This window comes from Lytechinus variegatus, chromosome 5, assembly GCF_018143015.1.
Source record: "Lytechinus variegatus isolate NC3 chromosome 5, Lvar_3.0, whole genome shotgun sequence".
Lineage (NCBI taxonomy): Eukaryota > Metazoa > Echinodermata > Echinoidea > Temnopleuroida > Toxopneustidae > Lytechinus > Lytechinus variegatus.
In genome coordinates this window covers 27,507,543-27,763,516 of record NC_054744.1, presented here as the reverse complement: position 1 = coordinate 27,763,516, position 255,974 = coordinate 27,507,543, and the positions used below count along the sequence as shown (strand labels likewise).

Genomic DNA, 255,974 nt, shown 5'->3' with positions numbered 1-255,974 from the left:
AGGCTTGAAAATCACATTTTTTTGTGTTCTCACGCTTTGCGCCCACCTCAGCTATTATGTAGCAAAGTTCCCTTCTACTGACAGGCGAACCCCTTCCACTATCATGGTTAGCGACCCTCTTCTACTAATAAGACTAGCGACGCTCATCTACTATTATGACTAGCAAACCCCTACTACACTGTAAAAATTAATTGCTAATTCAGCACTTACAGTGCTTGTATAGTGACTGCACTACTAGTGCTGATTTTCTAGTTCAAATTTAAACTAAAAAACCAACACTCCCAGTGCAATCACTATACAATCACTGTAAGCGCTAAATTAGCACCTAATTTTTTACAATGTACTATTATGACTGGCGACCCTCATCCATTATTATGACTGGCGAACCCCATCTACTATTATGACTAGCGACCCTCATCTACCATTATGACTGGCGAACCCTTTCTCCTATTATGACTGGCGACCATTATTATGACTGGCGAACCCTTTCTACTATTATGAATAGCGACCCTTATCCACCATTATGACTGGCGAACCCCATCTACTATTATGACTAGCGACCCTCATCTACCATTATGACTGGCGAACCCCTTCTACTATTATGACTGGCGACCCTCATCCATTATTATGACTGACGAACCCTTTCTATTATTATGAATAGCGACCCTCATCCACTATTATGACTGGCGAACCCCTTCTACTATTATGACTAGCGACCCTCATCTGCCATTATGACTGGCGAACCCCTTCTAATATTATGACTAGAGACCCTCATCCATTATTATGACTGGCGAACCCTTTCTACTATTATGAATAGCGACCCTCATCTACCATTATGACTGGCGAACCCCTTCTACTATTATGACTGGCGACCCTCATCCATTATTATGACTGACGAACCCTTTCTATTATTATGAATAGCGACCCTCATCCACTATTATGACTGGCGAACCCCTTCTAATATTATGACTGGCGAACCCCTTCTAATATTATGACTGGCGACCCTCATCCATTATGACTGGCGAACCCTTTCTCCTATTATGACTGGCGACCATTATTATGACTGGCGAACCCTTTCTACTATTATGAATAGCGACCCTTATCCACCATTATGACTGGCGAACCCCTTCTACTATTATGACTGGCGACCCTCATCCACTATTATGAATGGCGACCCTTATGATCAACGAACCCTTTTCCTCCTTATGACTGGCGACCCTCTTCCTTTATTATGACTAGCGACCCTCTTGTTTGATTATGAATGGCGACCCTCATCCATTATTATGACTGGCGAACCCTTTCTACTATTATGAATAGCGACCCTCATCCACTATTATGACTGGCGAACCCCTTCTAATATTATGACTGGCGAACCCCTTCTACTATTATGACTGGCGACCCTCATCCACTATTATGAATGGCGACCCTTATGATCAACGAACCCTTTTCCTCCTTATGACTGGCGACCCTCTTCCTTTATTATGACTAGCGACCCTCTTGTTTGATTATGAATGGCGACCCTCATCCATTATTATGACTGGCGAACCCCAGCTACTATTATGACTAGCGACCCTCATCTACCATTATGACTGGCGAACCCCTTTTAATATTATGACTGGCGACCCTCATCCATTATTATGACTGGCGAACCCTTTCTACTATTATGAATAGCGACCCTCATCCACTATTATGACTGGCGAACCCCATCTACTATTATGACTAGCGACCCTCATCTGCCATTATGTCAGGCGAACTCCTTCTAATATTATGACTGGCGACCCTCATCTATTATTATGACTGGCGAACCCCATCTACTATTATGACTAGCGACCCTCATCTGCCATTATGACTGGCGAACCCCTTCTAATATTATGACTGGCGACCCTCATCCATTATTATGATTGGCGAACCCTTTCTACTATTATGAATAGCGACCCTCATCTACCATTATGACTGGCGAACCCCTTCTACTATTATGACTGGCGACCCTCATCCACTATTATGAATGGCGACCCTTATGATCAACGAACCCTTTTCCTCCTTATGACTGGCGACCCTCTTCCTTTATTATGACTAGCGACCCTCTTGTTTGATTATGAATGGCGACCCTCATCCATTATTATGACTGGCGAACCCTTTCTTCTATTATGAATAGCGACCCTCATCTACCATTATGACTGGCGAACCCCTTCAACTATTATGACTGGCGACCCTCATCTATTATTATGACTAGCGAACCCTTTCTACTATTATGAATAGCGACCCTTATCTACCATTATGACTGGCGAACCCCATCTACTATTATGACTAGCGACCCTCTTCTACCATTATGACTGGCGAACCCCTTTTAATATTATGACTGGCGACCCTCATCCATTATTATGACTGGCGAACCCTTTCTACTATTATGAATAGCGACCCTCATCCACTATTATGACTGGCGAACCCCATCTATTATTATGACTAGCGACCCTCATCTACCATTATGACTGGCGAACCCCTTCAACTATTATGACTGGCGACCCTCATCTATTATTATGACTAGCGAACCCTTTCTACTATTATGAATAGCGACCCTTATCTACCATTATGACTGGCGAACCCCATCTACTATTATGACTAGCGACCCTCTTCTACCATTATGACTGGCGAACCCCTTTTAATATTATGACTGGCGACCCTCATCCATTATTATGACTGGCGAACCCTTTCTACTATTATGAATAGCGACCCTCATCCACTATTATGACTGGCGAACCCCATCTACTATTATGACTAGCGACCCTCATCTGCCATTATGACTGGCGAACCCCTTCTAATATTATGACTGGCGACCCTCATCTATTATTATGACTGGCGAACCCCATCTACTATTATGACTAGCGACCCTCATCTGCCATTATGACTGGCGAACCCCTTCTAATATTATGACTGGCGACCCTCATCCATTATTATGACTGGCGAACCCCATCTACTATTATGACTAACGACCCTCATCTACCATTATGACTGGCGAACCCCTTCTACTATTATGACTGGCGACCCTCATCCATTATTATGACTGGCGAACCCTTTCTACTATTATGAATAGCGAACCCCATCTACTATTATGACTAGCGACCCTCATCTGCCATTATGACTGGCGAACCCCTTCTAATATTATGACTGGCGACCCTCATCTATTATTATGACTGGCGAACCCCATCTACTGTTATGACTAGCGACCCTCATCTGCCATTATGACTGGCGAACCCCTTCTAATATTATGACTGGCGACCCTCATCTATTATTATGACTGGCGAACCCCATCTACTATTATAACTAGCGACCCTCATCTGCCATTATGACTGGCGAACCCCTTCTAATATTATGACTGGCGACCCTCATCCATTATTATGACTGGCGAACCCCATCTACTATTATGACTAACGACCCTCATCTACCATTATGACTGGCGAACCCCTTCTACTATTATGACTGGCGACCCTCATCCATTATTATGATTGGCGAACCCTTTCTACTATTATGAATAGCGACCCTCATCTACCATTATGACTGGCGAACCCCTTCTACTATTATGACTGGCGACCCTCATCCACTATTATGAATGGCGACCCTTATGATCAACGAACCCTTTTCCTCCTTATGACTGGCGACCCTCGTCCTTTATTATGACTAGCGACCCTCTTGTTTGATTATGAATGGCGAACCCCATCGTTGATTATGACTTGCGACCTCTATGAACAAAGCCCCTTATGAATAGCGACCCTTATGACTATTATGACTAGCGGTCCTTATAACTAGCGGGTATTATGACCAGTGGTCCTTATGACTGGCGGGTGGACCCCAAAATTCCACCCCCTCCCTATTGGCGAAGGCTGAATCTGCCCCTGCCTTCTGTATACTCTCTATCCTTTTCCCATTTTGCAGTGCAGGTGTGCGCGCGCGTGTGTGTGTGTGTGCGCGGTGCGCGCGCGTGTGTGTTAATGTGATTGCAGGTACTTTCAGATGTCCGTGTTAATGTTTGAGGTTTTACTACATAATCAGAGGTCTTGTTTTGTTTATTTACATTTGCTCGTGAGCACCTGTCGTGATAAGCTGCCTGCCTGTTGTGTTGTTTATTGGGAAAAATATATATATATCTCCACATTGTTTTCCATAACACAGAGGTGAAGACTGCGAGTGCCGACCTGTGCTCTCGAGCTGATTAATTTTTTTTTAAACTGTCATTCGTTTGTTTTGTCATTTTTGTTTTTTTTTCTACAAAGGCTGAATGACAAACATGTCTACCCCCAAACTCGGCACGTTAAGAAAATTTGCATTTCATTTCATTTCATTTATTTGTCCGCTAAACGGATAATTGTATAACTTGACAATTCTTGCAACAGACATAAAATTCACAGAATAACATAACAATGAACATACCAGTAACATAATAACATGAACATGAACATAATCATCGTGATTGTACTGAGTTATAAAATACATGGAATGTCAGTTTATCTCACAAACAGCACATATAACAAGCACAATAAAACATAGCCAGGTGAAGGAGACTTTTCCTGATAACATCCTGGCAAATATACAATTCAACACATCACCAAAAATCCAAATTTTGGGCCAAAAACTCAGGAGCAAGAATTAGTAAGTATTGGTCGCTACAGTGCAGCGCCCTCTATTCATCGTGTCATTCTTTTTCATCGGTTTCATCGAGATGGGAGTCGTCAAGAGTTTTGGCGTGCTCATTGAGGAGGTCGTCTTCCAAATTAATTCTGACCTGGGGACGGTTGGATTTATCTTTGGGGTTTACAGCGGCCTAGCATATCTATTTGGTAAGTGCAAGGGCATTTTCACTCATTTCTATGAATACAAATAATTTATTTTTAACGGCTGGTTGAAACAAAGTCGAATTCCTGCTATACAGGGGCCGCGGTTTGGAAAGTGGTGGGGTCTGAGTAGGCCGACCATGCAAGAAATAACAATCAGATGGCAATTTTTAGGTTTTTTTTGTATTTTATTATGGAATAAAGTGGGGGCGGGCTTTAATGGAAATTATTAGAGGCCATTTAACAACTGAAATAAACCCTACATTAATTAAGCAGTCAAATTAGAACGAAAAATAACCTTTTTATGAATTTCATGTCCTATACCATAGACTTTGTATTTTTACCGGCGCTATCTGTTTGCATTTTGGAAATATCGCGCGAAGCGTCGAGTGTGAGCCATCAGGATCAAGCTAACCAAGTGAAAGGAGGTTTAAAATGGTTCCAAGACAATTGCTACGCAAAATGCGACAACTGCTCCTCCGATAATTGCTCCGCACAATTGCTCCGACGATATTTGCTCCGCCGACAAGTACTCCACTGATATTTGCTCCGCCCACAACTGCTCCGCCGACAATAGCCCCGCCGATATTTGCTCCGCAGACAACTGCTGCAGCAGCTCCGATTGGACGACAATTGCTCCGCTGATATTTTCTCCGCTGTTCTGCCGACATTTGCTCCGCATAATGCGACAATTGCTCCGCATAACGCGGCGATTGCTCGGTATAATGTGACGATAGCTTCATCGCTCCGAGGACATTTAATCCATGAAATGCGACAAATGCTCCACAGGCATGACTGCTGTAATTTGGATCTGGAACACCTTTGTTATCAAGGCCTGGTTTTTAATTCATTCTTTCTTTATTAATTAATTAATTTGTAGTTTTATGCATGCACTGACCGATAATTGGCAGATAGGTAATAGCATTACCACAGCAATAACATAATTTAACTGCTCTCTACAATGGACCTGTTCGCATTTTACATACAATTTGTTAAAATCAAATCAGTAGATTAATTTGATAACACTAAACAAATATGAATGCAATAACACATTGATTTTTTTTCTTTTCCAATCTAAAAACCTAAAAGTTAGAGTTTGGTTTGGATTCAATGCAATTTTAAAACAATCACAGATAAATAATTATGTTGTTTACATAATTACACAAAAAATATATACCCTATATATGTATTTTACATGTTGAACAACCATGCTTGATTTATTGAAGATTAATTGTGTTTTAAAATTGTTTAAGATTTTAAATACTTATTTAAAATGTAGTAAACATATTTAAAAGTGTCGTTTCAACGTTACACAATGACAGTGTTGAATATAAAATCAAACAGCGTTTTTATTGTGTAAAAACATATTAAAAAAAATAAAATAAACTGAAAAACGAGACTTGAATTATTGCATTTCGAGATTTTTCTTCAGATAAATAGAGGATAATGTTTGAAATTAAATGGAACCCTGTTAAAATATCAAATTCTATATACGGGGTAGAATGAAATCAATATTTATAAGGTTCCTCCGGCTAATTTATTATAACAGTTTGAAAAATCTAAAAAAAGGTTCTATGGCGGTTTTGGAGTTGACAATGGTAATGAACATGATGAAGATGGCGGGTTTAGCAGCACAACTCTTTACATGAAATTCATATAATCCACCTTTATCCCTGAATACATGTATGCTGCTCATTTTTGCCTAAAGGCAATATCATTTTATACACATACGTTTCGAAACGTTTTGATACTGTTACCTATCCATCCATCGATTTTCAAGGAAACAGCACATTGGAAATTTTCATTTCTTTAAAGGCATTCATTCTTTTATAAAGACCCTATTAAAAAAGTTACAAGACTGCTATACAAAATAATTATTCATCCTCATCTTGATTATTTCACCATCAATTGGATGAAACACAATTGTACAAATAACACAATATCATGATTATACATCATAAAAAGCTTAAAATACCTCAAAACAGAGTAGTAATGAATTACTGTTCACTGTTTCTATCGATTTTCCGATTTTTTTATGATTTAAAGATAAATGAAAACCTGCTTACTCACATAATTTGCCCCCAACGTTGTAAAGCAAAAAAGAAGAGAGAAAAAAATGCTGTAACCAATGATCCCTTTATCGGGGGGGGGGGGATCCTGCGGACAGGGGGAACAATGCCCCCACATGTCGAAGCATTAAAATGTGTCCCGAATTTCCACCTAAGAAAAATACCCTCTTACAAACATGTGCAGTGTGCCCTTTCCCGTCCTCTAAGGACCCGTTTTATGAGTTAACAAGTGCTCCCTTTCTTTTTAGTGCCTTTTCTCGTATGAGATAAGCTGTCCCTATTTCACTTTTTTTCATATGCGATCAGCACCCGTTTACTTTTTAGCTTTCTGTTCCCTTCTGAAAGTGCTATAGTTATATAACCACTTTCAAAATGTTTTTATTGCTCCTTTTACTCCTTTTCATAGTTTCCATGAGTTATTGGTCAAAAATATGATACAAATGTCGATCAGAATTATGATTGCGATGTCTTTAGATAAATGAATAAATCGTAAACATTGTGATTTTTTATCAAAATATGGCCAAATAATGATCGCTACAATTGTGATTTGGCAAATAAAACCAGAATATGGATTTTTACTTAGGATAGACCCTGTTACTTCGATACGCTTGCAAAAGCATTTTGTGACTACGTGACCTTTTTCCAAAGAGTGGTCAAACTGGTCATTTTTGGTCAAAAATTAGCCAGAATGGCCAAAATATCGTGATCACAGTCAATAAAACTCTCATAAGAATCGGCGCAAAAAACTTATCCAAGATAAGCTTGTCAACCTTCCCCGCCACCAAATATTCTGATTAAAGCCCCCTATCTTCTAGAATATAAATTCCTGATTAAAAACCCAAGAAGTTTATCCAGAACTGTCTTAATGGTTAGGATATTTTTGGATTTTAGGTAATTGCCACACGCTTAAATTATCAAATCGTTGACCTGGCAGCTGAAACGCAAAGAAAGGTTTACCTTTGACGACAATATGGATCAATACTTAACAATTATCAACCACTTTCAGTTTTAAGCCGATCTCAAGTCGAGATGTTAAAAAACACATCAATGAAATGCAAGTAATAAGGATCAAATTCCAGCACATGTAATTAAAGAAGTTATTGACTACATCATTACGCCATTGACACATATTGTCAATACTTCACTGTGCACAGGGAGGATTCCTGATGTATGGAAACGCTAATCTTCAAAAGTGGTGACAATTCTAATACCGCAATCCGCCAAACTATAATAGACCAATCTCAGTACAAACGGTTTTGTCTAAATAGATAAAAAATGTGTTTAATCGAGTGTATAACTACCTTAGGCCAAGAGCAATAGGTTTAACATGGAAATTTCTGGTAACACCCCTTTTTTCAGGATAGGTCCAGGAAAATGTCCAGAATAACATACTAAAAGTCCCCATAAATCCGCCATGGGGGGTTTTCCGTAATCCAAGATGGCGTCCAAAATGGCCGCCATTCACAGAAAATGGGCATAACTGACTCATTATTCACACTAAACATCAAATTTCGGTGCATATTTCCTGGTTTAAAGTCTAGTATGTTCAGAAATTCAAGATAGTTTGCAAGATGGAGTATAAATCAGTTTTCTCTGGAGGAGAGACTTGTGGATCCTAGTGATTCAGTTTGCTTTTTGCCTCCCAGGCACAGGATACAAATTAATAATAAAATGACTTCTGAGACTTACAAATGGACATAGTTAAGTTGCTCTTGGTCTACCTGTCAAACAATAGCTTGCTTGATCCATGCCAGCATGGTTTTCGTCCAGCCCACTCAACAACCATTTTTACAAAGATTGGCCCTGTGATATTTTACTTTGTTTCAAATTTAAACTTGTAATTCTACGTTACTTACATTTCACTGCATAAATATGTTTGGTTTGTTAGATCATTGTGTCGTCCGTTTTTTTAAAGATAAACATCGTGTAATTTTTCTTTGTAAAATTACTATTATTTTTAACAGTGTAAATGGAATTTGTGCAGCCAGTGCCCTTGAAAAGTTTGGTCACTGCTTTTGTAATCCAGTTTAGATTACATGAAGGAAACGGTCCTTTCCACGATACCTTAACCGTAAATCTCTTTCATTCCATCACTGTTCCACACGTATAAATTATACGAGTAAAATATTATCATAAGATGATTTTACGAGCGCACTATAAGCTAATTCATATATATTTTTTGCTTACGCCATTTCAGGACCTTTTATCTTACCGACGATAAAGTACCTGAGTTTGAAACAATCCTCTGCAATTGGTATGATTGGCGGAATTTGTCTGGCGGCTTCCTCTTTTACATCAAATATAGCCCAGCTGGCAACCTGTTTTGTAATCTCAGGTAAGTCAAATTAGAATACATTAACTTTGGGGTAACTGCAATCAATCAAAACTAAATACACTATCACAGTCAGTCGGCAAGCCCTAAAAAAGTAGCGTCTTTTATCCAAGTGATATTCATGACTAGAGGGTTTTTGCATTGTTAATGAACTTGGTGCGGACGAAAACACCTCTTTTTATTCGGCCATTGCTGCTCTAAATATTGACCAAATGTCGTGTTTTCGGTATCTTTATAAAGAAGAAAAATCATTTCTTTAGGTCAAGTGTCTGGATTTTTAAAAAGATTTTGTAACATAGGTGAAACGTTTGATCCAAAACATGACACAAAATCATTATTTTCAGGCAATAAAACTTGTTGTTTTTACTCTTAATTTCTGGTTGGGCCCGAAAATATTTTAAATTATGATAGAGCTGAAGATCTAAGCTTTAATATGATATAATTTTTATAAGAAGAGGTATCTTAGATGGGTCAGCAGCCAGCTTTTCATAGGCCAAGTACATTTAGCAGTTTAAAAACAAGAATACTGCGCTCTGATTGGTCATATTATGAAGACCACACACCCACGCAAATTCCAATGTCCCCACACTGGGCCTCTGCAAGGTTTCACATATGTGGTAATGTCTTCATATTACCCGTGCTTGTTGTTTTGAAAACAATCTTCAACCAATCAGAACTTTGGATTTTATGCTACGGAAAATTTAAGAAAGCTCGTTATGCAGTTTGGTTGAAAAAGCTGGCTGCTGACCCTTCTAAAAGGTGCCACATATCAATAACCTACAAAAATGAAATAAAATGAGTCAATGAAGATGTAATTGGACCAGGCACTTTATGCCACGTTATAACAAAACTTGGAAAGAGAGGTTTTTTGACAAGTGCTGAAAGAAGACTCATATCTCTTTGTTCAATGGACCATATCGCATTAGACGCTGAATCCACGAAGTGGCACAACGTACCAAAATCACATGAAAAGTCAATTTTAAGTACCTTTCAGTTTTAGAATTAAATTTTAAATATCTTTCAGTTTTAGAATTCTCTGGCTATGGTCTATCATTTTATCGAAATTTAGAACCCAATTCTCTCTAATTAATGAGATAATTAACTCCTTTGTAAAATAATCCACGAAATGACACGGAGGTGCGCGCCGTTTCTACGCACGGTGAAGTAATATTTTCCACAAAACGACACTTGTCATGCTTGTGTTTGAATCACTGCTATGTCAAGATTTGATCTTCATTCGATAAGTTTTTAACATGGAAGGCAGGAGTAGATACCTGGGTCTTGGTATGTGCATTCTTTATTCAGTTAAACTTCACAATCATAGAACAACGGGCTGTTGAAAATGTGAAAATCTATATCAACGTCGCCGAATCCACGAAGTGGCACACGCGACCGTGACCGTTGATGCGCGTAATCACTTTTCGAGATAAACGCGAAGAAATATTTTTACATTTTCAACTGCCCGTTTCTATATGATAATGAAGTTGAACAGAATGAAGAATGCACAAACCAAGAGCCAGGTATCTACTATCGAATTCCATGTTAAAAATTTATCGCATGACATAAAATCTTGACAAAACAGTGATTCAAACACAAGTGTCGTAGAAACGGCGAGCACCTGCGTGACAGTACGTGGATTATTTTACAAAGGATTTGAGGGTAGTGTCGCTTTTTCACTTTTAACTGTTTCATTAATTAGAGAGAATAGGGTTCTAATTTGTTTTTAGAAATGATAGACCATAGCTAGAGAATACTGAAATTGAAAGAAACTTGAAATTGACTTTTCAGTGGTACAAAACAAATGCCAGTTTACGCTTATAAAATTATATACAATATGATGTAGTAATTTTTACATTATACTAAATTTGAATTGCCATTAACTTTTTTTTGTTGGAGACGCCGTATACTTACCTTTATTTATGTATTTAAATTTGAATGAATAAACGAATTGAATTGAAGATGGCTTTTATTTATTTCATTGTTTCTTACATGTTTTTTTTATGCAGGCGTTGCCTTTTCATTTGTTCTTGCCGCGGGGCTCATTCAGTTCAACACTTTCATTCCGCCTGAGGACTTCGCGTTATTTTATGGCATTACAGAAACGGGAGCCCCAGTAGGAATGATCATCTTACCTATCCTGGCCGAATTTTTAAAAGAGACCTATGGGTGGAGAGGCTGCATGCTCATTCTAGGTGGAATCTTGTTGTACGCACTGCCGTTACTGTTGGTGATGGTAGGCAGAAAAGAAGATCCAGAAGACACTTCTGAAATGACACATGTAGATGAAATGGACAAAGGTTCAAATGAGAATGATGTAAATCTGCAGGCCGAGCAAGGTACAACTATTGATCTACTAGAAGGTCCAAGTTATCAAGAAATGGAGGACCAAGTATCAGGCTCCCAGCAGGCAAAAAAAGCTCAAAGTCAGGATATCGTTAGCGCAATGAACGTTATGGAGATCCGTTTCTGATTTCTTTGGCCTTTCTCTATTCACAGAAATATCGAGTTTATTTACATTTTGCCTGTTCTATCTTTCTGGCGGACTGGTAATTTCCGCGTGGGTAGTTTTCTTGATACCACATGGGGTTGCAAAGGGGTTTCCCCTATCCCGAGCAGTTTTTCTGGCATCCATAGGAGGAATAGGAAACATTCTTGGTAGGTTAGGCCAAGGTCCAATCATCTACCATAAGTGGCTATCATCTTCGAGCCTCACTTTCATCTGTGCTTTCATTAACGCGTGTGTACTCTTAATAGATCCATTGATAGATAACTATCTCGTTTTGGGAACTGCTACCTTCGTCAATGGTCTCACTATTGGTGCAAGGACAACGATATTTACTATTCTGGCTAAACATGCTAAAGAGCTCTTCCTGTTGACCGGTTTGCGACTGGATATGGTTTAGTAGCATTGTTCTACGGCTTAGGGCAGCCCTTAGGAGGATTGTTAGCAGGTAAGCAAGTGAACGTAAAATGGTACAATTAACGTACGAGATCGACACCACGACTCCGACATGCAGCCCGCCAGTCATACAAGCTCGACACCATGTCAAAAATGCTAACGTGAGAGGCATTGAGTGAAATTGTCCCACGAAGACGACTCCTACAAGACAGAAACTAGCCAGTAAAAGTTACCCACAAGACAGAAAATACCCGAACCAGGCCCACGAGACAGATGCTATAGGGTCAAGCAGCAAACTAAAACCGACCAGAAATGGACTTAATCTTAGAGGTCTAATAAATGAAAATCATGAAATGAATGAACACATAACTTTTGATGGAAAAGAAGAAAAATTACAAATCAGGGACCATTGGGAGCATTGGATATATAATCGCAAGGTTGTGAGTTCGAATCCCAGCTCTACCAATAGGCGGTTTCAAACCGCCTCGATCACAAGAATCCCCGTTAAATTACGAGAACTTCATAAGGCTAAAAAATACCCGTTAATTATTCCTGCATTCACACCGCCCCGAAACACATCCTTCGGGATAAGTTCCCAAAGTTACGAGCATGCGCAGTGTGGTCTGATAAGCAGGCAAGGCGGGAGATTCAAAATCTCTAGCCCAGCAGCCACCCACGCCGCCGCGCCCAACGACACGCTGGGATAAAAGTTCCCGTAATTTGCTTTCACATCGCCAAAATACCTGCGACCTTGGAAAAATCCCCACGAAAGTTCTCGTAATTTCGCCAAGTACCTACTATTTAGCGGGTATTTTCTTTCGAGGAGATTACGCGTAGTTTGCTTTCACATTACCAAAATACCTGGTATTTTCTGATCGGGGTAAATTTCCCGATCAGAGAATACCTGGAACTGGCGAACTTCGAGGCGGTCTGAAACCATTGTCTCCACTTTGATAAAAAGGCCCAAAAGTAATATCTGTCGTCTATAATGTCAGCCACTATGACTGATTAACCTACACGTAAAATGTTTCCTAGGTAATTGGTTATATACCAGCTTGGCGTTTACCATGTTTACCAGCAAAACGCTGTCCTGCCGAGTTCCTATGGGAGTTACCATGAACAGGAAGGGAAATAGACAGATATGTATTTCAAAGATTACAGCTTTGGTTTAAGATTTACTAAACATAGAAATACATGCAAAATTATTATTGAAATAGCGCAATTGCTTCAGAATAATGTCCCTCTTATAAGTTTGCTGTTTTCCCCATGACTCTATCATTTTCACATTCTTGATATAAATCCTTGTTTGACAATGTTTTTTTTTCTCCCCCCCCCCCCACATTGTTTTTTACATCTATTTCATTCTTGTTTTATGATATTAGATACGTTATATTAGATATAAATGAATAATAGAGGATTTGTATTGCGCACGTATCCACATTGCTAGATGTTCTAGGGTCATTACCCCTGGCTAAGCTAGTCTACCGATTCCGGTGCGCACAGCTTTTTGAGGAATTACTTCCTGCCGGTATCATTTTACCTCATCTGGGTTGAGTGCAGCACAGTGTGGGTAAGTTTCTTGCTGAAGGAAAATACGCCATGGCTTGGAATCGAATATACGTCATTCAGATTGAAAGACGAGAGTCGTAATCACTTGTCTAGACCACAACGCCCCAACATATGATAAATTTTTTTTTTTTGCTGTCTTTCTTCTTTATTTAATTTGATTGCCTTCTTGTCATTACCTTTTCTCAGGCATCCCTCTATCATCTACCACGAACCTTTCAATTTTAAGGCGCCACATTCACCCCTGCAAAATTTGAGACACCCTCTCGAAAATAATTCATTTTATTCGATCACATTGCGGCGTTGCTTATCTAGTCGGTCTCGTTGGTCGTTTCTGTCTGATGTCTGTCTTGCGGGTTTAATTTCAAAATCGTCGGTCTAGTGGGATGTTATTAGTGTAGTGTCTGCCTCATGGACCTTGCTTTGCCTTGTGTGGGCCTCTCGGGCTTACATTTTGTATTGTCTCGTTGACCTTAACCATTTAGTGTCTATCTCGTAGGCCTTTTTTCGCCACGAGACCGCAACCCACGAGCCCGACAGCCTAATAATCAGAAAGTCCATTAAATAAACACTAGACAATAAGGGCCCACGAGATAGACCCTAGACATTAAAGGTCCACGAGAAAGACACTGAACAAAATTGGTCAAAGAGATCGACTGACATTAGACAAACTAAGCCCATGAGAAAGACACTGGACAAAAGCAGCCCACCAGACCGACAATACAGAAAGCAAGCTCACTTTTAATTAGCAAAACAACACACGAGAACGCCAAGACAAACAGCGCCATCTTGTGATCAAGTAAATTAAACCATCTACACAGGGTGTGTCAGGTTTCACGGAGATACATATAGCGCCCTGGTAAATGCCCAAGGAAAGACGATGAAACGAAGAACCGAAGTTTAATCAAACACGTTGATACACAGAGACAAATTAAGATCTGGAAATAGATGATACACACTTCAATTTCAATGGAGGGAACAAGACAGATTGGTTGATTTTTACTTTAAAAAGTGTTTAGATCGAGTGATGGAAAAGGAAATAAATACAAGAAGTTAGAAAAAGATAACAGATTGAAGGAAAAGCAAGGGAAATCTATGAACAAAATGAGAGACACAACGAGGGGGTGCGGAATCGATAGGGACAACTTTATGTGGGCATAATACAATCAAACCCAAAATGAACTACCTTACCTTATTTCAACACAAGATGACGCTGTTTATCGTTTCGGTGTCGTGGTTGTTTCTTTGGTCTAGTGTCTGTCTTATGGGCCATGTTTTTTTTTTAATGTCGGTATCGTTGGTCGACTCCGTATAGTGTCAAACTCGTAAGTTGCATGTATCGTCGGCTATTGGACTTGTGGGCCGTTATTAGGGTCCATGGTCTGGATGTACCACATTATAATATGCGATTAGGGTAGTACCAATTCTTACCACAGACTACTTTTTGTGGTTAAGTGAAGTAAAAATGATTTTTAGATTTAGCATTAATAATTATAATTACCTGTAGGCTATTTAGTGCACGTTACAATCCAAGAAATCTAGCGCTGCTTTTGGCGAGCATTTGTCTTTTGGGAAGATATTTGCAAATTGGACATAAACGTCATTTTCCGTTGTAACTCCGTCAGGCAAGGGGGAATTTGGCCAAGATCATTAGGTTTAAAATGGAAATTTCTGGTAACAAGCTGATTTTTTAAGGACATGTCCAGGAAAATGTATAGAATAACATACTAAAAGTCCTCATAAATGCTCCGTGGGGGGTTTTCGTAGTCCAAGATGGCGTCCAAAATGGCCGCCATTCACAGAAAATGGGCATAACTCACTCATTATTCACGCTAAACATCAAATTTTAGTGCATATGTCATGGTTTAAAGAAGTAAAAAGATCTCGTGAAATACGATAGAGTGAAAATAAGCATATCTGGGTACCTAAAAATCCAAGATGGCGTCCAAAATGGCTGCCAAAGCCTAAAAATACACTATTCATTTATTACTTCCTTTAATGTCTTTAATTTTGCTTCTATTCAATGGTTTTAATGGTCAGTGGTCAGGTATGTCCGAAAATCCAAGATGTCTTCCAAAAATGGAGTCTAAATTGACCGCTGTTACTGAAAATTGACATACTTCATTAGAAAATCCACCTGAGAGGTATGACTTTGGTGTCTAAACCATGGTTTGAAAGGTCAAAGTTATACGTTTGGACAAGTTAAAGGACATTCAGTGGTCAGAACATTTTCTGGACCTATCCTGAAAAAAATCAGCTTGTTACCAACATTTTCTTAAGCCTATTTTGGCCTAATGCTCTTGGCCTAAATGGTAGCAGCTGTTTTCGTCGTGTTGCTCACATGGCTCAGATGCAAGAACTGATTTTATGAAGTCTGTATTACATATCCTCTGATTAAAAGCAAACAAAATGGTCGTTGGATAGTCTTAATAAAACACAATTAAGTAAAATGTATTCATTTGTACAAGTCTGAAATCAAGTATGTTGGTCGCATTGCCCATAGGATGATGTCTTCATAATTAGTGATTCCAACGTTCCAATGTAGTTTGTTCTTTTTTCCTCAATCTTTTCTTGATTTGTTTCTGACTCTTGTTGTTTTCACACATAATAGCTAGTTCTCAGGGCTTAATTCTCCTATAATGCTCATTTAGAGGGGTACTCCGGGATGAAATAAATTATATCACGATAAGTAGAGCAAAACGCACCAAGCAAGATGCTGTAAATTTCATCAAAGTCTGATAACTAGTAACAAAGTTATTGAATTTTAAATTTTGGCAATATTTTGTGAAAACAGTTACAATTATGCACGTCTTTATGAATATTCATTGGGTGGACTAATGATGTCACATCCATACTTTCCTTTTTAAGTTATTACATGAAATAATAATTATTTCATATTTTCATACATGTGTGTACAGTCTCTCTTATAATCAAAGAAGTTGCGGTAATGAATATAAATGCAGTCAATCAGTTGTCAATCCAATTTTTAATGTTCTCTGAGGACAAAATTATTAAAGATAATTTCCTATAATAAACTACAAAATAACAATTTGAGATATGACGTTGTATGACATCCTCAAATTGCTCATTAAATATTCATGACATTCCTAGAACTGTTTCACCGGAATAACGCAAATCTTTAAAATGTCATAACTTTGTTATTCCTTGTCCGATTTGGATCAATTTCCAATATTTTCTTTATCTGGTCAAATCACATGTTGTCAACCTGGAGTTCACCTTTAATAGTACCCTGATGTCATCGATGCAGACATCACCCCCCCCCCTTAAGGACAAGTCCACCCCAACAAAAACTTGATTTAATTGAAAAGATATAAAAAAAATCAACAAGCATAACACTGAAAAATTTTTCAAAATCGGATGTAAACTAAGAAAGTTATGACATTTTGAAGTTTCGCTTCATCTCACAAAACAGTTATATGCACATCTCGGACGATATGCAAATGAGGGAACTAATGACATCACTCACTATTTCTTTTGTATTTTATTATATGAAATATGAAATAATTTGATGAAGTTTCATTCCTCCCTAAACACGTGGAATTCCATTTTTTTAACATTTTGTGCTTCAGGCAAGGAGGTCCTAATCATCAAATTTGCAAAAAAATTAAATATTGTATAATTCAAATAATAAAAAACAAAAGAAATAGTGAGTGACATCATCGAATCTCTCATTTGAATGTAACTGGTTCGTTCATATAACTATTTTGTTAAAAATAAGCGAAACTTTGAAATGTCATAACTTTCTTATTTTACATCCGATTTTGTTGAAATTTTCAGCATTGTGCTTGTCTGATTTTTCTCTATTAATTCAAATCAACATTTTTCTGAGGTGGACTTGACCTTTAAAAAGCGTATGACAAGCCACCGTTAGACGGCCTCAGTTGAACAAGTTTAATAGCCGTCCAATGTTACAATATTATTATCATCATTATTATCACATTCATTATTGTTGTTGTTGATGTATATAGTTATCATTATGCAAACAGCTCATTATTTTAATTTGCTGTAAACTCTGTACTTTCCACAGGATGGCCTATCAGGTACCTTCTCCTACAGCATCGCTTTCATGTTCCTTGGTGGATTGGAAGTCATAGGCACTATCTTCTTGCTACCCACTCGATACGCACTGAAGCAAAGAAGTGATCGTGAGGAGTGAGGAGAATTCAAAATTCATGGTGAACGAAAACAGTATACATTTTCATTTGGTAAAAAGGAAAGTGGAATAGCCAGGACTCGATCGATATATCACAAAGTAACAATGTTAAATTGAAATAAGATTAGACTCTCGTGATATTGTAGATTTACACCAGGCCTGTTTTGGGAGGCGAATTGAAATATAAGTTCATAAAACAAAATTAAACCAAGGAGTAAGTTCCTAAAAATAAAGACATAAATGATAATAAAAATTGACAATCATAAATGATGTTTTTTTAATCAGCTTTAAAGTTCAGACATTCCCTTATATTTTCATTCTCTTTTTCATCGTGCGCCTTTCCCGCTGTTTCTTATTTATTTGTTATGAGCTTTATATGTTTCATGTATTGTTTCTTTATCTATTTAGTTATTGTTATTATCATCATCACTACTACTACTATTACTACTACTACTACTACTTCTTCTACACTCTAAACAATATTGGGTAAAAGTGCTCCATGAGGGTAATTGCGTGTCAAACCAACATTGTGCATTTCTTTGTGGCATTTTTATTTATCCAGTAGGATGAAAATTCTGCCCATTCTATAGGTATCACAGGCCTAATTCATTCCCCATAGACTCGTGTGTTAAATTGGCACATTAAAAAATTCATAAAAAATAAGGATGAAATTCGAGGGTAGAATGTTTGCTACCAGCGGATAGGATATATATCTGGCAATCCATATCTGACCAAAAAAGGGTCCGTCGACCGGCTCATTTTAAAAATAAATTGGCGTGTTTGAAGACATCGTCGGGGGGGACCAAATTCATCACCTCAAACAGCAAAATAACCCTAATCCTTCCGCCAGTCAAAATATAGTCCAAAATTGGTGATATTTCTTCCCAATTTGGGAAAAGGAAGTTCAGTAATTCCCAAAAATAGAATCAGTGTTAGATGGACAATCATATGCATACACTTAAGGCCTGTGCAGCCTGTAACATCTCACGTGTATTTTTTATTATTATTTCAGCCTCCTATTCCTTTACACCTCCATACTAACATTTTAACAAAAAATTGCACCAATAATTCAAATGTATTTGGTAATGACTCATTTAATGGAACCCATAAATGTACATGTTTATATGTATTTTAGACAATCCTTATTGTATCCCCATAAATGAATGCAATGTACGAGCAGATATACTTAGCAACATGGAGGTATAAAGATGCACTATTTCTGATCATAACTGGGTGCTAGAGGACCAAAGGCAATGTCCTACATTATTTGCAAATGAATTATAAGAAAACAATAAAGCAATGTGTACTGTATGCATACTTAAAAAATTGTCTTTTCTTTTGCAGTTAATGAGCATTATGTTAATATGGAGAGAGAATGAGGAAGAAATATGAGATAAAGAGAGACTAGTAGGAGTAGTAAATATCAATATACATATTGTAGAGAAAGAGGGGATGGGGTGAGAGAGAGGGGAGATCAAACTGGATGGATATGGATCAGTTACTTACCTGCTTACCGCCTGCTTGGCCCAATTCTCCCACTTTACTGCATCTCCTGGTGATTGAAATGTGGATATTAGTGAAAATTAAGTATTTTTGACAAGTTGTAGTAGGTATTTCATCAACTTACTGAAAACTGAGATTTTCCCCTATTTTGGATTATAGGCATCACAGGCCTAATTCATTCCCCATAGACTCGTGTGTTGAATTGGCACTTTAAAAAATTCATAAAAAATAAGGATGAAATTCGGGGGTCGAATGTTTACTACCAGTGGATAGGATATATATCTGGCAATCCATATCTGACCAGAAAAGGGTCCGTCGATCGGCTCATTTTAAAAATAAATAGACGTGTTTGAAGACATCGTCGGGGGAGCAGATTCATCACCTCAAACAGCAAAATAACCCTAATCCTTCCGCCAGTCAAAATATAGTCCAAAATTGGTGATATTTCTTCCCAATTTGGGAAAAGGAAGTTCAGTAATAACCAAAAATAGAATCAGTGTTAGATGAACAATCATATGCATACACTTTCAAAAGGAATTGAACTTTTTAGCTTAAACTGAGAAAGTCCACAGACATCTTTTTGCAGGAACAGAGGATTTGATTTGGTTTTGAAGTCTACAATTTGATAGCTAAATTGACGCAATGTCTTCGTTTAACATTACTATATACATCTTATTTTGGTGTCTCCTGGGAAAATATTTTTCCTTGGGAATGGTCAGTGATGCTTATGTGTCTACGGCTACGCTAAATAACGCTAAGGAAAATGAATGGGACAGTGGTTTTTCTCATCTTATACCAAGATATGATTGTACGAGATACTCTTCTTTGTACATAATTTCGTGTAACCATTTGTCAAGAACATCTCTCATAAACCCTAGAAAGCATTTTGGTTACTTTTTAATTCTCTTGATGAGCGGGGATATTAACCTGAATCCAGGGCCAGGATGTAGTAATTGCAGTAAACTTTTTGCGAGAAACAGTCGGAGATTGAAATGCTATGATTGTGAGGACTTGTTTCATGTTAAATGCGTTGGAGTATCAGCTGCTGAGTATAAGAGCATTCATCAAGATAGTTTGCCTTGGATATGTTCGAACTGTAAACCGGAACCATGTGGGATGTGTGATGAAATGGTTACGAGACATGATAGGGGTATACAGTGTGATGAATGTAACAGATGGATACATGCACATTGCGGTGGAGTTGATGATGAAGCATACAGCAAATTGGAGGGGAAGAACTGTGTGTGGATCTGCCCAATATGTAGTGGAATGAACATTTCAGATTCACTATTTAATTCATCTGCCGAAAGTACCACCTCAAATATATTTTCTGTTCTGAAAGATGGTGATGATGGGAATTTGGCAGATTTTCCAGCCCAAGAAGCTCCTTGTAGATCTCAACCTAAACGAAAGACACATGGTCATTTAAGAAGGAGAAAACAGCAAAAAGGAAAAAATGTGATTAAGACAATGTTAATAAATTTCCAGAGTATCTGTAATAAAAAATCTGAACTAAAGGTCTTGTTAGAGGAGTTTAAACCTGACATTGTGCAAGGAACCGAGACATGGTTATCTTCTTCAATTCATAGCAATGAAATTTTCCCAGATGACTATGTAGTATTTCGACGGGATAGACAAGTGGGTCAGCATGGGGGTATCCTGACGGCATGCAGAAATGACTTGGTGATGTCACGTAAGGAGGAATTCGAGGGAGATGGTGAGATTCTTTGGACCCAGATTGAGCTTCAGGGTCGACGAACATTGTTGATAGGAACTGTCTATAAGCACAAACACGATGATAAAGATACAGTCAATGAACTGGAACAATCCTTTGGGAAAATAAGTAGGAAGGGTAAGCCTTATAACATATTGCTTTCAGGGGACTTTAACCAACCAAATGTGAATTGGGAAGAGTCAACGATTTTGGCAAATCATGCTGCCTCCAAGGAGACAGCCCAGGCTCTCCTTGAAACTACAACTGGATTTGATCTGACACAAGTTGTTAAGGAACCGACAAGGAAAAAAAATATACTTGATTTAATCTTCACAAACAACACTGGTCTTGTCAGTGATGTCAAGGTTATTGCTGGGGTAAGTGACCATGACATTGTTATAGCCGACTTGAATTTGCAAGCGAGATGGAAGAGGCAACCTAGGAAGAGTTATTTCGTACGGAAGAAAGCAAACGTGGAACAAATCAACTCCAGCATAGATGATTTAGGGAGAACTTACTCTTTATTGCAAGAAGCTTCAGTGCAAGAGAAATGGGATTTGATAGAAGGGGGACTGAAAAGAATCATGAAGGCTCACATACCACAAAAGAAGGCCGCCAAGGTAAACAGCCTCCCATGGTTTAACATACAGCATCACCGATTGAGACGAAGAAAACAAAGACAGTACAACAGAGCTAAACGTTCAGGGAGAGCTTCAGATTGGGATAACTTTGTCTTGACTCAGAAGGCCTTGCGAAAGTCGCTAAACTCAGCAGAGCGTGAGTTTGTGTCTAATAGACTTTCGGATGCACTGAGGGATAATGTCAAGCAGTTTTGGTCTTACATGAAACGACTTGGCAATAGTGAGACAGGTGTAGCAGATCTGATAGTTAACAACAAAATAATTAGTGATGGAAGAGAAAAGGCAGAAGTCCTTAACGCTCAGTTTGCTGGAGTATTTACACAGGAGGACTGTTCTAATATCCCGGAGTTGGGCACAAGCAACATCCCAGCCATTCCAGATTTGAAAATCTATGAAGAGGGTGTGCTCAAACAACTTCGGAACCTCGGTCCCAACAAAGCTCCAGGACCAGATCAGATTCCTCCTTGGTTCCTGCAGATGTTCGCGGATAAGTTGACACCTATTCTCACCGATCTGTTCCAAACATCAGTGGATACTGGCACCCTTCCCCGCCAATGGAAGGAGGCAAATATCTGTGCTGTGTTCAAGAAAGGAAATAAGCAATCACCAGATAACTATAGACCGGTTTCTCTGACATGTGTTCTGAGTAAAGTCCTGGAACACATTGTCCACTCCCACATTATGGACCACTTTGAAGACTACGGGATTCTGGTGGACTCTCAACATGGGTTCAGAGCGAGGCGTTCTACAGAAACACAGTTGATTTTAACAGTTAATGATGTGGCAAAAGCTCTTGATAGAGGAGATTCCATTCACATGGCAATATTGGACTTCACAAAGGCCTTTGATAAGGTTCCGCACGAACGCCTCCTTGGTAAACTTAATTATTATGGAATAAAAGGAAATCTCCTAAACTGGATTCGGGGTTTCCTGACTGGAAGGTCACAGAGGGTAATATGTGAAGGGAGCACGTCATCCTCCAAAGATGTTGTATCAGGCGTTCCGCAAGGAACAGTTCTCGGACCATTGATGTTCCTGACATATATCAACGACATGCCTGACAAGTTAAAATGTCAGGCTAGATTGTTCGCGGACGACTGTTTGTTGTATACCCCAGTCGCAAAAGAGGAAGACATGTGCAACTTGCAAGATGATCTTCGGTTGCTGGAAAAATGGCAAAGTACATGGAAAATGAGCTTCAATCCTTCAAAGTGCACCGTCTTGGCAGTATCTAAGAAGAAATCGCCTCCTCTCAGGGACTATATTTTTTGTGGACAGGTGCTAGAAAAGACAACGTCCCATCCTTATCTGGGGGTTCAGCTGGACAATAAACTAACATGGAGGGAACAAGTGGATAAAACAGATAACAAAGCCCACAAAACCCTTGGCTTTCTAAGAAGAAATCTATGGTTCTGTCCAAGGGATGTCAAAGTCATAGCCTATAAATCGTTAGTCAGACCAGTATTAGAGTACGCCACTTGTGCATGGGATCCTTATAAAGCTGATCAAATCAGAACTCTTGAAGGGGTTCAACGAAAGGCAGCCCGTTTTTGCTGTGGTGATTATAGCCGTGAAAGTAGCGTCAGTGGAATGTTAAAAGACCTCCAACTCGATACGCTGGAAAGTAGAAGGGAAAAGAACAGACTGGCAATGATGTACAAAATCCAGAATAATAATGTTGATATAAACAAAGAGGAATACATTAACTTGATCTCGACAAGAGAGACAAGGAATAATAGTGGTACTCGCATAGAAGTGCCATTTGCCCGGACAGATACTTACAAAAACTCATTCTTTCCAAGAACAATCAGAGCTTGGAATGACTTGAATCCCGATATAAAAAACAAAACATCAGTAGAAAGTTTTAGAGCAACACTCTAACCCACACGTGAGCAGCACGCTGGCGATTTGCAGATTACTGCCCTGCCGGTGTAAACTTCAGAAGGTTCAGAAGGTTTGATAATCAGCCATATCAAAATAAAGAAAAATAGCAATGGGTTGGCTAGAATGAATATCTCTTGCTTTCCCAGTGTTAATAGGCCCGTGCAGCCTAAAGTAATTGCTGCTTGTTTTTTAACCTTACTGGACATCCCACATTTGGTAAAGTACTGCCCCAAATTGGTTGGACACATAATTAACCTCGTGGTTGTAAAATTTTATAACCAATATTTAGTACAGTGTAGTAGTAGTACTACTATATGAATGAATTGGAGATTGGACTGCATATTGTGACGAATGGAAAAAAGAAAACTAATTGATTAATTTTCTTTACATTATCTTCAGTTTTATCATGTTAAAATCTTGATTTTAGTATATGCATGGACAGTTTGTATTAAATGAGCATGATGAAAAATCAGAAAAAATGTTTCCATTGTAAAGAAATTGTTTATTTTTACCTTGTTCAACATGAATCAAGTCTTTGTGTAATGATTTTGACATCTTTTTATATTCAGACAATATTAACCCAAACTACTGAATATTTCCATAAAGGTCGTACTGACAGTTATAAGATATAAGTGATTATAATTTCCACTTTTTTAAACTGTAATGATAAAAAAGTTGAATTCAGGGACAAGTAATTCATTAATGAAATGTCACGTGTTGTTTTGTTAAATTATTCCAGTTCCAATTCTCCTTTTTTTAAAAAAACGTGACCGATATTTTTTAGTTAAACCTGCTGTATTGTGCTTTATGTAAAATATATATTTTTTTTGACTGGATGTAACTAACAGTTAAGTATTATGTAAGTGATTTTTTTCTTTTACAAAAGGGACCCCCCCCCAAAAAAAAGGGGGGAAAATAAATAGAAAATAAAATACACAATGGAGAGCACAATAGGGCTTGTCCCCTCCTCCGCCCGCCCCCCTCCCCAAGGGTAAAGTCTACAAATTAGATCACGATAATAATATTGATTGTTCTAAAATGTGTGTGTGAGGGAGGGTGTGTGCGTGTGCATTGGGGAGTCCTGATATATTAGCTCGCTCGCAAAATATATATTCTGTATATTTACAATGGAGATGTCAATGGTCATGATGCGTCGCACACCTCATCAAGGCAAGGCAAAAGGAAACTATTCAGATACAAGATAAGATGGCGCTCTTTGCCCTGGTATTCAGGGGGGCGTTTCATCAATATTTTTGTCCGACAAGTTGTCAGATCTGACAACTTTCCTGGATTCTGATTGAATTGAATCCTACTCAAATACTCACCAGCTTTCGAAATGATTTTTTTTTTGCTTGCTTGCTTGTAAAATTTACATTAACGACCCCAGTTAAAAAAAAATCGTTCCCAGGGCCCTGATTATGAAAGGGTCTTTATCACGAATATGATGTTGTGTAGATCAACAATCCAAACAATTTATTGAGTAACATAGGCTTCACCGAATGATAAAAAAAATGGAGATGTCAAATTCAGTGGATGCAGCAAGATTCAGCACCGATGAACAACATATTAGTCGTTGATACGAATTACAAATGACTACACTTTATCAAGTGGATTTCAGCACAGTGAAGTTTGCATAATGGTGAATACAAAATAATGTTCAAGTTTCATCATTACCATAATATTGTTGAAGATGGCGCTCTTTGCCCTGGTATTCAGGGGACGTTTCATCAATATTTTCGTCCGACAAGTTGTCAGATCTGACAACTTTCCTGGATTCTGATTGGTTGAAAAGCACTGTTACTATAGTAACTGTCGGATAAAACGTCTGACAAGTCTTTCATGAAACGCTCCCTCGGAGCATGGAGCTAACATCTCTATGCTCGGAGTGTTCTGCCAGCAAACGCGCTGGTCTGTGACTGTTACCGTGGCAACTGTCTCTGCTGACAACTTTCATGAAACACACCTAGGACGGCGAGTGCAAGAAGTATAGACATTCGGTAGATAACAGTGGCTGCCGAACCATCTTATTTCTACCCTACCATCCGTTGTTGTGGCATGGTCCCCCCCCCCCCTTCCCCCTCCGCTTACAAACAGATCCCTGGATGAACCAAAGCCGATCACATGTAAACACGGTAGTAGTGAACTACATGCAAGTCGTTCGCGACCAAAATTGATCCCATGAAGTGATAATGGAACGAAGTGATATGACTTGTCAAACCAAATTTCTCTCTCTTTTGGGGGTGGGGGACAGATGATAATAATCATATTGGTGTGCGTTATTTCAGGAAATGTCAAAAATATTCCACTCGTTATGGCCAAGATGTATAAGTCAAGTATTTTCCCGAACTCTGGAATATTTCTTGTATTCCATTCTGAGTCATCCAATATAATATAATTATTATTTAGATGTAGGGTATTAGAGGCACATATATTTTTTTACGTCTGACGAGGTTGTTTCAAAGAGACAAAATATTAAAACTGATTTTAACGTGCATGCCTATGAAAACCATCCAATATTGAAAATATTGGACGAAATGAATATCTTTAATTTTATTTTATTTATTTTTGCATTCACATCAATATCAGAATTACAAAATCCATATATACAATATTTACAAAGGTAATACATGATTATAACAAAATGATAATAGTCGCGTAGTATAAATATTGAAAATAAATATTAACAAAAAAGATGTGTGATACATTTTTTTCAAAACAAGATTATAAATGAATGCAGGAGATCGCCATCGTGAGCAAATAGGCTTGATGATGATGGAGGCCTCATAAAAGGTACGTAATAGTTCTTCATTGATCGAGTGGGTGTTGTGCAGTTGTAGGTGCAGGTGCGGCAGAGAGCAGTTGAGATATTAAGTTTAAGAGGGGGCTGCGTAAGATGTAATAATGTTACGTTTAATATTAGCTTTCAAGGAGTAGATTATTGAACATGATTTGATATTGTCTGGAAGATTGTTCCAAATATCGGGACCGTAATGTCGAATGGATTTGTGGTTTATTAATAATTTGGGGTTAGTGAGGTGGAGGTTTCCAGATATGCGGGTTGGGTAGGAATGGACAGACCTGTTGAATCTAAACATATTATTAAAAGACTGAGGAAGTTGATTATTAAAATACTTAAACATAAATAAAGCAATTTGAATCCTATTAATATCAAAGATTTTTTATGTTTTGAGTTTGTGAAACAATGGGTCAGTATGAGCCAAGTAATGTGAGCCTATACACATACGGATAGCTCTTTTTTGTAGTTTAAATATAGAGTTTAGTTTACAAGAGCCACAGTTTGCCCAAACGATATTGCAGTATGATATATATGGAAGAACTAACGAATTGTATGATAAGAGTAAAGTTTTATGAGGAAGAAGGAATTTTAACTTTGAAATGATTCCAATACTTTTTGAAACGCACATTGCAACGTGATGTATGTGTTGGTTCCAAGACAGAAATTCATCCATAATTACACCCAAAAATTTTGAATTGGTTTTCTGTTCTAAAGGCGTACCGTCAATGTTAATGTAAATCGGTGTGTTGATATTATGAGATTGATGTCTGAAATACATAAAATGTGTCTTTTTTGTATTTAAAGAAAGTTTGTTGGCCTTATACCAGTTAGACACCTTGTGAATTTCACGATTTACTACATTGTTTAATGAATTAAGGTCTTGATGAGAATAAAATATATTTGTATCGTCAGCAAATAAGACAAATGACAAAATAGAGGAGGTTTTTATAATATCATTAATATAGAGTAAAAATAAAAGAGGACCTAAAATCGAACCCTGGGGAACACCACATTTAACTAAAAGAGAATCAGAGTCATTATTATTAAAAGTGACATATTGCCTTCGATTATTCAAGTAATCTTTGAACCATAAGAGAGATTGGCCTCGTATTCCATAATGATTGAGTTTGGAGAGTAAAATATCGTTGTTAAGAGTATCAAATGCTTTATTTAAATCACAAAAAATAACAATTACGTGTTCTTTATTTGCTATGGCATTACTTATTTTGTCATAAATTTGAAGTAAAGCCGAGTCTGTTGAATATTTTTTCCTAAAACCATATTGATTCGAATTTAGAATATTAAGTTTGTTGATAACTTTGTGAGGATTGTCTTTCTTAAAAATTGGATTGACTTTAGCTATCTTAAATCAATCTTGGAAAATGCCTTGAGATAAGGAATTATTAAATATGTGAGCCAAGGGGCTAGCAAGAGGGTGAATTATTTTCTTAAGTAAAAACATACTGATGCCATCAGACCCAATGTTGACAATTTCAGAAGGGTTTGTTGGGGTTAGAAAACGAGACTCCTGATTTGGATCCGACAGATAATTTGTAAAATGTGCATTGGGAGTATTTATTTTATTTGCTAATTCGGGTCCGATATTCGTAAAAAAAGAATTGAATGAGTTTGCATAAAGACTGGGATGAAGTATTTTAGATCCATTAAGAGTAATGTTATCATTAAGTGGGGGGGGGGGGGGTTGTACCCAAGACTTCTTTAATAATTTTCCAAGTTATATTTGTATTTCCACTGGCATTAATAGTATAGTGCAATTTTCGGGATATTCGAATCAATTTAGTTAGTTTCTTACGATATGTTTTATATGTTTTTAAGGAATTATCAGTTGGATTGCACAAAAGGGACTTATACTGTTATAGAGTCGATTGCGTGTCTGTGTTGACTTTAGTAGACCTTTTGTTATCCAAGGATTTTGGGGTTTATTACGTTGGGTTTTAGCTTTACCTAAAGGGATATTTTTCATAATAATGTTTTAATTTATTATTAAAGTGATTGTAAGCAATATTGGGATTTACTTCATCGTAAACGTCTTCCCAATCTTCTCAAAATAAATCTTGCTCTGATAGTTCTATATTTTGTTTAGATTCTTTACGATAAAAATATTCTTTTTTGGATTTTGGGTAAGATAGTTTACATTTACAAGTTAAAAATATAGGTAGGTGGTCCGAAACTTGAGAACAGAGGATCCCTCCGATAGCTTTGCTATTATGGATGTTCGAAAAAAATGTTATCAATCTGAGTTGATGAATTTAAATTAATTCTGGTGGGTTTATTAATGATAGAACGGAAGCCAAATGAGTACATCAAATTTATGAAATTAGTTGCATTATTATTATCGGTTGAGGGCAAGAAGTTAATATTAAAATCACCGAGTAGAAAAATATGTCTGTTTTCATCCCCTATTTCATAAAGAAATTGTTCTACCTAGAAATTCATTACGAAAGAGGTCTGTATTTGAATAAGGGGGTCTATAAACCAATCATATGATAATGTTATTGGAACTATTTTTTTCGATCTCTACGAACAAAGACTCTGCATGAGATAATTTTGCATCAGAACGAACTGTGAATTTAAGATTATGTGAAATATAAAAGGCAACACCGCCACCTCTTCTTTCTTTACGGTCTGTCCTTATTAAATTATAATTAGGTAGATCAAAAATATCTGAGGAATTTTCATGAAACCATGTTTCGGTTAAGCCAATTACGGAAAAGGGAAAGTTGTTTAATGAGTGTAAGAGGTTAACTGAATATTCAAAGTTCTTATTTATACTTCGTATGTTTGCATGAAAAAGTGAAATATTGTCTGAAGTATTATTAAATTTGTTTTTAAATTCTTAGGGAGTGTAATATTTGCTATCTTGCGAATTCTCAATAATAATGTCCGGGGTAAAGGTATGTGACTCAGACAGGGTGGCGTGAAAATGTAAAGTACCGGAGGTTTGGAGAGAGGTCAACTACAAGTGTGCAAGTGGAGCAGGTGATTGTGTGTGCGTGAAGGTGTGTTCATGTTTGAAAGTGGTGCTCGTGTATCAGCAATTGGAACATAATATACAAGTACAAAATGAATAAGACCCATCTTGGTCAATGATGAATAGGCAGAAAAGCAAAGCCCGACCACCAAAAAAATACAATAAAACAATTTCAGCAGCAATACTTAGAATTTACAAAGGGGGAATCGAGACAAGACATAATTAACAGAGCCTAAATTCAGCTATATTTTTCAGTCTTCTTGTAAATTTGATTCAGATCCCTCTTTCTTACTTTGTTATCTTGTATATATGTTGTAAATACGTTTTTTTCTTACCTTTTCACATTTTGTAAACGTCTGTATCGTAAGTCGATTAGTTTTTCTTTTCCTGTGTTATATTTACATGTATATCTATATAAGAGAGAAAAATAGATCGTAGCTTGGTATGCAAGGGATTTTCAGTCAGTGCATTACAGTTAAAGTCCCCTGTTAATATCAAGTTATGTGATATACTGTACACTTTTTCAACATTATTCTCAAAATTATTAAAGAAATCAACATTTGAACTTGGTGAACGATAAACAATGCCCACAAGCCAAGGTCTAGAATTTGATAATTTAATCTCAATCCACATTATCTCAAGATTATCACACTCAAGATCTTTTCTTCGAACATATAGGATATAGATGATTTTATGTAGCACCCGACACCACCACCTTGATCGTTTTTATCTTTTCTTTCCAAGGAGTAGCCCTGTATTGATAAATTCAAACTTACATTTACATCCAACCAAGTTTCTGACATAGAAAATAAATCAATGGAGTTTAAAGATAAATAATGTGATATCTGATCTACTTTATTCCTCAAACTTCGAACATTTAAATGTGAAATCGTAAGTCCCTTGTTTAGAATTCCTTTAGATATATTACAGTGACCTGGCTTCACCCGAGTTACTAGACTTGGAAACAAGTGGAGTTTGAGTATAATTAGAATGAATCTGAGAATCACTTGTGTCATGAAAAGGAAAGTCTTTAAGTGTACATTTGCTGCAGGTCCAATCGACATCACTCTCTAAATCAACAATGAAAATTCCACATTTTACATGACACCAATTCTTACATCGTATGCGCAGGTTCTTCTTCACTGAAGCATTGCATATCAAGCAAGGATATTTGATGTTTACACGAGCAGACATGGAAAGTATATATGACGTATAGTTGCAGAGTCATGCGGGAATCATTTGTCTACACATTTGCAAGAGATATTGAGCAAAGTGCATGCCTGACATACTTTCTGCTGGCGGTTTTAATCTTGTTTTAAGGGATTTTATTTGCTGTTTCTCCAACTCATTTGAAACCTCCTTGCCCAAACCAGACATCAAGCAATCACCGAACATTACAGTTCAAATTATCAATGTAGATCGAACCTTCCGTATAAAACCATTATACCCTCGACTTTACAAATCAACGTTTGTGTACTCATCGCTCTAGGTAAGAAAAATGGTGACTTTTATTTCATATTTCATCTGATATTTCGGATATATATCAGAGTATCAAGAAAAGAAACATACTTTTTTGTTATGAATTATCATTATTTCCTACATTCATTCGATTATGTTATAGGCCATGTAATGAGTTTAGTTTGGTTATAAGGGGTAGGACTTGAAAGACGTGTTTGTAAATTTTGAAAATATGAGTGGGATGTGTATTAAAGGAAAACTTTTTAAGTTTAAGGGGTCGATATTCGACAGATGACGAGCAACAGTGACCACATCTCGACATACTAGTATCCCTGCTGGAAAACAGTATCACACAGTTTGATCAGAACGTGCACAATGTGTTCATACAGTGGACTATAATGTGGAAATAATATTCAGACTGTAAAAATGCTCAAATTCAACAGTGTGAAGAATTTATTTTCACACTGAAAACACCTCGACAGTGTTACTGTTAATAGCGTGTTCACACAGTCGACTATGTGAATATGTTATTCATACTCTTGAATACTCTTCCCGATATAGATTTATGATTAACAGTACCATGAAGAAATATGTATGTGGGGGGGGGATGCAAGAAAATACACTGCAGAAACACCGGTGTTAATTTAACACCAGCCTGGTATCTATATCGGTCCTGATGGTCCACACCAGAGAGGTGTTGGAACAACACCGGCTTGGCGTTAGGCTAAAGCCCCTTTTACACCTTCACGGATGCAACACGGATCATCACGGATCTCAGTCCGTGATGATCCGGGGTGCCAAATTTGTATTTTCCTGGCATTCCCGGAGTGAGTACGGAGTTAACTGGTTATTAACACGGATATGTACGGAAAAGTACGGAGTCTACAAGGATAGGCAAGGTAGCAATAGGGATCCTGTTTGATATGCTCCCGGAGCCAACACGGAATACCCGGATGATCACGGATGTTACTGGGTCTTTACACGGACCTTACCACTTCTTGTCGCCGGCATCTTGCTAGAATGAAGTTTCGTCCCTTTTTGCAGCCACTGGAGCATGCTCGTGCTTGGTTATGAATACGGACTATTGTTCATGTACGCAAACAATACAAACATTTGACCCCGGATAAAGCCGGTATCAACAAGGATCACCAGGTTCTTACAAGGAGCCTCCCGGATGCATTCGGTAGCTACACGGATGTACAAGGAGGCTACAAGGATAAACACGGATGATTATCAGTCCGTGTACTCCGGGATGAAAAATTGAACATGTTCAATTTTTCTCCCGGACATGCCGGTACATCAAGGATGGCGCCGGATGAGTAGCCGGAGTGTACACGGTAGTCCCGGACTGTAAACGGATGACCCGGATTGACAATCCGGGAAGATCCGTGTTGCTTCCGTGAAGGTGTAAAAGGGGCTTAACACAAATTTGGCATTTAACATCGGTTTCATTCTTAACGGATGTGGTTTCAACGCTCCTCTGGTGTGGACCGATATAGATTAACACCAGCGTTTTGCAGTGTACCGATTAATGATATACATCTACAGACACACTTTGGCACCGAACCGACTCCTAAATCAACTGAAGCCATATGGAAATAACGTAAAAGTTAAAATAATCTCGAGTCAGTTTCGCCGGTGTCCCAGTCGGGGGATTTCGCACCGTGACGCAGAACGCTTTCAAGAACATAGGAGATGTATAAGTCAAGTGCCCTCCATGACATTGAGCAATAGACCATTCGTAGTTACTTCACGGACAATTTTGGTCATTTAGTTTTCATTTCCCTCATTAAGATATGCAGATTTCAAAGCAAGATATCACGTTAGCTTGCCTTACATAGTATGATGAAAAACATGAATAGACCAGGTGACTATAGAATAGCACTCAAATAAACACTTTATTATGGTTATTTGTTGCATTCCTACCTTGAATGCATATCATAACATGTTGCACAATATACTGGGCAAACTGTGAAATACCAGTCGTTCGTGGACGCATTGTTGTTTTTGTGGATGTAAATGAAAACCACAATTCAAAAGAATATATGAATAATCAAGACATCAAAGTTGGTGCTTTTCTCATTAGATTTTAAACCATCAAGGACAATTTTCAAATTTCCTGTAGAAAAAATTATGACACAAATGGATTTTCATAGTTATGATTGATTGGATCAATCATAACTCTTTATTAGACATGCGCCAGCTTTTTAATGTGAACGTTTATGCAACAAACTGGAAAACAGATAGAACTAATGAAGTAAACATATTATTTATTTGTGTTTTTATCGAACAAACATTAATATCAAATCGAATGATCACGATAATCCAAAAGTATTAAAATGGGGATCAATGCATTTAAGTGAGAAAAGAAATTGCCGTTCGGTTTTTGGGGTAATGATAATTATTATTATTTTATTTGGCATAATCACAAAAAGAACAGTCATTAAATAAGGAGTGAGATCGTCTTACAACGAGACAAATGTAAGTTGGGAAAATAGCTCTTTCATATTTAGAGAGTACGGTTGTATTCATTTTGTTTTTTTGTTCCAAAGAGTACTTATATTTAAAGATTGGAATAAGGTATGATTTCGGTTTTCGGAAGCACACGACCAAAATAATGTGCCTGCCTTGCATTTACACATGCGATGTGTCTTTTCTATGCATGTAGCGCTTGTGTTTATACTTCTGCCTCACTTTTCTATTGAGTGTGACGGGTAATATCGATTCCCATTCGTTTATGTCTCCAATTCATGTATGTCTCACAAAGGTGAAAGGAGCACAGGATTTGAAAAGAGTGATTGAATTTAGAGGGGTTTTCAGACATGTAGACGGAGGTAAACAAATTAAAGAAAAGTGGGGCAACCTGGGGCGCTTCCAATGACAAGTGGATACCAGGCACAACCAGAGAAATGCGTTAACAGGATCTATTTGTCATGATTGGGCACGTAAGTTATTTAGGGTATAGACAAACACTACAATACTGAAAAAAGGGTATAGGCCTAATATTCGCCAAGAAAGCTACGTGTTTATACGGTCAAATTTGTGAGTGTATAAAACAGATTAAAATGCTTTATAAAGGATGTACTTTTTGCCTTTACACTACCTGTTGAGAGTCTGATTTGAGGGAGGTGCGCATGGGAGGTGGGCTAAACCCAATGTACGTAAAGAAAAAGCCGACATCTGTATCATTACAATTAATATATATCGATGTACTTGTTTAGGTGGTCAATTCAGGGAATACTGAATACATATTGAAATTCGATGCCAATATTACAATCGTGGATAAATTTAATCATTCGAGTATATTTTTTCTAAAATTATGGGAAAAGACGTCAATAATTATATAAGTCTGGGCTTGCGGATTCAGGAGATGCATAATTTCAATTTGTATTGTAAAAATGCCGTTAAAACAGAAGTGTGCCACGTCCCCCCCCCCCCATTCGAAAAAGAAGACCTTTTTTTCCTTGTCAATTTTTTCCTTCAAAGCCAGTGCTTTTATGGGAGTTTAAATCATTCACAATGTCTATAATTTCTGTTTCTAGCACTGGTGCAAAAATATTGTTTTGGAAGTGAGATTTTTTTTAGATAATTTGAGAAAGTTTTTTTTTAATAGTTGGATATCTTTGGCAAAATTTGGCACAATATTTACGAAATAATCATTAAACCTTGGAGCAATCTAATTTGCGTGTGTTTTATATTATTATTATTATTGTTTATTTGGCCATAAAAACATACAAAAATTGTACAATGTAATACATAAATACAATTTGAAATTGAATAATTAAATATAGATACATAAAGTAGAAATGAAAAAGAAAAGAGTAAGAAAACGTTTTTTCCATGGGCCAGGGCTCGCAAAAGTAAAATTCAGTACTATTGCCCAGAGGCATGCGAGCCCTCATGGAAAAGCCGTTGAAGGAATATTGCACTTTCAATATATAAAATTACACATTATCAAAATTCAAATAAAACACATTGACAAACATTATTCTAAAAAGTATGTACATGTAACGCCAGGCAAGATAGAGTAAAAGAAATAAAGACGGGTATTGGGAAGAATTTGAATACCCATGCCGGACTGATTAAGGAATGTTTGTAATGCTTAACATAATATAGCACAAAAATAACTTAGATTTGTGTGAGGTACTAGAGCCCGAAAAGCAACAATGAAAGAGGAATGCCCTTATAACAGAACCCTGCATATTGATTTTCTGCATGTGAGATTTGGGGTATTTTTTATTTTTGGTTACTTTCCATGTGTCTTTGAGGTCTATTTTATGATTTCAAATTGGTTAGAGAAACAATTTTCATTGGCTCGTCGTAAAGTAGAGGTAAGGTTATTTCATATCGTTTGTATTTGTGTTCGTTAAGTATGGATGGATTTGCTTTGTATTTATAAAATAATCTGTTTTTCCTGTTTATGCAACGTAGTAGAGATTTAGCTATCCATGGTTGCCGATGTGTCTTTTTATATTGTTTGGTGTGTTAAATCATGTTAATTGGTATAAGTCTGTGTTATAAAAGGTCATGAATACACCTATGAACAACTTAAAGGCATCTTGGGGGTCTCGACCTTCTAAGACAAAAGACCAATCATAATGTTCTAAACTATTTTCAAATTTATTCATATTTTCTTGTGTAGATTTGCAGGATCCTACTGTACGTTGTGAGGTATTGTAATGTTTGTGAAAAGGAATGTGTGAGAAAACCGGAAAGTGATCTCTTATCATGTTAGATAATAATATTCCCGTCGTACAGTACATTGTGTTTCGTAGTTAGAGAAAATGTTGTTGATGAGTAAAGCAGATAGATGTGTTCGTTATTGTGGTGGGTTTGTTGATTAATGGAGTAAAGGGGTGTGAAAACAGGCAGTCCAAAAACCCTGACAAACTGAGTTTTCTTCTGCATGAAGTAAATTAATGTTAAAATTTCCCATAATAAAACAGCGTTTATCGAGGTTGATAGAGTACAAGACAGTTTGAAGAGATGTGAAAAAATCAAAATGAGGACATCCCGGAGGGCGACAAACAGTACCAATAATGATATTTTTATTTTCAGATGTAGTTATTTCTATAAAAAGGCTTTCAAATGAGGGATACATAACACTCAGATTAGTTAATACAGTGGTATTTAGATTTCTTTTAACGTATATAGCCACGCCATGGTAACAGGGCTAAGCAGCCAATCAGAATCAAGGTTGCCATGGTAGTTGCCATAATTGCAAAGTTACAACAGTTGTAAATCTTTATGAAACGTCATAGGCGGAGGGGCAGAGGATTATCTTTTGTGTTTGGGGGGGAGGACGCAACAATAGCCGCCCCCCAAAAAAAAACACAAAAGATAATCCTCTGCTCCGCCGCCAATGTGAAACGGGCCCCTGGGCCAGGATTCTTGTACGCATCTTTGTTGCCATGGTGTGACTAACACGCAGAAATGTATGTAATGTGCGTAGCAATAGGGTGTATACACTCATAAATTGGGGATTTGTGAGATGTCAATTTTGTTAGACACACACGTGCTCGATATCCTTCGCAGAGCTTTAAATAATACAAGTTCACAGTTGATTGTAGGTTCATCAGATTTATTGTTATTATATTATGTATATATATATATGTACATGTATATATATTGTAAAGAAATCGATGAAGAGAACAATGGTAGGCGTAGCTTAAATCAAGGTTCCCCAGAGCTATCTACCCTTTGGAAAAATTGGTCATGCCGAAAAAATGTCTCTGCCGGGAATCGAACCCGGCAAAAGCTGTTGTACATGAATAAATTTACACGTTTGTATTTCTTCTCCCATACGTGTACTGTATCGAAGCAATAGCTTTGATCCAGCTGAGGCATGGCGGCTTGTCATTGTTCTAAACCCACCTTCACCCGACAAAGGAAATTATAATTGGTATAGTGTCGAAAATCTGTCTATCTGACGGTCAATCGGATTGGGTTCGCCCTAGTCACTGACCCGTCTCTGTGGTCTAGTGGTTAAGTCACCGGCGTTCAAAGCTGGGGGCCCGGGTTAGATTCCCGGCAGAGACATTTTTTTCGGCATCACCAGTTTTTCCAAAGGGTAGATATAGTCTAGGAGATAGGGGGCTTTATTCAGAATTTTTGGTGGAGAAGGTTTGACAAGCTTTTCCGGGGTAAAATTGTGTGCTGATTCCAAAAATGTCAGTCTATTTGACCGTACTCACGACATTTTGGCCATTTGGGCCAATTTTTGACCAACAATGACCATTTTGACCTCTCTTTGGAAAATGGTCCCTTAACAGAATGCTTTTGTACCCACATACAATTAAAAGGGTCTATCCTAAGTAAAAATGCACCCAGATTCCAGATAAAGATGTTTCATTAGCCAATTCACAATAGAAGTGGTAATTTTGGCCATGTTTTGACCAAAAATGACCATTTTGATGATTTTTTTTCCGAAATATGTTACAAAATTAATATTGATCAGACCTGCGATTGGATGTCTTTAGAAATCCACATTTATTTTTAAAATGTGCGCTAGATCATTACAATCAATCTCATGTAATTTATTCCATCAGTTTTGACCTATGAGGGTCATTTTGGGTTCTTAAGACATAACTGACCATTCGCTCAATTTTGCATAATAAACTGTGCAAACCGGCAGGAATTTGAGGTCTTCAGCTTGTTTAATATTCTTCCCTTATAAAATGGGAATGCATTTAAAGGTCTATCTTGTGTATAAATATATGCTGATTCCAAATATATCACTATTAATGATCATATTGAAAAGCTGATGGTCATTTTGGCCACTTACGGCCCTCAAAATGACCAATAACATCAGTTCAATTTATCTATACATATTTCAATATTACCAGGATCGTTACAAGGATGTGCTGTGACACCAAATATTGATGTATTCTTTAAATTGAACATCTCGAAAGTACTTTGACCTCTTGTAACTTATTCCATCAGTTTTGACATAATGAGGGTCATTTTGGTACTTTAGACATTACTGACCATTCGCACAGTTTTGCGTAATAAACTGTTCAAATAGGCAGGAATTTGAGGTCTTCGGCGTGTATTACCTTCTTCTCTTATTAGATGGGAATGCATTTGAGGTCAAAACCTATGTAAAATTTTATGTTGATTCCAAATATATCGTTTCTAATTGCCCTATTCAACAGCTTATGGTCATTTTGGCCACTTATGGCCCTCAAAATGACCAATGACATCAATTCGGTTTATCCAAAAATACTTCAAACTACCAGAATCGTAATAAAGCGTGTGCTGTGTCACGTAACATTGGTGTATTAATCCTTTGAATTGAACATTTCAAAAGTATTTTGACCTCAAGTAACTGACCTAGGGTCATTTTGGATACTTTAGACATACAGGTACATGTAACTGACCATTCGCGCAGTTTTGCATAATAATCTGTGCAAATATGTGGGGATTTGAGGCCTTTAACGTATCTTTTCTTTTATGGAAATGCACTTAAAGATCAATCTTGTGTAAAATGTTATGTTGACTCCAAATGAGTCTTAACGACCCCATAAAACAGCGATTGGTCATTTTGGCCACCTTTTGTCCCCCAAAATGACCAATCCCATCAGTTCAATGCTTCAATTTATCAGAAAATACTTTGAATGTTACTACATTACAAGGGAGCGCTGTGACACCTACATGTATCACTTGTGTATACGAATCCTTTAAAGTGAGCATCCAAAAAGTATTTTGACCACCTTGGTCATTTTGGCCACATTGACCACTACCCAATGTGTATACTAATTAAGCCTATACCGAACATGGCGAGGAGACAATTGAGGATTGCGTTGATATTAGCATCAATTATTGTTAAATGTGAAAATTTTGAAAGTTATGGGGTGTAAATCAATGCAATGATTCCATATAAGCCAGCGTTATTGGCCTATAACTATTGGACCCATGTGGTCATGTTGATCATTTCTTTCCTCTATATGACTAGTGACCACACATTCTTTGGTTAATAAAAGGCTCAAATGTTGCTTAATATCATTATCGGCGTGAGCTACGACACCAATAATCAAGAGTATTGAAAAAATGTAATAAAACCTTCACATCGAGTACATACCGGCATACATGAGGTTGTTTGACCATGCACTTTGGTCATTTTCATGATTTCAGGCACACTGACCTCTTCGTAAATATTAACGGAAACTTCAAATATAGCGGGCAGCAAATTCAGGAATGAAATATTTCTATCATTTAATGCTAGATAGGACATATCACAAAAAAAAATCTGAAGTAGATTAATACAATGTTTCCAAATATATCAGTCTTAATGACTATTAACAAACTAGTGGTCATTTTGGTCATTTTTTATCCCTGCCATTACCAATTACAATTGCATGGATAAAAATCAAATTTTGTTGTGTATTTTGTAATAGGTATTATATCAACCATAATCAGTGACAAATCGTTTAATTCAATATGATATTATGAAAAGTACATAATCAAAATCTGACAATTTCGGTCGTTTTGGCTACTTTGACCATTTATCCAATGTGTGAATTTTGAAATAAACATGACTGAGCAGCAATTGTAGGTCTATGAAAATGCGTTCAATCCCTTTTAATTGGAAATATAAAAAATATAAAAGGCTCACCTTGAGTAAGAATTGTGCCAAATATCTTGGAACTGTCTACCGTGGCCCCTTTGGTCACTGTATGGTCCTAAATAGCCAGCAAACTTTACCTTCTTTAAAGTCAAATTATGCTGAGAATCTTTACAAAGCAAAATTGGTCACAGTGGACTCCATTAAAGGACAAGTCCACCCCAACAAAAAGTTTATTTGAATGAAAAGAGAAAAATCCAACAAGCATAACACTGAAAATTTCATCAAAATCGGATGTAAAATAAGAAAATTGTCCTATTTTAAAGTTTAGCTTAATTTCACGAAACAGTTATATGCACATCCTGGTCGATATGCAAACGAGGAGACTGATGATGTCATCCACTCACTATTTCATTTCTATTTTGTTATATGAAATATTTTAATTTTCTCCCATTTTCAAGTGGAGACAATACTTAATTCCTCCCTGAACATGTAGAATAAGCATTGTTTAATACTATATGATTCAGTCAACTTGGTCCTTATTGTCGAATATGTAAAAAATGAATTATTGTATAATTAAAACAATAAAAAAAAGAAATAGTGAGTGATGTACATCAACTGACTCCTTTGCATGACACTGAATGTGCATATCACTTTTTGTGAAAAATGAGCAAACTTTGAAATGCCATAACTTTCTTATTTTACATCTGATTTTGATATTTTCAGCGTTATGCTAATTTGATTTTTCTCTATTTATTCAAATAAATATTTTCTGAGGTGGGCTTGACCTTTAAGACTTTTTACCATCATTCATTTTGACCAACTTGGAGTTTTTGGTACAACGCTTCACAAACCTCATATTTACCCTGAATTGTTTTGAAGAAGTACTTGGTAACAAAATACATTCTATATGAGATTATTCCTTGTGCCGATTGTTGGCCACTCTATAACAATTTAGGGCAAGTTTTCCACTTTCAACTTCACCAATTATGCAAATGTGAGGTTTGCGAAACAAATTATGGCGAAGGTGGTAAAATGCATGATAGTTAAATCTATTCATGAAATTCACTTTCACCAATCGCTTTGTAATGACGCACCTTTGAATTGAGGATTAATGCCTTCATCCAGAACATACGGGGAATTGCAGTGACCAATGGGGCCACATTAGACCGTAGTTAGGTATTTTGAAAAATAAAATACTCAAGGTGAGCTTGTAATATTTCCAATCAAATGGGATTGAATGCATTTGCATAATTACTCCACAGTCATGTTTATTTACTGCTAAAGTTATACATTACATGTATATGGTCAAAGAGGCTAAATGGTCGCAACATTTTGATTACGTACTGTTAGTAATATTATATTGAAATCAATAAGTATTTTGTCACTTATTATAATTGATATAACACATCTTATTAACAACACAGAGCAACAGCAACATTTAAATCCTTTTGATATATTCAAATGTCATTGGTCATTGTCGGGGCTAAAAGAGACCAAAATGACCACTAGCTCATAAATGGTCATTAAGACTGATATATATCGAATCATTGAATTAATCTACTAAAGAAAGTTTAGGGTTATGTTCCAACACTGAATGATGCTAAAATATCACATTCCTGAATTTGCTGTCCCATATATGTGACGTTTCTATTTACATTTACTATGTGGTCAAGGTGGCTAAAATCATGAAAATGACCACAGTGCATAGTCAAAAACCTTATGTATGCTCGATGTAAAGGACTTTATCACTTTTATCAACACTCTTCGCTGATTATTGGAAGTTCTTGCTGATAATGATACTGACCAACATTTTAGCCCTTTTTGAATCATCAAAGCATGAGTGGTCTCCGGTGAGGAAAAAGTGGTCAAAATGACCACAGGGTCTAATAGTTAGGCCAATAACATTGGACTATGTGGAATCATTGTACTGATTTCACCCAAAAACTTTCAAACTGTCCCCATTTAACAATAATTGATGCGAGTATTAACGCAATCCTGAGCGTCTCCTCATCATGTTCGCTACAGGCTGAATTAACATTCACATTGGGCAGGGGTCAAGCCCAGGGGTCAAGGTGGCCAAAATGACCAAGGTAGTCAAAATACTTTGGGGATGCTCAATTTCAAGGATTCATGCACCAATGTCAGGTCCCACAGCACACTCTTGTTACGATTCTGGTAACATTCGAAGTATTTTTTAGAAATTGAACTGATGTCAATGGTCATTTTGAAAGCCATAAGTGGCCAAAATGACCATAAGCTGTTGAATAGGGCAATTAGAAATGATATATTTGGAATTGACCTTAAATGCATTCCCATCTAATAAGAGAAGAAGATAATACACGCTGAAGACCTCAAATTCCTGCCTATTTGAACAGTTTATTACGCAAAACTGTGCGAATGGTCAGTATTGTCTTATCCAAAATGACCCTCATATGTCAAAACTGATGGAATAGGTTACAAGAGGTCAAAATACTTTTGAGATGTTCAATTTAAAGAATTAATACATCAATATTTGGTGTCACAGCACATCCTTGTAACGATCCTGGTAATATTGAAATATTTTTAGATAAATTGAACTGATGTTATTGGTCATTTTGAGGGCCATAAGTGGCCAAAATGACCATCAGCTTTTCAATATGATCATTAATAGTGATAAATTTGGAATCAGCACAAAATTATACACAAGATAGACCTTTAAATGCATTCCCATTTTATAAGGGAAGAATATTAAACAAGCTGAAGACCTCAAATTCCTGCCGATTTGCACAGTTTATTATGCAAAACTGAGCGAATGATCAGTTATGTCTTAAAGCCTGTGTATAGCTTTGGTAAAGGGTCAATAATGTGATTGATAATCGAATATCATATATGACAGTCTTACTGAAGCGTAGAGACCGTTAGATATTTTTCCAACTGCACTTCTCTGAGAAAATTTCAAATATTCATTCAAATCTTGGATATATAGCGCCCTCTCTCGGCGATGCTTGTTTTAAATTAAAAAATGGGCATTCAAGCACTTATCTTATGAATTTATTGATTAGATATCCAAAAGTTACAAAGAACATATCTTGAAAGTTTCAGCCCATTCCATGATTTGAAATAGGATTTAATTGAAAGACAAAAACACACAGATATTTTAATTTGATCGGGTGACCAGATCAAGTTAAATTTCCATGTAAAATCGCAAAATTTATCCTGTAAAACACATTTTCATTTCATATCCTCCACATTATAACTGTTATAGGGCATATCCATTCATATTATCTAGCAATGAATTGGAATAGTGATAGGTGCATTTTGGTGGATTTACCAAAACTATACACAAGCTTTAAGTACCCAAAATGACCCTCATAGGTCAAAACTGATGGAATAAATTACATGAGGTTGATTGTGATGATCAAGCGCACATTTTAAAAATAAATGTGGATTTCTAAAGACATCCAATCGCAGTTCTGATCAATATTTGTAACATATTTCGGACAAAAAATTCATCAAGGTTGTCATTTTCGGTCAAAACATGGCCAAAATGACCACTTCTATTGTGATTTGGCTAATGAAACCACTTTATCTGGAATTTGGGTGTATTTCTACTCAGGATAGACCCTTTTAATTGGATGTGGGTACAAAAGCATTCTGTTAAGGGACCATTTTCCAAAGAGAGGTCAAAATGGTCATTGTTGGTCAAAAATTGGCCAAAATGTCGTGAATACGGCCAATAAGACTGACATTTTTGGAATCAGCAGACAATTTTACCCCGGATAAGCTTATCAAACCTTCCCCACCAAAAATTCTGAATAAAGCCCCCTTATCTCCTAGACTAATAGCTCTGGGGAACCTTGATTTAAGCTACGCCTACCATTGTTCTCTTCATCGATTTCTTTTAAATAAAAAAGAGTTGCCAAAAGCTGTTGTACATGTATAAATTTACACGTTTATATATATATATATATTGTGTAAAGAAATGGATGAAGAGAACAATGGTAGGCGTAGCTTAAATCAAAGTTCCCCAGAGCTATCTACCCTTTGGAAAAATTGGTGATGCCGAAAAAATGTCTCTGCCGGGAATCGAACCCGGGCCTCCAGCTTTGAACGCCGGTGCCTTAACCACTAGACCACAGAGACGGGTTAGTGGTTAGGCCGACCCTGATCCAATTGACCGTCAGATAGACAGATTTTCGACACCATACCAATTATAATTTCCTTTGTCGGGTGAAGTTGGGTTTTGAACAATGACAAGCCGCCATGCCTCAGCTGGATCAAAGCTATGCTTTGATACAAAGCTAGTGCTTTGATACAGTACACGTATGGGAGAAAGTATACAAATGTGTGTGAAGCTATACATGTACAACAGCTTTGGCAACTCTTTTTTATTTAAATATTGTGTAAAGAAATGGATGAAGAGAACAATGGTAGGCGTAGCTTAAATCAAAGCCTCCAGCTTTGAACGCCGGTGCCTTAACCACTAGACCACAGAGACGGGTTAGTGGTTAGGCCGACCCTGATCCAATTGACCGTCAGATAGACAGATTTTCGACACCATACCAATTATAATTTCCTTTGTCGGGTGAAGTTGGGTTTTGAACAATGACAAGCCAAACTTTGATTTAAGCTACGCCTACCATTGTTCTCTTCATCCATTTCTTTACACAATATTTAAATAAAAAAGAGTTGCCAAAGCTGTTGTACATGTATAGCTTCACACACATTTGTATACTTTCTCCCATACGTGTACTGTATCAAAAGCACTAGCTTTGTATCAAAGCATAGCTTTGATCCAGCCGAGGCATGGCGGCTTGTCATTGTTCAAAACCCAACTTCACCCGACAAAGGAAATTATAATTGGTATGGTGTCGAAAATCTGTCTATCTGACGGTCAATTGGATCAGGGTCGGCCTAACCACTAACCCGTCTCTGTGGTCTAGTGGTTAAGGCACCGGCGTTCAAAGCTGGAGGCCCGGGTTCGATTCCCGGCAGAGACATTTTTTCGGCATCACCAATTTTTCCAAAGGGTAGATAGCTCTGGGGAACTTTGATTTAAGCTACGCCTACCATTGTTCTCTTCATCCATTTCTTTACACAATATTTAAATAAAAAAGAGTTGCCAAAGCTGTTGTACATGTATAGCTTCACACACACACACACACACACTCACACACACCCACACATATATATATATATATATATATATATATATATATGTACATATATATACATACATACATACATACATGTGTGTGAGTGTATATAAATTAGGGGTGTACTAGGGTTTGTGTGTATATAACAATGGAAAACTCAATTGTGCCCCCCCCCCACACACACACACAACTTTGAGGATAGATTTCTGTCCATGCTTGTAACATATACGGCCTGGAAGTTACGGGTGGTGTTTTATCTTAAATGTATTTGATATTAAGATTGGGTGATAAAGTCGGTCTAATTAAAAAAAATCATTTTTACAATGATATATATGCAGCATTTATAATCCGGATTGATTATGTGGACATGGTGAATACATTGTACGCAGGAAGAATGAAAACTTTCATATATTTAATTTTGAATTTCTCTAGCTCGAGACTCGGGTATGCCTTTAGCAACTGAAAATGATCACGCTGATGCTCATTTGATTTTTATAATTGTCTTTACAATAGGTTAAATTAAGAGCATGTCTAACCCCAGAAAAAGCGCGTGGAGAAAATTTGCATTCATCGCGGCATTCTTTTTCATTGGATTCATTGAGATGGGCGTCGTCAAGAGTTTTGGGGTGATCATCGCCGAGGTCGTCTTTCAAATGAAATCTGACCTCTGGACGGTTGGATTTATCTTTGGGGCGTACAACGGCCTGACATATCTACTCGGTAAGTGACAAAATATTCACCCATTCCTGTGGTTCCTTGAAAAACAAATAAAGATCAAATTCTTGCTAAAAAATGTGACCGGTGGCATAGTGCTATAAACCTCCATGACGACGAATCCCCAACTAAATTAAGCAAAACAGATGCGATTATCAAGCGATATATTAAAGAAACACCCCTTCAATTGACATTGAATTCATTTGTCTTCAATACTTGTAAGTCACTAGCATGTCTTTAAAAGATCGCACATAATGATGAATTATGAAATTATATTTCGCTTCAAATAGAAAAGTGAAAAATTTTGGTCAAACATAAGATCATTAAAAAATCGAAATAAAATGAGAAATGTTTTGGGTCAGATAAAGTGTGTCAAATGATATTTCGTACATTGGTCACTGTTGCACGACTGCTTTTTTAATACGTTCATATAGGAGACACTTAAATTTGTTAATGTGAATTTATATTCACGCGTTTTTACTTTCCGAATATATCGGCCATTCAAATGTTAAAATCAGACGATTGGATTCATTTAAAGACACTAGAACTCACTTATAATCATTCCAATACATGTATAGTCAAGACTATTTCAAATTTGATCATTTCAATATTTGTCATGTGCTTTTGATTTCGTAATATAGGATTTCCCGACGAAATAAAAAAAATACACATTTGTGTTACCTTCAACTGCCCGCTTCGTTGTACAGATTTGGAATGTAACAATATAGCATCCTAAGACCGAATTATGATGAATATAAGTAAGAATCACAAATATATATATATATATGGTAGATTTTTCTTTCATTTTACATGCTGATGGATTAAAATTACAATTGAAAAACCGAGCATTAATTACCCATTGTATGACAAGAACTCACACGATATTCAAAATAAAAGAAAGCTGAAAAATTAAAAAGAATTGAAGACATCTCTCTAATATAAATAAAGAGAGAAGAAAAAATGAAGAAAAGGAATCCCATGAGCACTGCAAAAACAAAACGCCTAAAAGCAAATTTTAATGCATATTGTGCTAAATTGACTGCTATAAACGCAATTAAATGATAACATTATGCCGTCGCGAGAACCAAAAACCGACTTGTGCTATTTTAAAAAGAAACTACCATCCATTCTAGTAAGAACTTCGTAATTTTTTAAAGCAAGAAAATTGAATATAATACAACAAATTTAGGTACGATAATCGAGTACTTGTCCTGCACAAACGAAGGTTACATCACCTGAAACAAGGCTTACCATAATTTCGGTCAGTGGTATAGTGGATTGTCTGAGACAAAAAGAGGAACTGCATTGCCGAAAACAATTATTCAAGTAAAATACAAAAATGCTGCCTATCATCTCAAACGGCACAATTCTGAAAGAATATCAATGTAGAATTAATTTTATCATTTAAAATTTGACATGATCATTTACTTATGCCTGTCCGAAATGCATTGCGCGCGGATGAATTTCTCATGTGTGCCCACACGTTCCTTCTGACATGGAGGGGAGAGGGGGTGAGTTGTTATTTTTTGTGAGGTTTCCTCAATGTTGAGCTGTTACAGCTTCACTCCCACAATCAGGACCAAAGGTAAACACCACATTTCTCCATAGGCTTATTTGTGTTAGAAATGAGAGTTGATGAAATCACTTAAAATAAATGTTAATAATGACACAATTCATACCTTTGTCATTGACTTACTTGATTTTCTGAGAATATGATGACGTGTTTTTCAGCTCCTTTGCTCGGCAGGGGGTCTGAAGGCCAGGGTATTAAAGGACAAGTCCACCCCAACAAAAACTTGATTTGAATAAAAAGAGAAAAAATCATCAAGCATAACACTGAAAATTTCATCAAAATCGGATGTAAAATAAGAAAGTTATGGCATTTTGAAGTTTCGCTTATTTTCAACAAAATAGTTATATGAACGAGCCAGTTACATCCAAATGAGAGAGTTGATGACATCACTCACTCACTATTTCTTTTGTAATTTATTATATGAAATGTGAAATATTTTTATTTTCTCGTCATTGTCATGTGAAATGAAGTTTCATTCCTCACTGAACACATGGAATTCCATTATTTTAACATTTTGTGCTTCAGGCAAGGAGGTCCTAATCGTCAAATTCGTAAAAATTGAAATATTGTATAATTCAAACAATAAAAAACAAAAGAAATAGTGAGTGAGTGACATCATCGACTCTCTCATTTGGATGTAACTGGCTCGTTCATATAACTATTTTGTTGAAAAAAGCGAAACTTTGAAATGTCATAACTTTCTTATTTTACATCCGATTTTGATGAAATTTTCAGCATTGTGCTTGTCTGATTTTTCTCTATTGATTCAAATCAACATTTTTCTGAGGTGGACTTGACCTTTGAATGACACTATAATAGACTGGACTTATCTCAGCAGTAATAGTCCCAATTCATTTTTATGTGATAAAAAGTTTTCGGAGATGCATCATTGATTTTATATGAATTTATTTCTATGAATGACGTCATTACGGATCAAGGGGGGGGACTCCCCGATATCAGTGGCGTAACAGGCGGCGGCAGCTTGTCTATTCTCCCCCCCCCCCCCCGTCTGGTGGATTTCACCCTGATTTTTTTACGTGAAAAAGAGAAAAGGGAGAAAACAAAGGAAAGGGAAAGAAAAGAGGGAAAAGTTATAAAAAATAAGAAAAAAAACGAAAAGAGAAAATGGAAGGAAAGTGGGAGAAGGAGGAAGAGAAGAACAAATCATTTCGAAATATACATCAGCATGGTTATTAAGAAGGGGAAATGAATTGAAGAGATGACAAAATGGCAAGCACAAAAGGGAAGATAGAATGAAATGAGCCATGCTCATTTGGAAAATAAAATTGAATTGAAAAATTACAAAATAATTGGAAAAAGAGGAAAGAAAAATAAATTATTAACACGACTGGGCTGCCGAGGATTGGAAACCAAGAACGAGTAAAAAGATGGATGGCATATAACACTGTGTATGAAGTCTTTCAAATAAGCTTGATAAGTTTTATACAATAACGGTCGCAATCAGGACAAAGAAGTCCTTGGCCATAGGCATGACACAGGGCCTATTTTCCTACTATACCTAATATACCCCCACCTAGTTAAAGCATTACACTGGCAAGAGGGGGGGGGGGCTAAATCTCCAAAGCTGCTTGGGCTGTGTCCAAGACCACATGCAGTAGGCGTGCTTCATCTGTAACCTTCAAAGGCCCAAAACAGGCCCCCTGTATGGGCCCTTCCTGCCTTAAACCTTGGGTTGGAGCACTGGCCTAGAAAGGGGGGGGGGGTCCTCAGCCAAGGGGAAATAAAGGAAAATCAAAAAGGTACCGGAATGAAACGAATGGGAAAATGAAATATATATTATTGGCTGAATATAATGTAAATATATATCAAATATTAGAATTTCATTTCATTTTTTTTTTCTGGTTCGTTTCGCTCGCTGGCAACTTTCCCCACATAATAGCAGGTGTTGGCGTACAGATGAAATAGAAAAAAAAGAGGAAAGGAAGAAAAGCAAAGGAAAAATGAAAAACATGATTTTATTTTCTGGATAAATGTCAAAATCTATCTCAAAATCAGATTCTGATGAAAAGCTGGCTTTTCTCGCTCGCTAGGGACTTATATCAAGTAATATTTTTGCCACACGCGCCATACTGGGGCCCTCTTTTTTTTTTTACTCACCACGCTTCTGCCGCATCGAGCTTTACCCAAATCATGATGCACGCGGAAAGGAAAGAAAAGAAAAGGATGAAAAGAAATATTTTTTTCTAAATATTGTGTCAAAATCTATTATTTTAAAATAAAAAAGTTTATATTTTTGCGCGCTCCCAATTGTTTTTGAAAATATATTTTGCCCGATACGCTTATTGTTAAGCCCAGCATTCCGTAGAAGTGTGGTTTAAAATTTTATTCAATTACATAATAGTAATATGATTTTTGCTTTAATCGTGCCAGGTCCTATTATCTTACCATCATTAAAGTACCTGAGTTTGAAACAATCGTCTGCAATTGGTATCATTGGTGGACTGTGTCTGTCGGCTTCTTCATTTACATCAAATATAGCCCAGCTGGCAACCTGCTTTGTAATCTCAGGTAAGCCAATTGGATTAATTACACATACCTCGGTAAAAGCAATTCCCTGTTTCGAGCGAAACACGGATTCATCAAATTAGGCGAGTGTTAGCACGATGTACAAGAATGTACCGTCAATTTAAGATCAAACAACAATATAAAATGTCTCCAAATTTGACACTCGCTTTATTATTTCAAAGTAATCAATGTAGGACAATAAGCATGCAGGCTTGCAATGTGCATTTGTCATAGTCTTTTCGTAGTCTTTGCCACATTAGAAGTATTGCTTGCGTTCAGCATAATAGCAAATAAATAACTGCAGCCTCCGAGTGGACAATCCTGAAAGCAATACTGCAAAGTGTTGCTGCCCTCTACGTTCGTTGGTCGGGTCTTTGACCTGTGCGCACCATTCCAGAGACCTTGTTCGCCAAAAATGGGTTGAGCCGGTTCGTAAATTATGCTCTTATTCTTTGAATAATACGATCTTGATCTGAAATTTGGCAAATCTAAAAAGTGAATCACGGGCTTTCGGAGTATGCAAAAAAAATCAAAATATTGCACGAAAATTGGGGTCTAATGGTGAAACGATTATTTAAAAAAAGAGAGAAAAGATTGCATTTAAAGACATTTTCACTCCAGGGTCACACCATGGACCATGGTCACACTTACAGGTATATCATGCAAGCAGTTTTGTAATTTCCATTAAAGAATTTGCATATTTTGGCGACCATTTTGGAATGTGCCAATTTGCAGAAAATGTTCCATGGTTACACGAGTAGCATCATTTAGATTTTGAAACAGTATGCGCCTTTGAATTGACAGAAAATTAATAACATCGTATATATGAAAGATAAGATCATGCCTCCTCTATAGCCTGGGCGATAATGGAAGAAATTAAGAAAAGAAAAGAAAAAAAAACATGCCCATGAAGTAATTACGAACTGGTCTATTAAAATGTATTTAATTACATTTACATGTAAGTCTTTAAATTGTCATTTATTTCAATTTCGTTGTTTCTTTCTTGCTTATATGCAGGTGTTTCCTTGTCATTTGTCATTTCCAAGGCACTTATTCAGTTCAACACTTTCATGTCGTCTGAGGACTTCGCGTTATTTCTTGGAATTACCGATACGGGATCTCCAATGGGAATGATTCTCCTTCCCATCCTGGCTGAATTTTTAAAAGAGACGTATGGGTGGAGAGGCTGCATGCTCCTTCTTGGTGGAATCTTTCTCTACGCACCGGCATCGCTGTTGGTAATGGCAGGCAGAAAAGAAGATCCAGGAGATACCTCTGAAAGGATTCATGTAGATGAAAACTCAAATGAAAACAATGTGAATCTGCAAGCCGAGCAAGGTTCAAGTATTGATCTACTAAAAGGTCAAAGTTATCAAGAAATGACGGACCAAGTATCAGGCTCCCAGCAGGCAAAGAAAGTTCAAAGTCAGGATATTGTCGGCACAATAAAAAACGTATGGCGATTCGTTTCTAATTTCTTTGGTCTTTCCCTATTCACAGAAGTACCTAGTTTATTCACATTTTGCCTGTTTCAGCTTTCCGGCGGACTGATAATTACCGCATGGGTAGTTTTCTTGATACCACATGGTGTTGCAAAGGGGTTTCCCCTATCCCGAGCTGTTTTTCTGGCATCCATAGGAGGAATAGGAAACATTCTTGGTAGGTTAGGCCAGGGTCCAATCATCTACCATAAATGGCTATCATCTTCGAGCCTCACTTTCATCTGTGCTTTCATTAACGCGTGTGTACTCTTAATAGATCCCTTGATAAATGGCTATCCCATTTTAGCAGCTGCCACATTTTTCAATGGCTTCACTCTCGGTGCAAGGACAACAATACTTGTTGTCCTGACTAAAGAAATCCTTCCTGATGACCATTTTGCGACTGGATATGGTTTAGTAGCTTTGTTCTACGGCTTAGGGCAGCCTTTAGGAGGATTGTTAGCAGGTAAGTAAGTGAATGAATCGTCTTTTAACACCTGTAAATCTACATTGATAAACGTGATTGAACGTGATTGTGTATTGAGAAATTAGTGTGGTGCAAATTCTAACCATGGAGAAATAGTTATCATGTTTTTATGAAATAAAAGCAGGTATTTTGTAGATTTTCCTATAATCTCCAAAGATTTATCATGTCCAGTTTTATCTGCGAATTAAAATTCAAGAAATTGGCGCGTTTCATTTTTCCTCAGGATAGATCAGCAAAGCTCAAAAGCAAGTTACTCCAAAATAGGCCCTATAAAAATTTACTTAAACCTTGTAATATGTAGAATATTTTGTAATCTTGTACCTCTAGCATTTTTTGCAAATTGGCAAAATCCAATATGGCCGCCAAAATTATGCAAGTATATACCCATGGAAATAAAACAAAATTGCCGGCGCATTGGCTATAAAATGTTTGTAATTGTGTTGCAGGAGTGAAAATAATACTCTCTGAAAAAAAAACTGATTTTGACAAAATATTTATTTTCTTGAAGTTCGAAATGGCCGCCATAGACCCCTGTATACTGTAAATACAGTATGAATGGGGAAAAATATTTTTTACAAAAGCGTGCACTAAATTGCAAGTAATAGTGAGCTTTGAGTGAAGTAGTGAATGAAAAACACGATTGCTAACGAAATGTATCATTTGTTATATCATATCGGATAAATGATGTATTTTGATATTCAAAATGCCACCAAAACCCCTAGCAGTATTACGTAGAATGTTAATAATGGGGAGCATTATTGCCGCTAGTTTGAATTTTGAAATATAGCATTTATCCCCTAATTTACATAAGATATAACTTATGATATATTTTGTTAGGAGTCATGTTTTCAGGCAATATTTTACTCATAAAACATCATTTCAGTAGTCAAGCAAAGCCAAAACCTGTTAAAATCATTTGCCCCATACAATGTACGTAATACCGTTAGGGCCTGTAGCGGCCATTTTGACTTTCAAATACAGTATTTATCACCTACCTGGCAGAATAAATGATATATCTTATTAGAAAATTTGCTTCCAGACAATATCTTATCGGTCACAATTACGTGCATTTCTTGTGCTCACTCCTGTTAAAATTGGTTCCCCAGTTTGCATTGTACATATGGTGTACAGGGGTCTATGTCGGCCATTTTGACTATCAGAAAATATTTTGCCAAAAGTGTTTTGTTTTTCAGAGAGCATTTCACTCCTGCCACACAGTTTAATGCATTTCATAGCCAATGTGCGGGCAATTTTATGGGTAATTTGCACATTTATTGGATTTTGCCAATTTGCAGAAATGCTCGAGGTTTTGACAAGAAACCATAAAAAATAATGTATATATATATATATATATATATATACAATGCAAGGTTATGCCTCTTCTATCCTGTACTTATGACCGAGCACTGTCACTCCCTCAGGCAAGGTGGAGGGGGGGGGGGGTTGCATGATAACCGCCGTTTATGTGCACATAGCTCAGACATGTCTGATGCAAGAACTGACTGAGCATGCATATTTCATACAACCCTGTTGCTGCTCCTGTTACAAGTGTCACTCTATTTACACGCGAGCAGTATAAAAGGCACACCCCAGTTAAGACCTTAATCAAACAATTTTTTGTAGCCGGATAATAATCAAGGAAAAAATAATGTGCCATTGCAAATTGTTCAAATTATTTACACTTCCAAATTAAGATTGAACAAGTTTCCCCATACTTAATATGGAAAAGTGATCATGGTGATGATGATAGATGAGCAATCTTTAAGTTGTACCAAGGAGCACTAGCGGACCTGGGGGGGGGGGGCTTGTCATTTTTTTCTGGTAAGAAATCCTTTTTTGGGGGGTGAAGACTTTTTGTGCTTGTCAATTTTTTTTGTGGTAAAAAATCTTTTTTTGTGGTTGAAGAGCTTTTTTTTTCCTGGCAAATTTTGTCGCGGACGAAATATCGTCCAAACAAATTTGCCCCCCTTTTTGGAAAATCCTAGGTACGCCAGTGTCAAGGAGGTATCATTTATCAAAAGCATTAATTAAAAGAAAATAATGTCGACTTTATACCTTCTACAGGTTGGCTTTCAGGAACCTTCTCCTACAGCATCGCTTTCATGATCCTTGGTGGATTGGAAATCATATGTACTATCTTCTTGCTACCAACTCGATACGCATTGAATAAAAGAAGTGATGGTCATGAGGAATGATAACGAATCAAGGTTTTCATGGGGAACTCGGATTTCAAAGATATAGCTTACAGTACTAATACTGAGCTGAAATTATATTAGACTCGATATTGCAGATTTGCAACAGGTTTTGATGGCGTAGAGAAATTATAGGTATCTATAACGCGCTTAAGACATCCCCCAGCCATATTGTGCCCCTTGTAAAGGCACTCAAAGGGGAAGTTCACCCTCAAAAAAATAGCTGATACAAATAATAAAATATATCGGTGAGGGTCTGAGGAAAATCCAGTGAAGATTAAGAGTTATTAGAATTTTAGGTAATTGGATTTTCTCACGTCATAAACGAGCAGCTTCCCAATATGTTAATGATATATAAAGTGCATAATTTTCACTTTTTTAATGGTTCTTTGTGACTTATTTTTGTTTTGTTTTTTGGAACGAAATAGTTTTTCTATTCATATACTAAATGTACAGTAAAAACCAATTTCAGTTATCTGAGAAAATTACATTTCATTATTTTTTTACCATTCGATATGTAGGAAAGATGCTTGCATATGACGTCACAAATTGAATAATTAAAATTCTAATATTTTTTTTCTTATTGTTTGATGAATTTTTGTCAAACCTTCTGCAATATTTATTGTTATATTTTTCTGCTATTTTGACAATGACAAGAAACTTGTTGTCTGGGTGAACTTCCCTTTTAAATATTTTTAGTCTTTACAACACCATGGCAGTAATTATTTATATCATCAGAAAATTTATAAAAGGCCTTAAAAGCTGTGTTCACCTGAATAGGTAGCCTAGCTTAGCCGGAAAATAATAATTGCAGGGCCCGCTGGGAAAACAGTGTTCGGAACTGAAGTGGCTACCCTGGGTAAATATAACGTTATTATTATTATCATTATTATAAAACGATGTATAAGGTATTGTGTTACATTGCATTAATAAATCAATGAAAAACTTAAGTTATTATTTTCTCTCGATCGTCTGAAATTCCAAAGGAAGAATAAATCTTTACTGTTCAAATTAATCATTAGAAATAATATATGATTTTGTTTATTTTGATATAGTAATTACAAGCATATAATCAGGGTCATAAGAACCATGCATGGTATAACCATGGACCTATTACGAATAGGTCCATGGTATAACAGAGATAACTTAAGAAACTACAGCTTCCGACATTACCAGTCCTACCTGTCTAATATATTAGTGAAGTTTGTGGTCACTGCAAAAACACTAATCACGTATCAATTTCTATAGAGCCATATTGAATGTGAATGATTAATTTTGAATAATATCAAATCAAATATGTTTTTTAAAGAAGGATGCTTTCTATTCAGGTATATCAACAGAAACAAAAGATCAGCAAACTACCAATTTTTTCATCAATAATTTATAGGTTTTATTCAATCAATGAAATCATTGGATATACAAGAAGTAAATGATAGGGCGATTATAAAGAAAACCGATTCCAAAGTTGTAAAGAAAAAATAATGAGCACTTATATATTGACTTGCATACGTGTGCATCTTGAAATGATTCTTTTTATGTGAGCAGCCAGTACAGCCTGCCCACTCTGACCAAAAATATTGGCAGTTATTTTCAGTTCCATTATCTTCAGATTTATGGTAATGCATATCAAAATATATATTGGCAATATTACGAAAGTATTACGACAGTAATAACACACATTAATATATTGTGCTTCCATATTTTGAATGGATGGAGAGCATTTTAAAGACTTGTAATCCTCTACAGTTATAATTTATTAATATTCAATTCATAATCCATAATTCTAAATGGTTAGGAAGATGTTGTGAGTATCCCGTATCAAACTGATGAAAACAAACTGCTGTCAACTAAAAACGAAATCTCTAAACAATATAAACAGCTGCATATCAGTGGGTATAGATACCAAATTAAAATGATTGGAAGATAAGCTAATTCCCCCCCCCCGAAAAAAAATAAAATAAAAGAGCGCGGAGGTGCATGAGATGGAGGACATAGCTCCAAATCAATAACCAGACTTGACCAAGCATGCACAGGAAAATGAGACGAGGTTATGGCATTGGTCAATATTAAAAGGACACATTCATATTGACTGTTAAAAGCGCCCTCTTGGTAAGGATGGCTTCTGGTGAATAGACTCGGGGTTTTTATTCACGAGTGGATAATGTATAATCATTGTATTGGAAATTAATGTTGACGTCGCAAAAATTAAGGTAGAGATTGAACAAAATCATTTCCATTAGGAATGCCTTCTTAAAGCATTGTTCAATCCCGGTCAGGGAAATATATTTAGTCTTAAGCAAAATGGAGACTCGTGGAAGCTAGGATTTCTGGGCCCCAAAGAGTTGTGATTGATCCATTCAACCTCGACTATATGGAAAGCCATCACTGACATAACTCTTCTTACAAGAAATTTGCACAATGTCCCTTGTAAGCGAAAAGAGAAAGCTCACTAAATAGTCAAGAATATACATTATATCTAGAAAATATATTGAATAAACATGCATCTTAGATTTTGATATTGCTGTGTAGCAGGTTTCACGGTACACCATGTATCTTTCTTGGGCAAATGTTGGTCCTGAAAAGGACCACCCAAACTCGACAAGTGTGTTCTTGTCGTCCTCAGGAGAATGAGCAAAGTTTGTAAAAGCAGGCCTTATATACCGTCGAAGTGCCGTATGCACGGCACCTTGCAGGGTACATGTCTCTGATTGGCTAGATATTGCTGGCTTTCCATATTTCCATAATTGAATCAATCATAACTCTTTGTAAGATGGGGCCTTGATGTACTGAGATTACTCAAGCGCTAAAGTCTTCTGGAGATATTATTTTGCATAATTACATCAAAGAAGGCTTAAGATCCTATCTCACCAAAGGAGACGCCTCTGTGGCGTCTCAGAGACCACAGTTAGGGAGACGTCTCCAAAGTTAAATTTTCTACGGTCTAACCAATGAGAGGCCTCTACAACATTTCAGAGATGTCCCTCGACGTCTCCAGAGTAGACAAGAGGGCAATCACTTTGCCCGACGCGTCGGTCGTCGCGACGGTCTCACAGTATAGCCGCTGAGACGTGTTGGAGACGTGTTTTATGTTGCAGAGACGTCTCTGGCATTTATTGGAAAATGTTTGATTCAGAACTTGTGTAAATAAGTGAAATATCCACTTTTTATAACATTTTCATGTTGAATGTATAACAAGTGCATAATATTGAATGATTGTAGGCCGACTCGTATCTCTCGTAAGAAAGTGTCTTTTGAAGCTAGATTCCGTATATCTTACCGAATAATTCGTCCCTGTTTTCACGAAGTGACGGATAAGAGGAAAATTTTCACTTTTTTCAATTTTGAGTTTTTTGCATTTTTGGACATCTATGACTTATATCTTGAACCTCAAAAAGTTTCAGATCACAATAATGTCTAATTACGTTGCTATGACGACATGACATTCAATAAAATACCGGGTAAAAGGATTTCTTGTTTTCACGAAGTGACGGATAAGCAGCCGTCATTACGTGAAAACAAACGAATACGCTTTGCACTCAAGAGTTTTTTCACGAAGTGACGGAAGGCAAATATTTACAGTTTGGAACAGCCGAAGACCATGAAATAGTGAGTTTTTTGTAAATGTAGGAAAGGAAATAAATGTAATGCAGCCTTTAAAGTCATTTCGAGTGATTTCAACCCTTTTTAAACGTCTCTGATAGCAAAAATCCTTAAAATAACGTCCAATCTCTACATACATTGCCCCACATATTTATTTTCGTGTCAGTGAAAATTGAACTGAGTATTGCGTGTACTTTATTGTCACTCAATCGAACTTGAATGTAAATTCAGTCAAACCATAAGGGTTAGAATATTTTATAACATTTATCAAGACTAAATAGATTTAATGAAGGCTGAGGATTTGGTGAAATAATCGTATATAGGTGCAAAAGTTTAGGCCTAGCCTAGATCTAGTCTAATTTACATGCATTGCCATTGTGTTAACTCATACTCGTTAAGTTCTAACTTGTCTTCACAAGTTCCCAGGCCATATGAATAGTATTTGCAATAAATTTCCATAAAAAAAATCACAAATGAATACATAGATTTTATTATCTGCTTTGCTATAGTGAACTCATCATGTAATTACATACTTTAAAAAATATGTAATGGAAAGATACCCCCCCCACCGGGGGGGGGTCTATAAATAACAATATGAATGCTGAGATCATGAATTAATTTGGTAAAGTTAGTGGTCAACCTGTGTGGGCAAATAAGTTGAGTCCTTAGTTAAACTGAAGATTACTGGGGATTTATGTTTTAAATAAATCATCTCAAGTCCAGACTCAGTCTACATCTAATGTAGATAGAGCTTTATACTTTGTTGTTTGGTGGCCACTTCCTCGCCCTTATCTCTATAACATTTTACAGAAACTGAAAGAATCTACATAAATAACTGCACCTCGGATTTGATCATAATCATGATGATGAAGATATTTTCATTTTTTTCAGATGCAGTATATACAATAAGTGATGTTTCAGAGAACAAATGAGAGAAGTCCTGGAACTGGTACACTTGTTGCTGATGGTCAGATACAATTCCAGGTGAGAATTTTCATAGTGTTATAAACTCACATGACATCCTGTCAGTATAAGCAATTCATTGATTTTCACTCACTACCAAAATTAATTTCAATTGCAAATCTGGTAAACAATGAAGCTATAAAACTACGTTGATTCAAAGTTATAATCAGAAATATTAATTTTGGAATACGTTATAATTTAGCAGATATACATGTATTTCTAAGTTGTAAAAGAACATTATTCTCATTTTAACAGATGCTTTGTGTACTGCCCTAGAGCATTACAAATTTGACATGTGATCATATTTTCAGCTGAAACTTTCTTATAAATTGGAAACATCTAATTGAAATATTTGCTTAAATTATCATTGGTAAATAGAGTGTATAAAGTATATTCTTGTACCATACTGACTGGGGAGGTTTATGTTTGGTAAGGGCAATTTAAAATATTGAGTCTGCTATCTATTTTACAAACTTGATATTGGATTGACAAAAAACTTTGAAAACAAACAGATAATTTGTACATTATTTCATTCCACACACATAGGTTAGATCCAGGGGCCGACACGCTTGTCAGATGTGTCATTGATGATTCCCTGAACATCGCAGATATGATCTGATTTGGTGACATGACAGTGGAATTGGTAGTGACTGGATTTTTAGTGTGCCCTGGTTTTGAACTATTGAAGTAACCAAACTAGAAACATCTTTTGAGAACTCTGACTGCAATTCTAATGATGAAACTCTGTCTACACTTGTGAAAATGTGAAGGAGTTGCTCTACCTCGTGGCCTTTCAAAATCAGTGCTCTCATCTAACTTTTTCTTTTTCCAGCTGGGTAACTGATATCAATTTTAATTTTCTTGAGATTTTGACTTCAACATAAGTTTAGTTTTAATTTTGATAGGACTTTCAAATCTGGTTTCATTTTTAGAGCAGTGTATTATATAAAGAAACTATACTGCTTGAACTATAAGTCTCTGCTCTTATAGTGATATGATTATGAACTCCTTTAAAAATATTTTATATATACAGTCAAATATAAAGTTCAGAATAGTCACTTATCTTCTATACTTACATGTTAAAATTGCTTATACACATCGTCCACATATGGATGCAGAATAATTACCCTTTTTCATTCATTTGATTCGCATGTTTTCATTTTGCTTGGTGCTATCTAAAAAACAGAAATACTGCATATTTCTACATTTAAAATAAAACTGAATGTTATTAGCTGTATTGTGCTTAAATGAATTGTGTTAATACTACATATTCTTTAATAATAACAATCATACAATTTAGACTGACATGCATTGTGAAACTCGATAGCTGCATGATATATTACTAGTAAGGATGTAGGGGTGAAAATCATATTAGGTTTTTGTAAATTCATTTTCAAAAGCCAAATGTATTAATACAGACACCCCCCCCCCCCCTCTTCCATGAGGTAATGTTTTATTGGTTTATCAGGGGTGTGAGAATTCTTAAGCTGATTTTAGTTATTTTTTTGCTTTTTATTTTAAGCTTGATATCCCCCATTTCTGTACAATAGTTTGAGAGCTCATTCAATTTAATCCCCCAACTCTTTACAGAATTTTCAGGTCTTTATTTGTCATCGCTCACACACCTGGTTCATGCAGTTTATGTGTCGTAATTTTATTCCAGAAAATCCAACTGTTAGATTTTGTTATTCACGAAAGAAGTAATACATGATTATGTTTAGCTGGAGGTTAAAGATACACTGCAGCACATGTTTTTCTGTCTATTTGTAGTAAGAATTTTACTCTTTTTTTAATCCCACTAGATCAAAGATGTTATTTTCTAAAACCATGAAGACGATTTTTGTAAAGTTTTCAGATTTGGAAGAAACTAAGGTGTATTTTAATATATGTTCCTGTTTTGGACTCTGACAATAATTTGCAAATAAAAAACAAGTGTTTGATTGGAAAATGTATTGATGAATGTTATATAGCCAATGACTTGAGAATGATGGAAAAAATACAAATCTACTTAGTCATTCGTATTTTTTATCCTTGCATTTTTTTTTTGCTTTTGTCGCTGTTTGGAATTTTGATTATAAATTTGTTTAAAAAATTATCCTGTTTGATATGACGTTAAATTATTGATTTAAAATTATATTTCTTTCTTTGACCATCATAGTTTATAATTGTTTATTCAAATGTTTGCATGTTTCCTTCGGTAAAGATAAGCTTTTTTGTACTATTGGACTTTTTAGTCCTTGACAGTGTGTAAAAACATGAAATAACTCTCAAGGCAATTGATTTAATTATGACATTCTTTTCATTAAAAAATTCCAAAGAGTAGTGAATGTAATAAGTAATGTTGACTATGTTACTTCTATTTTGATGGAAAAGAAATAGGCCATTATACTTGTATATGTGTATGTTAATACAAATATACATTAGAGAATACAACTTTCCTGCACCACTAGCATTAATTATTTTCCAGTAATCTTGTAATTGAAAGTTTATTAATTTGTCATTGGAATGTTTTGAATGTAGAATTTGGTACTTGATAGCAATTCTGTATTTCTAAATGTGGCATTCCCAGACTAGGATTATACTGATTGTGTTTAGCAAGGTATGATATACAAATAAATACATTGTTGCATAACGGTATATTAAAGTTTTATGAAATGTATAAAATGACAAAATTCTGACAATGTGTACCTGATGGTTCATTTCCTATACCTTTCACAGTGCAATATTAAATTAATTTTAATAATTATGAATGTTGATGTGTTTGTCACTAGCGATTATGGTCCTATATATTATTGAATTTAAAATTTTGTCAAAAATATATTTCCATTGTTAACATTGTATGGAGATGATACTTTAATGAATTTATTAAGCATACCTTTATCATGTTATCGAAATGATTGATATGAAAAAAAATGTTACATTTTAATTTTCTATTTGTCACTTGCTGCTATGATTTTATATGTTATATAATTAAAAGTGTTCTTCTAAATTTATTCACATTGCTAACTTTGAAGAATTTATTTTATATCGTTAGTATTTTCAATGATTTATGACATAACTCTCATTTTGCATGAAAAGATATTTTAATAGGATTTTCAGGAGAGAATACATGACCATTGTGATAAAGGAAAAATGGAGTAGAGATAGAATGAGGGGGGGGGGGGGGCGAGAGTGATATGTAACTCGAAATTTGTTCGCTTTATTTTGACAAATTCTTATTTTTTTTTGGGGGGGTAGCAATTAGTCATAATTTACCAATTCTTGTTGACTTTGACAAGTTAGGTCCACATTTAGTTGACTACAATTTTCGAGGTATTAGTCTCAAAGAATAATGTTGAATTACTAACTCGGCCTTAACAAAGAATTAATACACAACATTTAAGAGACATTGATCAATCGGGATTTCATTTTATGAAGGGGGTAGGGAGGTTAATAGACTAACAAAAGTTTATAATGTTGAATTTTCAATTTCCAAACGGAGTCAGAGCACACAAAGGGTATATAATTAAACTCTTTATAAATTAACAAGAACAAAAGACAATTCGACTACATTGTAGTCACATTTTTCATGACCTGTTATACAAAGCTTTCGAATTTCATTGTTCATCTATCAAAAATGAATATGATATTGAAATAAAATAGGCCTAAGAATTTAAAACGTGTGTCTATTGGGCTTCCCTTTTATTACGTGAAAAAAAAAGAAAACAGTATTAGAAGTAATTTTTTGTACTTATTAGCGGAAGCTGCAGGCCCTATTAATCTCACATTTAGGATTAATTTTGTTTGCAATAGGAAATAAAGAGTTTGTGTATATCTAAAACATAAGTATGGAATTGCATCCACTAGGCTATACGTGGGACTAAGGCGGAACCTCTTCCCGTCACTTCGTAAAAACAAAATTGAAGCGCGTCCTTGAATTTCGGGTTTTCACGAAGTGACGGTTATGCGCGCGGAGCACTATCCGTCACTTCGTGAAAATAAATCTAAGCGTGTCCCGTAATATTTTTTTTTCACGAAAATATGGTTCTGTTTATAGCTCATTATCTTCGTAAATACTAAAGGAAAATGCAAATGATTGGAATCGAAGATTGTCTAGAATATGCTCTCTACGAAAATATGATATTTATTCACCCTGCATACATTAAAGAGGTTGAGATTGAGGTCTAAACCTTTGCAAGCGATTTACTCAAAACTGGCTTTTAAAAAGTTGCGCGCACATCCGTCACTTCGTGAAAACAGGGACGAATTCTTCTAATTGTAGAATGATAAAAACTCTGTTTTGACTGAAAACATAATCAAAACGTTTCAAATGCCCAACTAATGTACTTCCATTTGAACCTTGCATTACTTCCATGTCCATTAATATCTCATTACAGAGTCAATGACTAATGGTCTGGCAAATGCTAACATGCTTAACACTATATTCTAATCATGGAGGTATCAAACTCTTGTTTGGTCGCTGCTGATGTATCACATATCTGCTCATAAAAGCACTTATCATTTTTTTTTTCTGTTCCTATCTTCTGTATGCATAGAATGAGTGGTAATTATGGTAGCAACAGGGTGAATTTCGTATACAAAAAAGAGCTGGGTTTGTTTAGTACATCGTGGATGAATAACGAAGTTATTGAATTTTCAAGTTTAGCAATATTTTGTGAAAACAGTTATGCAGTTATACTGTCATTTAATGTTCAATGACACACACATATATATATATGTATATATTTCATGTTTGTGTGGGTGAGGGTGTAGATGTGTGTATGAAATAATAAAATAATAATATAAAGCTTCAAATAAAACTTTACCTGATGGTGACATCATCAGCTCGATAATTTGCCAATCAATGTTTCACAATTTAATGCAAATCATAATGAATAAATTTCTTATTACTCGCCTACCCGATTCTGATAGGATTTTAATCATTTCATCGTATATTCATATTATAATACTTTATTATATTGTAGATTAGGGCCTACATACCAATTCAACTAATCTGTCTTATTTAAATTAACAATGCCTTACATAACCTCTACTAATACATTGTGAATACATACAATTTGTACTCCAATTTTCTCTCATGTTTTGTGTTTTTTCATACAAATACTGTCAATTCTTTGATAAGATGATTGGGTAAATGGATAACGCGCCCATTGGCGGATTCAGGGAAAGGGGGCGGCATAGCCGGCCCGTGCAACCCCCCCCCCCGGGTCATAAGAGGGCCATAATCAAAATTTGTAATGCAAATATACCTTTTCTACGGAAGGGTGCCCTCACCCCCCCCCCCCCCCTTAAAGTGAGGATTTTTTTTCCCCTTGTCAAATTTTCCGCAGACGAAATGACCTTCAATTTTAGGTGGAAACCTTTTTCCATTGTTTTCCTAGACAAATTTTCATCGGGAAATGTGGCCATCCCCTTTGGAAAACCCTGGATCCGCCCCTGAATGCGTCCCAACCTTTACAGACAAATGAACATCATCGCGCTCCATTATCATAAACCAATCACACTCTGTCTTAAAATCATTAGCAATATTGAAATATTCCGATATCATCACGTTCGAAGCATCGATGTTCGAAAGGTGGCTGCGATGAAACAGCTGTCGATGATTTTGTATGGATGACCGGATTATGAGCCAAGATGTCTAAGAAAGATGGAGGAGGACGAATCTTCCTCGTCAAGGAAGCCGATAAAATCAACTCATTGGAGTAAGTTAGCAACTTATCACTTCTATGTCTAAAATCTTATTATTATCTTACGTTTTAGAGTGCATGGTTCATTGTGATGATTAACCAACGATTCATCGATATACACTGAGAGATTTGATATTTTACAATTAATCTTTCGCTATTCCACCTTGACCAGGGTCGGCCGTGTTCTCTGGATTAATCACTAAAACAACTAGTGGTCAATATCTATCCACCCTTTTTAAAGTCCCATCTTTCTTAAACCCCTATTCCACAGAGAACAAGACCGCTGAAAGACCTTTGAAAGACGATGAATTCTGGTTAATCTTTCAGAGGTCTCTCAATGAACCTACAATGGTCTTTGGGGTCTTACACGAGTCCTGACAATCTTTCAGTGGTCTCCATGTGCTCCAAAACCTTTTGAAACGGTTCAAAACAGTCTTACAACGGTCTTACAAGAAAATCGCTTTCAGCAGTCTTTCAGCGGTCTTTCGATGAACTTTTAAAGGTCTTAATAGTCTTTCACTGATCTTTCGGCAGTCTCTCAAGATTTTTGCGGAGATCACTTTAAGACTCATGAGAGATCATTGAAAGATCATTCAAAGATCAGGCAAAGTCCATGGAAGGAATTCTGAAAGATCACTTGTTGTATACAAGATCTCTAAAAGACCATTGAAAGATCTCTAAAAGACCATTGAAAGATCTCTATAGGACTACTCTAAGACCAGTAAGACAAGAAATATCCATCAGTCTTTCAGGGTTCTTTGAGAAGTCTTTCCGAGCCATTCCACAGAGATGACAAATTTTAGTGATCTTGAAGACCGCAGTAAGACCTCACCAATTTTAAGTCTTTCAGTGGTCTTTCAATGGTCTCCGTTCTGTGGAATGGGTGCCTATGACTACTTTGTTTAACTTTGTTTTTTCATGAATCCTACTCATAATGTAAATTGTATGTTGTATTTTAGTCGTTATAGTCGGGTAGATATTACGATCAAAATTGCATGACTTTCAGGAAAATGCTTGGACACAAACAGAGTACAGAGTCGAAGAAGTTTAAGTTTAGACTCCGTTTATTATCAGAGTACTCATGATGCAATTAATGAAATCATAGTTACTTAAAATTGGATGTCAAGCAGAATATAATTATATATTACAAATATATAACTAGGAAATTTTGTTCAGTAACCAGTCTTGCATAAATCACATCGTTTACATGAAATCGAGTGTGACTTCTATGGAAGCTGGCTAGAGTTCAAGGTCCGGTCAAGGTCAATATGATTCATATTTTACGGAAAAAAAACACCTCATGTTTGGTATCAAATTAAAGGTAATGAAAAATCAAATGCAAATATAAGGATCAGTGGGCATTTAAATCACATTTTTGTCAGTTAAAGGTCATTTAGATTCATAAAATGTCAAATTGCAATAAAAAATGTAAGTAATATAGCCTATATAAGCAATAAGGCTAAAAAATATAATGTTTTAACTACAAATAGGTTAGCAATTATGTGCATTTTGTGCTGAAAGTTAAGTTGAGGGTGTGCATATTAAAGAATCCGATGGGTGCGACCTTGGCATATCGAGGAATTTTTTCTTTAAATTTCTGACGTCATAAACCACAAAATCTTCCTTACATGTTTCTGAATTACTACTTTTCTATTGAGCGGAATAAACATATCATATGTGATATCAAATTAGTACAAATACAAAATCAAATCCACATATCTGAATCACAGGGCATTTAGAACGCATTCCGGGCAATTAAAGGTCAGGGGCGTCGATCCAATTTTCAGATGGTGGGGGGGGGGGGACAACATCATGAATCAAGTTCCAAAGGTGCTCGATCACACAAAACAAACACGCTCACCCACACACACACACACACAAATAGGAATATATATATTAATGAGGCAAAGTGGTAATGCATTGTTCTTAGTTCCAACAAAGTTTATATTAAATATATATATATATATATATAAATGTACACTCCATTTTCCATAAGCTTTTATTTTGATACCAAACATGATATGTTTATTCCGTACACTAGAAAAAGAGATACTGTATAATTAAGAGGTTGACCTATATGAAAAGGATGGTGTGGTTTATGACGTCACAAATAAAATTCCTCAAGATGCCAAGGTCGCACCCATCGGATTCTTAATATGCGCACCCTTAACTTAACTTTCAGCAAAAGATGCATATAATACCGAACTTATTTGTATCTAAAACATGCTATTTTTCGCCCTATATGTATTCACTTACATTTGAAATGCAATTTGACCTTTTATTACCTTGAATGACCTTTAACAGACAAAGGTATGATCTGAATGCCCAGTGATCCAAATGTTTGCATTTGATTTAATACGATGCCAAACATGACATGTTTATTTCGTACAATATGAAAGTTATATTTAAGAGGTATGTAAAAAAGTGGGCGTGGCCTGTGACGTCAATTTAAAGAAAATGCCCAAGGGTGCCCCAGTGGCACCCGTTGGATTCTTGAAGTAGACACAATATACTACAACTTTCATCAAAATAATTTCATATCTACCCAACTTGACGGTCATGTTGTGGTTCTACTTGACTATCAATAAAGTCATCCAAATAGTTCCTCGATAGCTTTGTGAAACCGCCGCCAGGATATTGCGCCTAATGTGCATTTAATGTTTAGCTACGTCAATTTTCTTGTCGTGAATGAAATGCTTGATATTTAGGTACCTATGCGTTTATTAAACATTTGGACATTTTATTGCCCAACTTATTGCGATGACATTTTTTTTAGCAAACTAATTCACGAATTTCTATATATTTGGTAATAAATTCCCAAGTTCCTTGAACTCAAATAACCTTTGCCCATGACTCTTTAGTATTGTTTGTATTTATTTCTATACAAAAAGAGTAAAATACATGTTCAAATTTGAAAAATCGTATAGATCATACAAGATATGGAGAATGACCGGTTTCAGCGGTGTTAACAAAATAGCACTGTTCTTCCATATATCATGTACAACGGGTCATAACAAGCTTTACAAGGTTTATTGGGGGTTAAAACCAATCTTACATTGACCCTAACTGCGCCAATATGCTGTTGCTGATGACCACGGTGTCAAATTGCATGATTGCTTTTTATCTGACCAAATCTGCGCTCTTTTTATATTGGTTTAATTGGTAGTGTATAATTTTGTGGCAACACACTACAAATGGATAAATGTCGTAGGCTTTGCAGACTCAGAAGCGGAATGGTAGTTGGAGTCAGACCTTGTAAATTAATTTTTTTAAGGGGATGGGGGTATTAGGTTTGTGAAAATAATGTGTAGCCTTAGTAAATGTCATGTAAGCTTGGCCAGGATAATTCATCAAGGTATACCGTTGGATGCAGTTTGCATCGTTAAAATGGGCTATCAGTTCAGAATCTTCGGCACAGCTACAGTAGTCTTTGTAATATCCAAGATTCCGGGGGTTGCAAAATAAACACACCATGATCTTGACGATGTTGGACCGATGACCAAAGCGAAGGGGTGAGCATGGTGGAATTGCAACTTACGAAATAAATGAGAGGACTATACAGTAGTTATAACCGTGGAGATATACAAAAGCGAAGTAAAGTAGCTCCAATTATGTTATAACCAAAAGAAAGCCAGGTGTAAAGGATAGGAGAGTATTATCCTTGATACATCTTTGGTTATGAATTTAAAAAAATGCTCCACCGTCTTTCTTGTACTTCAGTGACATGTGATTATAATTTTTTGCAACATCCAGGCAATTCAGGAAGTGTGAAGAAACCACAAAAGACCAAAAAAAAAAAAGACAACCCCCCCCCCCCATCTATCCACCATCCCTGGCCTACAATGAGAACTTACGTTGTATGCTCTGGGGGAAAAGGCGCTTGATAAATTACCACAAGTTAATGAAAGCACGGAATCAGAAATATGTAGACCGTAGTCATTAATTGGCTCCAGAATCTAATGGACATATACCACATCAGTATAATGGACAGAACTACTGTGACTACAATGGGCCAACCTGCATGATGTTACCTCTATGTCGGAAAATAATTGCGAGCCGCCACACAATGGAAGAAGCCCAACTTATCATTTTCATACTCAATCTTTAACCTCCTTAGTATGTTAATCGTAAGTTATTCCAAATATGAAGTTAGGCATCTTTCCTGCATATGGGAGCTCTGATCGGCTGATGTGTTTATTCTATTAACATGGTATTACCCAAATACATTTGAATACAATTTTCTGTTTTTCTGTTGATTATCTGTACAAGCAAGTGGAGGAAATGAATTTTTACACATCAGAGACTAATAAATTAAAATTCAATTGGACTTGAATTGAATTACTAAATCAGTAAACTCGAGAAGAGTTGTACTTACAACTCATGAAGATAATGGTAAAATTTAAAGGGCACAGCTTTGCAGTTAAGGTTATGTGTAGTCGTTTCGAAAATATTACTGCAATACCATACCACGCTGGATGTAAAGGCGTGTAATTCTGTTTAAGTATTTTGTTCCTAAATGAGCTAATTTGACCCCTTTTTAGCTACTGGATGGACTTCTCAGACAGACACTTTCGAAAATAAACTGTAAGAACCAATGAAAAAGATTTTTTTCAAATCGCTTTTAAGTGTATTTTACCTTCCAATGAAAGTTCATTGACCTTTCCTGTCATAACTTTTTAACGGGAAGTCAAAGAGTGAATGATGTCCACTTTTTTTCTTCAGTATATTAAGACAAACGATCTGATATATCACTCGACACAATCAATATATTAAGACAAACGATTTGATATATCACTCGACACAATCAGGGCATTTTCAAAAATTGACCCAATGTTGACCCCTAACATGGTCAAGATGACCAGTAGAAATTTGACATCAAGTTGGAAATTGTTCCTTTGATGTCACCAATCACATAAAAGTGAAAAAAAAATCAGACTTGGCCAAGTGGTAGAAGTAGCCGTCAAATCATGACGTATTATGCTGACTATTTGTGACATCCAATCTTATACAAGTTTCATTCAATCAAATATTTTAAAAATGATATACAAAATGTAAACTTGTATCCAAGTTAATTGACCTTTACCCAGTTTATGTTTACCAAAAACCAAGTCATGATACATGATACAGAATTATAATTTATACATTATTATGAATATCTGGAAATTAAAAAAAAAAAATTGGTTATTGTTTTTCTGATTGATATCGGATTGTTGTCCCCGATTGACCTTTGACTTTCGTCAAGTAACCTGAAAATCCGCCATCATTTCAACTAAGTTATATTAAATTTTGAGTAATCGTTCCAAAGTAATCTTAAAAATTCGTAGCTTTATGTTGATTCGGTAAAGGGTTTCGTGTGCGGCCATTACATGGTCAAAGTACACTGACCTGATCATGAGACCTGACGATCGCGCCATATTGTCAGTGAATTCGTCGCCTAAAAATCAAGGGGTCCTCTTATGCAAATATTACTCCGAGGTGATGCTGCTTTTCGACGATCCCCTTTATGCGACTGTGCAGACGTGCGTGAAGAATTATCGTATGTACTCCATAATTGAACTATTCAGGCGATGTTTTGGCAATGAGTGTCTTTTCTTTAAAAAATCAAAACAGTACATTAGCTAATTAAAACGATGGACAGAAATAATAATCAACAAAAAAAAATCCCACAAAAAAGCCACCAATAAGGAAGGATTGCGTAAGTGAATCAAGGTCGTGTTCGTTCGATCGCATGTTTTGTGTTTATCTTTCTTTTTTTATTTCTATTCCTGTTTCCAATTAGCAATTTTTAGGGGAACAAGATAAACAGGATGATTTGCACCCGGATTTGCAGCAATTAATGATAATTGACTGAATCAAAGAATTGTTATTCGTAAGTCTACCTCATGTGATATGTATATATATATTACATGTTTATAATAACATGGCTTTTAAAGCAATGCATAAGTATGCATATTCATAAAGTCAAAGGATGCGTGGTTAAAAAAAATCGATCAAAATCAAACAAATTCATTTTTACCACTTGAGAACAACAAAATTTGTTATAATAAGAATCATTTGTATGGTGGAGGCTGAGAATGATTTTTTTCAGGAAAAACGACCAACAGAAGCATGCTTTATCAATATCGCTTCGTTTCGCTACTTAATTAAGTTGTACATCAACTAACCAAATGCATAGCCATATCATGCCACTTCATCGGTTTGACGATGATCGAGTTTACTCTCGGCACGTTGTGTAGAATGTAAACTTTCATCTATACCTGCCTAAAAAGCCAAGTGCCATACCCGCACGATTAATGCATTGAGCGATCAAGGGCGTTTAGTAAAGAGAATTGAGTGTGATTAAAGAATATTATTCATTTCACTCGCGATCTCTCGTAAGGTCAGAACTGAGCATCTCCTAGCTCCGGTAGACGATGATTATCAGCCATGTCAAATGAAAGGTAGGATTTGCACTGTCTTTTTCATTATTATTAATATTGATTTGTCATCATTTAAGCGTCTGTTCATATAATCAAAATGCAGTATAAATTAGTCCCCCAAACAGTTCTGTCATTCCTTATTGTGCCATCTTGAAATGATAAAATATTTTTCAGGTTTTTCAAATTGTTACTGATCATTTTGGAGTGTAGAACCCGCTTCCACCTCCTGCCCTATCGAAATAAAATGTTTAAATGTCATTTTGTATTTTCAAAATTCTGATTTTCATTGAATTTCGATTCAAATAAGTTATTTCCTCAGTGAAAACATCGAGGGGGATTGAAACATTGGGACAATTTGAAAAGCCCCCCCCCCCCGTGGTGGGAGCTGGGTTGCCAACTATCTTAATGTACCCAGAGTGTCTAAAAATGCCTTGTTAAGTGTAACCTTTTCCGGCAATTGCATGCATGGTGTGTTTATGTTTAAAAAAAAACTCAACAGTAAAACCAAAATAATGAAGCTTCTCATGTTTTTATTATAAAGCTGGAATTTATTCACTCGTGTCTAATGTATCGTTTTCCTAGTTGGTTTAGTAGGCCTATAGCTTTCCGCACGATTTAAAATATTTTTGATTAGGGACGCATTTTGCACTTGTAATGTTTATATATTCATTTTCTTTTTACACTCACGGATAGAAAATGCTGGTAGGCCTAGCTATCGAAGTTTAATATCCACTTCAGAAGCAAATAGCCTAGTGATATGATCCCTATATGATTTTAGTATGATAATAAATAAAGGCTGATAAGAAATCTTGTATTGTTTGTGAAAATAAGTTTTCCTAAACTTTACTCTATGGGACTAACACCCCAGCCCTTCCCATGGTCCTCTGAAGCGGGGGTGCTGAAGCATCCTAGGTTTTTCGAAAAGGGTCCTGCGTGTATTTTTTTTCTTAGGCAGCACCCTCTGGAGTTCTGGTGGGTGTGTCAAATTGGAGAAAATATATGGAAAATGACCAACATTTTGTGTTGCCATTGTTTCTTTTTTGTGGGGGGGGAAATTTCCTGGGACCAAAACGGCCTTCAATTGTCATTTGTTAAAAAAAACTACTTGCATTTCTCAGTGAAACCTTTATTTAATATTCAATTGCTTGCTTGCTTGTCAAATCACTGCAGCACCCCCACCAACAAAATCGTCCCCAGGACCCTGGCCCCCTCCCTGCCCCCCCCCCCTCTCAAAAAAATAATTAAAAACAGCATTTAGAGCTTTTAGCGCTAAAATTTAGCGGTCGATCGAAGAAAATGTGGATGATCGTTTGGAACCCTCCAACTCATTGGGAAAAAAGTTGTATGGATACGGTACTCCCTCCCAGTGAACAAGAATGACAATATCAATTAAACCAAGTGGGCCTGAGCACAGTCAGAAGCCCATCAAGTCTGCTTCCGTTCGCAATCAATATCATCAAGTGTATTTCACAACATTTTACAGATTGCATATCATGCCACTTAATAGCCTCTTATTATTGGATCTATAAAATGCCCTTTACCAACAGCAGTAATGAATTGAGTGATCAAGGGCGTCTAAAGAGTGTAACTAATAGCCAATTAATTAGCTTAGACATGTTAGGGTGTCCGATGTTAGTTCATCCGTATTCATAATGCAGAGCTGTACACCAAATATAAATAATGTAACGTGTATAATGAGCAACTTCAAAGAAACAGTATATTCCTTTACCCCCCCCCCCCCACAAAAAAGCAAACATTTATTGATGCTTAAGAAAAGTGTCGAAATGCCTTACACCAAGTGGGGGGAAACTAGAAAGTGACAATCATTAGCACACTGTAAAAACTGCAGTGTTAAAACTGTCACCAATTGGTGTTAATAGAGGACCACACCCTCAGGTGTTAAAATTACATCCTAGAGATTAAACATAACACCAAAGAGTGTAAATGTAACAACAAAATGTGTTGTAAAACTAACACCACCAATTTAACACTGGTGTAAATAACTGGTGTGGTCCTCTATGTACACCGCTTAACACCACAGTTTTTGCTGTGCATCCTGAGCCAAATCTAATGACATGAAAGATATTCACTTTCTATTACCATGATTATGATGATGTGGGAATGAAATGCCAATCATTTATCACAACATTGAGCATTGGCGGCGGAAGCCAAAAATTTAGGGGGTGTCCACCTGAAATTTTGGGATGGACACATGTAAAAATTGGACAAGCGCCCCAAAAATTTTTGACAAGCAAAAAAAAAAAAAAAGGATTTTCCTCATTCCCTATTAAGCATGACTCGAACAAACAAACAAAAATCGAAGAAGAGAGAACGGATGTTCCCTCTGCCTGAACGATTTTCCGAAAAGTATGTTATGTTTTCATGATATACTTACAAGTGTTGTTTATTTAGATGTTTCCCATGTGAAAAAACTACAAGATTTATGATTTATATTTTTTCATTTTATTCATCATACTCAAGCAACTTATGCAACCACATTCCTGTCGTCTTTCTATAAGGAGGTTCTGTGACATCGTGGAGGATATATTAATGGGTGTCGATCACGGGGGGGATGGGGGGGATATATCCCCCCCAATATTTCAAGTGGGGGGGATGGCCTGTATTATCATCCCCCCCAATAATTTAGGGTAGAAAAATTATAATAATGATGATGAGAAAATGAAAAGTTTGATCATGATGATTATATGCCATCAATCAGTTTGTTTCCCTCGCAATTTGTGTATATTGTTATTGAATAAAAACATTCTTTTTCAGGACTATTAAACAGATGGGTGGAGGTTCAAGATGAAAAAGAATGAAATGTTTATGTATCTGATATTCTTTAACACATGACATAAAAGGACCCCAACGAAAATCAAATTTTGTTGATAGGGTGTTCCATCCCACCAGTGGTGAATAAATTAATTCAAATAATTCATTAATTCAAAAGGGTGGAAAAATAAACGGGAGTAAAAGGGTGGCAAGATAAAGGAATGACGGTAAGCCCGATGGCGCACGAGAAGCCACACAGGTTGTAGTTTGTGCTAGTCTTAATTGGTCCGAATCTGCATTTTATCATCATGCATTAAGAAGAATAAAGATATTGCCAGTCAGGTTAGATTTAAGATAGAAGTTGTATACACAGAGGCGTCGATCCTAGGTGGGGGGGGGGGCAGGGGGCGATAGCCCCAAAAATACTTGGGGGCAAACATATCGTTTTGCCCCCCCCCCAATAATTCCGCATGTGCAACTAAAAAATAAAATAAGATTGTAATGCTACACTGAAATCAGCAAGCGAGATTGAGATACCAACTCGATTTTTATTTAAAATCGTACTCAAAATGTCTGCTTTTCAGATTGGAATATAAAAATTTTCAGCTCGCGCTTCGCGCTCGCATCATATACCAAAACCCCATACTTTTCATGATAGGTGAATATAATGTCCCGTTTTCAATTCTAAACCTCAAAAGAACTATGATTTTGCAATAATCTTTTGTTGGATATATATCTTCCATTAAAGTGTCCTTTTTTCCAGATCAAAATATTGAAATTTTCAGCTCGCGCTCGCATCTATTGTTCTTCTAGATACACATCTTAATCATGATTGGTACCAAAAATGCTTAGAATATCAAGCTTTCAGGTCAGAATATAAAAAAATTTCAGCTCGCTCTCTAGTGAGATACATGTATCGACCCTCCTCATGAGTTACTACAAACAAACCTAAACAGGTACATTTTTCCTGTTTTCATGACATACTAAAAAAATTTAGCTCGCGCTTCGCGCTCGCATTGTTGGTGAAGGTGAGATATGTGTCTCTTTCTCATGAGTTATATATATATATATATATATATATATACATATATATATATAGGCCTATGTGTGTGGGGGTGTGTGGGTGAGTTTGTTCGTTTTTTGTGATCGAGCGCCTTTGGAACGTTGATTCATAATTTTGCCCCCCCCCCATCTGAAAAATGGATCGACGCCCCTGTGTATACATCATGCTCAATAAACAGATCACTATGTACATGGTCCAGTCAATTTTTGTCATTTTTTTCTCGGTATGAGTTTAGAATAGGCTTACTTGTAACACAAATTGGATTTTCAAAAAAATTATACAAGTATAGTACACTACAACAATGAAGGAATTTCCAAGAACACCATGCATATCAACCACTCCCAAATGTCCTAACTTGTGATTTTAGTGGGGGTAATGTTGAAATATCCCCATCCACAAGAACATTTGTGTCAATCATCCCCCCCAACCAAGAATACCGATCGACACCCATGGATATATTACTTAATATTGATAACATTTTTTCTGTGACATCTGCTTTTGTGGAGAATAAATATACACGTGTATTTGAACTTCAAAGTTCCCCCAGATTAAGAAGGTTGTTTCGTTTGTCAGTGCTATATTTATGATGCACGACTTTATCCACATAATCGACTGTAAGATACACTAAGTGTCTGTATGTATAATCAGTATAATTAGGAAATATGTTTAAAGGACTTCGGGGGTTGTAATTGCTGATAAATGAGCAAAACTAGCATAAAAGCACGATGTCGAGTTCTTTTCCAAACAATATTACACTGTACTTATACGTGTTGGCGATCTACGCTGTGCTCATTTCCAGCTTGGATTTCATGATTTCATAAAGTTCAGTCAATTTGCCGGTACCATTTCTGGATGTACGGAATAGTGACATGTAACGTTGGTTTTTACTGACTTCCTCATGAAACCAGTGTTTACTGAAACTTCTTTCATTGTCAAATTCCTTTTAGCGTGTTTTAAACTTTCTAGCAATTTTATGTCAATAACTACGCCATTTTTATTCTTACAACTGCCGTAATCCTCAGTTTGTAAGAAGTTGATGACAAATTCAATTTCATTGTTGCAGAGGTTTTAGCTCAGAAAAATAGACGAAATAATAAAATACAAGGGATCCAAATTCCACATAGATTGAACGATAGAGATATACGTATCGTGCAATATGCAGACGATACAACCATTTTTACTGACTCTATACAATGCATTAAAAAGATAATGAAAGCAGTAAAGACGTTTGGAATATATGCTGGGCCAAACATCAATTGGACTAAATCAAATCTTATGAAAATGAATATAAACAACAATGAAACTAACAATCTTCTTTTTACTGAAGATCCTATAAAATGTCTTGGTGTTTTTTGTTGTAAAAAATATTCTGTTGTTCAATCTCTCAATTGGGAAAACAAAGTTCAAAAAATAAAAAATACACTTGACTCATGGAAAATGAGAAAATTATCATTACATGGAAAAGTGGTGGTAATGAAATTTTTAGGAATGTCACAGGTAGTACATACTGCTACAGCAGTACCAATCCCTTCTAAAATAATCAAAGATATTAATAAACTAGTTTACAATTTTTTGTGGAATTCCAAAAAAGAAATGGTGAAACGTAATGTATGTCATAATCCTAAAAAAGAAGGGGGATTAGGAATGGTTGACTTAAAGACAAAATGTCGATCACTACGTCTGTCATGGATCAATAAATATTTAACAGGAGAAGACAGTGCTTGAAAAACCCTGTTTGAATATTGGACCCAGAGAATTGGCGGGGATTTCCCTCTTTGTTTGACTTTTAATTGCAAAAAGAGTGATATGTATCGTATTTGTATGAAAAAGCATTTGCCCATATTTTATGTTGACATGTTCTGTTCATGGGCTGATTTAAAGTATATTGATATTGTTTAAAGTAACGAATATTAAAAACGAAATTATTTGGTACAATAGTAACAGAAGAGTATAAAAAAGATGTAATATATTTTCCTAACTGGATGAAAAACGATATTTTAAAAGTTAAACAAGTCCTAACAGGTGGTGATTTGAAGAAGATTGATTCAATATGCACTGTTTTTAATTACTTTCTATCTTTGAATTGTTGAAAATAAAAAAATGCATTCCCGAAGTTCTGGCTTGACAAATTACGTAATAGTGCACGAAATGTAAATAGCATGTCATCGAAACCCAGCAGTATTGAAATATCAACAGGTGACTGTATAGAAATCAATGGCATGAAAGCCAGACATTTTTATCATTTAATGATCGAAAAGGAGAAAAAAGGACCTCCATTGTATTCATTTTTGGAACGATTTCTTTAGCTTGCCTCTTGAATTCAATTGGAAACGATTATTAGAGTTTAAACTTGATTTTATAAACGACAAAAGGATTAAACAGTTTAATTTTAAATTAATTCATAGAATACTACCAAGTAAAGACAACCTTTGCAAATGGAAAATTAAAAATGATATTTTATGTAATATTTGTAAAGTTCCAGAAAACAGTATTCATCTTCTTTTTATCTGTCAAGTGGTAACAGTTTTTTGGAAAATTGTTTCTAAATAAATGCTCTGTTCGATGTTAAGATTGTTTTGAACGAAAAAATTATTGTAATAGGTCATGAAATAGAAAAAACAGAAATGAATTTGGTAAACCTTATAAATTTTTCACAATTTGTAATTTATAGAAATTATATTAGAAAATGTTTTGAAAACGACAGACATAAGACTCATGCATTTTATCTTTTTAAAGATCTAAAGGCAGAAATTCGAAACTATTTGATACGAAAATGTAATCAGAAGAGACTTGATATAAAGCAAGTCTCAAAGTTTCTTTCAATTCTTTAGTTCCTTTTCTCTATTTTATCTATGTATATTTGTGTATCCGACTTTTGTAAAAACGATTGTAAATATCAGATGAACAAATAAAGTACCTCTTATGAGGATTAAAGAGAGAAAAAAAATCATTCATCATACTTAAGCAACTTATGCAACCACATTCTTGTCGTCTTTCTATAAGGAGGTTCTGTGACATCGTGGAGGATATATTACTTAATATTGATAACATTTTTTCTGTGACATCTGCTTTTGTGGAGAATAAATATACACGTGTATTTGAACTTCAAAATTCCAACAGATTAAGAAGGTTGTTTCGTTTGTCAGTGCTATATTTATGATGCACGACTTTATCCACATAATCGACTGTAAGATACACTAAGTGTCTGTATGTATAATTAGGAAATATGTGCAAAGGACTTCGGGGGTTGTAATTGCTGAGAAATAACAAAACTAGCATAAAAGCACGTTGTCGAGTTCTTTTCCAAACATTATTACACTGTACTTATACGTGTTGGCGATCTACGCTGTGCTCATTTCCAGCTTTGATTTCATGATTTCATAAAGTTCAGTCAATTTGCCGGTACCATTTCTGGATGTACGGAATAGTGACATGTAACGTTGGTTTTTACTGACTTTCTCATGATACCAGTGTTTATTGCAACTTTTTTCATAAATTGTCAAATTCCTTTTAGCGTGTTTTAAACTTTCTGGCAATTGATGTCAATAACTACTCCATTTTTATTCTTACTACTGCCGTAATCCTCAGTTTGTAAGAAGTTGACGACAAATTAAATCTTTGATAAAATGTTGACAGTTATTAAATGTATAATACACAGAAAAAAACTCACATTTTTTAATGTTTAGATTTGTTAAAGCCTGGTTTATTGGGTGAATAACTAATGGTCTGATAGTTGTTCTTTGAGAATTATAAGCAATAGGTTATAGAAATTGAATAGAACTATTTAAAATTCTACACTTTTCGTATGGAATTTCGACAATACTTGATCAGTTCATAAAGTACAGCGGGTTTGTATAGACCCTTATTAATGTGTATTACAGAAGTTCAAATCTATAAACATACAATATTCATTACATTACACATTCCCATAAAACTTGCGATACCATGGATACGACGTCGTTAAATGGGTTTTCAGGAAGAAAATTGCTATATGGCATAGATGACCTTCGAAAGATACTGGTATTGGATTCAATTTCACATCTGTTCATATCCTTACACCGATGATATAATTTCTAAAGATTAAAACAAAAACATTTAGATTCCTACTAAAAAGGCAAGATTCTGCTTAAAACATACAAATAATTAGACTGAAGTGTTTATGAAAATCACATTAAAGATAAAGTTTGTACAATATCGAATTTAATTTGTTTAACCACTGTAGGGCAGCGCTAGTAATTCTTGGATTTTTGTTGGTGTATGCCCCCCCCCCCCGATGTCAAAATGTTAAAATTTGACAATAATAACCTACAGCGTGCATGAGTATATTAATCCTGATCTTTAGAATTCGAGTAGTAAAACATGCATTCCCTTTTTCGATATTAATGCTCAAGGTTACACGAGTGGCGTCATTTAGATTCAGCATTAGCACCCTCGAATTAACAAGAAACCCTAAACAAGGTTTTGAAAGTTTGGGGGACTGAGCCAAAAGGATTGGCGGGACCCCACTGACCATTCCAAAAAAAATCACAATCCGATTGATAATTTTACTCGTTTTGCGTTTTGTACACGGTTTGGGGAAAAGGGGGGGGGGTGCTGTTTAGCCCCCTTCCCTCCGTTCTACGGCTCCTGAATTAGAGGTTCGTGTGTGTCAGTATCCCATCGTGGCTCAATGTCCATTGACAATGTGTCAATGCACACTCTGCCACTCTCCGCCCAGGTGTTAAAATATGTGGTATGCGTATTAATTAAATCATGTAAATGCTCCCAATGTAGTTCAAAATTCTAAGTAGATAACCCCTCCCTCACGTACAAGAAAATAAAGTTATCTAGAGGTATTAAAATATTTGATGAAAAGAATTCATTTTTAGATCGCCTACTCCTCAATTCAATTAACCGTGAACCGTAACCTTTTCAGCATTTTACAACATCAATGATTTTGATTAATATTTCATGAGATACACAGCTTGCAATTTGCACATTAGGAATTTTCTATGTCTAATTTAATTGAAAAAAGGGGAAACTCGTAGTGTATTTCAATGCGAGCCCTGAATTGAATGTCATCGAGAATGGGGAGAAAATTCATTCGATCATGAGTACTGATGACAGTTCAACGAGATATTCATGTTTGTATTACTATACTGGCATGATTGCACCACCTCTCATGTAAACCACTCAGACGTCCTTCTCTTCGTTCAGGTTACTTTACACCCAAACCTGAAGCCCTCCTCACACGTGACCGAATTGCCTGAAATATGCCTTGCGATGGCTGGCGAAAGGCATTTTTTCTAAATCGTTTTCAATGGCTACTGATTGTAAATCATATTTACCCTTCGTGTTCGGCAGTGGCGTAACTACGGGGGGGCATGGGGGGGGCACGTGCCCCCCCAATCGGCTGGCCAAAAAAAAAAAAACCGGGGAAAAGGAGAAAAGAGGGAAAAAGGAAGAGAAACGTAGGGGGAAAGAAGAAATTGTTGTTGATCATAGTGTTATATTATTTATATTATGTTATATAACATAAGCATTTTTTCACTTTATGAAACATTATTTGCTTAATTGTGTCTTCATTGTCGGCGCTCGCATAGACTTTTTAACGAGATACCTGCTGTACTAAAGCCTCCCGTTTTCAAATCAATATACAACAAAATAATATATTTCCTCACAATTAGAGTTATTATTGTTATAAGTAGTGATATATTCTTCTTTTTATGACTACTGAAAGTTATTGCCCTATTTAAGGTCTTAATATAAAACATTTCCTGTCCGTGCTAACGTTCGCATTAGTGGAGTGGTGAGATTTCTGCTTTTCATGAACTCCTAAAATCAGTCCTTAAAATGTCAATTTTTCTGATCTGAATATAAAAAAAATTAGCTCGCGCTTCACGCTCGCATCATTTGGTTAGTGAAATACGTGGGGTCTTATAGTGAATTCCTACAAACAAGACTTGGAATGCCCCTCTTCATGTCTGTATTTCCTATAATTTCAGCTCGCGCTTCGCGCTCGCAGTATTTCATTAGTGAGATGCGTATAATAATCATGATTACAATGACTTCAAAAAGTGCTCCATGTGTTTAGATGTAATTCTAACAAAATCAGCAAGCGCTTGGCACTCGCATTAGATGACTATGGTGAGATATGTATACTCAGACTTAATGGATTCTTAACTATAGTCCTTAAAATATCCATGTTTGTGGTCAATATATACAAAAATTTCAGCTCGCGCTTCGCGCTCGCATCATTTGGTTAGTCAAATACGTAGGGTCTTAGAGTATTCCTACAAACAACCCTTAGAATGCCCCTCTTCAGGTCTATATTTCCTAAATTTTCAGCTCGCGCTTTTGCGCTTGCAGTATTTGATTAGTAAGATGCGTATGATAATCATGATTACATGACTACAAAAGGTGCTTCATGACTGTGTTTAGATGTAATTCTAACAAAATCAGCAAAGGATGGCAATAGCATTAGATGACTATGGTGAGATATTTATACTCTTAATGGATTCTAAAATATAATCCTTAAAATTTCCTTGTTTAGGGTCAGTATATACAAAAATTTTAGCTCGCGCTTCGCGCTCGCATTGTTTGTTTAGCGAGAGAGTAAAGTATCATGATTACAAAACAATTTGCTTATAATGTCAATTTTTAGCCCTCAATATCAAAATTTTCAGCTCGCGCTTCGCGCTCGCATTATTTAATCAGTGAGATACATATCCGTTTGATGGCACTGCATGTCCTTAAAATATCTCTATTAGGTCAGTTTACCTGACAACTGAGCGCGCTTCGCGCGCTCCCTAAGTGACCCGAAATGTTTGCTGGTGCCCCCCCAATGTCGTGACCCACGGTACGCCACTGGTGTTCGGGTTTGTACATCTTCTGAACTAACAGCTGCAATTATTTAAATTCGCGCGGAAATTTTGAACATGTTTAAAATTTCCCGACGAATTGAAAAATCGTTTGTCATCAGTTCTGTTTTAATTCGCATCGCTTATTTAGTTTGCGGTAATCGTTCGTTTATCGTTCGTGTGTTTTTGTCGCGCATAGTCCCTCTTCGCGCTTTTGCCAAAGTGGACCGATCAATGATATATTCACTAACTTTCAATTTGGTTTTAGACAAAGACATAGTACTATCCACGCTCTTTCAAATTTTTTGCATAAAGTAGCCCATTCTTTAGATGATCATTCGCATCCAATTGGTATATTCCTGGACTTCTCCAAGGCATTCGACACTATTAACCACGACATTTTACTTTACAAGCTTACTCATTATGGAATACGTGGAATTGCCTTGGAGTGGTTCAGGAATTACCTTAAAAAAAGAAAACAATATGTTCATTTAAATAATCACATCTCTGATCAACATGACTTTAATTGGGGTGTCCCACAAGGAAATATATTAGAGTCTCTTTTGTTCATTATTTAACGATTTTCACAGATCATCTGACATTCTTTCATTTATTCTTTTTTCAGATGATTCCAATGTATTTTTTGCTCACAAAAACCCTCATACCCTAGTTCAGATTATGAATTTGAAATTGCTATATTTGACTCAATGGATACGCGCCAATAAACTAAACAAACAAAATATATGATATTAAGTAATCCCATTAAATCTTTACCTTCTGACATTATCTTTAATGATACACCTTTACAATGTGTTTCCCAAATTAAATTTTTAGGAATTATATGTTGATAATAAGCTTTCTTGGAAACCCCACGTTCTTAATGTGAGCAAAATATTATTTCGTAATATTGGTGTAATTAATAAGTTAAAACACTATTTTCCTTCGGTCACATTACTCATGTTGTACTCCTCCTTGATTTTACCTTAGCATGGGATAATACCCATAATTCTTTATTGGAAAAAAACATTGATTTTACAAAAGAAAACACTCCGAATTATATGTAATGCACCAGTTCGTTCTCATACAGATCAATTGTTTCTGGAACATAAAAATCATGAAGTAAAATATATATATTCATTTCAATTATGTCAATTCATGTATAAATAATATTTGATTCTATGTTTCACCAAAACCAATCCTTCCATAACTATCCCACCAGCCAGTCAAATGAATATCACTTGCCCCTCCTCAGAACGCATCTAGCACAAAATACTTACTTAAATACAGGTCCAAGATTTTAGAATTCCCTTGACGATGAGATTAAAGATGCCCGTTCTTTACTTTCCTTTAAAAACAAACTAAAATTTATGCCCCTAAAACCTTAATGAAATATATTAACTATATAAACTAAAATTTTGTATCCTTATTTTGCTAATCTATTTTCCATGTTTATACAGAACATAAAACCTTATTTTTCCAGTTTTATATACATAAGATTTGAAATACAATAGTCAAGGCGTGTACCTTTTATATTGTATATGTGTATGCGTGAATGTGTGTACATGTATGTCCGTGTGTATGTCGGGGTGTATGTGTGTATGTGTTTGTAAGGGTGTATTTGTATGTGTATATATGTGTGTTATGGGTGTGTAAGTATGTGCATAGATATGAATGCATGTATGTGCATATATCTCTGCGCACTTCGATGCGAAAGTTATTTTTTTAGAAAACGCATTTAAAGAAAAGCTTTTTTAAAACCAAAGTGGACGGTTCGTGGAATAGAGATACAGTGCGCTATCGCGCCTCGCGATTTCACCACGAACTGTCCACTCTGTTACGATGCCCACTGTAGCTTAAATAATTCACTTCAAGAAAATATAAAGATATGAGGTGGAACTTTGGAACCTAAACTATCAAACGAAGACACCGGTAAATAATTTGCTCTCCTTGTACGTGCGTGTGTGTGTGTGTGTGCATTGATATGTATGTATGTGTAGGCATAATATATATGCAGCAGATAAGCTTTGCATCCCTCTCCCTATCTCTATTTTTTCTTTCTATATTCTAGGCAGTTGTCATCGTACTATTGTCCACCTCATGTTCCTGTGTTTTGTTGTGTCGTAATATTTATTATTATCATTGTTTGCCCTTTTCGTTATCTCCATGTATTCCTTTACGTATATTTCAATATTCCTGGTATCTAATATTTTTAGGGGTCTACATTCTACAAGCATTGCTTTTCAGTGGACCTCTCCATTCTTCTCATGATATTGTTTTGATTTAATTATACTTAATGAAAATGATTATATTTATTTAAACTTGACATGCATGTTAATTAATATGTAAATCACTTATCGAAAAAGTATATCATTTTTTTCCAATGTTGAATTTTGTTCATGCTTTTATTTAAATTGAATCAATCTATCTTGTACTTATTTGTATTATTTTGAAGAATGAAAATAAATTGAATTGAATAAAAAAATCTCGAAAGGACCCGCAACGAAGCAACACGATGACACAACGAACAAGATTGCCTGATCTATTCCCTCGTCTTCGTTTCTAATCGCACGCCATATCAAACCATTACGCACTGTTCCTTCGTCTTATTGGGTTATATCAACCCTTCGCTCGCATTCGGCAGCAATTTTCTCAAAAACGTGAACCGAAAAATCGATATCCATTGTATGTCATAATTATAATTTGCTTACCGTTTGTTGATAAAATTTGACAATAGTTACTGATCCCATGATTTGACGGGAATTTCGTTGAATTCGCGTGCATTTTGTTCATTTTTCCATTCGTCACCCTCCGTCCGCCTACATGTACATTCGGTCAGGTGTGAGGGGGCTTTAAATATGCTGCACAGTCATATGGCAGTCGTGCTAACGAAACGAAGTTCCATTTGGCCGACCGTATGACTCTGGGAATAATAACCTAAAAGCTTTGGTCGATCACCAGCAGATTTTCCCTATGTGACTGTGACGTAATGGTTTCCGACAAAATATCGCCTTTTATTTCACATTTTCATTTTTTTTACTCGCCACAAATAAGCAAGAAAATGATGGAAGCTTGGGATAATATTGTTTTGTTGAAAAATATATGACAAATGAATTATGCTCCACATTGTTTGACTGAGATAAATTTGCCTGCGTAAGACATGCAAATCCCATATATTAGAAAGGTCTTTAAGGTTCTCTAGGAGTGTCTGTAGACGAAAATATAGATATTTAGGACAATTTTCCATTGAAGGAACTAGTAGGGATTGCTAATGACAGAACCGCAGCGCTCCCAAAATTCCTTAATCTCGTACGTCCACGTGGCTCGTCACAGATAACGAAAGGTCTCTAATGCTTGTCTTCTTCGGGTTCAGTATGACTATTGGGCAATGATGTGGTTTAATTACTTCATCTATAAAATACGCAATTACTTCATGGTCTGGAACTGAAGCAATTGCGTTTTTTCCCCAATCAAGTCTAGATGAAGTATTTAAACCACATTCATTGACCCATAAGCATACTGAACCCGAAGAAGACAAGCAGAAAGCGCATCATTATGCTCGTGCGGCCTCTACTATGATTCGAAATGAAATCATGTTTAACAATTCATTTCATTTTCATGCCTCGCACACCAACTTCCCTCGTCTTAATGGCCAATATATCACATACCCACATACACCCCACCCCCACACGCACACACTCTTACACCATACCTTACACCCATACGCGACACACAAGCACTATAACTCTCCGCCCAATCGTTCGCATCAAAAATATTTATTTCTACCATTAAAGTGAGTATCCCACGAAATACTTGAAATACCAGCTTTTTTATGGACCTCTCCATTTTCTCAGAATTTAAATCGCAAGGTATTGACGTAATATTTTGGGGTTACTAGTATGAGATATATATTCGTATATTCGTACTTAATTTTTTGTGTTAACTGCATTGCACAACTACCGTTATTACATTGAATTTCATTTGTATCAATTCGACTGCATATATATATATATATATATATATATATATATGTGTGTGTGTGTGTGTGTGTGTGTGTGTGTGTGTGTGAAGCTATACATGTACAACAGCTTTGGCAACTCTTTTATTTAAATATTGTAAAGAAATGGATGAAGAGAACAATGGTAGACGTAGCTTAAATCAAGGTTCCCCAGAGCTATCTACCCTTTGGAAAAATTGGTTATGCCGAAAAAATGTCTCTGCCGGGAATCGAACCCGGGCCCCCAGCTTTGAACGCCGGTGCCTTAACCACTAGACCACAGAGAAGGGCTAGGCCGACCGAGATCCGATTGACCGTCAGAAAGACAGATTTTCGACACTACCAATTACCTTTGTCGGGTGAAGGTGGGTTTTGAACAATGACAAGCCGTCATGCCTCAGCTGGATCAAAGCTGTTGCTTCGATACAGTACACGTATGTGAGAAAGTATACAAATGTGTGAATATATATATATTTTTTTTTTTTGTTTTTTTATTTTTTTTGAGGGGGGGGGAGAGGGGGTGAAAGTGAAATGAATGAATTAACTTGCAATGAAATTTCTGATTTCAAAATTCAGATTTCTGTCAAAATGTTGCGAGGGTCCCTAAAAGAAAATCAGCATGTTCCCCGATTTTTTCTACCCTTTAGAATATATTTACAATGAATATACAGATAAATAATTTTATTACTTAACACATAAAGACAACACACAACTTCAACATAATTATTTTCATATCTTCAACACCCTACACACTCACTCACAATCACCATTACTTTGGCTCAAACACAGTGCGGTCACACATCTTCTCAAGTCGCACACTCGTGCGCGCAGCAACCCACACCCACGTTCACGTACCACCACATGCATGCAGTTAAATCTACACAGTGAACCAAGTTATATCATCTGCACATGTAAAACCGGACCAGTAAGTTTATTCGACTGTGTTTCAGCGCGATCTCTTGTCTACAATTTTGATATCTTCGAGAGAAATTATAGTACGAAATGATGATCCATACGCCTTACCAATTATCACAACAGCAATTTATTTGAAAATACTGAGTCAGACCAATTTTCTACACTTCTGGTACTTAATGGACTACATATGGGAATAGCATATGATTATTGTCATACATTCGAAAATATGATCGAAGCTAATTGGAACTTTGCAAAAAACATCAAAGATCCGATCGATCGCAGGTTAAAAGATATCATTGGTCTGTCATGATGTAGAAGAACCAGGCATGTTTGTCACGTGTTATTTGAAAGGTTTGAAGGGGTATTCTGGACTGTAAATCACTACATCTAAACATGCTAAATAAGTAGATCATGATTTTCTAGTGGAAAACGCTGGATATTTCATCGTTTTCTGATAACATGCATGACACATAAAATGAATAACGAAGATATTGAAGTACAATACTACACTTTGTGTGCAGCAAATTGCAGCAGTGATTATCTTACACATTGATTCAGCAGTCAATATATATTTTTATCATTACTGGAGGACAAAATTTGAATAAATAATCATGAAATACCCCCCAATAATAAAAATGTTAAGAATAATTTGGGATATGATATCATCAGATTGTTATATGCATATTTATCATGGCGTATATTTTATGGAAATCTTCAAAAGGTTTGATATTCCTTGTTGGATTTTTAAAGTGTTTTGTTTGTCTGATTTAATTTTGTCTGTTCTAATGATAGCATTTTCAGGCTGGACAAAGCCATTTCAGGAATTGCAGATTACTATGTTCTCGAAATGTATGTCCTTATAGCTGTATATGTATCTAAAACAAATTTGACTTAATGTAAACAAAGAGTATTTTCAGATTTCCAACCCACAAAACAACCATGACAAGTTAATTTTAAGAAAAAGAACAAAAAACACACACACTTTTGACAATGTCATCAAACCTGGAGGAGAGATTACTAAATAATTCTATCTTCATGTTACTCTTCCTGTATACACAATTAACACGGGCTGTATCTACATGCGTATCAAAAAAAAGTTTACACTTTGAAAAAGCCCTGGGAATTAAAAAATATACAACATTTGGGTGATTTTTTCACACATATTCTTGGGTGTGGGTCTCATCTATCAAATGAAAGTAAAAGTTTTGACAGCATGTTACACTTGAGTGAGCACTGTTAATTTTTGTTTGCTCGTTTTTCATGCGGTGTCAAGGGGAAAGGGCGAAATCAAACTTACCCTGCGAATCATTTCTCATACATTTCCCTTGCACTTTTAGCCAATTGAAATAAAACGGATACATGCAAGCATTTTGTAACAATTTGCCACCAAAATTAAAATTTTAACACTTAGCAAGCACAACTTTTATCCTTTTTGTTCCAGCTGGATTTGAGGACATAACTAAATCTAAACAAAATCTTATATCAGACATCTCAAACATTTTTTCACTAAGTTTTTATCAATTAAAGTGGGTTTACATTTCACTTTTCATTTAATACTTGTTTCTCCACACTTTTCCCAAGCTTGATAATGATTAACAAAATGAAAATCAAGCCTTAGCCATTTCATGAAAATCACAGCTCAGTGCAAAGCAAATGTCGTCACGATGGTCTCGGTGTGTGGGGGAGTGGGGTGGGGCGCAACTTAATTGGCACTCTTGAAGTGCTTTGGGCAAGGAAACAAGTTGAAAAATTAAAAGATATCTTCAAATCAATTTTAATACGTAAATTTAATGTGTTATTCATGATTGAGGTCTACATTTATTCGCATAACTATTTCAAAGTTCTGCGCAAATCATTTTTCACTAACTTTTCAAAAGTAATTGGTGCTCACTCAAGCGGAAATATTTTTTGACAGTTATATCGTCAGTTGCTTAAATGGATCAGTACCAATGTTAAAATGTGGAAAAATCTTCAGGATACTACAAATGTATAATTTTACAGGACTTTTTCTAAGTGTAAACCTTTTTTTGATACGCACTGTATATATATGTGAACAAAATGAATTAATCAGTGATATTTCAGTACCGTCATTATAACATGAAATCTCAGAATTCCCCTTCTTTCCTCACTGATATTTCGATTCCTTACAGGACAGATAAACTCATTATTGAACGAAGCTATTGCTATTGTGAGTCAATTGAGAGCTTCATCACTGCCATTTGTTTTAATTGCGCTTGTAATTTCAAGGACATTGCTAGGCCGTATGGCGAATATGCCGATACGCCAACCTTTTTTCGGTTTTATAGTTAAAAGTTGACTAAAGCTGGACTACTATATGCTGGAACCGTGGTCCAATCACTCGATCTGAGAGGAGTGGGTGATCGCGACGCCTTTTCACCCGGCATTCCCCAATCAAGTACGGATGAATTACGCTTTAGTGGCCTGTCACACATCCCTTAATCATAACAAAGTCAAATATTAATGCTTGCTTAAATGTAGGTTAATTAAGACAGGATTGGCTAGATAATGAGACACGTTTGCTTTTGCATGAGTACGTTCTGGCTTTGACATCACCAAAATTGCCTCTTTGTCTACGATGGTATGGACATTTTACACTATGCACATTTATAGAAAATTTTCTTTCCATGACTTGAAATTCCTTGAGTTTACTTTATATATATGATATAAAAATTTCTGATTAGCTGCACTTTGCAATAATAATAGTTTCATGATATGATAATCAAAACCGGTTATCATGATTATTTAAATTGACCGGAGGATAATGAATTTGTTCAGTCTATCATGTCTATATATTGTGAAATTTGGATTGGCCTATTGTAAAACGTAGCCTACGTATATACTGCTAAAAAATGCTACTACTACTTTGAATTTTAACTTCAAATGAATCTCCTCAGAGTTAATGGATCTGTGCTTGGTTGTCGAAACGGATGACAAGAACAAGGGGAATTATAAATGTATACAATAATAATAATAATAGCCAATTTTTATAGAGGGTGACAGCCCGCGAGACCGACTTTTTTCCCTTCATCGGTTGCTGCGGTCGAAGGCGCCTCGTTGCAGCGGCGTAACAGGTGCCTGTCATCAGAGGGGGGGGGGGGGAGCCAAATATTTCCCGTAATTACGACTAGAATTAGTGTCATAACTAGGATTTCAGTTTAGCTGACAGTAGTAATTATTCCTTTTTTGTTTGTTAGTTATTCATTCATTCAACTATTCATTAATATATTCCTATTTTAATATCATTTTTCTAGATAACATTTCAGCTTCTGCCGGAGTATTATTAGACTGGGAATTGTTTGAAAAAAAATGCTTGTCATAAGACTACGAAATCGGACACCCCATCCCCTCCCTCACTTCATCGTCTAGCCAAATTATACTGATAAACCCAAATACAGTGGCACCGCATCCGAAGTGGGCTGTTGAAATATCCTAACCAAATTTTTCATTTAAACGCACACACTCATCCCACCACTAGCGTACCTAAAAGGGGGGCAGGGGGGCAGACAGCCCCCCCCCCCCGACGAGTCACAAGCTAAAAAAAGGAAGCGAAAAAGGGGAAAGATAAAAGAAAGAGGTTATCTACGAAAAAATAGGGAGGATCATCCCCCACCCCCGCTTCCGACGCCTATGCCACAACTACTACGACTACTACAACTACTACTTCTACGACTTCTAATTCTACAACTGCTGGAGTGCTGCAGCTGCTGATATTATAACAAAAATAGTAACAACAACAATAACAAATGGGTTTTAGGAAAAAAGGTGACTCCCCCATGACAAGTTCAAAATGAACACCCCCCCCCCCCCGAAGGACCATTCTCCCGAGGACAGGCTTCCCGGAGAAAAAAACTGATTTAAACCGGCATTTCTATTTAAGTGACAAATTAATGTACTTTTTTCTTTAGAACTTTCACCTTCTTGTTATTATTATGTTTAAATGAAAAAAAAAAACATAACGAAGGTTCAATGTTCCAGGTGTATGTAGTTCAATAATATTTCAAATTTTCTTGATAAACATTAAATGCACAAGAACATGAAGCAGAATTACCATAAAAATAAAAGTTAAATGAGAAGAGTTAATGATTAAGTAGTGTCAGTGAAATAATGCCTGTAAGTTTATACTGTAAGAAGCGGAAACACGTACCGCCTCCCTGCACCCCTCCCCCTCGAGAGACGTTGCGTGCGCGCAGTACGTGTTTCGCACGATTTTAGTGCTCACCACCGCCCCTACAATGAAATCCTAGCAACGCCACTGATTCTGAATTTAGTTACCGGGAATTAATTCCCCCCCCCCCCCTTGATAACAGGCACCTGTTACGCCGCTGCAACGAGGCGCCTTAAACCACTCGACCGCGGCAACCGATGAAGGCGAAAAAAAGTCGGTCAAGTGGTCGCACCCCTTATAGAGCGCTTTTCCCATAATGGCTCAAAGCGCGTTACAGAATATTATTACGCCGGTCATTGGATTCATTTCAATCCCGCACGAAAATGCACAATATCCACTCCCTGGGGAGCATTCCTTGCATTAATCGCAGCCTCATTATGGCGCTGGCAAAATCAAACATACAATATCTGTCACATCCTACCGGGTACCCATTCAGCACCTGGGTCGAGAGTGGCAAAGTGTGGATTAACGCATTGCCAAAGGACGCTCGACCGCGATGGGATTCGAACACACGACCCTCTGTTTACAAGGCGAGAGTCAGAACCATCACACCACGGCTCTTCCACAATCAAAGGGAGCTGACAGGTTTTCCCTCCAGTAGACATATGGTATACATTCTAAGATGTTTAGAGCATCAGCACGATTGCGAATCGAGCTATCTGTTTTTCCATTACGGTGTAGGTATTTTATGAATTTTTACTTAAAAAATGGGAAGATCGAGTTTAGATAAACACATTTGATCGATGAATTCGTCTTCTGATGGGTTTCATGAAAAATGGTTCCGAAGGAATGCCATTTGCATAACTGTATGAATCGATGTGCGAGGTTGCATCTTGATGAATCCCACATAAAAGCTGATAAAGTTGGCTGAGTTCTTCTGTCAACATAGTCATTACCATGATTACATTTATGACCTGAGAGAAGCAACATAGCGGAGACTGTAAAGAAACACCGATGAGCAGAGAAAATTCATGGCATTGCCAATGTTTATTTTATTGATCAAAGTGTCATCCTCGCCATCAATGTACTCAATTCAAATAAAAAGGGGAAAATGCAATCCGAAAATGGCTGTTTAATTTGAGAATTTTCCAACTAAGATAGGGAGACCCGAGTATGTCAAGGAATATTCCTAAATAAATAGCTCGGCTTTCATTTTTTTTTCATCCATTTGCTTTCTGTATATTAGTATAGGCGATAATCCTCAGAGGGCATAGGGTCACGCCCCTTTTTTTTCTTTATCAACAAATTGTTATTGCAAAAAAAAATTGTATCAAAACCTGCCTTAAAGTTTGCAGTACATTATTATACAGACATCTCTCAGTGCTTTTGCAAAGGATCGTTGCTTTCGCACGCACAATGTTTGCATTTCTACACTCCTTGGGGAGCAATCATTTTGTTTCCAAACAGAACTGCATGCTTCAAAGCTTTGAGTCTTTCGCATTCTTTAGGGTACCCCATTCTGCACCATGGAGTAGAGTAGCAAATTAAAGCGTGTATTGACGCCTTGCCAAAGTATCCGCGAGGCCGCGGTGTGATTCAAACACACGACCCTCTGATTGGAAGGCGAGTCTGAACTGCGATATCACGCTTCCATCCTTTCGAAAAACCTTAATAATGTTATTATAGGTTTTCCCGTCCAACTTCATCAGGGTTGCATTTAAATTAATGAAAGGATTTTCAAATTCGAAATATTTTGTCAACCCTCTGCACACATGGTTCATTTTCATTTATTCATCATTTAATTCCGTTCTATATCATTCCTTTGAATTTGGTAGAAATTTAATTTAGGGAGAAATTCGTTCAAATTAATGGCCCAAAGTCGTCATTTAATTTCGCAACGAAGAACTGATAGTATAATTTCACCCAAAATACCATTTTCAATTTCATTAATCGGCACACATATTTGCACTTTAAACTTCCAAATTCAGATAACATGTTTCTGTGTTCATTTTTCTTTTATAACGTTATACAATTTTTTTTCTCCAAACTTTACCCTACCTTTTTTTCTGATCTTTCAGTTAGAATGATTTTATTCCATTATGTTTGATAAAGACGTAATTCATATAACACTTATAGGATATAGGATATGGTTGTGAACGGTTATTCTTTTAGTGATTAATGAGTGGGTGCAGGGGCGGATCAAGGATTTCCAAAAAAGGGGGCATTTTCCCTAGGAATTTGACGAGCAAAACCGAAGATTTTTAACCAAAGAATAAGGGACGGTCCACGATTTTTTTTTAAATTGTGGCTCTCAAAGGGGGGGGGGGCACGGACACGAGCCGGGTGTGCCCCCCCTGGATCCGCCAGTGAGTGGGTGGATGACCTATGCCAATGGTAGGTATTTTTTTCATCATCTTGTTCTTTTTTTATTTCACATAATTGTAAATTATATCGTTGTGGGGAAGGGATGGTATTGACCACGTTCTATAGTTGAATGAAAGTGGAAAAACGAGTTGTTGTTCCGATGATGGTTTTTCAGATGGATGATACATTTCAGTATAATGGTAAACATCCAATTAAGAAGTAAAACCCATTTCCATAATCATTCAAATGAAGTAAAAAAAAAAAATAAAAACGAAAAACACTGTGCATATCCTATAAGTGATCGCATATTAATGATTTTGAATTCCTAAACCTTCGCAAGGAGGGTACCGTTGCGAATTTGAAAACATCTCTTCGGCTATTTGAATTTGCTCGATCTTTATACTTGTTTAAATGAAATAACCATGAAATTGCGTGCCAATATGATTAAATCAAATAAAGTATTTTGGTATTTAAATGTTTATCTCATAGGTCATTCGAATTAGTTGCAAATTGAACTATTACATCATTAAATCGGTTGAAATTTTGACGAAATAGGACGGGAAAACCTATACTAAAAGATCAAGTCCACCCCAGAAAATTTTCTTTTTGAATCAATAGAGAAAAATGTAACAAGCATAACAATAAGATTTGCAGCAAAATCGGATGTAAAATGAGAAAGTTATGACAAATAAAAAATAAGAAAAACATTAAGTTTCTCTTTTTTTCTCAGAACAATTATATGCACATCTCATTTGTAGACAAATGAGAGAGTCGATGATGTCCATCACTCACTATTACTTTTGTTTTTTATTTGTTTGAATTATACAATATTTCGATTTTTTTATTGACAGTAATATGAAACTTGTCTCAACCACATAATCGTGATAATGTTAAAATATAACTGATTTAAAAAACAAGGGGGAGGAAATCAGAAAAATCCTATAATAGAATACAAACGAAAAAAATTGAGTGGGTGACGTCATCAGTTACATCATTTGCATACCGACCAGGATGTGTATGTAACTGTTTTGTGAATTTAAGCGACATAATAAAATGTCATAAGTTTCTCATTTTAATCACATCCGATTTTAATGAAATTTCCAGTGTCGTGCTTGTTGGATTTTTCTCTTTTTATTCAAATCAATTCTTTGTTTGGGTGAACTTGTCCTTCAATGTTAAATACTCTCTGCTTATGAAATGGCCAGATTTCTTTTTTTAGGATAAACTCAGCACACTTTCAAATGCTGCCCCTTTTCTATGAAATACTAGTACTTCATCTGCCCCAAACCCAGAATTGGTACATTACAGTTATGAATTACTTAATGTGTGAGTGCCTTATCTGCACTGATTACTAAAGCTGAGCTTCTTATTTAATATGATCGATGGATTGGGATGACAAATATCTGACAATTTGAGTTAATGGCTCGGGATTTAGTTAATTATCAGAATGTCTTTCGGTTAGTTTATTATCTGTCTTTCTTATATGATCAAATCATGGAGCTATCATGATAGAATCGTGCTCGTGTGCAAATACGGATGATGTGTTCATCTCCATGAAATCTCCCTCCCACACACTTTAGACCTACTGTCTTTTCACAACTCTCTCTCTCTCAGTAATAAAAATGCACTCATCTGCTGATTAATGATCAAAGCAAGTGGGTTATTGTGCAGTACACTTCCAGGGAGAAATAATTTCTTCACTTCCACCTAGACATTATTATTTCAAAGAAAAGCCAAAGTAAGCATATAAATTAGACCATTCACTTTTTCGGCAATGATATTTTTTTTTGGTGTTTCAGGTTTACATACGAGAAACAAGACAAAGACATCGCCATGCATAACCTACCCAAAGACCAAAGCGCGACCACGGAGGAAATGGCCAATTATTCGGAGAAAGCATATGCAATATCCGACAACGACGAGTATAAGAAGGAAGGAAGTCGGAGAATCGTCGACGAGTTCGTCGATAACGCGACCACGCATGGGATTCCTCGAGTTCTAAACTCGTCCCGGCCATCGCACTCCCGCTTGTTCTGGTGTGCCGTCACCTTGATCTTTATAGGGGCTTTTCTCTACCAGGGTACAATGCTCATCATCTCCTTCATCGGTCGACCAACTTCTACGAAAATATCTCTTGTCACCGAACCAAGGCTCGAATTCCCTGCAGTCACTATTTGTAATCTGAACATGCTGCGGCGGTCAAAGCTTAAGGGTAATTTAGCTTGCCTGAAGTTTGCCAAAAGATATTATGTGCAGTGGCTGCGGAAGCGGGGGGGGGGGGGGTTGAGCCCCCCCAAAAAAAAAAACAATTCAAACAATTCCCAGTCTAATAATACTCCGGCAGAAGCTGAAATGTTATCTAGAAAAATGATATCAAAAAAGGAATATACACTGTTGGTCATAAAGGTGGAATATTTTTTCACCAAATTTTCACAGCGTGTACAAAAACGTAGAAATAACGATATGATTGTGAATTTTTGCATGGTCAGCCCCTCCACTTTTGGCTCACCCCCCCCCCCCCTTGAAAATCGTTCCGAGGCCCCTGATGTGTTAGAAGCTAGAACAAAGAGTATTAGATTGAGCTGTAAAAACGTCGCCTGAAATATCGTTCATTTATGCTTTAGTAATTTATCGCTGGCACTACTGTTGAGGTTTTAGTCATATCATTACTAATATAGAATTTGTTTAAAAGTTCATTATATTCACTCGGAAGACTAAAAGTACAAGACTCATTGACAACATTTTGGATAAAGTAATCGTAATATTCGTTTATTGTGCATTAACTATCAAACAAGATCACGATGCAATAATCATTCATTAATAGGTACCCGCTTCGAGAAACTGGCAGCTCTAGATAGAGATCACAAAGTTGACGGGATTGGATTGGATGATTCTGACTATAATTGGTTCTTTTCAAGTTCTGAAGTTTCTCCATCACCAGGAGGGGAAACAGCAACAACGGATGCAGGACTTTCTTCGCCTGCTGGTCGGCGACGTCGAGCACTTAGCGCCGATTACTCACATGGCAAGTCATTTCTTGTCGTTGCATACTGTGTAATCTATTCATTCTTAAAACTTTTGCATTTGAATTCAAGTAAGTGATAGATTTTCGGTCCGTTCTGGAGTATAGAGGCTTAGTCATGCAGTCCATTTCAATAATAACCAGGAGAGTGGTTACACTCTAAACAAATATTGGGTAAAATTTTCACCAGCACGAAGGTGATTATGTGTCCAACCAAATTGGGGCAGTATTTTACCCAATGTGCGAAGCACATTGTCTAGTACGGTAAAAAATAATAAATAAGCAGCATTAAAACCAATTCCGGAGCAAGTGCTAATATTACCCCCTTCCAAATCTTCACAGCGGACATGGCGAAAGGCACTTCCAACAACATTTTGACGTCAATGGCTTTTCTGATTCGTCAAATAAAAGTGCTCCCTCTCCCAGGAGTGGCATCTTGTTCCTGATATGCTGTGCCCCCATTTGTTGCTTCGGCCTCGCGTATGCCCCTTCCCACAAAACACATTTCTCAGTCATGTCAGTATTAATATCAACGATCGGCCAGGAGGGTAACCTCATCACTCAACCAAGAACATATACATGATTCAAAAACTTCTTATTGGCTCTGTTTAATATCACATTTGCTGATGATTTGCAACTTTGAATTAAAATTTCAGACAAAATAATGTCCTTTCCCTTTGATGTTTTCCTAGACTCCATTGACGATGAATATAATTTCGACGATTTCAGACAAGTCGATGACCCAGATGACTGGGACGCCTTATACAATATTTCGAAAACAAGTGATTTCAGTAACTTCAAGAACCTGGTCAATCCGACTGCACAGGAGATACGTGAACTTGGACATCGGGCTAAGGATTTTATTCTCCAGTGCGCCTTCGATACAGAACCGTGTAGCTTTAAGTAAGTAAATAATCTTGCTGACACCAAATATGCCAAAAAGAGCATTTAAGACAGATGTAACGATATTGTTCAACTGAAACAAAAATGTGATTATGGGAATAGGTCACCATGGTATCACTGTAGTCGTAAGAGAATTTGTGCTTTGTGGAACTGCCAAGTTTTTACGACCCATCTATAATTATTGATAATACTGAGAATGATGCTGGTGATGATATGATGATGATGATGATGATAAGTTATAGTAGTTGATTGTAGTCTTATTAAACGGGCCCCAAAGACAAAATGAATCAAATTCATTTCATTATGGATGTCTCATTAAACTTTAAGATTACTTATAATGCAATGATGATAGTAATGTTATTCTGTCATAATCATAGTCTATCATATTACGCATATTTTGGTGGGTTTCCGACCCAGTGTATTGTGAAGGGGAAAAATCATTTTTCATAATTTCGTATTTGCGATTGTGACAACATTTCGACGTTTTTTTCTGACAAAAGGTTGGTAATCAAAGTAACGGATATTGATTTGGTGTGCACATCTCCCCAAATGTTTTCAATGATTTTGTGACAAGCAATATGATTGCAGGAAAAGAAGATAATTAACAGATTTAGAGATTTTGGATTTAGCAGTTAACATGAAAGTCACAAATAATATGCAGAGTTAAGGCAACGAGATGAGAAAAAAATTTAAATGAATTAATCTAGAGAAATATGGATACTTGCAAGTTATGATGGAACATTGTTTTAAATGATTTCTTTTCTCAATTTCTTACCTTTTTTATAGAAATTTCAGTGTCATTCAGAACGCTGAATACGGAAACTGTTTCGTGTTCAATAATGCTCATAAGCTGAGGAGAAGAAGACGTACAACTACATCAAGAACAGGATCTCAATATGGTAAACCTAATTTTATGGGAAATAATGAATATATTATGTCTTAAGATGAATATGATGGATATGGTGATTATAATGATAATAACAATAATGATTGTTATAGTAATAATAATAATGCTACTAATAAAAACGATAGTAATGATAATTACAACATAATATGAACAAGATAAAAGAAATGAAAATCCTGAATATAGTAATAAAGATAGATATTACACTTTGCCGTATATTATGATCCCACCGCCTTGTCTCGATATTTCTTACTCCGTTATAACCTCTGAACCGGCTCGGTGTAAAAATGGCAGAGGTAAAAATGGCAGAGGTAAAAATGGCAGAGGTAAAAATGGCAAAGGTAAAAATGGCAGAGGTAATAATGGCAGAGGTAAAAATGGCAGAGGTAATAATGGCAAAAGTAAAAATGGCAGAGGTAAAAATGGCAGAGGTAATAATGGCAGAGGTAAAAATGGCAGAGGTAAAAATGGCAAAGGTAAAAATGGCAAAGGTAAAAATGGCAGAGGTAAAAATGGAAGAGGTAATAATGGCAGAGGTGAAAATGGAAGAGGTAATAATGGCAGAGGTGAAAATGGCGGAGGTCATAATGGTAAAGGTAAAAAGAGTCTTCAACCCCCATGAAAAAAAAATCAAAAAGCCCCCGCATGTAAGCCCTACATAGATTAACAAAGAAAGGTTCTAAGAAAATAAAAATAATGGAAAGGGTGACATTCTTAAAATCATAGATAGATCGTCTGCACCAAATTTATAATCTTTTGGCTAGAATATCTTATTTTTTCAGGACTCTCATGGACGGCCTTCTCATGTCAAATCGCTGTATTAGTATTCAAATTTGAAGCACACTCTTGATCGCAATTGTATTTAATTCATTACAGGGGAAGTTTAACCTCGGTTAAAAGTCATTGTAGAATAGCAGAAAAAAATAAAATGATAATGGTGAGGGTTTTAGGAAATCAATCAAAGATTTAAAAAGCTATACTTTTATATTTCAATGGTGACGTCATTTGCGAGCAGCTTTCCCATATTTGGTGAATAGAAAATGTTAATGAAATGTAATTTTCTAGAAAAATCCAAATGTTTTTTTTTATCTTCAGTATATATCAAGAGACAAATCATTTCACTGACGCTCCTGAAATATTTTTAAAACAATTATGAACCATTTTTTAGTGCATAAAATGTCATGGGGCAGCTTCCCATATATGACGTCAAACCATTTGGGAACCTGGCATCCACTTGGACTAGCTGCATTGAGGTATTGCTCTATAAAGACTGAACAATAATTGTATCATTTACATTTAACGTATCACATTAATCAGGGGCACATCCAGGATTTTCCAAGGGGGGGGCACATTTTCCTGAAAAATGACATACAAAAAAGTTTTCCGCCTACTAACTCGTAAAAAAAATAAATAGCAAGCAGAAAAGGTTCTCGCTTTGAGTTAGCATACTAAGATTTTAATTGTACCTCTCAAGGGGGGGGGGGGCACGGGCCAGCTGTGCCCCATGGATCCGCCAGTGACATCACTGGCGGATCTATTCATCATGATCCATCATGATATGGAAATTAAAAAAAATATTTTAATTACAGAATGTTCAGTTATTTTTTTTATCCAGTTTAAATTATGAAAGTAGTTCGACGTAGACCCGAACTTGTTCGTTTCAGAGGGTTAGTGGCTGCACACATTGGTGTTTACATTTTAAAATCGTTGGGTTTGTATGTAAAGCGTTGTTCTGCTTACGAGCTTAAGATCCTTTCATCATGCAGTCACTAATTGAAATAATTTTGGCAAGAAAATGCTTGAGTTTAGTCATATAAATGACAGAGTGTAGATCTTAAATGACGAAAAACAACATAATATTTAATCAGTTTTTATAGCCCATTTCGTCGACAAGAGTCCGGTCATGGATGATAATCATAATGTAGCCTATCTTTATCATCTTTACCTCTGCCATTTTTACCTCTGCCAATTTTACCTATGCCATTTTTACCTCTGCCATTTTTACCTCTGCCATTTTTACCTCTGCCATTTTTACCTCTGCCATTTTTACCTCTGCCATTATTACCTCTGCCATTATTACCTCTGCCATTTTTACCTCTGCCATTTTTACCTTTGCCATTATTACCTCTGCCATTATTACCTCTGCCATTTTTACCTGGCACCTATGAGGCTAACGAGGCTTTAGTTTTCATCAAGCGTTGGGTTATGCTTGCGCCTGATTAACTAGAATATGGCTAGTCAAATATGTTTGCCAATATGATTAGTATTTTATATTATTATTATCATTGTGAAAAATAAAATTGAGTGAAATTGATCCAAGATTGTGAAACAAATAATAATTACGCTTTTTCAAAGTCCTTGTAAAACACAGCATCCATTTGGCCCTTTATATTTTCTTCGTTTGTAAAGTCATTCACAGGGACATGCGTTTTGTTCTTAAATGTCCCCAGGACTTCATCTGACTTTGATGGTAGAACAACCGGAATATGTGGGTGTCATAAGCCCTAATTCCGGGGTGAAGGTTGCCATCAACGACCCGCGCATCTATGCCTTCCCCGAGGATGACGGGATCGCAGCATCACCTGGATTCGCCACCTCCATTGGAATCACAAAGGTATCAATATTATGTTTACAAAATGAAATAGTTCAGAAAATGTGCAAAATATTTGCTAGTTTAAATGTATTTTCTCTTCCTTCTGCGAATGCCATACCAATGTGAATTGTTGACACACAGCTCTATTGCAGATTATGTTTTATAAACATTGTAAGATTTTCTGTGTTTTTTTTTCAATGTTTATGTTTACATTATCCGAAATGAGCAATATACTGTACATACAAACGGATGGGTGCCTGACATTTCCGTACTAGTCGATTGCCGTACTATTTTTTTTAATATATACAATTGTGTATATATATACTATTGTATGGTTTTTGGTCAATTCTAAGGGTGCTGATTCCAAATCTGAATGACACCCGGATTTAAATTTTCCCTAGGAGTTATATTTCTGATAAAACATGATCACAAGGGAAAATATTAATCCTTTAGGCGGTCCAAAGATTTTTTTACACATTTCAGTCACTATTTGTTATATTAAATAGCCTATAGTGATGAAGATAAAGTTAGGCCTAACGATGCGTGCAGCCAGTTGTTTAGTCACAGTGATTTTTAAATCTAGGCCTAGATCTAGATCTAAGTAACGTAAATCTACTACTATATCGCATTGAATGACCCTTTTCTAATCAAATCAGATATAGAGAAATAAGTGAGAGTCCAGTCCAGGTCAACGACCCAAGGCAGACCGAGAATGCACGTTAGGCCATGATCAGGTGCTGATTCCGATCTAACAGTTAGGTATAATTGGGGATGAGATAAAACATGATCTAAGACTTAGGTCTAGAAGTCTAGACCTAACGTTAGATCTAGAGTTCTAACGTTAAGCCAGACTAACTTATGTTGCGGCTGTAGGCCGAGATCTACTGTGATGGTCCAGGACCAAATCTAACTCGTTAGCACTAAACCACTAGGTGTAGATCTAACTCACGCCGTCGTTAGCAAGATTTAATGTTAGATTTCTGTAACTTTTGCTAGTCCTCTCTAAACGTTAGAACGTCAGGTCTAACACGTTAACAATGTTAGACCTAAGGTTAATTTATGCTTTAGATAGTCTTCTAGATCTAACGTTAGACCAAGATCTAAACTAGATCTAGGCATAAATCTAGATCTAAATACCCAATAAATACTCAATGTGTTGAAAATTTTAGGATTTCCACTGGTAAATTTGTATATTTTGACGGCCATATTGGATTTTGTCGATTTGAGGAAAATGCCCAAGGTTACGCAAGTGACATCATTCTGAATCAGCGCCCTCGAATTGACAATTGTGTGTATATCAAGTTGTTCCATTCTGATGAATTTCACTACATACTCTTCAGCATGGGATGTATTCAACATGAATCGTGAATGATGAAACAAACTAGAAATGTCAAGACCAGTGTTATTAGGTGATGGTTTCTGAGATTCTTTTCATAGCACCAACCGCCAACGCCAAACAAAAGAATGTGGGGGGGGGTGGTCAAATATATTTGTCCAAATCACATTGACAGCTCATCGACTACAGTTTATATATTGGAACACGTCTAAGGAACAACTTCATTTTAAGTTTGGTATACGAGTCTTTTTCACAGTGGTAACTGCACCTGAGCAGTAAAAGGTCATTTTAGATTTACCATCGGTGTAACTGTAAATTGACTTATTGTGCTGATGTGAAAAACCAGCCTGAAAATTTACCTTCACCAACGAGTCAACACCGAGCTAGAAATCACTAAATGAATATATCCTTGCACTACCGTGCACATAGTATCGAATTATCTAATACTACTGAACGAGAAGTCGAACTTGTTTATGCCATCTCGATTTTGTTCTTTACAGACCTCCATATCTCGCCTCGATTATCCCTACGGTGACTGCATTTCTGAGCATGCGTCCTACTACCAGCCAGAAAAATATGACTTTTCCCAGCGTTCCTGTACGAAGATGTGTCTTCAGAAAAACCTGCAATCTGAATGTTCATGCGTCACAGATCTTCTCGTCAATGATACCCTGTGCCAGTTCAATATTGACAAACAAGGTATTATATCCTTCCCCTCTTTGAATTTTTTCATTATTTTTCAAATATGCAATATCCATGCTGAAAAGTGCATCTATATAAAAAAAAAATCGATTTTACATATGAAAAGGCCTTATTACTTTTTCCTTAATCATAATTCAATAATCTATATTAATATTTAATTATGCATTCAATAAAGGAATACCTCTACCTCAGGAAAAGAAATATACTTTTAATACTAAATTTACTATATCCGTCAATGCAACTATATCAGAAGTCTCTACTAAGCGCTCTAAAGTAATGCAGCATATAATTACACTGGCTTTGGCAGAGCACTTGATACGCGCGCTGAGTTTTTAGGAATAAATTTCTACCAGGAACCATTCACCTCTCCTGGGTTGAATGCAGTAAAATGTGGATGTCGTGTTGAGCGAAAAAAAAGCCATGGCTTGGGATCACACCCATGTCCATCACATTGAAAGACGAGAGTCATAACCACTTGAGACCACGACGCCCCATGCGTCTAGCAGGAAATATGCAATTTATTAATATGTCATAACAGATAACGTATATTGTAAACAATTAAATCAGAAAATCAAACCAGAAGCTAGTATAGGTTGCATGTATGGTTAGGTTTTATTTACGCATTTTATTACAAAAAGCACTGAAATTAACGGATGCTTTTTTTAAGTTCGATAGTGAAGAAACAAATATTATAACTGACGAATAGTCTTATCTTTTTTTGTCCTGGGAAAGATGGCAAACTCAAAGGAGACCGTTGATTATTATTACTGACGATCTACAATTTATAAACAAGATGTTTAATCATGAAAACCATGTCAATATAAAGTTGTCTCTTGCTCCCGACAAAACAAGAAGCAAGGAAATAAGAGGGTTTTAAAAGTAAATAGATTAAGTAAATTAAAATATACAATATCGGATAAGCAACATATAGCTATGACCAGAATACACGAAATTACACAATGCTTGTTTTTTCTTTATGCTTGAACGAATGCAGTATCCATGCTGTTATGCATGTTTAGGATAATAATGAAACTAATGCCAGTAAAAGCAGTCTAATCTAAAATCTAATTTCCGACATTGATTCGGTTTTTTTCTCGTTCACACCGAGTTTCAAATTTATAATAGGTATGCAAATCAGTATTATACGGACTTTTGCTGTGAATGCTGCTGACACTGCTAGTAAGTGTTAAAATGAAATGTGATCAAACAAACGTAATCGAATTCACAAATGCTGTTTGTGTCTGGTGTTTACTTCAAAAACATCAAACCAATTTAATGCCCTATATATTCATCTTCTATTTTTTTCATCTTTTTTTTTCAGTAAATTGCAGGAAACGAATCTTTAAAGCCTTCTTGAAAAACAAACTCAAATGTGATTGTACAAACCCTTGCAAGTAAGTGTACTCAAGGCCCATCAACAAACGTTTATATGGATCGACTTTTTACCCTCCGCATGGTTATTTCGTTATTCATTTCACTTTGAACAACATGGCGGATCTACGGGGGGGGGTAACATCCCCCATCACTTTTGGCTGCCCAGCAAAGGAAATTAATGATAAATATTGTGGAGCCAACCTCTTTTAGTGTGCTTTTTTTTCTCCGGACCAAAATGACCTTCATTTAAAAGTAAAACTTTTTTGTTTTTTGCTTGTCCAATATAATTCTCGGTACAAAATTACCTTCTTTTGATAATGAAACTTTATTTTATTTTATTATTTAATTTCATTTTTGGAAGTTTTTTATAAAGTCAATATTAATATGTTATGATGTTCACGTTTATCACGTATAAATTTAGAGCTTAATCCACCCGTAGTCACACAAGACTGTTGATTTACTCCTCATATCACAACTTTTTAAAACTCACTTTCCATTTTTTGTTCCATTTGGAGTAATTCTGTTTATATACGTCACATTTTTCACTATCCAACTCAGTCGATGAAATAAATTACAGCTAATCACCCACACTGGCCATACATATTGTGACACTCACCTGACTTATTAGATTTCATATCTAAATATTGTCTTTTTCAGAGAAATTGTGTTCAAACCAAGGATATCAGTATCAAGATGGCCTGCTGCAAGATTTGAGGTTAGTTATTATCGCATGAAGTAATTCATTTGGACGTGTAGATTTTGATGAGTTACACAATGTTTGCACTTCTTTTTTGTTATACATACATTGCTGTAGGTCGATTGCACCTAATGTTTTGTTATATGATACACTGATGGATATGATATGCTTTCTTTCAGTTGAAAAAGAAAGAAAATATTGAATAAAAAGTAACAAGTCGCTAACGTTAAATGGTCACTGGCATCCCTCACCTCACACAGTCACATACGCGCACGCACACACACACCCTCACACTCTTCACCCACACCCGCACACACACTATGTAAGTACATCCGCACCAACACACACACGCGCGGGCGCATATACAGATATCGCAATGTGTAATACACATTATAGGCCTACAGCAAAGGTTTTTACTTGTGTGATTGCTGTAATTGTGTCCCAATACCATTAATGATCAGTTAGTGGTACCACAACCATTTTGTATCAGAATGAGAATGGTCTCCTTTCATCAAACAATAATAATTATGTGAGTCCGCCCCCCCCCCTTTGTCCGGAAAAATCCAAATATATTTTTGAAACCAGTCTTTCTTTTGTAATGTTGTAGGGTCACCTGTACGACAGGTTGTCCGTAATCAACCGAAAAGCTGCGAGAATTCTCACCAACGGGGCACAATCGAGGTATGGCATCACAATAGTATAGTACAGTGTGTATTTATCTCTTAATCTTTCTTCAGAAACAAAGAAAATGCACATTCTAAAGTGAATTCTTTTTTGACTAGCTAAAAGTAAATAAAAGGCAACAAGCATGATGATCATGTACTAGATAAAACTTCAAAAACAAGTTATATTTTTTGTTGTAATTTCAACTACCATCTATTTTAGCCAAGACCAATTATTTCGCCGTTACGGTATCAAACATGAATTCGTTTCTTGGTAAACCTTGTGTATCTAGAATGAATATTTTGTCATTTTCACTCTACATTTGTGGATTAATTTAAATAGATGAGAACAGAGTATATTCGTCGGGTTAGCTAGGACTGTGGTAGAGGGAGGAAAACTAGTAAAAGGGTCAGAGGAAGAGAAGAATACACAGCAAAAACTGTGGTGTTAACCGGTGTACATAGAGGACCACACCAGTTATCTTACACCGGTGTTAAATTGGTGGTGTTAGTTTTACATCTATAGGTGTTATTACAACACCTTTGGTTGTTACATTTACACTCTTTGGTGTTATATTCAATCTTCAGGGTGTAATTTTAATACCTCAGCGTGTGGTCCTCTATTAACACCAATTGGTGTCAGTTTTAACACCACAGTTTTTACAGTGTACAGACGAGTCAGAACACTTGATGCGGGCAAAGGGCCGATACGAAGAACCACTATATCTACTAGCACTCAATTATAAATCAACAAATTTTAAGTAGGTTATTTTTATTTTCGCCTGTTTTGTGGGAATATCATGTTAATATAAGTGATTGGGTTAACTTATTTTACCTGCCTATTTTTTTTTCACTTTTTCAGAAATAATCTTGTCCGCCTGTCAGTGTTTTTTGAAGAGCTCAACTTTGAACAGGTCACGGAATCCCCTTTGATAACGGTAAGCATACGTTTCATTACACTCAATACCCCCAATTAAAACGTTTTCTGTTACACTAATCGCCACATTCATGCAAATATATAAGTGAAAATTAAAGGAATGCAACATTTTCGAAATTGAAACAAACTACCTCTGATGGAGCAAAAGCCACACCGTATTAGTATTGTATAATTAATACCTTAAAAATTTGGAAAAAAAATTAGGGCATTTAAGGACGTTGTCCCGTTAAACAAAATATGCACAAACTAATATGGGTTCATGTGCTTGATATCTTTCTATCGAGCTTTAAAATCATCAAGACATGGATTCTTTATCGAAAACATCTAGATAAAGTTCGTTCGCATTATTACACCTCTACATGTACATGCATTGAGACGGCGGGCTTGAAAAATGTTACCTTAAAATTCCATTGGTAAATATTGTCTCTGTTCTCTGTCAACAGGTGGAATCACTTTTTGGAGGTGTAGGTGGATTATTAGGTCTCTACGTTGGCATGTCTTTTATATCAATAATCGAGATATTGGTCTTCATTTCCGAACTGATTCGCTCTTTTTGCTGCCCGGGGAGTTATTCATCAAACAAGACCAAGGTGTCTGGTCGCTAGAACTGTCTTTGACGACTTAAGACATTTCGGGTTTATTCAGCCAGCATTACATGCTATGAACTTGATCAAATGCTTATCTACCATGGTGAATGGCGTCCGTCGGTTTTGTATGTTGATAATTGTAATTGCGTCCGAGAATAAACTTCTGTATTTTGTTTGGTCATACATCAACGCAACGCCAATAATCAAACGAATTTTGATTTCAGTGAATGAAATGCATGTATTAGTGACCGGTGCATGATTATTTGAGTTGCATTTAAGAGCACCTGCAACGGGTCCGTGTCGGTCATTTGGGTGCCGAGGTTTTTGGTAACTATGTGACTAGTCTTGCATTTTGAAATCTTGGGGAAACGCTGTCATGAAATATGGTCCGTAGCATATTTGCCTGGTTTTGTCTGCCTCAGTCTGGGACGATTGAACTTATCATGTACATCGTTGCTCAATAATCGATCTAAATGGATTCAACTATACAGTGCGTCCCACAAAAAACGAAACCGAGATTTATCGATGATTTATCATAACTTAATCACAAATACAATAGACAAATGACCTACCATTTGATAGCTTAGAATCTCTTCTTTCATCTGAAATTAATTATTTTTCATTCACGCATGAGTGTGCAAAAACAATTTGAAAAGGGGATACCAAAAAGTCACTTGGCGGGCCGTATCTGGGTTTTAAAAAGAAAACCATATTTCAAAAAAGTTCAATATCTGCTCTTGAATTTGATACCTCAATTACAGAAAATGGTCAAGAAATAACAAAGTTCTGGTTATTTGAAATAAGGCTTGAATTTCAATAATTTCAGAAAATGAAGAGGTTTTACAGGCTAGCGTTCAAACCCACTCGACACTCGGTTTTGTTGACGATCAGCCATGCATCAAGTCTTTTGTTACCGTGCGATAGCTTCTCTGGGAAACCGGTGAAAACAAGTTTTAATTTAATGAAATTAGGGAAATACAAGCATTGTTTCGAGGGATCATACCTTTTTTAATTCTTGACCATTTTCTGTGATTAAGGTATCAAAGAAAAGAGCAGATATTGAACTTTTTATTCATGTGATTTTCTTTTTGAAATTCAGATACCCCCCCGCCAAATGAGTTTTTGTCATCGTCTCTTCGAATTCTTTTAGCTCACTCATGCGTGAATGAGGAATAATCTAAGTAATACCAGATGAAAAAGGAGATTCTAAGCTTTACATTGATAGGTCATTTGTCTATTTGATTTATGATTAAGTTATGATAAATCATCGCTAAATCTCGGTTTCGTTTTTTCTGGGACGCACTGTAGAGACCATCCGTAATTCGCAAAAAAAATTGTGAAGATATCAAATATATTATTCCCATGAGTGTAGATGGTCAGTGGGTACATAATGATTTTCACAAGATTAATCATATCTTAATATCAATGTTATATAGAAAGTGAGAGAAGCAGTTTTCAGTGTTATGACCTGTACCAAATATTTGTGTAGATAACTGTATTTTCTATAATGGTAGCGCATGTTTCTTTTTTACATTTAGCTTTTAATAGCAATCTTTATTGATCATTGCATCAAAAGGAAATATTTTTATGCGACGAATTTAGATAAATTATTTTTCATGTCATGACATGTAGACCCTCAATCATTTTTTTCTCGTGACATATCATGAAAACTAGCACGTATGAGGTTCACATCTACTTTAGATGCCTTCCATAATACGTAATAAGATGTCTAAGTTCTCTTAACTATATTACAATTTTTATTTATCTGTTATGCAAGGATATGGGAGCATTATTTTGTGCTCTCCTTTTCTGGTAAATTACGTCTATATCGTTTTTTAATGTTTTATTATGATAATGTATAAACTGGCATATTAAAGTGGAACACTCGGGGGTATGATTATTGTATTACAGAATCAAAAGCAGTAGGCTATTCCGTTTCGCGTCGGTAATAATATGATTTAATTTGTGTTTACAGGGAAATAAGTGATTGTTTCTATTTCTTTACAAAAATCTACGCGTGGCTTCACGTTTATCAAGTTTAAGCATTTCAAAAGCAAGAGTCAGCGTTCCAGAGAAAAAAATGCAAGTCCATGAACTTGAGCAAGACAGGCTTCGAGGAACCGTCCACCATGCAGTGAACCAAAGGGTATATTAACCTGTGACGTTTTCCTCACATTGACCACTCGTTGGGCTCTGAAGAGCATTAGATGACTTATTTTGCTCCAAGAAATATTTCCTACCAACAGGACCTATTGGAACATTCACATAATCCTTCGAATCCATGTTACGTTTCTTCGATTGGCGTGCCTTTTGACGAAGTTCTTGGTAACCGGATCCATCGTCGGATACTCGTTCATCGATTGCAAGGTCAGTGTAAGTATCCGCCTCCGGGATATTGGTTTGAGTAGGGGTTTGTATATTGGTCATAGCATAATTTTCTAGTGTTGATCCGATGTTACATAAACGTCTGTATGAAACACGTAAATAGATAATATTTATGCTATAACTTTGCGTCAACTAACCCTATGGATTGTGGTTTAGCTATCAAAGCTTAATTACCACAGTCTTCCCGTCTTTATTAATTTTTATTTATATCAATTGAATCTTTCAGATCTGTAGTCGAGAGTTTGAATTGTGCATTCCCCTTCTTAATTATTTTCCTTTTAATCCAATTATGTATAATATTTTTAATGCCTTTTTTAACTATTTTAGATAACTCAAGTGCTTTTTTTCTTATTAATATGCTGTTTTTGTCTTTACGATCCATATTGTCGTCGCACATATCTAGATGTATACTATTTATCTATATATTCACCTTACTCTTTTTTATAGTTTCATAATTTTGTTTTGCTTCTTTGAGTAGGGTCATCCTCCCTTTTTCATTTGTCAACATCACGAATATTTATATGTGTATTGTTATTTGTTTTTATCGGAAATAAATTCAATTTAATTCAAAATCCTTTTTACTTTAATGTATATCTAATATTTTATTTTATGTTATTTGTCTATATGCTTTAACGTTATATGTTATACTTTCGATTTACTACGTTTATAATGAGTTAATTTTCAAACCGAATATAATTTATTAAAGAAAAAAAATATTTTTACCTTCTGAGAGAGAGGAGCGCGATCAAGGCACAGAATAGAACAATTGCTACAGGGACGATACTGGTTAAGAGAACAGTTGGTAAGGAGTACTTCCAGGGATTTTCTGGGGGTTTAAAGGTTTCCAAAATAACAATAATAATATAGGGTATTCATATTGCGCACATATCCATTTGCAAGGCGCTCAAGGCGCTCCTATATTATCCGGCTAAGTTAGGCTTCACAGCGTACACAGCGTCTTGAGAAATTGCTTGAGAAAATGAATATGTCTGACTTTTGGTATGTTTCTTTTAACTTTCTTTGGCAACTATTAGACACGTCATCAGCGGTTTGATATATTGTACAAAAATTAATGAGGAGCATAATCGTTACACGTTGAGTGAAAATGCGGATAAACGTATTACCTTCATAGCATGCTCATTATTCACAGTATCACTTGTGTATCATTTCCAAAATTAGATTAAAATTTGTAATATTTTTTTAATAAAAATAGAGTGCTCACCCTTTTTAGCAACTAAAGACTCTAATTGTTGACTCCTTGGACCTTCCCCATCTCGGTTCATCATAGAAGCAAAGAGCACATACCTCGTATTGACATCCAGTACAGTCAAGGAGTAACCGTCAGACGCGCCAATGTGAGCGTCTGTGTATCCAGCATGAGTTGACGCAGATCTAACGGCTTCCCAGTAGATCCTTACACCTGTGTACCCGCTTCGACAATTGGCGTTGGCAGATGGCGGATTCTTGAAATAACATTTTGCAGAGATAGAACAAAGGAAGAATAAATGCTGCTGAAAAAATACGTTGTTTGTCGCTTTATTGGGAGAATATTGCCAACTACAGTTCTATAATTCATAGGATATGAAATGATTAAAATGATAAGCCCTCGTCATTACCCGACGTAGTAAAATTCGGCCGTTGTTGGAGGGAAGTTTCTTATCTAAGCCAACGTCGAAGGATATTCACAAATTCCATAACCCAGTGCCAATCCACACAACACCCGTCTCAAAAATGACTGCTAAGTGATCGGCGCTGGGTTATTCCAGAGCCATGTATAGAGATAGTTCGGCCGACCCGGTTTAAATGGGTTACCAACATGGCACAATTTCTTTTGTACTAGCCTTGCCTAACAAGCATTATGCTCTATATTTGTAACCAATGAAATCAGGTTGGCCAACTCTCTCTCTCGGGTGATTCAATTTATGTTCCGTTGTTTTAGTCCAACCTTTTATATACTACCTACCTGCCACGTGAGTAGAATGGTTCCTGGAAGTTTGGATGGAGAAATAGAAAACGACATTGGTATTCCAGAAGGAGCTATATTGGTAAAGGAAAAATAAAATCAAAACAGGTATGTAAAGTCTCAAAAATGACTCCATTGACAAAATGTTTTCAGGACGAATTAAAACATCAAAAGTAAGTGCTGCTTTGAGAACATGCATAACTGTAATAATAATAATAATAATAATGATAAACAGTTCTTTTATATAGCGCATATCACAATATTATGAATAATGTCTCTATGCGCTTCCAAAGGACTTGGATATTATTCTGTTCTGTTTCTGTTTGTGGTAACTCCCGTAGGAACTCGACAGGACAGCATTTTGCTGGTAAACGCCAAGCAGGTATTTAACCAATTACCCTGGAAACATTTTACGTCTAGGTTAATCAGTCATAGTGGCTGACGTAATAGACGACAGATATCACTCTTGGGCCTTTTTATCAAAGTGGAGACAATGGCAGAGATGGGATTCGAACTCACAACCTTGCGATTATGAGTCCAATGCTCTAACCACTGGACCACACGACCCGTGTAGCTTGACAGCCGATAATACTAAGATTACAGCTCACAGGCATCGTTGCTTTGTAATTGTTGATTCGGTGCTTAGGATACATTTATTTTAAAAGAAGGACAACGAATGCTACTATAATGTGATCTTGGAAGTAAAATAAGAATTAAAAAATCACCTCGATAATCATACTTGCTTTTTATTGCAAATCAGTAACTAACACCGGAAAAATCTGGTAAATTGACTAGACAGCCTAAGAAGACTGTAAAACTTACATAAACACTTCGTTCTACCTCGAACATCCAGTCTGGTTCCTTGGCCACCTGGTCCAGGCCTCACCGCTGCCACACCAAATACATAGTCCGTATCAGGAGTTAGACCAGCCACTGTTGCGGATGGTTCTGGGAGCTCAGTCTTGACCAGTTCTTGAAAGTCATGTGACAGGGAACTGGTCATCCTGTAGAAGACTCTATACCCCATGAGAGGAGGATCACCCACATCCGTTGTAGCATTCCATGGGTGCCATACCAGGTAAACGGAGTCATTGGTCGATCTGCTCACAATAGGCGGACTCGGAATCTCGGGTGGAACTTTGGTCAAAATGAATTACAAACATTCTGTCAATGGGGATGTTTCGCTGCACTTTATGAAGAAGAGAGGTCCAATCGGGACATTATAAAAAAATATGTATATGATCATAAATTGCAATAAATATTGTTAAGGATACGGTCCGAAAAAAGTGCTCGAGAGTAAATCAACAAGGCTTCAAAGGGTACTTACTGAAAGGGTCATCAGCCAACAGATCCTCAGTCCTGTAGCGGCTGACATCGAAGAGAGTGCAGTAAAACACTTCCTGTCTGACCACATTATCAACCAAAAATCTCGCTTCTTGAATGCGATTATTTGCACCGTTTTTATCAGGAGTGATGTTTATCTGGTTGAATGAGTGATTGCCGAGTTTTCTGTAGAGCTCGAAGACTGGTTGTGCTGTAGAGATTAGATTTACAGTCCTTTCGATGATACAAGAGAACCGGGAGGACTCTCCCCTGTTGGGTTTTTCGTACGCCAAGGTAAATGCTTTGGAAATGATAGAAGTTCCCGGAAGAAGTTACATAAATTCGGGGTTCGACTTGCGTTTTTTTCATGTGTTTGTCGTAACTTGAAAGTGCGGTGTGTTTGAGTGAATCGTGTTCGGGTGATCAGATGAGTGGTGAACATTTGACAATTATGACTATTGCAATGACTGAAGGTAATTGATATCCGATAACGATGAAGGTGTTTTAACAAAAAGCTTAAAAAGCTTCATGAAGACGGCAACAATAACCTTTTACAAAATAAAACAATTGATTAGGCCTAAATTAGTTTTGAGCAATAACCAAATATTTAAAGTACTTTTGGTTTGATATTTTAAAGCGGTGGAATCAATGGTGACAAGATCGAGTATGCATTCTAAAATACCTATCTGGGGGAGAGTATTTTGGCTATTTTCGACATCCAGTTATCAACTATTATTAAAATTGTCTATGCATGTAAAAATTGAATACCTTGAATTTTTACTGTTTTTTTTTTCTTAAGAGTAGTATAGTCATGATACTTACAGATGCAATTTGGTCCATAACGTCCGATTTGGCATTCTGGAAAGAAAATTTAAATATGAGGAATGGTAAACGGTCATGCATGCTTTAATTAGTTTATAAATTATGCGCATTTCTGAATTTTGATTCTTATGGGGATGATACCTCTGTCATCCTTATATCTATTAATACAAAAAAATATTAAAAAGTTGTTAATCTTTATATGAAAACACCTTAGAAAGGATTTGAATAAGAGGAAAATCGACTATCATCTTATCCTGAGCATATTTTTGTACACAAAACGCAATGTATAACACAAAGCTCATGGTATATGTTGATTACAGTCGCGACGTGATTTATTCATTACTACTGTTACATGTATGAATAATTGTAAAAGAATTTTAAAAGCAATTACATTTATCTATTAGTTATTTCCCTTTAAGGATAGCCAAGAATTGTAAAGAACATTCCAGGATGTCTTTTTATTATGCAGGCCTTGCCTATTTAAAGGCCAAGGAGTTTTATTGTTGAATAAGGAAAAGCCAAACAATAGAATTGTATTGGTAGTGGAAATGAATAGGCTTAGGTATTTTGTTTACACTGTTGATTTCAATGAGGTCATTCAAGAGTGTTCTGGATTTTGACTGCTCCTGAAAGGAGAAAGTTCTTTTGGAAGACAATTCTAGAAGCTTGTAGATTAGTCGAAATTTGAGAATGATCTAGAACACTTGTAATTAGTATAAAGCTGCAGATTTTTCAAGATGATCATCACATCATATTAGATCACACCATCACATCATATGAGATCACTTCACCAGATCAGATCAGAGCAGTTTATGCATCAATGAACTGTTTGCAGTTATTTTGAGAAATTATCAGTTCTCATCGAGATCATCAACATCATCAACCTGTTCAATGAACACGCTTCAACCCATGGATTACTGAAATTGATTGTTAATCATCATCAACATCGTCTTCACGGACATTTCAACTCGTTGCAGTGACTCTTATTATTCATCGGACTTCAACATCAGTTTCATCATCGCCATCATTGTGAATTTTCGCCAGTCAACTTTATCATTTGGATTATTACTTGGATATAGTATCATTACTTCGGGATTTTACATCGGACACTTCAAGAGATTTATGTAAGATCATTATTTGTTTTATTTATGTATAATTATTTCCTGTAATAAAAAAGGAAAATTTAAACTTATATTTTAAAATCTAATTGTTATTTGTTGCAGTATCGTAACACTACTCAAAATATTTAAATGCAGCATTTTATAATCCGTCTCGTTTTTAATTACCACACGCTATACACACAATATATACTAACTAATTTCATGATTGCGAAAGAGAAAATAAAAGCAAGGCTTCATTGAAGAAAAGAAAATTGCATACGGAAGTGTATCCCAAAGTAAGCTATTTGCATTTTGAAATCCAGTTATTGACCGTGGTGACCGCAAACTTTAGTAAACTTGGTACAGTATTCTTTTGTGTTTTCCTGTAATCATGGTAACTGTCTGTCAATCAGTCGAGTTACTTGTTCAAAGATAATGGATGACAAAATGAAAATGATGGCTTAAATACTGGATGACCAACTTCCCCCTTTTTTTAGATGATGCAACATCAAATGCAACAAGCTTCCTTGTCCTCTTGATTAAAATTCATTTCGTTTTATTTCAATTTTTCAGATTCCACGTTACATGAACATGCATTGCAAAGAATAGTAGGAGTTGAATATAGAGGAATAAGGTAAAATTCTGTACGATGTAGAGTTTCCAAGACATGATGGATTGGGATCTTCGTTAAAGAGCAAAGCATTTTATGCCCTAGTTGATTTTTTTACACTACTACCAGTTTACATTACTTTAATAAGAAGAAGCCAACTATTCCTTTACAAAAACATTATTTGAGAATGAAAGAAATTTTGAGCATTGCATAAAATATTTTAATGTCCTTGAGATAAAGGTGAGTAGACATTAATTCGCATCAGTGGAGTATAGGGGGGGGGGGGGCTTCGGGGCCTATGTACCCCACAAATTTTTACAAAAAAAAAAAAGAGAAAAGGAAAGTGAAAGAAAGGGAAGGTGAAAAGGGAATATACGGTAATATTTTCTGAATATCATGTCGAAATCTATCAGGAAATTAGATTATTGCATTAAAATGTTCACATTTTCGCTCGCTCGCATTTTTGTTTAATGATTTTTGCCCAATTCACCATATCTGGCCCCTTCATTTTTTGTCACCTTTCACGCCACGATATCGCAATATACGAGAAATCCGTACAAATCAGTGAAAAAAAAATCAAAGCAAAGTAAACTTTTTGGATGTCCGAAATTTAATCATGTAATTGGTAGAACCATTCCTATCTAGTCGGGTTTCCACGAAATTTCGATGCTAAGATAAGAACGTATATGTGCAGTAATGAGACCTGAGAAATCATTTCGGTACATTAATTGTTTTTCTATCCCCTTTGAATATTTTTCTTTCTTTCTCCTTATTTACCGATTAAACATTCAAATTGTTTTGAAGAAAAAAAATCATATGAAATTTATTACAAGGCTTTTTAAACCTGACTAACTTCAGATACACATAAGACCCTAGTCCATGTAGATTGTTTAAAATCACAGATACACATTTCCTAAATAAATATGGGATAGGCCTGTATGATATATATTTGTTTTATTTTAACAGGGTTGCCCTTTCAGTTATAAAAACTGCTCGACCAAGGGGCCCTGTATCAACAGAAATTTAAAAACAATACAAAACAATAATACCAACAGTCAATAAAATGAACATAATCAATGAGAAAGAAATTTAAAGAAACTGATACAGAAAAAATAATCAAAATCACTTATAGACTTATAACAAAATAGACAATTCACAGAAATTTTTAAAACATATCTGTGTGAAAGAAATCGCTTTGCATTTTTTGTAATTAATAAAGTGTGTTAATTAATCGGAGAGAAGTGGAAATTGCATTTCAAATAGCAGAGCATTGATAACAAAATTATTTTTTATACAGTATTCGGTTCGAGGTTTTTCAATGTAAAGGGGACAGTTAGTTGAATATTTAGTTCAGAAATTTATTGTTTGATGGCGCACAATATCCTGAATACATTATTTTGTACATCCATATTTTGAATTGATACTGAGCTGTATCTGCGACGGATTGCCATCCTAAAGAGGACAATAATGTGATTCGAGGAGTTAAATAATGTTCATTTAGTATCAGACGAGCACAGCGGTTTTAAAGCTTTTGTAATTTATCCAGATGGCACTTTGCTGAACAGCTATAAAGATTGATGATTTAGGTTAAAAAATAGGGCTTACCTTGACAATTCAGACCTGCCCAACCCTGTTCACATTCGTCCGATACTCGGGTACAAATCCCACTAAATGGATCACACTCCCCTGACATACAGTGACATTTCTGTCCACAACTTGCACCAAACTCTCCCTGGTCACATTCTGATAAATAAATAAATGAATATATTAATATCCATATATATATATATATATATTGTCATTCACTTGATAAATATGTGGACTTCAGTAAATTTTGTTGGATTAAAGCATGAAAGTTTCAACCTTGTTTCTCCTAATATTACTCCCACACGCGATATATATATATATATATATATATATATATATATATATATATATATATATATATATATATATATATATATATATATATATATATATATATATATATATATTTATATAATAACCACGATGACAGCAAACAAAAAATCAAATGAAAGAATGCATCAACATTCTTTAATATCGCATTGTAAATTTGAAACGATTGATTCACATCCTTCCTATTAGCATAATAAGTATAGCTTGAAAAATGCAAATGTTTGTAAACCTTCTGTTCACACACCATTTCAATGTTCATATTGTACTGTACTTAAATGTAATTGATTATGGCATGTTTGATGAATAATCAACACTTTCATGAATTTCAGAGCAAGCCTGATAAAAGCTTAAGAACAACTGACTTATACACGCGCACACATTTTGTTTTTAGTATAATGAACAGAACATTTTCATTTATTTGATATATACACAACAAAAAAAAGTAAGTCCCCTAAATGAAATTGCTGCAACTTTGAATGGAATCATTTTGAGATATGATATTTCGTAGGTGTTTTTTTACACTCATTAAGCAACTCCTGGAGAAAAAAGAGATTTATCGGTTAAGTCATGCATGAGTAATTAAAGATTGAATTAAAAATGACAATTTTTGAAAGTCACAAGAGTCATATTTCAGATTGTACAGATACAAAGTTGGGCAAAAGTTGTTTTTAGATGAATTTTATGGTGTTAATGCTGTTTTCCTATCCATCATTTAGCCACTCCACACACAATTTTGATATCGTATGTTCATGGTTGAGTGAGCACAATATTGCAGGGGCCACGGAAGCGGGGGGCACACTTTTTTCCAAAAGCGTCTACAAAAATGTAAAAATGACCATACGATTGTAAAAACAAAAAGCCCCCCTCACTTTTGGCACAGCCCCTCCCCCACATTTTGAAAACCGTTCTGCTGCCCCTGTATTGTGACATATCATCATAGGGGTTTTTCATACTACCCTCTAAAACTTGTTAGGTCATATTAAAATTTGAAAATTTTGGTGGCTCCCCCGATCATAGGCCCCTCCCCCATTTCTAAATTCTGGATCCACCACGGATTTGTCCATAAATAAAACTGATCATGAGAAATTGCTCGGAAAGGAACACATAAGTGCAGTACTAAAGTATATCCATTCTAAGTTTTCGAATGAGCTCGCTCAACCATGAAAATGTTCGCCATTTCGGAAAGTATGTGGTGATAGAAATGATGGATGATAAAAACAACAGCAATTAAAGTCACATTTGAAACCAATTTGCCCCAATATTCACCTTATTACTCTTTAAGATGAGTCTGTGACATTGAAAATACCAATTTTCCCACTTTGATGCGTGCTCACTCATCCATAAATAAACAAATCGATTTCATTTTTGCACAGAATTCTGCTCATAGGTTGATAAACATTACTGCCAAATGGCATTGCTAAAGACAGCCGTAAAAAAAAGTTCCACCATCTTGAATAAGGGGTTACTTATTCTTAAACATATGCACCCATAATGTACACAAGTCTATGAGAGAGGAAGTCAACATTTTAACAAAAATGATATGACGGTTTGTTTCATGGACAGTTTTTGTTACTTCTACCAACATGAAACTTCGCACATGGCTTCAGAGTAACACTATCCAAAAGGCGCGCACACCAAAATAACAATTCGATACGGCACAGAGTGGGGCCAAGCCGGGGCCAAGGCCTTGAACTTTCTTCTCATTTGCATAATTTTCGAATATTGTGTGCTCACTGATGCATTAAACATCGGGATTTTCATAAAATTCAAATAAAATAAACCATGCAAGGAGGTTTGTGACAGATATCCATAGTTACAAATTGCATTTTTTCCAATAACGTTAAAAAGAGCTCATCACATTCCACATGTTCATTCAAGCGTGAATGTTTATTAAAACGCCTTTGAATCATTGAAGCATGTTAATTGGTCATGAACATAACGAAAAAGTTGATAAAAGATCAGTTTCAATTACCAAAATGAAACAATACTTGCCTACGATATTTGAAAATCGTATTTTTTGTTTTCAAAAATACTCTTCCCCAAAATAACTGTCACCATATTCTATCATTTTTATTGATAAAAATGTGTAAAAATCCAATTATAGCAAAGTTGGACTTGTGTTTATTCAACCGTGAAATTTAGCCAAAAAATTTGTATCGTCTTTTAGAAAGTACCTTTTACAAGCCTTCTGACTATTTTTCATGATGAGAATGTGGAATCAGTTCCAATAAAATGGAATCAAAGTCATGATATTTGGCTTATGACTTTTGAAAAGTGACATTTTTGCCTTCTGACAGTGCTCACTGAAGCATGACGTAAAATACGTCCATAACATTTATTCAGATGGTAGCTCACAAAATTACCTACACGCTTATGTAAAAATATATCAAAAACTCTCGAATTGGTTCGGAAATTATTGATGTTTGTTCAAGGGGGACATACTTTTTTTGGTGTGTATATTTTGATTAACTTTTAGGTGTGCCGCCAGGCGCCTTAGACCACTCGGCATCATTCTGCACCTCAACGATTAAGGAAATTTGAATTCGTTAAACTGATCCACCTCTCCCACATATAGCTGGGCGGGGGTTCTATTACCTGTTGAACAGTCCAATCCTTTGTATCCTGGTAAACATGAACATCCATAGGGATCAAGAGTACAGAATTGAAATCCATGATGAATCCATCCACAACTACCATGAACCTTTTCATTGCAAGCTATACAGTAAAAAATAACAGTAACTATGGTAACTTCTTAATCAATTTCAATAACTTTCATTGTATTTCCGTATTAAAGAACGAAAAATACACCAAACAAGTATAAAGTCAAATATGTGGTAAAAAAATTTAGTCCTGAAAAAAGATTTTTAACAATATTCCGGGGTAAATAGAATTAAACAGAAACTAAACTGGCATTTAAAGTTGACATATCAAAAGAAGATAAGATAGATCTGCCTGATAAAAGAGACTCCTTTGCGAGAATTCGTACCTCCAGGACAAAGTAGTACAGTGTAAATTTATCCAACCATTGGCCAAACAATAAGTTTAACATTGAATGCATAAATCACTGAAAGCAACTTATAAGGCACGAAAGGAGGAATATGTGCATGATAAACCTTCAAACGTACAATCCAAAATACACCAATAAATCAGTCGATTTATATATAATAAGTCACACCTTACCAGCAATAATTTGACAGTTATCTCCACGAAATCCTATGGCACAAATACATTTTCCTGTTAGGTCGTGACATATTCCTCCATTATAGCACGATGAACACGTATGAACACACCCACTCGAGACGTTATAACGACCCGCAGGACAAGCTGGAAACCAAAGGATTGCAAATATTTAATTCGAAATTGTAGATATTGAAGTAAATCATACCTGGCATATTCCTCTATTCTGTTTTCTTTTTTTCTTTTCAAAACCATAATACTTGCGTATAACAATTTTTTATGCATACACGCATTTAGTGTTTAGGACATCCCCATTTTTAACGAGTAATAATAACAATGATTGAAACTGTGAAATTAAATCAAATAAAACGAAAACAAAAACGTTTCACAACTTTGAAAAACAACCTGCTGGAATAAAAGACAATGTCACACAGTGTGATCAAAGTGTGTTCACAGTGTTGAAAATATGAAAATAATATTCGCACTGTCAAGATGCTCAAATTCAACAGTGTGAAGACGTTTTACACTGTGGATACCACGACATAGTGACTGTTCACAATCATGGTCGACTGTGAATATGTGCTTCACACTGTTGATGCTCAAATTTAACAGTGTGAAGGTGATTTCATATTGTGTTCCACACTGTGAACATGCTGTGGTATACACTGTGGGATTCTGTGCTCTCTCCAATAAGAAAATCCCCAAAATTTTGCATATTTTGCTTTGCAAGTAAAATTAGGCGACCTAAATAATGTTATAAGATGATTATGCTATTTAGATCAAGATGTGCTTCGTGCTTAATGCCCATGACCGACGAGATCGTAATAATTACAATATCTTGGAGCTCGATCCAGTATTTTAACAAGGTTTATTTAAGGTGTGAAAGACGGATGGATCTGGCGAAATAAAAGTGTACCGAGTATGATAAATGTATTTAATTTGCATCATCATCATCATCCGGTAAAGTAAAAGTTAATGAAAATTTCAAGATTTAATAGATAAAAAAAACAGTTATTTTAATTATTTACTTATCCATAAGAGTTGGTAAAGACTACCAAAATAATGTCTGATGAGCATCGGGTTTACCTCTAACAAGGAGTCTCATCAATCCTGCACGAGACAGGTGCCTCTCGCCATCCAGGTGAAGCTCATAGACCCCAGCATGGGAGACGTCTACCTCTCCTGGGATGGCGTAGACTGTCGAAGATACATTGGAAGGTGAGGTAATGAGAAGAGATGACTGTGAGGAATCCGATGATGGGTGGAACCTCCAGATCTTGACTGCTTCAGTCGGAGTAATCTCCGTGAAATATATGGTCACGTTCACATCACCCTTGTTGACGGTTTTGGTAAATCTACCGTTTGTTGGAATAAACCTTGCTGCAAGTATTTAATCGTAGTATACACTCTAAGAAATGAAGTGTTAATTCAGCTCTTAAAGAGCGTGTATATAGTGACTGCACTTCGGAGTGCTGATTTGTCTAGTTCAAATTTGAACGAGAAAAATCAGCACTCCGAAGTGCAGTCACTATACACGCTCTTTAAGAGCTGAATTAGCACTTCATTTTTTAGAGTGTATATATCATATATTTCATTTCATTTGAAATGAATCAATTACTGTATATGATATTGTATATATATATTCACTTCTTTTTTATCTTTATTGTTTGAATAGAAATATATAATGTAATACAATATTCATGATATTTAACATGCATATCAAGACACATCAACATGCAAAATATATCCGCATATCCGTTTTTTAAAGACTTTTGTTAATAAACGCATATGTTCGGCCACAGGGGGTCAAAGAAGGGGAGAAGAAAAATAATCACCATCAGATCTGACAAAGATCGTAGGTACCACTGAGCTTTGCTCATCTTGTGATGTCACTGCGCAGTAGACTACACCGTAAGATTGATGTGAAGATGTATTCAGAGATGCAGAATAGTATCCGTTGCCATGGTGACGGAAACTAAGAGGAGTGTCAGTTGCAGAGTGGACGCTACTGTTGTCGGTGATGACGTTACGCCCAAACGTCACGGTGGCGTCCTCACAAGGGGTGATGCAGTCGAAGACAGGCCCATTCTCTGTGCTGGTGTAGCCAAGGGCCAGGGTAGTCACTGGACATGATGCCGTTGCTGCTGCAGGGAGGACAGGATTGCAAGATGGAGAACTTGGAGCAAATCCAGAAGGTCTTATCTGTATTTTCTCTATAAAGATACCTCCCTTTCTCTACTCTTTCTTTTTTCTGCTCTTTGTTAATCTTCTTTCTGTCTGTAATGTTTCGATATTCTCAGTGTGTCCTCAATAAAATTACAAAGTGGGTAAAATTAAACTCGATAGATTAATTAAGTGTAAAAAAGTATGAAAATTTATAGTGAAGTATTTTGTTCCAGAAAGATAATATTCAACTTGAACACACCACAGGGTAAGAACAGATTAATACAATTAACTTTATTGGAATTTTTGGGTTCACCCCTCCCTTCCTATGGCTTTGAAAAATATAAATGGAACGGGAATTTATATCGCCCTCACCTCCACACTTTGTTTGATCATTAATGGCTTTTATTTGCTCGGTTGAGTTCTCGAAAATCAATATAAAAAGAAAAGATAAAATTGTTTGTTTGTTTGCTTGCTTGAAATTTATTTCTGCGTTCAACATGTTCAACATAATACAACTAATCAATTATTACATAGATTTTACATATATATACATTTTAGACACACGTATCATTGACAATCTCTTTCTGAATATAAAAAAAGTATATGAAAAATATTATTTAACTCAATTTCAGAACGCAGGAGACCGTCGTCATGAGCGACCTGCTTGATGTTGACGACGGCCTCAAGGTAAAAAAGCGACGTGTAAAACTTACACATTTTTTAACAAGAGGCCATTTTTTAACAAAATGCATGTCCCATCTTTTATTCTTCGTGGCATCTCTGTTTCCCATATCATTGAGCACCAGTAGATCGACAGTTCTTTTTTTCTTTTTGATCAGCAGTGATTTGCCAATTTATCTGGAAATTTATTTTAAATTATTCAAGGAGAATTCAATTTAATAATTCATATCTTGTCAAATGCTCGTTAATTTCAGGTAATTCCTTTTTTTCAAGTTCCAATACGCATTCTGTATGGTCGAATTAAGTAAACAATGAGCATTATCATGATTATTGATTTATCCATTCATATTCCTTTTTTTGTTAGGGTGGATCTATTTTTCGTTGTTACGATGAATAGTTGAGAAATTCAAAATAAAACTTGTGTTTTTGGAGAATCGGAAATGAAATGTCCTAAATTGGGATATTTTATTGGCCTTTATAATGCTGACTCTATTTGGCAAAGTAACTTTGTATAAATAAGTGTTTCACAGAGGTTGGACCTCCCTTCCATTTTTATTTAATTAAGAATTCGAAAAATTACGCCATTAACAATACCAGTCTTCAGTGTCACCACTATTTTCTTGAAATTATACTGTTGAGAGAGAGAGAGAGAGTTCAAGTACATACCTTTATCTCCATAAAATAATGCAGTCCAGACTATGATCCACATTATACATGTCTCCATATCTTTTTTGGAGAAAATTTTAATTTCGTAATGCATGTAGTTACAAATATCGATAAATAGACTGTATTTACGATTCTCCTGGTAATGGTACTTCGAATGAGAATAAGAAGCTATCAAAGTGCATGTGCTTGAAAGTAGTTTTGAAAGGCCGATTTGAAAACTACTTAAAAACGAGCGACAAGCCATTAACTGCGCGAAAGAATGATGATGGGCTCTTTTCTAATGTAACACTTGAAATGAAATTAAAGATGGAAGGCTTGCAATAGGCCACTTAGTCCCCGCGATCAGGGGCATTTCATTTTACATTAATTAGTGTTTATGCTGGTTAAATTCTTATCGTCTTTAAGAAACCAAACAAACAATTACAATCCGAAACGATTAAACCGCTAATTATGCATACTATAGACTGCTAAATATGTCGAAATTCTCTTGACAAGCCTTTTGTATTGATGAAATTGATAGAAAACGAAAGTGGATCAAAAATAGATTTACTGGGCTTATTTGAGCCTGTCACTATTTGTGTTGGTAAATGGACGAAAGGTAAATTTTGAAATGCTACGTACATTGCACTTATCAGTCCAGTAGCACTACAATTACATGTTTTTAGTGTTGTTGTTGTTTTTTTTTGGGGGGGGTGTTGTTGATTCATGTGCCATATTGGTAATGAAGTAAATTTAGCTGGGTCGCCACCTAACTTCGAACATTTTATTGATTACCTTAATTAGTGTAATCATCTAATCAACATGTATACAATATCTTAAACCAGAAAAACTGAAAACACAAAGAATACTTCTACATGTACTAGGGTGAACCGTTCTATAGGGGTACCTGTGGCGAGGAATCCATTCATGGCACTATTTGTAAATGCAATCATCGTAATCAGTGTAAGCGTAATTAGCTTAGCATAATGTAGGCATATCAAGAACACCCCGAAACATAAATTATACAGCCCTTCTGTGGTTTTCTATGACGAGGAAATAATTTATGAATTTTTGTTCTTCTTTGTTTTATTTAATCGTTGACGTTGGCACAATTAGCATTATGCACAGATTATGTGTGCACTATATAGATTTCTTTGTCAAGGTATTGTCTATAACAATCTGAAAATATATAAGAATAATAGTCTATTATTCTTATATGAATCTCTCATCATAGAAACATAGAAGAGCTCTAAGAGCTCTTCTATGTTTCTATGATGAGAGATTTATGAGTGACCCTAGATTTCCCATCTTACCAATGACAATGTCGTAATATAATAGAATAATTGACATAATCCACTAATTACAATCATGCAATACGATATGTATACTCCATTGTCATTTTATACCAAGGAAGTACGACAATATTAATAGAAAAATCTATATGGTTTTCTATGCCGAGGAATTACGTAATTTTTTTCCCTTTTAGCTTATCAATAAAAGCATGCATAATTATATACATACATATATATATATATATATATATATATATACATGTCACTGTAAGGTATAATGCGTCACGAAACCATGATACAGCTCCTCTTTCTATGACGGTGAATTCATTCATGACACTATATAGCTTTATTTTTTTTAAATATCGTCGGAATTAGCATTATTAACATATATAATATGCTAACTATATAGATGAATAGCCCATGAAATTTATCTAAGATGATTGATTTGGATATTTCTTTTTCCTATTTAACTTATTATTACCTTGGTCAAAACACTGCTGGACCGTTGGTATCCTGCTTTGCATAAGTATGACATGAAGTGTGAATGTAAAGACCCCATAAAAATATGGTAAACTTGATAGAGATATATGCTGGAGATTTTTTAAATTGACGTTTGTCTGCACTGATTGAATCAATTTTTTGTTACATCTATTTTATTTCTAATCCTCTTAATTTCTTTCTATTTTCTATCTTTCTTTTTTCTTCTTTTCTCTTCTGTTATTCTCTCTCTCCTCCTTAATTGTAATTGCCTGCCACATTTGTTTTTTTTTCTTTCTCCCCCCCCCCCCCATTTTCTGTTAAATCTCATTATTCCCCCGGCCCCGGTTATTCACTAGCTGACACCCTGTGGTCTTTCTCATCTCCCCCTAGCTCATAGATCTTTCTCCTTCTCTCTCCGGCCCTTCTCTCACTTCCGCCTCTTTCCCCTTTTTTAAAAGGCTTATGTATACTCACTTGACTAAACAAAAAATCTATCCCCTCCCTTCCTTCTTTTTGTTTCTTCTCCCCCTCCCTTTCTTTCCGTTTGTCCCCCTCCCCCTTTCCTGCTTCTTCTTTTTATTTTTTTGTCCTTTCATTCTTTTTTTTGGGGGGGGGTCTCCTTTTTTGTGAGGGGGGATACCATACCTGTACCGTATATCAGCGTTTGAGATAAATGTGGCGTCCATACCAACGGTAACGTAAACTTGAACAGACTTTTATTCAAGTCTGTATTTTCGCCTTATTGTTGCCATATCATACTAGCTTAAAAAGTACACTGGAACATGGCAGATGAATCTGGAGATAAGAATGGAGAAAATAACAAAAGTAAGTGGAAATTAATTTTTACCATTAGCGATGTCATCCCTAACCGACGAAATAAAACAGTGCCAGTGGCCACCGTTCAACCACCCGCTCGCCGGCCCGGCCGGCGGCGCCAGTAAGGCAGTAGCCAGGGGCCGGGTTGATGTAGACCAAAAGCTTCAGTCTCTGTTTTGTTGGTTGTTCAGCTGAACTCCGTTGGCTTCACTGTGTACGAGGAGAAATAAAAAAAATATAATGTTAAAAAACTCCTCGAAACAGACGGCTGCCGGCTGCCAGCTGTCTAGGTTGATGGTGCTTCTTCAAGGGCCGATTGCACGAAAACGGAAAGAAAGGCTCTTTTTAATAAGGACCGTCTCTCGTTTCGCCCATCTTTTATGATGCCCTGTATGCGGGACATTTCTGAAAATAAATGTATGAGAAACAAAATGTGTAAGCTCGCATATCAATTTGTTTACAATTTACAATGCGGGCTGTGCTGGAAAACCGTTCAGAAAAAGTGTGACCTATCTTCGCCCACCAAAGCTTTTGTGGAGATTTAAACAAAAACTCAAGCTCAAAAAGTGAAATATTTAGCCTATATCAGATTGATGGCAAAATGCTTTAGAATTGATTATTACCACATTTAACTCACATTTTTGATGATTTCTGCTTGCAAAATGGTGATATCATGATACTTGTTCCTTTTTCAAAACGACGGGCGCTAACGGTGACAAATTTGCCGATCTTTTGCCAATATTTTCATGAATACTGAACTCATCCTAAAGAAACTTTCACCAAAGGGTAATTTTAGGTCGCTTTCCACGTTAATAATGATGTCGATTTTAAGGATATTGGCTAGTTTTTTTAGATAATGACCGTCCGCGAAGTATGGACACGCGCGAAGTTTGGACTCACTGCCATACATTACCGGTAGGCCTACCGTATTTGTACCAGGAGTAGGCCTAGTATCAGTATCACATCATGGCATTATCGTGATGTAGGGAAACACCGTTCACTTCATACAGCAGTGCTTTATTCAGTCACACGCACGGTTCCCTATTTCCACCTCCATTCACTTTGTACACAAGTGCGCGTACACAAATCTACGAGTGGTTCCCAAAACCACGATTTGGCCCACATCATTTTATTTTATAAACGAGTCAAAGTAGATTTTGTCTACTTTAACGGATGAATAATGTATAAATGTTTGCAGGTAATTTATTCATGATACATAAATGCCATTTAAAATGGGCGACATGAAAGATGGTTCTTGCAAGCCAAAGACCCTTTCGTGCAATTGGCCCCAGGTTTGTGGGCCCTGCCCCGGGAGCCCGATGCAAAAATCGTGTTATTTTTGGTGTAATTTTAATTAGTGTTATCTCTCTGATTTAAAATGCATCTAACAAAACATTAATAAGTGTCCTAAAATAAAAATGTTGTTATTTGCATAAAGAGTAAAAATTAGACTAATGTAAACTGACATGACTGGGCCGGGTTAAACCGTAGTTTATGATGGTGGTCCCCAAGTCTGCGCACCTAAGTACAAATTAAACAAAACAATAGAAAATTGTACATGCCTTGAACAAAGCCAGTACAGTAGTAGTGCCAATGTTCATTTGTCAACGAACATTCCACCAAAGTCTTTACAATAAAATAAAAGATTGGACACTTTGGCAAAACTTTGCAGATTTACATTGTAGTTTTAGTGCCTAGTCTTTTCTATGTAGTTTATTTCATATGAAGATGAATCCACGCCTTCTTTAGATAATTAGATGAAAAATTTCGGAAATTAGAAGACTGATCCATATTTTATCAACGAGAAGAGAAATCAGTGCTTACATGTATATGACGCTATTTGAGGGATATTCATTATATCACTATCAGGGGGAATTGACTTCACATCGTTTGGGAAGTTTCGTAGAAGGACTTGATTATAAATAAGATTACAGAATTATACAAAATGCATTTACATGTAGGTCTACAGCTTAAGAAATGATAAAGATTTAAATTGGATTTAAATATGATTGAAAAAATGTGAATTTTATACATGTATAATTATAAAGACTGTAATAAAAGTGTAAATATGTAAATTGATTTAAATTAAGTAAATCTACATGTATACATATAAATGTACTGTAAATATTTGTTATTTGTATGCGCCTTGAGCATCTCTTAGAGATGGATATGTTGCGCTTTATAAATATTGTTATTATTATTATTATTATTGCTCTTTTCCTATTGAAAACGTTCTTTTTTTGCATCTAAACTGTTTAAAATTCAGAATTTTATGTAATGAAATTGAAACATTTTTCATTTCCAACAGCCAGTTATTTCGATGATGATTTTTTATAAAGTGATTTTACAAATTCAATACATAAATTTTCTCATCTTGTTTCTAAACATTGTAAGCCGCTTTGTGTCGATGCATTTTGATAAATACATAAATAGACCCTATCTTACACTATTAAAAGATGCATGGATTCAAATACGCCTAGGCCTAAATGTTAACCTAACAAATAAAATCCCAATTGGTAAATCCATAAGTAGGAATCCCAAGATGTTGAGAATAATATTCCAGTTGATGGATACAGTCAGATATGAAGAAAAGTGAACTCAACTCGTAAACACATGTAATTAACCTGACAGTGTTTTTAGTTGTTGTTGCTGTTGTGTTTTTAGAGCAAGTGTCTCAATCAATCATATTGAAAAGGCAAAGCAAATCAGTGATCAAGGTAAAAAGTGACATTCTTTGGCTGATGTAATTAATGACGTAGAATTATGTTGAACACTGATTGGTTTGATAATGAAGATGAGCTCTGATTGGTTTACAGAACATTCAGTGAATTACATGTAAAATACATGTAATGGCATGTGAAAGGTGTGCTGAAGATTACACTTCCTGTAAATGATACATTTTGAAACGAGGTAAAAAATGTCTGCATACATGTACATGTGTAAATGAAGAAATTTAGTCAAAACAAACGCTAGGTTGTCTGCTGAGTTTTGATGCAGTTCGAAGTAAACAAGCTCAGTCTTCTTTTGAAGAAAGTTTTATGATGAAAGAGATAAAGTAGGAAACTACAACATTATGGAACCTTCACCAAAATGGAAGACAAGCTTTGAACCAATGTTCTTTAGTCTCATCAGACCATATCTTGCTCTCCAAACATTTATAACTTTCTCATTTTTATATTCTATCATTTAGCAGATTCTTCATTACATGGAACTCGTATCACTCCACAGCTCCTGAAGGCACAGAGTGGAGAGTTTGAAGTGGATAGTATATTTAGCCTCAACCTCAGACAACAAGGTATAGCAGTCATGTCAAATACAATTGAGAGAACAGTATGCTGTATACCGTTGCAACTGCACTTGTGTAATAATTACATACTATTTTATAACTTCAGTTATAATGAAAAAGAAGATATTATGTTGATTTGTGAACGTGATACAGGTTTTGAAATGCCCTCTTATTCTGTACAATAAGTAAAACCTTATATCTTTATAAATGAAAGTTAAATTATAAGAAAATTCAGTGGAGCTTGAAAAGACAAGATGTTGGACCAGGCTTGTTTATTTTCCCTTTTTTTTGGGGGGGATGAAATATCTCAAACTAGTATTCATTCATTTAAAGTGTTTTTACCCAAACATATATTGGAAGGGGGCATATTTCACATTCTGGTCTTTATTGTTGTTTATTATCTTTTGGCTAAGATTTCTCTGAACTATTGAAATTCAGAGTTGATTTCATAACTTTTGCTTCTTGGACCTATTCAGGGAATTCTTGGAGAGATTTCTATCATCTTTGCCAATGTAAAATTGTTTTATAGTAGTGCTAATACCTTCTTTCTCTCTCTCTATATATACTCTTTTTTTAATCTTCAGATATTGATGATCTTGGAGCTATTGGATCATGTTCATGCCTTCAGCGACTGGACATAAGTAGGAATGATTTAACAAGTCTAAAGACCCTGACCCCTCTGAAACAACTAGTCTATTTAAATGTAGCTGCCAACAGAATATCAAGTCTTGGTATGTGTTTGATTTCAGTAAGCTTTTTCTCATCTTTCAACAAAAAATATATTGAAGAACTGTCTATTCAAGGCAGATAGAGACTGAGGATTTATTCTTCTAAATCTATCTGTCGATAGTTTAAATTTTCTAAATTTATTGTCATTTTTGCATTTTAAGGGCTTTAAGGAGTAGCAGTAGGATTCTGGCAAAGTCACCTGGAAATTCAAATCATCTCACCACCATTTTCACAAACTCACTAAGCGTTTTACAAGAAAATTAATTCAAAGTTCATGCTGTTGTGTTTTGCCAAATCTCGGCACCATCATGCAAATGGCAGACGATATAAGAAAGGTAGCATCATGGCCCCCAGTGCCCCCACAGTCCAAGACCTTTCAGGGTTACACCATGGTTCTACGCCCTTCCAGGGGGGGGGGTGTTTCACAAAGATTTAAGTATGACTTGGAGTTTCACTTAAATGCGATGCGTACATAATATACAACGTGCAATCTTAGTGATCAATACACAGTAGTGCACGTCCTCTTGGCATGATCTGACCAATGCAGTCAGGCCTTTTATACTGTACACAACCATGCATTTAAGTACAACTCTAAATCATACTTAAATCTTTGTGAAACAACCCCAGAATCTTTTAACAATAGTAGTGATCTAGTCTGCATATAGAAATGGCTATCAAAATCCCTCTGATCTGATTGGTCAGTTGTATTGCATTAAATTGTACTTGGCAGGTGATCGATATCAAATATTTTTTATGATAGCATTTTCAAACATACTATCATGCAAGTGAATATAGGTCACTGTAATGCCGTCGTACATGAAAACATAAATTGTAGAATCTCAAAATTGTTAGGGATCCATACTTTCCAGACCCGTTATTATTCCCAATGAGATTTTATGTATTCCTTTGTTGTGGAAAATTAAATTTTATTTCTAAAATTGCAAGTTAACTGGGAAAGAAATACCGGTCCCTTTTGAAGTGGACATTAAGTTTTTACTTTCTCAGTATCAAATGGTTTGGTGAAGTCATTGAAGATGGTATTTTTCTAGTGAGTCCCTTATTTATTCATGGATGCACCAAAATATCAATTGCACATTCTCAATAGATACATGTAGATCAATAGTAACTAAAGCAAATTGATTTGTGTTGATGCAAGAAGCAGACCAGGGTCCCGTAACACAAAGGTTAGCGATTGATCATACACTTTATTTTCACGATTGATTGTACATTGTAGTCAATGGAATCAATCATAGCAAAATGTTCTACGATCATTGCTAGGCTTTGTGTTACACCCCCTGTAATCAATTGTGAATTTGCAATTAATTGAAAGACTTGTGATTGATTTTAGGACATAGATTAGATTTGACTTCTATTTGATTGCAATTTTGTTGCAATTCCCTATTGTACCGATGTATTGGCATCAATTGCGTCGGTGACCCATGATTCATCAGAAAGGATGAACCATTACACAGGAACCCAAGATTGGTAAATACCAATGTACCTAGTGCCTACTTGCACACTACTAACTCTGGCCTTTATGCACTCTTTTGTTTCCAATGCTTTACCCCATGCACTCATTCTATATGTTATAATCAACATATCCTATTTTCCTCCACGTTTGAATCTCACATCCAGAGCTTAACTGTATCTTTTACTGTGCAGTTATGGCATGCATCAACAATTGCCAAGAAAGGGTTTACTTAACTTTTCTCTTTTATTTATCAATATTTTCAGAGCCTTTGAAGGAGATGGAGAATTTACGAAGTTTAAATGCCGCTGGGAATCTCATTTCAAGGTATTTATAATCATAAACATTTAAAAGGGAATTTTATCCTGATGATAAGTTGGTTTTGATATTAAAGGAGAATAATTAGAGAAAAATAGTGTGGAATTTTTATGAAAATCCATCAAAGAATAACAGAGTTACGAATAAATTATTAACTTTGTGATGTCATAGATGAGCAACTCCTCTATATGTCTTGTGATGTAAATTCCCCAAAATGTCATTTTCTCAAAAAAATTGAATTCAAAATGATTTTATTTGTAACATGGATATATTATCAGACACTTCATTTCATACCCCCATCAATCCAAAATATATTTCTATGCATGAGTGTTCCATTAAGATAATGAGCTACATGAATAAAGTCACATGTCAACAACCAAATTTGATCTTATGGAGTGAGGATGCAATATTGATATGACTTGTTCAATCAAATTTCTCCCTCTTTTTTTGGGGGGGGATTGGTGGAATAGATGATAATGATAATTTTGTATGGCTTATTTCATAGAATACCAGAAATGTTCTAATTGTTAGGGCCAGTATTCCACTTATCTGCGATTCATGGAATATTTGCCCAAACTCTTGAAATACTTATGGTATGTGATTCTGAGCCTTCCAATATAATCAAACAAGTGTGAATTTTTTTTTCATCACAAGCCATTATGATAAATGTATATATAATATTGCTCCGAATATAGTTCTGATAGATTGCTGGCTGCCACTCTTTTATTGTCAACTTTAATTGCCTTTTATGTACACTGGACATTGTAATACACTGTATATATTGCATGAAATTTGTATCTAAAGGAATTGCTGACTCCATACATGTACATATATGTCCCCCATTCTCTTTGCAGTCTTGAATCAGTGTATGCCCTATCAAATCTGCCGAACCTTCAAGACATGCGATTCCAGGACACCTTGCAAGATTGGAGCAATCCCATTTGTAACAGCACTACCTATAGGTCAGCAATGATGTCTCACTTCTGCCACTTGAAAGCTTTGGATGGAGAGAGATTGTGTGGGAAAGGAAGTGAAGTCTTCACAGCTCTCAGACAGCTTGATAGAGAATTAGCAAGTAAGACTTGCAGTATGATAATTATTACCGAATCTTACCAGTCTAGTGTTGAGGAAAAATACTAGAACACGTTTTTATTTGCTGGTTGTTTTAAAAAAAAAAATCTTACTGGCCAAGGTCAAAAAAACCAGTGGTAGTGTCAATTAAGTGTATAAATCTTTATATTTATCTCTCAAAACTGTTTAAGTTGTTTAGAACTTATTCAGTCTGTGCGTGTTAGGGTGTGTGCATGAAGATATTGCCATTTCTACATCTTTCTTGTATACATGCTTAGAGTTGACCATTATTGTATGGGGGCCTGGGAGCCTCCCCCTCCCCTCAAGTCATTTCATTGATCCAAATAGTGCAGTTCAGTATAAGGATTAAAGAAAAAAAATAGGTAATGAGAGAGAAGTATTTCTTTTTATTTATGTTATTTTTGTTTTTTAATATACCTTCTCTGTTGAGCCCCCCCCCCCTTTATTATAAACATTAAAATATTAAGTTTTAATTTATATCCACTAACACTTAAATATTTTATGTAAAATCTGGTAGAACGCTCATTACCTACATCATGATAATCAAGGTAAATGTACATTTGTACCAGCAACACTGCTAAGGATGCCACATTTCAAGTTCAAGCTCTTAGTGTAATGTATGTTAAAGATACGAGCTTTAGTGGTGTTTGTTTTGGCAATATAACCCACCCAGTGAATTGAACAGGATCTTAAAAATAAGTGACATAAAACAAGTCATAAAACTCGATGGAAATTCCACCTTGATCTTAGGATCCAATTGAACAAATTTTGATTTTAATATGATGCACATTTTCAATAGACCCTAGGCCTAGCCCCAGTTACAACAGTATCTCTGGCATTGGGATCGATGGGTTATTTGTTTGGTTTATAGAAACAGTCGGTTGAACATAAATTGGACTAACTCACAGCTATGGCAAGATGTCTTTGGTGTTAATCTACCAGAACCTGGTCCAATCATACCACATAAGCTACCAAATGTCACAATATGAACATGATCATCATAAATTGGGTTACATTTCCAATGGCTGCGTGACCATCCACAAGCATCAAAATTGAAGAAAACTATGCATTGCATGTATGTAGAATGTTATCACTTGACCAAATCTATTGGAACTTCATGTGTGATACAATATTTCAAATTGCTGCTAAGTATTTCTCAAATTTCATATTTATCCTGATCAATTAATATCATCCCTAGATCCCCATTATAATGCTGGGTATTCATAACTTTTTTTTCCTTGAGCTACACATCCTTTGAAATTTTTGCAGATATACATGTATATTCCTTCAAAGGCACTTTCATCAAACCTTAACAGATTATAGATATTGTAATGGAATGTGCTCTCTTCCAATTAAATTGTCTTATTTCAGGAGCTTATACAAGGAGTTTTGCACTTTCCATTGATCACAAGTTTTGTGAAATATAGAGTCCATACATAAATCAGGGCTCCGTAACACAAAGGTTTGCGATGAATAGCAAATATGAAAGAACACTTTGGATTGGTTCCTAGTCAGTATTTTGCAACAAATGCGCGTGTAACATTGATCTTGATTGGTCAGTTCATTTAGCGATTGATCGCTAATCTTTGTGTTACGGAGCCCTGGTTGCATCCATCATTGTGGTGATTGTCACTTTGGTTTTAACTTTTTTGTTGATATTTTGCAGAGTGTGATGAACATTCAGGAGATCATGTGACAAAAAAATCCTCCGGTTCTTGGGTGGAGAAAGGATTCTGGGATACGTGCCCTGAGCAGAAGAAAGAGATTGACGATACAGAGAAATTGATCAAAGGTCAGTTGGAAGAAATAATTGATTTGTAGTTATACCAGGGGACCGTTTCATAAAGCTGTTCGTATGTGAAGAGCGGCTTGACTGGTGATCCTTTCTTGTGTTAAATGACGATTCACCAGTATGTTCATCGGTGCTTATTTAGCACGTAAGAAAGGTTCACCAGTCGTTCTTAAAGTCGCTATTAACTTACAAACAGCTTTATGAAACACCCACCGGGATATTATCTAATCAAAGAATTTTAGTTTCAATTATATGATATGATTTTCGTTTTTACTTAATATTTTTATTCTCTTCCCTTATATTCATTGATAAATTTTTATTCCCCTTTTCATGTTTATGTGGGTTTTTATTGTTTTTTTAGGGGGCTGAAGTTTGATTCTCTAAACTACAAATACACAGTTTACACGTGCTAATTAATTCATTTTTCCAATCTTTGTAGATTAGTTGGTTGGTTCGTTTTTTTTCATTTAAAATTTGCAATTTGTGCATGTGAACATTTTGTGATTAATTCAAAGAATAAAAATATGTTTGATTGCCTTCATTTGAATTGAACTTATGTCAAAGCTTGTTTGAAAGTTTCTTCGGGGGTTTCTGCAAAAAAATGATATACATGTACACTGTAGATAAATTTTTGGAGAATGGACATTGTAGGGCATGCATTGCAAATGTCTTAAGGTGGTCTCATCAGTGACATTTATCTGTTTCACCAATGAATTATTTTGTTTTAATTTCAATAATACAATTTAATTGAATTTCATGTCAACATACATTGATATTCATTATATTGTGCTAACATAATACTCATAGATGCATGACATTTGCTCCAGTGAGAGTTGCTCCGCTATTTCCACACTTCTAAAATGACTATTAAACTTCAACACCTACCCTACCCTAAACCTAACATAAAACCCTATTGCAACCATGAATGTAACCTTTCATCTTAGATGAAATAGAGGCCTGGAGCAATTGTCACAGTCTAAGCAAATGTTGCATCACCCTTAGACACAAATGCAGTGTTTTATGGTTTGTCTCTACAGAAATGCTTCTCGACTGCAGGACGTTAAGCAATGTGGCACTTCATAAAATACAGCAGACGTGACAGGATGAGAGATGATTCACAGCTCTTAACAGGTCAGGACAATCAGAAGCTCTAGATGTATCATCCATCGCCTCTCAACATGCTACCAAAGAAGGCAGAATTTGGATGGCTTACAATTGCGGATCCAATATTTTATGGGGTGTGAATTTGTAAAAGAAAAATTGGCCCCCCAAAAGGTCATCAATCACAAACGAAGGGTATAATGAAGGGCATTCCATCTCCTGTAGAAAAGAGCATCGCTCATTTTACATGGTGCGCCCTCACCTTCTGCCACCCAATCAGACAAGTACATGTAGATAAGTGAAAGTTTGTACAATATCCGACAAACATTAAGAATTTTTTTTTTTTTTTTTAAAGTTGTAAAAATGGTGTATCATTATAGCTTATGGAGACTTTGAATTCATAGGTGATGCAATGGCCACTCTTCCCATTTATTCCAGTACATTAAATGGTTAAGATGACATTTTCCCAATACTTTAATACATCAAATATAACCCTATCTTAACCATGAGGTGAAACTGTCGTAGAAGCCAAACCCCGATTACGAACCATGGAAACCTCTTAACCCCGGGCATGTTTTTAAAGGTCAAGTCCACCTTAGAAAAATGTTGATTTGAATCAATAGAGAAAAATCAGACAAGCACAATGCTGAAAATTTCATAAAAATTGGATGTAAAATAAGAAAGTTATGACATTTCAAAGTTTCACTTATTTTTAACAAAATAGTAATACGAACGACCCAGTTGGATCCAAATGAGAGAGTCGATGATGTCACTCACTCACTATTTCTTTTGTTTTTTATTGTTTGAATTATACAATATTTCAGTTATTACGAATTTGACAATAAGGACCTCCTTGCCTGAAGCACAAAATGTTAAAATAATGGAATTCCACGTGTTCAGGGAGGAATGAAACTTCATTTCATTTACAATGATGAGAAAATCAAAATATTTCATATAATAAAATACAAATAAATAGTGAGTGAGTGATGTCATCAGTTCCCTCATTTGCATACCGACCGAGATGTGCATATAACTGTTTTGTGAAATGAGGCGAAAGTTAAAAATGTCATAACTTTCTTATTTTACATCCGATTTTGATGAAATTTTCAGTGTTATGCTTGTTGAATTTTTCTCTTTTTATTCAAATCAAGTTTTTGTTGGGGTGGACTTGTCCTTTAAGTATCTAAACGTATGTTTCTTGACCTAGATGGATCCGAAAAATTAAACCGCAATTACATACGCAGCGCGCAGATTCAAGCAAACTCACTTGCCATCGCATGCAGTCATTTTTATTTCTCTTTAATAGTTTCCTTATTTTGGGGCCGATTTTCTTTATTCGAAACTGAAAACAGAATAATATTGGATTTCACAATACAATATGCCTTTGAAAACTTGATTAAATATAAAAAAAAATTCTGAAATGCCTACTACAGGCAGAGCTGCTCTTACATATAACCCTGGGCTTTATTGTGCCTGCGGAGGAGAAATGTTACAGAAGAGAGATTATAGGGTGATTCAGGATTGATAGCGCTTGGCAATGAAATATCTTGGTTCCTCCAATGAGGATTTTGTTATCGGGGTATAGGAACGCAGCAAAAACAGTCTCAACCTTCTTACTGTTTGTTGGATTTCTTTAAAACTTTTACCTTTCTGTTTTATTTACTTTACTCCTCTCTCATGACCAACAACATTGATATTATGACCAAAGTTGAATTCACCTTTTAACAATAATTGAAGAAAATAGTTTATTTTCTTGCTTTGTAGTATTGTGTTAAGAATCTGAAAAGAGAGGTCAAAGGCTTGGATTATATTGACTTTACAGATTGCTCTTATACTATCATTCATTGCCAGTCAGTCATGTCATATCATTCTTTATCCTTTAGTTGGGGCAGTGCATTAACAAATTTTCAAGGTGATCAGTAATTTTATTTGTATTTTAATTGTTTTATTTCTTCAGAAATTCTTTTTTTAATATACATGTAGATGACTTATTTTCATGTAAAGATTATATAATTACATGAACTCCATTAAAGCCTTTTTTACTTTGAATCAGATTCAATTTGATTAAATTGTTTTACTTCATAATAACTGAAATGTTCCCTCATTGAATTTTAAATATATAATCATTTTGATTACTTTTTACAATATCAAAATATATTTATATTTAATTTATTAAAAGAATGACTTTGGAATAGTCTGTACATACAATATTCTTTATAATTTATTGCATGTTATGAAGGGGCAGGTATAATCAGTCATGTTGGTGATGATTATTTATGTCATACATCTTTACAACATGGTGATTATTGAATGGCTCCCTCGTCAGTTAGAATGCCTGTTAAGATATATTTCAGTTCCTTGCAGTGCTTGATGTGTATTTGTGTAGATGATGTGCGTGTATTTCAGGCAATTACAATGATTCTCATCTTTCAATATTTATTGAGTGAGCAATGATGATTTGGTATTAGGCCCTTTGTCCCCATGGAAAGAGACAAAGGTAGCCTGTAGAATTATGTTTTATACAAAAATTTGCCTGAAGATTGTCTTTTTTTTCAAACTCAATCAATGTTCCTTCCCAAGAATTGTTCCTAGGAATTTGGTTTTCATAGAAGGCTGGTCTGGAACTTAAGGTTCAATATGTTTTTTTTTTTTTTCTTTTTTGCAAGGCTTAAAAAGTACACTGTACAAGTCATTTTGGACTCAACATTTGGCTTACTGGATTTTAGCTTGACAAGTTTGGGTAAAATCATGTTCATGTAGATGATTTTTTTTTATACATTTTTTCAGATTGCATGTTGGTTTCAGAGATATGAACACAACTTGTTTGTCTCATGTACAGCTTTCTGTGAAATTCTTGCTTTGATTTACTTAAAAACGTTGTTATGGTAAACGTCAATGAATAGGAACTTGTTGTTTATTACAAACTAGTAAATAATGCCGTCATAATTATTTGTTTAAATGTTTGTTGATTGAATCAGTTTTTTCTTATTCCAGGTCTACTATGAGCAATCAGCATTTGAGTTAATAATAGCTTGGTTGTAAGAGTTTGTTAATGTCATGTTTGAAATTCTTTGAGAATGATGCAAATTTGATAAACTCTTTGTTTAATATGATTCCTAGAATTGGTGAAGAAGTTAGTTACCAGGGGGATGTTTCATAAAGCTGTTTGTAAGTACCAGAGTTGTGCGTAAGTGCCCAGAGTTGTGCGTACATGTAAGTACTTCGAGTTGTGCATAAGGTTGTGCCTAAATCGTGCATAAAGATACGAAAAACTCGGTCCGTTTCATATAGGTTTGAGTTGTGCGTAAGTCCAAAAAGTCATGGGTTACTTTACAATAGGTTTGGGCTGTTCTTAACTTCAAGAGGTTGTTCTTAAAGTTGTGCGCAAGTGCAGTCATAGTCATAGCAACAAAATGGCTGCAAGAGGGAGGAGAGTTTTCCTCCCAAGGGAAGATCCATTCGATGGCCTGGACGACGGGAAAATCAGAAAAACTTATCGTTTTACAAGGAATGGGATTGTACATATTGTGGACATTTTAAGGGCAGACTTAGAGCACAGAACCCATCGCGATAGAGCCTTGCCCGTGTTACTTCAAGTTTGTATTGCTCTAATGTTTTATGCTGGGCACACGTTGCGCTACCAAATTGCACGTGCCCACAAAGTCAGCAGTGCTTCCATGTCTAGATGTTTACGGAACGTGATATTGGCTCTCGTTCGACTACGAAGCGAGGCAGGCAGTGACCTTTAAAATTTCAGTCATCCTGTGATAATCATAATTTTCCTTGCATTACTATTTTCTTTTTGCAGTTTTTCTAAAATGTGTGTTTAAACATGATCAATGATGTGCTTATTTATTATTCTGTAGTTTGATTAAACATTCCATTGAATATAAAAGAGAGTCTGTTATATGTTTATTTGTTATATGTTATGAAAATCTTGCCTTCAAGATGAAATAGCATTTCTGTAGTTGGACAATCTAAATGTCTCATTCCAGTGATTAAAAAAAATGATGTTATGATATTTGTGTCTGAAATCAAATGCATTTTGAGAAATAAATTTGTAATATTTTCCATGTGAATATACTTTGTGAAATGTCTCATTCTGCATTGGATTTTGTGTTTTACCAATTTTCTTTTACCTTGCCCTATGCCTACTCCCCCCCCCCCCCTCTCTCTCTCCCCTTTGTATATATTTTTTTCAATGAGATTGAAAATGTATCTAGTATTGCAAGAAAGAAAATCTATTGAGCCTTTAAAAAGTTGCCCTCAGCTGTATGAAATTAGTGGTACCAATTTACAAAAGGAAGATAAAATTACCTTTCAGAAAATAAAGGGAACTGTGTTAGATAAATATGAGCAAATGACAGGATTTAACATCTTGCTCAATCACACTCGTACTGATAAGAGGCGAGATGAGAATAAGAGACTATAATTTCTTTAGAATAAAAAAAAATCTTGTCACAAAGAATAAGGGTGCTTTAAAAAGAAACACAAATAATGGTCCTTTTTAATTCAAAATTAATTTATGGGTCACTACATCAATCAGATAAGATTTTCATTTTAAAAAGTAAAATTTTTGCTCACTTGTTTTAAAATAGTTGACTCATCCTGAGCACTATAGGTCTGTTATTAGATTGATACAATTTCACTATTTCCATTGAAAGTATTTAGTTCACTCTCTACCGATTAGATTGCTTACATTTCTCTTCTTTGATATAACACTCCTAATATAATTTACCACTGTGGCACAAATATATGTAGGCCTTTGAATATAATGACTCAATTCATTGAAATGTGCATGCATATGTTTGTAAAAATCCTAAGAGGCATTTAAAAGTAATTTGTAGCATAGGCCACACCTTACTGATGGAGATTGTCAATATCACTGATAAGTAAATTTGTTTATTTCAAGGTCAACTAAACTGATTTCCATTAGCTCATCATGATCGAAGAGAGAGAGAGAGTTTAATTTAGGAAGACTGTCAAAAATGCAGCCTAATAGAAAGGCCATGCATATTATCTTTCAATTTTCAATTTATTATTTTTCATTTTCAACAGAAGAACAAAGTAATGTGATCAAAATAGTTACAATGAACTTATACAGATAAAATAAATTCAGGCATGTACAGTATTTGATATTTATCTATAAAACGAAGTAAAGCAAAACAGAATATATATAAGCAACTATCATAACCATTTTAAAATAAAAATTCTGTGAAAATGGAGGGATCCACTAAAAAGCAGTGCTTGTATTGTGTGGATCTACATGAGAGCTCTCAATTACATCTAACCATTTTACCCCTGTATATAAATAATGATTACAGTATTAGGCTCAAAATATACCATGAAATAGTCACACACACAAAAAAAATATCTTGGCCATCTTTTGTTGAAAGCTCATTGGCTTTCATAGGCCAATCACCAACCCGACAACGGGACCAATCGCTGGAGCGGTGATGAAGCTTCACTACTGACGTCATGACGAATTTTCACCACTGATCTTCGTGCTCAGTGATTGCTGCGCTCGAAATAGCACATTCGCTAATAACACAGAGTGGCTGCATGCTCGATATCATGAGAGCTCGCTTTTGCCGTTTCTATTTCCCGCTTCAGAGACACCATACATTTTCTCCGAAGCCGAAAGCTGAGACTTTGCTCGATATTTCATCTTGCGAGTGGAATTTATTGACCAGAAACACTGTTTCTGTTGCCGTACTGGTCAATACAATCGTGCTAGATATCCTAAAGGTAAGGAACATACACATGCGGTTTTTTATTGATGAGTATTTTCTAGATAAACTTATTTAACTTCTCTCTAAATGCAGTTACATTGACTGAAAGTTACTTTATTTTCTCCCCAGTGTGCAGTGGCATTTTGAGAGAGTGTGCTGTGATCGAGTTCATGTTCGCCGAGGTTACGGGGCAAGGTGACAAGAAATCTCCGTTGGCGTTGGTTGAGTAGAGGCCCCGCCGCACAATTTGCGAGATGGATGCCGAATGTGCATGTTTGTTTTTATGGCAGTGTATCCTATTGCCTTTATTTCAGTGCTTTAAAAATGAAAATCATGACAATTAAGAGGAAATACAATCAAGAAATATTCGCACTTGCTATTCCAATCCATATAATTACAAGGATGACTGCACACATGTCACTAGACAGCTGGCAAAAGTGGCATGGCAGCCGTCTGAGTGTCATGTCTGTTCTGCATTTTGAGGAGTTTTTTATTTATTATTTTTTTTCATTTCTCCTCGTACACAGACCGCTCGGCTATTGTGAAGCCGTTATTCGGGGAATTACAATGCAAAATCCCCTCGTCCGGGCACTTCAATTTTTGTCTTTAATGAATCAAACTTTTGAAAATTAACGCGACCAAAATGCAAATTAATATTCCCTCTTTCTTGTCATTAAAATAATGAGGAAAAATCAAGTTAAAAGGAATTTCTGACTGGAACAAACTGCCTACAGAAGTAGTGGAGGCAAAATCAGTGGAAATGTTTAAACGGGAACTGTTTAAACATGTGTTGGATAAATTTTGGCAGTAGAGGCGCACGGCCAATATGGGAGACTCTCCAATAGGGGAGACAATCTCCCACATTGGAGACTTGCTTTGCAAAAGGACAAAAGAAACAACACCAACAAAAGCATGATTTTTTTCCACCCAAAATTTTGTCTCACTGAGGTCAGAAGCCCATTTGTTTTGTGTGTGATTGACAACAAAAATCCTTATCAAAACAAAAGTAGACAGTGAATTTTTAAAGTAGACGGTGAAAATGGGTAATTTTTCATGAGGAATCTGCTTATCACAATTTTATTTGCCGCCAAGGTAATCCTTTTGCCGCAAATGTAAACAAAGAAAATTGGTCTCCAAAACTGGAGACTGTCTCTGAAATTGGATACCCAAATTCTTCACAAAAGTCTCTGATAGTGATATAGGAGATAATCTCCCACATTGGAGACAGTCTCCAATATTGGCGGTGCGCCTCTACTGTTTGGTGGGGGGGAAGATTTAAAACCTCCATTTCTCAACGCACGTAAATCTTCACAAGTTTAAACTGTTTAGACCGTCAATTACCAGAAGTAAAGATCAGAAAATCTACAGAAGAAGTCCTTCATTTCCGTACTTGATGTGATGAACAAAAACAGTGATTTACCTTGGCTGTCGTGCAACTTCACTTACCTATTTTATCCGAACTTAGTATATAAACATATGGCCATTGAGTCCCCTGTACAGATGGTGCTAGAACTTTGGTCTCTGTATTTGGTGAGTGAAGCCAACGGAGCTGAGTTCAGCTGAACAACCTACATAACAGAGACCAAAGCTTTTGCTCTAACGTGTCACATGCACATCTGGGGAGCAAAATATTTGCCCTTCACACAGCCAAAAATGGTCATGGTTTTGAGGGAAAAATATAAGTTCAATGCATTTCTGACCTATGATCACGTTATCCAAATTAGAAAATAAAATGCCCAAAATAACCTATTTAGACTTAGGGCCTAGTTTCAATTGGCACTACATGTACCCACTGGTTCACTGCTACCATCCTGCTTACAGTAGAGAATCTTTTTTTCATTATTTTTTATAAAAGTGTGTGCTCAATATTACAGCATTTTGGCATAACAAAGTCCTACCTATTATACTTATACATGTAGTATAAGTACATGTATAATAGGTAGGACTATGTTATGCCAAAATGCTGTATTGAGCACACAATTTCATAAAAAGTAATTAAAATATCACTTTTGTGACCAAAATTATAATTTTCCATACAGTTGCAATTAACTTACAATGATTTTTGTATTGACCCGAGTGCTCAAAAACTTGCATTTTGGGCATATTTTTTGTGTACGCCCTCTATTGGTGGAAAGTAATATGGCAAGGAAATTTTCATTTTTCAAGCTTTTTTTTTAATAAAGAAAAAATCATTTAAAGAATAAAATTTGCAAGAGCCAAGTTGTCCCAGAATAAATGAAACCGAGATTGATCGATGATTTATCATAACTTATTCTTCATCAAATTTCATAAATGACCCATCATTTTAAAGCTTGGGGTCTCCTCTTTCATGTGAGGAAATCAATATGACCCATACGTCAGGCATGAGTAAGTAAAAACAATTTGAAGAGAGGAAACCTAAATAGTCGTTTGGCGAGCGGTATCTGAAATTTTCTTTAAAATTTACATATTCAGAAAGTTCATTTCCTGCCCTTTAATATGACACCACAACCAATAAAGATGCCTCAGAAATATTGAAAGTTATGTTCATTTTAACAAGTGCTTGCAATTCAATAATTTCATTCAACAAACTCGTTTGATAGTCATTTTCAGCTAGTTTGATTAACATCGACCAACCAGTTCCTTTCATTACCGATCATCCATGCATAAATTCTTTTGTTGCCTCTGTCTAGTGCGAGGAAAGGCAACAGTCAAACAAATTTATAGAATGAAATTATTGAAATGCAAGCACTATTTCTAACGAACATAACTAATTTTTGAAGCAGTTTTATTGTTTGTGGTGTCATATGAAAGGGCAGGAAATTAACTTATCGAATATGTAAATTTTAAAGAGAATGTCAGATATCGCTCGCCAAATGACTTTTTGGTTTCCTCTCTTTAAATTGTTTTTACATATTCATGCGTGACGCATTAGTTTTATTGATTTCTTCAAATGAATGAGGAGACCCTATTAAAGCTTTTAAAATGATGGGTCATTTATGAAATTTGATTAAGAATAAGTTATGATAAATCATCGATCAATCTCGGTTTTGTTTATTCTGGGATACACTGTATGATGAGAAGCTGTAATGGAAACTGACAGTGTAAAAAAAATCAAGCATTTGTCCAAAAGAAAAAGAGAAAATAATCCAACCTTACTTTGCCACACATAGAGATGTAACTGAGAACAAGGTTATATCGTAAACCTGGGGCCAATTGCACGAAAGGGTCTTTCCAAGGACCGTCTTTCATGTCGCCCATCTTTTATGATACGCTATAAGCGGGGTGTTTCTGAAATTTATGATAAAGAATAAGATTCGTTAGCTTGCTTTTAAATCAAATTTTATACAATTTCATGATATATTACATCATTTTATAAACAAATATTTTGTTTATTTTAACGGACGAATGAAATATGTTTGCAGATGATTTATTTAAAATGCGTTTCACATGGCGCATCATAAAAGATGGGCGACACGAAAGACGGTCTTTGCAAAGACCCTTTCGTGCAATCGGCCCCTTGTTCATTGAATGAGTGGTTACTACTGTACCATCAATTTTGATGTGGCATTAAAAAATGAAGTTCTCAGTCTTGTATCTTGTGAATAAATGTACCATATATTTGTCCCGGATTTTTGTAAACTAGCAGGTGTTTGTAGTATTGATAATGGCAAATCCAATGGAAATACTAATTTTTCACCTTTCCTTTAGGATCAAGTGTCAGAATTGATTTCAAAATACCCTACCCCTGCTACTCCACTCTCCATAAAGGTAAAAAAAAAACAGGATTAACCCCCTGTTTATTTTTTGTTCAAAAGTAATTGTGCTTTAGTATAGATTTATAAGGGAAATCCAGGATTAGGCCTCCCTGTTTCGATGTGGCAGTAGTGGTACTTACAACAGTGTCTTTGCTCCTTGATGACAAGGCAGTATCATATATATCATAGGAAAGATGCCTCATCGCTAAGGTGGCTAGAATAGCAGTACATTTGTTTTATCATTGTTTTTTTTTTCCATATTTTAATCCACCTTTTTTCTGTATATTGAATTCATCCGTTCACAAGAGAATTGCAAGCATCAATTTGTAAATGATGCCTTTAAATTATCAATAATTATGCAATTTGTTCTTTGCATATTTCTGATTTCTCTACTTTAACAATATTTATCTCTCTACTTTGCCTTTTACATGTAGATACCATTCCCCCACCATCCATGATGAGTGGAGAAGTTGGGATGGAGATGGATGACCTCAACAAGAAAGAGGACAGCAACAAGCAGGAAATGGCTCCAAAGACATCTCCACGACCTGGGCGCTTCCAGGTCAACATCGTCAGTGAGAAGCCAGAGGCTTCTCCCAAAGAGAATAAGGACAAGACCTCTCCTGTTCACAGTGAGCCAAGTTCCGGTGGACATTCCAGTCCACTTGGCAATGAAGACTTTGACCATTCCATGGCCATGCAGACCTTTGGTCAAAACACCATTGAAGTGATGCCATCTCTGGACTACTATAGGAACCTTTTCTCCACATCTGCAAGTGCCAAACAAAGGCCAACGTTGAATGATCTCCACGAACCCATTAAGGTCAGTATACTGTGACCATTGAACCAAATGGTTCAGAAGATATTTCATAGATGAAAATAATAGATATGTGCAGGGAGTGAGTGTTTTATATACTGGCTATCCTGTGAGTTCAAGGGTATCGTTTTTTATGATCACAAGGACGTTACTCTGAGTATTTTTACAGTGCACTGTGAATAACCAAGATGCCAGCAACTGCAACACCACATGTACATGGCAACCTGTGCATTATTTGTTTAATAAAATGGGTAGGCATTATGAAATCATGGAAGTTTCTTTGGATCATGCAGACAGGAGGCTACTATCTGCTTTTTATTACATACACGTATCATTACAAGCACATCTGAAGTGAGCCCAAGAACCAAAGTGCTTAAAAATCCTTGGCATGGCCTTCTGTTTGAAAGTATTTACATCAGATGGCATCTCTAGTTTAATGCACTGGAGTTCTGTGAAAAATGAAGTGCTCATCCAAAATTCACGGTTCTACATCCAAAAAAATGCATTTGGGGTCTGCATGATGTAATGTCATGAGAATAACTATTGAAAATGAAGCACATTATGTCAGCATTTTTCACAGGCAATGCTGGCAGTATTGAGATTGAATTGGAATTATTCTGTAGGGCCTATACCGCAAACTACACTTTACATTTAAATAGCTACATAACACATCCTAATTATTAATCGAAATTAACACTCTTCTATGGTGTCTGCACTTGTTTTGTTTTTTTTGCCGAGGATGCAGCATTCAGCTCATCTTTACAATGACCTTAATATTTGTAATAAGTTGAGCAAATTATGTTGCAGTCTTGTACATGTACGGTACATGTACATTTATGTACATGTACATGTATGTTTGAAATTTGCCCCCCCCAAAAAAAAAAATATATATATATATATATATATTTATATATTATAAAAACATACTAAATGTACATAATGTAAATTACATTGGCAATGAACTTACATATTTGTAACCCTCAATATTCACCTTAACCCTTTTGTTTTGAATCTTACTTGTCTGTTGGCTCAGATCAGTTGAGAGGACTGAACAAGTGTTTGGTTGGGTGAAATAAATGTAGAAATGGTATTCGTTTTGCCACTATAAAAATGCATGGAAATGCACATGGCACAATTTCTTTTGGATGTTTATTTCTCCGGTTGCTGTATTTCTGTTGAGTGTGAGAGGTGTTTTGGAATGATGGAATCAGCATTCTATTGGTGTATGAAAGGAAATATCATGCTTGTCTGTGGGGCATGAAATTCTAGAACACCTTGTATCACTCCAGAAACAAATTGTGAGTTGGAGAAGGGATAGGAATGGGTACTGCTGGGGATTGAAAATGAATAATTGTATCAAAGGTAATATCATATCAGGGATTTATAACCATACTTGTAGATTAGGATGAATTAGAAAGAGAGTGTAGTGTGAGGAAAGGAAATTTATATCGAATATCAAGGAATTAAGGATTATGTACATTGTACTATTGGAAAATGCTTAATACCAAAGCAAAACATACATTTCATTTTACACTTTTTATGCACATTTTATTGTAGACAGTACATGAATGCATAAGTATAAGGTATTCATAATCAGGTGGCTGTAATAAGCATACAAAATACACTTTAAAATATCATACTGATAATATATACCGATACTATACATGTACTTGTACATGCATTTAGAGATAAAATTGTGTTTTAAAGTTGTAAAAAGTTCTAACAGATTAATTCAAACTTCACGTCTGAATGGCAAGATTCGTTTTTTATTCTTCTACATGTATGTGACCTACATGTACTGTCTACATGTACATACGTAACAACTTATACCCCTTTCATAAACCCAATTATGCGGCTAATAGCAGCATAATTTGGTCGTAAAATCGGGGGAAGACCAGAGTTATCCGCATTATGTTGATGCTGCAATTATCCGCATAATAGCAGCATCGGGACCAGATTTTTACTTTATGAGCGCATTTCGAAAGTAATGCGGATAATTGCCATGCTGCGGTCACAAGGTCACCCTTTTCCAACGCAACCGCATTGGAGGGGGTGTGTGCGGTTGCCATGACGATTATCCGCCTTTTTTAGGACGGGCGCTCGTAGAAATAGTGCGGATTATTTTCGGAGTTTGTGAACGCAATTTTTATTGAATTATCGCATAACTCTTAGGCTGCTAATTGGAAGATGGGTTTATGAAAGGGTTAAATATTAACGTGCATTTTGTGTCAAGTTAATTGCCATAATTTGACTTTGAGGACCAAATGTACATCAATGTATGTACATGTAAATTTACATGTATATCCTGATGGTACTTGGCACTGTGCCCATGTACATACATGTTAACAGTGGATGCACTGCTTTGCTCAATAACTTCATTGAAAAGAATGATTTAAAAGAGGACAAAGCATAATGTAAAACATACAGTACTTAGACAATTAAAGTGAGTTGTTTTAAAGTTATTGTTGCCATTACTATTTGTGCCCCAAGTACAGCCATGGAAAGACACAAATTCTTTGGTTTCCATGAAATAGACATAGGCCTACATGTACATGTACATTGGATGGACCTTGTTAAATGGATTTCTGACCCTGACCCAGTCATGCAGACAGAGTAGACACTATTTATAGGAGAGATGTTTATTTTTATTGACTCTGATGATTATGATATTAACAGACCTTCCTAATTGTGTGTGCTGTACAATAAATGTGCTACATGTATTTAGGGTTTGTAATAGTGGCTTGTTTGAATAATTCCCTACACCAGACTGTGGCCCCTTTCATACTAGGCTCAGAATGTAAATCAGGATCTAAATTCTTTTCAATGTGATTCTCATTCAAACTGCCTTTGGCCATACAACCTGTTCTGAACTGTAATCCAACATGAGGGGCAATAAAACTTCAGTACATGTATGTAGATGGGGGATTCCAAGCAAGAGCGGACATTTTAAAAAAAAATATATTTTGGCTGTTTTAATACAGGCAGCATTCCACTTGGTATACATACTGTCTACTTGGTATGTAGCACAAGTTAGGCCCCACATCTAAGGCCTATAACAAATCAAAATAAAAATATGTAACATACACATGTATAGAAAATTCAGGATTTATTCCTAGAAAATGTAAAAGACTTTGACAGAAGAATTTTCTTTTTTTATAGTACACTGTATATACAGGAAGTTTTTTCCATGGATTGATTGTCTTTTGTCTTTGCCCAGAAACACACTGTCTAGAGCTTGAAAATGCTACCTTTGCGAAGTACTTACTTTTATTTAAGAAAATACAGTTGAACAGTATGTTCGCCTTTTTTCAGATCTTTTGGAAAAGTTTTACATCTGAATTTATTTTTCTTGTGTTTCATTTGGTGGGGAAACGTACATGTACATGCTCCTCTGATCAGATTATTATTCAAAGGATATCACAAGATAAAGTTTAGCCATATTCTGCCTACATGTATGATGCGAGTATAGTGCAGTCAGCTTGTGAAAAAGTTGAATCATACATGAAATTTCAGGCTTCTCTGGTCAATTTTCTGCTTGGCAAACCTTGCTAGTCAAATCTCTGCAAACGAATGCTCTAATACACATGTACCCACAAGGTTCGACCTGGGTTAATATTAGATGTGACACATCCAGCGATAAGGCTATGGCATGAGGTACTTTGAAACCAACATGTGACCTGAAAGAAGCAAAGCAGTGTGGCCTGGGCACATAACGTGTACTGTACAAGTATCCATCCCAACGTCTGTGCACATATAAATGTAACTGTAGATATTGGATTGGTAGCAATTACATGTTCAAGGGTTTTATCAAGTTGAAGGGCAACCTGTTTAACTCTGCAGGATGAAGTGTGAAATCAATAGTCTGCTCAGATATCCTGTGTACGGACTTGGGGAAGCAAATGTTCAGAAAGTGTAGAACAGTACATGTACAGTCACTACAGTGTACAATGTAACATGTGAGAATCACTAGCGGATCCAGGGGGGGGGGCACGGGCCGCCCGTGCCCCCTTTTAGAGGCACAATAAAAATTTGTAATGTAAATTTGCAGTTGAAACAGAAGTGTGCCCCCCCCCTTTTGAAAGTTCAGACATTTTTTATTATTTTTTTTCTTGTCAAATTTTTCCTTGGGGGAAAATGCCCCCCCCCCCTGGATCTGCCCCTGGTCGAAATATTAATAAAATGATTGTGCAGTGAAATTTCATGTTACTCAACTTCAGGAAATTTGAATCTTCCTCTATTTTGTCTGCATGAAAGAGCCTGACTGGTGCCCCAAAGATCCATAAATCACCCCCATTCAATGTACATGTAGTTCAATAGCCCCTACCCCGGATCATACTGGGTTCTAGACCCCTATTCTTGAAAATTATTATTATTTCACCATCCAATGGTAACTTGAGCACTGTTAAGTACTGCAGAGGGAACGCGGAAGCAAGGGGGGGGGGGACTGGGTGGCTTCAGCCCCCCCCCCACTTTTTCCAAAAACCATACGTAAAAATGACCATATATGATTATGATTTCTTGCATGGTCAGCCCCCCCCCCTCCCCACGGCCCCTGCTACAATACCATAAAGATAACTTTCATACAACATGGCCCAAATCCTGATGATTCTTGCTTCATGTGTGGACATGTAGATTTACATTGTATATAAAGCACACTTCACTGTATTTCATGTACATGTTTAGTGCATTTTCCATGTTATTCATATTTTTTCCCAATTCTCTCTCCCACTTTGATGCTAATTTCAGACCCCAACACCTCAAGAGGCCCCCGCTGATGCTGAGCGACAACCACAGACTTCATCCGCTGCAAAGTTTGGTTGGATCAAGGGAGTATTGGTAAGAAAATGAAAAAAAAATCATTAATTCATTATTAAGAGAGAATTATTCAAATTCTCCATGAATTGGAAAAGGAGAGGTTTACAATGTACATGTAACTCCAGCATTTGCTTGTGGGTGTTGTCATTCATTGTACATGTATTTCGTTTTGGTCTTTTGTTGATTTTAATAAAGAAAGTCATTTTGTACATGTATATTTTTTTTTAAACCTACAATGTACCTGTAAGTTGAAAAAATGCCTACATGTACACTGTATATTCAATGCAATTTTCTTAGACCAGATTATGCGAGACCTGTGTTATTTACCTTTTACAAAGTTGTATTTAGGCCGAACGGATTTCTATTTGTGTGGTTCCAAGATACATGTATTCGACTGAGGCATGCAGAGTTGCCTGAGTTAATTTTTTTTCTCTATTTTCTTGATTTGATCACCTAGATAAGATGTGTTTTGAATATCTGGGGTGTGATGCTCTTCCTGCGTCTCACATGGATTGTGGGACAGGCTGGAATATGTAAGTAACTCATGTGCATTTTTACGTGTCAGAGGTTTTGTGCCATGTACTGATGTAGGAGGTCGAGTAAAGCCTCATTAATAAAATCAGCACAAATCCATCGCAATCACTGTTCCTGTACATGTACATGCTTGTAGAATAGTGACATATTGCATTAAAACAGGAAATGGGCTATTTTGACAAATCTGACTTTTCCCCTCCTTCTCCACACCTCCCCCCCCCCCCCCTCCTTCCCTCCCTTTTCTCCCCTTCTCCCTTCCCTCTTCCTTTCCCTCCCCTCTCCCCTCCCTCCCCTTCCCTTCCCATCCCTTCTCCCTTACCCTCTCCTCTCTCCACCTCCAGTTCCCCTTTCCCTCCAACACTCTCTCACTTCATAATAACAGCCATTAATACCCCTTTCATAAACCCCATTAAAATGAATTAGGCGGCTAATAGCAGCATAATTTGGTCGTAAATTGGAGGAGGACAAGAGTTATCCGCATTACTCTGATGCTGCTATTATCCGCATAATAGCAGCATCGGGACAAGATTTTGAGTTTATGAACGCATTTCCAAATAATGCGGATAATTGCCATGGTGCGGTCACAAGGTCACCCTTTTCCAACACAACCGCATCGGAGGGGGCTTGTCCAGTTGTCATGGCGATTATCCGCCTTTTTCAGGACGGGCGCTCGTAAAAATAATGCGGCTTATTTTCGGAGTTTATGAACGCAATTTTTATTGAATTATCCGCATTACTCTTAGGCGGCTAATTGGAGGATAGGTTTATGAAAAGGGTATAAATCATACCCTGTCATAAAGCACCAAGAACAATAAAAATCATATTTCATGAAATCTTACATATTATAAACAATCTTCATGTATAAAATAAAGTACTGTATGTATGATAATGAGTTTTTTTTTAATGAAAAATCGTGGGATGGGGGGGGGGTACAAACGCTTTTGAACAGCTCATGTTCATGGTACAGTACCTCCTTGGAATCATTTTAATCAGTGTATAAAATAGATGATAAAATAGAGTGAGTCGGCTGTGCTGTGCATTACAAATGAATAGCACCTGCCCAGGTCGGGTGTTTCAACTTCTCTTTATATTTTGATATATCACTTTTCTATATTGCTTGTCTTTGCACAATATTCGCTTTTTAAAGGGAAGAATCAGAATGGGCAACAGAGATCAAGTAGTGTCTGATTTCTCAGTGTTATTGGAAACAAAACCCAAGAAGAGAAGCAATATTATTGGAAAGAGTAAACAAGAGGAACAATTTACAAGTTTCATCAAATTCGGTTGTGAAATTAGCAAGTTATGGATGTTTAAAGTCTTGTTGTACTTTCTATAGGAATCCTCAAATTGGCAAACATGCTTCAAATTGGCTTATTTTGTGGATAAACCTGCATTTGCTTTATAGTAAACAAATTGTCAGATTTTCCCTTTTATTTTACATATTTCACTTCATCTATTCCTGACCTTGACATATGTGGTGTGAATTATATTTACCCATGACATATATTGTGCTTAGAATGAGACATCATGCAATTTCAAAGATACAGATGTACTAGGGAAAATCTGAAAAATTGTGTACAAAACAAATGGGAGTTGTCCACAAAATCAGCCATATTGCAGCATGTTTGCCAATTTGAGGATCCCCATAGAAAGTACAAGACTTTTTAAATGTCCATAACTTGCTTATTTCACAATCGATTTCAATGAAACCTGTTTTAAATTGAACAGTTCCTCTTATTTTACTCTTTCCAGTTGCTTCTCATCCTGGGTTTTGGGTTCCTTTAATCTCCATACATGCAAGTGGACTGTGCATGGTTAAATACACCTTTGGCATTTCCAGCTTGTATAGCTGTGTGTCTTGGGTTAGGAGATGATGAGTGGGTACAGGTGTACTTCTCGAAGAAGATTTAGTTAGTTCATTATTGGAGGAAGACATGTGATCAGTCACAGTGACCCAAGCTCATCATACTTTCTGGCATTCAAAGTGTATGCATGCCTGCATGCACATTTTTCCTATACCCGATACTAAAGCTCACTGCCTATTTGTGAGTTGTACAAAAATTTGTGCATGAAAGTGATTTTTTAAATTTTAAGCTTGATTGCACTTTTCTATTGATCTTTAATAATTCAATCCATTTTATATGAGCTTATATAATAAACTCCTGAAGAAGACAGAGAACCGTCAAGAATTCGAGTGAACAATAAAAAATTTATTGGCAATCAATTATCATTATTTTGTTACCTTACTGAAGCCAAGACGTGAAACTTTATTAAAGATATCTTTCTACATCTGCATTTAAGGCAATTTTTTTTGGTCTTCTTTCAATGTTCTAAATACGCCTTAATGCCCTCTACCTTCGACTGATACATGTACCCTTTTCATTAACCCATCCTCCAATTAGCCGCCTAAGAGTAATGTGGATAATTCAATAAAAATTGCATTCATAAACTCCGAAAATAATCCGTACTATTTTTACGAGCACCCGTCCTGAAAAAGGCGGATAATCGTCATGACGACTGGACACGCCCCCTCCGATGCGGTGGTGTTGGAAAGGGTGACCTTGTGACCGCACCATGACAATTATCCGCATTGTTTGGAAATGCGTTCATAAAGTCAAAATCTGGTCCCGATGCTGCTATTATGTGGATAATTGCAGCATCAAAATAATGCGGATAACTCTGGTCCTCCTCTGATTTTACGACCAAATTATGCTGCTATTAGCCACATAATTGGGTTTATGAAGGGGTATTAGTAGGATGTATGCATATATAAAAGGTTCCTTATTTCAAATGACACTGAAAATAAAACACCACATCTTGTCTAAAAAGCAAGACTTTTCAATAATTCTGACCTTGTAGTATCAAATTGAGTGGGACCATGTTAACATCATTTCTATGAAATACAAATCAAATCATCAATTGATAGGGAAAAGAGCTTTACACTGTACATGTATTTCTTGCATTGTGCACTATATTTCCATGTTACATGTATAATACACGTACATATCTCTTTTTTATGAAATGTTCTTTAATAAAACAAACCCTTGTGCTCAATTCTTACTATAAAATGTAGTATCTTCTATTCAAAATTATTTTTCATGTTCGTTTAATACATGTAGGCACATCTTAGTTTGTACAATGAATGGAGTACATGTACTGTGTATGTTTCTCTAATTAGAAAAACAATTATCTTATATTAGAATCCATTAGCTTTTTTAATGCACAATTGCTTTTTTTTTGTGGGGGGGGGGTGTTACTAGCACTCAATTTCAATTACAGCCAGTCAAGTGATAGTGGCAAATTGGATCTCTAGAAGGAATTTGATATACATGTACAGAAACTTTTACATTTGGCTGTAGTGTAATAGTTTTCTGCATTGTTCAGGATGTACATAAAAGGGGAATACAGATACATGTACATATATTTTTCATATCTTACTTTTATATTTTAAATTTCTTTTTTTGAACATATTTTTAAACGTAATTTGATCTGACCATACACCCACTCAAGCAAACATTTTTTATGTCCCCCCCCCCCCCATTCCTCTGCGCCTCGGAATAGTTTATGTAGATACATGTAGATGGCACATTATAAATGCTGTGTTTATTATTGTTATTACTATTATGAATGTACTTGTATGTGTGTTACAGATAGGATTTAAAAATAGAATAAAGTCGTCTGAACTGGCTGCAGAATGAAACATCATTAAAGTCTTGTTGTGTGCCGTCACTGTGCACTGAGCTTTGCTGTCTGAAATTGGAGCACTAGAATGGATTGATGAGTAGCATAATAAGGGAGCTCTGATCAAGTGATCATACTATTACTTCATGAAGTTACAAAGAACTGCATTTCATTCACTATTAGAGCACAAGGGCTATTTCACAATATTGGAAGTACAATAATATTCATAGAAATGGTTTAGGATTTACTTTAATCTTGATAACAAAAACTTGATATTATGATAGATGAATTGAATTCAAATCATGAACGGTGATATTATTTTTCATCATCAATATTATCTTCCATTTGTATTTCTTTTTCAGTGTATGCAAGTGTAATTATCTTGATGTCTGCAGTTGTTACCACTCTCACTACCCTCTCCATGTCAGCTATCTGCACCAATGGAGAAGTCAAAGGAGGTAAAGTGTGATTGTTTACCATTCTCTATCTTGTCCACTAAACATCAATTTGGGTTTTTCAATTGATTTTGGCACCCACTTGTGTTTTGGCATACTATACATGTAGTTGTGAATCCATTTAAAATCATCATTGATTAACATATTACCCCAATATTAGAAACCCATTTTCAGCTGGGTCAGAGCCAAGTTTAGTTATTTTTTCCACTCCATTTTACCCTAGTATTTTTCATGCTTGGTATAACATATTATATGGTATAAATCATAATACAGGTATGTACAATGTGGCTGATGCAAAATTATTTGTCATTTTTTCCCAATTATATGTAATTTTTGTGTTTTTTTGATTTACATTTATAAAATAAATTTCTTATGATTATTTATAATCGTTATGCCTTTTTATCATGTTCATATGATTTTTTTTTAGATCTGTTAAGAGATCGCATAAATTGTATGTTTGATTGTTTTATGCTGATCTGACTACTCTCTCTATATAAAGAGTTTTAGTATTAATGAATAAATCAATATTCCAGCAATGCTACACAGTGTAAAGAAAAACCTGTTACTCAGTGAACCTAAGAAGTGGTGTGTTATTAAATTGACAGGCTTTTTAATGTTACAGACAGGTTGTCTTCATATTCATCTGCTTGGATGAGAAGCTACAATGTATACATGTGTATTCAACAGAACAGAAGCAGAAAAATGAAGTTCTTTTGGGGGGATGGATTGAAAAGGTTTATCAATGATCTTTTCAAAGAGTTGGTACTTTAAACTTAAAGACGGTTTTCTTTTAAAGTACATACATGTATTCAAGGCCAAATATACATGTACATGTAGGACAGTCTTCACTAGATCTGTAGATATCATTGAGGATGTTTTCCTCTCTGATTTCTGCTGACAAAGCATGTTTCTATTACATTTTGAAGTTTCCATAGCAACTACCAATCACAATGGCACAGATTCGCCGAGAATCAAGGTTTTGCCCGTGGCTAATTTTCCCATTCACCAAACTGACGCGATCAATTTTCCAATCCATGATCCAATTCATCCGTATTTCCAGGAGAGCAAAGCTTTGTATGATTAGTAAAAAAATTTGTTTCACCAGGAAAATTGATACTTAAATCTGGCAGAATAGTGTTGTCGCTCTATGTTTGTTGGTTTCTAGTTTTAATGTAATAATCATCATTTTATTAAATTTGCTGATTTATATTCCTGAACTTACATGCACAAACATGTACAGTAGCTGTACGCAGATATTCTGTCACTATAGTTTGAACTGTGTACTGTATTTTTTTGCAAGATTGAAATTATACCTGTTTGGCTTTCGAGCAATATGTCATTGTTTTAGGAGAAGTATCAAATTGATTTATAATGCTTGGTGTAGTACTGTTTATTAGATAATGGATGAGAAATGAGAGATGAATTCTCATTTAATTGAGACAATTATATATTTTAATTGAAAAATATCACTACCCAGTATTAATGTGATATTAGGGGAAGTGCTGTACAAAAACAGCAATACATGTAAATAATCTTTTTTTATAATTCATCTAATTTACATGACATCAGTTGTCAAAGAGTTATGCCAATTTTTGGTTTAATACAATAATTAAATCTCCATACTTATATGTGAATAATTGTGCATCTGTCATTCTTGATATTTTTTAAAATCTGTTTAGGACTAAAATCTTTTTGAACAAATGTAACTTTGATAGATGAGATTTCCTGCAGACATGGATTACATTGTAAAAGCCTATTCTTTCATTTGTTTTAAACCGTAATAGAAGTCAATCTGTAAACTTTTATATTTTACAATTATATGCACACACTTCTTTTGGTAACCTTCTTCAATTAATAATCATATGATATGTGGATGTTGTGGATGAAATATGATGAGAATCAGCTTGTCTAGCCATCATTAGAGCTAAATACTACCCCTGGCATTTAAAGGGGAAGTTCACCCTGACAAAAAGTTTATTGTAAAAATAGCAGAAAAAATAATAAAAAATATTGCCGAAGGTTTGAGAAGAAATCATCAAATAATTAAAAAGTTATTAGAATTTCAATTATTTGATTTGTGACGTCATATGCGAGCAGCATTCCTACATAGCGAATGGTAAAAAATCAATGAAATGTCATTTTCTCAGAAAATTGAAAATGGTTTTTACTGTAACTTTTGTATATCAATAGACAAATCATTTCATACCCGATCATGAAAAGAAAACAAAATTAAGTCATCATGAACCATACAAAATTTGAAATTCATACATTTTATATTACATAACACATGGGGCAGCTGCTCGTTTATGACGTCACAAATCCAAAATTTTGAACTCTAATAACTTTCTTACTCTTTAACGGATTTTCCTCAAACCGTCACCAATATTTTTTACTATTTTTTCTGCTATTTTCACAACAAAGTTTTCTTCAGGGTGAACTTCCCCTTTAAATCATGAGACTAATGAGGTTATAGTACTCGCTCACAACCTGTTCTTGATATTAAAAAGTGCATAATGTAATGTTCCAAAGAATCAAGGCATTAGGCACATCAGGTACATGTCTAAACGATTTTTGAAGGTGTCTGCAGTGTCTGAAGCAAAATGTGAAGGTCATGAAGCATGTGAATGGCCTCTCTCTTTAGGATTTTAGTTCATTCTGTTGACTTATTTATAGATCACTTAAGAAGTGCATGCATTTTTAATAGATGAACAGAGAAAAGAAAGTCCTGCACTTCAAATAAGACAAAACTGTACGGTACCGTACTGTACTGTACAGCCTGCTCAATCCATCTTTGACATTATTGCAGTCTCTCTCTTTCTCTGCCTTTCTGTCTTTCTGTTTTTCTGTCCTGCATTCATGTCTTCCTGCCATTCTGTTTTTCTGGCTTTCTGTCTTAGAAGTTGTAAGAAAGGCAGAAAAACAGAATGGCAGGAAGACAGGAATAGTTAGAACTCTCTATTTTTCTGCTAATCTATCATTATCCACCTTTCTGTTTCTTTCTTTTGCTTCCTTTATTTTAAACCACATTTAAAGATTAGCCACCTACATGTACATGAACATGCACATGAATGCAGTTTCTTCTTAAAGGGGTATTCGGGGCTGAAATAATTTCTTAAAAATGAATAGATACAAACTGAGCAAAATTCTGAAAATGTTATCAAAATTTAAATACAAATAACAAATTTATTGAATTTAAAGAATTTAAAGATTAGCAATATTTTGTGAAACGGTTTTATACCAGCCTTTTTTTTTTTTTTTTAATACATGTATTCAATACATCGGCCGATGTCAAGTCCCTACATTTCCTTTTTTCTTCTGTTATAAAGAATGACCTCACAATTCTAGGAGGACAACATTTTAATTTTATATCTTAATACATGTATAAAAAAGAATTAGTGGGAATATGGCTTCATCATCTTGCTGATCGCATAATTTGTGAAGACATGCATAGAACTGTTTCGTCAAAATGATGCAGATTTTAAAATGTCATGCTGTCATTACATGTATTCTTTGTCCAATTTTGATAAAAGTTTCAGTGTTGTGTTTGTTACCTGATTTTTCTTTATCTGTTCAAATCACATTATTTTCAACCTGGATAAATTTTCTTGCAAACCTGTACATGAATACCCTTCATGTATTCATTGTCTCTTCCTGTATTTATTCAGTGTAGTGGGCCATTCTTGGTCACATCTGTGACCAAAGTGATGACAAATCTTGACTTTTATTTACACATGTACCTTAAACTGTAGTTATGAATAATTTCTTTTTAAGAGATTTGATAATTCACAAAGGTTTAGCATTGACTTTCTGTCATTTGTAAATATTTGTTGTTGTCTCCAATATGCAGGTTCAAGGTCAGAGGTCAAAAGAAGTGGGTCATTCAAGTGACTTCACACAGAAGCATGATGTTAAAAGTTTACATGTAGTTTCATTTGGAAATTCCTGTGAATTTCAAAATCATAATTAGTTTTAAATCTCTAAAATTTCTAATACATGTAGATTAAAGTCAAGATTTGTGACTTGTCATAATTTCTGTCACACACGTGGCCAATATAAGATTTGTACACTATATGAGTGAGCAGGTTTGCCTTGCAAACTACATGTAGATGAATTTAGTATTATTATGTTTTGTTACTAGGTGGAGCCTACTACATGATATCCCGTAGCTTGGGTCCTGAGTTTGGAGGTTCTATTGGTCTAATCTTTTCCGTTGCTAACACCATCGCCGTTGCTATGTATGTAGTTGGTTTCTCTGAGACAGTTGCCCTTCTACTAAAGGTTAGTTTTGTGTTCCATCACCTCTCACTTTCAACAGTGTTCCATTTATGGCAAAAGGCAGTTACCGAAAATAATTACCGAAAAGTCATCGGAAAAATTGTCCTCCCTTAGAATTGAAAAAAAATTAAAGAACTATTGATTGTAATTAGGATTTTTTTTTTCAAAATTGATCTGTAAATAGAATAGCACATTCAATTTGTTTATTATGGAAATTTTTTTTCATTGAAGACACATTACAATAAACATTGTATGGGTGCATTGTATACCAGCTTTTTGGGAATTTGAATAAGAATCCAAAGCATGAAAACCTACAAGTACCTGGTACTAATACATGTATCTTTCCATATACCGGTACATAAATACCATGATTTCAAAAATTATTTACAGATTTGGATATCCCTTTAAACACCTTACATATCCCTTAATCTATGTGAAGTGGTTTAGCATGTGATACACATGAATAATATCCCTCATATGAGGTTTGTGGTCCAGTTGGTAGGGGGTGAGGAAACCCAAGGAGAGGTAGTCAGAAGGTGTGCGAGGCAGGAACAGAGATGAAACTCTTGTGAAGAATGATGCGCTTTGTCACGTCAACCAATCATCAATTGGTTCTTTAAAGGGACACTTCATTGAAATATATTCATTGAGACAGTTTTTCATTTTAATCAGGGTTTGAAATTATTCACCAAGGCTATGGTGAATGCCTCATTATTTAACAACACCTCTCTCTCTCTCATAGAGCCGCAGAGGTTAGTTGCACCCTTTTAAACATTGGCGTGATGAGTCAAAAATTTTGAGGGAGTTAGATAAGGCATATGTAAAACGTAATTTTTAAAAATGAGAGGGAGCAAATATTTCAAAATTTGTAATTTACAAAAATCCAATTTTGTGATAGATTGAGCCTATTCAGAAGGTGACATCATATTTCACCCTTCCCTCTTCCTTTTCTTTTCTTTCATTTTCTCTTTTTTTGGGGGCAAGAGCCCCCCCCCCCCCCCCCCATCTGTACGGCAGTGCTTTCAAAATATTCTTATTGACACTGAAGGAAAGCAAATTACCCTCAATACACAAGCTTCTTTTTTTTAATCAAAGGCAAGTTCAACTTGTATGGGTTAGTATATATCAAACAAAGAGGAATCTTTATAAGAAATTGTTTATTTTGAAATTTACTGGTATAAAAAAATTAAATAAAATGAATGTATAACCAACATGCTGATTTCAGGGGTTTTGGAGATTTTTTTTAAATGATGTTTAAGGCCTTTACGTTTTGAACAAATAATGTAGCTTCTGACCCAAATTTGGATTGAATGTGTACATGTATGCTTTTTGATGTGTTGGCTAGAGAATACAGTACTACAGGTGCAACATTTCCACATACAAGTACATGTACAATATCATAACACTCCATTTTGCGTGGTACTTGTAGACTCACTTGACTATTGCACAGGAAACATGTTAATATAAACTAATCACTGCTAATTTGCATGGTGTATGAACGATCCCTTCCTCTTTTTTTTGTGGAAAATTTGGTCGGTGCTTTAATAGTTAGGTTCTGGAAGATTTCTTGCTATCCCGCTTCTCACTGCAGCAAGCTAGCAAATTAAAGACAGGAAGTGCGATGAGCTCCAGACATTGATGGATGCTAGGGGTCTATGTGACAGATCTTAATTCCTTGCTGATCGAATTTCAGAGTTCAAACGAAAGGCTGACAAATGAAACATTGTGACAATAAAATGAAGAATTGCACTGTCATCTGAAGAAAATAAGATTTGAGGTTCAGATTACACCCAGATTTCCAGACTTGTCTTTGGAACCGGGTAAAGCCTGGTTTTATTTGATCATACTCTGATCATCAGTCAAAGAAAATCATGTGAGAGCTTTGCGTAATTCCTGAGCTCCTATGATATGATTATGATCCCCTGCGAACTTTTGTAAATAATGAACTTTTGAGAAAGTCATGATGCACGGAACATACAAGAATGTTAATACTATGTTACTGACTGGCATTAAAGATTTAGATTTATTCATTTCCGTATGAAAAAATACAATTGAATTATTAACAGTACATATTCAAAATAAGACAATGATATTACATAAAAATATTGAAGACAAATTAAACAGGAACTAAAGTGAGCTGCAATTATTTTGGCTATGAAAAGTGTATGGAACAGAATGGAGGGACTTGCCAAGAAAAGCAAAGCTTGTACAACAGACAAGTCCATATTAAAACTTACAGTGGTAGTTTCCTATACCTGATTAACAAAATTATATACAATAATTGAGATAGATGAAAGACAAGCTTAAAACAGGTAATCTTCAAAATATCATAGTAAGTAAATAAAGCAACTACAAAAATTGAAGGTAATTTAAGCAATAATTACAATGTTAACAACAATAATAGTGATAATAAAGTTTTTAAAGGTAAAAAACAGTAGTAATTATACAATTATAATATAAGGAGAAAAGGGAGGTAAAGGAAGGGAGAAGAAGAGAAGGATAATGCAAGTAAAACTGAAAATGAAATTGAAATGAGGAACATGGCAGGTACACAGGTTGTTAAAGCAATTATGCACTGTACATGTGCAGTATCATTATATAGAATATGAAATATTTATAGTTATAATGAATTATCATATAGTACAACTTAATATGTGTATTATATTTTGAAACAAAAGAACATACATGAAGGAGTTGAAGTATACTGAAAATCAACTAATTTTTACAAAGCACCCATTCCAAAAAGTGATTTTCTATTTTTGTTTTGGAAGGATTATGCACAGTTCGAATTGAAAACATCCAGGCTTGAATTTTCAAAGTTGTCAAATCAGTAAAATGATTTCCCTATTTTGAATATGGTCATTTATTTTGTAGGCTGTAATAATTTTTTACTTTACATTGATAACCCTAGACTGGGCTATTTTGATGCCAAAGAAGACGGGGGGGGGGGGCTGATTCAGCCCCCCTTATGATCTTGGCCGTCGATCGTGCGAAAAATTGAAAATTACTCATGGCATAATCTACAAATCTATACAGTCAAATTCTGTGAAAAATCTCATTGCTAATTATTTATGCGTAAAATTAAATTGCTCTAATTAACTTAATAATTCCCTAAAATGCTAATTTTCTGTTGAACAGACTCTAAATAGGAATCTGATCAAAAGTACTTTTAAGAAAAAGTTTTTAAAATCACATTTATTTTCTTACGTATTTTATTGTTTTCTAAATTTCTTAGTTCTTACTTGCTGTTTTTTATTGTTTTTTCAACAGAAATTTTAATCAGTCAAAGGACAAATAATGATACAGTACATGTACTGTACATTTATGAATTTTGGCTATGTACAAACAATATTTGCATTGGATTTGTACACAAATTCACATTTTTTAGCAATTTTGGGTCTGCATGCACTTATGAAATGTTGCATAATTTCGGAACCGCGTACTGAGGGGTCTCAATTTTGGTTTCAAAAGTTAACTTGTGCGCGACTTGAAAGTAAAAAGTCAGTGAGCGATGTGGTAAAAAAATGTCGAGCGGGGGCTAAATCATCCCCCTCCCCTGTCTTTAAGGGTTAAAGATGAGATCGCTATCTCTTCATCAGCCATATTTCATATTCAAATATGGAGAATGCAGTTCCTTCATATGTACATGATATGTTTCAAACACTAAATTCGCTTTGCATCTGAATATTCAAAATTAACTTCACTTCACACAAGTCTATTTTTAACCCACACTGCTTTCTGAATCAAATAGCCCCCTGTTGCACCCACAAATGTAATAACGCCCACAAATGTAATAACGCCCACAAATGTAATAACACTTTACCCACAAATGTAATAACGCCCACAAATGTAATAACACTTTACCCACAAATGTAATAATTTCACCCACAAATGTAATAATGCACTTTACCCACAAATGTAATAATTTTTGATCGCCCACAAATGTAATAATGACTTTACCCACAAATGTAATAAATTTGAAGGGATTTTTGGCAAATCCGTTCTGAACTAAAATCGTATAGTAATGCGTTCATATAGCACTAAAGTGCAAAGTCTCTTTTCCTGACCCGGTTAATTAACTAATTATAATATAAATCCAAAGTCTTTATTCCAGACCCGGTTGTTTCAAAAATTATAATATAAATCCAAAGTCTTTATTCCAGACCCGATTGTTTACAAAAAGATAATATAAGTCCAAAGTCTTTTCTCCAGACCCGGTTGTTTCAAAAATTATAATATAAATCCAAAGTCTTTATTCCAGACCCGGTTTCAAAAATAATAATATGAGCCCAAAGTCTTTATTCCAGACCCGGTTGTTTCAAATATTATAATATAAGTACAAAGTCTTTATTCCAGACCCGGTTGTTTAAAATATAATCATATAAGCCTAAAGTCTTTATTCCAGACCCGATTGTTTCAAAAATGATAATATAAGTACAAAGTCTTTTCACCAGACCCGGTTGTTTCAAAAATTATAATATAAATCCAAAGTCTTTTTCCAGACCCGGTTGTTTAAAAAATAATCATATGAGCCTAAAGTCTTTATTCCAGACCCGGTTGTTTCAAAAATTATAATATAAATCCAAAGTCTTTATTCCAGACCCGGTTGTTTAAAAAATAATATAAGTCCAAAGTCTTTATTCCAGACCCGGTTGTTTCAAAAATAATAATATGAGCCCAAAGTCTTTTCACCAGACCCGGTTGTTTCAAAAATTATAATATAAATCCAAAGTCTTTTTCCAGACCCTGTTGTTTCAAAAATTATAACATAAATCCAAAGTCTTTATTCCAGACCCGATTGTTTCAAAAATGATAATATAAGTCCAAAGTCTTTATTCCAGACCCGGTTGTTTAAAAAATTATAATATAAGTACAAAGTCTTTATTCCAGACCCGGTTGTTTAAAAAATAATCATATGAGCCTAAAGTCTTTATTCCAGACCAGATTGTTTCAAAAATGATATTATAAGTCCAAAGTCTTTTCACCAGACCCGGTTGTTTCAAAAATTATAATATAAATCCAAAGTCTTTTTCCAGACCCTGTTGTTTCAAAAATTATAATATAAATCCAAAGTCTTTATTCCAGACCTGGTTGTTTAAAAAATAATGATATAAGTCCAAAGTCTTTATTCCAGACCCGATTGTTTCAAATATTATGATATATGTCCAAACTAAGATACGATAATGATGTTCCGGTGGAATAAACATGAGAATCGAGCCTAGTCTTCTCTCCAGACCCAGTTAATTAAAACTGGTGGAATCAAAGTCTTTGTTGTTGTTTTAAATTATACTGAACGTATTGTGAATATACGCGCTATGAGTAAATTGAGAATCAAGCATAGTCTTTTCTCCAGACCCGGTTATTTAAAACTAAAAACTAAAACCCTATATAGTAATGCCTTCATATAGCACAAAAGTCCAGTCTTTTTCCAGACGCAGTAGTTTCAAAAATTATAATGTAAGTCCAAAGTCTTTTTTCCAGACCCAGTTATTTCAAAAATTATAATATAAGTCCAAACTAAGATACCGTAATGATATTCCAGTGGAAAAAAGGAAAATCGAGCTTAGCCTTTTCTCCAAACCTTGTTATTCAAAAATTGTAAATAACAATACAACAACAACAAAAACCGTATAAAGACCCCATAATCTTATTAATGCTGGATAACATGGATATATAGCGTAGTCTTTCAGCCAGACCCAGTCATTTGTTTTTCAAAATAAGGCTAAGAGTAAAAAATATAAATAACTCCAAATCTAATACCAAGCAATCCTTGAACCTAAGAACATGTTCTTAAAAAGAGGTTTAGAATGTTGTCTTTATTCCAGACCTAATCATTACAAAAATTACGAAAAAAAAATCTTCTTACATAAGACCCTATCATATTCTCTTGGAATAACATGAGTTGTAAAACGTACTCTTTCCTCCAGACCAGGTTATCTAAGAAATTAATTAAAAAACAAAATCAAATCTAAAACCAATTTTTAAAATTTATACCCAGTAAAAAATATGTCTGTACCCCACACCCAGATTCTTTTGTATAATAATACTAAGACCCCTACAAAACATTGTAGTTATGCATTTGCAAAGAAAACGTCCATTTTCCAGACTTGGTTATTATTTAAAAATAAAATTGTCTAAAACAAATACCCAATAATCTAACTACTGTGGAATAACATGGAGATCGATTGTAGACTTTCCTCCAGACACAATTATTTCAAGAATAAAAAACAATAAAACCCAACCCCCAACAACGAATCTAAGAACCAACAATCCTCCAAATTAAGACCAAGTACAAAAGCACATGTTTAGAGCGTTGTCTCTATTCCAGACCCAGTCATTTACAAATTAATTCAAACAATCTTAAAAACATAAGACTTTGTCATATTCTTATTCCTGTTGAATAACATTATTATTATGCTTAGACCTTCGTCTAGACCCAGCTATTTATAAGATAAACAAATATTGAAAAAATCAAAGCTAAGACCAATCTTTAAAATTAAACCCAGTTAAAATGCTTGGGTTTAGAGAGTTGTCTTTACCCCACATCCAGTTCTCTTAAAATACAAATTAAGCAAAAGATTAATCTAAAAACTTAGACACCAGCATCTCTCAAACTATAAAGCCCTTTGATAAGGCATACCGTAAGTTGGTATACAACTTGTTTTTGTTTGATGGAAGTGAAATGAATAAAATTGAATTGAATTGAATACCACAAAAACGTCAAATTAATAAAAGGTGTAAATATTCAGATCTGAATGGTACGCGCCTTAAAAACCCAAAATAACAACAACAAAAACGTTATTCTACATCAATGATATTGTGGCGTCTTTGTTAATATTGTTTGTCTGTTTTTATCGTTTCTAATAATTTCCTATTTTGAAATAACTGCATGGGTCTACAGCAAAGACTACACCATATTTAAAGACTGGGCGTTGTGGCGTGCGCCTGTAATCAAAGCTATGTGGGGAAGTTACAAATTGATGCAGAGGTTCGAGGTTCGAGCCCTTGTCACGTCTTTCGGATGGTGACGTTAAAGGTCGGTCCCAGACGTAAATAATCATATCTGATTGAGACACGTCTGACAAAACTCAAACACACACACACACCCACACACGTTTGCCCCCTGGAAAGATTAAACCTCAAGATGTTGATGGACCTGAATCCACCGAGGGGACAGCCTAACTCCGTAACTCTGGTACGGGTGTGGGAGGGGGCTCTTCTTTCTTTGCCTGTCTCTCTTTCAGTCATTTCAAATCAGTTTTTGTCTCACCTGCGAAGCAAAGTGAGACTATAGGCGCCGCTTTTCCGACGGCGACGGCGGCGGCGTCAACATCAAATCTTAACCTGAGGTTAAGTTTTTGAAATGATGTCATAACTTAGAAAGTATATGGACCTAGTTAATAAAACTTGGCCATAAGGTTAATCAAGTATTACTGAACATCCTATTAGAGTTTCATGTCACATGACTAAGGTCAAAGGTCATTTAGGGTCAATGAACTTAGACCATGTTGGAGGATTCAACATCGAAATCTTAACCTGAGGTTAAGTTTTTGAAATGTCATCATAACTTAGAAAATATATGAACCTAGTTCATGAAACTTGGACATGAGGTAAATCAAGTATCATTGAACATCCTGCATGAGTTTCACGTCACATGACCAAGGTCAAAGGTCATTTAGGGTCAATGAACTTTGGCCGAATTGGGGATATCTGTTGAATTCCCATCTTAACTTTGAAAGTTTATGGATCTGATTCATGAAACTTGGACATAATAGTAATCAAGCATCACTGAAAATTTTGTGCAAGTTTCAGGTCTCATGATTAAGGTCAAAGGTCATTTAGGGTCAATGAACTTTGGCAGAATTGGGTGTATCTGTTGAATTACCATCATAACTTTAAAAGTTTATGGATCTGATTCATGAAACTTGTACATAAGAGTAATCAGATATCACTGAACATCCTGTTCGAGTTTCAGGTCACATGATCAAGGTCAAAGGTCATGTAAGGTCAATGAACTTTGGCCATGTTGGGGTTTTTTGTTGAATAACCATCATATCTCTGTAGGTTTATTGGTCTACTTCATAAAAAGTGGACATAAGAGTAACCATGTATCACTGAACATCGTGTGCGAGTTAGAGTAGTATTCAAAGTCAGCACTGCTGCTATATTGAACCGCGTGATGCAGGTGAGACGGCCAGAGGCATTCCACTTGTTTTCCTATCTTATCACTTCTTGATCACATAAATTCTCTCTCTCTCTCTCTCTCTTTACTGAACGGGTCAATATAACCACATAAAATATATCTTAGGCCACTGAGATTATTGGAATTGTAACTAATAAAAAAAAATGCTGAATATATTACAAATGGTGCTTGGTACACTGAAAATTTAAAGTACCGAAGAACTTGTTAAAACTTTATCCCCTCTTGCTAGAATGATTTTCTTTTATATAATATCTCATAGATCGTCGATCAACAACCTTATCGTTTACGGGAAGTAATCCCCATATTGTGTGCTGATATCTTATTCCTCAGTTTTTTGTTTTATATGTATTTAAAGGTTTTGTGTTTTTTTTTCATAAAAAAGGAATGAATATACAAGAAATAATAATAATAAACAAGTGGAATGCCTCTGACCGTCTCACCTGCATCACGCGATTCAACATAGCAGCAGTGCTGACTTTGAAAACTACTATAACTCGCACAAGATGTTAAGTGATACTTGGTTACTCTTATTTCCACGTTTTATGAACTAGACCAATACACTTACAGAGATAGGATGGTAATTCAACAAATACCCCCAATGTGGCCAAAATTCATTGACCTCACATGACCTTTGACCTTGATCATGTGACCTGAAACTTGCACAGGATATTCAGTGATACTTTATTACTCTTATGTCCAAGTTTCAAAAGTCAGATCAATAAACTTGCAAAGTTATGATGGTAATTCAACAGATACCCCCATTATGGCCAAAGTTCATTGACCTTTGACCTTGGTCATGTGACCTGAAATGCCACAGGATGTTCAGTGATACTTGATTACTCTTATGTCCAAGTTTTATGAACTAGACCAACATACTTTCAAAGTTATGATGGTAATTCAACAAAAAAAACAATTCGGCCAAAGTTCATTGACCCTAAATGACCTTTGACCTTGACCATGTGACCTGAAACTTGCCCAGGATGTTCAGTGATACTTGATTACTATTATGTCCAAGTTTCATGAATCAGATCCAAAACCTTTTTAAGTTTTGATTGTAATTCATCAGATACCCCCAAATCGGCCAAAGTTCATTGACTCTAAATGACCTTTGACCTTGGTCATGTCACGTAAAACTCATGCAGGATGTTTGGTAATACATGATTAACCTTATGTCCAAGTTTAATGAACTAGGTCTATATATTTCTTAAGTTATGATGATATTTCAAAATCTTAACCTCAGGTTAAGATTTTGATGTTGATTCCCCCAACATGGTCTAAGTTTATTGACCCTAAATGACCTTTGACCTTGGTCATGTGACATGAAACTCTAATAGGATGTTAAGTAATACTTTATTAAAATTATGGCAAAGTTTCATGAACTAGGTCTATATACTTTTTAAGTTATGATGTCATTTCTAAAACTTAACCTTAGGTTAAGATTTGATGTTGACGCCGCCGTCGCCGTCGGAAAAGCAGCGCCTATAGTCTCACTCTGCTATGCAGGTGAGACAAAAAGAAGTAATACAAATAATACTAAATAAAATTGTTACCCTACTTCTCATACAGTGGGTGGCAAAAATAGTCAATCATGACTTATTGCCAAATAAAAACATGGAATGCAATGGTTATCCCCTCTTGTTAGAATGTTTTTCTTTTATATAATATATCATAGATCGTCAATCAACAACTTTATCGTTTTCGGGAAGTAATCCCCTATTGTTTACTGATATCTTATTTCCTAGTTTTTTTCATATGTATTTCAATGTTTTGTTATTTAGGTTTTTTCAAAGAAAAAAGGAAGGAATATACAAGAAATTATTTTTTTAAGGACAAGTCCACCCCAACAAAAACTTGATATGAATAAAAAGAAAAAAATCAACAAGCATAACACTGAAAATTTCATCAAAATCGGATGTAAAATAAGAAAGTTATGGCATTTTAATGTTTCGCTTCATTTCGCAAAACAGTTATATGCACATCTCGGTCGGTATGCAAATGAGGAACTGATGACATCACTCACTCACTATTTCTTTTGTATTTTCTTAAATGAAATATGAAATATTTTTATTTTCTCGTCATTGTCATGTGAAATGAAGTTTCATTCCTCCCTGCAACACGTGGAAATTTATTATTTTAACATTTTGTGCTTTAGGCAAGGTGGTCCTAATTGTCAAATTCGTAAAAATTGAAATAATGTATAATTCAAACAATGAAAACCAAAAGAAAGAGTGAGTGAGTGACATCATCGACTCTTTCATTTGGATGTAGCTGGCTCGTTCATATAACTATTTTGTTAAAAATAAACAAAACTTTGAAATGTCATAACTTTCTTATTTTACATCCGATTTTGATGAAATTTTCAGCATTGTGCTTGTCTGATTTTCCTCTATTGATTCAAATCAACATTTTTTCTGAGGTGGACTTGACCTTTAATGGTTGCAGGGTCTTTGTTTTGTTGTTGTTGTTGTGTTTCTAATGACTTTTATAACTGGGTCTGACAGAAAGACTAAGCTACATTTCCATGTTATTCAACATAAATAGTAAATAGGATCGTGGGTCTTTTTTTTTTTAATTATTATAATTTTTTAAATAAATGGGTCTAGAAAAAAGACTTTGGACTTATATTATAATTTTTTAATTAACCGGGTCAGGAAAAAAGATTTCGCATTTATGTGCCATATAAACACATTACTATAAAGTTTCAGCTTTTAGTTACCGGGTCTGGAGCAAAGACTATGCTTGATTTTCAATTTACCATTAGCGTCTGGAGAAAAGAATAAGCTCGATTCTCATTTTTATTCCACTGGAATATCATTAATGTATCTCATTTGGGACTAAAATTATAATTTTTGAAATAACCGGGTCTGGAAAAAAGACTTTGGATTTATATTATGATTTTTTTTTAAACACCCGGGTCTGGAAAAAAGATTGTGGATTCATATCATGATTTTTGAAACAACAGGGTCTGGAAAAAGACTTTGGACTTGCATTATTATTTTTTAAACAACCGGGTCTGGAATAAAGACTTTGGACTTATATAATCATTTTTGAAACAATCGGGTCTGGAATAAAGACTTTTGGCTCATATGATTATTTTTTTAACAACCGGGTCTGGAATAAAGACTTTGGACTTATATTATTATTTTTTAAACAACCGGGTCTGGAATAAAGACTTTGGACTTATATTATTATTTTCTAAACAACCGGGTCTGGAATAAAGACTTTGGACTTATATTATTATTTTCTAAGCAACCGGGTCTGGAATAAAGACTTTGGATTTATATTATAATTTTTGAAACAACAGGGTCTGGAAAAAGACTTTGGATTTATATTATAATTTTTGAAACAACCGGGTCTGGAATAAAGACTTTGGGCTCATATTATTATTTTTGAAACAACCGGGTCTGGAATAAAGACTTTGGGCTCATATTATTATTTTCGAAACAACAGGGTCTGGAAAAAGACTTTGGATTTATATTATAATTTTTGAAACAACCGGGTCTGGAATAAAGACTTTTGGCTCATATTATTATTTTTGAAACAACCGGGTCTGGAATAAAGACTTTGGGCTCATATTATTATTTTCGAAACAACCGGGTCTGGAATAAAGACTTTGGATTTATATTATAATTTTTGAAACAACCGGGTCTGGAATAAAGACTTTGGGCTCATATTATTATTTTTGAAACAACCGGGTCTGGAATATAGACTTTGGATTTTTATTATAATTTGTTAATTAACCGGGTCGGGAAATGAGACTTTGCACGTTTGTGCTAAATGAACGCATTACTATACGATTTTAGCTTAGAACGGATTTGCCAAAAATCCCTTCAAATTTATTACATTTGTGGGTAAAGTCATTATTACATTTGTGGGCGATCAAAAATTATTACATTTGTGGGTAAAGTGCATTATTACATTTGTGGGTGAAATTATTACATTTGTGGGTAAAGTGTTATTACATTTGTGGGCGTTATTACATTTGTGGGTAAAGTGTTATTACATTTGTGGGCGTTATTACATTTGTGGGCGATTATTACATTTGTGGGTGTAACACCCCCCCCCCCCCTCCACTGAACTCATGAATTGAAACAAGCTTGATATTCCGATTGCCTGAAAGGCATTATAAATCCAGTGATAATAAAAGGATTCAGATCCCTTTCTGAAGCTTTATGATTTGAATAGTTACAGTTTAAATCCCTGTAATAGATACTGGCTGATGCCTATCAACAACGCAGGATGAGCTTGTTATCCAACATCTTTCCTGCTAGATTTTTCTCTTCCCTTCTCTGTCAAAATTGGATTAATATGCAAAACAAATATAGTAGACCTTCACAGTACTGTATTTTAGTTGTTTTTTCAAGTCCATGTGCAAAATATTATATTACAGGATAGGACGGCTAATTCATGATTTTTTCTTTAAAGTAATTTTCCAGTAGTGCAGTTTTTTTAGAATCATGAATGATCTTTAATTTAGACTACATTATACATGTTTTAAAAATGAAATATCAAGCTGATAATGTTTAAAAACGAAATGTGTCATGTGAAAAACGTATGAGTGACTTTTCACTGTCAAGTTTTCTCTGTGCCAATCAACAAAGGCTTTGGAGGAGGCGCGATAGCTCAGTCGGTAGAGCGGGGGTTTTGTATTCCGGTGACCCGGATTCGATTCCCAATTATGTTATGCTAGTGCCCTTTGGTAAGGCATTAATCCTCATTACATGTATACAAGAATTTATGCTTTCTTTTGGATAAATATCACTACCATTCAGTAGGTAATGATAGTAGTCAGTAAAAGTCACTATTTATTTATTGAAATATCCCCAAGACAGCCATATTTTGTCTTTTTTCATACAGCTGTATCTTTCTTTATTAAAAGAACGTTCAGTTCCCAAAAAAATCTTTAAAAAAATCAATGCGGTGTGAAAAGTACATGATACTTTAATCATTCTTTGATTATTTTTACAGAATGATGTGATGAATATCTTCATTATTTACTTTTTTTTGTTCAGGAGTATGATGCCCAGATGGTAAGCCTGGTCAATGATGTCAGGATCATCGGTATGATCACCATTGTTATCCTCCTTGCCATCCTCTTTATAGGCATGGCATGGGAAGCTAAGGTACTCTTAATTATATGATCTTTTTAATTGATAACGGTCCTGTTTCATTCATATAACTTGATATAATAACACTTTCACAATGACAGTTGAGAGCTACATGTAAGTACTGAAATCCATAATCAAGGCTATCACACTACACTAATTTTTCCTTGGTGGCCCGATCAGTCCACCAAAATCATCAATGTCATATTTTTTTGTGGCCCGCAAAACAAATTTTGTGGCCCTAGAGCAATCAAAAACATTACAATTTATTAAAATCTTTGGTAGCCAAAACTGGACCACCAAGTCTGGGCTTTTACAGAATTTTGGTGGCCGGACTCTCATTTTTGTTGCCTCAGGCCACTGCTAATGTCGAGCCCTGCCATAGCAGTTGAAAGCTACTGAAATCCTTCATTCTGATTGGTTGATAGTAAAGTTGTTATAGTTATTGTGTTAATAACAATTCTTTATCAAGCAAGACAGATTGTTCTTTCTCAAATTGGCAATGCTAATTCTTGTGACAAGGCGTGCCTGTAAATAAAAAAAACATCAAACTTTAACAGTGTGAACATCATTCACACTGTTAAAAGCAACATTTCCGAAAAAGGACTGGGCTATTACAGAAGTATTGAGGACTGGGGGCTACCATTCACGCGATCGCTCCGAAATTGGCACGCACATTATTTTCAACCTTAACTACAAGCTAGTACCAAAAAATTATGAAAATAATTATTTTTTAAATTTATCTATTATGAATAAAATATGCAAATTTATTCGTGAAAACATTACTGGCATATTTTCTTCGTTTTTTCCAGATGTCATCTTTGTATTTACTGTTTTAAAGGTTTCCACAAAGGAAGATTGCAAAAGCCAATTTTTTTCTTTATTTATTTCTTTATTTTTAGAATTTCCTATGTGTTTCATTGTTTTTTCATTGTTTTGATGTGGAGTTTGATACTCAACTGATTGGTTCATAAAACTAGCATGAATGTCTAGTCTTCTTTGCAGTTATAACCATGTTGCGCTTCCTTCATTTGTGTCACTAGTGAGACGAGTATTAACAGAAATATAACTAAGCCAAAAAAATATATATCCCATTTCTCCCTTTCACTTTGTCAAGAAATTATCGCATGGCTGCTTTATGCCAATAGAGCTTAAAATCGTACTACAAACTACATGTATCCAACTGATGAAGTTGCGCCCATGACTTTGCAAGTATCTTGATAATCGTAGCTCATTTTTATAATGCTGATTGTGATAATTATTGACTGTCATTTGTTTTTCTTTTGGGGGAGGTTCTTTGGTTAATCCTATCAAAACATTTTTCAAGAATGATTTTGTGGTCATTTTATAATAAAGTTTTATTTTTCTATCTGATTATGAATACTGTTTTATTGTGATGTTTTGAATACAGGTTCAGTTAGTTCTTCTTGTGGTTCTTAGTATAGCTATTTTCAACATGGTTGTTGGTAGTTTTCTTCCGGTGACTGACGCTAAAGCTGCCAAGGGGTTCACTGGGTACAAAAGTAAGAATTCATCTTTATTTTATTTTGTCTTTTGCTTTCTTCTCCTTCTCCCCTCCATAGCCATTTCTCCACATCGCTTTGTTTTCCAGTATCATAATCGATTGAAGTGTTTTTATACGATGATGATCACAGTGATGCTGATGATGATGATGCAGATGATGATGATGATGATGATGATGATGATGATGATGACAGTGAAGATGGTGATGATGATTATGACAGTGATGGTTGGGTGGTGGTGGTGGTGGTGGTGGTGATAATGATGCTAGTGATTAAGTTTCCTGATGACGATGATGATGATTATGAGGCGTGATGCTGATTATGAGGCATGATGATGAAAATAATGCTACAAAACAATATTCATCAAATTTGATATTTTGTATGACTAGATTTCAACTGAATTCTTATTGTAACTTCACAGATCATTATCCTCACTGCTTACTATTAAATGATCTGTACATTATCATATTACACAATTTACATAAATTGCTATCATTTTGTTGACAGAAATTGTTTATATTTTGTTTATATTCATGTTTATAGAGGATGTCTTTGTAGAAAATCTAAAGCCCAGCTTCCAAGATGGAGAGAGTTTCTTCTCAGTCTTCTCCATCTTCTTCCCAGCAGCCACTGGTATCTTAGCGGGAGCAAACATCTCAGGAGATCTTCAAGTAAGTCGTTAATACCCCAATGATGGTCAGGAGGATGAGTAAGATAATGATGATGGTGATGATGGTGATGGAGGGGTGGTGGTAGTGGTAGTGGTGGTGCTGATGATGCTAATGATAAACTTTCCTCCCGATGATAATGATAGTGATAATGATGATGCTAGTGATGATGATGCTCGTGATGATGATGCTGGTGATGATGATGATGATGATGGTAATGATGATGCTAGTGATGATGATGATGACGATGACAACGATGATGATGCTGATGATGATGCTTGTGATAATGGTAATTGATGATAATACCCTGCCAAATGGTGTATCATGGTAATAATGGGGATCTTTTTTTTATTTCCAAGCAATGCGTGTCTGTAGAGTGGGAGGGGTATGAGTTGAAGTTCCATAGTCCCAAGTTCAATTGGTTGAATGATAACAGCCTCTTGGCTACTTATCGCTGGAATACTCCTCAGAAAGTGGAGATCGTGCATACACTGCATGCAGGCCAGCCAAAATTCCCATTGCCAGTAGAATTGCATTCTCTGTATGCAGACAATAAGAAGCACTGTATGAAGTGGAAGGTAAATATTATCATCAAAGACCCCTATAAGGCTTATTGTACTATTAACCATCTTTTTAATTATTTCATAATTGAAGTAATTTCCTTTGACCACCTGAGCCTTATAATCACTGCCATAAAATATTTTGTGCCTGTTAACCTGTATAGTGATTTTTATATATTTTTTTTGGGGGGGAGATAGTTATAGACATTTTGTAGTACATGATACTGGATGCATTTTCATAGTGCATGTCTCAAGGTGCCAGGTTAAACTCTCTGCACAGCTCTTTCAATTCTTTGGCGAGTATTTCATTTATTTTCTTCTACATTCAGCTTAGAGAGTAAATAGCTATCAGTTTGAAGAAAATTCCACGAGACTGTGATCATCAAATTTTGTTGGTCTTCATGCTGTAGTATTAAAGCTGTTTGTAATTAATTAATATCGGCGTAGAGTGACTTTACTAATGACTTGACTTGAATATGACTCGTCTTTTGGTATTGTCAAAGATTTTTAAAGAAAAGATTGTAATTAATTTCAAACAGTGTTCTAAAACACAAGCATGATCAAAGACATTATGATCAGACTCCAGTTGAGCTTGAGTATACTTTGCATTTTTTTAAGAGGAATACAGTTTTAATCTTCAATTTTTCATACACATGTGTATGAAAATGTGGAACACATTTCAACTGATTACATGTACATGTAGCAGATACAATATGGCATATCAAAGCCATTCTTGAAGTCATCTTATTAAGAACAAGGTTTATGATATATTGCAAAGGATAGTAGCACCCGAAGCTCCTTGTATTATAAACAAATATTGGTGATGTTTATTACACAAAATAAATTTCCCTGTTATTCTACAACAATATCCCATTGCATAACAAAACTTATATCATTCCATTGTATGGTTATAACTGCCAATTGTTTTCATATGGGGTCAGACCGGTTTTATCAGGATGTGATGGGTTATTTCGGATGTTTTAACCCTCTATGATTACAGACAGAGGAAGTAATAGAGGAAGAGATTGAATTGGGTGAAAAGATCAGTATTAGAAATATAAAGTTCAGACCAAACATATTTTGTGTTTATTATTATTATTATTATTATTTATTTATTTGGCCATTAAAATCATGCAAAACTTGTACAATGTAATTACAAAAATGCAATCTGAAATTGGATAGTTGAATATGGGTAAAGTAGAAATGAAAGAAAAGAAAGAAAGGGTAAGAAAACGGTTTTTCCATGGGCCAGGGCTCGCAAAAGTAAAATTCAGTACTGTTGCCCAGAGGCATGCGAGCCCTCATTGAAAAACCGTTGAGAAAATATTGCACATTCCAATATATATTAATTTACACATCAAAATTCAAGTAAAATACATTCAACAAACATATTAAAAAGTATGTGATACCAGGCAAGATGAAAAAAATAAATTAATAAAATAAAGAGGGGTATATAATTGGGAAGAATTAGAATACCCATGCCGGACTGATTATGTATGTAATGTTTATGTTTATACTTACATGTACATTTAATTTTCATCCCACTTACATGTGTTGCTTGTTATTATTTTGTGATAATAATTTATTTCCCTTGAACCCAAATTTTCTATGGTACGTTGTATACTGCTTTACATCGGGCCTTACATGTGTAGGACTTTGAGGGACTTTTTTTAGTGTTCCATGGCCCTCTTGTAATGTTTTCTTGGATTAGCGTCTCCTTGATGTAATGCAAATATACAGACTATCAAATTTGCTTTCTTGCGTCTAGAAGAAGCATTAGCATGAAATGGTTAAATTATTGCCTCTTTAGGTCCTCGATTGGTACGGGTACATGTAGTTGAATCATTCAGCAGCAACTCATGTGAATCTGAATAGGTGAATAAGAACCGGGCATACTGGAATGTGTCATCTTTCATATTTCTTGTATCCTGGATTTATACTCCATTGGTTGCTTTCAGGCATGAGATAATGTCCTAATTTTAGAAGGCATTGTCAAGTTCCTTGGAAAATTTTTACAGTCCTGTCAATGTTGCGAAAATAGCAAATTTTATCATCATTAAACATTAAGATTTTTGCGATTGAAGATTTCTTAGGTACATGTATCCTCTTCTTGTCCTATAAAAAAGACAAATTGCATTGATGTCATATGAATATAATCTAATTTATAGGTTTGTTTACATTTCATGATCCATAATGCAATATCAAGTTATTCTTAGAATGTGAACTGGACTCATGTAGGGTTCCCATTGCAGGAATTGTTGGGCGCGTTCAAACCATTGTTCTTCGCTGTTTGATTGCAACATATACATGTACTGTACATGTGTGTTTGGCATCCATGTGATAATCATCAGAACCAAGTGTGTGTAATCAAATGTTAGGTGTCTGCCTTGCCAGGAAACCACACTACCAGTCATGAAAGTGCACAGGAGGGAATGATGGGAAAAAGATAATCAGCGATGGTTTCCTAAAAATAATAATATATGATTATTCTATCACATGTGCATGCTGTTGCGATGTGATAGACATGATTTATTGCCGAGTGCACCTGACTGATATGTATTGTAGCTGTGACTCAGAGGTTTTACAGGTGCCTGGTATATTATAATAGCATACATGTACATAGTAGGTCAGGATTTTTTCATCATTATTAATTGGTCTAATACTAAATAGGTTCATTATTGCAGATTGAAATAATCACTAGATGGTATTCATTTGTCTCGCAATCTACTATGGTCAACAAGGAAATTTGTGATCACTCTCGCAAAAAGTGTTCACTAGCTTACAAGTTCTCGAGTTTTCGAGTGCCGCTGCAACTCTATATCAAGTGACGAAAATTAACTGGTAACGTAGTCTTTTTATACAAATCTCCAGGACCGTACGCACGAACGCGAGAACAATAGGTGGGCACTGATCCGTTGTGTGATCAGTCAGGCGTTTCACCAATCGGTGCGTCGATGGGCGGTGCGGCCGGTTATCCGTATATGCAAATAAGCCGGGGGTATATGCAAATACGCCGTGGGTCAGATACTTTGCGTCACTTGATAAAGAGTTGCAGCGGCACTCGAAAGCTCATGAACTTGTAAGCTAGTTAACACTTTTTGCGAGAGTGATCACGAATTTCCTTGTTGACCATAGTAGATTGCGAGACAAATGAATACCCTCTAGCGATTATTAATTGGTCTGTTACATTTACATTTATTGTTTATTGCACTGTGTGATTGATGTACAAGTACCACATCTCTTTTTTTATCTTGAAAAAATAGTTACATGCATACTTTTAATTGTAAGCAATCATTAATATCAGAGTCCATCCCAACTTTATGCCAGCGCAACATTCTGCCTGTTTATATTTTGAATGTTGAATGTAGAATTGTAATGCTATTATTATTATTCTCTTTGTTTCTTCCTTTCTCTTTCATCTCACTCCTCATTCTTTGTTATCTTATTCTCTATCTCTCCCTTCCGTCCCCTCTCTTACCCTCTTATCCCCTTTCCTTCTTGCCCTCTCTTCTATCCCTTCCCCCTCTCTCTCTCTCTCCTTCACCCATCTCACAGGATGCCCAGAAAGCTATCCCAAAGGGAACATTGTTGGCCATCTTGATCTCCACCATCATATACGTTGGTCTTTCTTGGATCATCGGTGGTTGTATGATCAGGGAGGCTACAGGGAGTATTGCTGATGTCATCGCTGGCAACGTCACTTCGGCTTGCCTGAATGGGACCATGAACTGTGAATATGGGCTTGTTAATGACCTGGCTGTAAGTGCATTCAAATTGTTATTTTAACCCTAAAAAGACTGGGGGGGCTGATTCAGCCCCCCCCTCCCTCGACATTTTTTGCGGTAAATCCGCCGTGCAAAATTTTTTGACCGCGTCGCTCGCTGACTTTTTACCTTCAATTCTCGCGCAACTTTTGAGACCAAAATTGTGACCCCCGGGTACGCGGTTCCGAAATTACACATTTCGTAAGTGCATGCAGACCCAAAATTACTCAAAAACGTGAATATGTGTACAAATCCAATGCAAATAGTGTTTTTAGCCAAAATTCATAAATGTGTCATTATTTTCCTTTAACTGCTTAAAATCATTGACTTTTATCTTTTTTATGGTCAAAATAAAGTCCCCGACAATTTCCATTGAAAAAACAATAAAAAACAAAAAGTCGAAAAACGAAGAAATACATAAAGAAATTTAGAAAACAATAGAATACATAAGAAATTAAATGTGATGTTGATTTTTTTTGAATAAATTTGATCAGATGCCTATCTACAGTATGTGAAACAAAAATTAGCATTTCGGGGGCATTATTTTATTAATTAGAGCAAACTTATGATTTTACGCATAAATTAGCGTAATTCATGATACATGAGATTTTTTGCAGAATTTGATATTACAGTTTTGTAGATAATGCCATGGGTAACGCATGTGCCAATTTTCATTGCGATCGACGGTCAAGATCATAAGGGGGGGGGGGCTGAATCAGCCCCCCCACCCCCCCCGTCTTCTTAGGCGTCGAAATAGCCCAGTCTATTTAGGATTAAGTGTGTTGTTTGTCAAAACATTGATATTTCAATATGTTTCATGGTTTGTTTGTTTTTATGTTAATTTTTGTTAAAGTAATTCTGGTAGGAACTCAACAGAGCAGCTTTCCACTGGATATCCCCAAACTGGTATAACCAATTACATCTATAGGAAATAATTTACCTAAAAGTTACTATAGTAGATGACATTATAGACAACAGAAACTAATCTCTGGTCATGTTATTGTGGATTCCTATGGATAAGCCCTGGGATATCATCAATTCACTATGTCTTCTACCACACTTTACCCAGGGGATGGAAATATATTCCTTGAAGGTTTTTTGTACTCTCTTTAAAAGGATTCTGTGTAAGTTACTATTAAAGAGGACACTCCACCATTGGATTATCTAAATGTAGCTTGTCTTCTTTCTTTTATCCATATCCAGGCAGCGAAGGTAATCTCTGGCTGGGTTCCTTTGGTACTTGCTGGTATTTTTGCTGCATCTCTCTCCTCAGCTCTAGCCAGCTTGGTCAGTGCTCCTAAGGTGTTTCAGGTAAGAGGGCAGTGGCTCTATGAAATCTCCAGATGTGGTAGGGCAAAGCCAGCTTATTTTTAATATGCTTACAAGTCCAAGATCTTGTTTAGAAAAGGTAGAGCAATCCCTATATTAAAAACACACCTCTCAATAATGTTAGTCCACAAGATTTAGGTGGCAAATGCTCTTTATACAGTGAAAAAACCCTGTAAAATTATAAATTTGTAATATCCTGAAGATTTTTCCACATTTTAACATTGGTACAGATCCATTTAAGCAAATGACGATATAACTATCGAAAAATATTGAGTGAGCACCACTTGCTTTTGAAAACTTAGTGAAAAATGGTTTGCGCAGAACTTTGAAATAGCTATGCGAATAAAAGTAAACCTTTATCATGTAGAACACGTAGAATTTAGCAAGTAAAATTGATTTTAAGATATCTTTGACCTTTTTTAACTTCGAAGAGTGCATTGCGCCCCACCCCACTCCCCCACACACCATCAAGACGATATTTGATTTACACTGAGCTGTGATTTACATAAAATGAATTAGGCTTGATTTTCATTTTGTTAATCATTGTCAAGCTTGGGAAAAGTGTGGAGAAACAAGTATTAAATGAAAAATTAAATGTCAACCCACTTTAAATAACAAAAACTTAGTGAAAAAGTGCTGGAGATGTCTGATGTAAACTTTTGTTTAGATTCAGTTATGTCCTCAGATCCAGCTGGCACAAAAAGGGTAAAAGTTGTGCTTACTAAGTGTTGAAATTTCAATTTGGGTGGCAAATTTGTTTAAAAATGCTTGAATGTGTCTGTTTTATCTTAATTGACTAAAAGTGCAAGGGAAATGTAGGAAAAATGTGTCGCAGGGTAAGTTTGATTTCGCCCTTTCCCCTTGACACTGCGTGAAAACGAGCATTTCTGCGCAAACAGATTTCTGCGAGCTTTACAAAAATAGACAGTGCTCACTCAAGTGTAACATTCTGTCAAAACTTTTACTTTCATTGGATAGATGAGACCCAAACCCAAGATTATATGTGAAAAAATTACCCACATGTTGTATATTTTTTGATTCCCAGAGCTTTTTCAAAGTGTAAACTTTTTTTTGATACGCACTGTATATCTACTTATTAGCTGTAGAACATTTGAATTTTTCGAAGTGAACTGAATATCATGATGTCATGAAATTTTGTCTGTGCGACCATGGATATTAAATATCTTACCTATACCTACATGTATCTAACCTTCAGGATTTAATAATGAACTCATGTTTATCCATAGACAATAAGTGGGATAGTTTATTAGACAAGTCTGAACACTATTGATATCATGTATTTGTTGCATATTTTTAACAAGCCTGGACATTTTGCATCCTAACATTGACTTACAAGAATTTATCCCATTCTCAGTATTTACAAATTGTCATGTGTGTCATCCCATACCCAGGTAGTCGATGGTAATAGTTTATTATGTATTTGCTTGACTGGCTTACAGATGATGTACATGTAGGAATTTTCAATCAATGACAGTCCTCAAAAATATCTTTAATGAATCATTGATGGTGATACCTGCTCAGATAAAATTGATTTTCTTTTGAATTCAATATATCATTATAATATCAGGTTTTCATTTTAGATTATGAGAATTTTCGGTGATGATCAATTTCAGCCATACTGTTTCAAACTTGGTAGGATTCTGACTAGAATTACATTTATTATAGAGAAATTTACATGTAAAGACAATTCCTGTATTTTGTTTGTACTATTCAGGCTGTCTGCAAGGACAAGATCTTTCCAAAGATTGAGTACTTTGCTTATGGAGTCGGAGCTGGTGATGAACCAAAGAGAGCCTACGTTCTAACCTTCTTCATTGCAGCTGCTTTCATTGCTATTGGTACATTGAGAAAATTATAATCTCTTTATGCCTTTTTTGTGCATGCTATTATGGCATATGTCAACGGAAATGAAGTATTCTTTACATAATGAACAATTGTCGATGCATCCATTATTTCATCTGATGCATATACTTTTTAATACTAAAATGACCACTACACTCTTAAATTATTAGTGTGTTGGCTCAGTTAGTAGAGCATCCATCTCACAACAGGGAGGTCAGGGGTTCAAATCCCGGCCACGTCGGACCAAAAGACGTAAAAAGATGAGAGTTGCTGCTACCCTGTTTGCCGTTCTAGAGCAACTTCAATCTGGCGCTGGACAGTGGCTGCCAGGCCCACGATCAATTGGGCAAAAATAATTTTTTTTTTTTCATTTTTATTTCAGATTTCATTTGAACAGTAAAGTTAGGATTTTCAGCTTTTCATTATCCATCAAACTTGGCGAGTTTTGAAACATACATGTTAATTTGTATCCATGTATGCAGTCTATCGCAAATAAATAATGATCTTTTAGAAGACAAATGTAGGACAACGTAAATGGTGGTGTTTTCAATGCGAAGAAGAAAGGTTAATCAATTAAGATTTAAAATAAGTCCCTGTTATAAAAGGGATACATGTACATAATTTACTTTCTTTCATTTTTTCAATCTATTATAGGTGATTTAAACACGATAGCTCCACTCATCTCAAACTTCTTCTTGGCTTCCTATGCTCTCATCAACTTCTCTTGTTTTTCTGCTTCACTTGCAAAGTCTCCAGGTAAGTTATACCTGGTCTGATCATTGGTTCATATGTGTACCTGTGTTTATAGTATTTGGTATCTAATGACCATGCTTGGCCTTTGACTCTAAACTGTGTAGTTTGTCAATCAGTATAATTGGATTCACTACTTATCATTAATATTGCCTTAAACCATGTAAAGTTCATCTGTGCTTCTATGTCAGCAATGGATTCAGGATTTTACCAAAATTTTCATCAATTTACTGGGTTTTGTATTTTTTTCCTCGTAAGAAAAAAGGGGGGAAATTACATTTTAATCAAAATAAGGTCAACACAACAAAAACAAATTCTGAAGAGAAAAAAAAGAAAAAAATATATTATGGATGAGTCATTGCATTTTTGTATCATCAGTATCTGCCACTGACTTAATTTAAACTTTCTACATGTATTTCTATTGCCATTATATCCATCTATCCAGAGGTCAAGACCTCTACAGATTAAACCGTAAAGTAAAATGATGTCTGTTTAATTTGAATATTGCACTTATAATTTTTTTTCACTTTGAATCTAGGCTGGAGACCTGCCTTCAAGTATTACAACATGTGGGTAGCCCTGTTGGCGTCAGTCATCTGTGTTGGGGTCATGTTTCTTATCAACTGGTGGGCCGCTCTCCTTACTATAGCTATCATCTCAGGTCTATATTTGTATGTTCACAGCACAAAACCAGGTTTGTATGCGTCATGGTTTACTGGTGGGTGTTTCATAAAGCTGTTTGTAAAGTTACGAATGACTTTACGCACGACTGGTGATCCTTTCTTGTGGTATGTGATATCCTTATGTAATTGATTTATGTCGTAAGAACATGTTCCAGTCGTGCGTAAAGTTGTGCGTAACTTTACGAACAGCTTTATGAAACACCCCCCAGGGCAAGCAGGCCTTGAAGGATGAAAACTTGTGAAGAGGGATGAGGCTTGGTCAAAGATTTTGATGGAGAAAAATTCTCCCAGGGAGTGATGATAACCTTCTCTATTGTTTTATCGTCTTTTTTTTGGGGGGGGGGGTTAAAGAGCCCCTCCCCCCCCCCCATTTAGTAAATTCTTGATCTGCTTCTGACTGTATGAGTCTTTTAGCCAATATTTTGCAAACATATTTCCACAATTTTTTACTTATTCACAATCTTAGAATTTGTATAATCATGATGCTGGTATTGCTTTCATGTTAAACAAGGGTTATATCCAAAAGTGGTATTTTGGAGTTATTGGACTAACAAAATTAGCAGAAATAAAATCACTGTCAAAGTATTATAGAAATGCATACGCATCTTCAAGAGCATAGTTAAGAATTACTTGCAAGAATGTTGACATTCCCAAGGCTTAGCCAAGGGAGTGTGGACTGTTTCAAAATTAACAAGTGTGTGTAATCATTACAATGCCAAAGGAATGATATTCATTATTTGTTTGATAAGATCGTGATATGAACCCTGGTTATTTGACAAACCGTTGTGTCAAAACCATGACGACTAGAGAACTAGTTATTAGTACTGGTCATCAGCAAATTTCCTGTTTTAGCTGAAATATGACTCGTCACAGGGTAGATATCAACCAATCATTGTATTAGGATCCATACCACCAGTTTATAACACTTTCACTTCATACTTTACCTCTGAGGAAGCAATGAAGACTATTCATAATGCAACAGAAGGATGAATGGCTTGTTTAACCCTATGACCTCTATACTCGAGCCAGCTAGAAGAGGAACGATAGAATATTCAATTATTTTTGGTTGTTACGATTGATTAAATTGGGTTTGTTTGTTTTTTCATAACAGAGGTAAACTGGGGAGATTCCAACCAAGCATTCCTATACAAGAGAGCACTCCAGACAACTATCAAACTAGGCAATGTACCTGAACATGTCAAGACATTCAGGCAGGTTACAGGGAGTTCTTTTTGTGTGTGTGTGTGTGTGTGAGACATGTCTTTTTTTTACGTGCACATGTTGGTACGAATGATATCTATCATATTTTCATTTCTTTAAAGTTCAATAGAGCTAATTTTGTAAATAAAGCTTTATTCTGGGTCTTAAAGTGCCACGGGGCTAATTGAACCCCTGACTCTCATGTGTAAAGTTGGGTACCTGAGACCACTCAACTATGGCAACTCCACAACCTCAATGTATGTTACAGTTGACTCACAATCGGGTGTCGTGTTATTGCCATACATGTAGGTTGGTCAGTAATTTGTACTTAAGAAAGATGTTCATTCGTTCATTCAGTGCTCAATAGGCACAAATACTCTCATTTATTTGAGTGATATGCATTTCTTTTTAATTTTTGTTTTGTGTACTTTTTTTGAATGAAATAAGATTTCATATTACCTGTCTATAGTAAATCTACATGTATAGTAAATCACAAAGCATGCTTGGTCTTGTCAGACTAGCATATTGTGCAATATTCTCAGCTGGGTTCGTTAATGTTTAAATTATTAGCATCATTACTTTTAGTGCGAGTCATTATATCAAGAAAAGAATTTGCTATTAAAAAAAAGAAAATCCAATATATGTATTTCAAAAAATAAAATACCTTAGAGAAATAGAATTAGTCATTGATATGATAAATTACCTTTTCATTATTCCAATTTTCCATCACCATTATAAAAATTCAAATTTGAAAAAAAGTGAAATTGTCCTCGGCTTATGTAAATACTATCATTTCTCTCATTACTTTTTACAGACCTCAAATTTTACTGCTGACTGGGCCACCTAACTGTCGTCCAGCCATGCTTCATTTATGTTCACATATCACCAAAAATACCAGCTTGCTGCTCTGTGGAAATGTCATTTTAGTAAGTAATTCTACATTATTTTACCTTTAACATATATGCACATTATTTTTTTTTAATACTTCCAACATTCTAACTCAATTTTGGAGTGTTATGAGTAAAGAATATTCTGTCTCTTCTTATTGGTCTTACTTCTAGAAAAAAAAATTATTGTGAACCTGCTACATGAACCATAGCTTGCAAAATATGTCTTGCCCATTTAGCATTTCAAGGAGATATTTTAGTCATGTAGCATGGTAATATTGCCTTGGTGAACAAGAAAAATTCATGAGAAAACAATTTTAGGAAGTTGGTGGATGAAATTATGTATTAACATTTGTCAACATATTTTATCTGCCACTGAGGCATTGTAGCCCAGTCGGTTAGAGCGGCTCTTTTGGATAAGATTGTCTCTTTAAAAATTGTACGATTTCAATGTGAGGGTCAAATCCAGTTCATGCCGGAAGACATCTAACAAAAGGTGCTCTGTGTGATGGTGTATTCAGTGCACGTGTAAATGCAGTTGGAAAACGCTCTGTCCATCGAAAGAACGTTCATGCTGGTCCCGTGTATTGGAGAGCTGCAACCTATGCACATTAAGACCAATGCACTATTTGTCAAAGACTATGGTGTTCACCTGGTACCCAGTAAAAAATCTTCAGAAGGTCAATTCAATCTTCAAATTCAATTGGTTTAGTAATCACTATTAAATCACTAACACTATGATCATAGGCATTAACAGAAAGACAAGACAGGGCAGGATTGATAGATTCATTATTTATTTCTTTTATCTTGCCTGGCATTTCATACTTTTAAAAATAATGTTTGTTGAATATGTCTTATTTGAATTTCAATAATGTGTAATTTAATGTATTGGAATGTGCAATATTCTCTCAACGTTTTTCCATGAGGGCTCGCATGCCTCTGGGCAATAGTACTGAATTTTACTTTTGCGAGCCCTGGCCCATGAAAAAAACTTTTCTTACTCTTTCCTTCTTTTCTTTCATTTCTACTTTATCCATATTCAATTATCTGATTTCAAATTGTATCTATGTAATTACATTGGACAATTTTTGTATGTTTTTTATGGCCACATAAATAATAGTAATAATAATAATAATTCATATTTGTCTGTCTTTCCTGTAGGGTGAGCAGCCAGAAGTTTTTAGACAGCTCAGAACAGCAGAATATGAGCAGTGGTTGAATTATAAGAAGATCAAAGCATTCCTTGCCTTCACTACAGCACCTAACCTCAGGAAAGGCGCACAACAACTCATGCAGGTAACACCCCCCTTCAGTTGATAGCCAATTGGTCTTATGCTACTTCGTCCAATTTTAGAAACCACTTGAGGTAATCGTTAATGCCTTTAACGAGTGTACTTTCCACTTTATCAAGGATTTTCTCCCCAGTTTGTTTTAAAAGAAATTAATCTTGTCCTAGAGCATGAAATTAGTTTCACTGAGCACGAAATTAGTTGCACTGAGCACTGATGAAGGAGCAACAGCTCGATCCAAAGAAAGTGGTAATAATAGTTGTACATTATCCAGCTACTATTACAATTCACTTAGACGACTGTTATTGCCCTATTGAGCGGTGGATGAAATGACTCTGCTGGACTGGTAATGAAATATATCATAATAAGGGCTGAGTTGAAAGTTTCTTCTTCCAATCTCGTGTTCTTTCCTCTTGTCTTGTATCCATGTACATATTCATATGGGTTTTTTTTTCATGTCAGCTATCGTTATAAGCACTGAAATCATTGTTTGATTGGATGAGAGCAAATTTATCTCAAAATGTCATAATTCAGTTAAAAACATCGCTTCTTTCTACAAGATCTCTTTCTTTTTTGTGAACGATTTATTGATTTTGCTATTTTAGATGTACCCCAGCTCCATTATCAGGTCACTTTTTAAAAGCTATTTTCACTGTAACCTATTTCATCCGATAACACTTCTTGTAGCTCGGAGGATTAGGTAAAATCCGACCCAACACAATGTTTATGGGATTCAAGAGAAATTGGAGTGCCTGTAAGCCTCAAGACCTCTTGGATTATGTCGGCATCATACAGTAAGTTTCTAATAAGTTATTCGTCTGCAAACCAAAATAAGTCTGATCAGTTATTGCTTTGTTCATTTTTAATTAGTTTTGCCTCTTTGCTTTCTATGTATTAACCCGAAAATGTATGGATAATCATAATGACAATAATTGACACCATTTGTGTCATCTCATTTACATATATAAGTTATAAAAAGATTGAAAAGTACGGTTTTTAAACTTTTAATATGTTGTGTACATACTTTATAATGACAAACAATTAGTACTTATACATGTACCTTAATGTGAGTTGTGGATGTCTTATTGTTTCATATGAATTTATTTTGGATATTATATTTCTACTTTTTTATTTAAGATACTCTTCATTGAATTATTTATGAAACATCTTTATGTATACAATTTTGCATGCAATTATATGATTTTGAAAAAAAATTGCATGATTTTTTTTTGCAAACAATTCATTTGTATAATGTTGTACAAATGTACATGATTGTTTTGTATATGGGATTAATGATTTTGTTGTTTAATGTACATTGTATTTTTTATATTTCAGTGATGCCTTTGATCTTCAGCTAGGTGTATGTATTCTGAGGTTACGAGAGGGTTCTGATGTATCAGCAGCTCTTGACTTTGAGAAAGAGGAAACTAATACACAAAAAGAAGATATTCCACAAGAAGGTAGTCTTTTCTTCTATCAGGGTTGGAGGGGTTTCGGGCATATCTTATATTTCCTGCAAGTTTTTAGTTTGTGTTTTTTTTCCTAATTGTATAAGTCAGAATTTTTCTTAAGTTATTTTTCTCTCATTCTCTAATTGCCTCCTAGTCCTTTATTTATTTTTTGCTTTTAGTATTTTATGATGTTACTATTTTTATTATTTTCTTCCTCCACTTTTTGTTGTACTTTGATAATCTATTTTGAGCTCTTGTATATCTATTATTATTTCTTTGTTTTGTTTACTCCTGATATTAATCTTCTCAAAAATATAATATTTGTAATATTTGACATATTCTGGTAATACGGTAAAGCTTGTGACTTTTTGCAGCTACATTAGGCGTCAATATTAGCTGACTTTAACAAGTTATTTGGCATCCCTGACATATATCCACATCGATATACAGCACATCTGTGTTATTTTCAAATTTGTGTTAAGATTTAAAGCAAGCATTAATGAGGTTGCAATCACAGTGCTGCTTCATTCCATCCCATCACAGATGAGAAAGCAACTAACAGCGTCACTACACCAACCATCACCATCACCCAGGACAACACTGTGAAGGAGAATCAAGACCAAGCAGATGAAGAAGAAGAAGAGAAGGAGAAAGAGAATGCGAAGGAATCCACAGCATTGGTTGAGAACTCAGAGAATGATGTGAACCATCAATCACGGCCTCTGTTGACGAGCGAGAAGCTGGTCCGCAACATGCCGATTGGCTCGGTCATCAAGACCACACAGAAGTTCCAGGGCAAGCAACCCAAGGGTACCATCGACGTCTGGTGGCTCTTTGACGATGGTGGTAAGTACATGTACAATATTCATCACATTCTTCATAATACATTAAGAAAACATAACCTACCATCTAATCTAACTTAACAAATAGATATACAGACATGTAATTGACACATTTTGTTTTTGTTTTCGCCAGACCTCAATCAATCAATCACATTTTTCATTTGTATGCTATTTCGAGAGGAGACCCTTTCAACATTAGGCTGGAATTTACAAAGGATTTACGTGGGAAATAAAAGTGTATATGAGTACACTAAATACAGACTTGACTTTAAAATTTGGTTTATAAGCTTAGGATGGGTCATTTTGCAAAAAAAAGAAATGATGACAGATTATCCTTGTATATATTTTTGCTTTTTTATAGTGGAAAATATGTTTTTGAAACTTTCTAAGATCTCAAATCTGAAACTTATGATAATGAGCTTACTACATGTAGTAGGAAGTCTGCATGCCTACCTCATTTTCAATATCTAATTTGCCAAGCAGACATCATGGGGCAAGACCATAAAATCATCAATCATTTTCTACGTCCAAACTCCAGTTTTCTTTATTCCTACTGAACTTCATGAACTGTTGAAGCCATGTTAATCTGATAGCATTGTAAATTTTCATAAGGGCTAGAAAACTAATGGTTCATGACAGCGTAACATATATGGGGACAGAAGTCAATATTTCTTAGAGTTGCCCTATGATATACAGTATATCCATCATTCTTGTTTCTCTTGTGCTAGGTCTGACGCTTCTCATTCCTCATCTACTCACTCAGAAGACAAACTGGCAGAAGTGTAAGCTGAGGGTCTTTGCCAGTGGAAAGAAGGAAAGGGTTGATGATGAGAAAAGAAAGTGAGTTTTCGTTTTAATTTGGAATTTAAAAAAAAGAACATTTGTACACCATAACTTACCTTAAGACACATCTTTTTAATGCTTCCACTCTTTGTCAGTTCCTTAATTTATCATTGTATTTGTACTTTAATCTCTCCTTTCATCCTTTCACTTGGGAAATTTAGATTTCTCGCATTACAAACCCCATCTACTATTATTATTATAATGTTTTCATGAAATCATAAATTTAATATGATTTAAAGTGGCAGTTTGGAATGCCCATGTTTTGATTTTCTTTGAATAAGGTTCCCTCAACTGTTTTAGAAAATACAATTGGTCAATTGAGTTTGTAGTGGAAATAATCTCGACACCTTTGCACATAAAAAGCAGTTTATCGAATTTTGATATTTCTGCTAGTTCAATCAGGTTTTGTGCGTGAGATATTTTTTTTATTACACTCTAAATTTCTTGATGTACTACAAGTTTTGATTAAAAGAATCATTTTTTGCTTCATTTGTGGCAATACAAATAAAGTGTGCAGCAGTTGAACGAAAATGGTTTCTTGGCTTCACGCATCTCCATAATGGAACATGCCTCATCAAAAAGTGATAGGTTAATTAATGGTACATTTCTTTATTTATTTTGCAGTATGGCAAACATGCTGAGCAAGTTCCGTATCCCCCACGACAGCGTCAACATCATTCCAAACATTGGCAAGAAGCCGTCCACTGCAAGGTGGGTGTTTGCTCAACTTGGTCTATGACTCGTTCTTGAGTCATGATGGTGAATTCCAATGAACAATGTTTTGTGTTTAGTTTATCCAACTTTCATTTTCTCCATTTTTACTTCACCTCAGCTGCTCAAATACTGATAATTTTTAGAAAGAATGTTAACTTTTTACGATGTGAATAATAATAATATCAGACAAATCATTTTAAGAAAATCACAGACAGATGTATTGGTGTATTGGTCTGATGTATTGGTCTTGAGATGTTCAGAGGTTAGTTATAGGGTAGTCATAGTGAGATTAATCTTTATATACCATACACACATTGGTACTGACTCCTGACTTGGAGTCATACTTCGATCTTTGTGAAACATTTTCTTGTGCTCTACCAGGCAGGCAAAAGATTGAAAGTAGTTAAGGTACGATGTTAGCGCCTTCTATATTTTAAAAATGAAATTTGTCTGTTATGTTGAGTACTGGTTAAGATCAATGTACACTTTGCCCTTTGGCATGAAATATGCCCTAAACATTTTGAATGACTGATTTTCGTTTTACTCCGAAGTATTTTTTAAGGTTCCGATCGGTTATTATGATGCTGCAAAAACAGCTTACCAAACTGAGCAAGTCAGTTATTATGCAATTTACCTTGCATATTGACACAAAATTATTTTTGATGATTTAAATGGATTTGTTTTAAACAAATCAAATTAATGTACATGTATGTAATTTACTTTTCATATTGAAATACAATAATGGTTAAATGGATTAATTTGTATTCAGTGCAAATTTTGAAAGTGGTAAGTTTGAATTTTTTGTGTGTTCCAGTGTTGAAAAGTTTAACGAGATCATCCAGCCGTGGTTACTGAAGGATGGTGAAGATCCTAAGATGTATCCATGGAAGATCTCAGAAGAAGATGTAGAATCACTCAAAGAGAAGGTGAGATGAGATGCCAAGATAAGGTTCTAAACATAGTGATATTAAGGGGAGGGGGCAGGAGGAGGATTGTGGTATTGGTGGTTGTGGTGATGATGTTGACGACGACGATGATGATGACAATGATGACGACATCGGTAACGGTCCCGAGATGGTGGTGATTTTGGTGCTAATGAAGCTATTGGTGACTATGAGGATGATGATGACGATGACAACATTGGTAACGGTCCCGAGATGGTGGGGATTTTAGTGCTAATGAAGCTATTGGTGACTATGAGGATGATGACGACGAAATTGGTAACGGGTCAAAGATGGTGGGGATTTTAGTGCTAATGAAGCTTATGGTGACTATGAGGATGATGATGGTGATGATTTGGGTAATGATGGTGGTCCAGGTGATGATGATGAGGATAAGATGACGATGATGAAAATGGTAATGAGGAGGAGGACAGCGATCGCAATGATAATGTTAATGATCAAGTTTTTATGAGGATATGTTTCTCTAAAAATTTGTCAAAACTTTGTTCGTTAAAAATTGTTGGAAATACTCATACCCTTCCTTCTGTTCCCTTTTTCTAAACCCATTTTCAGACAATGAGACAAATCCGGCTTAGGGAACTTCTTCAAGAGCACTCAAAAGATGCCAACCTCATTGTCATGTAAGTGTAACCATGATTCTGCCGAGTGTTTTTACTTTTGCATGCGCCGAAAGACATAAAATTTGAGAGGGTAATTTGTGATATTGTCATATCACAATCCATCTTATGCCTGTTCTTCCAACATGGTCTAATTCCACTTTTCATCTCATATCCTATCGATCTAATTGCCTTTCTTTTCATTTACAATTTTCTTTTTACTAGTGATAGTCTGTCTATGACCCATTTCAATTAACAGTCCCTTGTTTTGACTCCAATTTATTTGTTTGATATGACCTGCCAGTAAAAAAAAATGAGTAAAAACTGAGAAAAAGTGTCTTCCAGACTCGAATCAATTTGGCAGTCAGTGTGTTGTAATGCTAGTCCACTTGTGAAGATACTGATTCTAAATATCTACCCCAAGTTGTTTTTCTAGATCCTTTGAGGGGCTTTAACATCTTGTCATCCATACACTGATGCATACAGTTCTTTATATTAACTCCAATTCAATTCTTCATATTCGATAATTGATCATGATAATTTGTAGATTGACATCTTATCAATATTCTACTCTTATATTGATTAGGTCACTACCAATGCCTAGGAAGAATCTGTGTCCACCCATCATGTACATGTGCTGGTTAGAAGTGCTTTCTGGTGACCTCCCTCCAATCATGCTAATGAGAGGCAACCAGACCAGTGTTCTCACCTACTACTCATAGTATATGCTTTAACAGAACGTTCATCTTAGACAGACTGAACACACCCTGTGTATAATACATCAGGCTCACGAGGGCCAGCCTGACTAGCGTTCTCAACTCCAACTCCTAGTATACGATAAGTGGAAGGTTCATCTGAAGCCCAAGTCACATGTAAAGATGGATCCTCAGGGATCTACACCGCAACGGACCTAGAATGGTCCGAATAGTTTGAGTGTTGATGACTGTATTTTGACACTGCATCTACACGAACCATGCATGCAGAGAACGGCGTCTACACAGACCATCAGGGTGTCAGCATGGACCTACAGGACAGCTACACAGACCAAAACGGCAGCTACATGGACCATTAGGGCAGCTTTTTGGACCAACACAGCAGCTACACTGACCAATGCGGCAGCTACACGGACCATCAAGAACTGTTCTGCCAAGACAGCAGTCCACGGATGACATCAGATTTTTTTTTCCTCCCAAAATTTACTGTATTGGCCTCCTGAACCTTTCAAGGACCTCCAAATATGTCCAACGTGTCTGCATGGATCTCTCCCCTGGATCTGATCTATAATGTGGCTGGCAGGGGTGAAGGAAAACTGAACACACAATAGTAAACACTCATCCAAAAACAGTCTGAACACATCCTCGTGCATCATGTAATGTTTGTGGAAAGCAATGATTGTGTATTCAACTTCTACATGTACATTGGTTTTCCTCAGACATACAAGAACCATCCTTGACCGACTGAACATCTCCAATGTACCGGTAATACATAATAATGATAATAATTGTGATATCTTATTGAGTGCACACACCATCCAGAAACACTCATGACATATTTGTCATGCCTGGCAACTGTTTTGTATTCATCTGAAATTTGTCATGTAAGCTTCAATGGAGTGTTGCAGAGGCAAACATTTTAGTTTACCATTAACTATTGAAATTACTTTCTTGGTTTTCACATTAACACAACTCTATCAAACCAGAATGCACGTGAAAGCAAACTATGCTGCTCAACATCTATTGTTATATCATGTTTTAAGTGTGCAGTTGAATGCAAATTTAAAGAGTATCAAAATTCGAATACATAAAGCAGCTTTTAACCAATGTGGTTTTAGAAAAAATGTAATCACCAGATAAATCTTATTACTTTGAAACACAATATTTATTCTGTATTACTATCATGTCAGGCAATCAAGTGTATCAAATCACAGGAAATATATTGGGTATACTATTTAACATATGCTGGGTCATAATACCTTTATTTGTTTGGGCATGTGGAGTAATTCATAATAAATATGGGTTTCTGGGGAGTGTTCCATCAACACTTTCGTCCGACAAGTTGTCAGATTTGACAACTTTCCTTGATTTTGATTGACTGAGAAGCATTGTTACTATGGTAACTGTTGAATAAAATGGGACTTGTCGGATATCACTTCTGACAAGTCCTTTCATGAAATGCTCCCCAGATTGTTTTGTTTTAATTAGTGTCCAACATGCATTGTTTATTGTTTTAAATATTTCTTAATGACAAAGAGTCTATATGCATATTTCTATATAGTCATATTATTATTGTATCTGTCACCCTAACCCTACTTTGTATTTCCAGTATGTTTAAATACTTATGAAATTATTTAGATTTAAAATGCAATATTGTTTTTTGTTGTTTATTAACATAATTACATGTATTGTGTTAGTCATTCAATTAAAAGAGTATTACAATATGTAAGTTATATTGTACATACAGCTACTTTTTTCATATTCCGATTGCAGAAGAGATAATCATGATAGTAGTTTAACAACCATTTCTTTTTTTAAAGAACATGTAATAGAAAGATGATATAGAAACAATTAAGATCTAAGTAAGTTTACACATATAGGCAACTATTGTCTTGTGCATGTTTGTCCTTATGGTGTCATGCAGTTCCATAAAAACTCATCATGGTTTTTTAAAGTATATCCCAAAATTGTAGAATTGACAGTGTGTTATTAATGTATCTCATAAAAATTAAACATTAATTGCAAAGTTATAAAGCATTGTACCATTTACATGTACATGTATGCTTTTGTTGATATGGAAATTTCATGTCAGATTGTGTTCATATTGTTTTTGATAAATGAATCTGGAATAATGTAGTTGTTCATTGCTCCTTCAACTATAGTGTTTTTTTATTGTTGATGAACAAGATGTGTGTTAACTCACTTTAATTATTCCATTGTATAGAATCATCATTCCTGATAGACCAAAATCCTGGTGAGGGAATATGTGATGATCATGAAAATAAGTGGATGTGTGTTGAATTTTTTTAGATTTTTATAGAAATTATATATTTTCAAATGTATAGTCCTACTTTCTTATGAATAATCAAATGATCACAGATATATAACTGCCACTTTTCTTTTAATGCTTGTGCCTGTCTGTAGATTAAAGTAGTTTATATGAAGCAAAATTTCAGTGAATAATGATCATGCATTTTTGTAACTGAAACTTATAAGAACAATCAACTTTAATGTTATAGTAAGATAAGAAATCATTTACAGGTAATGTTAATTGTTTTAGGAAAAAATGGAAGGAGAGGCGAGATTGAAAACAGAAAAATGATTAAAAGATGGGAGACTGCTTTTGAATAAAGGTAACACTTTCTATTTCAACAAAGACATACAGAGCAAAACATTTCTCATCATATTTCATGTAAAATGCGAGAATAGTTGTACAGTTGCTTCGAGATCTGGTAAAACTGGATTCATATAGGATGACTCAAAATCCAAGGCTTTTATCGTTTTCAGGGATAATAAAGAGCAACATTTTATTGCCTGCCATCTCTCCTGTGCCACATTAAGTTTTAGGGTGCAACGTTAACAGGGTTTTGCATGGACTATGGTAATTTAACTCATAATAATTCTTGATAGATTGATTGTAAACGAAAGCTTCGTGTGTAGAAGGAACAATGTGATGCACACAACACTGTTGTGTATGTGTGTGAGAACAATAGACTTAATACAACCCTATGTGTATCGTGAATAAAATATGATTTCAGTCAAAGTTGGCAGCCTTCTAGTCGAACAAAGCGGGCAAAGGGTTTGTTGTGGGTTGTTCCTTAAATTCAGTCACTTTATGGCAAAGCCTACTTTGCTGGCATTATGTTTTCAACACATATTTTTACATTTAAAGCCTGTCTAAAGCTCTTTGGAATTATACAAGAATATGGAGGCAATAAAATGTAGTTAATTCTTAAAGAGCACGGCTTGTGTAAATTATTGCAAATCCTGTGATATACTTACACTGTAGTACATGTCGGTACTTGAAAAATAAGAAAAAACTATACATAGCAAAATAAAATTTTGGTAAATTTAAAATGATCTGTACTCTGTTTAGAATTGGAAAGAGGTTTAAAAGTTGTAGAGGCTGTGTTTAAAGCAGTTCTTCGATACAGATGTGATATAGTAGTCTGAACAGAACCGTGCACTATCAAGATTGAAATTTATTTATTCTGTGTATCAACAAAATTTGTTTACAAAGAAATATTTAGCTTTAATTGGTTGTTTTCAAGAGTGATACAGACATTTTGTTTGAGTTTAGATATAATTTATCAAAGTATCTCTCTCTCTTTCAGTGATTGGTCATTAATCTGTATTCATTGGATATATATGAATAAATATTGTGAAGAAATTATCTATCTCAATACTAAATGAGTATTAATGGTTTACAATTGCACTAATTTAATTGATTGAAAATTATTAGGAGACATGTTACAGTGATTGTTACCTTAAGATTACATTTAGTAATTCATGTTGATGATGAATGTATACAAATCAAAATGAAGTCAGTGGCTTTTTAAACTTGTTTGTATATATTAGTAACCAGGTTTACCGTACATGTAGGTAATGTTAAGGAATAAATCATTATTTATGGAGTAAATTTTGAATCGGTGTGCACTGGTTTCAATTACCAAATTTTTGCGTTTTTCTGTTGTTTTGATATGTTGAGTTTAATAATTATCTGTTATTAGGTTGAGGTATCTTATATTATGCATGTAAGCACCTCAAGTTGACATGTGTGTGGTTTTAAAGTTCAAATATGCTTATAATCCTATAACTGTACAATATGCACATTTATTTTATTCTTTCATTATCACACTGATCTCCAAACTATCTACAAATCATTTGCACTATTTTGGGGGATCAGTTGCCTGTGTGCTTTTAAGGGATAAGTCCACCCCTTCTAAAAAATAAAAAAGCATATTAACACTGAAAATTTCATCAAAATCGAATGTAGAATAAGGAAGTTATGACATTTTAAAGCTGTGCTTACTTTCACAAGACAGTTATCCTTGTCAGTATGCAAATGAGGGGACTGATGGCATCACTCACTATTTCTTTTGTATTTCATTGTATGAAATATGAAATATTTTAATTCTCTCCTCATTGTCATGTGAGACAGTTTTATTCTTCCCATAACATTTAGAATTATAGTCTGTTTTAATATTTTACGGTTTAGACAAGTTGGTCATTCTCATCAAATCTGTAAAAATTGAAATATTGTATAATTCAAACAATACGAAAAGGTGAGTGAGGGACATCATCAACTCCATTATTTGCATATCACTTTTTATGAACAATGAGAGAAAAATGTTAAATGTCATGACTTTCTTATGTTACATCCAATTTTGACAAATTTTCAGCCTTATGCTTATTTAAGTTTTGTTTTTCGATTCCAATCAACATTTTTTTCTAGGGTGGACTAGACCTTTAATTTTTTTTCCAATTAATTTTCATCAATTAATGTTACCACTTCAATTATCCCTGTCACACTCATTCATCACCATCATGTTGTGGTATGTATTTTGCTTTCTTATCTCTAGAGCTAACGTGCACCTTGTACAACCTCAAAAGAGGATGATTGATATGCAACTAATTAAAGACTTTGGTAGATTTTGATTATCTGCGCAATACATGCCATGGTGCCTTAGCAACTGTGCAAATCACGTTCCTAACTATGAATCACAAGGTTACACGTTCATTGTTAATGGAACCGATAATAGCACTCAATTCTGTGAAAAAGAAATTTCTTTCTGTTTTTGTTTCATTGTACTGTTTAATGTTTCTCTTTCAGCTTCGTATTTATAGGTACATATATTTCAAGACACATTTTTGTGATTACTGTGTATAGTACAGATGATCTAGAAGTTAATATTCTCGCTGCCATTTTAAGAATATTTGTTCCTTAGCAGTATTCATTTGAGCCATTCATTTGGGTACATTTCAGTTTTGATTCCAGTTGGCTAATTCAATGATCATGTAACACCACCCTAAGCCATATGGTCGGTTCCTTGACATTTGCTCTGGCGATAATCTCTCTGCTGTTAGGTCCACACACTAATGGATTGACCAACTCCAACCCTGGATTTAACACTATACCCTATCCTAACCCTAACCTTTGACCCAACATAAAACCTTATTGCAACCTCAAATGTAACCCCACTAGCGTACCTACAGTGGGGGACGTATCCCTGCCCCCCCCCCCCTTGGTGAGCTTGAAGACCTTTTTATTTATTTTTTTTGGTTGTCAATCATATATTATTTTTCTGATACAAAATCCTATATTTGTGGTTGGAGACTTGTTTTTCTTGCTTGTCAAATTTTTGGGCGGACGAATTTGCCCCCCCCCCCCCCCGTGGAAAATCCTAGGTACGCCACTGCCTAAACCTATATGTTAGACGAAATAAAGCCCGGATGAGTTGTCATTAGAGAAATTGTTGTGTCATTATTGGGTCCACCATTAATTGTGTATCATTTTTCTTTTATCTCGTCATCATCTAGGCCCTGTAGTACAAGAAGATCCAATCTATATTTACGCTAAATTGTATTAACAAGTGGTACATGGTGATGATTGCCAGAGGCTTGCAATATGTTACGATTTATTTTACAAAGAATACCCATATTGTCTGTTCCAAAGGCTTGTGTCCTATAACATAAACTGTACAATCACTTTGGTGAATTCACAATACAGTGTGCCACCCATGGGTTGTAGTGGACTGAAATTCACAATGCCTCGTGGGAAAAAGTCAACATCTGTTGCGCGCTATTGCATGAATGCGAACATGTTGTGCTGGCTGATGTGGCATGAAGTTATGCTATTTACTAGGGTTCAGGGGGAGAAATTTGCCTCGTATTACTTTGTGAAATATATGGTTTTAGGTGAATTCTTTCTCCGCTTTTGCCAAATCATTTCACTTTTTGAAGCATCACAGTCACATTGCAGTACACTAGCACTGCATGTGCGCTGCCCGAGTCTATGTGAGACCGCAATGTTAGAAATTGGCCTGTCTGCTGCAACCAGTAGATGCACCGTATTGTGAATCCACCAAGTAAAGCAAAGTCTTTGGCCAAACATATGTACAAAAGGTTATAATCAGTCGTATAATTGACATTTTGGCAACCAGTTTTCCTTTTCCTCTCCTATTAAAACTGTTTGATCTATTAACATGTGTATAATAATATAGACTGAATAAACAGTGACCATAATTCTTGAGATGGGTATATACAGATAACTGGTATGTGAAAGGGTATTTGTGAAATAGACCTTAGTGTTTAAAGAGGAACTGGTTTCAGATGGTTTGGCATTGAATTTAGCAGACTGAAAGGTCATCTGCTTCCTGCATTTATGGGTAATTTTTACAATTTGTCTTTTATTTCTTATATTGAAAGAGTACATCATACACAATCCAATGGTGCAAAAATTATTTCAAAATTCCAAGTATAACTATAAATATCAGCTCATTAAATAGGACATGATAGAAAAAAAGTAAGACTTATGGTAAAAATTATCCTTCAGTCCTTTTTGCAGGAAGCCGGCAAAGTGGAATAGTACTTAATAAACGTTATCCAAAATGTGATTTTCTTTGTGGGCTGATAAAACCTTACATCTCAAAATTGCAATATTTTAAGGGCAATGGAAATTATTATTTTGGCAATGCGGAACCTTCATATTTTCGAAGAACAATCACCTAATTCTTGTCGAGAACTCTTCCTATGCAAAGAAGGTTGGTATCTCATAACTCCAAAATCAAGTTTTTTTCTGACCTGTCTTTATTTTGAGATACAAAGTTTTAATAGCCCAGCAATTATATCTTAATTTATCAATATCCCTTGATGACGTGTACTCTTCTGAATTATGTAATTTCATACAGGGATAGTCCAAATGTGAATAGGCAACTGTTGCAGTTCAAAATACTAAAAATGGCAAGAATAGAAATATCTTCAATACAACTGTTAAGTTAGTTCCATGTGTTGTACTTCTCCATTTTTGCATTTACATGTATAAGAAACAAGTCGGAAATTAATGTTGAAAAATTTATTTGAATACCTCACTAAAATCTTCATACATACAGTTACTAAGCTTTATGTTTTAACATAATTATTAAGAGAAATAAATTACATCAGAGAACACAAAATTGATATATTGTATGGATATGTTAAGCTTTACAGGACAAGTCCACCCCAACAAAAAAATCATTCAGATAAAAAGAGAAAAATCCAACGAGCATAACACTAAAATATTCTTAGAAATTAGACATAGAATATGGTTATATTCATATCCTTGTTGTTATGCAAATGAGGGGACTGATGATGTCACCCACTCACCCTTTCTCTTGTATTTTACTGTATGAAATATGAACTATTCTGATTTGATCCTCATTTTCCTGTGAAAAAAGTTGTATTCCTTCTCAAACTTGTGGTCAAGTTGGTCAAATCTGTTGAAATTGAAATATTAAATAATTCATACAATGAAAAAAACAAAAATAGTGAGTCAGGGACATCATCGACTCATTTGCATGTCACTTGGTTGTGTATATAACTGTTATCTGAAAAATAAGCAAAACGTTTAAAAGTCATAACTTTCTTATTTTACATCCGATTGTGATGAGATTTTCAGCATTATGCTTGTTTGTTTTTTTGTTTTTTATCAATTGATTCAAATCAACATTTTTTCTGGAGTGGACTTGACCTTTAACGAGTGACATGATTATACTTCTATAACAGTACATATCTGTAGTGTAAAGACACATGTGCAATGGTGAAAGTTTTTAGTTTTGCAAAAGAACTTGATAATATTTATACTTGTATATGTTTTGCTGTCTTATACAAAGAAAATGGGTTTATTTGAGTAATGAATAAAAGCGGTTAAATATGAAACATCGTTTGAAGATAACAGACTTATTTGTTGGTGGTGTGGATTTTTGATAAAGGTTGTTTTCTCTCTTTTTCTTTATTCAATGAATTTGATAGGAAAGGAGTGATCAAGATTTTCATGTTTGAGAAAACAAATTATCTGTGTTTTTACGTGTGCCATTTGCGGTTGAAAGTAAGAGAGTGGGATGACCACTAAAGAGTAAAGTATACGTGCTAATAAACATTGAAGAGGCCGCAAATTGGCAAATTGGACATTTTTAGCAGTAATTGTTGATGAGAGTTATTCACAAAATATTAACATGTGTACTGTACATTTTTTTTAAATGTCAAACAGATGAGGCGCTATTCAAAATGACTGCCAAAATCATTGCTTAAGTGTATATTATGCTACAAATTGTTTAAAATGCCACAAATTTGGGTTTATTGCCATTTCGTCTACCATCATTTGGTCCATTATCCACATAGTCCAATAACCATTTCATTCAATCACCATTTCGTCTAATACCCAGTTGGTGTGTTAGCCATTTCATCTATTATCATTTGGTCTAATTTTATTTTTTTAACCAATTGATCCAAAAGCCACTTTTAGTTTTTCCATTATAAAATTATGTCTATTGCAATTTGGTCCAATTTCAAACTATAGTCTAAAGGCAAATGGTCTTATAACCACTTGGTCTACTTTCATTTTCTCCATGTTCCATTTGGTCTAACTACAGTTGGTCCAATTGCCGTCTCAGCCAGTCACCATTTTTTTTTATCTAATATCCATTTTGTCTTGTAACCATAGTGGTTTACGGTGCATGTGTGTACGGTTTATTGGAACTCTACTCGCGATCTGTGGTTCTGTTACAACTTGATTAGCTTGCACTTACTGGGGAGAGAGGGGTGACAACATGACCAAATGACTGATAAGTATTTTTTTCTCGAGTCCATTTATGGGATAATATTGTCACGACCCATACACTCTTAGGATATCTCTTTTTGATAAAGTCTATTTTTTATACTCTCGTAATCAGTGCTCTGCCTTCTTTTCTTGATTTCTCTCCTTTTTCCCCATTTGTTCACTTCTTAATAAAATTGATTGGAAGGGCCTTCTCACCGCCTGAATCTTCCCGAGAGCAGACTGTTGGTTATGAATGTCTCTCAATTATTATTATCACTTAGATGTAGAAGTAATTATATTATTGTATCCCCCGAACAGAGTTCGGAGGATACTATGGATTTGGCCTCGTCGCGCCGCGTCCGCCGCAGAGATTTCCTTGTGAGCGCTCTATCAGCTGCATTTCTTCTCCGATTGTCTTCAAATTTGGCATGAAGGTCGAGTATGGTATAGCAAAGAAGCCTATCGATTTTGGTGTGGGCGGAGGTCACATGGTAAGGTCAAAGGTCATTTTCAGGTCAACATTAAAGTTTACATTCCAGACTCTCTTATGACACCTAACTCCGCAACCGTAAGTCACTTTTCAACCAAACTTGGATGGTAGATGGGCTTGGTGAACCTGCGTGTTATGCTGCAGTCACAGGTCACATGGTATGGTCAAAGGTCATTTTCAGGTCAACGTTAAAGTCTACATGCAAGACTGGCTTATGACACCTAACTCGCAACCGTAAGTCACTTTTCAACCAAACTTGGATGGTAGATGGACATGGGGAACCTGCATGTTATGCTGCAGTCAGAGGTCACATGGTAAAGTCAAAAGTCATTTTCAGGTCAACGTTAAAGTTTACATGCAACAATCGGACTCTCTTTCTCCACAACCGTAAGTCACTTTTCAGCCACACTTGGATGGGAGATGGATGGGCTTGGGGGACTTGCATGCTAGGGTCATTGTCGCCAAGATAATTGTATTTATTTGTTAGTTTTCTGTGGGAACTTTATATATCGCGATGACTGATGACGCGGTGGGTTTGGGGGATGCATGCTCGGCTGCGCGACCCGCCGAGCATCTCTAGTTTTCATTATATCATTTCTATTATGACTATTACTACTCTTATCATTTTTATTTATATTGCTATTATGATCATTGATATCATTTTATCTTTTAATATTATTATTATTGTTGTTATTATTATATATTATATTTTGATGGCTATCATTGTCATTTATACCATTATTATTTGTTTCTATTCTTATTGATATATTTTTGCCATTGCTCCGTCACCCAAATTTGTGTTTCCTATAGTTCCCCTAATCAATACATTACTATAATTTCGGTGGATTTTATCAGTGAATAAAATTTTGCGATTAGTAGTTTGTATCAATATATATTCCGTTCTGATAACTTTAACATTTTAGTCATTTTCATGATATTATTTATGTAAAATTAATTGTTTATTTGTTACCAAGCATTACCTAGATAACGACTCAGAGTTTGATTTTAGTTACATGTATGATGATGATGATTATTTGTTGAAATCTTGATTCTGTTTTCATCACGTCATTGATGAAAAACAGCTTTTTTGTTGATCTTTGGATCCTGAATAAATATATTCTAATAAATAAATAATTAGACGAAATGGCAATAGTCAATGTTTATTGGACCAACTGAAATTAGCCGACGTAGCTATAGGACCAAAAATGAACATTGGATGAACTGATTAATGGACGAGTTACCTTAAAGGACAAGTCCACCCCAACAGAAAGTTGATTTGAATAAAAAGAGAAAAATCCAACAAGCATAACACTGAAATTTTCATCAAAATCGGATGTAAAATAATAATGTTATGACATTGTAAATGTACGCGTAATTTCAGAAAACATTTATATGTACATCCATGGTCGGTATATGCCAAATGAGGGAAGTGATGAGGTCATCCACTCACTATTTCTTTTGTAATTTATTATATAAAATGATATGACGTATCCTAATTTTCTCCTTATTGTCACGTCAAAGTTTTTTCCTTCCTGAACATGTGGAATTGCCATTGTTATAATATTTCATGGTTCAGTCCAGTTGGTCCTTATTGTCAAATCTGTAAAAAAAAATGTAATTCAAACAATAAAAAAAATAGTGAGTGACGGACATCATCTACTCTCTAATTTGCTTATTGCTGATTTGTGCATATAACTGTTTAGTGAAATATAAGCTTAACTTTTAAATGTCAAAACTTTCTTATTTTACATCCGACTTTGATGAAGTTTCCGGCGTTATGCTTGTTTTTTTTTCATTTTTCTCCATTGATTCAAATCAACATTTACCTGGGGGTAGACTTGACCTTAAGTAAATAAGTTGTGATGAGGGTTATAGTCTGGTTTACACTGGATCCGAATCAGCTGTGAGTATTCGGGTGGTTTCGTGAGTAGGCCTATCCTGTTCTCCCTCCGCGAATGCGAGAAACTATTCGGGAGGGATTCGTGAACGTTCGCGGAGGAATTCGGCTCGTTTTGAAATGTTCAAAACCAGTTGAATAACCTCCAAAATACTCCCGAATGTTGCCACAGAAAATTTCATTCGAACCATGTATTCGGATGACATTCCGGTGGGTTTGGGGACCGAATCATTCAGAATACGTGTATTCGGATTGAGTTCGCAGCTGATACGGTTCCAGTGTAACAAGGCTTGATTCACTTCATGTCTCTTTCCATGCCTGTCGTGCAATTCTTTACGAATAAGCCTTTCGTGACATCGTTAAAAGCTTTGGACGATTCATTTTTTTCTACGATCAATACTACCGCCATGATCGTACGATCTGATACGACCTGATACGATCACTACGGTTACTCCACGATTAACTCAGCAGTTTTAATCGTGACAGTGGTTACTGTTTACACGTGTACCATATTTACAAAAGCGTTTAAAGGTTGAGGGTGTACTTCAAAAATAATTGCCGCCAATATAATTGCTTAACTATATACTGAAATCGTTAGAATTGACAAAATCATTATTCACTAGTTGTGATGAGGGTTATTCACAAAGATATTTACACGTGTACCACACATTTAATAAAGCCTTGTAAAGAGAAAGGCTCTATTCAAGCAATAGTGTATTTTTCCTGAGTCACATTTGCTTTACGGCGAGTCGGAAAAAAAAACATTTTATTCAAACCACCAGAAAAGTGTTAAACGGTTATTTTCAACTCGCCGTATGGCAGCCGTAGACAGGTAGAGCATAACATACAAAATATATACACGTGTAAACAATATACATATATATATATATATATATATATATATATATATATATATATATATATATATATATATATATATATATATATATGTATATATATGTATATGTATATATATATGTATTTGGTCATTGCACATGTAGAACAGCTTTTGGCAACTCTTTTTTATTTAAATATTGTAAAGAAATTGATGAAGAGAACAATATATATATATATATATATATATATATATATATATTTGAAATGCGATTGTGCGCTTTAAAACGGAGTCAAAATCTTTGTGGTGTTCACATGTTGCTACTAAGTCTCCCTTGCTCCCCCAAGCATTAGGAAAAGCTGGATCCGCATTGTATACTTGTGACTTTGTGTATCACAGTCCAACTTTCTTGATGCTTTATAGTCAGGCAGGCCTCGAATCTATATAGATTGAGCCTATATACGCTACGAAAATTAACTCAGATATGGTTTAAAGTTTGACCACTGCCCCCCTCCCTGCGAACTCCTGGATCCGCTCCCTATGCCCGTTTAAAAAATTCCATTGGAGGATTCATGCCTAACATTTTCTCTTTACGGCATCAAGCATGACTTCAGACGGGATCCGTCTGTTTGATGCTCCGCAGTTGCATACTGAGTTGCGCACTGTAGTGGATGGTAAACCGATCATGGTCAGTCCAAGGAGACCTACAGAGTCCCATTTTTACAGACAATTCTCGACCAACCGACATCTGGCAGGCCTGAAGTGTTTCCCTTTCCAGCCATATAAACCATCCTGATGTGAAGATCAGGTTCCTTGGGTTCCTACCATCGAGCTTTACCAGGACATGAACACCGGTACCCCGTCTAAGATCGTAATAGAAGATGGATTCAGGTTCACTGTAGATGTGCGTGAAGAAGAGTAGTTCATCTACGATTGAACAGAGAGGAAGCCTCGTTGATAATGATTCATAAAACTTCTCCTGAATCTTGTAATAGGTAATAAATTTAACCACATGATAAACTAGTTTTCCCATCAATCGCATCTGACATGTATATTGATGTAATTTTCAATTCAATTCTTTTACATGTATTTCATTTCCATTCAAAACATAATACAAAGTAATATAAAACAATACAAATCAAATACAATTTTACAGAAGGGCATTCTTACTTCGTAAAAAAAACCCAACAGTATAATATAGAGCATGAATGGAATGGAATGATTATTATACGACTCAGAAAGCAGTGTTGATAGAACTTTTAAGTACATGAAGTAGTGGATGATCTTGCATTTGCCTGAGAGGGGGTTTAACCAGGGCCCCGTTACACAAAGATTAATCGCTAATTTAAAAGAGTGATTCTGATTGGTTCCTCGTTAGTCTACTGAGTAAAATGCGCATGCATTTCGGGAGTATTATATTCTGTTATTCCTCCGCGAGTGGGAGAATATTTGGGAGGGATTCGGGAACACTCGCTGTCAAAGCCTAACACTCTCCTAAATATTCCAAAATGTGGCCGCAACAAATTTTATTCCAGCCATGCACATTCGGGATCTATTCGGATGGCATTTGGTTGGATAAGGGGAGGCATTCGGATTATTCTGGGCATTTTCGGACCTATTCGCATCATTTTAAGGAGTGACGGTCCGAGCTCGGAGCAGTCGGCTTTTATTCCGATTCGCGCGGGTCGCGCGTTTCCGTTTTACACCCTGGCGAAGGCATTTTCCGGAAAAGTAGCCAAAAAGCGACTAGTGAAGAGTCTACGTCTACGTTTGTTTACATTATCAGCTGGGCGCGCGATCCAAAGTCCGCACCGAAGTTATCCGCAGAACATACCGTACTTGCAAATGCAGCTGAGCTTATACTTTCCAGGTTCAATACGAATGTTTGCCTTGATCATTTGCCTTGCCGATTTGCTGATGTCTGTCTTTCTCTCTATCTGTCTATCTCTCAAATTCTATCTCTATCTATCTATGTAACTGCAGTATCTATCTATCTAATAATCTTCTCTGTCTCTCTCATTCTTTATCTAACATCTATTTATCTCAAATTCTCTATCTCTCTCTATATATCCCCATCCATGCCATCTGTCTGTCTTTCTGTATTTCTCTCTCTCTACCTACCTATGTAACTACAGTATCTATCTGTTAATTTGTCGCTCTTCTCTCTCATTCTTGATCTATCTGACATCTATCTATCTCTCAAATTCTCCAGCTCTCTCTCTATCCATCTGTCTGTCTTTCTTCTATCTATTCATCTATCTATCTATGAAACTACAGTATCGGTTAATTTGTCTATCTTCTCTGTTTCTCTCATTCTTTATCTATCTAACATCTATTTATCTCTCAAATTCTCTATCTCTCTCCCTCCCTCTATCTATCCATCTGTCTGTCTTTTTCTCTATTTCTCCTTTTCCGTCCATATATCTATAACATATCTCCATCTCTCAAGTTCTCTCCCCCATCCATCTATCTTCTATCTATTTTTTATACAGTATCTATCTATCTGTTAATTTGTTGATAATCTTCCCTGTCTCATTCACATCTATCTATCTCTCAAATTCTCTCTATCTCTCCCTATCTATCTATCCATCTGTCTGTCTTTCTCTATTTCTCTCTATCTATTTATCTATCATTTCTTATAACTTCAGTATCTATCTGTTAATTTGTTAATAATCTTCTCTGTCTCTCTCACTTTTAAATCTATTTAACATCTATCTCTCAAATTCTCTATCTATCTCTCTATCCATCTATCTATCCATCTGTCTGTCTTTCTCTAATTCTCTCTATCTATATATCTATCAATCTATGTATCTATCTATCTGTTAATTTGTCTATCTTCTCTGTCTCTCTCATTCTTTATCTTTCTATCTATCTGTCTCTCAAATTCTCTATCTCTCTCCTTCTCTAGCATCTGTCTGTCTTTTTTCTCTCTTTCTCTTTGTCCGTCCATATTTCTATCTATAACATCTCTCTCTCTCTCCCCCTCCCTCTATATATCGACCTCTCTGTCTCTCCCCCTCTCTCTATTTATCTATCTATCCACCCATCTCTCCCTCTTTCTCTCTCTTTCTATCTATCTATCCACCTCTCTCTCCCTCTGTCTCTGTCTCTATTTCTATCTATCTGTCTTTCTTGTCTCTATCTATTTATCAGTCTTCTATATCTTTCGGCAGCTTCTAAGTGTATCAATCCATCAAACTTCAATTTGTCTTTCCATTATAAGTATCTGTTTATTTTGATTTTGCCTGTCATTCTATTCATTTAGTTAATAATTTATTTTTAGAAAAAAAAACTATCATAAACAACGCGACTGCAAAAGCATGTTCGGATTTCACTCCTGACTGCCACATGAAGTGCCGAGGAACTCTGTGCTCTGATCAGTAACTGTGCAAATTGCATGCGGTGGTGGACTCGCCTGTGTCGCACGCTCATGGTTTCACAGGCCTAATTCATTCCCCATAGACTCATGTGTTAAATTGGCACTTTAAAAAATTCATAAAAAATAAGGATGAAATTCGGGGGTAGAATGTTTACTACCAGTGGATAGGATTTATATCTGGCAATCCATATCTGACCAGAAAAGGGTCCCTCGACCGGCTCATTTTAAAAATAAATTGGCGTGTTTGAAGACACCTTCGGGGGGAGCAGATTCATCACCTCAAACAGCAAAATAGCCCTAATCCTTCCGCCAGTGAAAATATAGTCCAAAATTGGTGATATTTCTTCCCAATTTGGGAAAAGGAAGTTCAGTAATTACCAAAAATAGAATCAGTGTTAAATGGACAATCATATGCATACACTTTGTCAATCAGCCATATCAAAATAAAAAAAATAGCAATGGGTTGGCTCGAATGAATATTTATGGCCTGCCACTAGTGATTAGGCCCGTGAAACCTGAACCAGCGTCGTGTGTAGACTCTTCACTAGTCGCTTTTTGGCTACGTTTCCGGAAAATGCCTTCGCCAGGGTGTAAAACGGAAACGCGCGACCGGGTCAACATTTGGGTCTTCATTTGGCTGTAATCGGAGCAATCTAGCCACATTCTGCTCGATTCTGGGCACCTTTGGCTCGATTCTTGCCACTATTCGGGTGGCATTCAGCTGCTTTCTGCAGAAGGGCCAAATTGAATGGGGGTTAATTCTTGGCGATGAATCGGGACTTATATCTGGGACCCATTCGTCACTATTTGGGGAACTCCATAGATGATAAGGTTCCGAATCCATCCGAATTAAGTGGTATTCGGGCAGAATCGGTTCGAATTCAATCGGGCGAAATCAGTTCTGGCGTAACCCTGGTTTTAGTCTAAATGCCACCGCACACCTTACCACTGGCACGACTGGTCCATGATATAATTTTGAAATATATCACATTTTGCTAATTTTCTTAAAAGGTGGATCAAAAGTATCTTTTCATTTAAGGTTCAAATTAACTGAAAGAACACTAATATAGCGGATGATTTCAGGCGTTTATTTTGGAGTAAAGACCAAATTAGTTTCAAATCATGGCCAATGATTCGTACTATTTATTTGACGTCATTGCGACTAGATATTGAATTCGCTTTTATACTAATAAGGGTGATGGCACAGTCACAGATTGGAACATAGGTATTCGTACAAAGACTTAGAATATTACACAATAAGACATTCCATATCTCAATATTAGCACCCAAATCTACTACGTTCTATTCCAAAATCGAAAAGCAGACTAATCGTAAGGTAGGCGACGGTATTTAATAAACAAACTGTTTATGAACCATATATTATAATGATGACAAAAATGTAAAAATATAATAATAATTTTCGAAAATGGGCGGACGAAGTGGAAATCATAGCAGCTGGTTATGTTTAGGCCGAGACTATTGTAAACTAAACAAGTGGGTATTAAACCAAGTATCGAGTAGACCATGACGGCAATTAGAACTAAGGAGTTTGTCGACTGAACTCTGAGAATCATTTTGGTTTAAAATCAACGGATGAAGTTGGATTAGACTATGCATGGGTGAGTACAAAAGGAAAAAAGACGAAAGTAGATTCATCGGCAATTTACTACTAAATTCAGACAAAATGTCAGATCTTGAATATAAAGTCCAATTTGATTTTAGGTGACAATACAAACTTCTGTCTAGTGCTGGGCGTTAGTTCGATATTATCGAAATTATTCGATGTTGGAAGAATAACGAGACTCGATCAGATAATAGTTTTATGATTTTGTTGATATAATTATCGCTGTATCAAGATATAACCAGAAATATTGTCCAGAAAATTTCATTGACAAAAACGCTGTTCTGATTGCTTTTAACCAACCCAGAACTTCGTAAATTTTCAGACTCGTCGATATATCGTGCTATCAGCGATATTTTGGTAGGGATTATCGACTAACATTGATATCAAATATCGACCAGCACTACTTAATATACCACTTAATTCTTCTGCAAGCTGGATGTACAAATTTAAAGTGTAAATCATTGACATACATTATAATTTTGAGTAATATTTAGCTATTTTACCATCTTCATCCATACACATTCCGGTCGGAGTATCTTCTAGCCCATCTGTGATCACACTATATCCTTTAACCTCCATATCTACACGGTATATTATCTCCCGAGTTGAGAAATAGATGTATCTATATTTGAAGAAATAAAACAAATGGCGAGTCTGAAGATTATTGCCTATATAATGACAATATTAAAATACAACCGTATTTTGTACATTTGTATAATTACTGTTGACACACATGTCATTAAGTAGAGTAAGTGCCTATCGTAGATCCCTTTGTTGAATAATTTTTTAAAACAAATATACTTCTTCGCAGGGGCGTCTTTAGGGTGCTTTGATATGAGAGCAAAAATTAATTCAACTCATCAGTGTAAATAATCCACGGTGCAACTTGTATTATTTTGTGGGCATGTGTTTGTCCTGAACAGGGCCAATTCGACCTTTCGATAATTATGTTTAAATGTATTTTAAACTTTGATTTATTGAGATGCATCAACATCACGTCTATCTGTTGTTATTATTTAAGACACAACATTAGTGTCAATTATGAGTTTATTTGTGTGTATTTTTTTCTTCATTGCATATTGAAGTTTTTTGTAACTGGTTATGCAATTTTGGGCTTGTTGGCCGCCGGAATGAAACCCGATTTAAAGAGATAGAAATAGATGTCCTTGTCTTAGACATGAGAATGAACAAGATGTAGAAGTGGGCCAAACGTTTGCTCTGTCATGCAGTGCGTCGTATGCACGTTGCCCTGCATGGTAGGTCTAACATGTCTTTTATTGGCTGGAAGAAGTCACATGAACGTCCACATATGCCGACGTGACAGAGTTTCGGATGGTGGACAAAATGGAACTGATGTGACTGTAGTCCAGATTGGACCTTGGTGTTTGGATATTCTCTTTCCCGAAGCTAACATGGAGGGCACAGGACCCCCCACTCTCTTATCAGCATCAACCCACTCATCATCAAGGGCTCACAGGCCGAATTCATTTCCCATAGACTCGTGTGTTAAAGTGGCACTTAAAAAGAATTCATAAAAAATAAGGAGGAAATTCGAGGGTTGAATGTTTACTAATAGTGGATAGGATAAATGTCTGACATTCAATATCTGACCAGAAAAGTGTACCTTGACCGGCTCATTTTGAAAATAAATCAGCATTTATGAAGACTACACCTGACGAAACTAAATTCATCACTTGAGAAAGTAAAATGACACTAATTCTTCAGCCAGTGAAAATATAGTTCAATAGTGGTGATATACCTTTCCAATTTGGAAGAAGTAAGTTCAGTAGGTACCCTCCCTAGAATCAGTGTTAGATTGTTAGTCATATTCATTTATTTTTATCAATCAGCAATATCAAATTTAAAATTTGAGCAATGGGTTGGGACAAATGAATATCTATAGCCTGCCAGTTGTGATTAGGCCCGTGCAACCTCAAGGTGAGGAGGGAAGATGAGTGGATTGGCGCTGCAGAGAGTAGGCATGGTAGGAGTCATGTGCCCTCTATGTTAGCTTTGGGAAAGAGATTTTCCAAACATAAAGGTCCAATGTGGACTACTGTGACTGAGGCATATAGCCTAATTGGATATTGCAGACTTGGACCCATGGACCTTTTCTTGGGTAAAGAATTTTCATTGACTTAATGTCAATGATTTTAGCAGCACAGAACACAGTATAAAATGCATGAATAAATACATTTAAATTAAAGTAGTCGCCCGGAGGGTGGGGGCAGGGGCTATCAAAGGGATGGTCCGGGCTGAAAATATTCACATCGAGATAAATTTCACAAAGCAAAATGCTGAAAATTTCTTAAAAATCGGATAACAAGCAACAATGTTATTGAATTTTAAAGTCTATCAATATTTTGTGAAAACAGTTATATGCACATTATCATGAATATTCATTAGGTCGGCTGATGATGTCACATCTCCACTTTCCTTTTTCTTATGTTATTAAATGGAATCGTAAATTTAAATCGTAAATCATTTTTTCGCACATGTTTAAATTATGTGTCTCTATTATAATGATATAATTCGGGGCAATAAATAACTATGCACTTAACCAGTTTTTATTTCAATTGTTTAAGTTTTTGGTATTTTTTTTTCTAATAAACCTAATTTCATATAATAAAATACAAAAGAACAAGTGCAGAACAAGCGGCCCACCTAATGAATATTCATAAAGACATGCCTCGAACTGTTTCACCGGAATAATGCATATTTTAAAAATTCAATATCTTTAATATTTGTTATCGAATTTTGATCAAATTTTCAGCATTTTGCTTTATGAATTTTACTCTATTTATTGAGATACAAATATTTCCAGCCTGGACCATCCCTTTAAATAGGTTGTGGATCTCCGGGTTTCTTATAAATGGGGAGTGAACTGTGTGTGGTCTCTCATTGACTGTGTTATAAATACACTAGCAGCAATTACCCGTGGCATCACAGGGGGTAGGAGTCATTTTTCTTTATCAAAGTGTGTGGGGGAGGGGTGACATTCTTGTATGTACAGCTAGACTGCCTATTCACACTGAAAGCCAAGAAGTTTATTGATGTAATATATTTAGACAACTGATTCATAGCAGACTTCTCTATATAGATAGGAGTTTCAATTAAGTTAAGCATCTTGGGTTGAACTGGAGGAAGAACTTCAATAATCATTACAGAGTGAAATCCAAATCTAACTATAAAATGGAAAAATGTATTAGATCACGGTGTATTCAGTAAGCAGTCAAGAGGCAATTATTGTGATATAGAAATGTTATGATTACATGTATTGGGTCAGAAATAAATATGTAAGTACATTGCACATGTACCTTACAATGTACATTAGACTGCGGTTGTTTGTACGTTTTAAATTAAAGGTTGCTCAGTCATATGTATGGCAGGATGTCGAAAAGAAGTGAGAGAAAGGGGGGGGGGTGATAAAATGAATGAGACAGAAACGGTGGTGGGAAAAATGAGTCAGACAGTCAGGAAAATGAGAGACAGAGAATGCGAAAAATGAGAGACAGAGGGGAAAATGAAAGAGACCCACACGGGGAAAATGAATTAGAGAGAGATAGACAGACAGTGGGAAAAATGAATGAGACAGAGAGTGGGGAAAATTAGAGAGACAGTTGGGAAAATTAATGTGAGAGACAGTGGGAAAATCAGAGAGAGATGAAGAGCGAGATAGAGAGAGAGAGAAAAGGTTTTAGATGTGAAGGAGCTAAAATATCTGCACACAATACGCTCATTTGTGTAGTGTTACCACTTGTATTTCGCTGACCCGAGAGAGGTAAAAGGGACTGGGAACTTCGAAGCTATACTCAGGGCTGCGAAAAGGAATGCCAAAAAGTTACGAATTGTAAAAAAAAACTTTAAATAATGCGACCAAAATACCACAAACAACCCCCCTCATGACAATCTGTGAACAATTTAACCATGTTTAGAAAACTTCCAGCTCTATTGAGTGGCAAACCACGGAGAAAAGCTGCTTCAAACAAACGGAAGGACACACAATATTGGCCAAACTATAGTAAGGATAGGCTTAAAATATACGTTTTCAGATATCACTTATACGACAGATAATAAATTGACCTATAATTGTATTTATATATCATGTATATAGAAAAATTAAATTGTTCTGATAGGAAAAGTAATTGTTTTGCTACTTGGTAACATAATTATTGCGGTCGAAAATATATTGAGTAGTTAATGAGCATGTTATCATTTTAGAGGGTCTATAGACTAGCATTTTGGGTTAGGAAACTGGCCAGGTATGAGTAGTTGAGGACTCGAGATGGCGCTATTGGTTTGTATCTGCTTTAAGAGGTGACATTGAACATGAAATCTAAATCCAACTTTGGGGGACAAAACCTAAGTACCAAAGTCGATATTCAAATCGTCTCTTGGCATGCTTGCATCACTCATAAAAAGTACTTTGAAATTGTAAACCTAGGCATACTTTGGCATAATAATGTGAGTAGAGTGATAGAGACATCGATTTAAAGCTTCTCTTAAGTCAAGCTTAACGCTACGGAGAGATTTTTGAAACGGCACCTATATTACCTTACCCTCTTCTCTGATCTATCACAAACTTCTTGGTAATTTTGGGAAGGATATAGTTGACGATCTCATCAGGAGAAATCCCGTTTTGATTGTTCCGATGTAGTGATGGCAACTTTATTTTTTGGAGTCTTGAACCCGAGTTCCAGTAGAGTGAACGATTGGCAAAGTAAATGTCCATGTCTGTAAAAACTAATGAAATTATCAAGGATTATAAACTTCACGGAACAATATTGATAATTATTGGTGGGATTGTGATGATACGAATAAGTAATAATGATACCGATACTTATAATAATAGTAGCAATGATATTGATATTGGTGATGAATATTGATTTCCACGAATGAAAATGTAAACCTCAATGATTATCCTGAAGTATTTTATATATACAGTGCGTATCAAAAAAAATTTACACTTAGAAAAAGTCCTGTAAAATTAAACATTTGTAATATCCTGAGGATTTTTCCACATTTTCACATTGGTACAGATCCATTTAAGCAAATGACGCTATACCTGTCGAAAAATATTTCCGCTTGAGTGAGCACCACTTACTTTTGAAAAGTTAGTGAAAATGATTTGCGCAGAACTTTGAAATAGCTATGCGAATAAAAGTAGGCCTTAATCATGAAGAACACATGGAATTTAGCTAGTAAAATCGATTTGAAGATATGTTTTACTTTTTCAACATATTTCCTCGCCCAAAACACTTCGAAGTGTGCATTCCGCCCCACCCCACCCCCCCCCCCACACACACACACACACACACACCGAGGGCCATCTTGACGATATTTGCTTTACACTGAACTGTGATTTACATGAAATGGCTCAGGCTTGATTTTCATTTTTTAATCATTGTCAAGCTTGGAAAAAGTGTGGAGAAACAAGTATTAAATGAAAAATGAAATGTAAACCCACTTTAAATGATAACAAGTGGAATGCCTCTGGCCGTCTCACCTGCATCACGCGGTTCAATATAGCAGCAGTGCTCACTTTGAATACTACTCTAACTCGCACAAGATGTTCAGTGATACATGGTTACTCTTATGTCCACTTTTTATGAACTAGACCAATAAACTTACAGAGATATGATGGTTATTCAACAAATAACCCCAACATGGCCAAAGTTCATTGACCTTACATGACCTGTGACCTTGATCATGTGACCTGAAACTCGAACAGGATGTTCAGTGATACTTGATTACTCTTATGTACAAGTTTCATAATCAGATCCATAAACTTTCAAAGTTATGATGGTAATTCTATAGCTACACCCAATTCGGCCAAAGTTCATTGAACTTTGACCTTGGTCATGGACCTGAAACGCGCACAGGATGTTCAGTGATACTTGATTACTCTAATGTCCAAGTTTAATGAACTAGACCAATAAACTTTCAAAGTTATGATGGTAATTCAACAGATACCCCGATTCGGCCAAAGTTCATTGACCCTAAATGAACTTTGACCTTGGTCATGTGACGTGAAACTCATGCAGGATGTTTAGTGATACTTGATTAACCTTATGTCCAGGTTTCATGAACTAGGTCTATATATTTTCTAAGTTATGATGACATTTCCAAAACTTAACCTCAGGTTAAGATTTCGATGTTGATTCCTCCAACATGGTCTAAGTTCATTGACCCTAAATGACCTTTGATCTTGGTCATGTGACGTGAAACTCATGCACAAAGTTCAGTGATACTTGATTAATCTTATGGCTAAGTTCTTTTAACTAGGTCCATATATTTTCTAAGTTATGACGTCATTTCAAAAACTTAACCTCAGGTTAAGATTTGATGTTGACACCGCCGCCGCCGCCGCCGTCGGAAAAGCGGCGCTTATAGTCTCACTTTGCTTCGCAGGTGAGACAAAAACTTTGTGAAAAAATGCTAGAGATGTCTGGTATAAATTTTTGTTCAGATTCAGTTATGTCCTCAGATCCAGCTGGCACAAAAAGGGTAAAGGTTGTGCTTACTAAGTATTGAAATTCCAATTTGGGTGGCAAAACTCTTTAAAATGTTTGAATGTATCCGTTTAATTTCAATTGACTAAAAGTGAAAGGGAAATGTGTAAGAAATGTTTTGCAGGTAAGTTTGATTTCACCCTTTCTCCTGGACACAGCGTGAAAACAAGCCTTTCTGCGCAAACAGATTTCTGCGAGCTTTACAAAAATGGTCAGTGCTCACTCAAGTGTAACATTCTGTCAAAACTTTTACTTTCATTGGATAGATGAGACTCAAAACCAAGATTGTATGTGAAAAAATTACCCACGTGTTGTATATTTTTTAATTCCCAGAGCGTTTTCAAAGTGTAAACTTTTTTTTTGATACGCACTGTATATATATATATATTGCACCTTGAAACATGGGGAATGATTATGTACCACCATCCCTCCAATCGCAAACCCAGTGTGGACCCCCCCCCCCCCACACACACACACACACGGCCTCACTCTCACTATGTCTACGTCCCTGTGGGTGTTGAGTGCTGATGATAAAAAAATAAACCTTCTGGGGATGATAGCTCATGTGATAACCAGACAAACAAAACAATACGTACACTTTGTTTTAGTTACATATACTATCGAGTCGTTGTTAATGCTAGTCATCCAAATCTCAAAGTCCGTAGGATCATCTAATGGTGTATTAACAGCAGGCTTTGCAGCGATATATAAGGTGTCGGTATAGCTGTCGAGAACAAAACCCAGGCATGTGAAGTTCAGAGAGAGTAAATTTGAAAATGACAAATCTGATGTATTGCCGATCATAATTTGCTCTTCGTCAATGTTTTGGATGATGAGCTGCACAAAGTGGTCTGTAATTAGAAAAAAAAAGAATAGTTCGATTTGCATTTAAGAAATTGGCATGAACTGAGACTGACCATGTTAGCAAGGTATAGAACGATTGAAAAACCAAACCCTTTCACTTTCACTTTTTTTTATGTCTTTATCTGCCCTTTTCCGTCTCCCTCTCTCTCTCTCTCTCTCTAACAAACACACACACATCGCACACACACATACCCACACACATGCCCACACATACCCACATGCCATCTATCCCATCCCCCCCCCCCCCCCCTCTCTCTCTCTCTCGTTCAAGGGTTACGCCTACTACATATATACATATCATTCTCTTACGCAATCGTCATACATACATGTTAGTATAGTGAGCATGATTCCGTAGGCCTGCTTCATTAAACTCAGTCACCAAGCCCCCAGGGGAGTTTTCATAAAATTTTTAATTACCACATGTTTTTCCGCCGTAACCAAAGTCACACTGGCAGGAGTACGATCCTTCGTAATTTTCCTGACACCTTCCTCCGTTCATGCAAGGGTTCTTTAAACAGACATTACCTGAAAGAACAGTTATCATCATTGTCATTATCATTATTTTATTTCCATTTCAATCATTAATATTTTGGAAGTAGTAGAAGTATTAGCAGTAGAAGATATTGTGTAGTGGTGTAATAGAAGAAGAAGTAGTAATAGAACTAGTAGTATAGTGATAGTGGTAGTAGTAGTATATTAATAGTGGTTCGTTGTCGTAATAGTATAATTATGTAGTAATAGAAGTGGTGGTGGTGGTATAGTAGTATGCAGTAGTAGTAGTAGTAGTAGTAGTAGTAGTAGTAGGAGTAGTAGTAGGAGTAGGAGTTGTAGTATTAATAGTAGTAGTAGTATTGGTAGTAGTAGTAGTAGTAGTAGAAGTAAATGTAGTAGAAGTAGTAGTAGTGGTAGTAGTATTGTAGTAGTAGTAGTAGTAGTAGTAGTAGTAGTAGTAGTAGTAGTAGTAGTAGTGGGAGTAGTAGTAGTAGTAGTAGAAGTAGAAGTAGTAGTAGTAGTAGTAGTAGTAGTAGTAGTAGTAGTAGTAGTAGTAGTAGTAGTGGTGGTAGTGGTAGTAGTAGTAGTAGTAGTAGTAGTAGTAGTAGTAGTAGTAGTGGTGGTAGTAGTAGTAGTAGTGGTGGTAGTAGTAGTAGTAGTAGTAGTAGTAGTGGTGGTAGTAGTAGTAGTAGTGGTGGTAGTAGTAGTAGTAGTAGTAGTAGTAGTAGTAGTAGTAGTAGTAGTAGTAGTGGTGGTGGTGGTGGTGGTGGTAGTAGTAGTAGTAGTAGTAGTAGTAGTAGTGGTGGTGGTAGTGGTAGTAGTAGTAGTAGTAGTAGTAGTGGTAGTAGTAGTAGTAGTGGTGGTAGTAGTAGTAGTAGTAGTAGTAGTAGTAGTAGTAGTAGTAGTAGTAGTAGTAGTAGTAGTAGTAGTAGTAGTAGTAGTAGTAGTGGTGGTGTTGGTGGTGGTGGTGGTGGTGGTGGTAGTAGTAGTAGTAGTAGTAGTAGTAGTAGTAGTAGTAGTAGTAGTAGTAGTAGTAGTAGTAGTAGTGGTGGTAGTAGTAGTAGTAGTAGTAGTAGTAGTAGTAGTAGTAGTAGTAGTAGTAGTAGTAGTAGTGATGGTAGTGGTAGTAGTAGTAGTAGTAGTAGTAGTAGTAGTAGTAGTAGTAGTAGTAGTAGTAGTTGTTGTTGTTGTTGTTGCAGTTGTTTTTGAAATAGTAGTATCAGTAATTATCATCCCTTTCAGCAGAAGCATGATCATGCAGATAGTGGAAAATGTGCATACATTGTGTCTGGGTATGCCAATATTTGATGACAGGGTAATAATATAATCTGTAAAAGGCTTAGAGACTTTGTTCCGTTGTATCCAGCGAGTAATAATCGTAATATTACGATGATGGTGTGATAATGATGATAAAGGATAAAGATAATAATATCAATTGAGATGCTTTTAGGAAATTCCGCCTTCTTCTGATATTCATATTCTATTATGACAAAATGATTTTGTATAATTTATATTATACAAAATATATGCTTGTAGATAAGGGAACCTTATCTACAAGCATTCTGCTTCTAAGGTTTCCTCCACTTTTCCGTTTTATGTATACTTAAACATGTATTAATATGTATTGATTAAGAATGCTTGCTATTTATACTTATATAGCCTACGTGTGTAATGGTTGTTCAGCTTAGTTATGCAAGATATCAAAGTTTTGTAACATAACGGATTTGTGGAAATAAAACCTAAATGAAAAAAATGAAATATTGGCAATGTTTTTTGGTAAAATGGAAGAAAATAAATGTGCATTTGAACAAAAATGATGATGATGATGATGATGATGATAATATCGGTGATGATGATCATGATGATGATGATATTGATATTGATATCGAAATTGTTTACAAGTGTCAAAATCCTGTAAAATTATTCATTGGTAATATTCTGGTGATTTTTACACATTTTAACATTGGTACAGATCCATTTAAGCAAATGAAGATATAACCGTCGAAAAATATTTCCGCTTGAGTGAGCACCATGCACGTACTTTTGAAAAGTTAGTGAAAAATGATTTGCGCAGAATTTGAAATAGTTATGCGAATAAAAGTAGACCTTAATCATGAAGAACACGTGGAATTTAGCTAGTAAAATTTATTTGTAGATATCTTTTACCTTTTTAACTTGTTTCCTTGCTCAAAACGCTTCGAAGAGTGCATTACGCCCCACCCGCTCACACACCGAGGCCATCGTGACGATATTTGCTTTACACTGAGCTGTGATTTACATAAAATGGCTTAGGCATGATTTTCATTTTATTAATCATTTTCAAGCTTTGAAAAGTTTGGAGAAACAAGTATTAAATGAAAAATGAAATGTAAACGCACTTTAAATGATAAAACTTAGTGAAAAATGCTGGAGATGTCTTATATAAACTTTTGTTTAGATTCAGTTATGTCCTCAGATCCAGCTGGCACTGTGACAAAAAGGGTAAAGGTTGTGCTTACTAAGTGTTGAAATTTCAGTTTGGGTGGCAAAATTCTTTAAAAATGCTTGAATGTATTCGTTTTATTTAAGTTGGTTAAAAGTACAAGAGAAAAGTATGGGAAATGTTTCACAGGGTAAGTTTGATTTCGCCCTTTCCCCTTGACACAGCGTGTAAACGAGCATTTAGGCGCAAACAGATTTCTGCGAGCTTTACAAAAATGGACAGTGCTTACTCAACTGTGTAACATTCTGTCAAAACTTTTACTTCCTTTGGATAGATGAGACCCAAACCCAAAAATATATATGAAAAATTTACTCACATGTTGTATATTTTTTAACTCCCAGGGCTTTTTAAAAGTGTAAACTTTTTTTGATACGCACTGTATAATGCAACTACTATTCCCCACATTTTTTAATGCTAGTTAACACTAATAGGAGATCATACTTGTATGGCATTCGACAATATGATGACTGGATGTATCGTCAGATTTTCTCCGAACGCTTGGGACGATCCTTGCATTTGATCCATCTTGGTATATAGCCGAGGGACAAGAAGTTATTTCCTGGCATGAATATCCACTGCATATCCCTTTAAAAGGTAAACACAATATAAGAAAAAAGGAAGAGCGGAAACCATGAAGAAATAAATTCGAATGAATAGAAATGATAGAGAGAATTATAAAATCATTTTAAAAAATCAATAGTCTCACTCGAATCGGCAATGTCGCTTTAAAGTGACTAATTAAACAGTATAGTGTGCATAGTAAGATCAATAATGCTAGGATTCTAATACACAAAACAAATCATCCGAGGAATTTCATTTTCTTCCTTATACAGGCATATTACAATAAACATTGTAACGCTACCTTCTCTCATTTAGGACGTTACAAGAAACTAGGAGGCACACTTATATCCCACAAGACTGTCAAACTAGTCAGTACCACTAATAAGGATTTGCCATCATGCTTAAAACATAGTCTTTCACGGGACTCAAGTACTCGAACGAATAATGTAATTTGGTCATGTCTGTTTCTCGTTTCAAAGCATGTTGGATAGACAACATAATACTTTATAATTTAACAAACATGTCCAGGATTTCATGGCCTCCTCCATGCCCTGCCCGTGGTATTTTCATGAAATAGAGGGATGAAAGGGAAACAAAAATATCTTCTTACCTCCATGAAGAACGCTCTCGAGGGATAAAACCAACATGAGAAACTGAAAGGAAAATGGTGATACATACTTGTCACATCGACCATCTTAAATATGTAATGTACCTTTATCATGTTTATTGCTCTTCTTTTAACTTATTTTATTCTTTTTCATTGAAAAACTAAGTAGATGCTAACGTAATATGTCAATTATGGATAACGCGTAACGTGTCTATGAACATGAATGTACATAAGTGGAACCCTATGGCAGTTTCGCCAGCATTACGTGATTACGTGAGAGTACTGACTATGACCGTAAATGACATTTGACCTTGATCATGTGACGTAAGACTCGTGCAAGACTGAAATTGATACTTGAATAATTTTATGTGCAAGTTTCATGAACTAGATTCATTAATTTTCAAAATTGTTACGGCAATTTAACAAATATCCCCAACGAGAGAACCGGGGCCCTAAGAACAATTTTTACAGGGGGTGCTGACGTAAATTTGAAAAGCAAAAAAAAAAAAAAAAAAGCTATCACTACAAAATGAAGGACGGTTTGGTAAAGAGATATTGACAAGCAAGCAAAGAAAAGGGGTTGTAAAACAAAATGCAGGCATTATTTTTTAATTTCCACACCCACCAGAAATCCAGTGCTGCTTTTTATGGAGAATGATACACCCAGCACCCCCCCCCCCCCGGAAAATCTTGGGGATGCTAATTTCACACCGGACACCGAATCAGCTGAGAATCCATCCGAATACATGTATTCGGGGTGAGGGGATTCGGTAGTATTCTCTTCTTCCATCTCAAAGTGAGAAAATATGGGAAAGATTCAGAAATATTCGTGGAGGAATTCGGCTCTTTTGAAATGTTCACAACCAGCCGAACACCCTCAACAAATTTAATTCGGGCCACATTTAGAAATCGGATGACATTCGTTTGGGTTATAGAGGAGGCATTCGGAGTATTCTAGATAGATTCGGACCTATTCGTATCATTCGGGGAGCAACGGTCCGAGCTCGGCGCATTATTTTGGCCATATTCATTTACAATCGGGTCGTCATTCGGCTGTAATCGGAGCAACAGGGCCACATTCGGCTCGATTCTGGCCGCATTTGGCTTGATTCCTATTCGGGTGGCATTCGGCTTTACTCGGGATGGCCCTAATGATTTGGGTCAATTCTACTAGTAGGCTAATCTGCCTAATCTACCCATTCGTCTCTTATTCGGGCAGCTCCCCGAATCAGAGACGAGCAGCTTCTGAATCCAACGAATTCATCCGAATTGAGCCTCGGGCAGAATATGTTCGAATTTATTCGGGAGAATTCAGTTTTGATATAACCCTAGCATAGAACCCGATTAAGTGCAGAATCTTGAGTTTACTAAAATCAATGTTTGATATCCAGAGTAAAGCCGAATGCCAATACTAATAGTGGCAAAATCGAACCAAAGATTGCCAAAATCAAGCCGAATATGACCCGCCTGCTCCGACTACAGCCGAATGGCGAGCCGAATATGGCCGAATTCGCCAGGTTTACTACCGAATTTCCAGAAAAGACCACCAGAAGCGTCCGAATTGGGCTCAAATTGGACCCAATTTGACTGAGTCGCCTTGCAAATAAGTTTAATCTAGTTTTTAAGCAAGGGTTACATCGTTTTGTTGGTTGTGTGGTCCAGTGGTTAGAGCACATTGGACTCATAATTGCATGGCTGTCAGTTCGAATCCCTACTCTGACATTGTCTCCACTCAAGACCCTGAGAGTAAAAAAAAAAGTTTATTCTCATTTTTTAAGACAGTGTTACACCGTTTTGTGGGTCGTGTGGTCCAATGGTTAGAGTATTGGACTCACAATTGCAAGGTTGTGAGTTCGAATCCCCACTCATTGTCTCCACTTTGATAAAAAGACCCGAGAGTAATGTCTGTCGTCTATAAGGTATGACTGATATAAATAAAGTATGACTGATCAACCCAGAAGTAAAATGTTTCCTCGGTAATTGGTTTTATATCAGCTTTGCGTTTACCAGCCAAAACGCTGTCCTGTCTAGTTTCTATGGGAGTTAACATAAACAGAAAGTTTTGGTGTAACCCTGGCTAAAGGTTACACAGTAACATTTGGCTAAAGCCGGGAATACACCAAAACCGAATTCTCCCGAATAAATTCGGACCGACTCTGCCCGAATATGGCCTGATTCGGATGGATTCGGAGCCTATTCGGCACTGATTCCGGGAACTCCCTGAATCAGAGACGATGGAATAGGTCCGAATAAGGTCCCGAATCAGAGCAGAATTGCTTGCCCAAAAATATCTTGAATACCTACCAGAATCAAGTCGAATCCACCAGAATACAATCCTGAATGCGGCCTGAACGAAATTATTCGTGGCCACATTCGGAAGTATTTTCGAGGTTTTGAACATTTCAAAACGAGCTGAATCCCTCCCAATTTTTTTCTCGCATTCAGGGAAGGAGATCAGAAATCTCCAGAATCCCCTTATCGGATAGTTTTGAAGCTGATTCGGTTCCGCTGCTAACACAGGTTTACACCAAAACCGAGTTGTTCCGAATAGAATCGGACGGATTCTGCCCGAATGTGCCCTGATTAGGATGGCCAATCGGAACCTTTTCGTCCCTTATTCGAGGGAGCTCTTCGTATCAATACAGGAGGATTCGAGAATATTCTGTTCTTCCTCCCCGAATCCGAATAAAAATCGAGAGTGATTTTAAAACATTCACGGAGGAATTCGGCTCAAAACCAGCCGAATACAATTCAAGATACTCCCGAATATAGCCACGATAAATTTCATTCCGACCACATTCGTGATGCATTCGGATGGAATTCTGGGAGGCATTTGGACAATTTTGGAAAATCAATTCTTGGCAATTGTGCTCCGATTCGTCACCTTTTCCAGACCGATTCGCCTCTGATTCGGTTCGAAATTATTTTGGAGAATTCGGTTTTAAACCAGGCTTTGACCCTGGTTTTAAGTTCTTACCTTTCCCAAAAATAAATTCCAATTTCCTGCCTCAGTCATGTCAAAGATACATTGTAGGTCGTTCCAAGTCTTAAATTTGTATAATGATTAGTTCCAATATGTTTTTTTTTCTCTCTTCCTTTTTTCTCATTCTACTACTTCGACGAGGACGACGACTCACTCTTCCTACTATTACTACTTGAACTTCTACTACTACTACTACTACTACTACTAATGATAATGATAATAAAAATGATGATAATAATGATAATGATAATAGTAATAATAATGCGGATAATGATAATACTTAAAATAGTACCACTATTACTGGAACTAATGCTGCTGCTGCTACTACTATGCTATGTTACTATAATAATATTCTATTACCACCACCGCCTCCACCAATACCCCAGATAACAATGTTTCGTTGGGCCAACGTTAGGCCAACCTTTGCAGTTACGTCGGGCCAATGTCGGAGGTGTAACGTTGGGCCAACGTTATTTTTGCCGTCGGGCCAACGTTGGCCCAACCTGAAAGATATGACGTTGGTCCAACGTGGGCCAACGTGGGCCAACGTTAAACCAACGTTTAGCTAACGTATACCAAACCACCAACCAACCATTAACTAACTTTAAGCCAATAAAAAAATAGATATTCTCCGTATCACTCATACTTAAAGCCTCTTGCACATAAACTATCAATTTGATCCTGCTCGTATAGACTCTAATTTTTATAGTTTATAATACCTATTCCTACACCTACAATCCTATCATCCTACACTAACAACATGTTGTTGTTTGTTGAAAATTAATGGCGACCAGTCATATTTGACTATTACCGCCAACTCGTTAGGCCAACTATTATTTTCTCTTTTTTTCGACGTGTCTTTAAAAATCGTTCCTCTCCTTCTTTTTTTTCTCCTTTTTTGATTATTATTATAAAGACCATCGTATCTTACAGGTTACCGCATGATCCCGTCCTTTCTAACGACACCGTCTAGACATCGTCCTGTCTCTCCGGTGTAGAAAGGGATACTCTATAGGATCTTTGGGATACTCTATAGTCTTGAAACTCGAAAAAGAAATAGAAAAATAAACTGTTACATAGAGTCTTTTCCCGTGATATGATCTCGCATATACCCATCAAATACATGTATGTCTGTTTTGTTTTGTATAAAAAAGATAAAATTTGATATGGGGAGGTTCAGATGATTCGAAATTTATGGGGGCATCCAAAATGAGGGCTTTAATAAATGAAATGGTGCATTGTTAAATAAAGGTTGTAAGTTAGGCGGACATGGAGATGGAGTTAGTAAATAACCTACATATATATATATATATATATATATATATATATATATATATATATATATATATATATATATATACACACATATGTATCTACATGAACAAATATATATATTTGTCTCTTTCCGTCACGGAAAAAAAATCCTGCTATCGAATTATTCTTTTTGGAAGCGTTTCGTTCTTTGAACGAAACGGACCAGTGCATTTTGGACACCTGCAGGGTCCAAGAATTCAGGAGCCTGGGAATTTCCTCGGGATCGGCGATGTCTGCCTCGACAAGAAGCATCGATCTTTCAATTAAATACTTGTGGCATTTCACAATATAGTGTTCAATTGTTTCTTTCTCCGGACATGAATTGCACTGTCCCGTTTGGTCCCGAATGACAATCGGTGAAATATAAATACATATTCTCGTAGCGAGTTTGTTTTTTGTAGTTAGTATTTGCAAAAAGATGGATTTTATTTAGATTCTGGTCCCGAATGACAATCGGTGAAATATAAATACATATTCTCGTAGCGAGTTTGTTTTTTGTAGTTAGTATTTGCAAAAAGATGGATTTTATTTAGATTCTGAAATTATTAGCCTTCAAGTCATATTCATAACATTACATATAGTTTTTATTCATACTTAAATACATTTTATTCAATGACACGAAAAACTTCCATTTGAGATCACTATACCCCGGTTTCCCTTCCCATCAATTCTCTTCTCCAACCCTAACATGCCCCAAGCAAGCACTTTAAGTATCAAAACACCTGTTTGTTGACATCGGTCCGAAGATAACACAAGAGCCCTGCATATACAGTCACAGCAGGGGGCCACACACGATGGGATGCATGCGCAGCGCTGAGCTCGGTTTCTGCAAAACATGCCGTTATTTTAATTTGCTTATACCCTTCTTATGCCCTTTTTACACAGGATTTTCTTAACCCCGGACTATCGCTAACCCCGTACTATCCTTAACCCCGTACTATTTTTTTTCCTTTTCACACATGCCAAATTGTTATTGCTAACCCCGGATAAGGAATGCTTGCTTTTTACACACGAAACTCGCTAACCCCGGACTAGTGGTTTTTGTCGATCATTCGTAGTACAAGTGCTTCACTCGCAATTTCCTTAACCCCGTACTATTTAAGCTTAGCCCACTTTCGTTTTACACATGCGATCTTAACCCCGTACTATTGCTCTTAGCACCGCAATTGGTGGGATAACCCTGCTTTTTTGCAGGGCCAAATAATCCCGTACTATAGGTGGGGTTAGCCCACTTTGCAAAAACGCTGTGTAAAACGTAAGTGGGCTAAGCTTAACCCCGTACTATTGGTGGGGCTAAATGGCAATTTAGCCCCACCTATAGTACGGGGTTAAGGAAATTTTAGCCTGTCTAAAAAGGGTATATCACAGGCTAAAATTTCCTTAACCCCGTACTATAGGTGGGGCTAAATTGCCATTTAGCCCCTCCTATAGTACGGGGTTAAGCTTAGCCCACTTTCTTTTTACACAGCGTTTTTTGCAAAGTGGGCTAACCCCACCTTTAGTACGGGATTATTTGGCCCTGCAAAAAAGCAGGGTTATCCCAGCAATTGCGGTGCTAAGACCGATAGTACGGGGTTAAGATCGCTAGTGTAAAACGAAAGTGGGCTAAGCTTAACCCCGTACTATAGGTGGGGGGCTAAATGGCAATTTAGTGAGCGCTAAATGGCAATGGCAATGGCAAAAGCTAAATGGCAATTTAGCCCCACCTATAGTACTGGGTTAAGGAAATTTTAGCGTGTGTAAAAAGGTACGAGTGGAGTACTTGTACTACGAATGATCGACAAAAACCACTAGTCCGGTTTAAGCGAGTTTCGTGTGTGAAAAGCAAGCATTCCTTATCCGGGGTTAGCAATAAAAATTTGACATGCGTGAAAAGGAAAAAAAAAACTAGTACGGGGTTAAGGATAGTACGGGGTTAGCGATAGTCCGGGGCTAAGAAAATCCTGTGTAAAAAGGGTTTTACTTTCCTTATTTCGAAGTCGATTTTCTTCGTTCGAAATTGAAAATGGACTAACATTAGATTACTGAATACAATATGTCTTTGAAAACGTGATTAAATATATATCGAATACAATAATTTCATTCCGAAGGTCCTACTACAGGCAGAGAAGTCTTACGTAATAGCACAGCTGTTTATCTTTTGGTCCTTTGCTCAACGCTCATATACTGGCCTGTGGAGGTGAAATTGAGACAGCGGGGATTACCCCTGGATTACCTGGCCAAGCGCGGGTGATAAGGGCTTGGAAATGACATTTGGGAGATTCAAACGAAAAATGGGGTATAATACCGCAGTTTGCAATCTGAACTGCGGTCTTTATCCAAAGGGGGTGTCACGTAATACAAAGCAATTTTAAAAATATAAATCCTTACAAAAGTTGCATTTCAAACACGATCGTTTATAATCGATCATGAATTCCACGATAGCAACTTCGTTGGGCAAACGTCGGCAATAGCGATTGCGGAAAAAATTCCGATAAATCATTTTTTGATTCGTATTAGTAAATGAAGGGGGCTGCATAAAGAGGTTTTACACCCATATTATCCCAAGTTTCTTAAAGTTGATTTTAATTTAATTGTATTGTTCAATCATATATTGAAAAATTTCCCATAATTTACAAATAACCAGAAACAGCTTGTCATGCAAGAAAAACTTACCTCTTAAATGTTTTAAGTATGCGCATTTATGGGTCAACATTACGCAGTACAGAAACGAAATTACACAATGTAGCGCTCACTCAAAATGTTGGCTCGCGACAGTGGCTTTACGATCCCGACCAACCCGACCAAATTTTGACGTTGGGTAAGGCCCCCATCTCACTAGGATGGCGATCATGGCGACCATGGCGATCTGTCTAAATCCCGCAAAGCGTAGCAGAATCGTCCTCGAATTCTATTTTTAGCCTGCGAGGCGATTGCACTACAACTTCACTGCGACGGACCTGCGCTGAAGGCGATGGTAATACGCTGGTAGTACGACGCTGCCACTCTCTTGCCACGATTTGAGGCAGATGTGATGCGCTGCTTCTGCGATCAAAGCGACCGTACAACGAGGCCCATACGCTAATAAGGACCTCGGTACGGTGGTGCTACGAATGGAACGATTGTGTTACGTTCATGATGGGCTCTTGAAACGATTTAAGCAATCGGCATATTGATCGCGGCACATGAGACATTTTTCAGTCGATTGCCAACCTCCGACCAAGATGGATGTCCAGAATTTGGTTGGACTTATACATCTTAGCATTATACAACAACTTCAATTAGAAGTTGAATACGAGGACCTGATACGAGGACAGTAGGAGGAGGCCAAAAAGATACTGAGTCCGATCCTGGCTGTCACTTAAGTCATAATATACAATATATATTAAAATTTCACTCAAAAGATGTCGATGAGCCTAATAGTTAATATGAGGGATGCATCCAGAATTTCATAAAAGAGCATAAAAATGTTTTATATTTTGTTTATTTTTTTCCACCAAAGTTTGTCACTCAAAATTGTTAGGTAAATTCCTTTCAAATTTGCTTTCAAGAAGTAGTCTACTGATGTGAGAGCACTCATAAGGGGGGGGGGGCACAATGCCAGAATCCCCATAAAGTGTGCTTTCCCAATCAATACATCAGTGATCGAATCATTAAAATTTCAATATTGTTTACTGTCACTGTAGTTAGAATTCATTCTATTTTTAAAACATATTCAATTTATATATTTTTGCGGAGGTAACCCATTTCGTCATCAAGACATGCGAGCGTCTTTTTTTCTCTCTTTCAAGCTGGCTCAGCAGTTAGATTTTCATCCTCCTACTATACCTCCTCCTCCTCTTCCTCCTCCACCACCACCATAACCTCTTGTTCGCTTCCTCTTGGACCGCCGGCATAACAGATTGGGCAGCTTCCCTTTTTGGTCCTTTTTCTGGGAAGTATATTTGAAAACGTCGTGGTGTCGCCTCGTAATCTGTTGAAAATGTGATAATCCGCTACCATCGGCACGTTGTTTCATAGCAGCGCAGACAGTCGCTGCTCAATCGCTGGCCAGTCATCAGCGGCGCAGCAAAAGCGCAACGCGAATGCCTGCAGCGGGCTGAGAACGTGTGCCACATGCCACCCAAAGGGAAAGCGTCGCGGTGGAAACGGTGTGAAGCGTGTCGAGCGCAAGGCAGTCGCCTCGTAAACGGAAGCAGCGTAGCAGAATTGTCTTGGGAACGGGCCTGAAATACACGGGCGATCGGTGCCGCTTTTAATGCGCTTCTACTACGCTTTGTGCGTTGGAGCTTCGTTACAGCTACGAATATGTCGTTTGTAATACGCTCTTGACTCGATTATGATGCGCTTTAGCACCTCCGCGATCTCGCTACGTAAGTTTTGAACATGTTCAAAATTTTGTGGCGACCAGGAAGATGGTGGCGATCCTTGCCGCTTCAGAAAAGATCAAGGTACGACGGAGAAGATTGAAAAGATCAAGCCACGTTCAAGCTACGATATACCACGCTTTGTCGATTTTTGACGATCGCAGCGGAATCGCCATCTAGTGAGATGGGGGTATAACCGTTAGACAGATGACTATTATCCAACGTCGCGCAAACTCAAAATGCCAACGTTGGCCCAATGTTGGCTGGACGTTGGCTTCACGACCGCGACCAACCCGACCACAGCCGATGTTGGCCCAACGTCGCCTTGCTAGCTGGGACACTACTATTTCTTTGAAGTTCAGAAATTTAGTATGCCTATCGTTTCATCAATTTAAGCCCCCATCACACTTATTCCGATTCAAGCAGAATTGGCAGGAATGAAAGGACTATTGTTTGACCACCAGTTGGTCAGGTCATTTAAATCTACTTCGAACACCGTTCGAAATTACCCCTCGAATGTTTTGAAAATGACCAAAATCTTCGGGACGGCCAAAAGAAATGACAAAAATATTTCGAATGCACTCAGAATGCAGTCAGAATATTTAGAATGCGCCGGAATGTCCAAGAATGTAGGAGGAATTATCAATCTGACTCCATTGCGGTTCATTTTGACTAGTGTATGATGATTCACCTGGTCAATTTACATTTCAACTCCAGTTTGGTTAATAAATAAGTTCCTCTCAAAAATTTCTAGATTTTTTGAAAATCTGTTTCGTTCCAGCTTCTGCTTGATTCCTGCTGATTCCGAATAAGTGTAATGGAGGCTTAACCAAAATCTCAATCGTTTTCTTACCCATTCGAACGTCATAGTTTCGTACACTTAATTCCAGGCAAGACAAATTCTAGAAATTATCTATTTCTTTGGATAGTTTCGACTTCCAACCTTGAATTTTCAAAAGTGAACATGAAATATTGGTACAGCGCATCATCAACCCTCAAAGATGCTGTACGTGTTTATTATTCAGGAATATTTGACACCATTCTGATATGAATATTTTAACCAACCATTCTCGACATACAATTTACAAGAAGGCTCCCTTTTAAGTATGTTCTACTTTTAGAGAGGTGAAATTTGTATATTAAATTTTCTAATTACAGAGGAATAAGGCCCAGAAGCTCGTCTGATGAATTACGAGACATTTAAGTTGATCTTTCAAATTGTCGTTAAGAATATTATTATATAATAAACACTAGCAAAAGCAACACGCATTTATTAAGGTTTCACTTACTGCCACAAAAAAGAGACGATAATGGACACAAACGAGCACATAACGTTCTGTTTATGGCCTTCTATGGAGATACTCAGGTCACGTTCTTGTCATGTAATGGAAATTATTTACCGGAAAGTTACAGAGCCCATATAAACCCCTCAAAAAAAGTTCCGCAACTCAAGTTTAAGTGCTAATAAATTTCTTAGTGTGCCATCATCATATGTAAAAGTGGTATCATTGGAAAGTATGATTATTCCTCTTTACCATCATGTGTCATTTGTAATGCTAGTGTTATCATGAAAAACACAGACATGATAAATATGCAGCAATGTAAGAAATGAAATGTTGCAAAAATTCGTTGCCATGTCATGTTCGAGTTCTGCAACTCAAACTGCAAGTTTGAGTGCTAATAAATTTCTTAATGTGCCATCATCATGTGTAAAAGTAATATCTTTAGAAAGTATGATTATTCTCCTTACAATCATGTGTCATTTGTAAATGCTAGTGTTATCATGAAATACACAGACATGATAATACGCAACAATGTTAGACATGAAATGTTGCAAAATGCGTCGTTTGCAATAGCGAATTTCAATTGTTTCGAGGATGGACCGAGTGCATTCACTGTGCTGGAAATTCTATAGAAATGGAGACTCTTGTTGGAAATCAATGCATTTTGCAACATTTCACTTCTGACTTTTCTCGATGTTCAGGGTGATTGCATATTCCATGATTACATAATCACAGCAAATGGCATGTCATTGTAAAGATGAACAATTCAGCTTTCCAATGATACCAGTTTCATCTTTTATACTTCATTAACCAAAAAGATATCATCCCCCAAATCCGAGTTGCAAAACTTTTTTTGAGGGGTTTTATATGAATATTGAAACGTGTTAAAGGTCATATGACACCAATCCATCTTATTCTAGATACATAGCTATTATCAGAAAGTTTTACTTGAAAAATACGAATTTGCCATCGGTTCCTGTGTACGACGAACGGGTGTCGAGTTATTCAATGGAAATGAACTTCAATGGGAACGCCCATTAAAATTTTTCGAAAGAGTCGACCGATCGACCTGTCAATCATTGTGACATCATCGAAGGAAGGTTTTCCAAGCTGTGCAGATGGACCCATAGTTATTTTACACGTTCCTCGTGTAGTTGCTGTTTCGACCGAGCTCATCCTTTTTTTTATATTTTTGAGGTTTTGATCATAGCTGCAGCATCGTCATCATCTGCGTCTAATTCTTCAGACTTTGAAGATTCAGGTTCTGAATATTATTCCAGCAATTCAATTTACTTACTTTGAATCCACACGTGCAACCATAATAGGCACTTCACGCCCCAAACGTCAACAACGCTCAGTAGTAGCTTCCTTCCCTGACGTCATAATTGTCACGTGATATACGAAACCAAATCGGGCTGAATTTTTGTGCGCGGGGTGAATTTGGCTCAATTTTCAACATAAAACTGCCTTTGAACCTGATGTAGGATGTTTTTCGGGTAAAATTTTAATGGAATCGTAATTAGTAACCACTAAGCAAACTAATAAATCAGCACCTTTGCTGAATTTCATGGGACCTTTACATTTTTGTTGTTCTGTGTTGATTCGTGTTCTAATAGGATATAGATTTAAATTCACCTTTGTTGCAACCATGGCAACCTTGAGAAAATTTGCAATAGTCTATATAACCATAGAGCTATTATAATCATCTCATTAACATGTATACAATATGTAGGCCTACATAATGTTGCTAAATCCTGGAAATATAGATAGGGTTCTCTTAAACAAGGAATTAATTCATGACCCTAAGTAATTCAATCGCTGTCATCAATGTCATAAGCATAATGAGCTAATTAGCTTAATACGTGTAGTATTATTTGTATACACTTATTTGTCAATGTACATAATTGGTACAATGTCCTAATTAACATTATATTTATGTGCAATCTACAGCCATTGCATATCCAGAAAATCTAAAAACATAAATTATACAGCTCTGATAAGGTATTAAGTAAAGGAATTCATGGCATCACTTTTTTATTTTTTGATAATGAATTTGTCATAAACGACATTATGAGCTTAATGTTAGATATTTTCAATTTTCATGGCTTTTTAAATTTAGTCTAACAGGAAAGAATATGTAGTTAATTATGGTAATTAACGATTTTTTTTTAATAAGAACAAAATAAACATTCATGGTAGAGACCAAAATGTTAAAAGGAAATAGTATCAGTATATCGAATGTGAGTTTACTACTCAATTGAATTATTTAATCATGTGGGCCGTTTCATAAAACTGTTGATTGATTGATTGATTGATTTCATTTGTTCTTTTTCATTCCAAAATTTAACAAAAGTTACAATGTAAAGCATAACACAAAAATATCATATACAGAAATGAAAAAAAGGGAACCCACTGGAAACCAAAGCTTGTTAGTATGGGTTCCCTGCAATAAATAGTATTTATTTTTTCAAAGATATACATCTTTGAAAAAACAAAAACGGCACACACACACACACACAAACAAAAACAAAACAGAACAAGACAAGACAGCAAAAAAAAGGAAAAGAAACACTACAAAACATAGACGGACAGAAAGATTATAAAAGCAATAGAACTAGACATAAAGATGATAGAAAGAGAGAGAGAAAAAAGAAATGTGAGAGGAGAGGGAGAAAGAGAAAAAGGAAGAAAATAAGAAGGGAAGAATAACAAAAGAGGTGGAAGCTGCTTTAGCGCTTATGCAGAAATGTTTGAGTTCTGGGGTTTATACTCAGAATAAAAATTTTCTTTAACCCTCGACTGAAACTTAATTGTGTTGGTTTGTTACGTAATGATTCTATAAGGGAGTTCCATAGTTTGATACCTGTAAAATAAATGTTTTATTCAAGAGGATTGTTCTAGCTCTTGGTGGATGAAAGAGCGGACCTAGTAGGATAATTACATAACATTGACTGGCCTTGAGGAAGATACCAAATATATTTACCAAACTAGTCTCATATTGCCCCGAGTCGAATGACGAGGGCAATATGTGTCTAGTGAGGGAAATATTTTTGGTATCTCCCGAAAGGAACGCCAGTCAATATTATTATTATTACCCGTTCAACTCTTTCAGGTACATTAAATTAACATATTGATAGATTATATAACTAAATTGTTGGACTTACCCTGGTCAAGCCTCTAGTGTCAATTCTTGTCATGTCTGCAATATATTTCCTTGTTATGATCTCCACAAATTGTGCTGAAAATGTTTCCACAAAGGCTGGTAAATATGCACCTACATGTACATGTATTAGTCAGGTCCAGATTTGAGAAAAGTAGACTGCCTTAGGCAAATCGTGCTGAATTGAGAAGTGCTTTAAATAATTTGAGGGCGCTGAGTCCAAATTTGCTGTTTGCCAAACTTGATTTTGATGTTAAAATCCTCAAATTGGCAAAAACAAAATGGCCGCCATTCTACACCCATTTTTAATCTATTCTGACCCCCAAAACTTGTAACAAAAATGTTTGTCAACGGTTTTTGGTACTATTTGACCTCAAATATAGCATACTAAAAATCCACCAAAATCCGTATCCGGGAAAGTGGTTATTTTCAAGATGGCGTCTAAGATGGCCGCCATTAACTGAAAATTAAAATAACCGGCACTTTATCTACCCTAGACACCTTTTCCGGTGCATACATGTATTCAATGCATGGTGGAAGGCGAAAAAGGAAAGAGTGAACATAAGCACGTAGGGTACCTGAACATCCAAGATTGCGTAAAAATGGCTGCCATGGCCTAAAAATTCATAATTCATCTTTTACATATTTTAGTGTCTTTTATTTGGGTTGTACTCATCACGTTACGTACGTAACGTGCCCTATCGTGAAAAAACATCCTTTTTACGTGCTTTTTTGGTCGCGCATGGTATCCACTCGTCAATAAAAGTGGCCCCCCTGGCTTGCACCATGGACCTACTGCTCCATGCTTGCACTTACTGGGGAGAGAGGGTGACAAAATGACCAAATTACTGATAAGTATTTTTTTTTCTTAATAGAGTCACGACCCATATAGGATATCTCTTTTTGATAGTCTCTTTTTTATTTTTGTAATCGGTGTTCTGCCTTCTTTTCTTGATTTCTCTCCTTTTCCCCATTTGTTAATTTCTTAAAATATTGATTGGCGGGGCCTTCTCAGGCACCGCCTGAATCTTCCCGAGAGCAGACTGTTGGTTATGAATGTCACTCAATTATTATTATCACTTAGATATAGAAGTAAATATTATTTTCATTATATCATTTCTACTATAAATAACTACTATTATCATTTTCATTTATATTGCTATAATGATCATTATTATCATTTTATCTTTTATTATTATTATTGTTGTTATTATTATATATTATATTTTGATGGCTATCATTGTCATTTATACCACTATTATTTTGTTTCTATTCTTATCTATATATTTCTTCAATTGTTCACACAAATTTATTTAGTGCCCCAATCAATACATTACTATAATTTCAGTGGATTTTATCAGTGAATAAAATTTTACGATTAGTAGTTTATATCAATATTTGATCCGTTCTGATAACTTTAACATTTTAGTCATTTTCATGTCATTATTCATGTAAAATTGATTGTTTATTTGTTACCAAGCATTACCTAGATAACGACTCAGAGTTTGATTTTATTTACATGTATGATGATGATGATATTTGTTGTAATCTTGATTCTGTTTTCATCACGTCATTGAGGAAAAACAGCTTTTTGTTGATCTTTGGAACCTGAATAAAAATATTCTAATAAATAAAATAATTAGACAAAATGTCTATTGGACCAACTGAAATTAGCCGACGTAGCTATAGGACCAAAAATTAACATTGGATAAACTGATTAACATGATTAATGGACGAGTAACCTTAAAGGTTAAGTCCACCCCAACAGAAAGTTGATTTGAAAAAAGAAAATCCAACAAGCATAACACTGAAATTTTCATCAAAATCGGATGTAAAATAATTATGTTATGACTTTGTAAACGTACGCTTAATTTCAGAAAACAGTTATATGAAAATCCTGGTCGGTATATGCAAATGAGGGAACTGATGATGTCATCCACTCACTATTTCTTTTGTACTTATTATATAAAATATGACGTATCCTAATTTTCTCCATATTGTCATGTAAAACAAAGTTTTTTCCTTCCTGAACATGTGAAATTGCCATTGTTTTAACATTTCATGGTTCAGTCCAGTTGGTCCTTATTGTCAAATCTGTAAAAAAAAATGTATGATTCAAACAATAACAAAAATAATGAGTGATGGACATCATCGACTCTCTAATTTGCATATTACTGATTTGAGCATATAACTGTTTAGTGAAAATTATATAAGCGAAACTTTGAAATGTCAAAACTTTCTTATTTTACATCCGACTTTAATGAAGTTTTCGGCATTATGCTTGTTTGATTTTTCTCCATTGATTCAAATCAACATTTACCTGGGGGTAGACTTGACCTTTAGTAAATAAGTTGTGATGAGGGTTATATCCTGGTTTACACCGGATCCGAATCAGCTGTGAGTATTCGGGTGGTTTCGTGAGTATAGGCCTATCCTGTTCTTCCTCCGCGAATGCGAGAAACTATTCGGGAGGATTCGTGAACGTTCGCGGAGGAATTCGGCTCGTTTTGAAATGTTCAAAACCAGTTGAATCACCTCCAAAATACTCCCGAATGTTGCCACAGAAAATTTCATTCGAACCATGTATTCGGATGACAGAATACGTGTATTCGGATGACAGAATACGGTCATCTGTATTCGGATTGAGTTCGCAGCTGATTCGGTTCCAGTGTAACAAGGCTTGATTCACTTCGTGTCTCTTTCCATGCCTGTCGTGCAATTCGTTACGAATTAGCCTTTCGTGACATCGTTATAAGCTTTGGACGATTCATTTTTTTTCTACGATCAATACTACCGCCATGATCGTTCGATCTGATACGACCTGATACGACCACTACGATTACTCCACGATTAACTCAGCAGTTTTAATCGTGACAGTGGTTACTGTTTACACGTGTACCATATTTGCAAAAGCGTTTAAAGGTTGAGGGTGTACTTCAAAAATAATTGCCGCCAATATAATTGCTTAACTATATGCTAAAATCGTTAGAATTGACAAAATCATCATTCACTAGTTGTGATGAGGGTTATTCACAAAGATATTTACACGTGTACCACACATTTAATAAAGCCTTATAAAGAGAAAGCTCTATTTAAGCAATAGTGTATTTTGTGTGCTTAATACCGCAGTCACATTTACCCTACGGCGAGTCGAAAGAAAACCATTTTATTCATTTTTATATAAACCACCTATTACAATATATATATATATATATATATTTGAAATGCGATTGTGCTCTTTAAAACGGAGTCAAAATCTTTGTGGTGTTCACATGTTACTATTAAAGAAAGTCCCCCTTGCTCCCCCATTAGGAAAAGCTGGATCCGCATTGTATACTTGTGTATCACAGTCCAACTTTCTTGATGCTTTTAGTCAGGCAGGCCTCGAATCTAAAGATTTAGCCTATAAATACGCTACGAAAATTAACTCTGATATGGTTTTAAGTTTGACCACTGCCCCCCCCCCCTCCCCTCCTTGCGAACTCCTGGATCCGCCCCCTATGCCCGTATAAAAAAAATCCATTGGAGGATTCATGCCTAACATTTTCTCTTTACGGCATCAAGCATGACTTCAGACGGGATCCGTCTGTTTGATGCTCCGCAGTTGCATACTGATTTGCGCACTGTAGTGGATGGTAAACCGATCATGGTCAGTCCAAGGAGACCTACAGAGTCCCATTTTTACAGACAATTCTCGACCAACCGACATCTGGCAGGCCTGACGTGTTTCCCTTTCCAGCCATATAAACCATCCTGATGTGAAGATCAGGTTCCTTGGGTTCCTACCATCGAGCTTTACCAGGACATGAACACCGGTACCCCGTCTAAGATCGTAATAGAAGATGGATTCAGGTTCTCTGTAGATGTGCGTGAAGAAGAGTAGTTCATCTACGATTGAACAGAGAGGAAGCCACATTTATTATGATTCATAAAACTCCACCTAAATCTTGTAATAGGTAAGTGTCAAAAATTAACCACGTGATAAACTGTAGTTTTCCCATCTATCGCATCTGACCTGTTTATTGATGTAATGATTATTATACGAATCAGAAAGCAGGGATGATAGAACTTTGAAGTACATGAAGTAGCATTGGCGTCGGAAGCCAACTAAATTAGAAGGGGACAACAACGTAGTCAACACACCATTTGGTCTAATATTGCCATTTAAGCCTGGGTTGAACTATAGGGTTTCACCGAAAGCGAATCGACTCCGAATCCATTCAAATATGCCCATCCGCGGGTGGTTTCGGGAGTATTATATTCTGTTATTCCTCCGCGAATGGGAGAATAATTGGGAGGGATTCGGGAACACTCGCTGTCAAAGCCCAATACTCTCCTAAATATTCCAAAATGTGGCTGCAACAAATTTCATTCAAGCTACATTCGGGATCTATTCGGATGGCATTCGGTTGGATAAGGGGAGGCATTCGGAGTATTCTGGGCATTTTCGGACCTATCCGCATCATTTTAAGGAGTGACGGTCCGAGCTCGGAGCAGTCGGCTATAATTCCGATTCGACCGGGTCAACATTCGGGTCTTCATTTGGCTGTAATCGGAGCAATCTAGCCACATTCTGCTCGATTCTGGGCACCTTTGGCTCGATTCTTGCCACTATTGGGGTGGCATTCAGCTGCTTTATGCAGAAGGGCCAAATTGAATGGGGGTCAATTCTTGGCGATGAATCGGGACCTATATCTGGGAGCCATTCGTCACTATTCGGGGAACTCCAGAGACGATAAGGTTCCGAATCCATCCGAATTAAGTGGTATTCGGGCAGAATCGGTTCGAATTCAATCGGGCGAAATCAGTTCTGGCGTAACCCTGGTTTTAGTCTAAATGCCACCGCACACCTTACCACTGGTCCACGATATAATTTTGAAATATATCACATTTTGCTAATTTTCTTAAAAGGTGGATCAAAAGTATCTTTTCATTTAAGGTTCAAATTAATTGAAAGAACACTAATATAGCGGATGATTGCAGGCGTTTATTTTGGAGTAAAGACCAAATTAGTTTCAAACAGGCGCGTACGCAAGGGGGGGGGGGGTTAGGGGGTTCAAACCCCCCCCCCTTTTTTTTTTTTTTTTTTTTTTTTTTGTTGCTTGTCTCCCCAGAGGTCGGTCTGGTCAAGGAGTTATCGGGCAAGCGCCTGATAACTCCTTGGTCTGGTTACGGACAGTTCCCCTACCCAATAATGTATATGACAGCAATAATGAACAGAATCTCATGTTTCCGACGAAAAACACAGAAAAAATTTCCGCTCGCTTCGCTCGCTCCATTTTATTACACTTTTATTTTCGCATGTCGCCGACATGATCACGGTATCGCCATTAACAAGGCCATACGTGATTATCATGATGTATACTTATGAATACAAGTGAACCAAGACAAAGACATACGTTTTCTTACAAAATATGTTTTACCAATATGAAAACCAAAATGACGGAAAACGCTAAAATGTCGGTTAGCTCGCTCCGCTCGCTCGTAATAATTTATGAAATTCCATAAGTATCTAGTCTCCTGTTCAAGGCCGTATTATGAGTGTTACGAATAGAAGGACATGTAGCATCGACTAATTTACTAACAAACTATTGACAAGAAATGTATGTTTTGAAAGGAAAACGCGAAAATTTCGGCTCGCTCACTCCGCTCGCTCGTAATCATTTATGAAATTTCTTAAGTTTCTAGTCTCTTGATCAAGGCCATATCATGAGACTTACGAGCAGAAGGACATGTATCATCAACTAATATGTAATTATTACCAACAAGCTATTGAGAAGAATTGTATGTTTTGACGGAAAAACGCAAACATTTCGGCTCGCTCGTAATTATTCATGACATTTCTCAAGTTTCTAGTGTTCTGATCAAGGCCATATCATGAGTGCTACGATCCGAAGGACATGTAGCATCGACTATGATACCAACAAACTATTGACAAAAAGGTTATTTTTCAACGCAAAAACGAGAACATTTCTGCTCGCTCGCGGGTCATGACCGCACTGTTACATACCCCATCCCCACTTAAATGTTATTGTCTTATTTGCAGCGCTGAAAAAAAAGAAAAAAAAAATCATCACCTCCCCCCCCCCCGCTCATCACTTTTTAGAGACTGGGCGGGAGATTAAAAAAAAATCCGCTCGAACCCCCCCCCCCCCTTTCAAAAATCCTGCGTACGCGCCTGGTTTCAAATCATGGCCAATGATTCGTACTATTTCTTTGACGTCATTGCGACTAGATATTGAATTCGCTTTTATACTAATAAGGATGATGGCACAGTCACAGATTGGAACATAGGTATTCGTACAAAGACTTAGAATATTACACCATAAGACATTCCATATCTCAATATTAGCACCCAAATCTACTACGTTCTATTCCAAAATCGAAAAGCAGACTAATCGTAAGGTGGGCGACGGTATTTAATAAACAAACTGTTTATGAACCAATTATTATATTGATGACAAAAATGTTAGAAAAAAATAATAATAAATTTCAAATGGGTATATATACAAAGTGTATATAGTGTTTGTAAATTTTCAGACTCGGCGATATATCGTGCTATCGGTGATATTTTGGTGGGGATTATCGACTAACATTGATATCAAATATCGACCAGCACTATTTATTACACCACTTAATTCTTCCGCAAGCTGGATCTACAAATTTAAAGTGTAAATCATTTAATATTGACATACATTATAATTTTGAGTAATATTTTGCTATTTTACCATCTTCATCCATACACATTCCGGTCGGAGCATCTTCTAGCCCATCTGTAATCAATCTATATCCTGTAGCCTCCATATCTACACGGTATATTATCTCCCAAGTTGAGAAATAGATGTATCTACATTCGAAGAAATAAAACAAATAATGGCGAGTCTTAAGATTATTGCCTATATAATGACAATATTAAAATACAACCGTATTTTGTAAATTTATATAAGTACTGTTCACACACATGTTGTTAACTCGAGTAAGTGCCCATTGTATATTCCTTTGTTGAATCTTCTTTTTAAAACAAAATCTGATACTTCTTCACAGGGGATGCCTCTAATAATAATAATAATAACGTTTTATTTACCCAGGGTAGCCACTTCAGTTAAGAAAATGCTTTACCAGCGGGCCCTGCATAACATAACATGTTATCATTACCCTTCTCCAATCAAAATGCTGAGCGCCTAACAAGCAGGCAGAAGGTCCCATTTTTATAAGTCTTTGGAATGACTCGGTCGAGGATCGAACCTACGACCTCCCATTCATGAGGCGGACGCTCTACCGCTGAGCCACCATGCCCGGTCTAGGGTGCTTTGATATGAAAGCAAAAATTAATTCAACCCATCAGTGTAAAGGATTCACGGTGCAACATGATTTCTTTTTTGGGCATATATATGTCTGTCCTGGACAGGGCCAATTTGGCCTTTCTGTAATTATGTTTAAATGTATTTTAAATTTTGATTTATTGAGATGCATCAACATCATTTCTATTTGTTGTTATTATTTAAGACACAACATTAGTGTCAATTATGAGTTTGTTTGTGTGTTATTGTTTTTTTTCATTGTATATTGAAGTTTTTTGCAATTGGTTATGCAATTTTGGGCTTGTTGGCCGCCGGAATGAAACCCGATTTAAAGAGATAGAAATAGATGTCCTTGTCTTTAGACATGAGAATGAACAAGATGTAGAAGCGGGCTATAAACGTATGCGCTGTCATGCAGGGTGTCGTATATGCATGATGCCCTGCATGGTAGGTCTAACATGTCTCTGATTGGCTGGAAGAAGTCACATGAACATCCACATATGCTGACGTGACAGTTTCGATAGGTGGACAAAATGGAACTGATGTGACTGTAGTCCAGATTGGACCTTGGTGTTTGGATATTCTCTCTCCCAAAGCTAACACGGAGGGCACAGGACCCCCACTCTCTTATCAGCACCAACGCACTCATCATCAAGGGCTCACAGGCCTAATTCATTTCCCATAGACTCGTGTGTTAAAGTGGCACTTAAAAAGAATTCATAAAAAATAAGGAGGAATTTCGAGGGTTGAATGTTTACTACTAGTGGATAGGATAAATGTCTGACATTCCATATCTGACCAGAAAAAGTGTACCTCGACCGGCTCATTTTGAAAATAAATCAGCATTTATGAAGACTACACCTGACGGGACCAAATTCATCACTTAAGAAAGTAAATGACCCTAATTCTTCCGCCAGTAAAAATATGGTTCAATAGTGGTGATATACCTTTCCCATTTCAATAGTTCAATAGTTCAATAGTGGTGATATACCTTTCTCCCTAGAATCAGTGTTAGATTGTTAGTCATATTCATTCATTTTTGTCAATCAGCAATATCAAATTTAAAAAAATGAGCAATGGGTTGGGACGAATGAATATCTATGGCCTGTCAGTTGTGATTAGGCCCGTGCAACCTCAAGGTGAGGAGGGAATATGAGTGGACTGGATTGGCGCTGCAGAGAGTAGGCATGGTATGAGTCATGTGCCCTCTATGTTAGCTTTGGGAAAGAGAACTTCCAAACATAAAGGTCCAATGTGGACTACTGTGACTGAGGCATATAGCGTGATTGGATATTGCAGACTTGGACCCATGGACCTTTTTTGGGGTAAAGAATTTCGAGATTTCATCATGCATATGAATCTTATCTCCATTGACTTAATGTCAATGAATTTAGCAGCACAGAACACAGTATAAAATACATGAATAAATACATTTAAATTAAAGTAGTCGCCCGGAGGGTGGGGGCAGGGGCTATTAAAGGGATGGTCAGGGCTGAAAATATTCATATCGAGATAAATAGAGTAAAATTCACAAAGCAAAATGCTGAAAATTTCTTAAATATCGGATAACAAACAACAAAGTTATAAGTCTGTCAATATTTTGTGAAAACAATTATATGCACATTTTCATGAATATTCATTAGGTGGGATGATGATGTCACATCTCCACTTTCCTTTTTCTTATGTTATTAAATGAAATCGTAAATTTATCATTTTTTCATACATGTGTAAATTATGTGTCTCTATTATAATGAAATAATTTGCGGCAATAAATAACTAATGCACTTAACCAGTTTTATTCCAATTGTTTAAGTTCTTGGTAATTTTTTTTAATAAACCTAATTTCATATAATAAAATACAAAAGAACAAGTGCAGAACAAGCGGCCCACCCAATGAATATTTATAAAGACGTGCCTCGAACTGTTTCACCGGAATAATGCATATTTTAAAAATTCAATATCGTTAATATTTGTTATCGAATTTTGATCAAATTTTCAGCATTTTGCTTTATGAATTTTACTCTATTTATTGAGATACAAATATTTCCAGCCTGGACCATCCGGGACCATCCCTTTAAATAGGTTGGGGATCTCCGGGTTTAATGGGGAGTGAACTGTGTGTGGTCTCTCATTGACTGTGTTATGAATACATAGTCTTGAAATATACGTTTTCAGACATCACTTATACTACAGAGAATAAATTGACCTATGATTGTATTCATATATCATGTATATAGAAAAACTAAATTGTTTTGAGAGGAAAAGTAATTGTTTTGCTACTTGGTAACATAATTATTGCGGTCGAAAATATATTGAGTAGTTGATTAGCATGTTATAATTTAAGTGGGTCTATAGACTAGCATTTTGGGTTAGGGAAACTAGCCAGGTATGAATAGTTGAGGACTCGAGATGGCGCTATTGGTTTGTACCTACTTTGCTTTAAGAGGTGACATTGAACATGAAATCTAAATCCAACTTTGGGGGACAAAACCTAAGTACCAAAGTCGATATTCAAATCGTCTTTTGGCATGCTTGCATCACTCATGAAAAGTACTTTGAAATTGTAATCCTCGGCATACTTCGGCATAATAATGTGAGTAGAGTGAAAGAGACACCGATCTAAAGCTTCTCTTATAAAGTCAAGCTTAACGCTACGGAGAGATTTTTGAAACGGCACCTATATTACCTTACCCTCTTCTCTGATCTATCACAAACTCCTTGGTAACTTTGGGAAGGAAATAGTTGACGATCTCATCAGGAGAAATCCCGTTTTGATTGTTCCGATGTAGTGATGGCAACTTTATTTTTTGGAGGTCTATACCCGAGTTCCAGTATAGTGAACGATTGGCAAAGTAAATGTCCATGTCTCTAAAAACTAATGAAATTATCAGGGATTATAAACTTCACGGAACAATATTGATAATTATTGGTGTGATTGTGATGATACATATATTGTAAGTAATAATGATACCGATACTTATAATAATAGTAGCAATGATATTAATATTGGTGATGAATATTGATTTCCACGAATGAAAATGTAAACCTCAATGATTATCCTGAAATATAATCAAAATAAATGAAGAATAGTCAAAGGATGCACAAATATTTCACTTTAACTAGTTTCGTCTTTAATTCTTCAGAAAGTGAAATATTGATTAACAACAAATTCATACAAAAATTGCACTCTAGCGCCATATATCAATAGGCGAGCGGCGAGAGGCCAAAATTTGGGACTTTAATCCCCCCGACTGGATCAAAGCAAAAACATGCATCATTTTGAAGGAAATTTTCTGAATTTTTCAGAACTGAGAGTTAAAAGTGTCGCAGAGTGTAGCTTCACCATGGAAACCAGCCTTGAATAGGCCACGCCCATTTTTGCGATAAATGCAAAGCAGCAACTTATTATTTAGATTTGTTAATTAATTATACTAATTTATATATAAGTATAGAATTTTCAAGGATAAAATCACTACAGATTGAATAATATGATAATGCCTAGCAACCAAATATATATTTCATACATATTTGATTTCAAAATCGTTGCCTAGCAACATTATTTTCCCTAGCAACCATATTCACTTTTCAATATTCTTTAATTTTTTTACCAGATTAATTCATTTTATAATTTTTTAAAGTTTTTAATTTGTAAAAACTAATGAAAAAGGTAAATTTTGATGAAAAAGTGATAAAAGAGGAAGACTAGGATGTATAATGCATATATGATCATGAAAAGTTACCTTATTGCCGTGTTTGATTAACCCCTGCATGTGACGGATATCATTAAATATATATGTTTGTGTGTATTTACGACTATATGAATGATTTAATGGATATTGTAATATTGTTATAAATCAAATAGATACCCTAGTGTGTCATGTTATCTGTTCTAATCTAAATATTTGAGTATTCACAGATTTTTCTGTTACCTATGGAAACCATTTTATGTTGCCTAGCAACAGTATTTTCCCTAGCAACCATCACTTTTTGGCGATATTTCAAGCCTGTAACCCCCACAAAATTCCTGTTTTGGGGCCTCAAAATGCATCTTATACTATTTTAAGCATTTTTGTGGTGATGACAATTAATTTCAGCCATCTGGCCAGGAAGTCAGCATATTGAGAGAGGGCATGGCTGTATACAGAAAATTTTTCCTTGGGGGTGGCAAGAAAGTCTCCAAGAAACAAAGCGAGGAAGCAAATCGACTGAGTTTGGCAAGGGATGCTTTTTCATAGTAAATGGAAGGATATCATGCACACTTAGTGAAAATTGTGAAAATTTTCAGTTAGATACCATGTGTCAAGTTATTTGTACAATCTAAATAATTCAGTATTCATAGAATTTTCTGTTACCTACGGAAACCATTACGTTGTCTAGCAACAGCATTTTACCTAGCAACCATCACTTTTTCGCGATATTTCAAGCCTGTTACCTCCACAAAATTCCTGTTTTTGGTCCTCAAAATGTATCTTGTACTATTCTAAGCATTTATTGTGGTGATGACAATTAATTTCAGTCATCTGGCCAGGCAGTCAGCATATTGAAAGAGGGCATGGCTGAATACAGAAAACTTTTCCTTTGGGTAGCAAGAAAGTCTCCAAGAAACAAAGCGAGGAAGCAAAGCGACTGAGTTTGGCAAGGGATGCTTTTCATAGTAAATGGAAGGATATCATGCACACTTTTGGTGAATTTTGTGAAAATTTTCAGTTAGATGCCCTGTGTCAAGTTATCTATTATAATCTAAATAATTCAGTATTCATAGAATTTTCTGTTACCTATGGAAACCATTACGTTGCCTAGCAACAGCATTTTACCTAGCATCCATCACTTTTTGGCGATAGTTCAAGCCTGCAACCTCCCCGAATTCCCTTTCTTGGTCCATAAAATGCATCTTATACTATTCTTATCATTGATTGTGGTGATTATTGTGTTCATACACACACATTTCATTCTTCATCAAGTCATCCTCTCATTCTGTCATTCAATCATGTTATTCATCCACACCCTCATGCTTCATTATCTCAACTGCTGTTATACCTCCGTTCACAGGATCACCTACATCCCTGACTCCATCCTCCAGACTTGTTATGTAAACATTGACCATACCCTATTAACCACATCATGAACAACCCCTTGTTCTCTCCATCTGGTTTATACTTCCTTATCAATATCATCCTGCCCCACAGAGAATATCATGTTATGTACAGTGAATAATATATATAGTGGACTAGGAGAAATAAAGTCAGTTGTGAATGTAACTCCAAGCCAAGCAGACATGCCTAGTTATTGAGTAGAGATCGAGACCGAGTATGAGTTCAAATGTGTATTAGAGTTAGAATACACATACACAAAAGTGATGACAATTAATTTCAGTCGGTATATTAAGAGAGGGCATGGGTGTATACAGAAAACTTTTCTTTAGAGTGGCAAGCCGACTAAAAGTCTCTGATTAACAAAGCGAGGAAGCACAGCGACCGAGTTTGGCAATGGACGCTTATTCATAGTAAATGGAAGGATATAATGCACACTTTTGGTAAATTTTGTGAAAATTTTCAGTTTAAAAATGCATCTTTTCGCTGCGTACGGCCATGGTAGAGGAAATGAATATTATTAACAGTATCATTTAGTTTGTTATTTGGAACATTTTATTATACATTTTAGGAAAAGTAATATATATATCCAAGACCAACCAATAAGTCTTAGAGTGCCTGCCATGAGAAAACGGAATTATTTATCTTGTGGAAATATAGTGATTGTGAACTCGAAAGCTAAACTTGTACTTTATGAGGTTTCTACTAAAATATGTAAATCACAATGATCTATTAAAGTTTCTATCTGCAATTCTGGCAACTCTGTACATTGTGAACTAAAAAACTAATTACTTTATGAGGTTCCTACTAAAATATGTAAATCACAATGAACTATCAAAGTTTCTATCTGCAATTCTGGCAATTTTCCTGTGTTGTTGGAAGTTTTTTTTTATCATACCAATGGATGGGCAATAGGCAGATAGAGCAGTTTAACACAGTAGTATACTTGCAGACCTTCAAACATGATTGCTGGTTTATCTGCACAACTTGATGAAAAAACCTTTCCAATGATCACCTGCCATGATTTAAACACAGATCAAGAGATCCTCAGTATGTCGAATGTACCAACTAGACAACAAAAATTACTCTAATCTGTGCCTGTTGCTCACTAGAACCGATTAGTCTCTGTACATTAGTGGGCATTACATTACTGATTCCAGCAGTTCATTAGCAGGTCAAATATCTGTTTAAGTAGAATTAATTAGGTGTAAGCCCTGTTATTGTCTCATCAAGATAAATGGCAAAGTCCTAACCATAGAACTTATGAGTATTCCCATTTAAGTTCTTTCTATAACTCCAAACCAATCTCTCTCCATTTCTCGAGAAGCCACCTCCGATCGAGAAAATGTAATTATTGGGGATTTCAACAGTCACAGCATTATCTGGGGGTATGGAGGAACAAACGAGATGGAGAACTTGTTGAGAACTGGTCAGATGCAAATCAGATTGCATCACCCAACAAAATGTGACAAAGTTGTGCTTGACCCTCTCCCGCACACTCAACATCAACCTATTGGGCTGAAGGTGAATGAAGCCATCACTTACGCACACTTCCCTTTCACAGATGTTTCACCCTGAAGAAAACACTCTGGAGCAGTTTGTCATAGATCCGGATAACTATCCACAGGATCTTCCAGCACTCCCTACTCATTACGACACATTTGGAAAGCTATTGAAGAAATCATCAGAGAAGAATATTCCACGAGGATGCTGTACAAACTATTCTCCGGGCTTGACGAATGATGAGGCTGCTGTACAGTAATATTTCAGGAGCTTTGAGAATGGCCCCTTTGGTGCCGATACACTTGAATCTGGGGGAAATTGACAACTGCCATTATGGATAATAAAAAAGAAAGTGACAGTAATTTAATAAATCAATGGACATGACTCACAACAGCAGAAAAGCCGGGGAAAACGATTCGGATCCTTGAAAAACGATTCAATATATACCCATAGTGACCACCGTTCAAGTGGCCCACTACGCTTCTTGTGTACAATCAAGGTAACCCTATTTATTGCCCACGAAGGGCCAACCTCCCTTAAATAAAAGTGCAGTGACAGTCTCCCAACTAAGAGTCATTTAAATTCACAAGACCATTCAGCCTGAACGTCTTGTCTGCTTGTGCTAGGCTATCAAAGGGAATAATTAAGAGCAACAAGGTACCTGGATTAGATGATGTCCTCTGTGAGCAGATCACCCTTCTTGGACCAATGGCTGCTGACATGTTAAACCACTTTTTGCATGAAGAAAAAAAAAAACAATGGCAAGAGGAAATTCAGGGTAGTTGCCAAAGTCGTGCCAGGCAAAGACCCAATCAGAGTTACAGAAAAATCTCTCTACTCTGTCACACATACAAGCCCTTTGAAAAGCTCCTGCTTAACCGCATTGTTCCCTTTGTGACTGAGTTCTTCATTCCAGTAGATTCAGGCCAGTAAAGTCCTTCACTTATCAAGTACTGAATCTGACTCGGTAAATCAGATGGTTTGAGGAAGGTCTGAAAACTAGAGCTGCCTTTGTTAACTTAACTGCAGCTTATGAAACAGTTAATCATGGGGTAGGCCTTCTTACGAGGAAAGTCATTGTGGTGACAAAGGAAGTCAAGTTGACAAGGCTAATTAAAAAAAAATGCTGAAACCGGTTGTGAATCTCAGTGGTTCCAACAGCAAATGGTGGAGGCAGAAAAAAAGGTCTCCCACAAAGAAGTGTCCTTGCCCAACTCCTCTTTAACATGTACACAGACGACCAAGTAATCCGTCTGTATGGTACCATAAAGAGTAGATGATCTTTACCTATTGTGTGGCACAGTCCCCCAGATATAGAGGTATCAGCACGGGTGGAAAAAAAGAGCAAAAAAGATGTCCTTCTTCCACTCTCTAACTATGAACCTGACACAAAGAGACTGGAATCAAGACAATTTCCTTCACTTGACTGAATCCCTTGATAGCTATGCACACAGTCAAAGGATCGCCCTAGGGACAAACCACCTCCAGTCTGTGACGCAAAAGCTTTCCATGTGAGCTACGAATCACGCCCCAGGTTCAAATGACAATTGGCCATCCTGGCTATGTCTCACATGGCTATGTCTTACATATGGTCTGGAACAAAAAGGTGCAAAGTCCTTAATATGCAGTTCGGGGCTACAGCAGAGATGCAGACACTATCTACGACTGAGGAGAGGATCAGACAGTGCATCACCTTTTGGTCTGCCCCCCCCCCCCCCCTCCTACCAGATCCGTGCTCTGCCAAAGATCTGGAGTCACTCAACCCAAAAGCCAGATCTTGCTTGAACCCTCTACTACAAAAGACTTGTGTCGTTACCCGAGAAGATGGGCACAGCGCAAATATTGCCCTTTAAAATCATTCAGTACACTATGACCAAATGAAAGCAAAGGTGTGCAGGAGTTTGTCTCTCCAATAGGTGGCTTTTTAAGGTGGTATGTAGATATTGGGTAAGATTGTTAGCATCGAATATCTTTGCTCTTTCACTGACAAATTGTAAATTTCCCCTTAAAACACTAACATTCAGAATATAGGCACCGTTTTCAGCAAAGTTTTAGCCTCACCATGGACCTAGGTCCATGGCCTAACCGACAACCCCATCAGGAACCAATTAAGTCCCTATCCCCTCCCCCATCCAACAACCCATGACCAAATAATCATTTTTTCCCCAAATGTCAGATTACCATGAATAGGTGTATTCTACCAGTCAGATAATTAATGACATACCTCTTAGCTCATTAAAGATGTCATGTCCTGATAATGGTACAAGATCTACATGTAGTTTTCCTGTGGAAAGAATCGAGTGCAGGGGCAAATGCAGTGGCAGTTCAAAGGTCTGGTAGGAGGGGTATGCCAAAAAAGTGTTGTATCCTGTGATCATCCTTACAGTTGCAGGAAGTTTCTTCAATCCTATTGTAGCCCCATAGGCGGTTCAACAAGATCAGGTAGGCCATTCTTCACTTGGACCTGGAGAGTAACGTACTAAGTTCATAGGTGAGATTGTGCATCACAGACTGAAGATTGTTAGACCAGTGGGTGACGCTTTTATGCAAGCAGAGTCATCAAGGGATTCTATTGAGCAGAGAAAACTGTGTCTAGATTTGAGTCTCGTTGCAGGCTCATGATTGACGAGTGGAAAAATATGTTCTTGATTGTTTTTTTTTTCTTTCATCTGTGCTGATGACTTCTCTTCTGACGTACGGTGGGGCAATAATACATAGTAGGTAAAGATTACCCCTTTTTTAGTCACAGGCAGTCAGTGATGGCTCTGCAAGCTCCATTCAAGATTTGGGGTCAATATTTAGCACCAAGGACTGCGTACTCAGCAGTGCAGAAGCATAAAGTCAGAGCTGTGGTACAGAGAGATTTGGCATCTATCAATTCCCCATATGTTTCCCAGCTTCTTCAGAATGATATTCCTTTGCTCCAAATTTTTCATTTGTTTTGGCAGCATGTTCTTTGTATGAAAAAAGAACGGTCTACAATGACGCCAAGGTAGGTTGGCTTGTTACCACCTGACCCTCAGTTTTTGATCTGCTCTCTGTTCTTAAGGTGGAATACACTAAGTTTGAGTCTTTCTGGATCGAAACAGAGATGATTTATAGCACAGTAAGGAGTTAAACTTGCCAGATCATCACTGAGTCCGTTTTGGCACACTGAGGAGTGATTATTACTTTAGAGATTATTGTTCAATTCAATGTTTTTCTACTCCATTCAAGTAGTGATACAAAATTATGGCTGTAATTTAAATGTTCCAGCCTTATCATTTGAACAAATCATCATTACAAATGCAGATGCATTTGTATTATTAGTATCAGCATGTTTTACCAATACTGTAGGGGTATCATCCCAATTTTCAGTTTCAGATATTTTGTCAGAAATATTTCTTATACCATGGATGTGTTTGAAGATTTACATTGATCTAAATCTCCATGGAACGAACAGTAGCGTTAGTTTAAGCCCAACAATCATGACAATAGAGGCATCTGCACCTGTTTTCTGAAGCTTTACCCATGTCAACGTCCTTTACATGTATGCATGTTGAGAGGAATCCTTGTCTATTCTTTCAGACATCTTTTTTTAAACTGAGTATTCAAGGCATCAGTTTTTGACCATCGCAGTCACTGACACTATCGCTGTAGCAGAAAATACCCGAAAGACAACATCAAAGATTACATAAGCTGATATGCCTCCTCTCTATATTCTGGGACTTTTGTTGTATGCCCCACCCTGGTTGTCTCTATTCAGCAGATGTGTGCAAACCTCATGACATATTACATGACACTTAGACATAGAAAACATCTCCCACTTTAGTAAGCCTTTCTATCCTTAATGGTTTTATTGTCCTTTTCTTGTCCTGATCGGAAAGGATAGCTCAGTCGATAGACATGATAGAGCGGGGGTTTCGGATTCCGGTGACCTGGATTTGATTCTCACTTGGTGTATTAGTGCTCTTTTTTAAGGCACATCCTCATTACACCCTCATTACCAGGTCTTGGAGAGGACATTAAGCCGTCGGTCCTCTGGTTGTTTGCTTACAAGCATTCATGCTTTCTTAGCAATCGGGTAAAAAACACCATATTAAGGCTTAAGATCCCAAGTTTTCATACTTTCATCCTTCTGATTTCTTGACAGTTATCAGATTGAAAGTGACATAATAAATTCCCTGTGATTAAACTTCTGACACCTATTAATAGTATTAAAGTTTCATTAGAAACTTGTCGAACTCACAGCTTTGGCATCTTTGGGCTACAACCTCAACACAGATACAACTTTGGAAGATGGATATGCATGGGTGATTAGGTACTATTTGACAAGAGAGATCCATTTGTTAACCATTCCATATTCACTCGAAGAAAGTAATCTACATGTAAATATGCAGCCAAAAGCCTTTGCCAATGACCTAATTGAGTACTAGTATAGGAGGGCCCTGAAATTGAAAAAAAAATATCTGTACAAGCCTTAGGTGGAGGCCCACTTTATGATCAAAGTTTTAATCAGGGACTGTGCCTAAATAGTAGTGTTGTCCATTTTATCATATCATCAATGCTATACCTACTGTAGCAAACTAAAAAAGAAAGAAAAATGCTATGTACCCAGCAACTATTTCAGTTTCAGTTTATGAATCATCCAAACCATATTATTCTATTTTTATCTGCAAAAACATTAAAAAAAAAAAATAAATTTTAAATACCATGCTCATGTTTAGAATAGGTAGACAAGCAATATACATACAAGGATAGATTTTTTTTTTAGAAATAAGAGAAATGAAGGGGTGTCCTTCAATTCACCATTGCCAGTATGCATGTAGGTATATTATTGTACAAATGGTACTGTACACTTAAAAGTTGATTATTTTCCCCCAAATTCGTTAGGGGGAAACATATCGTTGCTAAGGTAAATAGTGTTGCTAGGCAATGAAATTGTGTCAGTACATAATGGTAAAATCCGGAATATTTTTTGCCTATCGATAACAAACTATGACATGTTAATTCTCTCAATATTTTTACTCTAAGGCACAACTTCATCAACACATTTAGCCGAGATGAAGAGTGGTAACATAGCCGTTGCTAGGGAATATTGTTTCTGGGCAACACATTTGACTCCATGGAAGCTATAAAATAGACAGTTTGTTGAATGATTACTGAAAACGAGTTTGTAGACATCTATAATGATAATTGTTTCAGTATTATTGCTTATAATGGACTATTTTCCACAGATTTGTCCAGGGAAAAGAGTGTTAATATAGTCGTTGCTATGGAAAATAGTCGTTGCTAGGCAACAAATTGGTATCCATGGATAATGTGAAATGGTCATTTTGTTGCTGTGCTATTGAAGACAAGATAATTGATCAGGAATTATTCACTCAATCGACTTTCACCGCAAAAATAGTATAAAGTATGTGACTTGTACGTACATGTATATGTAACAATGTAGTCAAAATGAACAATAAAATGGCGATTTGTACGATGTGAAGGGGTGTGTCCGGTTGAGCATAGCAAATTAATTTGAGGTTTTCAATAGCTTAAATGGGGGTTTTCAGTTCTATATATTATTTTTAAATAATAATTTATGTAATTTGATTGGTGTAACTTACTTGGTTTAATTCAACCTAGTTAAAAAGTTAAAAGTTTGGTTTGAAATGGAAAAATAAGTGGTTAACTTAAGGAGCTAAATGGTTGCTAAGGAAAGTTATGTTGCTAGGCAACAATTTCTGAGAAAATGTTCATAAAATTCATATTAAGTTGTTTTTCAGTAATTCTTCTTACAATATATATTAGATCTATCCTTTGAAAATAAGAAAAAATATCTGATAATTTAAATTAATAAGTAAAAATTCAATATTCGTGATAAATATTCAATAAGTATCTAAAATGGGCGTGGCTTGTTCAAGGCTGGTTTCCATAGTGATGCTACACATTACGGCATTTTTAATGCCCAATTCCGGAAAATTCAGGAAATTTCCTTTAATTTGATGCATGATTTTGCTTTGATCCAGCCGGGGGGATTAAAGTCAAGAAATAAGGCACTTTTTGGCTTCTGGCCGCTCACCTACAAGCATGTATACGCTGATGAGATGCGTTGCGTAGCAACGGAATCATTATGTTATCACCATTACGTAATTTACGTCATAATCTAAAACGCTATGATCAAAAGACGTAATTTACGTCATAATGTGAAGCGCTATGATCAAAAGATATTTCATTATTATTTACACCCATTAAAATAATCAATGGTTAGTCCATTTCCATTTTATTCTTTATGATGTTCAAGCCTATTCAACTCCGGCTGAAATATGTCAATGAAACGTTTCTCTTTTATTTTACGTTCATTTTCATTGTCTGTTTTTAATTTGTAAAAAGGTATAACATGAAATTCTGGAGTTATTTCTTTTGCACATATTGATATGTGTTTACTTACATTTAGAATTTGATATTTTTTCTCTCTTATGTGTTGACGGTGGAGGGTCATTCTATTCCTCAAAATACCTCCTGTTTCTCCAATATATTGTTTTCCACATCCGTTGCAGGTCATGCAATAAATCAAATTCCGAGATGTGCATGAAAATAAATCTTTCAATTTGAATATGTTTTTATTATCATTGTTTTTAAATTCTAATTTATCCGTAGTAGGCATATATAGGCACGTTTTACATCGTTTATTATCACATTTATCGTCCCTCCTTATCCTGTATGCATACAGAAAGCACGTTCTATAGAAGAAAAAAATTCTAAGACAAACAAGGAAGAAGATTGATCAGTTGAATAATATTGTTTTCGTGTCTACATATAATCCGAATAATGGAGACTTTTCAAATTCTATTAAAACGGTCAATGTCCCTTTTGAACAATTATGCTAACCTTAAAAGGGTATTTGATAAAACTAATTATGTTGCAAGCAAAAGACAAGCTCCTAATTTGAAGAAAATTTTGACATAAGCATCGTTAGACAAATCACAAGGAGGGACGAAAAAATGTGATAATAAACGATGTAAAACGTGCCCATATATGCCTACTACGGATAAGTAGTAGATAG

The 255,974-nt window shown here is 35.8% G+C and overlaps 6 protein-coding genes and 2 long non-coding RNA genes across 9 annotated transcripts; 6 read left to right on the top strand and 2 right to left on the bottom strand.

Annotated features, from left to right (window-relative positions):
• Positions 1-4,684: 4,684 nt before the first annotated feature.
• Positions 4,685-11,697, top strand: LOC121415390 (monocarboxylate transporter 4-like). The gene is made up of 3 exons (XM_041608588.1): positions 4,685-4,832; positions 9,093-9,230; positions 11,234-11,697. Exons 1-3 carry the CDS (start codon positions 4,715-4,717, stop codon positions 11,695-11,697), a joined length of 720 nt encoding a protein of 239 aa, XP_041464522.1. The 5' UTR covers positions 4,685-4,714.
• Positions 11,698-45,083: 33,386 nt separating this feature from the next.
• LOC121415388 (monocarboxylate transporter 12-like) lies at positions 45,084-53,954 on the top strand. The gene is made up of 4 exons (XM_041608587.1): positions 45,084-45,276; positions 49,235-49,372; positions 50,387-51,316; positions 53,402-53,954. Exons 1-4 carry the CDS (start codon positions 45,084-45,086, stop codon positions 53,530-53,532), a joined length of 1,392 nt encoding a protein of 463 aa, XP_041464521.1. The 3' UTR covers positions 53,533-53,954.
• Positions 53,955-56,823: 2,869 nt separating this feature from the next.
• On the top strand, positions 56,824-58,859 carry LOC121414861. The gene is made up of 3 exons (XR_005969922.1): positions 56,824-57,135; positions 58,021-58,113; positions 58,639-58,859. It is a non-coding gene; the product is annotated as an uncharacterized LOC121414861 (long non-coding RNA).
• An 11,270-nt stretch (positions 58,860-70,129) lies between these two features.
• LOC121415860 (degenerin deg-1-like) lies at positions 70,130-106,530 on the top strand. The gene is made up of 12 exons (XM_041609234.1): positions 70,130-70,219; positions 94,071-94,483; positions 95,096-95,296; positions 95,986-96,196; positions 96,983-97,095; positions 99,551-99,714; positions 101,530-101,728; positions 103,053-103,125; positions 103,763-103,820; positions 104,410-104,483; positions 105,327-105,402; positions 105,845-106,530. Exons 1-12 carry the CDS (start codon positions 70,206-70,208, stop codon positions 106,004-106,006), a joined length of 1,758 nt encoding a protein of 585 aa, XP_041465168.1. The 5' UTR covers positions 70,130-70,205; the 3' UTR covers positions 106,007-106,530.
• Positions 106,531-109,400: 2,870 nt separating this feature from the next.
• LOC121414997 (tyrosine-protein kinase receptor Tie-2-like) lies at positions 109,401-122,168 on the bottom strand. The gene is made up of 11 exons (XM_041608036.1): positions 122,165-122,168; positions 121,121-121,429; positions 120,372-120,665; positions 119,289-119,432; positions 118,704-118,823; positions 115,797-115,934; positions 112,428-112,517; positions 111,664-111,960; positions 111,159-111,473; positions 110,337-110,410; positions 109,401-109,836 (listed from the first exon to the last, which is right to left on the bottom strand). The coding sequence occupies exons 1-11, from the start codon at positions 122,166-122,168 to the stop codon at positions 109,549-109,551; spliced, it is 2,073 nt and encodes a 690-aa protein (XP_041463970.1). The 3' UTR covers positions 109,401-109,548.
• Positions 122,169-125,207: 3,039 nt separating this feature from the next.
• On the top strand, positions 125,208-135,417 carry LOC121414859 (leucine-rich repeat-containing protein 61-like). 2 transcript variants are annotated; one of them, XM_041607913.1, is made up of 7 exons: positions 125,208-125,374; positions 128,559-128,660; positions 129,236-129,382; positions 131,115-131,175; positions 132,021-132,241; positions 133,925-134,050; positions 135,088-135,417. In XM_041607913.1, the coding sequence occupies exons 1-7, from the start codon at positions 125,332-125,334 to the stop codon at positions 135,147-135,149; spliced, it is 762 nt and encodes a 253-aa protein (XP_041463847.1). In that variant the 5' UTR covers positions 125,208-125,331; the 3' UTR covers positions 135,150-135,417. The 2 variants fall into 2 exon arrangements, with proteins under 2 accessions (XP_041463847.1, XP_041463846.1); XM_041607912.1 differs by having other exon boundaries at positions 128,556-128,660.
• A 5,270-nt stretch (positions 135,418-140,687) lies between these two features.
• Positions 140,688-195,136, top strand: LOC121415859 (solute carrier family 12 member 3-like). The gene is made up of 25 exons (XM_041609233.1): positions 140,688-140,899; positions 145,055-145,443; positions 150,184-150,273; positions 150,710-150,785; positions 154,830-154,925; positions 159,061-159,200; positions 172,413-172,523; positions 173,917-174,028; positions 174,572-174,699; positions 178,812-179,015; positions 180,224-180,331; positions 182,085-182,208; positions 182,867-182,968; positions 183,501-183,656; positions 184,757-184,856; positions 185,660-185,771; positions 186,894-187,028; positions 187,709-187,815; positions 188,357-188,481; positions 189,016-189,318; positions 190,043-190,154; positions 190,782-190,868; positions 191,686-191,797; positions 192,386-192,453; positions 193,016-195,136. Exons 2-25 carry the CDS (start codon positions 145,075-145,077, stop codon positions 193,149-193,151), a joined length of 3,213 nt encoding a protein of 1,070 aa, XP_041465167.1. The 5' UTR covers positions 140,688-140,899; positions 145,055-145,074; the 3' UTR covers positions 193,152-195,136.
• Positions 195,137-217,557: 22,421 nt separating this feature from the next.
• LOC121414857 lies at positions 217,558-221,365 on the bottom strand. Its single transcript, XR_005969921.1, has 3 exons — positions 221,235-221,365; positions 218,237-218,344; positions 217,558-217,806 (listed from the first exon to the last, which is right to left on the bottom strand). It is a non-coding gene; the product is annotated as an uncharacterized LOC121414857 (long non-coding RNA).
• Between the last annotated feature and the right edge of the window lie 34,609 nt (positions 221,366-255,974).

Coding starts and splice junctions, on each gene's coding strand:
- LOC121415390 (XM_041608588.1), top strand. CDS start 4,715: ATGGGAGTCGTCAAGAGTTTTGGCGTGCTCATTGAGGAGGTCGTCTTC. Junction 4,833..9,092: donor CGGCCTAGCATATCTATTTG/GTAAGTGCAAGG, acceptor ACGCCATTTCAG/GACCTTTTATCTTACCGACG. Junction 9,231..11,233: donor AACCTGTTTTGTAATCTCAG/GTAAGTCAAATT, acceptor TTTTTTATGCAG/GCGTTGCCTTTTCATTTGTT.
- LOC121415388 (XM_041608587.1), top strand. CDS start 45,084: ATGTCTAACCCCAGAAAAAGCGCGTGGAGAAAATTTGCATTCATCGCG. Junction 45,277..49,234: donor CGGCCTGACATATCTACTCG/GTAAGTGACAAA, acceptor TAATCGTGCCAG/GTCCTATTATCTTACCATCA. Junction 49,373..50,386: donor AACCTGCTTTGTAATCTCAG/GTAAGCCAATTG, acceptor GCTTATATGCAG/GTGTTTCCTTGTCATTTGTC.
- LOC121415860 (XM_041609234.1), top strand. Junction 96,197..96,982: donor ACAGAACCGTGTAGCTTTAA/GTAAGTAAATAA, acceptor CCTTTTTTATAG/AAATTTCAGTGTCATTCAGA. Junction 104,484..105,326: donor ACCAACGGGGCACAATCGAG/GTATGGCATCAC, acceptor TCACTTTTTCAG/AAATAATCTTGTCCGCCTGT.
- LOC121414997 (XM_041608036.1), bottom strand. Junction 119,433..120,371: donor GATGAGACTCCTTGTTAGAG/GTAAACCCGATG, acceptor TTTGGTTTCCAG/CTTGTCCTGCGGGTCGTTAT. Junction 109,837..110,336: donor CCATTCTACTCACGTGGCAG/GTAGGTAGTATA, acceptor TGTTATTTCAAG/AATCCGCCATCTGCCAACGC.
- LOC121414859 (XM_041607912.1), top strand. CDS start 125,332: ATGGCAGATGAATCTGGAGATAAGAATGGAGAAAATAACAAAA. Junction 131,176..132,020: donor GCTGGGAATCTCATTTCAAG/GTATTTATAATC, acceptor TTCTCTTTGCAG/TCTTGAATCAGTGTATGCCC. Junction 132,242..133,924: donor GCTTGATAGAGAATTAGCAA/GTAAGACTTGCA, acceptor GATATTTTGCAG/AGTGTGATGAACATTCAGGA.
- LOC121415859 (XM_041609233.1), top strand. CDS start 145,075: ATGATGAGTGGAGAAGTTGGGATGGAGATGGATGACCTCAACAAGAAA. Junction 190,155..190,781: donor GTTGATGATGAGAAAAGAAA/GTGAGTTTTCGT, acceptor TTTATTTTGCAG/TATGGCAAACATGCTGAGCA. Junction 192,454..193,015: donor GATGCCAACCTCATTGTCAT/GTAAGTGTAACC, acceptor TATATTGATTAG/GTCACTACCAATGCCTAGGA.